This window comes from Falco rusticolus, chromosome 6 (assembly GCF_015220075.1).
Source record: "Falco rusticolus isolate bFalRus1 chromosome 6, bFalRus1.pri, whole genome shotgun sequence".
Lineage (NCBI taxonomy): Eukaryota > Metazoa > Chordata > Aves > Falconiformes > Falconidae > Falco > Falco rusticolus.
Genome location: NC_051192.1, coordinates 85863431 through 86151788, shown reverse-complemented (window position 1 = coordinate 86151788; position 288358 = coordinate 85863431). Strand labels below are relative to the sequence as shown.

Below are 288358 nucleotides of genomic sequence, written 5' to 3'. Positions count from 1 at the left end.
CTTTTCACCAGTATGCAAATATTCAGCATTAAGCAGGGGACTCTGAAGTAGGAACAAGTTATCTTTAAACAAAAACAGACTGAGGACAACTATTTTTTCCTGTGCTTTTTGTTTATTCTCAGTTATGAAAACCTTCGCGTTACAAGCACTCTTGGAAATAACAAGATCAGAACTAAACTCCTGACAAAATGCTCGTGCTTTGTAGACATAAAACAATTCTTGATAGGAGTGATGCAGATCTTAATGGTGATTCTTTCATGCCTGACTAGCACTTCCAGTATGCTAGCTAGTGACAGCACCTATCTCAGAGTACCGCCTGATCTATTTAATGGTAACCATGCAGAAGTAGCAGACCCTTCATAGTAAATCATCCAAGAGCCTGCAACTACTCTGAGAATTTTTCTTTTACCCAAACAAGCAATCCATCCCGTATTTGTTAAAATGACATTCAGAAGCTGGAGAAATCAACATACAAGCTACTGTGAAATTCAGATACCAGGATGAAGCACTGTTTCATAGCAGGAAGAAATAGGGATGATCAAGATCTCAATGAACATTTTTTAGGCCAATAAGAGCTGCAAGAATATTCTTCTGTAGCAGTAACATAAAATGACTGTTTCAAAGATTCAAATTTGTTTGTAACACATGAGGTAGCCTCCACATCATGACAGTTTATGGACAGAAGATGTATTGCTAATGCCTTAAGACTCAGAAACGAAATGACTGAAGGATACAGATTACTTGGAAGCATACACCAATTAAAAGTGAGTCCAGAGCCTATATTTTGTGATCAAAGAGGACAAGACTAGCTGGCTATTTTGCTCTGCCTACAAAGAGAAGCTGCAAGCTTTGTCCAAAAACATGATCCTTTCCCGTAAGTTCAGTACGCACTTGAAGAAAATTCCAACTCTTGGCACAGCAACAAGATTATAATTTTCAGTAGTCTACACCACTGATCCATTCTTTGGTCAGTCTGGAAAGACAAACCAGAAGTCTCAAAGTTCTGCCTACTTCAGACTAAACCAGTTCTAATCTTGCCTTACTAACTCCTAATATACAAACTGCTGGAAAGGCTGTGTTGGCCTTTTTCCCTGCTCTCACTCAGCAAATGAAGCATTGGAAATTTCAGTGTATCTCAGCTCTCTGTCATGTAATTCTACTTAGCGTTATATCTATATCCAATCTACTACCAGTTTACAAGTTATTTTTGCCGAATGTGAGATTCAAACTTGGTAATTCCTAGTAAGACGGCGAGCTTACCAAGCCAAAATCCAGGTAGCTTTTAACAAAAGTGACAGTCCAATCTTCCCCTCTATCAGAAAATATGCTACATCCTTTACCGGTAATAACCTAGTGGCATGTTTAAAACATCAGGTGTTGCAATGGTTTCCATACAAACATCTGGAACTGTATGCCTGCTAGAGATGTACAGATCAGGATTCCTTCTAGAAGCATAAATAATTGCACAGTTACCAATGCAGTGTACAGAGTCATGTACTATCTTCAACAGAAAGGTACTGGGAGCTCCATCCTCTCAAAAATATACCTCGAAGCTGAAACTGAAGCCTCTTCAAGTCACTGAATGTGTAATGGAAGTCAGTTATTACCACAAACATGAATGGAGGGGAAAACGCAAAAGGTTCCATGAAGCATTTACATACAAGCCCCAAGCTACAAAAGTGGTATTTTCAAAACATACTGGCTCCTTCTTACGTGCACAGGAAGCCAATGAACCCCATGAATGCTAAAAGTACCACATTAAATTATCTCACAAGCGTGGGTGCCTCAACTAAGGTATGCTAAAGGAAGCCATGGGCTTTGGGGGGTTTTCAATAGCCTGTAGTACAGCTACCCTACCAGCAGAAGGAGAAACAGGTCATGGCCCCTGGTCAAAGCCAAACTCGGATTCACATTATTTCACATCATCCTGGCTGTGTGCCAAACGAGTGGAGCGTGCACAAGGCACACAGACAGCAGTGCAAGTTGACGGACTAAAAGAATTCTTTGTAGGGCTTAGCTGCCTAGAGCGATACCTGTAAGCAGACCGATACTAATACCCATGTAGAGGTGGCAGCGAGTATGCTCATCTGTTAACGACTTCTCTGCTGCACAGACATGGAGAAGCAACTGAGCTATCTTCCTTCCCTTTCAACAGAAGAAACTGATATCCTAAAAGAAAACATTGAAAACCATATGAAAACTAAACAGAAATAGAGGTCTTGGAAAAGATGAGACAAAACACTCAACCCCCCCAAAAAACCAGGGTAGCATACAAAAGTCCACTCCTAAGTCTCTGGAGACTGTGCTTTGTTATCACTGCTGAATCCCCACTGCAATAATTCAGAGAAGCTGTGGAAAGAAAATGTGGTAAAGCCTACTGCAGTGTGTGAGAGAAAACCACAATTGCTCAAGCACATTTTGACATTTGACAAACAATTTAAGGACAGGACAGGCATATGGGGAGTTTCAGTTTAAGTAAGTTAATGGTCAACATTTAGCATATCATGTAACTTTCATGTGAAAGCACTATTACAACTAGGTGGCTGTACTAAGTTCATTTGAAGTCCTCTGAACCGGTAAGATCACCAGCATTGATGTTCTTCACTCTTAACACAACGGTTTGAAGGAAGCAACAAGCAGACCTCCAGGAAGTTTCACTACAGTAGTCATTTTAAGCTCCTCAGCCCCTTTCTTAGGCTAAATGAACAAAGCAGTAAATCTTACTTGTTTCACGCCAAAGAAAAAGAGAAATCTGCCTTTAGTTATAATTTGGTGTCAAACCCAAGATAACGAACCAGTTGAAACTAATATACTACTGTTGCCCTAATTTGGAAAAGAGTAAGAAACAGAGAGAAACAACCAGAATACTACCAGATATGCCGTCTCCCCCATCCAAAAAAAGAAAGTGGAGAAGTGTGTCCCTAAACACCAGGAACTCAACTTTCCAAAGATAATCTGCATGTAAGATACAGAAGATTAGTATCACAATCAAACTAATCAGAATAACAACTTTTTTGCTGAGAACAATCTTTTCCTTCTAACCAAAGAGAAAAACCTTTAACGTGAGTGCAATGAAAACATTTATATGTAGTTAAGATCAGTAGTGAAGGCTATAAAGTATCAGCTGGAGTTACGACGAACAGAGCTCCTGTAGGAAAGATACCGGAAAAAACTGTTAGGGGTAATGAGAAACTCACCTGAATATTCAAGAACTCACATTCCTATTACTATAGTGTTGAGAGACCAAGAAAGTGCCACAGTTTGAGACACAGTCAAGACAGAAGTGAACACCTACTTGAATGGCACCCCTTTGGAAAACTAATCTGGAAAACTCATGAACTAAAATTAGAAGCATAGAATTACCTGTTAACGGAAAGAGGTTTAAATTAGGGTTACTGAGATGCTTAAATTTCCACTTAATCTCTTTCAAAACTCCCTCTAAAGTATTAGTGACATGCTAGTAAATTTGTTTATACATAAGCTGGGAAAATATTAAATGAAGTTCCTAAAAACTAAGTCTCATCTCCATTCATAGTAAACCAGGATTCTGTATCTCAAAGCAACAGAATGAGCTGCAACTCATTACACATCATCATGTACTCAGTAAAACTTGTTAGCTTTCCATCCTTCCATCCCTCCCCCCAAACAGTTTCTTACTTGAAATATCATCAGAAAATGATTACTGCTTTTCATACCTGTTGGGAAAGTTTTTCAGCTTATACAACAAGTACAGAAACACAGACCAGAGGTACAACCCTTTTACAGAGCTTCAACTTTCTAATTTGGCTTTTTCTTCTGACCAAACAGTGTTTAGCCTAGCTGTACCCCATGGTTTTATACACTTAAGAGTTGATCAACCTAAGCTTAAATCATAACAAAAAATCCAGATGGAGTTACCTGACAAACCATTCAAGATACAGTCTTCTGCTACAAATTCTATTCCAAGCTTCTGTCCATTCTCCTTGTAAACTTTCTGCAGGCTCTTATTTGGAAGCACATTGTAGTAATCATTTACACCACCTTTTATTTCCACCTAGACAGAAAGAATTCCAAATGATTAGAAATTTTTCTCCAACTCAAGCCAGTTTAATGTAAACCATTTAAAAGGCCAGAGAAAATAAGTACATATCCATACTTCAGGCCCATGCCAAAAGAGATGTAAAATGCTAAGTTTCTTTGAAAAATACAACATTCTGCCAAATATTACCCCGATCAAAACACAACCAGTGCTCTGCCAAGCTTGCACTAGGCAGCCAAATCCCAGAAGCGAGGATTTCATGGATAGCATCCCCAAAAATAAAATAAAAACATTTCCTGTAATAGCACCTAATGATTTCCACTGCAGGTACTATTAAACTACAGAGAATTCAGTTTGGGCTTTCACCAAATTTTATTTTACCATTGTTCAGAACACTTCCATTTACTAAAAGCAAAAAAATGAGAAGAATGCTAACTGAAAAAAATCACTCAGTCTTTCACATTTGGTTGCTAAGCTAGCCTGCTGTTCAGTAAAGCAAAGGACCTAGTAACAAAGGACATGGAAAAAAAGACAAAACGCTCAATATCTGCTTTGCCCATTCCTACTGGTGGTTTGCCATCAAGCCTCCCAGGTCTTTGAGCCTAGTAGCACTTGTCTATAGAAGGAGCATCACCCATAGCAAAAACCCAAGATTATTGGACACTTAAAGAAACTGTATGTATATAGGACCAGGTGGGATGCACCCAAGGACGCTAAGTAAGAGAGAAGCAGCAATGCAAACAGGCAGCTATCATGTTTTAAATGTCGCTGAAACAGAGGGATGCTCCAGCTCACTAAAAAAGAGCTAAAGGTCACATGCACCTTGACAGGCCAAGAGAAGGATCTTGGAAGTAACAGACTGGTCAGGCACAACATCCTAGAACTCCCAAGGGTATCATAGAACAAATAAATCTTCCCGAGACCCATATCCAGGCAAACAAACCACAAGGCAATTGTGAGCATCCAGCATATATTCACGGAAGAGCAGACAGTACATGACCAAGCTTAGCTTTCCATGATGACATGCCTGGCTCAGAGGACACAGAAGATACACAAGCACAAAGTATTATGATCAGTGGCACAAAAAATCCAAATTGCTGGCCATTACTTGTAGCACTCATCTGCAATCAACACTGGTGCACTACTGTTTCAATAGCTTTATTATTGATGCAGACAACTCCTGCGAGACTACATCTAGTGTATTGTGTTCAGACTAGAGCTAGTCCATGGGACGGCCACCAAAACTATTAGGGTGCTAGAGGACATGACATAAAAGAAAAGGCTGAAAGAACTTGACTTGTTGAGCCTTCAGAAAAGGTTAAGGGGGGAGATCTTATTGCTGTCTGCAGTTATCAGATGGGAAGGGTACAGAGAAGACAGAGTGAGACTTCTCAGAGATGCCCAGTGATATGACAAGAGGCAACAAAGGAAATTTCTATGAGATACAATAGAATTGCTGAAGTTGGAAAGCACCTCTGGAGGTCATCTTGTCCAACTCTCCTGCTCAAGCAAGGTCACCTAGAGCTGGTTGCCCAGGGCCATATCAATGCAGCTCTTTATTATCTCCAAGGGCTGAAGCACCACAATCTCTCCAGGCAACCTATTCCAGTACTCGGCCATCACAGCAGAAACATTGGGCAAACACTTGTTCACCACGAGCTGGGTAGAGCACTTGAGAGGTTGCAGAATTTCATCTTGGAGATACTCAGAAGTTCACACGGCACTGAATGATCTGGTCTAACTAGTCCTGCTCCAAACAGAGGGTTAAACTAGAAGAACTCCGGAGGTCTCTCCCAATCTAGATCCTTCTATGATTCTGGTAGTCTATGCATAAACTAAAATTTTCTTTCAGGACACAAAGCAACAGAATGGCAAATAGTACCATACAAATTTAGATTTATTTCACCTAAACACCATGAAGACAAATACTGTAAGCCTCAATTTCCTACACTGGCCTACCTTATCTCCAGCATAACAGAAACACAAGACCACGAACACATTCTTACTTTGCATCCTGTGGCCAGTGCTGCAGATCTGAAGCAGTTCTCAACCTTCTCTGTCAGCACAGAAAGATCTTTCATTGAAGGAGCACGCAAGTAGAACTCTAGTTCAGTGTAAGATGGAATGATGTTAGGTTTCACACCACCATTTTTTATTACACCTGCAGAAAGGGAAAAGTTACATTATCAGTGTTAAATACAATTGCTTCATCTTCAGCCCTGTCAGGAAGCTACTTGCTCAAGACCTAAATATATAAACAATGGAAAAAAAAAAAAAGGTCAGCTGAGCATGAAATACAAAGAATGTCAAAAATACAGTGTGTGGACAAAGTTTCTTTATCACATCAGATTAAGTGGGACATACATGTTTTTTCAGCACAATTTCATTGTATTTTTTTGTTAGAATTTTGTTTGGTTTGCTACAAATCTAAAGACAAGCCAAACTAGCATTTCTAATGAATCCCCTGAAATTCAGTGCATTGGACTCAAAGCAATCTGTCTGCCACTGAAAGAAAAGATTTTGTTATAAAGGCTACCTTGGATTCCAACTTTTAAAGGTTTCCTCAACTAGAATGTTTCAAACATTTTGCCAGCTTGGAGAGAAACTGAGTAAGTTGCATTTCTCACCAATACTGGTGTAACATGTGTGTTGCAGTGCACAGAAAGTTCATTAGATTCCTCATACTAATTACTTAGAAATACTGCAACGTATAACATATGTAGTTTTATTCAAGAGTGAAGTTTGAGTTGAAAATATTCCCTCAAGGAAGTGTGTGACAACAACATAATTTTCAATTATGGCATAAGAGGCATTACCATGAAAGACCGTAATATTTATGTATTTCAACAATAAAACATTGTAGACCTCAATTCTACATTAGATTTCAATGTATTAACAGCTAGCTGCTTTCAACAGCCTGGCCTCCTACCCACAACTTACATATGTGAAATAATATTTGTTTTCTGTAGAACTGAGAAACTATTTACCATAATTAGAAATACTGCACAAAATTACTGATATGTGTCACTGAAGCCTGAAAAGCCAGCACCATCAGGATGCAAATGAGTGAATCCTTACTTCTGGGGCACAAAATCTATTAATACTATGAACTGCTCAAATAAAACCTTTCCTGTCTTGAATACAGTCAAAGTAAACAAAGTGCTAAACTAAACCACTAGCAGTACTAGTCCATAACAAAAGGGGAAAAAAAAAAAGCTTAAATGAGAAGGACAGGCATCACATGAAAGGAACCAGCAAGTCAGCAATCATGCAAATTGGCATGACACATACCATAACAAAACAAGTACCTTAATGAGTAAGCAACTTTCACTTGTTTTGTCCAGCACATTTGTAAATGGAATTGGATAGAGTCCAAGATTATGTCTACACTTAAATTTCAAAGCAACTGCAATATGGACTGGACAGCAGGTCTAGTTTAAAAGCAGGTTGCCTACACATTACTAGTAGCACCCAGTCTGCCCTTCTTGCAGGTGGAAACTTTTTCTTCTAACTCATTTCATATAAATTTTTGAATAGAAAAAAATATACATTCTTATTTTTCAAGGGGGCAACACTTACTCCATTCATAAGCAGGGAAGACAGACAACTTACATCAGACAAACTCAAACCAACAATGTTCAAGTATGTAAAACGCCGCTTACAAATTCCAGACTTTAAGCAATGGAAATTTCAGGTTTTGTTACCGGGTTAACACTAAGATTTTTAGTATCACTTAAGTCAACCACTGCTGTTACTGCCAAGCCTATAACACAAGATCTCCAACACACTGTTGTAAAAAAAACACTCCTAAAATTAAATCTCATTCTGGCTGCTTATACTTTCGCAGAAGTATTTTAAATGTTTCCAGTTTGAAAACAAGGTTTATGACAGCAGTTGTATCAACAGAGTAATTTAAGTTTTGCTGTGTTTCAGGAAGTGTTACCTCTAGGAGGCTTGATTAAATACTCAGGGTTTTGCCTACAGTACCCATGCAGCCTTTAGAAATCATGAATGAAGGCGGCAGTACTTAAGGGTTTAGACTTAGATTCAATAGAAGACTTGGGCACCTCCACCCTTAAACCTGCAACACAACCAAAACTCATTATTAATTAAGTTTCCTACAGAGCAATAGGATAGAGAGGCTATGCCTGCTGTCTGAAATTCATTTGGGTATGCTGCACAGCAGAACTGCAAACACCTTCATCTACAGTCAAAAGGGTTAGGGCTTCAGACTCCATCCAGATATCCTGGAGAGAAACACACATTATACAGCAAAAGCAGCGAAGACATATCACGATAAGCTCAGAACTTCTGGAAGTGTATTAAGCTCCTAACAAGTATTCCAAATAAACAGGTCTACAATTCAGAATTCCTGTAGAAAGGCAAAGTTCCTTAATTTCAACTTGGAAAAAGCTGTGTCAGGTATACTAAGGGAAACCTGGGCTTGTAACTGAAGGGCAGCTTCCATCTCAACTGAACCTTTCTCTGTACAAAAATAAATTTATGGTGTTGAAGGAGTATGAGTCAAGCTTAATGGTTAACATGTCTTCTGCCATCATTTGTTTTGTGTACTTCAGCAAATTAACTTCAGTCACCCTACACCACCACACCTTTCCAATAAATGCCATCTAATTAATGTCCAACACAAACATGAATACTTCATTTTTCAGAAACATTTAATCTTACACCTTTGAAAAATACATGTACATTAAATTTAAGGAATTCAAGGCCATGTTCCAAAATTAGCTTAGCACTTTCTTCTTTCTGAACTTCAAGTGCAAAGACTTAACATCTGTCTAGCCTCTACCTAGGTACCCGTGTCCTCTTTTGAATGTGACCTATAAGCCTGTTTTCAGCAGTTAGTTCTGGACACTGACATGATTTTAAAGACTACAGACAAACTATCTCAATGAAACAATGCTACTTCATATTATTTGAAGTGACTACACTGATTTAGTGCAATAACACAATACCTTAAATTGCGGGATTGCGTAAGTTAGTATTTCAACAGCCTAAACTCCTACTTGCATTAGATTTAATGAAGATCTCACCATGAACTCTCCAGGTCGGTTTCATTTGCTGTCTTAAAACAGACAGATTGTTGTATGCAAGAACAGCAGCATCTAATGCATTAACTCCTTCCCAAGGATAAGCAGCAGCATGAGAAGCTTTTCCATAGTATTTCACAGTCACACTAGGAAATAAAAGGCATTGCTTATTTGCTTTTCATTCACTGAAAAAACCTCTAAAATAAAAAGTTCCTTTTGTTCACACAAGTATTTTTCATTAATGTTTTGTACAGCAGAACAACAAACAATTTACCTGACACTACACTGTTGCAAAGTTGAACTATCTTTGAATGCAGGAAGAGGCTGAGAGATTTCTAGAAAACCAATGACATGGGACAATACCAAGAGCCAATCAGGCAAAAGAGTTACAAGTAACATACCACTATATAGCCTTTTCCTGAGAAGTATAGGCTTCGTACTAAATTTCTCCAACACGTGTTTTTTATACTGTTCTGAGACTTGAAGTTACTAACGTTCATGTCGGAGGATGATAACAAACCCTTTTCTCAGATTCAAAATTACAAGGTGATTGTCCCAATTCTTGTCAAATGCACACAGCAGAAGCACATTAGTAAGATCACATACAATCCACGTCTAAATAAAAAACGTCAAGTTTTAAAAGTGTAGTAAAGACACAGCCTAGTATAAAATACACATTACTATACTACAGCAAGAATGTTCTTTTCCCACACACCTCAAAAATGCTGGTAGAAAGGCTTGCAACAAGGAAGAAATCTAGTGCAAATGTTATCCTCAGACTTCACAGGAGTCAAAATACTGCACCTAAACATAACCAGTAAGAATTTGTGCTTTGCTTCATCTGAGTGCCATTTATATTAGCCTTACAAAATAATTTAATATTTCAAATTATATGAAAACTTTTTATATGAGAGGCAAATACCAAATACTGACAACTACATAAGGTATTACTGTTGAATACACAAACATTAGTTTTTTACCAGGAGTAGAGATTTTAACTAAATCTGTTCATACTCAACACACAGTCCTTTACATAAAAAACTTCCATCTTAAGCTCAGAGTTCCCCCCCACCCCAAGATGCACAACCTTGTCTCTTACCCAGCTAGAAGCAGCCTAACTTGCTTGTCCCTCTGTCTTGCAAAAATTCCAACTTTACCACTTATCCTGAACAGACACCTAACGCTCTGAACCATGCCACAGCTGCAAGCTAATACCAGAACCTAAATACTGGATAGCAAAGAGGGCCGTAACAGAGTGAACTGTTGCAGCAGAAAACGTCTCCTGCTGCCTGCAACCCAAATTAACCCTTCTCCACCCACCCCCCATCCTGTAACACAACCACACGTCCCATTCTGTAAAATATGTGTTTTATTTAAAATTTATTATCATTATGAAATCAAGATAAGAAAACCTATTAACCACCCAAGTATTAGACTACAACACCACAAATTAACTCACACAGAAGGCAGGACAGATCCCTGGATATTCTCTGAGAAATGGAGAGAAGGCAAAGCAAAGCAGAAAGTCACGTTGCAGCATTTTTTTTTCCTTGCAAGAAACATATGCTTCTTATTAAAAAAAGTTTCTTTCAGCATTCCTTTTCTTGTACTTCTAATGCTACACAAAATGTCACAATCTCACAGAAAAGCCAACCAATTTTGGTGAATACCACCACCCTGAGCCAGTTTATCAGCAGAATGTAGATCCTGTTTGACCAACAATACATAGACTGATTAAGTGAAGGGTAAGTGAGTAAGAATCAGCAAATTTTGGCATGTATCCACCAGTTATCCAAGTACGTTGATTTTACTTCAGGCACCAGCCAGCTTTCAGAGGCTGCAGACACAGTAATATCAGCAATTTAGTGATCATCAGTCCCTAAATTACTTTGAAACAACCAAAGATCAATTACACACTACCAAAACAGTCCTTTAGCTTTGGAATCTCATAATTACATGAATGATGACAAACTCAGTATTTCAAGCTTTTTGAGGGAGCAAGTTGTTTCACTCGGTACTTCAGTTCTGTGCCTCCTCCACATTCAAGGTTTGCACGCCATCTAGGACTTGGGCCGACAGCGGACCATCATCCCTGAACAAAGATTTCCAAATCTTACTGTATCAAACTCAAAAGGCTATTGCAGGAGTTGAAGTGATCAGAAAGACAAAACTATCAATGAAAACTGCACCTTGAACATTACAAATACAGTCTTACGGTACGGCAACCAAAAGGCAAGCTGGGGTAAGTCTTGAAGGAGATGACAATAACCAATTAAGGCTCTTCAGCAACACTGACAGAGTAGAGCAGAGCTAGCTAGACCATGTGTTGTTAACCTCGTCTGGTTTACCATAAAACTTAGCAGTAACAGAAGCAAATTATCCACCAGAAACAGCAAAATGGCCAATAAAATCATGCACATCAGAGCTGGAAGGTAGCACAACCAAGCTGAAAACAGCACTTCAGTACATCAAGTCAGAAATGGCTGGAAAACCAGCTATTTAAATATTACAGAATTTAGTCAGAGACAGCCAAACATAGTACTTGGAATAAACTGTTGCACTGGAGGGAGGTAACTAGCGGAATCTCTGCAAGATATGACCTTGGGATCAAGAATCATCAGCAAACGTGATACAAAATGTAGTAACAAAGCCTGCTGATGCTCTACTGCTGGGTTACTACAAAAACAGAAAAGGTTTATAACATCAAAGGAAGAACAGCATGGCCTGCAGAGTGGCAGAGAAAGAACTGAATGAAGCTCAGAAATATTTAAAAGATCATGTACTTACAGACTACGCATTTGTCTAAGAGTTGATTACTTGAAAATGACTTAAGAGGAAGCCCCAAACACGTTAGCAGTCTCCAAAATGGTAAGGAGACACTAATGATGTACAGTCCTGGTTACACACATCCAGCACGGAGTACTTCAACACAACTCAAATGACACCAAGTACAAATGAACAAGTGCTGTCGCTGAACAGGAGGGCTAAAAAATTACAAGGCATGACTTCCGAGGAGTTATACAGCAACCAGCAAGCTAGCTGGCAAAAAAAGGTAAGGGAGGATATGACTGCTGTCTATACTTACACTGGGGGCAAACGTGAAGGAGAGCCATGAACCACTTTGAATAAAAATAAAAAAAAATTTAAAAAAAGAGTTAATATATGATATGAGAGTTAATAGATATTAAATTGCCATGATTAAATTTAGGCTGGAAGTTAATAAGGATCCTAACAGCAGTCAGGCTCAGCTGGCTGGCTCTTTCAAAAGGGGGAGAGAAAGCGTGGAACACTTTCAAAACTGATAAAGCATGTATCGAGAACTACGTGACCTGGTGCCCAGGAAAGCAAGAAGCTATGATTCAGGAGACTCCCTCCAGCTGCGTTTTTAAGTATTTTTCTTTTAACGGATGGCACGTGCTTTTTTAAAAAAAGAAACGCCTAGCAACATCAGAAGAAAGAATGGATTTTTGGGACACGCGCCAGATTATCTCAGAGCAGTCAGGGATCTTCAGCGCTAGGTCGAACGCGACACTGTGGAAGCACGGCTCCGCGCCCCGGGCGGCGACCCGGCCCCCAGCCGACTGCCCACGCTGTGTCTGAAGGGCACCTGCAAGGTCCCCCGCCCCAGGTCCTGCCCCTTCCAAAGCAACTCCCCTACCCAGGGAGGGAGAAAGGGCCAAGGCGCAGCCGACCCCTTCCACCCGAGCTGCTCACTCACTCGTGCTCGGCCACATCGGGCAGGTAAGCCGCGTCTTCTTGCGAGGGGTGCGCCATGAACACCACATCCAGGCCATCAAACGCTCCAGCCTTTATCAGGTCTATTTTGCCTCCTCCTTGCTCCTCCGCGGGCGTCCCCAGCACCGTGACCTGCAGCACAAGCGCCGAGAGTCAGGGCCCGCCGGCGCCCCGGGGCCGCAGCCCCCGCCCTCGGGAGGGCGCTCACCTGGACGGCGGCGGGCGCCGGCGGCGGCAGGCTCTCCAGGGCGGCCTTCAGCCCCAGCGCGGCGCCGGCGCCCACCTCGGCGATGAGGTTGTGCCCGCAGGCGTGGCCGATGCCGGGCAGAGCGTCGTACTCGCAGAGGAAGGCGAGGCGGAGCGGGCGCGGGCTCGGGCCCCGCGGGGCGGCCGTGCCCCACTCGGCGCGGAAGGCCGTGCCCAGCTTGTAGCGCGGCTGCACGGCCCAGGCGGCGCCCGGCAGCTCCGCGCTGGAGAAGAAGCGGGTCATGGCGTCGTGCGCCTGGTGCTCCTCGTAGGCCAGCTCGGGCCGGCTCCAAATATCGCGGCTCAGCGCGCCCAGCCGCGCCGCGTTCAGCTCCACGCTCTCGCACGCCCGCTGCTTCAGCGTCTCCAGCGCGGCAGCGGGGCCGCCCTGCGGCGGCTCCTGCGGCCTCATGCGGGCAGCGGCGCGGCAGCGGCGCGGCAGCCCCGCACAGCCCCCCGCCGCCCCCGCCGCCTTTTATCGCCTCCTCCGCGCCCCGGGGCGCCCTGGGGAGTGTAGTTCGTTGCGGGGCCGGGCCTGCGGGCAGCGCCCAGCCTGCACTACCCGTCCCAGCGGCCCCGGGGCGGCAGCTGTTCCGCGGGGTCCTCCCGCCCGCCCGCCGCGGCGTGCCGCCCCGCGCCGCTGCGCACTTCCAGCCGCCGTATTTCGCTGCGGGCTTAGCACACGCCTTGCACGCGCGTGTGTTTACACCATCCAAACAAGCTAAATCCAGCCGTCACCTGCTGCCTGCGTGTGCCGTTTCGCAGGGGTTGCCCGCAGGTGCAAGACCCACCGTAACTCCGCAGGGCTCGGAAATTAACACCTTATTTTCCCCGACGTCGCCTTTATTTTTTTTTCAGCTAGAAGCGCTGCCTGCCCGTATCTGGCTTTCTTCTTTACGTTTCCTTGGTATTGCCGAACGCCAGCCCCGCGAGGGCCGTGCCCCGCCGCTGGCCGGGGGTGGCAGCCCCCGCGCCCCCAGCCTCCCCCCGCGGCCGGGGTGATGGCCGCTGTCCCACCGCAGCGGCGGCCACGCAAAGCACGAGGGCTGCGGCGCTGCGCCGTCCCGCTGCGGGGAGCCCGGTGCTCCCGGGAGCCTGCGGCCCGCACGGCTTGTGGGCACGTAGTGCTGCCCGCACAAGCCCCCGCAGGGATTGCCTGCGGCCCTGCTGGCTGGCACAGCGCAGCCCCGAGGGCCGGGTGCCTGGCTTTGGGGGCTTTGTCCCCCGGAGCTGTTGCACAACGCAGCGTTTGTCTAAAATCCTGCGTGGGTGCGTGGCTGGGGATGGTTTGTCAGAAGTTGGAAGCATGAAGGGCTCATGGGGAGTTTCGGTTACAAACTGGACAGCAGGGAACCTTGCCTGCCTAACGAACCCATACCTGACGAAAGCTGAAGTCAACAGAAATGAAATTACAAACCCTGGTCTTTTTCCTATATTCATTTAGTTACCAGAAATTGACTTTTTGTTTATTTTCCTCATGGTTTATCCACTGCACCCTTTCTGCACAACTTTTTTGTCACCTGGAGAGGTGCTTTGGTGTGCTGAACTGCAGGTGTCCCCTCTCCACAGACAATGGAGGAGCTTCTTTTCCTAGTGACACCGAAATGCTACTGGACTTGAGGTCACCTGAAGCAGAGTTCACGCTCCCATGCCTTGTATTTGTTACCAGCTATTTTTGCTCTTGTAACCCACTCCGGCAAGTATCATGCCCGTGGTCGGCTCTTTCCCTCCACCCTTCAATCCTTCGAAGTGGAATAAAGCCCTCCACCCCAAAACATGCGCTGAACTTTCAGCTCCCTATGGATGCATGCAGTTACTACGTGTTAGCTACCGAGGGGGCACATACTCAGCAAAGGAGTCACATAATTCAGGTCTGTTTGCCAAGGCATTTCTAGGGCTTGAAGTGCTTTGGAGTAGGCAGGGTGCTGCTGAGGGTAGCGCCAGTGTGCTTTAGGAACAGCCACTCTAGGCACCCATCAAACCCAATCACTTTTCTACTCATGGAAAGAGCTGGCTCCCACTTGAGGTTTTAGTGAGGAGAAAGCCCACACACATGTTTCTTCTTCCTAAGTGCCTGGTTCCCTGAGGCATTACTGCTCACTGTGTAGGTTTGTATTTCATCAACAAAAACACAGTGTCCTCCTCAGCTTACTGTACCTTCTGCACAAATTCATCCTGCACAAGGTGTAGCTTTATATACCTGATCCATAGTTTTGCACCCAAAGGTTGGTGCTTGCGGTAGTTCTAAAAATCTGTAAACCGGAAAAATAAATATTTCATGATGTGACATGTCAGTGGCTTGCACATGATTCTTCAGAAAGATTAAATCTACCACACAGACTGTTGCAGCACAATCAAACTAGTAGGCTGCAACAAGGCTTTACCATGGGTCAGATTCTACTGTCCATGCTGTATCTCCTTCCTCCAGAGGCCAGACCACGCTGCTCCTCCTCCATCCAACCCCTCTCCCACAACCCTCTGGGCTATCTAACCACTTAGTGGGAACGAGCTACAGCTGCACATCGTCCATGTCAATCAACCCACTGCCGCTGAGGCAAGGCCACAGCTGCATACCATCAATGCCAATCAAACCACTGCCTTCACTCCTCTACAATTCCCCCGTTTTGTTTTTAACCAAAAAGGCTGTATCTATCATCTATTGTAGGGCCCTTGGCAGGATATGTGGAAAGGCTGCTCAGGATGAGTTAAGAAGGCACAAAGCTACATCTGACTCAGCCTCCACATCAGGGTCACCCAGATATTCTGACTCCCCTCTCGAGAGTTCTGTGGAGCAGCCGGTATCTGATGTCCTCTTGTCAATTCTAGGATCTAAAACAGGCTTAACACACCTAGCTGGAAGCCACCGCGGCCCTGCATCTGTGGAGATGCAAGCATACCCTCGTCCCCAGGTAATTAAATCCCACGGGCCTGTCCATTTTCCCATTTGTAGATCTCACAGATAGGAGGATCTCCTCCCTGCAAAGACAAGAAGTGAAATAATCACAGGACAGTCTTTCCCAGCCGGCACAGTCAAATAATTCAATGTATACACAGCTTTCCATAGACAAGCATGCAGAGTCTCAGAACCCATTTCCCCTTTTTGTTTTTCAAGAAGTAGCTTTTAAGTATGATGGACACGTTCCACCATGGCTTGGCCAGTTGGGGAATGCGGGATGCCAGTAACATGCTCCACCCCCCAAGAGGCAAGGAACTTGGCCGTGCGTGCAGATGAATATGCTGGTCCATTGTCTGTCTTGAGATGCTCCAGAACCCCCAGAGCAGCCCAAGCCTGTCAAAGATGTGAAATGGCATCCAGAGCCTTCTCCCCAGTATGGGCCAATGCCCATACAACTTTTGTGAAGGTATCAATGGAGACATGAACATACTGTAAACAACCGAAAGAAGGCACATGTGTGACATCAGTTTGCCACAGATGCAAGGACTGACATCCATGTGGATTGACCCCTCATAGAAACATTAGTCCAGGACCCAATCACTGACATTCTGGACAAGCGGTGATAATTGATTTTGCATCCACAAAAGATATTTTAAATTGACGGAGCAGTGCCTGAGCCCCCTGATGAAAAAACTGATGAGACATGAGGGCCTGTCGTATCAGATCTGGCACTGGAGGAGTCCAAGCAGGAGCTGCAGGAGCATCAGCACAGGCATTTCCTTCACAGATGAATCCTGGCAATCCAGTGTGACTGCGGACATGCAGGATGTAATATCTATGTGTACGTTGACTTACTATTACCCATAATGTTTTTATTAAAAACAATAGTCATTCTGAATTTATTACCTCCTTAAGCAGCACACGGTCAATGTGTCGTGCAACATAAGCAGACTGTAACAACGTTTACAGCACATCAAGAAAACGTTTTAAAGGCAACAATGACAGCACTAAGTTCAACCAATTGAGGTGATCCCTGTGTCGAGTGTATCAATTCTTGCCATTGCTTCTCATCATACCAAGTGACCACTGCCTTTCCCGATTTCCCAGAACCATCTGTAAAGACTGTAAGGCCTTGCACTGGGCTATCTGCTACCAGTGGCTTTTGAAGTATTTGTATGTCTAAATAAATTTGTAAGAATTTATGACTGGGAAGATGATAGGGTATTTGTCCCTTGAATCCTTCCAGAGCCAACTGAAATGGTAAACTGTTTGCCAAACGCCAGCTTACATAATCACGCTCAATGGGAATTATCAAGTAATTGGGATCTTGGCCCGTGAGCTGAACGCACCATGTATGTCCTTTGGCGATGATTTTTGATATTAGTTCAGTCTGAGTGCTCACTGTATTCTGTGGTTGTATAGATAAAAATAACCACTCTAAGACATGTAATGGATCTTGCCAGCACTTATTCCATTGGCCCAACAATCCCATGGGATGACAGTTAGCAATGACGATATATAAACTCACTGGGGTTTCTAAGTCTACAGAGTGTACCCTTTTTTGTTGCAGACCATTGACCACCCACCCTCTCTAGGGCTAAGCTGGCTTCCTTAGTTAGTGATTGGGGAGATGTTAAATCAGTGTCACCCTTCAATAAATCAAAGAATGGTTTCAATTGTTATAAGGCCCAAGTATGGCCTTATCCAATTTATGGTCCCTAATAATTTTTGCAAATCATTTAGGGTTCTGACATGTACTTGGAGCTGGATAGACTGTGGCTCAAGCGTTTGATCTAGCACTTTAACTCCCCAGTATTTCCACGGGGCTTGTTGTTGAATCTTTTCTGGTGCTATACATAGCCCAAAGGTGGCCAACGACTGCTGCAAAACTGGATACACTTGCTGAAGTTCAGCCTTATCTGCAACTGATAGAAGAATATCATCCATATAACGATAACAATATACTTGTGGAAATTGTTCCCGTACAGGTGACCATGCCTTTGCTACATACCATTGACGTATAGTAGGACTGTTCTTCGTACCCTGCGGCAACACCATTCATTGGTATCACTTACAAGGAGTCATATGGTTTCTGCTAGGTATTGAAAAAGCAAATTTACATTTATCAGCTTCATGTAAAGGAATACTGAAAAAACAATCTTTTAAATCAATTACCAAAATGCCCCAGTTTCGCGGGATCATCGTTGGGTAAGGCATGCCCTATTGCAGGACTCCCATTCCCTCCATTACATTTTTTACTTTCCTTAAATCTTGTAACAAACGCCTGATTTCTTTTTTATCACAAACACAGGGGTATTCCAAGGACTATGGGAAGGTTCTAGGTGTCCTTGTGCTAATTGTTCTTTGACTAATTGTTGGAGGGCTACACATTTTTCCTCAGGAAGGGGCCACTGTTCCACCCAACCAGAGGTATTTGTCTTCCAGGTCAAAGGCAGAGTAGGTCTTTGTACGCCCTCCATCACAGTGGTCCCTATCAAAAATCCTTCCGGGTACCAATAACAACTCCCCATTGTCCCAAAACATCCCATCCCCAAAAATTCATAGGGACATCAAGCATGTAGGGATGGATTGTTGCTGTCTGGCCCTCAGGGTTTCAAACTTGCACCCTATACTGACTTTGGACACTGTGTCACACCACCTGCTCCTGCCAACATGGAACCTGCCGAACAGACAGGCCAAGAGCGAGGCCAGATGTGCGCAGATATAAGTTACATCTGCTCCCATGTCAATCATTCCGGTCACCCGTATTGTGGAAGGGGTCCCTTTGGCAAAGGTGATTTTACAGGTTAGAGTTGGTCAAGCATTTTGTATACTGAATCCAGAAAATTTGTGGTGTTCCTGTTGAACCAAACCCTTCTTTGCCCTGAACTTTCTCATGGGCATAATTAACTTGTCCTGAAAGGAATTAATTGTGCAATCCGGCTGCCTTCAGGAATTGACACGGGGAGGGGTGGGGATCCACACCATTGCTTGAATTTGACCCATATAATCAGCTTCAATGAATCCTGGTAAGACAAACAAACCTTGTAATGTTACACTAGAACATCCAAGCAACAGCGCACTCAGTTTATTGCTGATGGGTCCCACGGCATTCAGTGGGACCTTATGTACTTTATCATCCTCTATTGTAAAGGCGGCTGCTGTGGTAACATCCAACCCAGCACTCCCTGAAGTTTGGGCTGCAAGTTGGCTGCATAAGCCTGGAATTGTTGTGGAGGATTCATTTGTATCAACATGTGGTTCCTTCCCCCGTTTCCTTGCTTTATGTTGCCACTTACAAGTAACCGTCCTTGAGAGTTAAATTTAGATCTACGGTATTTTGCAAAATGCCCTGGTTTGTTACACCGACAGCATACCAAACCAGAGCCATCAGCCCTTCCTGGCCTCCATCGCTTTGGACAGTCCTTTTTTAGGTGACCTTCTTGCCCACATGTGTAATGACAGCGGACAACCCTGACTGCAAAGGTCTTTGCCAGACACTCCATTTGGAAGGCAGCGGTTCCTACCTTCCCACATACATCCATTAATTCTATTAAAGTGGGATTACAATTCGCCGTGCCTGCAATCACCTTTCTACAACCCTCATTTGCATTGTCCTTAGCTAAATGAAGTAACAATGCTTCCTTGGCTGCCCCATTCTGTATTTGCTTATCCAAGACGTCTTTCAACCTATCCAGGAATGACACGTATCCCTCATTTGGACCTTGTGTTATTGTGGTCCATGACTGTTGTGGAGTGCCATGATCTGGGACTTGCAATAAAGCTTGGAGAGCTAGCTTTTCCCTGCTGCGGGACTACAGGATCTAAGCAAGCTTGTAACTGAGGAGAGTTAACTGGAGCCTCCCCCATCAACCCTGCCCCAAAATGTGGATCATCCTGGGGGTATTCTAAATTCATCAATGATTGCTCATTTGCCAAGTGACTCTAATTTGACTCAAACATTAACATTTGCATGGGGGTCAATATAATTTGTGCAGCTGAACGGCAATCATGAGCAGTAAGCTCTGCTATGAAAACAGCACATAACAATGACTGAGCATAGGGCGAGCCTATTCCATACCATCTACAGGTTGATCTTAACTCTTATCACTCCCCAATTGAGAGGTACCCACTTGGGGGGAGCATTACCATCCCCTTGAAGCACTGGGCAGGCTAACACCCTGCCCCCCATGGTGGTTGCAGCATCGATATCCCCTTCCGTGAGTGCTTGCTCCCGCATCTTTTTCCAGAGTTTGGCAGGATCTGGTCCCACTGCTGTAATTTGGGCTGGTTGTTGAACATGACCCGAGGTCTCCTCCGATAAACCTATCACAGATTACTTGGGATCACAGACAGGCAACAGGACAATGACTAGATCTCCCCACTACCCCAAAGGGAACCGACTCTGCCCATTTGACCCGGCACCGATCTGCTCCTCCTGCCGGCCTCGACTGTGTGAATCAGGTGATGGCAGAGAATCTGAGGGCACCAGAGGTACCTTATTGGGCATCATCTCTGCAGCCAGGGATGTGGCTATTTCAACTGCAGCCTTTGTCTCCCTATCTGCTTCCGATTGTTCTAGTAAATTTAAGACCAATCTCCATGCTGTCAATGACGTTGTAGCAATTTTGTCCCCTCTTGTGGCACCCCCCAAAAGTAACAACCCAACACTTAACCATATCTGAATGCTGGAGACATTTTCTACCTAAAGGGCAAATTATTCCTTTTACACCACCTTAACAGAGTTCTTATTGCCATCTCATGATACTTTATGCCTTAATTTTCAAATATGTCTATTAGCATTGTTAATATAGTTTGTTTCTCTGTCCACATCTGATTGTTCTAGCAAATCTATGATCCATCTCCATGTTGTTAATGAAGCTGTAGCAATTTTGTCTCCCCTCGAGGCAGCCTCAAGAAGTACCTTTCCAACACTTTGCCATGTCTGAATGCTGAAAACCTTTTTCACTGTAACTGACAAATCATACTTTTTACACCACACTAGCAGAATTCTTATTGCCATTTTATCATATTTTACACCTCTTTTCAAATATATCCATAAGCATTGCAAATATAGAATTTGTCTCCCTATCCACATTTAATTGTTCTAGTTACTCTAAGACTAATCCCCATGCTGTTAGCGACATTGTTGCAATTTTATCATCCCTTGAGGTAGCCTCAAAAAGAAATTTTCCAGCATTTTGCCATATCTGAACACTAGAGACATTTTTTGGCATAACAAGCACATCATTTACTTTGCACCATCCTAGCAAAGTTCTTATTGCCTTCTTGTTATACTTTACACTTCTTTTTTCAAATATATCTATAAGCACTGTTAAAGTAGAATTTTCCTCTTCTGTACCCATATCAATTAGTCCCCATCTATACTCCAAAAGTTGCAATTTGAGTTAAGATGGACAACAAATATTGCAATACACCCATATTTGTTAGTTGCAGCAGCTCACCTCTCACGGTGTCTGCTATGAGTTGCAGGTTCTCCTGATTGTCTCAGCTACATTGAGCACCAGTTGTTGTAGCCAGAGTCCAACTCAGTCAGCCTCACACAGGGCACCGATTGTTGCAGCACAAGCAAACTAGTAGGCTGCAACAAGGCTTTGCCATGGGTCAGATTCTACTGTCTGTGCTGTATCTCCTTCCTCCAGAGGTCAGACCACACTACTACTCCTCCTCCTCCATCCGACCACACTACTCCTCCTCCTCCTCCATCCGACCACACTACTACTCCTCCTCCTCCATCCGACCACACTACTCCTCCTCCTCCATCTAACCCTTCTCCCACAACCCTCAGGGCTATTTAACCACTTAGCAGGAACGAGCTACAGCTGCACATCATCCATGTCAATCAACCCACTGCCGCTGAGGCCAGGCCACAGCTGCACGTTATCAAAGCTGATCACCCCACTGCCTTCACTCCTCTGCAATAGACCTTGTCCATTTGCTCTAACAAAGCAAGAGCATGTCATGTGTCATGGCCTTCTGAGGAGAAGTACCAGGGGAGATCCCTGCATTAGGTCTCATAGGTACTTGCCAACAACGGGGAAAAGGTGAGAGTCAGATGCAAACTCTTGGGCTCCGTTTCAGTGTAGGAGTATCCTCCACAGAGCACAAATTCCTTCACCTCTCCTTCCCTAGCCATCACCTCCTTCCACTAACACCCTTCCAGTCTGTCTTTACACCATCCCTGGGTGCTTGTTACAGCCCCACTTAGCAAATCCAGCCAGTTCCAGCCTTCACTCCTCAGCATTACCCACAAAGTGCTACTGTGCCCCTCAAGGCCCCAAGTCCGTGCTTGCAGTATAATTTTCCTCACTTAATGGATCCTAATTCTCCTGTCCCGCTTCCTCCTCCTAGCTGCATTCCCTGCCTCCACTAGGTACCAGTCTCTCCCTCCCAAGCTCTTTCAGTCTTTGCTGAAGACAATCCCAGTTTGTTGCCCAGCCAGCTCAGGTCATGTCTCCACTTCTTTGCTGAAGACAATCCCAGTTTGTTGCCCAGCCAGCTCAGGTCATGTCTCCACTTCTTTGCTGAAGACAATCCCAGTTTGTTGCCCAGCCAGCTCAGGTCATGTCTCCACTTCTTTGCTGAAGACAATCCCAGTTTGTTGCCCAGCCAGCTCAGGTCATGTCTCCACTTGTTTCCTGTCTCAGTCTCCCTAAACCCTGTTTTCTTTACAGCTTCCAGAGTTTGCTCTTCTGCTGTTCCTCCTTGCTCCCACCTCTCCTGTACTTGTTGTGCAGTCTGTAGGCTACCTGCATCCGATGCAGAGAGCGCTCCATATGATGCAGCCTGTGATTTGAGAATTGAGAACAAGGGGCTTTTTGGCTGAGTTAGCCTTCTGCCAGGCTGCTGACATGGCTCTGCGTGGGGTCAGGTGAAAGCAGTCAGCACAGTGCGCTGCGGAGGACGTGCCAGAGCACGGTCAGGGTAACTGTGACATGAAGGGCAAAGCCAAAGTGGCCAGTGCAATGACTGGTTCTAGTCTAGGACTGATGTAGGCTGCTTTGGCATTACAGCTGAGCCTGATCTAACAGGCACAGGAGTGGCGAGGCTTGGCCATGGAGCAAATCGCACTGTGGTAACGGCCTCCAAACAAACCAGCTGCTTGTTTGAAGGGCTGAAGAAGGAGCAGGGGGTGCACAGGAATGCAGACGCCTGAAAGGGAGACAAACTTAGCTCTGGCTCATCCAGGGAAAATTTACCAGTCATGGGGAACAGCTGAATTACTTTAGGGTTTTATGTTATCTGCTCACAGCTTGCTGTTTTCTTTTCCAACTGAGACATCTCAGATAATCAGATTATTGAATTACTCATGTGACCACAGACTCAATCGCTTGAAATTAACCTTTAGGATATACTTAAAGTCCTCTTTGTCTGCCATGAGGATTTGTGAAGCATGCATCAGTAAGTTATCTGATAATTTAAAAAAAATTAAGCATTACAGGGTTTATGCCAGCTTGACAGTTCCAACTTGCATGTTTGAAAACTGATAATATGTATCATAATTAGTGCTAACATCAGTCAGCATAATAATGGGTATGTTATTTTGGTATGTTCCACTTCACAGACCCAGGCAATTTGCATGCTCCATGTACAACATAATTTTCTATTGTTAGTATTGTATGCCTGCTTGTGCTAGGTCCCGACTTTTCATCTGTATATAATTGTTCTTTCCAAACTACAATATTTCAGATTGCATAAACATGTTAGACTTTAACAAATGCTGAACCTATAAAATACAACACGTTCAGCAGGTGTCCATCCTGGGAATGCTAATATTTTACAATGACTCTTTGAGATGTCTCTCCTCTTGGGGAAGTGTGAGGTGTTCATTACAGCATAGAGCAGGCAAAGGAGGAATGTGCTTCAATTTATCTCACGTAGAGAAGGAAAAACCTTCTTTGCTCCTTTTTCTTCTTTTACAAAGGAAACCCGTGGCCTGTTGCTGATTTTCTCCTCATCAACATGTCCTAGAAAATAAGCAATGGACTATGTCCTTGCAGTACAGGGACTCTCGGTGGCATTTGTCTATGCCCCAGACTTTCACAGGGTGATCTACGAATCACATCTACAGATGATTTACAGATGACAGCGTCAGGGAGTCCCAGAAGGTTGAAGCTGGGAGGCACCTCTACACACCATCTAGTCCATCCCCTGCAGGGTCAGCTGGAGCAGGCTGCCCAGCTGGGTTCTGAATATCTCCAAGGATGGAGACTCCACAACCTCTCTGAGCAAGCTGTGCCAGTGCTTGGTCATCCTTATGGTGAAAAAGTGTTTTCCTGTATTCAGATTGAATTTCATGGGTTTTAATTTGTGCCCATTGCCTCTTGTCCTGTCACTGGACACCACTGAGAAGGGTTTGTCTCTTCAGGTACTTATACACGTTGCTAAGATCCTCCTGAGCCTTCTCTTCTCCAGGCTGCACACTCCCAGCCTTTCCTCACATGATAGCTGCTCCAGACCCTCAGTCATTTTCATGGCCCTGCACTGGACTCACTCCAATAGCTCCATCTTTTCCTTGCACTGGAGAGTCCAGACCCACATGCAGCACTCCAGACATGGCCTCACCAGTGCTGCACCTCCCTCAGCCTGCTGGCAATGCTCTTCCTAATGCAGCTCAGAGTGCTCTTGGCCCTTTTTGCCATGAGGGTTTATTGCTGCCTCATGTTTAGCTTGGTGTCCAACAGAACCTCCAGGTCCTTCTCAGCAAAGCTCCTTTCCAGCTGGTTGGCCCCCAGCGTGTGCTGGTGCCTGGGGTTATTCCTTCCCAGGGACAGGACTTTGTACTTCCCTTTGTTGAACTTTGTGAGATTTCTCTCAGCCCAATTCTCCAGCTCATCCCTCTGGATGGCAGTGCAACCCCCTGGTCTCTCAGCCACTCCTCCCAGTTTTGTATCACGTGGACAGTGTCCAGGTGATTAATGAAGATGCTCAACGGTACTGGACCCAGTATCGACCCCTGGGGTACCACAGAAGTGACTGGCCTCCAGCTGGGCTTTGTGCCACTGATCACAACCCTCAGGCCTGGCCATTCAGCTGGATACTCTCCTTGGATACATCTTGCACCTGTAAGACTGTTACACTGCTTTGACAGCACGCCAGTCAGCATCAGTAGGTCACAGAAACCATCCAAAGGACAAATCCAAAGAATGTAGTAGGCAAACAACATGAAATGGGTGGGTAGGTGTCTTGACATCACAGCAATTAATCAAAGAGATGCTTCAAGGGGCTTGACTGTCCTTTAAAGTCGGGAAACCACAGCGCCACCAGAAAGCTCTCCTTCCTCTGCAAGGGGCACAGCACAGCACAGGCCAAGCAGAGGGTGCCTGCGAGTGCGGTTTCTTGGGAGGGGTTTGCTGACAGGGAGAGCTTCCATCCATACCTCCTGGTACATGCTCCTGCTGCTGCTTCTCTTGTGTGGGTCTGGCAACCATGTTGTCTTCACTGAGCTAGTTCAGTCAGTAAAAACAGCTCAGAAAAGAAAAGGAATATTTTTCAGCTGGATACAGTTTCACAAGACACATGATAGTGCTCTGCTTCCAAAAGGGTCTTCCCCAGTTCCACCATGATTTTCCCTCTCCCAGCCAAAAACTACTGCCACTTGCTGTCCTGTCTTTGGCATTTGTTGGACCTTTACCTGATTCACTAAATTGGCACAAAAATAGCTTATGTAAAAAGTCGGGCAATTTCCTGCTGGTTTGGTGAGTTAAATTGGGCAAAGGTCCAAAATCTGCCAGGGCAAGGAGGGTGTAGTGAGACTAGCTGCGTGGAAGCAGTGAGCTGCTCGGTCAGCTCAGCCACTCCGGCAAATCCCATCCTGACAGAGCTGCTGGGAGCATCACTGTCGAGGACATCCCACAGCAGAAAAGTTAAACTTCATTTGCAGCTGCAGCACATTACCAAAGCAGAGAGGGGGCCTCAGCTGTGGGCAAAGCCAGGCAACAGTTCCACTGAAGCTGAAGGCTAAGTAAGGCCACAAGATGTTTTTTCTCTGACCCAGTAAAAACAGAGCTGTGACTTTTGAAATCAGACAAATTTAGGAAACACAAAGGAAAAGGTGTTTTTTAGTCATAAGCAACAGATGCATGCTAAATGAGGCTTCTATTCCTTTTGTACAAAATCTTTGCCCTGCTAGTCTTGTTCCTATTCTATCTCCTCCTCAGTATTGTGTGGAAAAACTATTGGATATTTTACCCCAGAGATGGGATGGCATGTATCAAATCAAGGAATAATTTTCTTGCTCCATATAGTAGAAAGCTTCAGTTCACAGTTACTAGTTCTCCTACTTTAGAAGAAGGCACCGGGCTTTCAGTATTGTATGCCCATTTGAAAATTCATTGAATGTCACCAGTAGGAAGAAAACATTTATATTCAGTATCTTTATTTTCTGTAGGTTGTGCCTTGGGTTATGATTATGTGAATGTTGTATTATAGTCAACCTAAATTATAAATCTACAAAATGCAAAACATACATCCAAAACATGTTGTTCGGGTCTACTAGACATCACAAAGAAAAAAAAATATGCATTTTTTAAACACAAGGTCAAAAATAGTATGCTGATACTTTGATAGTGCTAAAAAAAATTATAATACAGTATTAGACTGTTAAAAATACTGTTTCTTTATATAGGAAATAAAGTCCAGAGAACATTATGGTTCATTGGGAAAAGCAAGAATTGTGCATATATTTATTTGTATGTAAACAAGAACAAACTTTGCAGCTGCTAATTCAATTCATATTCCTGGAATCAAGCTGTAAACAAATGCTTGTATTTTTGTTTTAGAGGGTGGATGAGGTTTGGTAGCTTTCCATTGGTCTAAAGGAAGGAACATCTGTTGTGGCCATAAAAAACTTGATGATCAAGTTCACCACATCCCACATTAGCAACATTAGGCATTTAGGTTGAAATCCAGATCAGACTGAACTCAGTCTGTTTTGCTGTTAAATTCAGGGTGGCCTGGATTTCAAGCCAAAATCCAAAGCTTTAAAAACAATAGTACAGTGAGTATTAAAACCAACAGCACAGTGAGTATTAAAAACAAAATTAGGCTGTTGCTGTGTGTAGGAGTTATACACTGACTTGCCTAAAATAACATTCCAGTCTGGTTTACAAATAGCTGTATATTAGGAAGTATGTATCAAGACAATGAAATGCTATGGAAGTGGATTTTGTGTTTAAAAAGAAAGCGTGGTAAGGACTTCTTTGGTCTAATCACAATATCAATATCACCATAGAGCAGAAGAATTTTAAAGGTCTCAGGAAGAGAAATGGCTTAAGTCACTGAAGCATATTGTCTTCTTTAACCATTAATGGATCAAGGATGCCACAACATCTTATACATTTCTTATCAAGGGAAAAGAAATGCAGGATAGGTGGATTCAGAAAAGTAAAGCCTTCTCCCTATAGATATGTTGTTCCCACCACTTAAGAGTTAACCATAGTGTGGTCAAAATTTCGTTGTCCAGAGCAGACTGAGTAAAAAAAAATTAGCTTAATATTCCCCTCAGGTTTTAAATGAAATGAAATGAAATTAAATAATTAAATCTGAAATTCCTCACACAGCATGCTTATTCCTCAGGATGTTTTTCATCTTCCTTTCCCAGTCACCCGTATATTAGGTATTTGACTTGGTGGTTAAGACCTCACCATTCGCCCAAACGCTGTGAACCTTTACCCAAAAAGGCAAGGTAAAAGCCATGCTCAGAGCTCAGATACGTTCACTGAGAAGGCAGCTGTGGCTATTTGAGACACCGCTGCCCCCCAGTTCTTCGTACCTGCCAACGATGCCTGCCCCAGCTCTGATGGCAGAGCGAGCTACAAGTGTCTCTGAGCTGTTTCAGCACAAAGTCCAAGAGCTTAACAAGCTGCACCCCCCACCCACCCCCCCGGCATTTTATGCTTTAAACAGTGGACTTTATCCTGAAGCAGCTTAGAATTATCTGCGTTTTCAGTCTGCTGACTCTGCTATGTGGGTGGTACCCTCTGGGAGAGAGGCAGTAATATTTAAAACTGACACAGTTATTTTGAAAGCAATCCCTGTCATGCACCATTAGCCACAGAGGCTGGTATCAGCTTTGCTAGCTTTAGACTGGTTTAACAAACAAAACAGTGCTTTTCTGTCCGGTGCAGATTTTCATTTGCACTCAGAAAGCTGCAAGAATGCAGCGAGGGCTTAGTTGTATTCTGTATTTTTGCTTTTTTTTTTTTTTTGTTTGTTTTTCTTTTTCCAACTGGGGAAATATTTTTTATCAAGAAACATCAGTTAACTCCAAGAAAAGTTTAAAAATTGCCTGACAAGTATTGCCAACTGGGGCAGGTTGCTGTTTAAAAGGCAGGGCTAGGTAAATACGTATTTCTTCATTTGGTTTGGCTCTCTGAAGAGTTACAGAAAACTCATCATCTATTATGGGGCTCCTTGAAGTTTGCACAGCAGAATGTAAGGAGAGAATTAAATCTCTGGTATTAATGATATCCAATACTTTTTAACACATAAAATTTAGTGACCACTTGCTCTTAAACTTCTTTAGCTTTGTAACAGCAAGAAAAGAGTCAAACACCAGACATCTTACCTTGGAGAAAAATGCCTTGAACCACTCCCACTCCTCCAATTAAAAAATCCTGCCTCAACTATGCCCTTTTATTTCTTACATCATTACATTTACATATGTACTTTAATCGCTAATATGGTCATGTATTTCACATTATACAATAGGTCAATTGTATTTTTATAATTTTTTTTGTAGCAGCATCAATGGTCATAATGCTATCCCAGCTTGAAAAGACTTGTGAGGAAAATGGCCTGATAACGTAGATGTCCCATCAAGACACTTGATGCTAGAACAGCTCCATTAGTGACATCATGAGCCTTTGTTATATTTGTTTAATTATTATCTGTTATATTATATTTCATTGTGTCTTAGATTACTAGTTCCTTTCTTCCTCTAAAAGGCAGATTTTGCTTATTTAAAGTCAGATAAATTCAGCAATTGATTTCATAGGATGACTTACTAACTGGGCAATAAACTCAGCCCAGAGGGGAAGGAAAAAGTGATCTTAAGATGTGAATGCCTTAAGCCTCCATTGCTAGCATCTCCTCCCTACAGCCTGAGCACAGAGCCGCCTCACCTTGGGGAAGGACGGGAGCATGCACATCAACAGTTCCTGCTGCCTTTCCCGCTGTACGCTCGCTGCCTGACGCACAGACCACTTGTGCTCGGCACAGCACAGTAAACGAATGCACAGAAAACAGGCAGGTATATAATGGTCAAAGACTGTCATTGTTAACTCCCCCCCCCTTGCCTGTAAAAGGCAGTTAATCCATCTCTATATTCATGAGACCAAGCATTTTCCCTGTTAAATCTCTATAGAGCCAAAGAGAAAGTAAAAAATGCTTATGGAAATCTCCACACATTTAATTGCTTCTCTCCTCTGCCAATTTAAAAATGGTTGAAAATATTTGTAATATTTGCGGCAATGCAAATGTAAGTGAAAAATGAAATCTGGACTGTGCTAAACTTTTCAAAAAATCTGATCTTTCCTGATGCTAAAATGCCCCTTTACTAACATATGTATGCCACTAGCTATTTACAATGACAGCCTATGCTGTTAGAAACAAAGTTTAATTCTGCTATTGATTAAAACAGAACCACAGTCAGGGCCCAGCCCTTTTATTCCCTTGGAGGAAGAAAGTATTTTGCAGCTGTTACATATCTTTATTTTTAATCCATTGGGTCTTTGAAGTATTATAGCTGTTTGTTCTTAGACAGTATCTATTTGTGTGTTAAACAGACAGGAGATCACTCAACTCAAACAATTCAACATTCTATTTTCTATTTTTAAATTTAGGTTTAAATATAGAAGATTTTTATCTCATAAAAAATCATGTGAAAGCTTGTAGTTTGTTTCATATCAGTATACTATTTTTCAGATAGACAGCAAAATTATGATATATTTACAATCCACAGGAATCTTAAATGGATTAATTCTGTTAGGCATCACAAATTACTATTAAGTACTTTGTTGTGCATTTAGTGGTACTGAGGAGCTATTGAGGCAGCAAACCAGAAGCTTACTGTGTCTAATTGCAAATCTCTTTACCCCCAAAGCTTTTTTGTTATTAGATTTTTTAAATCTGAAGTATGATACATTGCACAATCGTAAATACACTTGTATTAAGTGTTGACATTTTCCATAATACCTTGAGAAATTACATTAAAAAGAGTCATTATCTTTGCTACTGTTACTGAACAGATTTGTACCAATCACGCAAATACGAACACAATAAGCCTTATGGGTGCTCATTAATAACAATTACTTGCTTAAGATATTAATTTCAAAATAAATATTTGCAAAGCCATACTTTATCTGTTCATAGTGGGAATAAACAAAGCAATAAAATGCTGGCAATAGCCATTGTAACACACAGTGATTTTTTTAGTCTTTATTTATATGATGCCACAAACTTAAATAAACACTTACAGAGTATGTTTGCACTCACCACATATAATCGTGGGTTTACTGCTGGCAAGAAGAGGTTTATGGGTATAGTGAATCTGCAGATTTGTTTGAATTTATATCAGTTTTCTGGAAAAAATAAGCAGATAAGTGAAAAAGGAAAAAATACATTTCTCTGCAGGGCTGTTAGAAAGAATCATATTTCTAATTTACATTGCTATGAACTTTGCTGACCTTGGATATATGAATAACTCACAAAAGTGCAGCTGGATTTTTTCAGGTCATGAAACATGCAGACCTTTGCAGAGTTTTAGGGTTGTTTGAACTTGTGCAGTCATCACTGTGAAATGAAACAAGTATGCTTTTATATTTTTAAAATCCACGGAAACTAGGACACTCGGTATGTCCAGAGACCTGTGAACAAGTACTGAAAATTGCCAACGGTTGTGTTCAAACTGTATTACTAAACAAGCTAGTCCAATCCATTTAACCATAATGGTTAAAATGATTTTGAGGTGAAGTCATGCATTGCCCGGTGACATCTGCCAAACTTAGCTAATGTGTTCTAGTTGTTTCTAGTCCAAGACAGCTTGATCTTTAGTTACCCCAGCCTTTTAGTCATTGCCTACAGTTAAGCTGTTTCGTTTTTAAGCACATCATCGAGATGCTGAGTTGCAGCTTGTTCAGGTACTTCAGAACCATATTACCTTTTCACAGTTTGTTATAAATCTCAGATCTGGTCTGTGCACTTACACTTACAGAGATCTGACTTTCCTTCTACTGTCTCAAACCTTTTCATGAAACAGAAGACAGAGGTGGGTCAATATTAGCAGGGGAAGATGGGTATACCTCAAATAACAGCCAGCGAGTAGCAAGGTGGACAAGGTCAGTTCCTATAATTAAAAAGTTCATCTCCTACATTCTCGTGCACAATGTTCATGCACCAACAGATATTTGTGTGTGCTGTAGTATGGCTATATGCTATATATATATGCTATAGTATACATGTTTTGTATCGCATGCATGTGACCTCCCATCTCCTTATCAATCTGTATCACATACCAAAGGCACTTGTTAGGACTTGTGTGCAATGCCAGTGATGCGACCCCTACTCACCCATGTGGAGATGTGCCTTTCCAGAATTCTGCCTGTGGATAACTTGAATGTCACCGCTTCAAATCAAGAGCACTATTTAAAAAAAAAGAAAAAAATTAATCCTTGCAGTGTGGGGGTAATCCATACTGAACATGCACATGGGAGAGAGCTGAGGGTGCTATGCAAGGAAGGTAGAGAGACAGCTGTGTACATGAAATGCTCTTTATCTCACATGCTCACCATTAGAAAACAAGAGAAACAAATTTAACTGGAGCCTGACAAGACCCACTGTATACCTATCCGGGACTGATTGCTTCCCTAAGCTTTCAGCAAGGCTGGCGGAGAAGCAGAAAGCAGGCGAACACGAGCACCTCTTTGCTGAAAGCAGTGTTCACCAACGGCAAAAAAAAATCAGGCCTTTCTTGTTGCATTCCCTCTCCACGCAGTTATACTCACCTCTAGTATATTACTCCAAGACCTGCGCTCGGTTGCTAAAAACATCACCTGACTTGCATGAGCTCTTGTGATGAGTAGTCTCACTAGCTAGGTAGAGCAAAAGGATATTAAAAATATATGTTAAACTGCAGGATGCCACAGGGAATCTGGAAACTTCCGTGGCTTTCGAGTGTCAACAGATGGCACGGAGTGACCTACTTTGGAATAAATAAATAAAAAAATAGAGGCTAGAGTTGCTCTGGCAGGGAGTGCCTGTGCTGGTACTGGGAAGCTGTGGTGACGGCGGAGCGCAGGGGACTGACAGTGGGGTGTCTCCAGGCTGCCAGCCAACCTCGCAGCCCGGGCATCATTAGTATGTGTTGGCTGTTCTGTAGCCTACTCAATATGTGCCAGTAATATTAATCTGGGTTCCCTAGCAGCAGGTGCCTCTATCATAAGACTCTCTAGCATGATTACTTTGCAGATTGGCAGAAAGTCCAAGGTTTGAGTGACTCGAAAGAACAAAATTAAATTTCCAACCCTAGCAATGTCTTTTCTGGAGTCAGGCTGGGTATTGATTCTACAGTACCACTTTTTACTTTTAATAGATACTTAAGAAAAAACGAATTAATTCTCCACAGAACAAATTATAGTCCAGTGATTTCAATCAGCACCAAAGATATAAAAGTAATTGTCAGTTTTTTCCACTCTCCTCTTACAGCTGCTTTAAGGTACACAGCATCTATTAGTACTACTGCTAATCTCGGCAGGAAAATCTCCAAATTGTGTTACTCCTATAGCCAAGTATCCTCACTCTCCTCACCAGGTATATAAATTCCACCTATTTTCAGTATCGTATCTGGCCTTTTCCACAACTTTCCATAAACAAGCAGCACATAAATCCTTCCAAAATTGTAAAGGAAAAATAAACTTGGAAAAATTCTATTCTGTGAGACGCAATGTATGGACAGGTCAGGTACTTTACTCAGCTCTGCTTGTGGAGTAACATGGTTGCAAAATTCATGGTACTAGCGTGTATTCACTTGATTTGATGGACACCTAATGCAAAACTACTATTTGCCACCTGGTGAACAGAGTGAGTTAGCTTAAGTGTGCTGAGCATCCGATTTGTAGAACAACATAACAAATTACTGTTCCAGAATGGATCATTTAGTTTTTCTCATCTGTTCAATTTTTTTACAATTTAAATCCATATAAACACTCCGTTTAGTTATGAGTGCATTGTATGTGCTTGGCTGCCTGTATGTAACATAAGGATGTGCTTTCCCACCAATGTGGGACAAATCCTCTCATGGGACACTAGAGTAAATATCCATTTGTTTTTAGATGGCAGTTGCAGAATTAACACTTTGCACAAGAGCCATTGTGATTTTTTCAGTCCATCCTGCTCATTCTTAAATGTTTTATACCTTTCAGATCCTTTCACTCAACATGCCGAAAATGGGGACAGATTGCTGTCAAAGCTTTCCCAAACCATTAGGATTACGGAGCTCTATTCTCTGGCAGGGGGAATCCTGTATTTCAGGAAGAGGTTGCAGGCAGTCGGTCATGCAACCCTCCACCAGGCTCCATTTTAGATGATCGGAATCGGCCCCGAGTAACCTGGTCTGCCCCCGCAGCTGACCCTTCTGTGAGCAGGAGGATGGACCGGAGGAGGGCTCCTGAGGTCCCCTCCAGCCTGAATTACCTTATGGTCAGGTACCGGGAACTACTGTTTGACTTCAACATGGCAAACCTTAGCAAAGTGATCTTTCTGGAGTGCCAAAGGCGCTTTCCAAACCTCCAAATGTTGCATAAACAGTGCGGATGGAGATCAGCGGATAGGCCTGCAGCATTCCCCATGGTGTTGGTATTCAGCTTGCACAAGGAACATCTCAGATATCCTATCTTGGAACCACACACCTGCCTCAAAGGAGAAGAATAAATTATTTCCTCGATATCCTCAAAACATATGTCTCTTCCTACAACAGCTGGGACATCTCTTGCTGCTCCTTCACTTAATACAAGCCATCAGCTATGGCTGCTGGAGTCCCCAGGGAGCCACACTGGCACTGCAGCCATGTCATGCTACACATGGATATTCCCATCAAGCAGGCACAAATCCTCGCTGCCCACCCACGGTAGCAGCAGTGACATCACCTCCTTGGCTGGGGAAGGTTAGAGACCATGAAGAGTTCACAGATAGATGGCCGGCAGCACGCAACACGTTTCTTCCTATCTTGAAAGACCACACAAACAGTCCTTTGCACGAGTGTGTACCACATTGAGATGATGGTGGAGGAGGAACACACCCTTCTCAGAGGGCAGGTCTTGCCCTAGTCCATGGGATGACCACGATCACGTTTGTCTCCTTAGTGCCGTTTGTGGGATGCAAACTGTAGATGGGGGGAATTAAAATGATGGAGTATATAGAGTTTATGGAGAAATTATTAGTAACTTCACAATGAACTTGCAAATGTGAATCTTTGGTAAGGCCCTGAGCATGAAGACAGGTTCAGTATGTGCTTAATATTGTTACAAATTGTCACATCAGTAAGTCCACTCACTAATAGAAAAAATAAGCATGGGTGAAAGTCTCCCAGCTCTTCAGATGCCCTCCCCTGGGTACTGCAGAAGCCTTGCTGTCCGGACAGCAGACCCATGCTCAGGTAAGGCACCAGGGCAGGAGACCTATCTGGACATGTGGTAGAGGTTCCACGGTGAGGGGCACTTTATCTCATTCAGTTTATCTCATTATAAGGGATTAAATCATCAATGAAGCTTTATTTAGCTTCATGACTAGGATGAATTTAAATTTTCATTTGTTGCATATCTCCTTTGCTTTTATCTCCTGCAGATTCTGTGCTCATACAGGACTATTCAGTTTGCATGCAGGATGTGAAAAAGGTGTTATGAAATTATTTTGAACAAAGGCCTAGACTCACAAAAATATGTCAGTACCTAATTTATTCTAAGGAGATGGTAGGGGTAATACAGTCCCTTAAATGTTTTCTTATATTTATTCCGCTGATGTTATCACTGGACTCACAGCAATGCTTGTTATTCTTTACACGACTAATTTTGAAGCATAAAACCAGAGTTGTTATCCAGCAGAAATTTGAATGCAAAGAAACTATTGTTAAATACGAAAAATGGTGTGGTGTCGTACATAGATATGAGACCAAGCTACTTAAAATGTTTCAATCGGTTTCAAAATGGAAAGCAATAAATGTGAACACTGTTCACAGAACTGACAAGATAGCTCAAGTGTGCATGCCTAAAATGTTATTTCTGCAATTAAAAATACTGTAGTTTTACTGAAGAAGTGCTGTAATAATACTGTGTCTGTTTTGCCTGTCAGACTGTAGACAACGCTCTGACAGCCAGTTTCAGTTCCACTCCAGACCACTTCCAAGATGCTGTAGATCAACAGGGCGATCAAGGACAAAGTCACAGACTGAGGCATTAAGGGACAGGTCAAACTATGGAAAAATCAGGGTCGGGTTCCCAACAAAGGTCCTCCAGTCAAGGAACAAAATTAAGATTTTCTTCTTCAGTGCTGAGACCCCTGTCCCAATCTCTCCAGGAAACACACTGACATTCAAACTAAAGCACAATGTAAGGAAACACTACAATATCCAAATTCTCTCTTATGCTCCAGCTCTCAGAGTTTCTGTCATGAAACTGGCTATTGACTGGCATTCAAAGATGATTGAAACGTTTAATTTCAATCAAAGATTATTTAAAATGGTTAAATTTCTCAGGAGTATAGAACATAATAGTTTATAAAGTTGTTGCAGACTTATTAACCTTACAATAACCCGTTCACTGTCTTGAAATTAATACAATGAAGAATCTCACTGATATTTGGTATTTCATTTGAAGGGTCCTCTTCTTAGGACAAGGACATTGAGGATGTCCTCTTCTCAGACCTCTAAATTTGAGTTTACATTTAATTCATTCCACTGGCAAGAGAAAATTTGGCCTGACATGGTGATGCTACAAGAACTCCATTAGATCAGAACGACTGTTCATATGAGGAAGCAGAGTACCGGGAGAACTTCAGTTTCGGATGTTCTGTACCTAGATGACATTTAAGTGCCTATGACATTGAAGCAGTCACAAGTGGCTCCAGAACAGAGTTGAGAATAAACTGTCAAGTCTTGCAAAACCTGTCAAAGTTTTCCCAATTCTAAAAAATAGCAAACTCAGCAAAAGGCCAGGCTGAATAAGTCAGAAATGTGATCCATGCTCTGAACTTCAGCAAGCTCATCCAGGTAGACATGAACAGTCAGGCTAGTTTCCCAGGGCACTGATAAAAAGCTTGTGTTAAGCACAGTGAGAGGTGATGCACAGGTAAACCAGACACAGTATCCATCTGGCATCTCGTATAGAAACTCTGTTTTAAAAAAAATATTAACTAAAAAGTGTATTTATGCATATGAAGTCATATTTTGCTGTAATACGTAATATTTGCAAATAACTGAACACATCACTTTTACATATTGTTGAATTATGTCTTCATTGTATTATAACTGTATTTTAAAAGTGTGTTGTGTTAGAAGGCAAACATCTATACGTTGGGAAAGAATTTGTCCCAGTAGCAGATTTTATACTTAACCTCCCTTGGTTTTGACCAGCTGGACAATTATTTTGGGGGAAAATAAGGAATATCAGACTCCTCAGCTCAAAATATTAAGGAGATTTTGATAAGCTGTAATATTTTTTTGTTTTATTCTATGCAAAAGAGCATTTTCAGGTGTGATAAGGTATGGCTTTTAACTGAGCTGTGTTGGTCAAGGTGGTGTGGGTTATACAGTACGGACACAGACCAAGAATACACTCTGATTAGTTCTGACTTCATATAGAGTGAGATGGTATGTTAAAAATGACTTGATTTCAACAATTAGGTTGCTTTTCATAAAAGAGGGACTTTGAAAGAACTTGTTCTTTCTTCTTAAATATTTTTGCCCGTTGAGTCATGGCTTGCTTTACGCCATATAGGCTGCCTGTACATTCATGTAGCAGCTAATCTTTTTTAAAATTAATCCGACACTTAATGGGTATCTAGTCTATGTAACATACTGCTGCAAAATATCACCGAAGCTAAAATACAGCAGGCCTGAAAAGTACTGCCACGTATTTATGTTTATGAATACTTTTGTTTGCCAAATTTATTACAAATATTTAAGAAAAGAAGACATTGAAGGAGAGATGGAAAAACATCAGGTTTGATATCAGTCTCTAGGAGCTTAGAGGAGGTTTCTTTGGAGGTGAATGACCTGATAGCTATCTCCTCTAGGCTGTGACTAGGTTAGTACTGACAATGATAGGTACCAGCCTAGACAAACTAGTAAAATTCTGAGAAATAGAATTATTTATAATCTCCTCCAAACCTGTAAAAATAGTTCCCAGAAATGAACATGCCCCTTTCTGACTGTTGAGGCTGCGGTTAGACATAGGTGTCTAACTTTTAGGCCCTTTATTAATGGCATATTCTACACTGGGTGACCTATGATAAAAACACAGAGAGCAACAACATACAGTTTTACTCCTAGTTATTGTAATTTCCTCCAAAGTACGTGAGTGTACAGTTGGAAATACGTTCTGTATTTAAAAAAAACCCAGGTGTGGTCGACCAGCTCACAGATCCATGATTAATAGACGGCCCATCTGTTATACAACTTGAAATTTACACAAAATATGTAAATATCTGTAATGAAAAGCCAGAAAGAATTTGAAAAACAAAGGATGTTACAAACAGTTGACGAGACACTGCCTCGGGAGAAGGAGCAGACACCATCCACGCCCCAAGCTGGGGCACAGGATAAGCTCAAGGAGAACCAAACGGTTAATGAGACCACACAGAAAATCACTCGAACCGTGTGTGAACTGTCCCCCTTAGTGCACTAGAAGGTGCACCCTGGAGCAAAGCAAGCCCCCTGCTAACAAAGCCCCCTCCCCACAGAGCGGGCGTGCTGGGGAAAAACAGCGGCAGGTAGGCATGCTGTACCTGTACGTGGGGAGGGGGCTCGCCAGACCCAAGGAGGATCAAGTGCGGCTGAACCTAATTGTAAACAACTGCTCAGTGTGTGTGAAGTGTTTGACTGTGCGTTGAGGGGGCCCAGCCCTGTGGGCTCACCGCCTGGCACCCACCCCTGCCCAGGGAGGCGATGGATGGTGTCCGGGCTGCGGGGCTTGGCTCCTCGCACAGCGGGCAGCCACCTGCCCTGGCGGCACCTCGCAGGTGCACGGAAATTAATGCGTCCTAAGTTTGTGTTTGACAAAAAACACTCTCTGCCAAAAGTGCACCGGCTGTTTTCTTTTAGAAACAGAGGTTTCCTGCCTAATCCATTTGTCTTAAACTTCTAGATGCCCTTTTGGTAAAACACAAGCTGAAACAAACCAAAAACATTAACTTCTTTGTTTTCTTCTGTTGTTTCTTTGCTGTCTTTTCAGTAGAATACATACAACATAGTTGTATGTTCTAATGCAAGAGTACAACAATAATTCAGCAATATTTTGACCTAATAAATTACTGCCTGATGTCCACTTCAAATAAATGCATTACACTGAGCCACAAATACAGATTCAGCTGCTGCAGGCCATGTTTTCCATCTGCAGAACCTTTCCCCAAAACTGCCCAGTGACATCCCATAGATTATTCTGACTCACTGGTGTCTCACAAAGCCTCAGCCTAATGCAGGTATTAGCAACAGCAGGTATTAGCAGTGGACATCAACTCAATGAAGCAGCGGAATAAAGCAGACAGTGAATTTTCAAGAGTGGTTGCATCTGCATGTTAACCAATGAAGAATAAATACAGGAAAGGATTGGTTTAATCTGTTTACATAACTCAAAATTATCTTGCAATTAGGCCCTCACCAGGAATTACTCAGTGATCGTACCCTCCAGCTCCCTTATACCAGCATGGGTTCCAGGCAAGACTGTAGGGAGGAGTGATGGACGGACTGCTGCTGCTCCCAAAACTGGCCCTTTTGGGGCCACCCCTGCAAAATGCCAAAGCAAGCCACTAGATGGAACTCAGCCATTTCCCTGCGAGGCCATGCCACTGAGCCTTCCCTACTACTCACTTACTTAGACCTTTACTTTAAGCTATACGCATACCACAGAATCACAGAATGGTTTTACAGCTATATGCGTACACTGTAAAGACACCTGCCACAGTAACCCCCATCTGTTAAAACAAATGTACCAGTGTTCTGTACTGCGCATGCACATGACATGTTTCATCTTTTATATTTGAAATAATGTAGGTTTTTTGATATTTTCCCTCTTGATTCTTTTCTTTCATCATCATTTCTTTGTTTCTGTGGTATCAATCATTTCTGGAAGTGAACCAAAGGGTTACTGAATGTGCTCCTGGCTGCCACTGGGTGTGTAAAACACATTCCTTGCACCTTTGGCAAGAAGGGGACTTGGCAGTAGGAAATTGAGGAAGGGTGGAGACTTGCTAGAGGTACTTAAAAAGTGCTGTCAGAGGGGCTGGCTGTATCTGAGGGAAGAATACAGTGCAAGGTTTCTAAGTGAGCGAAGAGCTCCTTCCTTTGGTCATCATGTATTGGCTTTCTGCTCCTTCTCCTTCAAGAGACTGCTGCTCGGGGGGAAGCACTGTCCTTCACCATCCTTAGGGCTCATCCCACAGTCATCTCAATAACATGAAAAGCAAAGCCCTTCCTAGGAAAACTGTGACTAAGCTGGCATCTAGATCAAGACTGGAAGACTGGATCAAGATTACTTCCCCCTTCCCCCTACATTTTTGCATTGTGTCCCCCCAGTATTTGAAAAGTAAGGCATATTTGTGTTAAAAATGATATAAAAATGCAACAGTTTGAAACAGTACATGTAATCAGTTATAACAGCAATACAGGTTAGTAGTTACTTCAGTGTTGCCACAGGGGGAAGGAATAAAAACAGGCTGTCTTGCCTGTACAGAAGTTTCTGTTTCATCTTGGGGATATTTAGGTGTGGAGGTTGTCCTCTGCTACTTCTGGGGCAGTGAAGCAAAACCTCCTGTTTGTTGGAAGGCTGCCTTCTCTGAACACTCCGAAATACCCTGAAGTTGCCATAAAATCTGGCCCATTTCACAAGATTACAGAGGACAGTGACTACGGGATCCAGACGGAGGGTTACCAGAACTGAGGGCTCTCACCTGACCCCTCTCTTCACCCAGCACTTCCTAAAGGCAGAAATTTCAATGAGTATGTTATTTGTTCAGTCTCATCTACCCAGCTATGGCTCTCCAGAGCTTTGACATTTGTCCCAAACAGCATGGTAGTCAGAAAAATGAAGAAAAATAACAGAAATAAAAAATCACTATGGAAGAAGGAAGAGTTAAAATGAAAAGTCTTGAAAACAGGAGTTTAATTTCTGCACAGGCACAGTTAGTTGGTCATGGTTACCCGTGTGAATGGCACCTGTGTTGCCGTTTTCTCTTTATGGAAGATAACTCACATGCAGCAAGAAGTCATATGGCTGCTGTTGAATTCGATCTCTGTTATTATAAATTTGAAATTCTACCTTTGGCCAAACCGTGAGAAAACTCTGCAGGTTCCATGTTAAAGCCTTTGGTTTATTTATTTTCATTTATGCAGAGAAAATGTAGCTTCAGCACAGGAGCTCAAAGGACATTGGAAATAATTTTTAAATTAATCAAATACATGTAGATGCGTGGTAGATGAGCAGCAGAATAGTAAGGCGTTACGAGAGAACAATTTCTTTCAGTGAGGGAAGAAGGGCTGTAGTTTGGCAGAAACGAGGACTATGGATGGGGACTATGGGGGAAAGCCAAAGCAATAGGTGGCACAGGCCAGGAGGAATATAGCAAAGGCACTGGAAGCAGCAATTTTAGAGCCCGGGATATGGAGAGTAAATGGGCTAACACTTTTCTCTTACTTGTGTCTGGCTTTTAGATGCATCCATCTCTTGTGCCCTGCGTATATATTGGGCTCTTTCTTGAAAGGGTCTGAACCTCTCCCCTTGGAAGTCTGTTATGATACCTGTCTTGGGGACTAAAAGATTATTTTGCCAACGTATGACAGAAGATACCAATACATGTTAAAGCAAATAGAATCTTATATGTGATCTACTTTCTGGGAAGGTGGATGAGTAATTAACTGAACTGCTGATGAGCAAGTTTAGGGAATGTTTCCCTGAAAAGGGAAGTCCCTTATTACATTTGTGAAGGAGACTGAGAAATGAACAAAAATGATACAAATGGCATAGCGCACTACCCTGCAGATGTGAATAGACCTTGTGGGCTTTGGGATCTGTAGATGCTGCAGAGCATGCACAGTGTGCTTGGGGCATATGCGGCCTGTATAGTACTTTTTTTTTTCCTTTTGTCCTAAAGCGTACGACTCAGTGCTTTGGGGCAGGCAGTTACTAACTCTGCCATGGCACCTGAGGGAAAGCAGGCCTTGTAGCTACTGAACCAATCTGGTACCTGGTAATGAATTAAAAAAGGAATATAAACCATAAGACCCTCCCAAAGGAGCGGTACAAACTCTTATCTTAATCCACCTGGGACACAACCAAGTTGGAAACATATAGCTAACCACTGAACTATCACTGACCACGCAGAAAGGCACCCTACTACAGGCGCGAGGCTGAGCAGCAGAGTTTTGGACACATGCAGCGAGCAGGTTGTACTTGTGACAGGCTGTCAAACTGTAGATCCAGCCTGGCAAATTAGATAAAAAGCCTCAATGCATGAATCTCAGCTAGTGACTGACTGCATTTGTATCTGCCTGGCATGTCCTCCTGCCAGCAACCAGCCCAGGTCAGACTTCTCAGACTTCCTGGTCTCTGAGGAAACAATCCTTCAACTCCTTTAATGGTTTCAGGGTTTTGAGGTGTTTGGCAAATGAATTCTGTGGTATCTGTGTGGACCAGCTCATCTGAATCATTTCTAGCCCTCCAGGGTATCAAGTGGGGTGTGTGATGGTTATTGAGGTGTGCTACATGCTTGCTAGTTCAATCCATACCACCTTGACAGAAGAAATCTCAAGAGAACTATTGTATCTTGTAAAAATCTAGCTGTCCGTTAGAAAAAAAACGGTCTCTCTTGGAGGAAATGTACTCTGAACATAGCAAATAGATGTGGCATACTCAAATTGATTTTTCAGGTGAAAAATAATATGTTATGAACATTTGCAGAGAAGTGAGGGAAACTGAGAATGATTAAATGTGTTTAGGGGGTAAATAAAAGAAAACAGAAACTTGCAGCTGCAGTTAACAGTAGGGGAAGGTGATAGGAAGGCTCAAGGTCTTAAGAAGGACTGGCTGGTGGTACAGCAAGACAGGGTCACTCATAAACTTCACCTTCTGTCCTCCTGCAGGAACATCCTCTCTCTTGGGAAAGATGGGCTTCTTTCTCTTTTCCAGGATTTAATGAGAGCCTCATGACAAAGCAAATGTAAATTCAAGAAACTATAAGGATGCTGTGCATGCCCGTGGCCCTCTCAGCCAGCTGCCGGCTGCGCTGTGTTTGCACGGCAGTGGAGAGCAGCAGCCAGCAAGCAGAAACTTCTGACTTACCATCAGCCTTCCCACTGCTGGCTGTGGGAGAGGACAGAGAGGATGAGCTGAAAATGACAGTGGTGCATACAGATAACATATTGTATCAAAGGGTCAGAAGCAGGGTTGGAAAAAAGGCTAACAGTCATCTTTCACGTGCAAATTACTAAAGCCAGTGTAACAAAACTACACAAAACCTAAATGCAGCCTGATTTATCTCACCAGCCCTATCACTGACTACAAACGCCAAACTTTTCAATGCAGAACATTATATTCATTGTGTTTTACATACTACACACAGCAGGACAAGGAAGACTTGCAGCTCACACAGCAACTGCATGCACTAGCAAAGGAAAATCCTGGCTGGAGCTCCAGAAACTGATTCCCTTCCTGGGTTAGGGAACAGCCTGCTGAGTGCTCTTAAGCAAGCCAGCTCACTTCTGTACGCCTGTTTTTTCACCTGTAGAACATGAAGGCTGCTATCATGAACATACATACTTTATCTGACCAGTCCTAAAAACCTGTGGAAACCTGAGAGCAGTAAGCATTTTCTGAGACCAAAACCAGTGCTAGTCATTAAGAATGCTGTGCCAAGCCACGATTTCTAGTAATGAAAAAGACGTACTGATCAGACAGAGAAATATCAGTTACAAAACTTGCCAGTTCGTACTGTCTTTCCCCAGATGGTCCCAGCCAAGAAGTGGTAGCAAACTGCATTTCATCTAGTCATTGAAATTCCCTAAATGCACAGTACCACCAGATCCTTTGGGAGATGATTTTTTCTTGCAGTGTCTTTCCTTCCCACATAACTCAATGGCGGCATCTATGCTGCTTCTCTCTTATCTCTTAGTTGACCTCGTTTTTCAGGGTTGGTTTTTTTTTCTGTCTCATCAATTACTTCTTCCTATAGCACTCCTAGTACCAGGCACAAAAACGTATCAGCGCTTTCTTTAGTACTTGCATACAAAGAATGTCAAAAGTTTGGACAAGGTCTATGAATTTACTACTCCATTAATACCTACAATGACCTATCAATATTCTAAATATTGCAAGATGCAATTTCTGAATATTCTAATGCTAGGAAAGCAACTTACAAAAGCTTTATGATAGACATATACATAAATATAAAAAAGCAAATTACAGACCTCAAACTATATATTAAGGGCACACCTTTCTCGTGCAACTTTGCCACCAGGCAGTAAAGAACGCAAGATTCAGGTGATGAGACAAAACAAGAAAGGCCCAAGTCTATATACTAAGCCCTTTATTGAATGTAGCTCTAGGTCTTGTTTCGGGGAATAAAAATGGAAAGTAAATTTTGTTTTGATGGCCATTGGCATCACCACTTACAAGGACACTTGCAAATTAAGGGTCACAGACCAACCTGATGAAAGCACACCGCTTCATTAAAGGAGCAAATGACATCTTTCATAGATATAGCACCTCCTCAAAACTTTATGCTTCATGACCTTAAGAACAACAAAATGGCAACGGTGATTACACCACTTCCTGAAATCCATACAGCCAAATACCAACTACAACTGACGACTTAGTGAAGTGCTATAAATACAAGTCCTTGATCCCCAAATGCTTCCTCTTTCAGGTATAAATTACGAAAGTCACACCAGTTTGCTCACCATTGGCAACGTACAGCGAGTACGTGTAACCGGTGTAACTCTCCAACTGAAGACAAGGGTTTATGGACCGCTCCGACTAAATAACCACATCTGCCACTCACAAGCCTGAATACGCACAACTTGTAGCATCGTCACTAGAGTAACGTTAAACAAAAGCACCAGCGCAGCACCTTCAACAGAGTCAGGGCTTTGTAAAATTTTCTGGCAGTTTGAATAAATGAGATTTTATCATCTCATGGGAAAAAAAGTTAGAGGAATGTTGACTTCAACACAGGGGAAGAAGTACCTCTGCTAGGACGCGCTTGCTGTGTGAATTAATTCCTCAGGATTTTTTTTTTTCCAAATCAGTTGAATTCTTGACCTTCCTGTCTTAACTGTGGTAACGTTCTTCTGCGCTCTCAATGCAACATAAAAAGGTCGCAGCCTCTGTGCTGCTGACAACATTGTTGCCCAACTTCAGTAGTTAGCCCTTTTAGTGGCTAAAGTCTTTCTCTCTAATTGATGGATGCTTCCTTCGTTATTCTTTTCTATTATATCAGCAAGTAAGCATTTCCTGCTATCAGAAATATTTAACACTGTGGCTCCTGTTCAACAAGGTAGCATAGTTTTTTCACAGTGAATACTAACATTTTACCATCCCTCTTACTTGCTTACCTCCTCACCTCTTCAGGGTAAGGACCAGCCTATTCATAAAATAAAACCTTCTTAGAAATTGCAACAGAAAATAATTCCCCTTAAATAGTTCAGTCAGATATATACTATGAAAAAAGAAATATTTAACAAACGCACTGTGAAATCAGAATTCAAAGAGTACAAGGGGTTGCAGAGTAAGGAACATCATGCATGTTTAATTGCATGATGGAAGCGTCAAGACTTCCCATACAGAAGTAAACTTATTTCTAAAATTACAATGAAAGGCAATCTATAATATTCAGGCTTCCTACGATCTATAGGCTTCATATTTGATCTCAATACCAGGAAAAGCAGAAAAAAATCCTGAAGTGTGGCAGGTATCAAACACTTTATAATGCAAGAGCTTAAAATATACCCTCTGAAAATAATTACAAGAACCGCTTAAAATGACACCACTTGGACAAGATATTCATCAGCTGAAATAAAATTCAATTCATGGAAAAAGTTGCATCCTCGTAATACAGACTACTTAAGAATTTAGCAGCATCTCTGAGGAGATACTGGTGTAACGAGTTCAAAGGCACACAGGATTTCTAACTCGTCACATTAGCCGACAGAAGCATTTTAGCTTTAGCAGAGCACCAAGCCAGCCGTTATTAATGAAGCTGTCCAACCAGCTGAAACTTAGCCACGCGTGAAAACAACAGATACTTCTGTGCTCCATGAAAGCTAATTTTTCAGGACCATCACCGCATGACATTTAACTGTTTAAAAGTAACTCGCGAGTGACTGGTAGTTTACTCGCACAGCTGATTCCCCTGCAGTTCTGCAACACACTCTGCGACAGAGAATTTTGAACAGAAAAAGATTTTCATTATCTAACCAAAATGCAGTACGTTCAGTTTCCTTACTCTTGACTGAATCTGGAAGATTTAATAAGCAATTAATTTGACTGCTGTACGGCAGCCATGTGATGAGCTGATAACATATCCACCGAGTTTGTTAATTTTCTTCCTTAAAAAGGCTGTTCACTTCCTAAGACTTTGTACTGTATCGCAAAGAAGTCCTCCAAACGTTGACACTAATATTTTTGGTTTGTTTACTGGCTCTAAACTCAATTAATAGTATGTTGATATAATACAATGCCTTGCCTTCAGGGAACTGTGATGAGAAATCTGTACAAGTGAAGGAAACCTTGAAAGTGAAAATCCCTCTCAGGAAATACTGTGGAACGACAAAGGAAAAAACATGGGAAAGTGACAAAATACGTGCAGAATACGGTCCCAAGAGATGACAATGTCCGGATTACTCAGGCAATCTTGTTGAAGCACACATTGCACATAGGCCTAATTTTATAAGCCAGTCCTCAACCCAAACATCTTAAGATAGAAAACATGGAAGTGCCCCAACACTTCTGCCAGGTCAGAACAGGGCCAGGAATACTGACACAGAAGTAAGCTAAATGAACAGTTCCCCCCTTGCCCCGCCCTTGGAAAGAGCGAGCAAAACATTATCTTACTCTGAAAACCTTTAGATCTAACAAGGAATGGAAAGTTTTGAATTTTCAAGACTTCTGAAGCCTCATCCAACTGTTTTAATAGAATTGGCCAAGAAGCCAAAAACTATCAGCACTCACATTTAATGAGTTTTGTAATCACCAGGGTCACGTTGGCAGATCAGGGTAGAAATGAAGAGGTACGCTACACTGGTAAATTTTATGCAGGATCAGTTGGCATTCAAACTACATAACCTGATGTCAGCTCCAAGAGGCAGAGAAGAAAAGAGGCTGATAGTAACAGAGGTAATAAGGGGGAAAAAGGATACCTCCTTTTAAATAAGGCCAACCTACAAGGCTGATGGAAACTAGCTCTTACCAAGCTAGTTATCAAGATTCAAGACCATCAGAAGTTTAGCTGATAAAATTAACCATTGCCTAAAGCTATAGGGGATCGCTACGGGCGTTTTCCTTTGTGCTTGGTAACATTCAGGCAGAAGAAAAAAGAAGGAAAAAGAAGGAAAAAGAAAAAAGAAAAAAAGCACAACAGTAGATCAATAGAGCATATACCAAATACAGTAAACTGGGACTTATGGTCTACTTGAGTCATCCTTTGTGAGATTCCACTAAATTTTTCTTTGCCCTAATACTGTTTATTAAAAACCAGGAGACGTTTTGTTCAGTTTTAGAAACCAAGCTAGGGTACACTAAACTATGGAGCATTTAGATTAGGCAGCAAGCTGGGCTGTTGAAGCCATACATTTACCTTGAGCATGTACAATCAATCAATCCATCAAGTAATACAGGTCTATTTTGCAAGGCAATGAACCCGTTAACTCTTTGGAGCGGACCAAGTAATTTTGTATGAGCTCTTAGTCTAAAATATATAGTTAAACAGCCTAAAAGCATTATAATGAAACATTTTGCGACTATATGATTCATTTCTATAAATGAAGCAAAGAAGTTCTCCCTTTTAGCAATCTTGTTTCGGGACTCTGTTAATGGAGACTGCCAATTCACACGCATGGAACAAAGTGATGCTAGATATCAGAAGCAGTACTGCACGTAGCATGAATGTAGCTCACACTGCTCACGCTCAGTCTCTGCAAACACCACTCATGCCAAGGAACCACCTCAGCCGGGACCCTGCTGATAGCATTTTCTTCCAACAGCTCTTTCCTAGTACATTAGTGCCCACAGAATTTCTTTTTCCCAGTGGATCCAAAAACTTAAAAATACTTTCCTATCTTAGGCAAATTTCACCCATTTCCGGCTTTATTAAATACTAATTAGTAAAACAACTGCAAATCTATGTTATCTCCATCTGACACGCCTGTCAGACTAATCTGAGTCCAATTCCTTAAAAACTTTAGATCAGAGGAACGTAATTTCAAGCATAGCTGTTAGCAAGAGACAAATCTGATTAAAGCCACAAAGTTTAACCTGCCTCATCGATACCCCTCTGTCATTGCTACTTTTCAGTATCAATTATTAATAACAATTTACTATGAAAATAGTACTGCAGCATGAATTTGAATGTATAATTACTCAGCTTTCTTAACATCTATATTTTCAAGAAACAAAAAGTGTAAGGAACCCAAACCGACATATCACAAAGGAAGCTTTAAAAAAAAAAAAAAAAAAACCCAAGAAATTCTTAATGAGGTATCAAATCTCTTAAATTATTTGGATAGTTAAAGGCTGAGGACAAAATATTCCTAGCAACGCACCAGAAGGCAATCAAGAGATTTAAGTTCCCATCCTTGAATTAACAGACACGCACACAACAAAAGAAAAAGAGACATGCTTAAGGGGAGGCCAAATTGTTTTATTTAATTTTTTAGTGACCAATTGGATTTTTGGCAGAAACCTCTGCTCTTTTAGTTTGGTTGGGTTTGTTTGGTGTGGTTTTTTTTTTTGTCTTTTTTTTTTTCTTTAAAGAAATCAGCAGTGCTTAAATTGATGGGTTGGAATTTTACTCAAATTCCAGTTAATTTTAAAAACATGATGAACAGGAATTCAAGATACTGTTTCCAGAGCAGAGAGCAAAACTTCACATTTGTATGAAAATTCCATGTTTGTACTTGATTGAGACACAGAATGTAGAACTATTGTCAGTAGTGCATGGATAAAACATTCACATTTGATCTGGAACCTTAAAATCAGAAAGCTGTACTCTCCTTCCAAAATTGTCATTACCTTGTGCAAATCAAGTCAAGTCTTCATGTGTCACGCACACACTTAAAATTGTCCATATTTTATATACAAGACATCTACCATTCAGGCAGTGCAAAATACATCCTTTCATAACAAAACTAAAATGTACCTCTCAAAGTATGAACAAGAATATACACATAATACATGATGTACACTATTTACACAACCATAAAAAATATAATACAAGGATTATTTTTTTTTTTAAATGTGATTATAAGACTTGACAGTCTTTTGCAATTTTTGTTGCAACAAGGCATGTTTTAAGCTTCCTGGATGGAGTTTTCTTTGCCAATTACTCAAGGGATCTCAGAAACTACGCTTGAACTTTCAGGAGAGTTTTCAAGTGGACTGCCATCAACTCCCTGTTTTGGTCAGACGGTTCAGCTGTGCCACCCACCCAGTGGCTGGGAGGCTTTGGAAGGACACTGGGAGATGGTGGGTCACTAAATTTTGCCCCAGCATAATTTTCTTTTTGGCTCGCTTCAGTCAGGGTGATAGGTTTCTTGGACTTGGCATTTCTGAAGTTCTCTGCGTTTTTAAGCGGCTTTTTCTCCTGCTTCTGAATTATCTCTGGCGATACAGAATCTTGCCAAAAGTTCTCTATCTTTTTTGCCGAGGTGATCTTTGTCAGCGGCACGTTATATTTACTCTTCTGTCTGTTAGTCTTTGGTTGTTCACACAGATGTAAACCGTGAACAGGCTGGCTGTAGGGGATGGCAGCCTTCTCTGTCTTTCCCATCTTATTCTTTAAGAACTGCAGAGACAAAGAAGGCACGTCACCAGGGCCCCCTCGCCTCAGGGGCCGCCCCCGGCACGGCACCGCCAGCGGAGCAGCCGCCAGCCGGACGAAGCGCCCCCGCACCACCCCCGCGCCGGGCTGCCGGCGCACAGCACCGGGGACGCGGTGCGAGACGCTGGGGAGGGGGCTAGGGGGGCAGCCCCCCTCTTCTACAACTCCCCCGCCAGCACGTCGGCGCTGCCGGGCGGCGGGGGCCGCTCCACCGGCTGGGCCTCACCGCCCGCCCGCCGCCGCCATGGGGCGCTGCGCCCCGCGCACGTCCCGCCTGCGCGCGCAGGGACAGCTGGCGCGCGGCCAGCAGGCTAAATTCGGCTGTTGCTGGGCGCAGCGGCGGCCGCCCATTGGTGGCGCCCAGCAGCCAATCGCCGCCCGCGACTGCCCCTCTCTCTCCCCCCCGCGCCCCGTCCGAGCGGGCGTAACGGAAACTCTCCTGCCCCCCCGCCCCCGGCCACACGCACGCAGGGAGCAAAGGGAGGGGGCCCGCCGCCCGCTGCGCCTCCGGCGGGGTGGCGGACGGCCTCCCGGCTCCCAGAGCACGGGGGAAGTGGGGCAGGGGGAAAAGAAGTGAGAAGTAGCGGCGCTCCGCCTTTACCTCCTTCCTGAGGGGTTTGCTGGGCGCGGGTCTCGAGGGGGCGGGCGCGGGGGGCTCCTCGGGGGGGGCGGGTACCAGCCCGGGGGCGACCGAGCCTGTCGGCGCAGGGCGAGTGCGAAGTTCGCCCGGGCCGTGTGTTCCCAGCGGGGTCCTCCTCCCCAGGCCGGCGCGGTGCTGTTGGTATTGCTGGTAGCGGCTGGGCAGGAGCCCTGCGGGGCTGGGCCGGATCTTTCCCTTCCTCCGCCGGACTCTCTTCAGCGCGGGCCGCGCGCTGCCCCCCGGGCCCGCCAGGCAGCAGCTGGGCTGGTTCTCACAGTTGCTGTCCCCCCGCCTGAGGCGCTGGAGAAGAGCGGAGGGCAGCCGCCTGGGGTCTTCGGTGCCCGCCGAGATCCGAGCTAGGAAGGGCGGCGGCGCCGTCGTGGTGACCATGGTGGGACGTGGCTACCCAGAGCTGCACCGGGAGGAGGGGTCGAGCCCAGGTGGGGATGGAGCGGGTCGGGTCGACGGGAAACGTCTGCCCGGGCTTTGTGGGCTGAGATGGTGGCGCAAGTCGGATCCGCTGCTAGGAGAACATGGCGGGGGAGTGAGAGAAGCAGCCAACAGCGCCCCGGTGTTGTTACCCGAGCGGGGCACGCCCCCTTCCGCCCCCGCGCCAATCGCCGTACAGGGACGGCCCGAGCTCCACGCCCCCTCGCCGGGCGCCGCCAGTCTCGGCGAAACGGCGGCCCCGCTGGCCCCGCCCCGGCCAATCAGAAGCGACACAAACACTTGGGGCCACGCCCGCTTCCGCAGGCCGCCCAATCCGGGTGGGCGCAAACAGCGGGCGCGCCCCGGTCCCCGAGCCGCGGCCCCGCAGTGCGAAGCGAGCGGACGGGACGGGCGGGCCGCCCTGCGAGAGCCGCTGGCCAATCGGGCGGCAAACAAACAGCCGCGGCCGCGCCCCCGCGCGCCTCGCAGCCAATCGAGGGGGACGTAAACAGGCGGCGGCGCGCCCCCTGGTGGGCGGCGACGCGCTGGCGGGTAGGCCCGCGTCGCCCGCCATGGAGGTGCCGTCGCTGCGGCCCGCGGCGGCCGCCGGGCTCCCGGCCGCGGCGGAGGGCCCCAGCCGCGAGGCGGAGGGGCGGGGTCTGGACCGGGACGAGCGGAGCCTGGAGGCGCTGAGCCTGGCCGCCGGCGGCGGCGGGGCGGCGGCGGGGCGGCAGCTGCCGGAGGGGCGGCGGGCGACGCTGGCGAGCGCCCTGGAGCTGGAGGGGACGGTGCTGCGCGAGGGGCGGCTCACCCAGTTCGTGGCCAACAACTTGGAGCGGCGGATCCGGCTGAGCGGGGCCCCGCGGAGCGAGCCGCCGGCGGCGGCGGCGGGGGGCGGCGGGTCTATCCCCGCCATCGACCCCGGGGCGCTGCAGGACGTGGTGGCCCTGGCCGGGCAGGTGGCGGCGCAGGTGGACGAGCTACTGCGCAACGTGCACTGCGGCCTGCAGGCCCTGACGGCGCTCAGCGTCGGCTGCATCCAGACCTACCGCGACGGCGTGGAGAGCCTGGGCGAGGCGGCCGACCTCAGCATCCGCGCCATGTACGCGCTGGTGGCGCGCTGCGAGGAGCTGGACCGCGCCATGCAGCCCGTGCCCGCCCTGGCCAAGCGCATCCGCGACATGAAGGGCACCCTGGAGCGGCTGGAGGGGCTCTGCAAGTAGCGCCGCCCCGGCGCTCCTCTCGCTGCCGCCGGGATGCCGAACGAGGAGCCGCCGGGGCTGGAAAACCGGGGCTCCGCCGCCGACCTTGCTGGCGGGGCTCGGCCGTTCCGACGGGCCCCGGCCCGCCCTGCCAGGCCTCCCGCCGCCCTCCCCCGCCAGCCCCGCCAGCGGGCCCGCACACGGCTTCCCCCGCTCTCGGCCCGTACATCCTGCCGCTCCCCCCAGCCCCGGCCGTGACCGCCCGGCGGTGTGCCCAGTGCGCTGGCGGTGACCTGGAGGAAGCCAAGTGTTTGCAGCCGGTGGGGGAAAAGGCCCCGGTTGACACCGCGGGGTAAATGGCAAACGGTGCTTTATAGCTTCAGCTCCATTAAAGAATTCGGATTCCACATGCCTTACGCTTTCCATTTATTGAGGGCTAGGAAACACTAACCTATCTTAATTAAAAGCAGCTGTTAATTTTTTTTTTAACCAAATTTGAAATTGTCGTGAATACTCGCTTGATGCTTACAGGCGTACGTGCTCATTCGTAGCTGACTTAGTGCCTGAAGAGTAGTTCATGCTGTGGCTGTTGCAGCACATAAACACACAGAACACTGCTGTCTCTTACAGGACACTGGTTTAGGAGATGATTAAGAGGAAATTTAATATAAAGATCCTTGCTTTCCGAGAAGAATATAAAATCCATGGGATAGAGTTGAGATTCAGATCTAGGAACAAGTCTATAAGCAGTTCTAAATAAAAGCTTTCAGATAAAATATGCTTTGCCTCTATTAGTCTCTACAGTTCTCACAGTGCAGGAGTTTAAATGGCATCACTATGAAATGATCCTGTGATTTTGTTTGGGTTGTTTTTTCAATTGGGAAAATACCTATTTAATTAGACAAGGAACATAAATACATGATGACATTACATGGGTGTATGACTGACATAAAATAGGTACTTGGGAGAATTTATTTGTATGACTTGAAGCTTTTGTAAATGCATCACCGTATGCAGAAGTGATTTTGCTGTATCAGTAAGTGTGTCCTCTGAGGCCTGAGAGTAGCCAAATTCTCTGCTCAGTGTGGTTCCTATGCAACTAGCCTCTTAGATGATGCTCTTAGCAATCCGTTTATGTCCCAAATGTCCTTGTAACAAGATTTCAGTAGAGAAATGATCACTGTGATCTTATGTATGTGTAACGGTGCTTTTGGTGACCGGTGGCTCCTAAAAACCTTGGAGAAAAGGTAAACAGAAATACTACACAAGTCCTGTAGCTTTCGGTTGAAGAGCAGATAGGTTTATGATGGGTGCAGCTGCTCCCCCACCACAGCCTCAGTATAAACACCGACTGTGGGGCAGATGCAGTGATATGCTGTGCCTCTGCGTGTAGACAAAACTGAATTGTAACAAAATAATTCATTTTTATGCCACCCTGGTTTGCGTAATACCTGTCTCTGGCTTATTCTGGGCTTCTCACCATGGCCTTGTCTTCCCCTCAGCACAGGGATGTATTTCGTGTGTGGCCTTTCAGCCCTAGCGATGGGGGAAGGCTGGAAGTGGGCAGTGCCAAGGTCAGGCTCTTTGCGGTCACAGCTCTTGTGGTACTGCTTTCTGGGGAATGGCTGTGGCTCCAGAAAGTTTTACCAGAGGATTAACAGAGGTTAGCAGAGAGAAAAAGAAGAACCTAACTGCCCCTGCCCATGGGCCTAGAAGACACTGAAGATTTCTTAACACCACAGCAACAGCTGCATTCGTGGTAGTTTTGGGGTGTTACACTTGGGAAAGTTTGAACTTGTCTGTCATGGAGCTGAAGTAGTTTTTTTGTTGCTAAGTGTGTTTTGTATATATGTCAAAAGTGAAAACCAAAGTTTTATCTTGCTTAACTTGTATTGTTGAAATGTACAGGAAAGAACTGCAAGCTTATTTGTATAGCCACATATGTACAGCTACGATTTATTCATACATGCTAAGGTGAAGCCTTTAAAGCATACACATTTCAGTACGCTATTGGTTTTCAGTAGCGTTTCATTTGCAGTCACCTACATTCAATGCTAATTCCCTGCTAAAATTGTCAGGTTTGTAGAATAAAATGATTACTTTTATGTTTTTAATTGTTAGTGATTAGTTGTTGAAGAGTTTCACTTCTTAATTATTGCTTTTCTTATTTGGTAAAATAATCCTAAAGCTAATTTAAACTCTGCTCCTGCATCGGCACAGACAACCTTTAATGTGATTGCAGAGCCAGTTTCAGTCTAGGTCCTCTGGCAGTAATTTCTGACAGTGATGTCATTCATGTGATGAAAAAGGGATGGCTAGTGAATTACAAGCATGAATGAAGCGGTAATTACACTGTTCGGGTTTGGTTTTTAATACCTGTCTGAAAGCTTCAGCTTGTTTGAAGGGCAGACTTCACTGAGCTTGGTGAAGCAGCTCCTGTTCCCAGGTGTCTGCCACGTATGGCTGCTGTCCCTGAGGCACGCACGGCCCAAACGACGTGGGCCTGTCCTGTGCCACCACTGTCCATAGCGGTATGATACTGCATAGCTGCTATGGTTTCCAGCCCCCCTGTCCATACCGGCCTCCATTGCTGCAGGAATGGTGGCACTTGCCAGCATCTGTGTCAGTGCAGCTCTGGTGCCAGCCCTGTCCTTGAAGTCCCGTGTGAACTGCTTGTGAGCCCCATGCAGCTCAGTATAGCCTCCGGTGAACCTGGTCCTTCTGCAGCCAGACACTTTTGTACTGCCTTTTTGATCCTAGTCCAGGATTTTCTTGTGCATATTCTGTGTTAATTCTGGCAGCTCCCAACTTTTTGATGTTGAATGTGAAAGCTTTCGGGTTCTTTAAGCCTTGTTTGCTTAACCTGTCAGTGAGCAGAGTAAAACCGTATTTGGGTTTTCTGAGATGTTCAAATGGGTTTGCATATATTTTCTTGCTTAGTCACTCAGCTTTACAATTGGTTTTGTTTTCCTTTTGTCATCGGCTACCAAGTGAAATTCCATTGTAACAAGGCAAGCAAGGTCAAAGAAGAAAACTAACAGGATAAAATGACGTGCAGAGCACTAAGCAAAGCCAGATACAGAGCTAGCTGTGTGCCAGCCATGACTCCCCAGCTCTGATAACCGCCAGTGACTGTTAGGAATTAGGTTACTCTGTCAGGAATTAGGTTAGTTTGATATTTATTTTTTTTTTCTTCAGGACAAGTGCCAGCTCTGACTATGGAAATCCTTCTTCTGATGAAGGTGTGGTTGGTTCTGGTTCATTCAGAACATTTTCTTCCCTTGTTCGTGAGTTTTTATATTCCGTGACTCTGAACTGATTCCATATCCATGCCATTTAAAGGAGCTTTACCAGATAAAACCTTATTACAGCTGAAAAAAACCAACCAGTCACCTGAAGCAGGCAGAAACATCACTGACATTTCACCTTTAAGGCTTTTTTCCCAGTGTTACTTAATTGTATCAGTATTCTGTAAGTAAACATAGTGACTATTTGTGTGTCTTGCTGCCAGCCAGACACTGAAATATGTAAGTCTCTTGGCTGGAATGTCCAGATTTATGGTAGTGCTTACTCCCATCAGTAAGGTCTTGACAGAGTTACCAGTATGAGGAACAGCATGTTAGTTGAATCCAAGAGCATACCTCTTAGCATTAAAGATGCAGCTATTTTGAAATGGTTTCAAATAGGATGGCTGTACTACCAGAAGACAAAAAACTTGAAGCTTCGAAATTATCAGCAGATTTCCAGAGGAGTTAGTATATCAGCTCTTGGAGCAAACTTGTGTTAGCTGAAACTGAAAAGTCTTTTAAGACAGAGGCCTCTTGCAATAAATAGGTGTCATCCAACATAAGACAGTTCTTGTCAGATGCTGTGCTACCTCATCCTGATCCACACTGGTGTGTACACCTGAAAAAAAAACCTTTAAAAGATCAGCAGATCGTGTTTATGATGCTGTCACAATCTGCTTTTATTGCTAGGAAATCGCTTTGAGGAAAGGACATTCCTATAAAAATTATGAAGGGTCCAATCGGCACATTTTTTTCAATATTGTCTCCACTTTTGTCCCCACCCTGGCCCCAACCAGGAAACATCATGGATCCTACTGCCATGCCTGAAGAGCACACATGGAAGAGATTCGTGACGTTTCTCCTTTAGAAAGCTTAACGCAGTTATTGCATCAGATGCAGGAACTGGAACTCAGCTGAGTTTCACATTTGCTGCTCCAGCTTGGTGCCTGGGGAAAGCTTTTGTCATCATTGTTCTTGGCTGTTCAAAGCTCCAGAAACAGAGATGTGATCAATGGACTTGGGCGCCGAGCTTCTGCCTTAGAAGCCAAGTCCTCCTGCCCCCTGTTATGACAGTAATAGCATTATGTCCTTATTTTGTAACAGGAAAAATTGTAAAGAATCAAAATTCCAAACCTTCCTACAGTTCTGGTTCCCTCCTACTATTTATACACATCAGAAGCAATGCAAAACCCAAACCAAAATAGAAACAACCATAACCCTCCCCCTGCAAAGACTGCTAATTAGTCCTCTTCCCAAATCTGAGAGGATGTAAATAAGCTAGCAGTTTAAAAAATAATAATAGTTACTGGCTGTCAAGGATAACATGCTTGAGATGGCTGTCGTAGCAGTGTTGAATCCTGATGACACTTAACATGAGTTTAAAGAAAAGAAAACACTACATTTTAATTATAATATTGATAGGGTTGAAGATGGGGCAGTCTAGACAAAACCCGGCATCTGTTGTTTGCTGTCAGGGTTGGACTGCCGTGAACATCGGTCAGGATGTGGTGACATTAACTGGGAGAGCGGAAAAGTAAGGTTAAAACTATCTTGATTATTTTCCTACATTACAGCTAGAAAATGCTGCTGCTGTAATTGGTTCCAGGATTTGAGTGAATGTTGCTGTGATTAATTACTGCAAAGTACCTTTGTTGAAAGCTGATTTATTTCAGAGAAGGGTAATAATTTATGTTAATATTTTTATTTTCATGAATGCTAGTTAGAGAGGGAAGAATCCTAGAATTTTGTTCAACACTTTCTTGTCTTAATGTGACCAACCGTGGTTCTTCCTTTTTTTTTTTTTTTTTGTTTATGGACAGTGCTGGAAAAATTCCCAGCATTGAACTTGTTTGTAAGACAACAAGCTGTGCCCAGTGAGTTCTGGGGAAGCCCTTTGTTAAGGTCAGCTTACTTGTCTGGAAGTACATGTAAATGAAGGGGGAAAAAATTCCACAAAGTTGCCAGACAATCATTTCTAATTTTACAGAGATGTAATAATCCTGGGTATCTGGTTTGTCACTGGGATCGTTTGACTACACTCAGTTGCAGAAAATCCAAAACATCCCAAAGCTGAAATCTTAGCTTTTAAAGAAACGAGCTTTCTTTCTATGGCCTAATATCAGCAGTGATGTTTACCAGACCTTTTCACTTTAATGAGATGTTTCTTGTTTGAACTCAAACTGTTGCCACTCAAAGAAATGCTAACCCTAAAATAAACTCCTTTAAAGTTGAAGTATCATTTGACTTTGTTCTTTTTCTGTTTTTACTGCCTACACAATTTGTTTACTTGGTGGACTTTTTTTTTTTTTTTTCAGGCTGGGACTTTCCAGTGACATGTCCTCAGCTGGAAGGAGAGGGGGGTTTCTCACTGCTGAGCAGCACTGGGATTTTCCACTTTCCAAAACTCCTCCCACATGCCATTTATAGGTGATGATACAGATCTAGTTTGGTTTTGTTTCCCTTTTTTAAAAAAGATGTGCAACTAGAAGCCTTTCCTCTCTCCTGCTTAGATGTCATCAGCTCGCTTTTGTCTCGCTTTTGCCTGCTGAGAGCAACTGGGAAGTTCACCATTTTCCACAGCTACCAGCTGTACTGCATTTCCTCTGGCAAAACCTTGTTCTGGACCTCATCAGCTCTCAGCGTTATTATTTAATCCCATATATCTTCTGGTGGACTTGGCAGTGCTAGGTTAACAGTTTGACTCGGTGATCTTAAAGGTCTTTTCCAACCTAAGTGATTCTGTGATTCCATGACGTACTACATCAGTGTTGTTACTGTACTACCAAGGCACCGACCTTCTTATTTAGCTCAGTTATGTCCTCTTTCAGCTGCCCTCGTTGTTTTTCATTCCTATTCTGCCTCAAATTAAAAAATGGTCATCTGCAAGTCCTGGCCGAGGCTAGCTGCTTCTGCCTACCTGACCTGTTCTTATTTGGTGTCACCCATTCCTTTATCCTTTTAAATGCCTCGGTAAGATACGTTATGCTTTCTTTTGCAATGACTTCCTTGCTGCTGTCTTCTGCAATGCTCCTTGTATCCAGAACACCCCTAATACAACCAATTGTCTTGTTTTTAAGTCAACTCTCGGGAGTAGGCAAGTCAGAAACTACATCCATAGTAGATTTCTACTGACACTAACCGGAAGGCATTACAGAAAAATTAAACATCAGTAACAGAAGACAGCTAGGTCTTGTTATTTGGCTCTGATCTGTTTTTAGAATATGCCAACAAATGCAATTAAAACTGAGCAACTACTTGCACAGTAATGCTGGTATAACTGTGTGTGCTGTGATGCATCTGGTAAGAGACAGAAAAATCAGTCAGCTGCTGCTAACATAAGCTTTTGTGGATGGGGTTACAGGATACCAAATACCATGTGACATCGCGAGGTGATGCAATATTTATAAAATACACGCAAACCCCCAAAGCAAACTGTGTTGTTTTTCCTTTTAATCATAGAAAGATCAATTAAATACTGCAGTAAGGCTACTGCGAAATGGAATTCTGGTCTCCCTGCCTTCCTTTTGGCACGTACACATACAGGGCTGATGCGGACTTTACGAAGAGCTGTGTATATTTATGTGGAAGTTATGAAACTTAATAGGATGTGCTATGTTTATAACTTGCACCAAACCTTGTAAAGGAAGGTTGGTGGTAAAGAAGGATGGGCTTAAATATTAGGGGTACAGGATATGCCAAACCCGTTCCTCCCATTTGTTCACCAAGATTCACATGCACATACTTTAGGATGGCAAATAAATCCCTTTTTACCAAGATTATTCTTCCCTTATTGTCCAGTCAGTGGACAAATGCAAGTCATAACCAAAGGACTAATTCTACGTAAATGTTAAAATGTCTGCTTTAAAACAAAAATTAATGTTGGGCTGTACTGAGTTGAATTGCTGTAAAAAGTCAAGCTTAAAAGTTGTTAAAAGTCAAGTTTTAATACTGGTCAGCTAGGCAGTTCTTAATAAGTGTGTACAGCCTTTTTACTAAAATACCTATCAGCAATGATTGCAAAGACTTCAGTCCAACCAAACGCCAGGGTCTGTTTCTTACACTTTAGCTGAACTGCAAGTGAGGTAACTGATTTAGACATTGAGTAAAGTGGGAATCATGCAATGTGTTTCCACTATGTGTTAATATAAACCAGAAAAATTGTGTAACTTCTTGATGACTAATGGACTTTATGCAGCACTGTAGAGTTTTTGGTTGCAGCATTCATTCATCAACATTTATGGTTGTGAAATCACATGCACATAGTCTTTGTCCTTGATTATTTATGAGCTGTGCTTCAAAGATAGGGTTTAATACTTTGTCTCAGAAACAGTTCAGTTTCACTACCAGACAAAACAAAGACGGGGACAAAACTACATTTTTTTTCTCTAGGACTCTGTAAGTGAGACTTTGATTTAAATAACTTGCTGATAACCATTTGCATAATATTTTGAAAACAAAAGTTTCCTGGGTTGAACATAGGCAATCAACTTCTCGTTACACAATGTACCCTCAGCAGCGTGACTTGTCACTGCTGCGTGCTAGATAGTGTACCTTTAATGTTATGTATTACTTCTGTAAAAAGGCAGATGGATGAGTCATATAAAAAGGTTTCTCTATTACACTCTTTTATTTATTAGGAATTTTTTCTTCTGATACCTTTTCAGTTCTTACTAGTTCCCTCAGGGAATGCCACAACTGAGCCCTTTTTTCCATTCCCAGCTTTCCTTCTGGTTAGTGGATCGTTTTTCTAAGTTGCACTGCTGTTTTAAACAATCTCTAGGAAAGTAAATCGACAAATATGCTTCATGCATACATCATGCTGGCACAGCCAGTGTGCTAGTAGGCTGAAATACTTGTATTTTGGAAACCTATTCAATAGCAGGCATGGCTGACAGTGAATTCTCACTGCAGAAGAGCGTTTTTGTGAGTTAATGCAGAAGTGGCATACCCCTAGGGCAGAATAGGATCAGAGATCCCACAGGGAGATCTGCAAGCTTGGCTCCAGGTTGCTTCTCTAGAAGTAAGAAGAAATAATAAACAGGTCGGGTAGTAGGTTGCCTGTATCACCACAAATCTGCCAGAGTGGATCTGTGGGGCTGGCAAGTACTCACTGCAGCTGCAGTCTCCTTCAGTGACAGGAATTTATCTCTGAGGTGATTAATACCATTGAAACTGGGTACATATTTATTTATCATGCTTTTGGATGCAATGGTTCATGCAGAAGAAAATAATATGTAACATTAAACAGATAATGAATGCAATTGAACCATCCTTTGTAGCCCACATCCTGTGAAAAAGAGAAAACAATTGCCGATTTTTCTATGTGTGGTTTTGCCACCCAAAGGTAAAAAAGCTTCTTTATGGTGACAGTGGGTGTCAGTAACAGATGGAAAAGAACATCTCTAGATCAGGAACAATGGAGGATGCAACCATAGTTTGCTGACTGTGGTTATCTGAGAGCCGTCTTGAGTTTAACTTTGTCTTGGTCTTTTCCACATTGGAATTACAGCTGTAAAATTCCCCACACAGTTTTTCTGTTAAAGTATGAGTTAAATGTTTGTTTCAAGATCTGGATTAATAATACCAGTTGTGTACTATTTTTAGTTCAGCTTCACACATTAAGCTGAGCCAAATTTCCTTCACATCCTTGGTAGATCACGAATGTAAGAGAAACTGAGGCTACGTTTTGATACTTCATGGCAATGCCACACATGTGTTGAGGCAGCCTGAACAGCCCCGTTCCTGCCTCACGCCAGCCCACTTGTCTCTGACCACCTACTGCATTTCCCTCTGGGTTTATCCGTACTGCTTATGCAGCCACAAAACAAACCAAAGCGAGGAACTTGACCTAGCTGAGCCCAGCAAAGAGGGAGGGGGAGGCTGGTTTGCTTTTCAGCTGCATCAGTTCCCTTTCCCTGCCTCGTTTCACTGCACAGACAGCTGCTCAGCACAAGGGAGGAATCACCGTGGAGAAGAACGGGTGTGCAAGCCTGATGCTCACAGCCGAGATAAGGAAGGTGCTCAGGGAGGGCTCACAGCTGCTACCACTCAAAGCATGTTGACCTACAGCCTATGCAAGTGGGATGCTTGTGCTGGTAGTTGGGCTGCTCCCAGGAAAGAGGCCCATAGCGGGAGTTGCGCTATGGGAAGAGGTATTAAGCAACGTCTTAGATTTTAATTTTGTGCTGTTGGAGATATATAAAAACCCTTCTCTGCCTGGCTGAAACTTCCGTTACCAAGCGGGTAAAGATTACCTAGCAACAGCTCTACCCATTTTGAAGCTGGTACAAACTGTGGTGTAGAAAAACCCAGAAAATAATTAAGTGGGTTGTGTTTCAGGACAAAATTACTTGTCTTTTCATGCTACCTGTTCCTTCTGTAGTAATCAAACTTTGCATCTAAGATACAAATAATCAAAACAGGCTTCCTATTTTAAACCAGCATACCCTTGTGTATACTCAGCACTGTGTCCATACTGTTCATAGTATGAATCTCTCTATTTCTGTGTCATTGTTCAATAACTTACATTTAATAAATTTCTATAGTTCTATCTGTTATAGTTAAAGACTCCCTGCTGTTGCATACCAGCGTTTGCTGGCACGTTTTTCTAATCCTCCATGTTAGGGAACATGTATAAGTAGGGCCTGAGTCACAGGCCACTGAGACTGAGACTCTTTCACTGAAGTTTGGAAAGCCTAGGATGTGTCAGTGTGGTGGGTCTCTGACAAAACGTCCAATTAGAGTAAAAAGTACAATACTGAACTCATTTTAGGAGATCTAACTCCCAGTACGTGAAAGGACATGTGGAGATTTTTCTCCCCTAAGGGATTTTTGAAAAACTGTTTCTGTAGAGCAGAGGTTGATACAGGAATTCACAAAGTTACTTTTCTGAAGAAGTGTTAACATTTTCCAGTAACAGCCCATACTGCTTCATTGGCTAAAGATTGTTAGCCAAATTCCAAAACTTCAAACTACTCAGACCTAGAAAATTTATTTTAGGCAAGTACAGAGTCATCTTTGTACTTCCTTCCCTTTCCCAAGGACCTCAATCTCTGAGTAACTCCCTAAAAATCCATAAGGTCAAGGACAGTTTCATACCCATACTGAGCAGAGGTTTGAGTGCAAGGAGAATAGGTTTGGGGGTTTTTTTGGTGTTAATTTTAACCTAGTTACAGCATGTAAAACCAGCAGTGGAAAGAAGTGGCATGAACTTCAGCTGTAGATCTATGAACAGCAATGGACCACAGACACTATGTTCTCTGAGGCAAAGTCCATTCCATAATGTCCCTCATAAGCTGTCACTGTGCTATGAAGCCTAAAGTGGTGAGAATGTGAAAAAGAGTATTTCTAGGCAGTGACAAACATATTTCAAACGAAAACCAACTTAATTCATATATAATATATACATATATATTCAGATTTTATTTGCAAAAAGCTTATGTGGCTGCCAGGCTTTACTCCATATTCCTTTCCTTTGCCTTTGGACAGTTTCTTGGGGTATTTTCAGGGCTGCAAACATCTCAAGAGAGACACTGTGATCTTAATTTACATTTGTACAGCATGCCATGCATATTTTGTGTAATAAAGCCATATAAATAAAGAAGGTCTGTATGTATTTTTTCAGGTACTATATTATAGTTCATACATGTATTAGTCGTTACAGGCTTTATATTCACATATATTCATAGTATACATATCTTTGTTTGACCGATCACTTGAGAAGATTTCTGCCAGTATCGCAGCCCAGAACTTGATCATCACATACACAGGTTTGTAGGCTGAAATGCTGAAACACTGACCCTCTCTTGGCTGTTTCAGGCTGCAGTGGAGTGATAACCCTCTAGCAGCTACAGACTGCCCTAGTCTGCCTCCTGCACTAAGCAGGACCGCAGTTACTCCATTAGTTTTAACTACAACCTCCATTCAGTGCGAGTTTTTCACAAAGGTGCCCATATTCAGGCAGTAGAGAAACTAGGAAGTGTAGCAACAGAGTGCTGTTTTACTTTGTAGAATCCAGTCACTCCCCAGCCCAGCTCCAAAGGCTATGAGTCATGCTTTCCACTTACATAAACGAGTTTCTCATATATTGTGTCATACCTTTCCCAACTGCTAGTCATCTTCCATCATGAAATTTTAGTTAGTTGATTATTTTATACTCAAAGCACACACTACTATATGATTTGATTTTATGCAGTAGACCATATATTCTTAGATGTTACACCTGGATATTTTTTACAGTGTAGATTTCCATTGAAAATCATCCTACACAGCTGATGCAAGTAAGGCCTCAGGTGTCTAGGTCAAACTGTAAGAACCCTAGGGAGACTTGTTAGTCTTCCAGGAAAGACAGGCATCTGCTTATAAGCTTTCTGTCCAGCTGCTTACCTCTGTCACATCAAGCACACCATCAGCTCAGCTGCAGAGGAACAACAGCAAGGCACCTTGTTTTTCTGCAAGTCAGTGCTTGAAGTCACAGCTGTTGTCCCTCTTCAAGAACAGCAGCCCCCTGGACCGACCAGACACCTTCCCTCTGCACAGATCCACATCCTTCCAGTTCCTTCCCAGACATGTCATGTCAGACACATCTGCATGTCAGAGCGAAGACTGTTAATGTCCCCTTGTAGTGGCATGAGATTTGCATGGCATTGTTGCAGCACATGCAGGTTTAGCGGTGTAGTCAGATAGCTGATGGTGACTATCCCAAGCATGATACCCAACTCAGGGACCTGGGTTTAAAGCAGCTCCATCCCAAGCTCACGGTGTGCTCCCTGCCTATACAGAAATTTACTTTACAGGTTGAACTAATGCTGTAAAACTTTAGAGGCTTTAGCTGAAAATGACGTATTCCCAGAATGCTACCCTGAAGAAAAACTTAAGATTTAAATAAAGACTTGAAAGCAAGCTGCTTATATTGCATCCATTAGTCTGTCTTATTACTCTTACAGAAAGGAGGGTGGAGTCTATATTCTTCTAAATGTCTGCGTTGTCTTTTGCAAAATTTTTTAAGAGCTGCATCATAATCTCACACTAGGGAATGACTCTGGGAGCTGATTTCGTTATTTTATGCTGTTTCCTGTTTACTTTGGATAGGAAAAGTAACTGTACTTTAATTTATATCATTTTAGGTCTGTGAGGTCGTGGTGCCCCCTAATGTCTTAAAGGCTAAAGACTGGTAATTTTGTTGCTGGCTTCCTCTCAAAGGTCTCTGTAGGAAGAACACTGTAAATTACATTTTATTTTCTCAAATATATTGCAGCACTTAAAGCTTTGTTTCAACATCCCTTTTTTGATATTTTATACACATAAGGAATAAGATATCTTTCTTTTTAAATCTTACATTCATTTTCAAACCCAGAAAAGTAATTTGTCTCAGAAGCCAGGTTCTTAATTATTTGTTGACACCAAACAAATAGGCATGAATTAAAAAAATGTTAAGCTCCTAGCATTTTCTTTTGATTTTTGAAAGTCAGTGCACACTCAGCATTTTTAAATGTAGAATCCTACACATGTATTAGAGATCCTAACCATACGCAACCATAATATTAACTTCCACTGAAATAAAAAAAATATCTTTTAATTGTACTGGTTTTTAGTGGGTTGGTTGGGTTCTGACACTATCAGAATCTACGTGCTATTAGCATAAAATACAACTACACTAACAAAAAAGTTAAAAAATTTATTCAGATTTAGACAGTACTTATCTGTCCCCGCAAAAGCTTCAGGCATGCTGAAATTAAATCAGTGATAAAGGAACATTGTATTAGTCATCCATCTTGTTATTAAGTCAGTTTGCCATGAACATTAAAACCAATAAGCAAGGAATGAATTAATTGAATCAGTAAATAAGAAATGAAAATATATTTTGCTGTGTTCCAAATATGGTAACTTACAAGTTTATGGCACCAAGTTTCTTTCCAGGTGAACACCTATACCATGAAGTGGAAAAATAATACTGTTTGAATCATGTTTGCGTACAGTTAGATTCTTTCACGATTGCTTTCACTTAAATAAATCCTGTTGTTGTCTCAGTTTAGCAAATAGTCATTTGATCTTTGCTTTTTTAAGAAAATGTATTTACTAGATAGTCAGAAATGTCTGTTTCATAGAACATCCTGAGGGGTGTTTTTATTTTCTTATTACATTCCTTATTACTTTATAAACACATGGAAAATAATGTTACACTGAAACAGAACAGTAATAGAGTTGTTGACCTATATGGATATAAAAGAGGGCAATAATGTGTGGTCTTCCTTCAAGCAAAATACCTGATTTATCCACTTTGCATAGAACAAGTAACCTAAATTACCTAGCTACTTACAATATTAATATATGACACTAGAAGTGTAAGATTATTCATCAGCAACAGTTTGGATAAATATTCAGTTTGCACTTAGAAAAAAAAAGAGTTAAACTTTGCAAGGGGGTTTGGTGTGTGTGTTTGTTATGGTTTTAAGTCAAGGGGGAACAGAAATGCAGCTCTCTGCTACCTAAAACAGTGTGGCTGAGCCAAAACCAAAGAAGTAACATACCCATGGCCCAGAGGATGAACCGCATCCTGGGAAATCACTTCTTGATTGTAGTGTCTGCTCTGCCAGGAAAAGGATTTAAGTTGGTGAGCAGAAACCAGACTAAGGATACAGGCATCAGAATGGCACTAGGTAAAAGGGAATCAATTACAAATCGATATAGAACAGAGGAAATGTTATATCGTAGACTATTAAAACACTTGCAGTTGCTTTCTCGGAGCAATCCTTGAAACAACCACTACAGCCTTGTCCTGGTTTCAGCTGGAATAGAGTTAATTTTCTTCTTAGTAGGCCAGTACAGTGCTGCGTTTGCGTTTGAATTTGGTGTTGATATAGCACACCGATGTTTTTAGTTGTTGCTGGGTGATGTCAAGGACGTTTCAGTTTCTCAGGCGCTGCCAGCGGGAGGGCTGGAGGGGCACTGGAAATTGCAGGGGGGACACAGCTGGGACCAGCCAAAGGGAAGTTCCACAGCACAGAACAACATGCTGAGTGTATAAGCCGGGGGGAGTTGGCCGGGGTCTGCTGGTCAGTGTGCAGGGGCTGAGCCAGCTGAGTGACATCGAACACAGTGACCACAGTGACGGCTGGGGTGCGCGGGGGCCGCGCAGTCTGGTGTGGCTCCGGTGAGTCCCACACGCCTGTAACCGTACATCTGTGTCTGTGCCAAATCCTCCCCGCTCCACCCCTGGGCCCAGCTGATCCTCCCAAACTGACACCTCGTTAAGGGCCGATCAGCACACAACAATTAACTTAGTCCCACCACGCCACGGGTATAAAATCTGGCAATTTAGGATACTTTTTTTGAGGATGAGAACTCAGCTACGGGACCGGTTGACAGGCCTGGATGCCTCTCCTCCCCCGGCAGGGACGCCTCTTCGGTAAGACTTGCGCCTCCGACTCTGTCGGCCGTTACCGGGAGAATGTTACTAACAGAAGCGCTGTACTCTTTGCTCGAGCTCGATTTTTGTAGTAAGTGTATTTATCAGTGGCAATTCTGAATTGGTTATATCTGTCATCTTAATAAATTATCCAGTGTTCCCACTGTGCAAAACTGTTTCAGTGAAAGTCCTTAACTGGGCTCTGACAGGCAAACGCTGACGCTCAGTGAAAGTCCTTAGACCGGACGCCGACAGGCAAACGGTAACTCTGACGAGTGGCTGTAGATACCATCCCTGAGACCTAACCCCCTTGCCCAGGTCGGCGACTAGGATTGGATCTATCTGCACCCAGACTCCTCTCTGAGAAGGAGTTTGGAAAGCAAGGAGATCTTTTCCGAACCTCGTGACTCAACGGGAGGGCTGTCGCCCCCCTTGCCCATCACTCGTCAGACTTAATGCGACAGAAAATTGGTGTCACAGACAGGATTGCCATGGATAAACTGCTGGAAGAATATAAGTGTGCACTATTCCAAGTGGGAGAAGAATGGGTCCAAAAATATTGGATACTAGTAGATACCCTCACAAGTGAAAACCAAATCTTAAGAACTGAAAACAGGAAACTTAAAATGCTGTTAGCCTCAGCTGAGAGACGAGAAAAACAACTGCAGGGAATGTTAAATTTCTTATTAAATCAAAAGCCATTCTCAGTCTTGGCTAAGCAAATCCTCAAACTAAACCACTGTGCAGATCCCGAGATGTGGGATGGAGACATCTGGTGTGATAATGATAATGATGAACTGCTGGAAGGTTCTGGTTATGATCCTACCCCAGAACCTGTGTCTATACCACCATGGATCAAACCCAAAACTGCAAATGAGGGAGATGACAATGTCTGTACTACTGTATGTATTGTCTCATGGTCTCCCACTGAATTGGCAAAGTTCCGGGAAAAGTATTCCAGGTATCCAGGGGAATCTGGCATGGAATATGTGTTGGTGAGTTTACCTTACGGGAGGGGGCACCGAATCTTACTAAGTGAGGGAGAAGCAGGAAGTTACTGGGGCCCTGGAGCATTTCTAACCATCACACCAGGCGACCACAACTATCCATTAACCACACGAGCTGCCTATTGGGCCGGTGATATAGACCTGCAAGAGCGAGGTGACCCTTTTGTGATCAAAACCTCAGGGTTCTCTGCTTTGGCCACATCTGAGCCAAAGGCAGCCTGCATACAAGCAATGTACGAGAGAAGTGTGTTAATGAAATCCCCAATGCTAGCTTCTATTGATCCGGCAAGAGTAACTCCCCTTATTTGGGGTCTCCCAGATAGCTTGAAAACTTATGTAGGCGATGTTCAGGACTGTATACAGACCACCTGTGTTATGAATGCTGCTGCAGCTGCTGCAGAAATCCCCCAGGAACAAATCCACGTAAACACCTGGAGCAAGTTTCTGCAAGAGATAGTGAATTATGGGCACCGAATGGGCTGGGTGGGCCTGACAACCGGGAAACTGCCAGAGCAGCCCCCCCGGATGGGTTTGCCCGGTCCACACCACTAAGCCTAAGCCAAAGAATTGATTCAACAGGGGGGAGGCCAGCTGGCAGGAAATAAATCAATTCCTGGTTGAGCCGTGCCCTCAGCCCCGCAACAGAATTTAATTGATTTAATAGATTTTGAAATGTTAAACCACTGATTAGAGGAGCCCAAATAACTCTTAAACCCTATCTAGTTTCAGAATGGGATGACATTAAAAAAGATACTGAATACAACAAAAACTAGAGCAATAATGCATGTAAGCAACTCCTGACATGGGCAGAATTGATGCACAGCATTGTTAACTACAGTTGTGAAATGGGCTGGGATGGTGCACTAGCTGAAAAACAAAACCTGAAGTCCTGGGGAGGAGATTGCAAAGTAAGACCCTTGAAACAGGGGGCAGAAACTAGATCAAAGGTAAACAAATCTAAAAAACTTCGAACAGAATCTCAAGAATGGAGGAATGAGTTATGCAAGGATGCATTAACCCTAGGCATTCCCAGAGCGCTGGTTCAAGGCCAGCCTATTGGCATTAATTTGAAACTGGTTAAAAAATGCCAGAAACTAATGGTGAAAGGAAAGAGTGTATTTTAACTCCTTCAGCACTGGTCCCCAGAAAAGAAGACAACTCCTTCCTCCCCGTTAGGGTGGAATTGCAGAACACGAAGTGAAAAAAAATTAGTAACGTCCAGAAGGCAATCGGGCCTGCCTGCCTGCCTGGAAAGGGGAAGCTTACCAGTGGACAGCTGAAGATGGTCCTTACGTTTTAATTCCAGTTGATCCTCAGAGACAATTGATGAAGCTTTTAACAGACATGGGAGCACAAATTTCATCTAACACAATAAGTTGCGAGAAGCTGGGTGTGCGGTCCGGACGGCAAAGAGTTAAGATTAGCAGTGTGAATGGAGCAAGTCTTGTGTGTCAAACTGCCAAGGTCAGTCTATGGCTCCCTGATCAGAAGGCATGTTGACTACTTGTTTTGCAGTTAAAGATCATCATGAAAACGCTTTAGGTTTCAATGCTTTCAGTGGAAGAACTTGGTGCCTGGCAGCGTGTGATCGTTTGGCTCAAACATTGATCCCAACCCTGGCAGAAACTGGGGAGGCTGCAGTGCATGTGCTGCATGCAGCCCCTGCACTCCCTGACTCAAAACCTGCTAACATACTGCAATATCTGCTTGCTGCTGCAGCACAGAATGGCATTTCTGAATTCATAGGGGATTTGGGGAAATGACAGATTATCTCCAGAACCCACTCCCCATATAACTCACCTGTCTGGCTGGTTCAGAAACCAGACACGGAGGCGGTGTTTAACAATTGATTATCAGTGCCTGAATGCTAATACAGACCCATTAACAGCTGCTGTACCAAACATTGCAAACTTAACAACTACTTTGCCAGCAGCTGCACATTCAGATTTAGAAAAAATAGGTATTATCACTCAGGCATACTCCTCCTATAATTCTTCTGTCTGTCCGAGTTAAAATGCCTCAGATTGGAACAGGGGCAATGGTCCTAACAACCCCAAAGAACCTTTAGGCTTGGGAGGCAAAAGATAGCTCCAGAAAACTCCATCAAATCAATACTAGATGGGTAGCACCCACCTTTTAACCTAATGTTTGCTGGTGGAGTAACGACTGAGCATCTTTTTTCCTTTTTGTGTTCACAGGTGAATGTCAGGCAATTGCAGCTGCAATCAAGGACTCTCCTATACCAATCTAGAGTGCTCAAAGGACTGCTGATTTTTATTTGTTTGGCATTTCTGTTTTTAATTCTCATACTTCTCTAGAAACCAAAATTTTAATATGGACACAGCTAACAAACCTGTGACATTGTTTGAGATAATAAGTTGAAATAACTTATACGTATATTAAGGTGTTGGTTTGAAATGCATGTGTTTGTATTATTAATTCAGAACTTCAGTTGCCATTTAACAATCAATAGTCCTATTATGTATGAGTAGTTTTAGGAAGAACTGTAAGTTTAGTATGTATACATGTAGTGTGTTTTGTATCTGTGTATAAACGAACTGGTTTTGGTAGGATAAATTTGGATTGTAAACAAAGGTGTAGGCTGTGAGGTGAAGGGTATAATTAGGGTTGGCAGACATAATATTTGTAACTGGTGTTGAGAAAATATGAGTTGGGCTAATATGCTTACAATACTTTTCTGGAATCAAAAAGATACCCAGAGTGAAAATAGGTGAACTTTATCTGTCCAAATCACCCATAGCTTGGATGATAACTTAGTCCTAGCCTTGATAAAGGGATTTGCAGTCACCCCCAATGAATCTAGCATTACTGCCTGTTTGCCTCTACCCAAATCTGTGGAAAAAACCCTTTCCATGGGTATTCCTCCCACAGACATAGCAAGGAGCTGGCTGAGGTTGTGGAATACAACAGATACCCTGCAAACAGTGAATCCTTATTCCTCAGAAAGAAAGAAAGCTGCTGTGCAATAGTCAGCCATTTAATTTTTCCACCATTAGTAGCACAAAGTGTACAGATTGTGAAGAGGAAAATGTAACTTTTCCCTGCTACCAGATCATATGGGGAACAACAGATTAGTGACTGTGAGGACAAGTAAGAAACATCCTGAAATATAATCAACCCATAACTACATCCTGGTGTATACAGTGGAATAAAGGGCGAGATTGTCCCAAAACAGATGGCTGTTAACTATAGTTGTGCCTGGTTTGCATTTGATAAGCATGGCCCTCAGGGGTTTACACCATTTGTCATGGAATTCTCTTTTGCCTTCAGTATCAAACGAGCCAGCATTGTGGTCTTGCCAAAATGTGATAAAATCTTCCAATTGGAACCAACATGGGTTAAATTGGCCGGTTTACATCACCCTCAAAATGGGCTGTCTGTGTCAGAACCACAGTATAACATATAAGGTGGTAGTATAACATATAAGGTGGTTAAGTGCAAATTTTGCACCTCGCAGTGGTTGCCATCTTGCCCCTGGTGATGCTTTGGCTGGTTTGATCTGGGCCTGTAATAACGGCAATATGTATCTCTCTTTGTGGGCTGGGTTACCTGACCTCCGATGTACCTTGGGCCTCCCAACACTGTGTCCTGTGTGGAAAAGGACTCCTGTCTGACCCCACTGGGTGGCTCGCACAAAATGGGCGAGAACAGAACCAGGGGGAGATGTAGAGGGGTGGCAGAACCCAGGAGCAGCCACCTGCATAACCTTGGGAGTGGAAGGATTATGGAGATTTAGGTCTGCTGCCATGCAAACATGATTATGGATGGGTAAGTTAGCCTATCAAGTAGAAAGGCTGGCTAATACTACCAAAGCCAGCTTTACAAGCTATGTCACAAATGGCTCTTCAGAATTGCATGGCACTGGACTTAATGTTGTTACATCAAAATGGACTTTGTGGCTACCTAAACCTCTCCAGCACTGACTGCTGCATCCATATCCCTAATGTTATACAGAATCTCAACGTCCAACTAGAGAAGATACGACAGATGCCAGAAGACAGCCGTGAATTCTGAGAATCAAAGAATAAAAGCTGGCTTTCTAAAGTGTTTAGTTGGTTTGGACTTGGTGTTACCGGTTGGATCCAAAGTTTAATACAATATGCTTTGATGTTTATTGTGAATATAATTATCATAAGCGTAGCAATATCTTGCATAAAATCAACTGTAATGAAAGCTGTTAACATAAAGATGATTCACCTTACTAATTATACCCCTTTACTAGGAGAAGATGAAAACATCGGACAGAGAGGTGAACCCCTCAACCTGTCTAAATCCAAATTTTACGATGTTCCTCTCAGCGAGTTGTGACTAAGGTCATAGGATGGAACACGGCGGTGTGCTCCCCCTGCCCTCCCCGCCAGCCCTAACAGTGCACAACTGTATTCAGCTCAAAGTGGAGCTGGGAGTTTGACTTGAGCAGCATGTCTATCTCACAAAACAGAAAACGGATGTGGTCTAACAAGCAAACCAACCCAGTGACAGCTGGGGTGCGCGGGGGCCGCACAGCCTGGTGTTGCTTCGGTGAGTGCCGCACGCCTGTAACCGTACATCTGTGTCTGTGCCAAACCCTCCCCGCTCCACGCTGAAGAAGTCTCTTAACGCAACAGTCCATTAACAAAGACTGTTTCACGTCATATGCAAGCATCACCCTATGCCTGCGTAAATTGTTTCAAAGTGTCTAACATGGCAAAGTGCAGTGTAAACTATATATGCACAACTTGTAACATCAGCTGTAAATAACCAAATTGTCCAGACCAGAAGGACACCTCACCAAGGCTGCACTAGAGCAAGTCAAGAGTAAACAGAGTCACTTGAAATCTGTGTTGTATCTGTGGGAGGCAACACAGCAACACATTCTCAAACATGTGAATACTCTCCTACTCTGCTGGAGAATACCGGCCTTTTGGGTGTTTGAATTTTCCCTCTGTAAAATTCCCTAGGGAACACACTGAACAGTGATTACAGCAACAGGGATTATTCCATGCTTCTGTATTCCCTGTCCTGTATTTCACCTCTTAATGTCATATTTATAGAGTATATTCACTCTTAAAATCTAGACAAAACCCACCAATCCTCATATCACCATCAGCTGATCTACAGACCACCTTGTGCTAAGACCACCATCTTGCTCAACAGCAGCTGTGACACTTTTGTTTTGGGAAACAAAAAAGGAACAAGCTGCTTCCTTCTTTTTCATTCAGCACCTGGCTTCAAACTGTCATCATTTCTTTGGTACCTGATGTGGAGCAAGATGGTATGTGACAAACAGACCGAAGTGTCACAACTCGGGAAAAGCCCTCCAGTGTGGTAGAGATGCTCTGTTGAACAGCTACTCACATTACGCTGGTTTGCCAGAGGGACTTCCGCAACTCTGCTCAGCCAACCCCAGAACCACCAAAAGGCTAAACCATGGATAATGCCTGGCTAAAATCATTTTGGCTGTATGCTTCGTTTTAACTCCCTACCTTGCATTTAAAATTTCAAATATGTTATTCGGATTGTGCACTGCTAAATAAACCCATGTGTACATATCCTCTCAGTTTAACTATACAACTTTACACGGTATTTGGGCTCTGTAGCTGTTAAGTTTGTTTCAAAAGCATATCAGAATCTTAAAGCTAGATGACAAGAACAGAGATTATTGCGCATTCATGATATATTTTTGTACTATTCATCTCTGCAAGTGGTTTCATTCCTAATTATGCAAATGGTTTCATTCCTAATTTTGTCATACTGCTGATGTTACTGTATGTTGCTTCCAATTTACTGAAATCAGAAACTGAGTATCTTGCAGTTGTTCCTTGCTTCTTGCTCTTTCTGAACACTCCTTGCACTGGTTTGACTTTCTTTTCTGGATGATCTTCGGCACCACCTGGTGTCTGTTGATTGTTCTGTAAAGGAAAAATCAGCCACTTACTTCAAACATCATAGCACAACGTTTTAATGGAAGTGTATTGAAGAGTTAGGGAGAGTAATATGAATTGTATTTTGCTGAAGCAAGAATCTTAATTTTAGCTAGAATGAGAAGATAAATATCTGATGATGACAAAAGCCTTAGAGGATAAAATTCAGAAACTTCTAATGCAGTATGAAAACCTAGTGACTCAGATATGTGAACTACTTAACTGGCTACCTCAATTACTATGAGAGGATATTCTAGGGAAGAAACTGTGTTTAATAAAATCTAGAGTGATAAAATGCAGCAGGAAACACAGGCACTGTATAATGAAGTTTGTAATAAATTCTAGACAGATTAAATTATTTCCATTGTTTTGATGTGTTCACAGAACTTAAGGACTTCCTGTTGTATCTGTACATACAATAGTGGTTAGTTGTGTGAGCTGCTGCGCTTACTGAATTGCAAAGGCAGCACACCTGGCTTATGGAAAAACAGACAGTCCAGACAGAACAGTGCTGAAATGTAACAAGGAAATAAGCAACAAAATTAAAAATAATCCATTGCTGTCATTTCCTAATGCTTCACTGAAGCCACCTGTACTGATTTTGGCTGGGATAGTTAATTTTCTTCATAGTACCTCATAGGGTGCTGCATTTTAGATTTGTGACCAAAACAGTGCTGATCAGACAAGGATGTTTAGGCTAATGCTGAACTGTGCTTGAACAGCATTAATATTTTTTCTGCTTCTCCTATTGCCCTGCCAGCGAGTAGGCTTGGGGGTGCACAAGAATTTGGGAGGGGACACAGCTGGGACAGCTGACCCAGCTGACCAAAGAGATACTCCAGACCTCATGATGTTGTGCTCAGCAATAAAAACTCAGAGAAGAAGGAGGAAGAGGAGGGACGTTCAGAGTTATGACATTTTTCCTCCCAAGTAACCATTGTGAGCAATGAAGCTTTGCTCTCCTGGAAATGGCTACACACCTGCCTGCCAATGGGAAGTGGGAGAATTAATTCCTTATTTTTCCTTATGTCAACCTGTTGTCTGAACTCCCGAATTCTTGAACTCTGATTTAGTGCTAAACTCTAATTTAGTGTTTAACTACATGTTAAACAAATCTGTGCACACAGTTTAGGTCAAGCTGACCCTCTAGAGTTGTCAAGAATGACATATGAAGGGACTTGTAATCAAGAGAGTCAGCCTTGGGAAAGATAAAACAAAGAACATCCTATCTTTGTGATGTCAGCCATACATACTTGGACTATCTTGCTCATGTTAAAATCTGATTAATCAGTTCTTATGGTGTTCAGCCTTGCCCTAGAAATGAACTATCCTCATTACAATACTAAAATCACACCCCTTAAGGGAAACACCCAGGCCCACTAAAAGACCCTTCCTCAGAGAGCATATGTAGTAGTCAAATAAGTTAGGTAATGGATATGCAAATGTGTAGCCAATCATCTATATGGACCTACCCTCTGGGCAGAGAAAGTACAATACAATTTTGTATATAATGTTTGTAACTTTGTGCTGCGGGATGCTAGCTTTGTATTCTAGCATCCAGGCTTGTGCAACTCTGTAATAAAATGGTATCTTGTCTCACTGTGTAGGATTGGCTTACTGCACACTGGGAATGGACTGGCATTTAGAGCCAACAAATCCATGTTTTCTCATTTACCCTTTCGACTCTCTCCCCCATCCTGCTGCAGGGGGGATTGAACAAGTAACTATGTGGGGCTTAGCTGTCTACTGGAGTTAAATCACACTACCACCTTAAATACACCTTTCATGTAGGCAGACACTGCCAGCCTACAATTCTTCAACTGTGTCCACACAAATAGACCTGTCGCTTTAAAGCCATGAAGAATTTTCACTGGGATTCTGTATAGAAATGCAGGTTTTGTTACACGAACGATCTGCAAGCCTAATCTTCCTAGCCGTACCTTTTTACCAAGGAAGGCGGCAGCCCAGTACAGAGGCATCTCTGCTACAGTAGCAAACCTACTACACAGACTAGAATCGATGCACTATTTGCCGGAGCAGGTATCCATCTATTCCCACCTCCAGCCGTGGCTATAAGGGAACAACCAGAGAAAACCAAAAGCAGGGCAAGCATGTCTGTGTAAGCCTCCAGCTATTTTCAGCTCAGATCGTTTCCGAGCCTGATGCAGTCTGCTACCTTAGTAGCCTCCAATTACTTTCAAGTACCTGCTCAGCCCCCCCCTGAAGCCCACCCTTTGCATGAACGACAGCCTTTGCCACTGATGCCCCAGCTCCAGTTCCTGTCGCACAAGTGATCCTTCCGACCACTGCCAACCAACCTCCTGCTTGCTTATTATCAGTGGCCCCGCAGTCCTCCCTCGGAGGAGCCCACAGCAGTTTGTGACTACCACTCTTCCCAGGCCATCCCCATTCCAGGCTGAGGAGCCCTGGTTTGGGCTGCCCTTATCCAAGTGAAAAACCTTTTTCACTTTTCACCAGGAATCCCTCCCCTCCCCAATGTGCCTTTTTTTGAGGATGAGGGAAACAGCTCAGCCAGCACCTCTGTGTGGCTGCACAGCCCAGCACCGGCATGGCGATGCCATCTCTGTTGCTCTCTGTGACATCTGCCCACGAGTGATGGGTCCACGAGGTGCTGCCAGGGCAGGTGGCTGCCCGCTGTGCGAGGAGCCAAGCCCCGCAGCCCGGACACCATCCATCGCCTCCCTGGGCAGGGGTGGGTGCCAGGCGGTGAGCCCACAGGGCTGGGCCCCCTCAACGCACAGTCAAACACTTCACACACACTGAGCAGTTGTTTACAATTAGGTTCAGCCGCACTTGATCCTCCTTGGGTCTGGCGAGCCCCCTCCCCACGTACAGGTACAGCATGCCTACCTGCCGCTGTTTTTCCCCAGCACGCCCGCTCTGTGGGGAGGGGGCTTTGTTAGCAGGGGGCTTGCTTTGCTCCAGGGTGCACCTTCTAGTGCACTAAGGGGGACAGTTCACACACGGTTCGAGTGATTTTCTGTGTGGTCTCATTAACCGTTTGGTTCTCCTTGAGCTTATCCTGTGCCCCAGCTTGGGGCGTGGATGGTGTCTGCTCCTTCTCCCAAGGCAGTGTCTCGTCAACTGTTTGTAACATCCTTTGTTTTTCCAATTCTTTCTGGCTTTTTATTATGGGTATTTACATATTTCGTCCAGATTTCAGGTTAAATAATATACTGACCTTCTATCAGCCACATACATGCAAACATCTTATCTCATTCTAAGCCGGTCGATTACACCGCGGCCTGAGAGCTGCCGCGCAGCCCTTGCCCCGCCACCCTCACGCCCCCCCGAAGGCCCCAGCCCGGCCCCGCACCCCTTCCGGCCCTCCCCGGGAGCCCCGGGGCACTCAGCCCCCAGCCCGCGCTCCGCCCCCCGGCGCCGCCAGCCTGGGGCCCCCACCCGGAAGCGGAAGCGGAAGCGGCCGCCGCGGTGCACTGTGGGCTAGCGGCGGCTGAGGCGGAGCTGGGTCTGAATGAAGGCGCCGCGGGCGAGGGGCCGCTGAGCGCCCCGGGGCCGCGCCCGCCCCCGCCCCGCACCCTGCGCCCCCTCCTTTCCCTCCCTCCCCGCGGGCGGGTCGCGGCGGCGGCGGCCGCCCGGGCCCCGCCATGTCCTACAACAAGATCCCGCCGCGTTGGCTCCACTGCCCCAGGAGGGGGCAGCCCGTGGCAGGTGAGCGCCCGGCCCGGCCCAGTCCTGCCCTGCCCCGCGGCGGCTGTGTGGCGTCCGCGGGGACGGCCGTCTCCCCTCCGTTGCGCTCCCCTGCCCGGCGGTCCCGGCCCTCCGCCCCCCGCTCCTCCTCAGAGCCGTGGGGCGGGCGGGAGCCTCACTGGGGCCGCCGCGGCCCCTCGCTCTCCGGCCCAGCCGGGGCTCTTTGTCCTGGGGCCGCGGCCGCGCTGGTGCGGGGGCGCTGGGCGGCCGTTCTCCCCTGAGCTCCCGGGGCCGACGTTTGTCCCGGAGCAGACTTCCCGTAGGGCTACTGCTTCCCCGAAAGCCCAGCCCGCAGCAGGGCTTTGCCTCCAGCGCAGAGGCTTGCCCTCCCTTCGGCTCGTGCAGTCCCCGAAACCGATTCGCCCCGGTTCCCTTGCAGGGTACAGGCCCGTTCCTGCTCTTGGGAGCCTTAATGCTGGCTTCTCGCTTCGCAGTGGTTAAGTTTAGGACTAAAACTTCTCCCATCTGTCACGCCTGGTGAGAGAGATGGCAGCCGGGTGTGCAGAAGCTGCCGCACTGGAGAATACCTCAGCCCTGACGAGTGCCTCGTGCAGCCTCTTGCATTTTTTTTCCTGAAGGCTCTGACGTTTATCAGTTGACGTTGATCTGTTACTGGGCTGACCAGTCACTGGTGTGTTCCTAGGCTGTTTAGCTGGAGGTTGGACTGAGGTGTTGTAGTCCAACTTCATGTGCGTTTCAGGTTTTGTCAGTGATTGCCATCATCTTGAATGTTATTACCCATGACACGCTGCCTGTCTCAGTTGTTGCTAGCTTCCTAGTCTTGCTGGCATCTAGTGACAGTGAATTAAGTATCATCTAAACACACATTTTTTGATTGTGAGGTAACTACCATGCTGACTTCAGATGAATGTTTCCCTTGCTGCCTGGTATGAGAGAAAGTAAACAACTTTTGCTCTTTCCAGTTTTCTCAATTTTTCTTTCCTTTATAAGGTAAGCAGTTCCAACCCCTAGATTTTCGCCACAGTATTTTCTGGTTTTCACTCCTTTCATCTGTGATAATTTAAAGGTATTTTTTTCAAAACACAGTACTTGCTACTCAGTGTGCTGTTCTAGGTGGCACTGTGCCATGATTTGCTTAATAGTTAAAACTCCTGCGTTTTCTACCCCACGTCATCATCTTACATTTTTTTGATGGCAGTTGGTTGTGGAACTGAAGATACTGATGACTTCTTACAGATTTATTTAGGACTTGTGAGATATCTCAGTAGGCTTAACCTTCCCATCAATATGCATTATTTGGCATTTATTAGTATTAGTTTGGTGGGTTACTGGTTTCCTTCAAGTTCCTTATATTTCTCTGAGCTTGACTCAAATAACAGCATTGTTGCATTGCTTGGCTCTTTTTCCCTGATCACTGGCAAATGCTTTGCTTTGTATCCAAGTAAGATTTGATAGCCTAAGTTGTTAGCCTTTGACTATGACAAAAATAGACTAATGACTCTTTATTCTTTGTTTTTCTTCTCAGCAAGTTCTTGGTCTCTAGAAGTTGTTGCTTTTGTTTGTTTGTCTTTTAAGCCATGACTTCTCAAAAATAGCAGTATAGAGCAAGCAAGCATGCAGGTCATCATCATGTCATCTGCTGTGGCATCGCTGCTTGTGTGTGTTTGTTCATTCAGTAACTGCTTCAGTGCGATCATGCGTAAGAAGTTGCTCAAAAAAAAGGAAGTGTTTGGTTCATTTCTTTGGCTGCTTTATCATAATGTATTCTTATATTAGTCACCTGATTTTTAGTTTTTTAGTGTGTACAACTTACCAGAAGTCACAGTACACTGTCAGTCTTCTCTCCTTTTTTGCTATTTTACATTCAAAAACATCTAACAGTTTTACTGAGAGATAATTTTTAGAATTTATTGATGTTGGTACTGTCTCCCAGATATGTTATATTCTGGTTTTAATTAGCATTTCAATCATATTTCTAAGCATCTGTGCATGACTTTATTCCTGTCTGAAAGTGTAATAGTAATAATGTTGCTGAGCAAGGTTTGTCTGGCTTCTGTGGACTAATATTCATCAAGTGTTTGGTTATGACCCTCTTGTTTTATGGTTGTGGCATCTACAATTTCTAGGTGACCTGAAATGCTAATGAGGCCTGGAGACCTGTTGGTGAGATTGAGTTCATTCAGGTTAACAGAACCCTTAATTCTGAATGAGGTGTCCTGTTCCTCAGTTCAAGAGAGACAGGGAACTGCTGGAGAGGGCCCAGCGGAGGGATATGAAGGTGATGAGGGGACTGGAGCATCTCCTGTACGAGGGAAGGCTGAGAGAGCTGGGGCTGTGTAGCCTGGGGAAGAGAAGAATGAGAGGGGATCTGATCAATGTCTACAAATATCTTAAGGGTGAGCATCAGGAGGACAGGGCCAGGGTCTTTTCAGAGGTGCCCAGCAAGAGGGCAAGGGGAAATGGGCACAAACTGCAGCACAGGAAGTTTCTTCTGAATATGAGGAAGAACCTTACCTTGATGGTGGCAGAGCCCTAGAACAGGCTGCGGAGTCTCCTTCTCTGGATGCAACTCTGCAACCTGCTCTAGGTGAACCTGTTTTAGCAGGGGGTTTGACTAGATGATCTCTAGAGGTCCTTTCCTGCCCTGACCATTCTGTGATTGTGATCTACATCTGTTATTTCCAGTTTACTTGAAATATTGGTGGTTTTCTGCTGCTTTATGGTTTTATGGTACAGCAGTTGTTCAGAACGGCACATTTTCACATTTATTGCATTGTGGTAGCACCTCAGTCACATACTGGATGAAAAGAGCTTTCTCTGAACTCTTAGATCTGAAGTGATCAGGGATCAGTATGCAGCATGGTGAGATACTGTTAAAAACATCCATATTGCATATGGTTTTAGAGATAGCACCTCAAATACAAGAGTAACGCCTCTGGTTCAGGAAGTCACTGAGCTATAGCTGCTTGTAGTTGGGGGGGAATAATCTGATGATGGATTGTCATCATCACATGTTTTGGTGATGGGATACTAGGTGAAATGTATGCTTTGACCCCGTGCAGTTGTTCTTGAAACAGAAGAATGTTACTTTTTAGGTTTGTTTTTTTTTTTTTTTTAATTGTGGATTTTAGTATTTCATTTTATTCAAATTTCCCTTTCTTAGCCATGGTCACTTTACACAGTCTAGCCTTCCTAATCAATGCTAAATCTAAATATACCATGGTCATACATAATATAGTGGCTGCTATCACATACTGAGTCAATAGTTTCATGTCACAGAAAATTGGACTCAATTGAGGATAGCTTTTTCACTGGCATGCTCTAGAGTTCAAATTTTAAGGTAAAAAATGTGCCAAATTAGAGCATGTATATGTAGGAAATGCGATGTCTTACATTGTTCACTTTGATTTCTTAGATTTATCCACTTGATGTCTATGCTCTGACATATTGCACTCTTATTCTTAGAATTTTTACCTATTTTTCAACCTAAAGTAATACCGTGTTATACAGGTAACTAATTTGGCAAATATTTTAATATCCACTTCCCAAAACTATTTGACAAATTTTAACTTAAATTGTGGAAGTAGGTAATCATCAAGTGTCAAGGTTCCAGTCACATTTTGGAGTTAATTTGAAAGTTTGATTAAGGAGTTACAATTGTTACCATAATTTCATTTAGATACACTAATGACTTGGGGTGCTTTGATATCCTTGTAAAATATCACCTTATTACTGTCAGATCACTTAGTTCAACATAAAGAATTGATTATTTAATCTTCAAGTGCTTACGCATGGAGATTAAGTTGTTGCATCAGTTTTTCCTACATCGATTCTTTAGCATAAGGTGTAGGGCTAAACTTTAGCAGACACTGTAGCTACTGCTTCATTTATTCACATCCGTATTACTCAGAAAGGTTAGAAGTCTTTGTTAGGATTAAAGCTTAGATTTTCTGTAGCTTAATGACACTCACCTGAGAGGGGTTTATATGCACACAGGGAAGGAGGACTTTCAAGAGTCTATACAAAGATCAAATAGTAAATTTTCAAGGTAAGGGAACTTTGGTTTCTGTTACAAGAGGAATACGATATGAGATCATATTAAAGATATTTAATACATGCGTAGCAGTCACAGTTTAGAAAAAAACAAGAATGTAAACAAGGAAGATAGTGTTTGCTGCATAGGAATAACGTGAAATTCTATTGCAGAGAAACATAGTTTATTACAAAAAAACGAAACAACAAACCAAAAGAAAAAAAAACAAAAGCGAAAAAACCACCCCAACCGAAAAACCAGAGCTATTGTTTTCATAATCTAATTATGGAATTTCCGTAAAATGGAACTGAATTACATTAATTCACTGATCTCTTCTAACTTTGGCAGGCAGCTTGTCTGCAGCCGTGTAAGCACTGTTTCTCAGTGATACCACCAAGCTGGAGTTTATAGAAGTTGGGCGACTAAATAGTTCCAAAGGTCTGGGTTTGATCTTTGGAAGTGATAATAAATGGGCTCTATTAAAAGACTCATCACTTCCAGAGCTGTATAAAGGTGTTGAAATGCTGCAGGGTTTGCTGACTGGACTGCTTCGTCTGTCTTTTCCCGGTGATGGACAGGAATGTGTTATGGTTGCTGAAGGAAATCGGACACTAAATCAAGGTCCACTACTGAGAAGAGAATGAATACATTTGTTCTCAGTTCTAGAGATGGAGAACAGGATAGTCTTCAAGGTGATTGTATAGTCTCTAATCAGATGCTACAGGAAACAATCTTAGCCTCCAGGCACTGTTTTCCAACTCTGTTCCGTTTTCCCAGTATCGTGTGAAGTATGATAGTTCTCTTATGTATCCTTTGACTGTTGTGTCAGTGCAGCTCCTTTGCTTAATTTAATGCCTTGGCTAAAAATAAACCGTAGTTACATTCTGCATGTTCTGTAATGGGTGAGTGGATGTATTAGGATGGGAGCGGCAAAGTTAAAAAACTTTAAAGCATGCTTGGTGTTTTGCAGAATTTATGGTGATGATAGATTTTCGCATTAAGATAATCCAAAATTAGGTTTTGCATAATCAGTCTTTACAGAGGAGGATTACAAGTTAATGTGGAAGGGTTAATAGTGAGTGAGAGAGGCTGAATGGTAGTGTTGAAGGTGACAACACAAAGAAGCAAGAAAATTAGATCAAAAAATGAGGATGTGGAGGGGAGGTAGCTGTGAGCAGGGTGGAGAACATATAACTGGTGGAATGAAAAGGCAAAGGGAAGTAAAGTGAAGTTAGGAGTTTTTCTAACAGTAAAAGAAGTTGAAGTTGAACTGACTATAAATTTCTTGCCATTTAATGTGTATGTTGACTAAAGGAGTGAATAACTTTTAGTTGTAAGGTTTGGAATGGTCTCAGACAGGTGTAACAGTGAGGGTGTTTCTCATGTTGCTGAAAAACATTAAACCTGAGCTAACAAGTTATGTAAAGCTGCTCGGTTTCCATAACTACCTGTCTTCTGTGGTTTATAATGTCTCTTTCCTAGAAGTTAAATGCTTGCTGGAGACTATGTAAGATGTTTTGATAGAATTTAAGGCTACGGAGAACTCTATGAACTTCAATTTATTGCATAGAGAGACCTCTCAGCAGCATTAATTTAGTAAAAATGGTATGCATTCTTTTATTTTTACAAAGATTAGTGAGCTTCTCTCTCAAAACTTGATTTCTAGCTGATTACAATGGGTGCTTTAGTGTCTTTTTCATTTGATGTAGTTTTGTTTTGCTGAAAACAAGAGGATTTTGTCTCTCACATTGTGAGGAAGTATTCTTTCTTGATGAGAAAACAGTATTTTCATGAGTAATTTAGAATAATTTTTTAGGATTAGTGTTGGATGTGCTGATTCACTTAAGGATCTGAAACTGAATATTTAAATACTGCATAGAGACTGGTGGATGGTGGCTGTTACTCTACATAGCTGAACAGATGCATCAGGTGCTTTAAGTAGTATAGAAGTGTGTTACATTTTTTCTTAGTTCAAAATATTGTGTGGATATTTGTGTTTCTAAATAGGAAAAGCTTTTGAAAAGTTACTGAAATTAAAAAGAAAAAAAAATTATATATAGAATGAACTGTATTTCTTTTTCCTGCTAGGAAGTAGGTGGGTTAACTGCTTTTAGAGCCATTTTATAAATCTAATTCAATAACTTCAGGACCTATCAGCACTTTTTTTCCTGGAAGATGTAATGTCTGGTGCTCCAGTCTGAAGTTCTTCCTGCATTAATAAACCATTTCTCCTGCTCTTCTGTCCCATACAATTATATGATTGCGTTTCCTTGGTTTTAGAAGGGCTGTCTATTTAACAGCATGGAAGCAGTTTTATTTAAAAGAAAGGAAAGTTCTGGGACAATAATTTTTTTACATTTCCTTGGGGGAGGATTTTTTTATCAGTCTTGGGCTGTAATTCATTTAAATAATTTCATAGCTATTTAGAAATGCTGAGGTTCTCCCAGTTTTACTCCCTGGCTACGTCATTGACCTTGGTGTGGCTGGGCAGATGTGCCAGGTCTCTTTCTTACTGACAGTTTGCTTTCATTTTCCACATCTAACTGCTGTTCAGGATCCCAGGTGTGCATGGGAAGAGGTATGCTGCTTCCCAGGCAGATGTGGTGTCCGTGACCTGGGCTCCAAGTTCTTATCTGTTGGTCAGTGCGTGCTGCTCAAATACCTGTTCCTGCTGGGGTTCAGCAGGAAAGAGCTGGAGATCTCTAAGGAGATTATTTCAGCTACCCTATGGTGAATGTGATGGATGAAAAAAATAAAATGAGTATTTAAAAAGATTTTGGATATCTGGGGAGTGATGGATGTAGTCTAGTAAGTACTAATTCTGATCAAGTTTTTGTTGCAATTTTGTAACTTCCCTGATGTTTGAACCATGTGTAGATGTTGTTTCAGAAGGAAGGTTGAACACTGCCACAGAACTCTTCCAACAAGCCGTAAGGAGCGTGTTAGAAAGATTTGTATTGCGTAAATGTTCTGGACCAAATGCTTCCCCCCACCCCCAGTAATCTTTACCTTATTTTGTGTTTGCAGGTAATCAAAGCTCATGTTTACATGGTTGGTAATAAACTGTGATTTAAAATGCTATTTTCATGTTTTTAATTGTACTGAGTTTAAATTTTCTCTATTCTGTTGTGTGCTATGGCTGTGCAGCTTAAATCACACTAAAAGCTAGCTAAGAATGTTAAATTACTTTGTTTTAAATGAGTTGACCTGTATTTCCTTAAAACTTCTAAACTTACTTGTGAATTCTGAGAACTTAGAACTAAAAATACTCCAATTCAACTGTTATTGATACTTTTCATGCAGTTATTTTTCATTGAATGTGAACCTCTAAATCCTTTCAGAATGCTTTGAAATCAGTAAGTGTATATATATGAGTATACATAAAATACTGCAAAATTTGATTATCTTTCATAGGGAAGTTTTTACCTTTGAAGACAATGTTAGGACCAAGATATGATGAACAAGTTGCTGAAGAAAATCGTTTTCATCCGAGTATGTTATCCAACTACTTAAAGAGTCTGAAGGTAAAGTTAAATTTTCGTGTAATTGAAACATTACTTTTATTATTAGTGTTTATTCAAATGTTGCTTGTCAGATTTAGGAAGAAAGTAGCTGATGGCTTCCTTTGGGACATCTTTACAGAAAATTTATTTTTTGTTTACATTTTCAGGTTTTCTCTGCAACTCCTAAATTTCCAAAAGTACTTTCTTATAGGCAAGAACTGTGCAAAATCCTCTAGCTCATTCACTATATTAGCGGCAAGAATCTCACTCTTGTTATTGCTGTTGCATTTTGGAGAGATGGCATTATCAAAATTCAGATGGTCAGAGTTGGTAGTTTTACAAATTAATCTTGCATATGCATATGTTAAATTCCAGTTTTGCTTATAGGAGTGAAAGCGTTTAACAGTGAAAGGAGAACTTCATAGAACTCTTCTGTAGTTTCAATGCATAATTTTCTTCTGATGCATAGAATGCTTTATACCAGTCATATCCAAGTATGGAAGAAAACAGTTTATGGCTTTTATCCAGTAACTTGCTTAAGGAAAAAAAAGGCATAAATAGAAAAAAAAATAATGAGATTGGATTGGGACCCAGGAAGGTGGGTAGATCCTTTTATCATTGGGTTACAGAGTTGTTTATCTGGTTTATTTCTTCATTCCCTGTTTTGCCCATTTCTGTCTATCTACTTCAGCTTGCATATTGTTCTGCATTGTAGCACGAGTTTGACAATAAAGGTGGGGAACAGGACCTTCCCAGCTATTCGTATAGGTCTGTGAAGTGTTGTGCCCAGTCCAGTGCATTTGGAGATGGGGGAAAAGGGATTTTGAACCTCTCAGGCAAAGGCAGGCTTACAACCTAATTCTTTTAATCTGTTTAATAAACTGTTATATAGAAGCTTAGCACCATTTTTTTTTTTACTATTGTATAAAACTAATCACACTGGTGACATTTTTTTCTGGTTCTCTTGTTTTTTCTTTCTTTTTTTGTGTGCTGTTGATGTAAGTTATTTAGGCTTAGGTATGAAGTAGACTGTGAGCTACTTATCGTAGGAGTGATAGAAGTACCCATGGACTAATGTGATAAGAAAGTACTATTGTAGTTGACTGGCTAGCAGAGATATGATTAGTAGACAGCCAGTCTGTTATTTAACTTGAAATTTAGACAAAATATGTAAATATCTATAATAAAAATCAAGAAAGAAGTTGAAAAACAGAGAATGTTACAAAAAGTTAAGAAGACACAGCCTTGGGAAAAGGAACAGACACCATAAATATGTCAAGCTAGAGAAGTAACAATGTATGCTTAGGGAGAACTAAATGGTTAAGGAGACCAAACAGAAAGTTACTTGAACTGTGTGTGAACCTTTCACAATTAGCATGCCAAAAGATCCACCCTCTTGCAAAGAAAGCCCACACTAACAAAGCCCCCTCCCCAGAGAGTGTGCAAGGTGGAAAAAAAAAAAAAAAAGAACGCTGTACCTTTAAATGGAAACGAAACTAAGCTCCTCAGACACAGAATTAAGTGTGGCTAAACTGTAATTGTAAACAATTGTTCAAAGTGTATAAAGTGTTTTACTGTGTGTTAAGAGGTGAGCTAATTTTTGTGGGTTATCACCTGGCACCCTACTTTGCCCAAGCTAGAATGAAAAAGATAGAAACACCTCAACTTGGTGTGTGAATTGGCACTGCCCACAAGCGGGACAAGTTTACCAGCAGTCTGGCAATGAGATGAATGTGGAATTGAGGAGACCTTCAAAACTAGATTTTCCCAAGGCAAAAGTATCTTACTGTGCGTGGTTCTTGTCATTTTACTGCACTGAGTTTTAACTGCTAGTACTTGGCAAAATGAATCACTTCTGAAATGTGGTTATTACTTAAGTCCATATAATTTGTCTCCCAAATAAGAGACTTCAGCAGAAGCTTTTACATCTGGATTTTGGTAATAGTGAGATATTGCTGCTACCACAGATTTTTGAAGGTACTGGTTCAGCATTTAAGACAATATCTGTCTGGGATTAACTTTCTCTGACAAGCTTCCTTTACGATTCCTTTTTCTCTTGGAGCTAGTAGCTGAAAATCTGAATGTTAGACACTGATTTGATAAGGGATGGCAGTCCTGTTTTTTTTCCAATTGCCAGTATTGACATAGTATCTTAATGATCTCATTAAAAAAAATTTGCAGGAGTGTTACCAAAAGGTCAGTTGCATGAACTTGTTTTGCAGTTTAGAAAGCCCGCATTCTTTATTACGGTGCGGGGAGCATGGGGGATATATCCACCTAATGTGCTCACCTTGTCCTCAAATACATGTCCCGTATATTCTGTATAATCATACATATGCATTACATTTCCTCAAAATCTCATACATATTTGATTATTTTCCGAAATGCATTTGCATTAGCCCCTCCTTCTTTTGTACATCCACCGTTTCTTCTTATTTGAGTCAGAGGGCTGCTTTTGCAACCACTGAGACATTTACTTCATGACCTGGTCATCTTGGTCCTTTTATGATGTTTTCTTGGCAAAACCTGCTAGGTTTCTGTGAGATTCAATCAGTTATTTTCTTTCATCCTAGATGTTCCTTTCAAGTTGGATCATAAATCTCATCCATGCAATACCAGGTCTTCTTGATCACAATCGAATAATTATACTGATACAAGGACTTCTTGATTACAATCTAATAGTTATACTAAGGTTATACATTAAACTTCTGGCATCAACTCCCCCCTCTGCTTTTAAGGCTATTTTCTATGATTATAGCCTCATTCTAAATCATCATTTTATTATTTCATTGCGGATTACAAAGGCGTACACATTGAATCAAACAACAAGAAATGAGAATTATGATTACAATTAAGAAAATCGAAAGAACCAATTGTTTAAGCCATCCTAAGTTAGGCAGCCAGGATGTTAACCATGAGAAATCCAACTGTTGTCTCTCTGCAAATCCTTTGGCTAAGTCCTTTAGTTGTTGACTTTTTCTCTATTAATTTTGAGTTATCCAATAAATTAAAACAACACATTCCCTTAAATTCCTTACATCCATGATTGTGTCTAAGTAACAAGTAATCTATTGCTGCTCGATTTTCTAGTGTTGCTTCCCTAACAGTTCCTAAGGCTGTTAAAGCCCGTGATGTGTAATTTATATCTTTTACCAAAGCACATACAATTCTTTTTCCTCTTATTATTCTCAATTTTCTTTGTGAATTTTATTTTCAGCAGTGATTGTTGCTGTACTGTCCATGGGGTTGGGGCTGCCTTTATTCTGAAATAATGAATCCATGATCCCTTACACCAAATATTCACTGCTGTGTAGGTGGTTAATAGAACTGGAAAAGGTCCCTTCCACTTTTCAGTCAGAGGTTCTGCATTCCATGATTTGATATAAATCCAGTCTCCTGGTTGGAAGGGATGTGCAGGGTTGTCTTAATTCAAGAGGCCCGTTGGTTACTACAGACCTCTACGGTTCTGTTTTTTTTCTGTTTATTTTATTTATTTATTTATTATTTTTTATATATATAATATAATATATATATAATATATTTATTATTTTATTTATTTTCCCTAAAGAAATAAGATTAGCTTTAAGATTCAAATCTCCAATTATATGTGTGGAACAGGCACGTGTGGAACCTCATAGGGTCACCCATACGCTAATTCATATGGGCTTAATTTACCTTTTCCTTTGGGTTGAATTCTCATTCTTTATAATGCCAAAGGCAAACTTGTAGCCATGTCGTTGATGTCTCCTGACAAATTTTGGCAAGTTGCTGTTTGAGTGTGTAATTCATCTGTTCCACCTTACCACTGGATTGGGGTCTATATGAGGTATGACAATCCCAGGTTGTGGATAGGGTTTTACTCAATTGCTTTATAATTCTAGCAATAAAATGCAGTCCATTGTCAGATGATATACCTAAAGGAATTCCAAATGGGAGAATTACCTCTTTCAATAACATTGTAGTCACTTCTCTTGCCTTGTTTGTGTGACAGGGAAAGGCTTCAGGCCACCCAGCAAAGGTATCAACTAGTACCAGAATATGTCTGTATCCTCCTTTTCTGGGTAACTCAGTAAAATCTATTTGCCAGTAGTCCCCAGGTGATCTCCTCTTTTAATCACTCCAAGAACCAATCTGTTACTAACTTTGGATTGTTTCTGAGACAGATTTCACACCTTCCTGTGACAAACTGAACGATTTCAGTCATTGCTCTACTCATAACTAAGTTCTCTGTTCCCCAGTGGTTATTATGCTCCTTTTGGGCTATCGCTTTCATCAATGCCGTTGAGATGATTATTTGGCCTGTGGGTATGACTGCCCATCCTCCCTTTCCTTCTTTGACCTGTGATTTTTTAATTAGCTTAATATCCTTTTCATCATATTTTGGTGATCAGTCAGGCAAAACTATTTCTTTTTCAGGAGCTAGGGTCAAGATACCTTTTTCTGCTGCCTCTTTTGCGGCTTTATCTGCTAGCTTATTACACAATTCTGAAACAGTTTTACCTGTTAGATGTGCTTTGCAGTGCATTACTGCAGCTTCCGTTGGCTTCTGGATACTCCCCAATAGTTCTTGTATCTGTGTGGCATTTTTGATTGTTGTCTTCTGTGATGACAACAGTCCTTTTTCTTTCCAAATGGCTGCATGGACATGGACTATACTGAAGGTGTATTTGGAATCAGTCCATATATTAGTTTTCCTTCGCTCAAATCCAAGGCTCATGTAAGAGCTATCAGTTCAGCTTTCTGCGCAGATACCTTTAAAGATAATGCCTGAGATCCAAATTACCTTGTCAATGTATATCGAGACATCTGCTTCCCATCCCAGATAAAATTGCTGCCATCTATGTAGAGTTCCCAGTCTGGGATCTCCAAGGGAGTGTCCTTGAGGCCAGGCCTGCTGGAATAAACTTATTCGATCATTTGTAAGCAGTCATGCTCAGGTGTTCCTTCTTCTTGTTCAGCGGAAAGAAACATAGCAGGATTGACAGCTACTGTAGTTGTATATCATCGTGTTCCAACAGTGCTACTTGGTACTTCAGCATACGACTAGGAGATAACCAGTGGTTTCCTTTTTGTTCTAAAAACGTAGCTACCATATGAGGAACATGTACGGTCATTTTCTTTCCCATAGTGCATTTGCAGGCTTCTTCAATCAATAATATTGTTGCTGCTACTGCTCTTAGGCATCTCAACCAGCCCTGGTGTCCTCAGTCCAATTTAGATATCTATTTTGAGAGGTTTTCAGTAACTCATTTAGAGGCTTTACCAATATTCCATAATTCATGATCCATAAACCACACCATCCTGTCATTCCCAGAAATGTTTGCAGCTCCCTTATGATCTTTGTTTCAGGGAGACGGCAAATAGCTTCTTTTCTTTCAGACCCTAATTGTCTCTGACATTTAAAAATTTCAAATCCCAATTTTTATTTATTTAGGTTTTTTTGCTAGTCCATATCCACTAATTCCCAAGACATTCAGAAGGCTTCAGAAGGCTTATGGTCAAATCAGTACTTTGCTTCTTAGTCTCTGCTGCAATTAAAATATCTTCTATGTGTTGCAAAACAATTCCTTGATTATTTTCTTTTCTCCAAATTTCTAATTATTTTGCTAGTTGGTTTCCAAAAATAGTGGGGCTCTTTTTAAAACTCTGAGGTAGAACTGTCCAGGTGTATTGTGTTTTCCTTCTTGTTTTAGGATTTTCCCATTCAAATGGAAAAAGCTTGTGACTTTCAGTATCTAGAGGAATGCAGAAAAAGGCATCTTTTACATCCAACGTTGTAAACCAACCCTGTTCTCCTGTAAGTGATGTTAGCAGCATATATGGATTTGCCACTATGGGGTGAATACCTTGGACCATCTGATTTATTGCTCTTAAGCCCTGAACTAGCCATTAGTTCTTGCCATTGGCCTTTCTGATTGGTAAAATGGGGGTATTACATTTTGACTCACGTTCTATTAGTAACTTGTATTTTATAAAATTTTGTATTATAGGTGCTAGTTCTTTCTTTGCTTCTGTTTTCAGGGGATATTGCTTAATTCTTACCAGAGTTGATCCTGGTTTTGGTTCAGTTACCACTGGTTCTGCTCTCTTGGATCTTCCAGGAATTTCTCCTGCCCACAGGAACTGCACAATTCCGCAATGGGGATTACAGCATCCTCCACTTTGGAAGGAATTGGTATCTCCTTGGAGGTTTTATTCTGTAATAAAAAAGCTGCCACTTTAACACTTTTAGTTTCAGGAATTAGGATTTCAAGTTTTCTGTTTTTAAATCTAATTTCTGCTTCCAGTCTGTCTAGTGTATCTCTTTCTAATAAAGGTTTGGGTGAATTTGGCCAGTGTAGAAATTGACGAGTGATCCATTGCTTCCCTAATTTCATTGTCAGAGGTTTAAAAAATGGTCCAGAATCACTTGACCCTGTGGCACCCACAATATTTACACTTTTAGTACTTAATTCCCCTTCCAATGTATTTAACACAGAATATGTAGCCCCTGTATCTACTAGAAATTCAATTTTCTCACTTCCCAGCTCTGCTTTAACCAGAGGTTCTGCTGGGAAGGATTGCTCTGGTCGTCTTCAGTCCTCCACTTTGACCAAAAGTACAGCATCAGGAGTCCCTTGTCATTCTGGACATTATCATTTCCAGTGTCCTTCCCTTTTGCAAAATGCACATTGATTCTTCCTTAGTCTGGGAGGTATCCCATTCCCTTATCTTTATCCTCCGTGCCCCTAAATAGCTCCTCTACCTCTTCCTCTAAACCCTCCTCATGCACTGTTTCCAACCAGCACAGCAACTAACTTACGTTCTCCTTTTGAGTTTCCCTATCCCTATACACTGCCCATGCAACGTAACATCTATTTATCTCTTTCTCTAATGCTGACACTAAAGGATTACTAGGAGGTAGATTAATACCACATTCTTTCTGCTGTTGAGAATGATTTCTTAAAGTAAAAAAACATATCTGCATACCTCTTGTTGTCCCACTTTCTCTCTTAAAAACATTAATTGCAACAAAGTATTATAATTTGAAGATCCATTCATAGGCCATTTCTCCTCATCATCCAGTTTATAAAGGGGCCACTTCACAATTTACAATTACAATACTTAATATTCCTCGATCTACCGATCCTCCTGGGGGCCCACTAATTTCTTTCCAATGTTGTAGTATATATCCTAAAGGTGACTTTTTCATAATACTCCCTTGAGACTAGCCCAGCCCCATGTTACCAAATTCTTTAATGCAATCTTAGTCAAAATAACAGAGCCAAAAGTTTAAAACTAGAAAGCAGAAAAGTCACCTGAAAGTCTTCAAACCAGACCAGGAACCTCGGGCTTTCGCCATGTGATTCAACCTGGAGGGGTCAAACCCCTCAGGTACCACTTTAGCCCAACCTTGTGGGGCTCTTGCCACCGTCTTACAAGCAGGCAGAACCAGAATAAATATAGAAAAAAATGCCTTAAATCTTACCGGTGTTCTTGGCTCTGAGATCGTTGGGCCGGGAATCAGGGAGTCTCCTTGAGAAAGCTTCTCGCCACTGGCTGGAGGGTCCATGATTCGCCGAGCTGCCAATTTGTGACAGTGTGAATAATTTGATTTTTAAAATTACTGTCTTGAGTAGGTAGGTTAGTATTTCATAATGTTATGCTTCATAAAAGGTAGATTTATCTTTGTTACAAAGAGCTAGGATATTAGTTAACTCAAAAGGATGTTTGGGCAATTAGCGTGCCCAAGTTACAGTATGCCCATTAGAAAAACCAGTTGCCAGTTTTCAGCCACTTTATTGTTTTCACAGATAAATTAAATCACTGATTTAAACTATTTTCCTCAAATAAGGAGTGCAATAAAAATTCCTGGGACTGGAGAGAATTCAGTGTATTGTGGTATGCTCTCTCCCTCCTGGGGAGTTTTTTTTTCACGTTCCGGTGTCTAATGAGAAACTTCTGGGGTCAAACAAGGGGAACCTAGCTAAACCTGTTTAATTGCACAGCAGCAAGGGCGCATATATAAGACATTAATAGATGGAGGTAGCTGGAATGTGAGAAAGTGAGGAGGAAGGCTTTTATAACTGTAGGAGGACGTGGAGAGCTTGGCCAAAATAAGTATGAGCGGAATGGAGGTGGTATGAAGATCTTGGTATTATTGTACGTAGAAGATCAGAATTTCAAGCTATCAACGAGCTTTATTTTTTTTCCTTCTATCCAGTAATCTTTTACAATTAGAAGCAAGAAAACCAACTAGTTTCAGTTGTGTTTCAATGTGGTGTTCTAATATTGTAGTGTTGCAACAATCTTTGTAAGAAATAAACGTATGTTTTACTGAGAAATTGCTCAACAATTTATTCTTTCTTCCAAAACTGTGTCATTCAATGGATGCGGTGAACTCAAAGATGTGATTCATGCAAAACATCTGAAAAAACAGTTTTTTTCCAGTGGTTGACTATTGTAGCTTAAATAGAAGCTGTTTTTTTGAAAGACTATTAAGAGCTTTCTAGGAGCAAACTTGTGAGAGTGTGACTGAGAGGATGACTAGTGTGATGTCAGGGTTTCAGAGCAGAGCAAAGCATCTGTATGATGGACGTATGTGTACTAGAATCTGTTCTGTTGGCGAGAACTGTGGTTGGTCAGGACAAGCATAGTATAACCCCAGTTCAGTGACAGAAATGTTTTGATTCTTGTGGTACCAGTGGTTTTTTACATGACTTTTTCAAACATCATAATTGTATACTTCGATATGTTACATAACCCCCTACTTTTTAAAAATTTCTTTATCCTTTTCTCATGCCTTCCACTCTCTAAATTGTAGTGTGTTATGTGCAGCTAATTCCATGAATTGAGAGAGCAAATGTTTATGCTTTCTGTAAAGCAAGGAAGCTGCTGTCAGGCCTCATATGCTCTATATGTCATACATGCTTTTATAGCTTTGGCTAAATTACATTGGATGCCTGTTCGGTTTACTGCTCCATTAAATGTGTGAGGAATTGTCACTTCACAAGATCTTTACTTGTGTATGATTGAAACGATTAATAATGGCAAAGGAATCGCAGGCTAGAAGTCCTAGAGTTGTGTAGTTCAGAACTTCCTCTCTGGCAGACACTGCTGTATTTCATTCTCATATTCAAATTAAATACAACATCCCAAATGCCCAGTGATGCGTTGGGTCTGAAGTATGTTGTAGTGTTCTGGCTTCTACATGTCTGTCATCTGTGAGTGAGTGTGTTTGAAAGAGTAAAACATGTGAGTATTGTTTGGTTATAAAAGCTTTGACATAGAATTAATTTTTGTGTTTGCACATGTTGGTGATAATTCTTCATTGTAGCAGGAGTTTGGGGAAGTTTGGAGGCTTCTGGTGGGAACAATTGAAGCTGCTGGTATTTGAGAACAGTGGGGCTGGGAATGGGCTTTGAATTTTCAACACTAAAATGGAATTGTATCTCCTACTTTTGGATGGGAAGATGTGGAACGATGTTCTGCTGATCACTTGCATTTCTTCTTCGATGTTCTGCTGATCACTTGCATTTCTTCTTGTAAATCTCCTTTAACAATTTGATATATTAAACAGTGTTACCTTTCAGTCTGTCTTCATGCTTTTATTAAGGGTTGTTTTCCTCATGATTCTTTTTCTTTCTCCAGACTGTCAGATGATACAGCATTTTTCTCAAGAATAATTAACATTTTGGAATGTCTTCTTTCTTACTAGACTGGAAATGAATGCAACCCCCTTTACTTTAAAATGATGTTTTCATTAAATCTTAATCTAACTTTGAAATTGATTTTTTTCCCCTTCGCTGAGGACATCTCAGAAGTGTTACACCTTACCCCATGTTGTACACAAAATATGGGTTATCAAGCTGAGCTGTGTAGGAGTTGGGGAGGAGGGTAGTTAGGGGCCGTTTATGTGGCTTCATAGTCTAGAGCTCTCTGTTGAAAACATGCCTGATTCTCTTACGAGTCTTTTTGCCAACTGTAATCACACTATTGATAGAATGCAGAACACAAAGGGAATTCCAATGCTTTTTTTGGGGGCATGGCATGTTACTGGAAGATACTCTGAGAATTCCCTCCATGGAGCTGTTGCTTGTGTAGAACAGTAGAAAAATATCTAAGTAGTTTTCCTAGAACTAGCTCATTTTAGATGTACTTTTCTATCCTAGCATGTTGTTCTGTGCAATCATCTAGAGGTACTGGTGTGGAAATATGGCATTCTGCTGTGAACAGTTATTTTGAACTGATTTATGTTAGTGTTGTAGTGTTATGGACCTACAGTGTGTAGCACCTGGAAATTTTGTGTGGTCTTACTGGTGAATTAAGCAGTCTTTGAAATATTAGCTAAATGCTGTTAAGAATGGAGGGGAAGGAAAGTAATCATTGGATTAATTGTCTTTTGTGTCCTTCCTACAAAATTGATCACTGACTAGTATGCTGTCAGTCTGTGTATTTGACAGCTTGGTTGACACTAAATATTTGAAGTTTCAGGTGATGTAACATTGTTTTCAAGTGGACCCCTACTGAAGTAGCTTGCATTTCTGCAAAACACAGTAATGAAGTAAATAAAGCGTTCTGAAGACAATACTGTTGTGGTTTAACCCCAGCCAGTAACTAAGTACCACACAGCTGCTTGCTCGCTTCCCTGCCCTGCCTCCCCCGCCCAGGGATGGGGAGGTCGATGGGGAAGGTATGTAAAACCCAAGGGTTCAGATAAAAACAATTTAATAATTGAAATGAAATAAAAGCAGTAATAACAACGGTAGCAACAATAAGAACTGTAACAAGTAGGAGGGAGAAGGGGAGAGGAACAAAACTCAAAGGGAAGAGAGAAAAGAAAACAAGTGATGTGTGACACAGTTGCTCGCCACCCGCTGACCGATGCCCAGCCAGTCCCTGAGCAGCGATCGCCAGGCCCTGGCCAACTTGCCCCAGTTTATATAGTCAGAGTGTTGTTCTGTGGTGTGGAATACCCCTTTGGCTAGTTCAGCTCAGCTGTCCTGGCTGCATCCCTCCCAATCTCTTGTGCCCCTCCAGCCCGCTCCCTGGCAGGGCCCAAGAAACTGAAACATCCTTGACTTAGAGTGTGTATATATATATATAAAAAATATTATAAACATGACGTAGCAATAACTAAAAGCATCAGTGTGTTATGGAGTTATTTTTACACCAGATCCAAAATACAGCGCTGCACCAGCTACTGAGAAGAAAATTAACTATCCCAGCTGAAACCAGGACAGATATACAAAGTTGAAGTAAAGAAGGAGAAGTTCAGAACTGATTTGGATATTACACTTCAAAATGTGTAATGCTGCTGACATAGTGTTATGATGCTAAATAAAAGTATTATGCAAGTATAGAAGTATAATGAAAGTATGTTGTCCCAACTTTGAATACCGTGGATAACTACCTCTGTAGATAATTGGAAATTTGTCTTTGGGATCTACTGAACAACATATCCATGTGAAACAGCTGTTTCTGAACGGTATTCTAGTTGTAATTGGGATTTATCTTTTCTGAATTGTTGGAAGCGATGTTTTAATTTGCAATTCCTCCAACTGCACTGCTAATTTACTGCGTCTGTTGACCTTAAGGTAAATGAAACCTGAGAAAAGTCCTATTTATGAGTATATGTTGGAGTCTTAAATATACTGAAGGTGCAGTTGCTTCTATAGTTTTGCATCTGTAACATGCTTCAGTATTATTTCAGGTGTGCTATTGATGTATCTTTAAAAAAGACAAAGCTGTGGAACAAGGATTTTGTTGGACTACCACTCTTCAAATGCCTTTTTGAAAGACATCTGGTTTCATGGTGGGGAGCCTACTTGAAAGCATGATATTCAGCATTTTGACCAAAAGCAATTGCTTTTACTTGTAGGGCAGGAAACCAGGGATACTTTCGATACTCAGGCTGTTTTTGCACAGTAATACTGGAGGGTTTATGGTTGGTGGAAATTTTGTTTGGACCAAGGATCAGTAGGATGCACTTTGCGAATGTTCTCTGTGGATGCCACCTAGTGGAATTTCTGCTTTCCATGTTGCTTTTAAAAAAACATAACTTCCACACGGCTGCTTTCAAAGACCTATTTTACAGCTATAGAACCCAAACACTAAAAAAGTAAGTTCATGCACAAGGGAACACGTTAGGATGAAGTGGGCAAGGCAGCCTGAATTCAGGTGCATCCTAATATCTGAGAGCGTGATGCTGCCACCTTAATTACTGACAGAATCTTTCAAGATTTGAAGTAGTTTTATGTTTTAGCTTTGAATAATGTTTCTGAGATTTTAAGGGAATTATTGTTTTATTTTTTGAAATTTTTGAAATTTTGAAATTTTGAAAAGGTGTTCGTTTTGCAATCCCATTTAATGGATGGATAAATTAAGATGAGTTATTTTTCCTGAGAGTATACTTACATATGTCTCAGTAATTAATTTTTATTATGGTACTTCCACTGTGCTGGTGTTTAATACTGTTCTACTTAAAGCATAAGAGCACCCAATTCCACCATATTTCTCTTTTAACGTGTTAAAATAATTCTTAACCAGATACTGTCTTGCTGTTACCAGGTCTTTCTTATTTAGGAACGTTGATGGGAACAAACTGAAGTTTTTTAATTGATGGCTGGTGCTAAGTCAGACAGCAGCTTTCACAAGGAAACAGAGATGACTGTGATGGTGGTAGAATATGGATTTAATGAACAAGTGTAATATTTAAGAATTTTTAAAATTGCAGCTGTAGTCTGCTATTGCTTTTAATTTTAATGGTATTAGCTTCTTTATTTATGCACTGATATTTGAATCACATATATAAGTTGGTTGTGTGTGGGTTTTTTTTTTTTTTTTTTTAGGTTAAAATGGGTTTGCTGGTAGACTTGACCAACACCACTAGATTCTATGATAGGAATGATATAGAGAAAGAAGGCATTAAATATATAAAGCTCCAGTGTAAAGGGTAAGTTGTCAGCACTTTTTTAATATTTAGCTTTTAATTTGAAAGATCACACTGAAGTAATTTTTTTTCTTCCCTTTCCCCCAGCTGTCTCCTAATCTGTGTTTTCCCTTTTTTTTCAGGCATGGTGAGTGCCCTACACCTGAGAATACAGAAACATTTATCCGTGTATGTGAACACTTCAGTGATAAGAATCCCTCAGAGCTTATAGGTATGTTGTCTTATATCCATTATATTTATCTTGTATCTATCATTATTTTTTACTGTTCATTTATATCATATTTACTTATAAATGCAGTCTCGTTCCTGAAAGTCTAAGCAAAGGAGTTTCCTCAGTACAGTGTTTATGCATATATAGATGTGATTGCTTTTGCTCTAGAAACTACGATGTTTCTGTTTTCACAGAAACCAGTATGCTTCTGTATCCATCAATCTGATTGCATCTCACAGCTTAATGTGGGAAAATATACAGGCTTAAGGACTGTCTACAAATACATGATACTTGCATTGTGGTTTTATAACTTCTGCTGATGCAGATGCAGGTTATGTATTGTCTAAGCATTGTTTTGACATTTGGTGGTCTGGCTTATTTGAAGTTGTATTTGATAAGTGAATGATCAGGGATTCTTTAGCAAATCTCACAAAGCAACTGATGTATTGCTGGAAACTGGTAGTAGTTTTTAGGCTTAAGTTTTTCTCCTGTGGTGTACTGTCTAGCAGTGAATACTTGAATGTTCTTAAGATTTTTTTTTTTTTTTACCCAGAACAAAAGAAGTTCTCAGTTTAATTTGGGTGGCTTCTAGTTTTAGTTAAAACCATTTTATTCTGATTTCTGTTAAATATATTGATATTCAACTCTGTCTACAAACTGTCAGAGACAGAAAATTGCTTTGCAGCTGAGTTTCCAGAGTCAGAATGGTGTCATCCTCAAGTCTCTGATAATTCTGCAGCCTTCCTGAATCTGAGTGTACTGTGCAACTTGGGAGTGCATGGAACAGTTGTTTGTGTAGGTGTCACTGATAAGAGCTTGATAAACTAAGCTGGTACAGTTAGGATTCATACAGAATCATAGAATTGTACAGTAGTTCAGGCTGTTGGAAGGGACCTGTGGAAATCATCTAGTCAGTTGCCCTTCCTTAGAGCAGGGCCAGCTAAAGCAGCTTGCTCAGGACTGTGCCCATTTGGGTTTTGACCATCTCCAAGCCTGGAGACTCCACAACATTTTCTGGCAACCTCTTCCAGTGTTTGCTCACTGTTACAATATACAGGGTATTTTTCTTACGTTTAAACAGAATCTATTGTATTTAAATTTGTACCCATTGGTCCTTGTCCTGTCACAGGTTACCACTGAGAATCTTTAAGTTTTTTTCAGTGCTGGAGAGATTTGATTTGGGTACACCCTTTTTCACATGATTTTCTTGTAGGTACTTTCTTATTTCTTTATTTCACATAGAATGTACATTTGAGGCCTATGTTTTCTTTGCTAAACTGTAACGTATGTGATAAGAAAAATGAGGAACTGCTAAATGAGAGTGAGTGGGATCAGTCATCAACAATATTTCAGAACTTGTAACAGAACTTGAAATATTGTTGGTGACTGATCCCACTCACTCGCATTTGTCAGTTCCTCATTTTTCACTCTCCTTTCACAGTTCACCCACTAGGTCCTCCAACAATATTTTAGAACTTGAAATATTGTTATGGTCAGCAATTTATACGGAGCATGGATAGCATGATGATATTCTGTAAATAGCAGACCCATTTAACTAGTATTTCAACTTTTAAAATGCCATTTTTAGTGTTGAGTTGCTAACTTTTTGACATTTCTGAATTTTGGAATGTTTTTCCATTATTTAGATTGTTTCACCTCTATGAAAAAAAGCCGATGAGAAAGAATCAAGGAAAAAATAGTGTGTCAGCTGAGCTTTTAAATAACTTGTGGTGTAAGCTTTCATAGTAAAAGAGAAATGTTGGGGTTTCCCATTTCCCTTCCATGAATTACTGAAAAGTTATTTCTGGGTCTGGACACTTGTTTCTTCTTCACAGAGCATCAGAGGGACTGATGAGGAGAATGTTTTTATTAAAGGTGAAAGCAGTCTGCAGCAGTGATAGTACTGCACCCTGCGTGATCTTTCTCTTCCAAGCTGTTGGTCTTATTGCTGAGATGCTGCTTATCTTTGTCATGTGTAAAAAATTATTGACTTAACATTCTTGGTGTCATTAACAGCTGCAGGACTTACTGATAGCAATTGTGTGCAATTTAATTTCCAGTGTTAAGATTAGATATGAGAAGAGACTGAATTGTGAATAAGTGAACAAAATTTTCTATTCAGCCAGAACAATATAGGATGGAAACTTTATTTTTGCAGCTTGAAGGACTGGAGTATGCCTGCCAACCTTAAGGAAACAAAATGCAAAATTTTTGCTTAAGCATAAAACAAAGGAGAAGTGATTGCTGGGAACAAATTCTATAAGGAAGCTAAAATTAATTTCATTTGATGCAACTTAGTTTTTAATATTACTAAATTATTAGAATGGATGAATCCAAGAAATTTATAGTAGTTTTTTTGTCCTTTTTTTTTAAGAAGGGAAGCTTGATGGGGCAGGCACAAAACCCAAGCCTGATACAGTTGATATATATTTCTCTTTACCCATATAAAGTTTCTGGATTTTATCAGTCTACTCTTTGTAGGCATTTTTTGGATCTCCAGTAAAAAAAATAAATAACTTGAAGTGTAGGGGAGCATATAGAAAAAGGATATCATGTTTTGTCCGAATAATCATCAAGTGAATTGTTGCTAAACTTACTTTACTAAGTATGGTAGATAAATAAGGAAATCAGTAAATTCTTGAGGGACTTGCTTCTTGGTGTCCAGTGTCAAGTCCTGCCCTTGGGTCACACCAGCCCCAGGCAGCGCCACAGGCCTGGGGAAGGGTGGCTGGGAACTGCCTGGGGGAAAGGACCTGGGGGTGCTGGTCAACAGCCGGCTGAACATGAGCCAGCAGTGTGCCCGGGTGGCCGAGGGGGCCGACAGCATCCTGGCTTGTGTCAGACACAGTGTGGCCGGCAGGACCAGGGCAGTGACTGTCCCCCTGTACTGGGCACTGGTGAGGCCGCCCCTCGAACCCTGGGTGCAGGTTTGGGCCCCTCACTACCAGACAGACACTGAGGTGCTGGAGCGTGCCCAGAGCAGGGCAGCGGAGCTGGGGAAGGGTCTGGAGCACAAGTCTGATGAGCGGCAGCTGAGGGAACTGGGGCTGTTTAGCCTGGAGGGAAGGAGGCTGAGGGGAGACCTTATCGCTCTCTACAGCTGCCTGAAAGGAGGCTGTAGGCAGGTGGGGGTCGGTCTCTTCTCCCAGGTAACAAGTGACAGGACAAGAGGAAAAAAATGTCCTCAAGTTGTACCAGGGTAGGCTTAGATTGGATGTTAGGAAAAACTTCTTCCCCAAAAGGGTGGTCAAGCATTGGAACAGGCTGCCCATGGTTGAGTCCCCATCCCTGGAGGCATTTAAAAGATGTGCAGATGTGGTGCTTGGGGACATGCTTTAGTGGTGGAGTTGGTAGCTGGTTCTGTATCTACCGTATGATTCTATGGTCACAATTGAAAAATATGTTAATATTAAGAGTAATTGCATTTCGTGTTAGTGGAAACTTTTAATACGCTGATATTTATATTTAAAATGCAGTATGAGGAAGAGGCAACATCTTGCCTGAATCCTTCACATTTTTAACACAAATTTTTGGACCGGTTTGTTTATCACTAGATGGTGCTGTTGCCTTGAGAGAAAAGTAAGGTTCCAATGCATTTGATTCTTTCCCTCTTTTCACTGGGGGATGAATTCAGTAAAATAGAGGCTGAAAACTTAATTCTTTTTTTGTTACATTGAAAAGGTAAGTAATTCAAGGTGATTATAGTGTTGTATAATTTTCCTTTTGTAGTTTTTTTTTTTTTTTCCCCAAGATCAGTAAGTTTGGTCTTAGCATGGTAATGGCAAATTTGAAATAGAATTGTGGTCTATTGACACTGCTTTCAAGTTTGAGGTAGGGTAAACTGAACATGATTTTTATGCCTGATGGTGTGAAATGAATGTAATGCTTGTTGAATCCACTAAAAGCACAATTATTGAATTTGATTGTGTTGTCTTCTGATAAGCATTAATCATTAAATATTTTGGATCTTATCTGTATTAGCCATATTTTATTTGCATTAAGTTAGTGCTCTTGAATTGGGAGAAACTGAAGTATCCTATACTCTTGTTGCTAATAATTTACAGAAAGAATTTAATAAACTGCTTTTTAGGCTTATACGCCTTATGTGATCTAAGCTGCCTTGATGGGAAGGGGGAGAATTCTTTAATGTTGCTGCTGAAGGTAGAAGGATCCAAAAACACACTTGTGAAACTAAAGGACATACGTTAAAATGACTTGCAAATGATTAACCCTTCTCTTGTCTTGTCTAGGTGTCCATTGCACACATGGTTTCAATAGAACTGGATTTCTGATCTGTGCCTTTTTGGTCGAGAAGTTGGACTGGAGGTAACTTTGAATGTTAATTTCTAGGGATTTGTGGAGAGTGACCAAAGGCATCTTTAGTTTGTTTGGCTTACTGTCCTGACAGCTATCCTAATATATTCACTGTTTTGTTTTTTAAAACTGCCTACTAATCTTGAGCAAATAAGCTATATTAACATGGTTTATATAATCCCTTGGTAGTTTAGCCTGTTTCAGTCAAGCTTTCCAGGCTCAGTAGGTGAAAAGTCAGCTGTACCTGCTGTGTGTGGGCTTTTAGCAGTGTATACATTGTATTGTGTCTCTTCCCTGTGAGGTGTCCCACATTTTGAGTAAGAATGTAGAGTTCAGAGATGCATGAAAGATTATTTCTCTTACTTCATCTTTTTCATGTAGATTTGCATGTAGACTTTTTTGGTTTATTTGAGTTCTGAACAGATTAGCTAGAGCAACAGCAGAGTGACATACTTGCTTCTGAGGGGTCGCGGGGAGACAAAGTCCTTGTTTCCAGCTTGTTGACTAAGGGCTACACCATGCCTCTGTACAGATTCACCTGGGTTTTTTGTGATTATAAAAATGTTGATTTCTTCCTAAAAAGTAGTGAACTTTTTCAAATAACAAAAAATTGCCTGTACCATGCTGGGCATGACTTTCTCATGTTTGGTAGTAGTCACAAAACACTATTTCTTTGCTGACGGGATCCCATGCAAGGCATGTTTCTTAACAAGCCCCTTAAGCATTCTGATAATACTTCTTGGTTTTGTCATTTAAGTGAAGAAAATTCTACTGCTGTTGCAGCATTTTCATATGACTGGACATACAGTTATTTGGCACTTAGCATGTACATGCAAGCTGTTTGCAAAGAACTAGGTCATTGTTGTCTGTTAGTAAACTTGGAAGAAAGACATTGGAGTAATGGAGACAGAACACCATTAGTAGTGGGTGGCTGAATCTTGGCAGAATCTTAGCTGAGCATAAGAAGTAGACACAGATACAAATATCTTTATAGTATGAATCCGTTTGTTCCTATGAACTAGCAAATTTGTATGCTTTTAATCTAACAATTTTAAAGCAGTATGCAATAATTAGACTTAGAATTGTTCCTTTGTTCTGAAGAGGAAATGCATTTGAATCTATTTGGAACTCCTGTTCTTATGGAGCCTCTCTTTATTTTCAAAACTCTGTGGGAAAAGCCTTAAAACTTAACAGCCATGTCTCTCTCTTTTTTTTCTTTTATTTTTTTTTTTCCCCTCCATTTAGGTCTATCAAGTTTGTTCATCTCTGTCAGATTTTTTTAGTAGAACAATCTGATAGGGAAAAATGTCCACAGCAAAAGAATGAATTTTGAGAAGGTGGTAGTTAATGCTAAGAATTGTATCAAGATAAATCCAATTTGCTGTATCATTCTTTAAAATAGGCATTGTTATTTGCTGATGAGGAAATAAGATTTTCCTGATGGAAAAATCCATCTGCATTCATTCCTTAAGTGTATGATACAGGAATGCTGCTGATGTATTGTGAATACTGAGATGTATTTTATAGTTCGGTTTAAAGAAAGGTCATCCAGACTGAAAGCTCTCCAAGTAGTGATCAGAAACCTTAATACTCTTTTTCACAACTGGTTTTTCCTGAAGACTGCTATGTTTCTAGAACTTGCAAAATATGTTTTCTTTCAGCTAGGTTTCCGTGCTTGAAATCTATGCTGCTTCTTTTAGCTTTCATTGCCATCTATTCCAGAATACTATATAGAGTTCTTCTAATATCATCAGAGACAAATCTAAGCATCTTTCAGGCCCCATCCCTTTTGGTTTGTTTTGTTCTTTCTATGGCATTGCTTACGGAAGATTTGAAACAATTTAAGAAAGATACCAAAATAAAAAATTTCTTGTGAGGAGAAAATTAGGAGTCTTAGAAAACAGAATGGCGAAGAAAGCTCCTTCTTTATATGAAGCTTCTTTATATTAAAGCTTCTTCTGTATATGAATAATTCAGATTCTTAAACTTGTAATTTATGAGACCTGATGGCTGACCATTTGATAGTCTTACTCTGGAAAATGTTTTGTTTTCTACTCTTACCAAAGATCAGAAGAGAGGGCCAAACTTACTGGTTCTTGGGAGGTGTTTCTGTCTATTCTGGGAAATTTATTTCATAAAATTCTCAGGCTCTTTCTCATACTGTACAGATATGACAAAAAAAAATATACTTTTTGGTATTTAAATTCTTTTTTTGCATTTTAGCTCTATGTTTTCCTTGTTCCAGTGGCAGGCTATTTTCTTAAATGAAAAAATTCATATCACAGCATGTAATCTGTACTTTTGTTCCAGCTTTAAGACTTTTTGTTCCAGTTTAAGGCTTGTCAAGAAGCTTAACAGGGGCATGTACCTTTTGTGATTTCTCCTTTTATTTAGCAAAATCTCTAAATGTTGGTCCATGGAACATAGTGCTCCACACAGCCATGACAAATTGTAGACAGAATTATGTCCATTGTTTTATGTTAACTGTTTTCAAAGGAATTGTGAAAATAGTAATCATAAACCCCTTGTGCTGTGCTTGCTGGTGTATATTTTGGAGTGCTTTCCAGTTGGCAAGTAAAGGTGCATGACTGTTAATTTTGGTTTCTAATTTTTTTTTGATCCAGTCTCCAGTTTATTAAAGCACTTAAGATTAAGTGTTAGCTGCACAGTAAAAGGCTTCTGAATTACATTTTTTTATGAGTAACTTCTGGAAAGAGAAGTAATTTGAAAAGATGAGGATGCTTTTTCCCAATGTGATGACAAAATGTCTAATGAAAGGAGAGATAATTCTTAGGGGGAAAAATGTTGCCACATTTTAATTTCAACACTTGCATTTTTCTTCATTAAGTTTGTTCATCTCTTTTTGTGTTGCTTTTTTTGTCTTCATTCAGTCTTTTAAGTACTTGTCTATGTGTCACTCATGCCTTTTCTGTAGCAATAAAAGTTTTACCTAGGTGAGCAACAGACCACTTATTTGCTACAATCAGGGAAGCAGTGCAAGATGCAGTTACTTTTGAGAACATATGCAGTGCCTACATAATTATGCAGAATCTTGTGCAAGAGCAACTGTTACCAGGCTGATCTAAGCATGATGTTTCAAATATAATGAATGTTTTTTTGCATTTACCAGTTTGGAATTTTTAATTCTCAGTCCCAATAAATCTTAGGTTTGATAAGGCAGAATATGACTAAAACATATAAATTAAGCATCCAGAGTAATTTTCAATTTTTATTTGACAGTATTGAGGCTGCTGTGGCCACTTTTGCTCAGGCTAGACCACCAGGTATTTATAAAGGTGACTATTTGAAGGAATTATTTCGTCGTTATGGAGATGAAGATGATGCACCATCACCACCTGAGCTACCAGAATGGTGCTTTGATGATGATGAAGAGGAGGATGATGATAATGGTAAAACAGGAGGCCAAGAATCAGAACCTGGATCATCAAGCTCTTCCTTTGGCAAGAGGAAAAAAGAACGCCTAAAACTGGTATTTTTGATTAAGAACTTACTATTCTAATTGCTATACTTAATTTCATAAACTCATAGTCATCAAATACATGCTAAACAAGTGCCAGTGCTCTTGCATATAAGGACTGGTAGTATTGTCTCTTAACCGGGAAAAACTGGTATCTTCATTGCAAGCTTTCTTATGCATCCTGTATGAACTTCGAACTTTAACATTCAACACCTCAACTTCCAGTTGTTGTTACAACTTCCAGTTATTCCAGTTGTAAAAATTCCTTAAATTTTTTCTTGTATAACAATTTTTAATAAATTTGCGTTGAAATGGTAAAGCACTTTTTAATTATTCGCTTTATCTTTAGGGGTGAAATGTTATGATGTATATGTGTAAACAGTTTTTACTTATTTTTTTGTAGCCATGTGGATGAAATTCAGAATTTTTTTAAATTCACTGCTCATTTTGGTAAATATTCTTACCTTTTGAAATTTTGGAGGGTTGAGAATTGTGTTATCAAAAAGCAATATGAGCTTAAAATCCCCAAGGCAGCTTTGAAATTATTTTTTGTTCAAAGCTGTTTTAACTGTATCATGATAAGAAATATGGCTGATCGCTTATGGTGATTGAACATACATCTGCATAATTCTGATGAAATAAGTTGCTGTAGTTACCATAGTATGGAACTAATACTCCAGAGTGAAGAATATACTTGTATCATCTGAAGACTAATGGCTCAGTTCTCTCCAAATCCCTGACTTTTTTTATTTTATTTGCAGATAAACTAGGGGAGAATGTTGCTGAGTGCAAAAATAGATTCGGTTCTTTTTGCATAACACTGAATTCATTTACTTGTGTCTGAGGTGTATTTGTTTGCAAACACTTGGAAATCCTCATAGGAAATACGCTGCAAAAATGCATTTTGTTGTTACTGCAGCTGCTCAATGTGGTTTACAGATGGAGTATGGAAGAAATTAGCCTGAAAGGAATATAAAATCTTGTCCAGAGAAGCAAGATGAACTTTGAAAACTTTCAAATAGTCTATCAGCTGGAATAAAAAATTGCCAACACAGTGAAAATCCATAGTAAAAATATACTCAGGGATATGGTCACTACCTCCATTAGCCTTGCAGTAAAACATTGATATTTCAGAAAATTTATTTGGGCTGGAACCACAGACCTGTGTTTTTGACTTGCCTTTTGATGTGTTAGCAAATGAGGTGTGATGGTGACATCCAATGACAGCCTCTTTTCAGCAAGTATAAAACTGAACTGGTCTGTTTAACAGGAATCATGATCCTGGCTTCCCAGGCTTTTTCTTTTCTGCCACCATAGTTCTTTTGAAAGCTGGAAGCTAAATTATACGAATAAGCATATTAATGACTAAAAGGTAATTATGAGTTAGAGAATTTATGAAAAAAGAATCATCTAGTTAATATGCATATTCGTATAATTCAGTTTTGCAGCTCTGGAGGAACATTCTTTGACATGAAGAGGAGGAACTGGGAGAATTCTTTACCATGGTTCTTGGCTGGCAGATTGGACTGCTTAACTCAGTAGAGATGGATACAGTCTATTTGTGATTCCTTGTAAATATGTGATCTACATGGGTATGATTATCAGGTAAATACCTCTTGCTCAGATTTTCTTATTATTTTACTGTCTAAAGGGCTAAATTTTCAGCATTATGTTGATTTCTTGTAGTATTTGTTTTCAGCCTTCAAATTTGACTCTTTCTGTAAACACCTGAGGGTAGACAGTGTCAAAGTAGAGGTGGCTGTGGTGATAGTGGTGAGATCTGAAATGATTTCATGTTGGCCCAAGTCTTTTTGGGGACAAGTAAAGTTTAGAGGTAGAGGATGAGACACTTCCCAGGCAGCTCGCTAGGATAATGAATAGTCGGAAGCAGCTGCCCGGCTAGCCTGTGAAGTTAGCATGCTGTCCATTTCAGAAACTCCATCTTGGATGTGAGAAACTTTATTGCAGCATCTTGCATTAAAAATTCCATATTTTGATGTCAAAAAGTCATGACAGCCTTTCTTTTCTATGCTACATAAACTGTGGGAACAGTTAGAACATAATGCCATTACAGTTTCCTTTGTCATCATCTGAATGTAGTTGACAGGTAACAGCAAATCTGTTTGCTGTGGTCTCAGATGCTACACAGCAAATCCAAACACACATTGACTTTGTCAGCGCATGCCATAATAATTGTAGCTTCGAAGCAACATTATTAACTGACACTTAGAATCTCACTTCAGGGAGAAAAGTTTTTGGAGCAAAAAATACTTGGTTTTGCAAATAGGACAAAAAGTTATAATTCTGAGCTAGAACCTTCAGAATTTTCAACGGGATCTTTTACTGTTTAATAAGGAGTGCCGCCTATTCTAGTCCCATGTAAGCTGTGTATTTCACAGGTATTACAGGGTGTGATATGTAGCGCTTCTAAAATGGATGGTTACATCTCAATGGTCTAGAAGAGATGGTAGCTGATTTTGTGTGCAGGTGTCTTGTGGTCATCTGTGAGACCGGGAAACCATTAAACCTCATGGTTGATATAGTTGGGAAGGATAATATTTATTATTTAACTGTCAAAGTATTTTGTTTCTAAATGTCATGACTTTGGTTTTTTTCTGCCTAACCTACTTTTTTTTGCTGAAGTTTAACCCCTGTGCTTACAGTTCTGCCCATGGGTGTCTTGATGGATATGGAAAAAAGATAATTTTCTGATTTTACAGCAGCATTTTATATACTCATATATGGGTGTAATTTCCTTTTTAGCCTCCTCTTTCTCCACATTAAATGCCAATTTGTTCACTTTTTCCCTATAGTCCATATTTTTTGTATTTCTGTCCATTCTTGTCATTCTTTGTATTCTGTCGTGTTGACTCACATTTTTCTGAGACTGTGGTGCCTATGATTGAACACAAGCCTCTAGCTGAGGCCATCCTAATGCTTAATAGAGAGGAATTAATTTTTCGTATCTTAAGGCTAGTATTTCTGTTTATATATCTCAATATAATTGCCTTTTACAAGACAGAATAATACTAATTCAGCGCTTTTTCTCTTGGTGCTTCCGTATCTTTTCCTCTAATTACCTACCAGTGTGTGTTTGTGTAATTGCTTATGCCCTGTTAAGTGTAGAACTTTGTTTATACTGAATTGTACAGTGTTTTTTCCAGCCCATTCTTGTAATTAAGGATAACACTGAATTCTTAAGCTGCCATCACAGTCTGTATCCCTGTTACTAAATTCACAGATGTCACAAAAATAAGAATATGCTAATAGGAAATTTAGGGAAAATAAATTAACTCTCTTATACCTAAACAACCCCGCAGATTCTCCTCAAGGTATTCTTCCATTTTGTTCGTGAAACACTAGCTCCTCTGAACCTGGTTTCAAAACGTGTTGCTCTCCTGTTTTATAGAAATTAGATCTACCCCATGTTTTCTGAGTTCCCCTCTGAGAACAAGACAAGCAAACAAAAGCCGAGCCAAAAACCAGCATCAAAAGATGTGATATTTCCTGCTTCTCCTGATTCTGTGAAGCTTGTTTCATCACCAAAACCAAATGATTAGTTGAACACCATGGTTACTGAGTGACAGTCAGTATATTTTTGTTGTATCTTTTTTGTTTGTACATGCCTAGAGGCAGTTCTTGTGATTTGGTCTGGTATTTCTAGGTATTAAATCAAAGCTGATCAGTGTAAGTTCCTGTCTCTCCCTTCCTGTCTTTTAGAAGATGCAGGCTGTGTCTCTTCCTGACATGTTTTGGAACGTTTCTTGTCCTCTGGAAGGCAGTCTCTGAGCATACTGGCACCCAGTCAGGTCTGAGTAGCCTGAAGATGGCTATCACCCAGGCCTGGTGATAGCCACTAGGGTTAGGGAGGTGTGTGTTTGGGGCTGTTCCCACTCGCACCCACTCCTCCAGGTGGTGTTTAGGATCTGAACCAACACAAGATGATACATATCGCCACTTCTCCTTCAGCTGAAGTGATGGGTGGAGGGATATGGTGGCAGGTGGGAAGAGCTTGATTGATTAGTACAGCTTGTGCAGAGACTAGATACTGAGTGCATGTAGTTACCTTGGATCCATCAGGGCTTATAGCTCTTGGCTTAGTAGCAGCACTGAGGACCTCAGGTGCTCCTGCTGAGCTGCACGCTCTGGCATCCTTGCACTGTATTCTCCAGTGTAGTGTTTCCAGAGGGGGTTGTTAGCTCAACAACGGTGCGGCAAGCGCCTGGATCTGGCTGAGTTTTGGCACCTTATCCGAGGAAATGTCCTCATGAAACCTGGAGCGCTGAGTTGGCCAGGGACAGGTGCCCAAGTGACTCACCTTGTTTTCATAGTGCTGTGCCTTAGCTAGTGAGTATACTTGAGGCAGATAACCTGCAAGAGAGACCTTCAAATGGCAAGCACCAGTTTCATGTTTATGACTTTTTATTTTCTGGAGAATTTTTCCAGTTGCCTGCCTTTTGCTTTAATATATAGCAGTCATACTGCTGTCACATTCTGCCGTTATTTGAGAAGGAAGATACAACCATTTTTCTTTGGTCATGGTGCTCTTAACCAGACAGAATTCAGACAACATGCTGGCCAGGCACGTGTAACTGTCTGTCTCCCTTGCCCAGTCACCTGTGTGCCATTGCACCTGCTGGTGCCCACATAAATAATATGGGACAAGTGATGCACCAAAGGTCTGTGGAGCTTAAGGTGATTAAGGTTATGCACTAGGGTATTTCTTTAGGATGTACTGTTCTCAGAATACAATTTGGAGATGCAACTGAGCCAATCTTAACTAAATGCAGGCTGTACTGAAAACTGTAGTCCTGCTTTCCCTGCACTTCTGTGTTCCTTCTGCTTCCCTTGTGCTGGCACTAGTGCTGACTCATCCTATGGTGAACTAGTTTAGGATACTAATTTGCCAGAAAATTATTAATTTATGATACTGTTTTTGCCAAATTAGTTCCTAGACTTGCTCAAGAGTAGAACAGATGAGTGCCATGGTGTGTGGAAAAAGGAGCAAAAAAGCTCCTTTCATCAGTAGTGTGCAGCTAGATTTGTTAAGGCAAGTTTCAAACATTTTAGTGATGACATACACAATACTTGTACCTTCATTTGCAGGATTCATAATTCAACAGCTGAAACACCATGCTTTGATCTTCTTAGTCTGCATTGCGAATGTATTTGAGATGCTGTTGAAATAAATCTGGTCAAATTGGGATCTCTAAAGAGATCTTTTATTATGTAGCTTTTTAGATCTGATGGCTTTAATGTGTTCTGTTGTACAGAATTTGTTTTTATTCCACTCAGCATCAAACTTTTTCTGAAATATACAAGTTATTTTTGAGTTTTATTTTCAGTATTCTTTTATTGATCTCTATTTAGGCTTTTCTGTGGCATTCAGGATAGCACCTCCACTTTAGTAACTTGGTTTAGATTGAGAATAAAATCATGCAAGTATAATTTCACACAAATACTTTGTTACAAACCAGCCGTTTATGTTTTCTCTTTTGTTAATAAATTTTTCCTAGACCAACTGAGAGCCCTTTAAGTCTGCTGCTGTTTAAGTACATTCATTCTTTCAATTGTTTTCCCTCTGGTGTAAGTTTTAAGTTTTCAGACATAAAATGTGGTAGATACCCAGCTGGAGGTGAAATTAATGTAATTGAACTTCTTGTACTGCAGTTACCATCTAGGTCTGATAAAATTAACATATTTAATTGAAAACATACATCTTTGATTTAGAGGGAGAAAAGAATGACTTAATGTCTTTAAAAAGACCCAGCAGAAACCTCTTGTCTAAAGATTTTTTCGCAGTGACTTGAGCTCAGTAATTACCGAGCTACTTAGGTTTACCTTCTGTGTTAGATCTCTACTGTTAGTGAGCAGCTCTTGCTTTTCATGAATCAAGGAAAACACAGAATTGTTGGTCTGGAAATACTATTTATGTATTAGAAACTTTATTTAACATTTCATATGTCAATTCTGTCCTTGGTTTCCAGTTTGTTTATTTTGAGGCCATACTTTTTGACACACTTAAAAGTGGTGTCACAAGGGCTTCTGCCAGAAGATATTGTGACCTTTAATATATGGTGATTTGCTTTAGGTTCAGATTTTCATCCATAAATAAACATCTTGCATTACCTTGAAATTCCATGTGTGACCAATTTACTATTAAATACTTGATACTAATGTACTTTCTTTTTAAATAAGATAATTTTAGTTGCAAATGAAAAATGAGTCTGATGCTGTAGCTTGACATGGCAACTTTCTTGAGAGTACTAGCTAAACAATGCTTATCCCTTACCATTTACCTCCTTTGTAAATTTTTTTAATCATTATTTTAGGTTTTCCCCCATAAATAAGTCATTTTAGTTCCTACATTCATAATATGGCTCACCAGTGAGTTTACTGGCAAATCTCAAGTGATGTATCTTGGTATCTGGGGGTAAATTTTTAAGGAATATTTAAGCTACTATTGTTCATGAGGATCAACTTGTAAAAACAGACAATCTTGTAGTAATGTGCTCTGGTCAGCTTTTATGAAGGCTTAAATACTAATTATTTTTTTTTTTTATTTAGGGTGCAATTTTCTTGGAAGGAATAACAGTTAAATGTGTGACCCAAGTGACAACACAACCAAAGTTAGGAGGAATACAGCAAAAATGTCAGCAGTTCTGTGGATGGGAAGGGTATGAGAACCTTTAGAACCTGTTTATTTATACTGTCTAGAAATAAGTGTTACATTCCTAGTTTTGCGGAAGAACTCATTGTAAAAATGAGAAAAAGTAACTATTTTTGGATGGATTGTTTAAAAAAAAAAAAAAGCAAGCCCCAAAAACACTCAATAGTGAAACAGATGAGGATCTTGCATTGTACTGTGAAATGGTGTGATCAGCTGTTGATATTAAAAATGAAGATTGTAGAACTGCTTTTCCATTGAGATACAAAATGTTTTCAGATGAATTGTTCCTGTGCAAGTTCCAGATGTAGTCTAGTCCAGGTATTTGTCTAAAATTTAGTGCTTGCTGAAGCTGCACTACATTCCCAACTTATTTATACAACTGCTTTCTATTATTTTATTATATTATAGTTTTTCTTTATACATTTCAGTATTGAGGTACAATACTAATTTTTTATAGCCAACTTGGATTTGTGTTCAATGTTAATGAGAATGTTGATTTTAATGTCTCACATTCTGAACTCCTCCTTTCCAAAGCTGACGATCCAGGCAGTTGTTCACCATGCTTACTGACCTGCTGATGCTTATAGTTCTTCCTGTGCTTGTAATTTTGAATTCAAATATCTCTTCCTCCAGCTTTGAAGTTCCACGTAATTTAGTGTTTTGTCGTAAACAAATACCTGTGTTCTTATCAGAGAGGCATTTGATTCCTCTTGCAAAATACCTTATTGGAGAAGATATTCTAACTCCAAGTTAACCTTGCAGCAAGTCTGGTACAAGGTGTAACTTTAGTCTAACATAAAAAATGCATTGCCATGTGTGACTGTTTATTGCAGAACATTAATAAACATGGATGTATTTTTTGTTGTTTTTTGTTTGTTTGTTTGTTTTTTTAAGATCTGGATTCCCTGGAGCACAACCTGTTTCCATGGACAAGCAAAATATTAAATTTTTGGAACAGAAGCCATACAAAGTTAGCTGGAAAGCAGACGGCACTCGGTAAGTTAATTTTAAATTAAAAAGAAACACCCAGTAAATTGGGTAGACTGTATTTTCTCAGGAAAGTCAATTTGCTTCTACAAAGGACAAAGCATATTCTAACAAGAAAACTGACTCCAGCGGTTAATTTTTTGCTTGTCTTGGTACCTAACATTTGCTGAAGTTTGTGGCCAAGTTTCTTTAGCAGCTGTTCTGCAAACAGACTGTTAATGTATGTACTTTTATTCTTCATAACCCTTGACTGTCTGTCAGTCAGGACTTACCAAGGTCTTAGAATAATCTTAGATAACAGTAAGAGTTTGTTAAGCTAAGGAACTTGTTTATAAAAGCTAAATTAAAACTTCTAGTTGATCCTTCAGAAGCTGTCTAGCATTAGAAATTTCATAGGGTTTTTTCATGTGTGCTGTGATCCATAGTTCAAAGTTGTAGTTCTGGTCAGCGAAAGAGTCAATATAGCTTAATTTTCCATTACCAGTTCTCTTACATTCATTGTAGGGGTAACTTTTTTTTTTTTATAACGGACTATAATCTGATTGGATTGATGTGTTGAACCTCTTCAGTGTTGTTATTTCTGGTTTGAAACGTATCTTTATATTTAACTTCTCCAGTATACTTGTGTGGTGTTTCTTCTGCTCTGAAATGCTAACATCATCAAATACAGAATGGAAAACACTTTTTTTTCTTCGCTAACTGGTTATAGATCAATCTCAACTGCATGAGACTCTGTTGTTCAAACGTGTGCATCTGGTAGCAGTGGGTATCCTTTCATTACTTTGTTTTGTATGAAAAAAACATGTCACATGGGGTTTCTTGTCCCTATACCCAGCAGCTTGGATGAGGTACAGAAGGTATTTGCTATTCACATTGAAATAAAACCCTACACGTTAGGTGCCCTGTTTCCTTGTACTCTTGCAAGGAGCTACTGTGGCTTTTCATACAAGCAACTACCTTCTGTAATATTCCAAACCTCCAAAATCATACTTATTTTCATAGGACTGAATATCTTTAATAGGTTGAAACATTTGTGAAATTACAACTGTTTTCTTGAGGTTTTGAAGTAACCATCTACATCTAACTTTCTGTTTTTCTTTAGTATTTCTGGTTTCAAAATTAAAATCAAGAATTCTAGATATTAATGGAAATGGTTTTAACCTATGCTACATGTAGCATTCGGATCACAGTGTTCCTTTTTGTTCTGGGTGCTAGCTTGAGGTCATTAATAGTGTGATTTCTTACATCATAGTCAATAGTGTCTGAGTAACAGGAAGAATTTAAATTGTAAGACACATTCATTTCCATAGCTTGATTTTTATTTCTTAAAGATGTTCTTCACATACAGTGGTATTTAAGCAATTGTAATCTGTGCTAAGTGGAATGACTTTAGTTTTTCTTCACTTAGAGCAAATGAGTAGATTTCTAACCTGCTTTGACTTGATCAGAGAAAGTGCAATTACAGTGAATGTAGACACAGTAAGAGGAGGACTGTTAAGCTCATCTGCGCGTGGTGCTTTACACATGTACAAGTTAGAAGGCATCAGTTGTGTGGAAGAAATGTATACTTTCAAAACCAGGAGGTAATAATTTTTGTTTTCAGGCTGGTGAAGTTAAAATACTGGTTGTGCATATGGCTAAGTGCAAGAAGAGTTTTGTTTTAGCAGTGCAATGGAAAGCATTCTCCTTCCATGTGCTGAGACAACAGAGTTTTGATACTAAATAAAAGGCAGTGTAGCCTGTCTTCTAAAGTTTTTCTTGTGCTCTTTATTTTGTTAGGGTTGTTATCTTTAGTAATAGGATGGAGTATACTAGATTATGAAAAGCTTGGAAAATATGGGGAATTAGGTGTCTTAGAAGAATTACCAAGTGGCTCCACATGGAGTCAGTCAGGGTTCAGCACAATTCAGCCAGAACTAAGCTGTCTCCTATAAAAAAAAAGCCCTTCAGGTTTCTCTCATCAGTGGAGTTTGTACTTCAACGGTTTATTAGCTTGGGCAGAGCGTGGTGTGAAAATACAAAATAAACTTGCACTCAATATAACATCCAAGCATTAAGAAATGGGTGGGAATATTTGGCTTATGAACATTGGCTGGCTGTATGCACAAGCACTGGGGTAATGTGATGCAGGTGTTCACAGGGTGCGAGGTTACAGAAACATGGCGTTGGGAGATTCAGGCTTATTTTCGGAGCAGTACAGTGCATTCAAAAGCTGCTGAGCCTAAACAAGTAAACTCGGCCAACTTAAACTGACCATGCAAAGAGCCAGATGGGAGCCTTAGCATTTATTACATTTATTATGCTTTTAATCCACATTCCAGCTATACTGCCTGTGGACTTGACTTGTATAACTATGAAAATATGTTTACAAAGTATTAATGTCCTGTGCGGCTCAGATGCTGATAATCCTTGCCTTTTTTCACAGCTTAGTCCTTCAGGAAGCCTTTGTTTAGGGATTGGTTTACACTAGTATTTTAGTATGTCTTAAAGACAGTATGGATGTGTTTTCATATAATTTAGGCCTATTGCTTCACAAAATAGTAATAGCAGAAAATAATTCTGCTTTTTAAAATAATTTCTTTACAGAAGACCATTTGATACTAAAGGAAAAAATTGGTTCATCTGCAGTGTCTCTTAGTGTGCATTGCCACTGAAGAATAACGTGTGCAAAACTGTGTGTTGTTAGCTAATATGGATTGGTATGTCTTAGAACAAATACAAAGATGTTGTAAAATTACAATTAGTGCTATTCCGTGGGGCTGTAAGCTATTTTTCCACATTTATTTTTTTGTTCGTGTTTCCAATATGAAGAGTGAGTGTTTGTCATATATTATTCATTTGGAAAATTGAAGTCTTAGGGAGTATTCTTATTTTCTTACTCAGATGTAGAGGATGCATACATACTGAATACTAAAATAAATATATAGAAAATAGTAGTGCACCTGGAAGACTGCCCTTTGTAAGAGAAATTAAAGTGTACATGTAATTTCTTGTAGAAAATTTCAGTATTTTGGACATTCTGTCCTGTGTTTTTACAGTTCTAGGATGGTGACAAAACAGACTGGATGAAGAATAAAACTGAGGGAATGAAATACTTCTTTTAAATTTTCTCAATACGTAATAACTTGTAGTTGTTTATGGAGATACAGAGATGATAAGCATGTTCAGAGAGGAAAATGGTGCTACAAAGATTCAATGTTACTGATATTCACCTGAAGGTGTGATGTGAAAGAGAGATTAAAGATGAAACCCTGAGCTATTATTTGGACATCTAGACACGGTGCATGATAGTTAAGCTAATCAACAATGAAAAATGATGATGACAGTTTTTCCATTGGACATGCTTCTAATTATTTTGTTGTTCTCTGATGATCTGGACTCCATATGCAATTAAACAGGTTTTCATTAATTATTCTGAATGCTTGTGTTGACAGGCGTGACCTTCCTGAATTTAATATTAAGATATCAGTTAGTAGAGATCCATTTATGGATCCCCTGCTTACTTCATCTGGAGATGAAACCCCTGTAATCAAATATCTCTGAAGCCATTCTGTTAAGTGTAGTTTAGATGCAGCAGTCTAGGGTCTGCCTATTACAATATTATTTGGCTTGCATACGTTTGTTTTTTTGTTGTTGTTGTGTTCTCTCTTTTTGCTTAAAAAAGCACTGCTGTTTCATCAGACGGATTGGACTTTCAGAAAAGCAGGTGCTTAACTAATAACTTTATACGTTCTCACTTAGCCAAAACATTCTAATCTCAGTTAATAGCAATATTTGCTCAACTTAGCCAAACTTCTTACATTTCACCATTGTTAAATACCTGTATTTTATTCCTGCAACAGTAGTTTTCTCTAGATGTTTCATTTACTTGAGTGGTATCTTACACACTTTTGTAAACGTGTGGGTTCTGAGTCTGGTTTGTGTAAAAACTCATCCTCCTCCATTCTCTTGCAGCCCTGAGTTCAAAATCTTTTGACTTACCCTTGCTTAGTCTGTCCAGATTTACAGACTTTGTGCCTACACCATGGTCTTCCTTGTTCTGCGCCTCGTTTCCAGAGCCCTTGTTCCATGAACATCAGCAAGGCACACCTCTTGTTCTCAATCCAGTTTTCGTTCTGGAGCATGTTTGCTCCAATGGGAAATGCAGTGTGAACTGCCCTACTCTTCATGAATGCCTGTGTATAAAGATGTGCACGTTTACATCTCAGGTTTAGACAAGCAAACTTTAAATTAAAAGAGCTTTGAAGCTCACTTAGCATTGGCTCTCTGGAAAAATATTTTCTTTGTGCCAGCTATTTGTGTGTATGTAAATATTATATGCAACTGTGTTTTGGGGAAAGAACACCTCTAAAATCATATTGCTTTAAATTATTATTATTATAAAAAATAAATCGCTTAAGTCTGCAGCTGTTCTGAGTGGTTTTGTGAATTCTATCCTGTATATTCTTTGGAACAGTTGTCAGACTGAAGTCTTAAAAGTAATTTTAATGCTAGTCTATTCATAAGGCACAAGAATTCCAAAGGGTAAATTTCCCACTATTAAATCATGCCTTTTGGCTGCGTTGAAATATACTCTGTATGTTACCATTAGCTACAGGGTATGTAGGGCTTTACAAATGTATCCAATTTTGTAGTGCTGTTTCCAAAACAGTAGTTGCTACCTGAGTAATTGTAACAGTATGTTCAAGGCGTACTGTATGACTCTGTTATCAACTTGGTACTGTACAGTGATTAACCCAGGTGGTTAGCGGCTTGCTGTATCCCTTGATATGTATCTCATTAATACAGTTTGTAGCAGATGCTCGTTCTAATGAGTGGAGCTGAATGTTCAGACAGGAGTATGGTTGATAAAGTAATGAGACACCAGTTTTGAGGAAAAAAAAAAAAAAAGGATGACTGTTACCACTAAGAATAATAAAAAGCTTTTAAAATGGCTGTGGAATAATTCAAATTAATACAATCAAACAGGGCTAGGTTTTATAATGCTAAAATATGACCTGAACTAAATGCAGGCTATTAAGAGGCGTAAGTTATTATTCTACATTTGTACGAGTACCTTTTTATTTTTCGCATCTGTACACAGGCAGTTTTAGTAAAAATAATAAATATGATCATAATACTATGGCTGTTCAATTACGGTAAGGCAGCTATTAAAAAAAAGGCAGAACAGGTAGTTCTTGCCAAAGGCTATTATATTTGAAAAATATTCATGCAAATTTATTGGCTTGCAGGTATCTAACTGAACAAGTAGATACAGAATGTAAAGCAGCTCTTCTGAGAATTGCTGCTAATTGTCTAAAGGTGTTTGTAACAAAATAGGAACATCTCTGAAGTTAGTTCTTTTTTCATGATTAGCAAATTACATTTTAGAAAAAAGGCCTGTTGCCTAAAAAATTCTCACATTGTTGGTATCATACTACAAAATAGAAATAGTAAAGCTAAACTTAACCGTATGGTAAAACTGGTGGCCAAATTTTTGGGTTCTGTTTATTAATCAAATAATTTTGATTTATCCAAAGCATGTAAGTCACTGTATTATCAAACTTCCCATGTTTCTTTAACTTTTTGTACAAAGTGAAGAAAATTTCTATTTTTATTAAACTTTAAAATTATTGGCACTTGCAGCCTCTTCAGAAACATACTAGTGACCTTTACATGAAGCAGGTTTACTTTTTAAGGTAACTTTTCATGCATGTTGTTAAAATGTAATGAAGGTAAGGTAAAAGTTTCTCCCTGAATTTGCATGGCTAAATACTTTTTTTTTTTTCCCCTAATCTTTGATTGTGTGCATGATGAAATGACGCTTACATGCGTAACTGAGAAATTGCAGATTCCTAACATGAAAAGTTATCCAGAAGTCACTTGTGATGAGAGTAGCTTGTGAAAAGGTGATCATTGCTAAAGAACAGCTCTAAGAAAATGGAGAAAACTGAGAAGCAGACTTTTGTTTTTGAAATAAAGAGGTAAAAGAAACGAGGCCAAAATTAGGTGGCTTGGAAGAAAAATGATAGCCTGTCTGTAAAGGATTAAAGAAGAGGTAGTTGAATGTGTTCATGGAAAAACTGTTATCCCTGAGAGACAGGAGGAGGTTAGAGGGAAATTTGGGATAATAATGAGAGTGAAGGAGAAACAGAAGATTGAAGAAAACAAACCCATGTACTTGAGAACTCATTATTAAGAACAAGACATCAATTTGTCATGAAAGCAGATCTAGAGAACGGGATGATTGTCTCCTGGGAGCAAAGATATTAATGTGGAGTTGAACTCGAAAGAGACTCAGTTGGTGTAAGAAAGAAGCCACAGAATAATTTTCAGATTGGTACAAATGACATGACCAGATTCTCATGGATGTGGATTTTTTTGCCCAGTAGTGGAAAATGCCTGAAGTGGAGGTTTATGCAATTGTTACTGGATTCTTTACTAATTTAGAGGTGGGGGTCAAAAATGTAGGATTTTGAGATTTGACAGATGGCTTTGGAAACGGTGCTAACAAGAAAGTTTAGGGTTGTTAAATCACTGGAAGGCATTTGTGAGTAAAGAGCTTTTCTCAAGGTATGAATACGCCCTTGCTGGGCACCTTACTTTCTGACCCTGGAGGGCTAGTGAATAGGTGGGTTATTATATATTGTGTTTTGAGTGGCTTGTCGTTTAGTCATATATGTTTATGGACTTGTGGTCAGGAAGGAGCATTTGTGTCCCAATGATAGGATGGGGTGAAGAACCCCCACAAAAATCATCTGGATGCTTTTAAACCACACCTTACTTTCCTTTCCCATCTTCTTCTCCCCACTTACCTTAAGAAATAGACTTAATTGTTTATCAGTTTTGCACCATTGGTTGGTGATGCAGTGTATCCCTTCCTCTGTGGTTGGGGCGCATTTCTGTGGTCTGAAATTTTAAAGGACAGAAATATTCCGGGGTTTGGATGTGTACTGAACAGACTTTTCGGGACGAAAGAGATTTTTTTATAGCAGTGACAGGTTTTGTGAACAACTGGGCTTAACTCAAGTGGTTTGTTTCCAAGCTAAATTAGCTTTATTCAAACCATGTGCTTATGTAACTATCAGCAATGGGCAAAGCCTCAACTGTTGAGTGTTAATTATACATCGTTCATGTGTGTAAGACAGCTACTCTTCAGACATTTGTTATTATTTTCATTGAGTATCTCAAAGTAGTAGTTGTAAGGTTTTCTCTATTATTCCCATGAAACTGTCAAAATGGGATGGTATTTAAAGAGAAGACTTGGAACAAAAATCACAGTTAAAAGGATAAAGTGACTGTTGCTATTCCCCTATTCCTGACTGTGCACTGCTTTGTTTTATGGTACATTCTCAAGGTCTTTGGAAGGGAAATGCAGTTTTTGTTTACATGGCATAGTCCCTTGTGGTCCTTCTTTGTAATTACGTGAACTAGTTCTTTAAGAGAAAATGAGCTTGTCCATTTTTAAACTAGTTCTGTAGGTCTACAGCTGGAAGAACCTTGGTTTAGGTTTAGAGTCTGGAATCCATGCGGGATTTATTTCACTGACTTTATTTTGAATAATATACTTAAATGGAGATAACATATATTTTGTCTGGAAATTTCACTAAAAAAGTTGAGAAAATTATTGAAATGGTTGTAATAAAGCTTTTTTCCCCCACCTCCAGTCAAGATTAAAAGCTCTAAATAGCTTTTCTAGACTACAGTACTAATCGCTTGTTATGAACCTACAGTTTAGCTTTTAAGTGTGTAATGATAACATAATGTCAAGCTTCTGCAAAAGTTTATAAAGGTCACATTTGATTCTGGATTATAATGTATAAACTGTCTTTCTGATAATTGCTGAAAAGAGCAATTCACAGATGTTAAGCACTCTAAACAGCATTCTTCTTAATTTTCTGAAAAAGCAGATGCCTAATTCATAGGTTTTTTGTGTGTGTTTAGGTAGGAGTAGAAGACACAATGGGTTGGGGAGGCAGGAATGATGTGTTTTGAGACTAGAAGGTTGGAGTTTTAGTAGCTGAGATCTGAGTCTTTGCGCACTCTACGTTTTAATACCTATCCCTTATAGTTGTGTTGGGCATTTAGGATTACAGGACTGGTATCAGCCTGTTTCCCACAGCATTAGAACCCATGAATATTGTATGCCTACTTGAGTTTTGATTTGAGAGTGCAAAAATAAAGCTTCAGTAAGTTGAGGTAAGATTAAGGGCACTTTCAACGTATTTAGCATGTCCCCTATCTCGAGGTAAAGACATTCTAGCTCAGGATGAAGAAGCTTTAGTACAGGGTGGCCTCATAACCTCGACCTGTTGACATGTTGTCAAAGGGCATGGTGTCCTTTTCTAGGTTTTTTACCTATTGTACAGGGAATGAGAGCATGCCTAGACTTTGGCTAGCAGACTGACTTTGACAGCAGAAAAGGAGTTGCCAGATTTTGGTAGCCAGACTCATGGGTGTCATCAGATAACTCATCAGCTCTGTTTAACTATATGAATTATGAGCCAGGAGAGGTGTTTCTTGACTGACAGACTGTAAGTCAAACAACACAGCACAGTGTCATAAGGTGTTAAACTGATATCTAGAACTATTGGGTATAAATATTGTTAGTCATAAGATGTTCCCACAAGGCAGCATTATTTAAAGTAGAGATGTATACTGTAAACCAGGTCTGTTGGTTTCATAGCTGCTGGAATAAGTTGAAATTTTTTTTTTTTTTAATCTTAATGTTGCATTTGGAATGGGTGGTTGGGTGGTTTCTTTTCTTGGGGGGTGGTGGTGGTGTATGTATTTATTTATTTAATAGTAAGGCACATCCGTATCACTTTGCTGTTTCTTCATCTCCTGAATTCTGTTTTTTATATCATTGAATCGGCAAAGAGGGATGAATAAATAGGTGCAACAGAATATGTCATCCCCAGTCTGGTTCCAAATTGACTCAGTCAAAGCTGGCATTCTTACTCTAGGTTGTGTTTTCTCATTTGTATGTGCCTGCAATGGTGTCAAGACTCTGAAAAGAAGAGGCAGAAGGAAGCTGTTGTTTTTGTGTCCCTTTCTTAAGTGCTTAAGGAGCACTGCTGATGCGGTACCATGTAGAAGGTATAGTTTGTGAAGTAGCAGGCTTGATGCTTCACAGTTCTGAAGCCTTTTGACAGCTCACAAAGCTTTATGGTCACAATTCTGAGCCCTTTGGAAAGAGCTACTTAACTGATTATTCATATATAACTACTTGAATATTTGGACAGATTGTCTTCTAAGCAAGCTCTTTTGTTTATTTATAAATAGTTAATGCATTAAAATGCTTATTATGTAGCTTGTGCGATGAATACTAATCTTAGAGTATTCAGCTGTGGTCCTAAAATGTTCTAATTAGATGAAGATAGATGGTGTGCCTGCGTGTGTACCTGATGTTCAAGCGACAACTATTGGTGATTTCTGGTTTATTTATTTTTTTTCCTTTCTCTCAGACCACTTTTAATACCGGAACAGTGTGTGCTGTGCCGATTCTCTTGGGGGGTTGGGGGGAGCACAGCCATGAAGTGTAATGGCTTAAGCTCATTCAGGGAAGAATGACATTCGGTTTGTAAAGTTTTAACTATACAATATCTAGGGCAGCCCTTTCCCTTGGAGCTGATCTTGTAATCTGTGAGCACAAGTGGCAGTTGGGCTCTTCTGTGGCTTGTGCCTGTGACGTGGACAGAATTGACCCAGCATACGTTCTGGTGTAAGTCAGTTCAGAGTTAAGGGAACCTCCTTTTTCAAACCTGTGATATTCTTTTCTTGACTGCTGTGTTATGGGCCTCTGTGAGAGATGTTACAGTTCTCTTGCATCGGGAAAGGAGGAATGTAACTACTTGTCATGTGATGCTAATTTTTCTTTCTTATACCATTGTGTAACTGCTGCTTTGCGTTTGTTTTTTTTTTTTTTTTTTTTAGCCTGTTGCTTCAGGCACGATTTTCCCTCTAAATCTCCAAGATATTTTCAGGCTAAAATTTGTGGAAAAGGGATGGAATCAAGCAAGTTCAAGCAAGCTTGAGGCTCAGTATCTACAATGAATAACAGTAACAATAAAATATTATAGGAGAATTCAGTAGTCCAGTCAAGCTTGAGATATAATTTGTTCTATTAATCTTAGAGCTTTTAAAAAAAGTAATCAGAACATTATGCTGTACAGTTGTTTTCCAATACTGTTCATCCCACTAATACAGAAAAGGACTTCAATATGTACTTGACCACTTAGCATCATTGAAATTTGGGTTAAACAAAGAGAATCTGGAATTTAAAATAAATCTACTACTATACAGATTCTGTTACTGGGTCACATCTTTTCTAGCTAGTTAACAATTCTTCTTTTGTTTTACACCAGATATGTCATAATGCACTATAAGAACTCTTCAATATATAGTAGTGGTAGATTAATTTACCCTTTGTTGTAGGTCAAATAATAATAACAAGATGACTTAGAATTTAACCCATAAGGTTTAATATCCTTTCAGAAATAAAGAAACAAAACTCCCACAGCAGTCAAACTTAATTAAAACCCTGGAAGGCAGTCAAGAAAAACACTGTAACTGGGTAGTCTCTTTTAACCTTGCTAAATTCTTGGTTTTACCAGCTCTGTTGCAGAGTTTCGCAGTCTAATAATACTTCAGATAGAAAATGTAGTTTTACATTGGTTCTGAATTTGCCATCTGTTAAATTAATTGAAGGCATCTTTATCCTTTCTTTATAAACCAGGGAAAATTAAAGTTTGAATTCGGTCTAAACTATGATACTTTATTAGGAGAAGTTATATCAGTTTCCACTACGCATTTTTCTGTGCTCCTTATCCAAAAGCCAACTTCCCTATTAATACTGGTACGCATAGTATGCCAGATGAAGGGATACCAGTAAGTTATATAATGATGCAATATTATTCTGTATTATGCACCATCCGATTAGTTATGTGGCCCAATTATTTGTTTACTGGGTTTGTTTTGACTGCAGATGTCTTTCTGTTCTCTCATTGACCTCTAAAAAGTAGCTGCTATATTACCTTTCTCAGGTGACAGTTAATTTAGAACCTTGTAAGGCTGGGAAATATGGTTGTATCTGTCTTTCTGCCTGAGTCTTGGTACCTTTTGGATATTGAAACGTGCATTGTTTGTTGCTGTAGTTTGGGGCATTCTGAAGATTTTTGTAGTAAATGTCATCTGCAGATTCACTGCCTCACTTTTGATGATTTTCAGGGTTGTAACGGTCACAAAACAAACTTATTTGGACCTTTGGTTGTCAAGGGGAGCAAATGAAAAGGGAAACTTGCATTCAAAGTTTAAAGGAAAGTGGTGGCAGGCAAGAATAAGGAAAATAATTTGATGCAGTGTTTTGATAACAGTGGAAGAGACTGATGAATAGTAAAGATTATGGAGACTGAATACCTGTGTAAGCTATGGAGTATCTGTTACCCAGTGGTAACTTGCACAAAATGTATATATGCAGGGAGTATGCAAGGAATACCACCTTAACAAATTTTGTGGAAATTAAGTTCTGTGGTCTCGAATTAGCAGGATGAATTGATGAATATCAATTCATCAATACCTGGAGGTATTTAGGAGAGGTGCAGATGTGGTGCTTAGGGACGTGGTTAGTGGCAGACTTGGCAATGCTAGTTTAATGGTTGGACTTGATGATCTTGAAGGTCTTTTCCAATCTAAATGATTCTATGAATATTGAAATTAAGCACAGCCCTTTCATTGTGCTATATGAGGTAATCAATAAGACAAGACAGTGGGTTTTTTTTCCATAGTAGCATCAAGTCAGGACAGCAGTAGCTTGAACAAGCTTGATGAAGCTCGGTATTGGGAACCTTCTACTTTCTTAGGAAATTGGACATTGGCATAGCAAATATGCTGGCATAACTTTCTTGACAGTAACATGAGTATTGGAAAGCCTTCATTGTTTAGGAGGGAGCAAAAGAAGGTCTGAGGGATAACATTATTTTCATAATAGCTGAAGGATAAAAAAATGTTACGGAGTTCAGGTTTTCAAAAAATCACTACAGGATTGTTAAGGTAAACTTCTGGGCTACTGCTGAATCTGTTGCAGATACTCAACCTAATCAGAGTTGTCAGTATGAGAACACTTTAGCACTGAATGCAAGTTGAGTGTTTAGATCTCCACTGATGTAGTAAGAGTTTAGCCCACACAGTTACTGAAGGCTCAGGAGCTTTTCCTGCTGAAGTGGACACATTACAATTTCAAAACTTAATCAGAAGCTGAATTCTGCCCTCTTTTGAGTGTGAAGAATTGGTGGAGGATTTTGACCAGTGACAAATCCAGTTGCATCTGAACATAATAAGAGGTATGTGACATACATTTACTTACTAAACAGCAGCCCAGTAACACAGATTTTAGTACTGAGAAAAAAACCTTGATTGTAGAAGATATGTTTGGGTCATTGATGAAAAGGCTTTGCTTTAAACTTAGAAAATTATGATTGTAATTAGAGCTAAAAATAGATAGATAATGTAGGTTCTCTCTTTTAAAATGACAGATTTGGATAAATTAAGGGAAGTAATTAAGAGAATCAGGACTGAGTAACACACTATTCAGTATAGATGAGGAATGGCATTTCCTCTGAGTTCAGCCATTTTGGTAGGAGTTTGTATACCATATAAAGGGAAAATATTTTTTTTGACACAGGAATAGTGGTGGATCTCGTGCTTCTGGACTGTGACAAAAATTTGGTTTATTATAGAGACAGGCTAATGAAAATTGCTAGAATTGTAAGATAGGTAAAGAATGGATTGAAAGAAAATGTCAGAGGATGATTTTGGAAGAAAATATATAGAAAGCCACAAGTGGAGATCCTGAGTATTAATTTTATATTGTCATTAAGAATTTTGAAACAGGAACCAAGTATGTTCTGACAAACAAATGAGGGAGACAAGCCACTGAATTCACTGAGGAGCAGAATAATAAAACTGGAAGGATATTTACATGTAGAAAATGCAAGGTCATGAATGAGAAATACTGGAGCTGGAGGCTATTAATTGGGAATGACTGTCAGTCAGAATCTAAGAGGGTGTTTTGGTTAAAAATACTGGGGAGACTGTTGGTGGCAGAATTTAGCCTGGAAATATGCAAGAGAAATAGAGAGTATCGGTATATTCAGAGGAGACAAACTTCCAAGGGCCTGTGTGTGTCATTTTTAAAAAATGTATTTAGAGTTTAGATTATCGAGTGACATGCATAATTCTGCAGCTCCTTACGTGTTGCAGTGTTTCTCGCTGGCTGATATGCTTGTACTTGTGCAAATGAAACCGTGTGTACAAGTTTGAAAATGGTATTTATGACAGAGCTGTCAGTGTACTGATTAAAAAGACATTGTTTTCCTTTCGTTTACACACTGAAAATAATATGAGTCTTCACAAAGTTCCTGTGTTAGTGTCCCTGTATCGAGGCTTTGTCATCCTTCAGGAGACATAGTTTGAAGCAGCGACCATTGCCAGTAGCAATTAATATAAGAGAAGAAAGCAAGCTGAGCCTTCCCTATTTATTGGGACTTCAGGGTTTATTGCTCCATCTGCTACAGGCCAGTCTCAACCTCGGCTGATTTCAACTTACTCTAGATCCAGCTCAGTCCGAATTCAGGCAGGGACAGGGAACCGCAGCGGCTTCATGACACATGTAGGTGATCTGCTGTCAGTGGATAGAGGGCAGTCATTAATTTTCATTCTCCTGGCCTTTTCTACAGTGTTTGATGCATCTGGCCAGAAGCTGGTGCTGTCTTGCCAGGAGAGAGTGGCAGGGTCCAAAGTAAAGCGCTGAAGTGGCTTGGCCTTGTCCTAGTTGATCGATCTACAGAGCGGCAACACGCTCCTGATTTTTAAGTGTTGCCAATAATAAAAGGGAATTAAGAAATTAAAAATGATATCTGCAACAGGATTTCGTTGTTGCCTCTGCGTCAGCGAACATATTAGTGATGTTAATTGCTGTTCTGAGTTGGGTAATGCTTATTTGTGTGGGAGGGCAGTGATTTCACAAGACTGAATTCTGAGCTGAGTGTAATGAACTCCCCTGGGAATGGAGAGCTGCCATGTATTTTGTGCTTGGAGTTGATGATGGAATTTCTTACATTTTGCATTCTTTAATGTGATAATAAAGACACAAGCAGATTTAAAAAGGAAAAAAGAAGCGTCAATGATGATACTGTGTAGAAATAAATAATCTTCTTTAATATAGCCGTCTAAAGAAATACTGTGGGACAAAGAAAGCTCTTATAGGAGCTGAATTTTTAAGCTTCTGTAAAAAAAATATTTCTAATCCATTTGCCACTTGTAGATTTTTTTCAGAAAATTAATTTTGTGTTGAACTCAAACTCAAAAGCTGAGGTCTCAAATTTTGAAGAAGCTGTGCTGTATTTTTTTTAATTAAGGTTTTAAAACTCTATAAAGTACGAACTCAACATATGTAACCTTATTGCTAGGATAGTTGCTTGGATTTTGGCTGAGGGAACATAGGTATAGCACACAATAAAATTGAAGTCAGTGGCAAAAGTCCTGTGAACTTCTAGGAGTTCAGTTTCACCATAAATGTGGTTTGGCAGGCACTGTGCTGCATGTGACGTACTGTGTTGGGGAATATTTTCAAAGCCAGTTCTGTGAATCCTGGTAAGCTGGGAAAGAGGATAGATGCTTCGTGCTCTAGTGGGTGCAGTACTGGATTTGGACCTTGGGAGACAAAGTTTTGTTCCTGTTCTTGACTCTGAATTGGCTGTAGGTGAAGAGAGACCAAGTACTTTGCCTTATTTTGCCTTAAATAATATTTTCCTGAAATGTACTTTCAAATTTAATGGTGGAGAATACTAAAGATCCACATAAAGGAGAAACCTTAGTTTTTAACTTAACCTTTTCAATGTAGCTTGTCAGCTTCAGAATTGTGTAAAAAAGAAAAACCCACCACCACCACCAAAACAAACTAAACTAAAAATGAAAGTTTAACAAAATCATTTTTCTAATATGTATTTTGGGCTCAACCGATGTGGACTGCGTGAACAGGATATATGTGGAGGCAAATGAGCCTTTGAAACAGTTGCCTTTATTTGGGTATGCTAAAAATAATTGATTTCTGAAGAGAAAACTTCTCAAGATGATATTTGGTGGTTGACATTTTTTAAAGTTTAAAGGTTAAAGTTATTAATACTCTGGTAGGTGATTTGGAGATCTGCTTGTCTAATGCCAAGAGCTGTAACTCTTTGCTAATGAAATTTTCATCCTGTTTTCGGAATTATCATGTTAATACCATAATTAAAATTAGATAATTTGGATCGTCCAATTAGAATTAATAACGGACCTTGCCTGGGGACCAGAAGTGAATGAAAAGTAGATTCTAATGACTCTTTACATTTTAATATTTCTATGCCTAGATATTTTATCTGCTTGTGAGATTAATCTGTGTGGACACCTTGACCCTTTAACTTGCTTGTCAGAACTTCTGTTGCAATGGAAACTGGCTGGTTTGTAGGGGTTGGATTAGCAGTTTGGGGAGATGATGTTTGTTGCTCAAACATGATTCTCCACTTTCATGTTGGTTATCAGAGGTGAATGAGCAGTTCTGATACTGCTTTTATTGCTCCTCCACTCTTGCTCTTTTATTCAGTTGTCTTGTTTTAAATTCAGATTAAGCCATCTGATACGGGACCATGTCATCTTTGTGTACTTGGACAGAATCTAATACAATGGGGCCTGCTTACTAATTGGAGATTTTTGGTGCTTGCACAACATAGATAATTAGTAATAAATGTACAGCTATAATAGCAAGTGGTGTTCACAGTATGCAATACAGTTCATGAAAGTTAAGCGCCTATGTGCTGTTTTAATTCCTACTGAATGTATTTGAGAAATCATCATTCTTCTTTCTTTGCCTATGTGGTGTTGCCCAGAGGCAGTCTCTCTATTCTGGTGTAACTGCTTATGCTGCTAATACTTTAATTAACTTCTTAAAATGTAACTGGTCAGGGCACATCCAAATAATATTCAGAAATGTACCGATCAGCAGTCTACAAGATTTCTCCAAGAAAGCTTGATGTGTCATCTGCAGAAAACTTAAAGCCTGATGTTAAACACATGAACTTAAGCTTTTTTGAGTTAAACAAACGAAAAACCCCAACCAACCAACCAACCAACCCCCCTTGTTAATTAATAAATTCAGTTTCACCAAAACCTTGGCATGGTTACATATCTCTGTTGCTTCTTTCACATTTTCAATGATCAGCTGCTCATAGAACATTTCTGATTGTCAGTCCATCCTTGACCAAATTTCTTCTGTCTTACAAAATCAGAATTTTGACGAATTCTGTTGTTTGGACCACATTCAAAGTTTCTTTTTAGGGGAGGTTGGGGGTGGTGTTTTTTAGGCTCTCAGCTTAAAAAAAACCAAAACCAACAAAAAAAAACCCCAAAGCCCCCCAGAACAAAACAAAACCCTTTCAAAACAGATCTATCTGGGTCAGTCTAATGGCTTTCTCATGCAAAGAACTTGTTCAGCTTCTAAGTTAGGCAAATGTATTATCATGAGAGCCATGACAAATGTATTTTACATACCATGATAAAGGTATTTGCTGCCCTGAGACCAAATACTTTTTTTTGTTTTCGAAGTAAGCACTTTGCTTTTTCTCAGTAGCTTTCTAAAGTAAGATATAATTCTGATTCCTCGTGATCATTGATAGGAAATCTTTTGCATGCAGTCATAAGAATTGCCATTGTCCCTGTCATTTAGAATTTGCGGTATAAACAGCTGACAGTGACAAATGTTAAAACGAAAAAGACAAAAACCCATGGGAGAACAGATGTAACGTTAGTGCAGTGGTTTGAAAGAGAAAAAGAATCTCACCACTAGTGGTTAGTGGATATCCAGCTACCAACTGTTAAGTAAATTCCCATAGATTTTGTTTTGAGTGAAAGATCTAGGGAAAGTGGTGGTGTGTTAAGTCACAGTTTTGATGTCTGAGTAATAGGTTTTGATGAAATCTTCTGTATGTTGTCAGAACCTGATGTTTTAGGTGGCTGAAAACAAAGTTTTTAACTCTTTGTGCTTTTGTGGGTTATTAATCAAAGCAGTTGTAAGATTTCTTAATGTACCACATTTGTAATGATGATGCAAGTATGTTTTCTTAAGTGCTAGATTTCTTGAAGCCTTAGATGCTGTTTTGTCATTGAAGCAAGTTACAGTGAAAGCACGTACTTAAACCAGCCATGATTATGGGATTGCAGAGATGGCCAATTAAGCTTATTTATGAATTAAGTGTAAAGTAGTGTGTATAATTTTTTTTTATGTTAGTCGCACACCTCTTCTTCCCTCCCCGTGGTTTCTTTAACTTTTGAGAAAAACATAACATGCTCTTTGTTTTAGTTTTCAATTAATTTACATTGTTTGAAAATGACTGTTGTCTGTAGATTATTCTTGCTTCTGAAGAACTGGCGCCAAGTTATGTAGTTGAATGTGTATTGAATTATTTTTTTCATAAAGCATGTCATGTGTAGCTTTCAGCTCTCCTAATGTTGCATTGATTTAATCTACTCCCCCCAACTTTAGATTTTCTGCTCATATATGTCTTTTTTTTCCCAAGCTGATTTTTAACATCTTGAAGTACTCATCTTGTGTGTGGAGAAATGGTAGTTGAGCTGATACATACTGAATTATGATTATAGTCATAATACTGAAAGAAAGTATTTATTTAAGCTGCATGGGTAGTACTGTGCTCATGTAGTCAGATCTACTGATTTCTAGAGGTAGGATCTGTGGAGACAACAGGACAGCTGCCTGCGTAGAGAACATTCGCCTGCAGGGTTTCTAGGGGATGCTCGCTGTTTTGTTTTGACAGCAGAGATCTTGTGGGCATTACTTGTAAGAGCAATGGTGAATTTTAGAAAAGACTACTGATAGCTTGTTATTTCTTCATCACCAGGACTTCCCAAGGAGGAATGAATGAATTATGAAAAGTACTGTTTTTTCCCCCCACATACATCCAAAGACTTACAAGTATGAAGAGTTGTGTGCTGAACAAGTCTTCAAAATATGCTTGCTTACTTTCAAAATATTCTGGTGTGGATGGTGAAGTTCCTGTAATCTTTTACTTTTAATCAAGTGTTTTCCTATTCTGTGCTATCAAAGAAACTGTAGTGCAGTCCAAATGGGTTAGCTGCTCTGGGAAGATTTGTGTCCCTTCCCCATTTATATCAGAGGCTATTCAAGAACATTAAATATTGTGAACTTTTAGAACCATTGAACTACCTTGACAGTTAGTGCTCCTAATTTCTTCTCTTTTTGGGTTTCTGTGATTCTGACTTTTCTCATTAGAACTTCTGTAATAACACTTGTGCTTTTAGCACAACTGTGTGCAAGGTGAAATGAAAGGATCAGTGAAAGAAAGCTCAGCCTAGGGTCATGCTCACAGTTTTGGTGGAGACCACCAGCATGGTTAGTTATGGCATGATTAGGCATAAGTTCAATTCCAGCAGCTCAGGTGGTAATTGGTAAAGTTGACTTAACTCAGGTTTGACTGAGACGTCAAACTTGAACTTACTTTTGAGTCTTCATGTCAGCTTTGTCTCTTGTACACTTATTTTTTGCACTGCTGTTAAGCCATGGTGTTTCCTGTCTGATCATTCAATCACATCTTGTTAATGATATTATTCGTTTCACTGGTGTTAGCAAGTGCAGCCACATCTTGTTGGTTCCATAAAGGCACTTTTCTGGTCTTTTTTTGCTTTGCTTCTGAGCCCCACAACAGTTTCTATCTTCCTTTACCATATCAGAATCAAGCTGCTAGTCCTCACTTTGAGCTGCTTGTGGTATTTGAATCATAGAGTGGTTCGGGTTGGAAGGGACCTTAAAGATCACCCAGTTCCAACCCCCTGCCATGGGCAGGGACACCTTCCACCAGACCAGGTTGCTCCAAGCCCCATCCAGCCTGGCCCTGAGCACTCCCAGGGATGGGGCACCCACAGCTGCTCTGGGCAGCCTGTGCCAGTGTCTCACCACCATCACGGTGAAGGAATATGCTCAGGATCTTTATTACTTCTCATTCACTGCCAGGATGTTGAGTTGTTGCATCTGGCCTTTGATACAAGTTTCTGCTGAAATGTCTTCAGTTTATTTGCTCCACTCAGAAGGTGTGCTGTCCTAGGCTGCTGCACAAGTTTGAGAAGACCTTTGTCTGCACAGCTGCCTTGTTATTTTTCCTGAAACTCTACTTTAGTACTCTTCTTGGAAAGATCAAAGAAAACTTTACAAAGGTGACTCAAATGTGTTACAGCTGTCATGCTATTTAGTATGTCTTCTGGGGTTTGTCTCTTTCACTATTCTTTTTCTTTCTACTTGTTCACTGTTTTTTCTTGTATACAGAATGTTACCTCTATGGAGAAGTCGTCTTTGGGATTCACACAGAGATGTCTAAATTAATGACATGAACACCCAAGTACCATCTTAACAGAAAGATATTTTTAGAAAATTCAGATCTCTGCAACTGAACGAAGCTGACAGTTGCTGATGATAGTGTAGTAACCTTTGGGGTTTTCTTTGTGTGTAATGTGAGAGGAATGTACCTTGGCTAAATTAGTCAATGTTTTAATGAAAAGTGGCTCAGTAGTTGGCTGGGACTTCGCAATACTGTGTTGTTGAAAAGTGTTTCTTTTGAATGAAACTCTGCAGGGTCATACTGGGCAAAAGTCTGGTCCACTTAATAAAGGAAAAATTGGAGTAAAAGGTCTTTTAGCTGAGCCTAGCTGAATTAGCCTAATATATTTCTTACAGCTTTAAAACTCCTGTTATTTTTAATTGATCTTCAGGCATCAGATTTTATTTGGACACAGCAACGTTCTCATGTATTCTGAACTTTTATTTTTGATTTTTTTTTTTGTGATAATTGCATAGAACTAAATTATCTGCTTTCATGAAGCAATAGGGTTAAACTTCTACCTGTAAACAATTCTAAAATGCTTTTTTTTATTTTTTAGCACTTAATGTAAATCAAATCAGTAGAGATTTAGAGGATATACCTTTAAGTATAATATCTTAACATTGCCTTTGCAGGTACATGATGCTGATTGATGGCAAGAATGAAGTTTATATGATTGATAGAGACAATTCGATTTTTCACGTATCTAATCTGGAATTTCCATTTCGTAAAGATCTTCGCACACATCTAACAAATACTCTTCTGGATGGGGTAAGGAGCATATGGTACAATTGTAACAATTTCAGTGCCACTTGCTTTTGTGTGGAAACAGGGCCAGGTTTTTAGGCCTAGATCAGTGAATCATAGGATTTCAGGAGTCATAGATTTAGTCACTGGCTGAATGTGGGAATTACACTTCCTAAGTTATTTGTTACCTACAGAATGGCAGTGATGACTGCTCTGGGGAGAGCGGTTTGTCTTTGACGTAAGTCAAGCTATTGAGATGAGATTCTCTGAATATGAGAAAAGGTGTGAAGAGAATCTAAAGTATTGCAGAACCTCATCTCTTGCTACAGTTTTATATTTTGATACAGTAAACATGGTCAATTTGATCCAGTTAATGTAAATATTTCTAAAATCTGATAAAATTTTCATCATCTTCTGATAGATACTTGTGAATTGATGTCTTTGCTTCTGTCAACTTTATTTTTTGCTGATCTGAATTATTGACTTAGAAATGGGTTAGTTATATTTGTTTAAAACGTTTCTAAGTTATCATGCTAATTTAAATTATGTAAACTTGCTAGTGAACTAGTTGTAGTTAGTTGTAACCAGCTAATTAAGCTGGTTGTAAAACAAGCTATAAAACATCTCTATACATTGTTGTTTGGAGGCTGGCCTGGAGTATTCTTGGTAAACTTTTTCAGAACAGTAGCCACAAGAAATTATTCCTTTCTTGACCTTCCTATTTTACATGAGCAAAACAACTTCGTTAGCTCCTATGCTAAATACGTGTCAATGTAGATGAATGCAGTTTCCTATTATGTTTCAGTAGCACCGGAGGCTCTCTGCATTGCTGTAACTCTTGCTTGCCAAGGTACTGAATATCTGGGTTGATCTTCTGAAGCCTAATGCACCTTTCAGATATGGGAGACCATACTGCCATTGTTAACGTTCCTTTTTCAGGCCTTTGTTGTCAGTATCTTTCTTGAAATGTCACTTCTGTGAATGATCTGTCTTACCGAACACAGATTTACATGTGAAGCATGTATAAACTGAATCTGTGAGGGTAAATACTGCAATGAACAATGTACTGTCTCAGGGACAGAGAAGCAGATAATGGAATATATTCCACCACTTCTGCTTCACTGAAAAATTGTGATCATTATGCAAGAAATGCTTGCTGTCAGCTCACAAGTGGTTGCACAGGCATGTCTGGTAGGAGCCTCTTCAGCGAGGCAACTTCCTAATGACATACATAATAATAATCTTAATGACATACATTAGGTTCCTTACTGTTGAGATAAAAAGCCTGGTACTATTTTTTTCACTGCTTTTCATAAGGCTCTTGAGAAAGTAATGGCTTGGCGGTGTCCATGTGGTGCAATCCTAGGTGTTCTTCAGGGAAAGTGCTGCTTTTTTATTTTTTATTTTTTCTGTGTGCATTTCAAAACAGATGATTTACTTAGGTTGGCTAATATGTACATGGTGTGGAAGACAGGGACACACATATATTGAAATACGTGCATAAATGTGGCTGTGGGGCATGGGAGAGGGGCTCTGATCTAGTGGTTTTTTGTTTTTATAGTTTAAATCTCTTAAGAATAAATTAAATTCTCTCAGTTACCCCGGACATGATCTATAATTTCACTTAATTTGTTGTTTTGTAAAAGTTTGACTGTTACAGTGTATTTTAGGATTTCACTTTATTGGCATAAAACTAGTCTTACTGTGATCCCCGCCCCTTCCCCCCCTCCCCCCCCCCCATTTTTTTCATGAAGTGGAAAACAAAATTACATTAAATGCACAAGTATTGATTCAGTGAAGTACCTTGAGCGAAAACTAACACCTTTCAATGGGTAAATACATTTCATAGTACAGATTTCTGAATTTATTTAAGTGTGGTCAGTTAAAAACTGACTGATAGAATATTTTTCTTTTCAATTGAAGTTCCTTTCAACAGGTTTGAAAATAAAATTTGCTATTATTTGAAGCATCAAACAGCTTAACTTTGTAATTGAGGATTTGTTTAATGTTAGTGCCAAATGGTAATTTCCATGACTGTTCCTTTACTCTGGGTATATGCATGATTTTTTTTTTTTTATCCATGGGAAGAAAAAATTGGCTTTTTTGTGTTAACATATTTTGCTAATTAGTACTGAAGGGCTGTTGAAGTTAATTCTTTAATTATAGGTTTAAGTAGTTCATACTTATTGCCCTTGAAGTAGCTTTCTCTCTTTCAGAGAATGAAAGTTTAGAATGAAGTGGCCCAGTTGGCATTGCTTTACAGTAAGCTTAAAAAGTGTGAGAAAGGAGGAAAGAGAAAACAGAGATATAGGTGCCATGCAGCAAAACAACTACTGGTGTTAAGAATACAAAAGATGAGGTAGTGTCCCTTAACTATATTTAGAATGACAGTGTTTATAAAACTTTCATAAAGACAATTTCCATGGATTCAGTGATCTATTAACTTGCTTTAAGGCTTCTGGTGTAAGCCTTTCATGTGGTTGTCTTTGAGAATTTCAAATACATTTATAATTCACTTCAGGCTGAAATCACTTGCAAACGGTTCTTAGTATGATCAGTTACATCTTGGTGATGCAACTGTGACACTTTGTGCTCATCTCCAGCTTTTCATTTGTGATTGTTCTCCTGGCATGGAAGAAAGTTTTCTGCAAAGCTCATTAAAGCTTATTTGAATTTTACTTACAGGTGACTAGAATAATATGAAGTATTCCTTTAGAAGCCAACTGTTTTGTATCCCTACTGCTATCTGAGGGAATGCATAGGTATTTGTTCAAGTGTTATGGCTGTCATGCAAGAAAACAAATTAGTTATTTTGAGGAACTTTCTTGGCATTCTGCTTAGCTTTGAAACAGTTGAGCAGAAAATGCAGAAGCATTCTTAGGCTGGAAGTACTTCCTACAATTTTAATACAATTTTGTATATATTTTATTTATACATAAAATATTGCTCATACTTGAATACAAGGACTCCAGAAGCGGAGAGTGAGATTGACACTGATCCGTGTTTTTGTTTCAGTACAGACTTCACTTATTTGTAAGCTCTCTCAGAAATGGCATAACTTAACTTTTTGAGTTATCAAAGGCTGGTACTTTATGCAAAAATAAAAATAAACCCAAACCAAATAAAGCTCTCTTAATCCCTGAAATACAGCAGTGACTAGAGTTGCAAGGTAATGCACAGGAGGAAAAGGAACAAAAAGATGATGTATGATTAGATCCGATTCCATACTTTGTGTCAACAAAAAATATATTCTGCAAGTGGCTGATAAAGTGAGATCCTTTGCTTTATGATTAAATTTTGGATTATTTTAAGTCCAAGTTGCTTGCTGGATATGGGGGTGGGGTGGGGAAGTCCATGAGCTGTCAGTCCAGCATTGTTCTTTTGGTACTTGTTCAGCTAAAAGCTCTTAGTACAGTTGCTGTTTCTAATATTCTGTAAGGCTGTCCTTTGCAGCACCACATGATTGAGAAAAGGACATTAACACCAGTGCAGTTTTGCCAGATTACATTGAAGAAACTGGCCGTTTTCTGCAAGCCCACAGGTTAAGCTAATACTTAACCTACCAGCTAATGCACAGGTGTTAAAGATCATACTTACTAGCAGCAGTAATTTAAAAACACACAATAGTGGCTGTAAATATTCATGGGGTGTATAAAAGGCAATGCATAGATGCAGGTGCATCTTATGGATACTTGTGTTCTATTACGTCATGTGTGTGGTTTTGGGTTTAAGATGTAGTTATCTAAAAATTGGCATAAATATAGCCTTACAGTACCAGGTTATTACTCAGATCAGAATGAGCGAGTTTGAATGTGATCAGTTCTCAAGTACTACATTTTCCTAACAGTCTCTGAACTTCAAGGTCTATTCCTTGAAGTATTCTTCAATTCTCATAATTTCAAGGAATATTCTGAAATCCGACTGTTAAATAATGATGTGTTAGAGTATTTCTAATCTGAATCATTCTTACGACCACTTTAGAGCTGCCTTGTGACAGTTGTATTTGCGTTAACTAATGGAGCAGTGAATGTTGTTGTCATGATGGAGATGAGCAGTGTAGGAATTTGTCATGTCTACTTCTAAGGCATATTGTACTCTTGTTTATTTGCTGTAGTAGCTGGGATTTCAGTCAGGACGTGAAAAGAGAGCAAGAGGCATGGGAGGAAGAAAAGAAGTGAGGATGTGAGGAAAAGAGGCTAGTTTGACCAGTAATAGTATCAAAAATGTTTATACATGTCTGAAGTAGAGAAAAAGTTTCTTTATAAAATTAATTCTGTTTTAAAACTGAATGTACCAGAGAAAGTTTAAAAATCATTCTTGATCCTCTTGGCTATATTTTATAATTCTTCTTGAACTGAATATTCAGAGATTCAGGTTTTGAGAATGAGGCATAAAATCTTGTAATACCAGGCATGGAAATGTTTCCAGGGTTTTGCATACAAATTTTAGCTCTGCATCAAAGCTGAGGCTCTGAATATATGTGCTGAGGAAATGAGTCCTGAAATACATGTTCAGTTAAATGTATTTTAAAAAACTGTTTCATTTGCTACTGTGATTGAAACTTCAAAGAAATGCAGTAGCATTCTTTTGTTTCTGTTGTACTTTGTTACTCAATTCACCTGATTACTATCAGGAATTCTGGGTGGGTTTTCTACTCTCCACCCCAATTATAGACTTACACATGCTTCTAACTTTGAACATCACGCTTTCTTTCTCTTCTAGGGTGTACCTACTCCATCTGTTCTTGCAGTTAGTTATTGTCAAGGAAGGCATTGCAGTGTTGCATCTGCTGTTCCTTTGACAGTACACTCACCAGTATCTTGCCTAAATACGGGAAAGTAACAGAATGGCATTTGTTACATCACTTCTGTGTAGACATTTTGCAAAAGTTACGTGACAGTACCTGTGACTAAATGATTTTTAGAGTTAAGAATAAGATATTTTAATGTTACAAAGGAATATTTTTCATTCTTTTTTTTTTTTAATTTTTAATTTTTCTTAATTATGTGGAAGGATGTGTAAGGTCACTTGAGGTAGTCATTCACAACACCTGTGAATACTGCATGTGGCTGTGAAAGCCTGATCTCCATATCAGTATTGTGTTCACAGAGGATGAGATACTAGAATATTAAGTAAGCAACTTTTAGTTCCCAGGGTGTTTTGAGAACAAGTAGTTAATGTATTCTAGTTTAGTTTTAAATGTTTCAAGCTTGGTGTTTGCTTTAAAGTAAATCTATGTTTTTACAACTGCTTGCTTATTTTTAAAAGCCAAATGCAATTAAGTACTAGGTACAAATCAAGAAGCTTGGTATGTGCAGAGACAGAAAATCAGTCTTATTTGAGACTCTTGTTTGAGTTTACTTTGTAGAAGTTAAGTATTCTAACAGAAGTTAAAAGGTTGTAAAACATAAAAGTGCTACTGACCTAGCAAGAAACAAAGACAACAAAATTGAGTTGATGTAAGATTCTCTTCTGAATAATTTTTGAGCTCACAATTTTGTTTTCATTATGGTATAGTGAAATATTTTCACCTTTTCCAATTGTTTTATCTTATATGAGTGAATTTGGAATTTTAACTTTATATTGCCAGCAAAAAATCCTTAGCTGGCACAACTAACTTACTAGCCAAGAACTGGGTGAGGGAAGGGAGAAAATTGATTGTGTTTAGAGAAGGAAATATTTCAACTGTCTGTGAAAAAGGGCTACCAATGGGTTGATTGTTACCATTTTCAATCATGACTAATCTATGGGAAACTAAACATTCTGTTTACTTTATCACCAGCATGTAAGATGTATATATTTTTGTATGTAACATTAAGTTCAGGAAACACTTTGTGTTTGGATGTTGATTGTTAATAGTCTTCTGGCTGACAAACTTTCAAGATGATTTATCAGTATATATTGGTATTATTATATATTATGTAGTATGTATTAGCTGATTTGATGTGATACAGATGGTACCTGTGATATTTCCACTTGAAGGAACCCTACTGTTCAGTCACAATGCAACATTCCAAGTAAATTGCAGTTGTCACTGCTGCCTAGGATGCTGTTAACATGAAAAGATCCAACCTAGAGCACAGAAAATGGATGTGAATGCTTGTTCTTTTATTTCCTTACTGTTGTACTACTTACTGTAGGTGAGATTTTCGAAAGTGCTTCGTTGGCTTAGGATTGCAGTTCTTACTGAGGTTTCTAAAACCTCGTTATTTACTCAAGAAAGGTAGTGATTTTGAAAGCTGTGGGGGAAACTAATGTATAAATATTGCAGATCAGAATGTGGAGCCTTCGTACAGCTTCTTGGCTTCTTATTGAATGCTTCATGAGAGACATTTAAGACATACTATTAATTTTATAATCTTGACCTATTGTAAATTTTTTTCATAATAAAGATGTGGCCAGTGTTTGATTGCATCACACTTACAGGTACGTGCACTAAGAATAGATGTGTTGACATTCTTCTGTATTCTCTAAATAAATGTAAATGTAATCTCTTTTCTTAAAGGAAATGATCATCGACAAGGTTAACGGACAGGTTGTCCCTCGATACTTGATATATGACATTATCAAGTTTAATGTAAGTACTTTCAGTTTTATTGCTTTTATCATTGGTTATTAATTCTCATTTCTATTTTAATCTTATTTGTGTAAGTAAGAGCTTCAGAGTAAATTTGAGCACCAAAAGTGTTTGGGTATTTTGTAACTTGTTAACAAGCATTTCATCAGAGTTAAGGTTGAAAGCAGCGATGGCATTTGTCTTCCCAAATTTGTTGATTTGTTTCCACCTGCTCAAGAAAAGACGGTGGTTTGAAACAGTTCACTAAACACTGTGGGAAAATTTCTGATTTCTAGAGCATGTTTGAACTATTTAGGCAGTGAAATTGAGAGGGGATGGAGAAGTTAGCCTGTAAGTGGTGTATTTGTTAGCAAGCATCACAGTGCTGCTCATTGGGCTGCTCCATCATCTCTTTTTCAGATTTCTCTGTGAAACCAGGCGGCTGGTAATCTGTTAAGTCTCAAAAGCAGGCTTTCTTGTTTACACTGGCTGTAGTGCAAATATGTAACAAAGAAATACATTATGGAAGCTGTGGAAAAGGAGAAGCCTTTGTTGACAGCCAGGGATAAAGTCTTCATGATCGCAAGAAAGAGCTGTTAAACAGTACAGAAAATAGGAAGCTTTTTTCTTTAAAGCAGCTTTCAAATATAGTCAAGGTTTGAATGTCACCAAAGGGCTCTTGTATGTTATCTTTCATAGATATTTTTTTTTAATTTCTTGTATTTTTCCCCCCAAAATCATATGTGCGGAAATTGAAGTTCTTCAGAGGTCTTATGGCAGTGTATCCTACTGAAGCTGATTTGAAGAACTAACCTTGACAATGTGATCCGCTTGTTAGCTCTTATTATCAAATAAAATTTCTAGTGATTTTTCTGTTATGTCTGAGGGAAAGAAAATGTCTTTCAGGAAGGATGAATTTAACTATACATGTCTTTTGAAAGCAATATTTAAAAGAACTTTGTGAATACAGCATGTACTGTTTTTTGCTGAGTTAGTGTTAAATTTCTTCACAGTAGCTAGTACGGGGCTATGTTTTGGATTCGGGGCTATGTTTTGGATTCGTGCCGGAAACAGCGCTGATAACTCCGGGATGTTTTAGCTGTGGCTGAGCGGTGCTTGCACAGAGCCGAGGCCTTTTCTGCTCCTCACTGCGCCCCAGCCGCGACCGGGCTGGGGGGGCACAAGGAGCTGGGAGGGGGCACCGCCGGGGCAGCTGACCCCAGCTGACCAAAGGGATGTCCCATACCACATGGCGCCACGCTCAGCATATAAAGCTGGGGGAGAAGGAGGAAGGGGGAACGTGCGGAGGGATGGCGTTTGTCTTCCCAAGTACCTGTCACACACGACGGAGCCCGGCTTTCCTGGGGATGGCTGAACACCTGGTGCCAGGGGAAGTGGTGAATGAATTCCTTGTTCTGCTTTGCTTGCGTGCGTGGCTTCTGCTTCACCTGTTAAACTGTCTTTATCTCAACCTGTGACTTTTCTCACTTCCCCTGTCCCATTGTAGGGGGAGTGAGCGAGTGACTGCATGAGGCTTAGCTACCTACTGTAGTTAAACCACAACAACGTGTTTAGATTTCACTAGACCTGTGACTAAATAGCCTATGGAAAAACACTCCAGTATCTGTAAATGCTTCTGGAAAAACAAAGTTATTGTTTCAGTGCTCCTAATGGGACAAACAGTGTTAGTAAACCACTAGTGGTTTTTAGTGCATTTCAGATTTCCTAAACTACCGATGACCCTTCCAGACCTGGGTGAGATACTACTCAGCTCAAGTAGGCCATTCAGTGTAAGTGGGAAGTACAACTGTAGGCATGGTACTAGTCACCAAAAAGGACTTTGATATTCTCGGGAGTGTAGTCACACTGTGACTTAGGACAGTTGCTTTTGAAAGTAATAGTTTGTGGGGAATAGAAGTTAGATCAGGAGTAGAAGCTTTTTGTTAACTCATTTTAATTCTGCGTCTTGACGACGTTTTCTTTAACCTTTTCTGAAAAGTAGGTGTTAGTTTCCTGGATCCCTCTTATGACTGGGAATTTTCAGTATGCAAAAATTCTTTGTATACTTCTAAAAAAATATGATCTTCTATAACTACTCCTGGGTTCTCATTTCTCCTTTACATTTTCTTACCTGTTCCTCTGCCTGTGATTCTGTGTTTTATTTGCCTTCATGTCTTTCCTTGTCTCTGCTCTCACTTTGTGTCTAACATGACATTCACTGCTGTTACTCTCCTTTTGAAAAATAAATGTAAGTAGTATATTGTCTTCTTCTCTCAGTTTGGGATGTACATGTACTGTCCCAGCAAAATAACACTTTCTGAAAGTCATTATTATTTTGGTTAAACATTTTTGGGGTGGAGGGGGAGGAAACCCTCATTTGTAGCAAAGTGTCCAGACTTAATGTGAAGAATCCCACTTGCCTGCATGGCAGGCAATAGGAAAAATGATCAGAGGGTTTCCAGAGGATTGGTAAGGTTTAGGAAAAGTTTTCTCTTGAGCAGAGCTGTAAATGCTTTAAAGCTTGTTTGTGGTTGGTTGTTTTTTAAATGCACTGGGAACAAGAGAGAGGAGTTAGTTACTACTTAATACTACTTTAATGTCAAGGGCAAACTAAAATAATGTTATCCATGTGAGTACAAGGAGGGCTTCAGCTGCAAGAAGTCCTTAACAATGGTCCTACTATAAAGACTAAAAAGCACAGTGTTTTTTAGGTTACTTTTAGAAACTTACAAAACTGGGCACCTGAGGATGTTTGTCTTGGCAGGAAATGATCAACAGAATTCTATCACTGAGAAGTAAATGTATTAAAAACTTGTGATTTGCAAGAAGTAAATTCCTTTTAAAGTTTTGTAGGTTAGATTTGTGTAAATTTTCCTAGCTAAGGGTCAAATCAAATAATTACACAAAACATCATTCCTGTTGAAAAATGAAACATTCCCCTCTTCTGAAACAACCTCCCACTCCAAAAAAACCCCACACCAACACCTCAAAGCAACCTGCCAGACAGTTATATGAGGTGCTCTGTAATTCGACATTGCTCCTTTTGATCTTGAAAGTAGTTGTGTCTCCTGGAGATGAATGGTGGAGTAACTGTACTCGCTGTCTGTCGTGTGAGTTACAAGATTTCCAACATGTCCCCTGTCTCATCCCCACAGTGACTTGGCATACTCTGCTGTTAGAGATGTGACATTGCAGCTGGGGAAATGTGAATGCAAACCCTGTTGAAAAACGCCTTTGCTCAGGCAAACCGCATGTTTTAGTCAGGTCTAGTGAACAGAGATATTTTCATCTGACCTTATTCTCAAATGCTCAACCTATTTTGCTAGTTCAGTGTTACAAAGCTTTCTGGCTTTGTCAGTATATTCCTTCTGAAATACTGCATTCACAAATTCCACATTAAGTCCCAAAGACTTATGTGCACTATTAATACTGCTGAGAATTTGTGTGCTAGGATGACCAGCACTAACACAAAAATATAGAAGTTAGTACTAAAATATTATATAGCTTTTCACAATGCACCATGTATTTATAGTAAGATATATGTCAACTTATGCCCCTCAGAATGACTGTATATTTACAGTGGAAACTGTTAACATGTATACAGAGAAACTGTGGAATTAAATTTTAGATCATAACAAAATAATGTCATATAATATTTCTAAATGTCATTTACTGGAATATCACTTTGAACTATTCTCAGTATTTTTGGCCAGCATTATTGTCATGTTTCAAAATTGCAGTGTACTCCATTTTTGTATTTATTTTGGTTCTACGTTATCTTTGTTTTACAGGGCTAAATAGTGTTAAAATTCATGTTTAGAAGTGTAGTAGTTGAGACAGGGCAACCTTGTCTCAGTTATATGCTGTATTTCTCTGGCTTTTAACGAAGGGACTTGTAAGACTGAAGACCGATACCTAAATGAAGCCCAAATTACTTAGCTTGGCTTCTCTGTGTCTAAGTTAACTAAATACCATGAGCGCTGTTGCCTTTTATGAGCAGAAATTGTGAGAGGGTACATTTATTCTTAAAAGCTGTATGCTTAAAGTTTCAGCCTAACCCCCAAAGAACCTAATCTATAAATAGTTGTGTCCAATTTGTCCCTTGCAGCACTGGCGTTTGACAGGTTAAGTGTTTGAGAGACCAACATCGATCTGAGATTTAAGAGAAGTAGTGGTCTGCTAGTAACAGGTCATCTGGGAGTAAAAGTAATTGTTTTCATTTGATGTACAATACTGTGATTTTGGGAGAATGTCGTGAAATCACGGAGTTGAGTGTCTCAGTACGACATGACATCTTTCTTCAGACTTAGTCAGGATTTCACCTGAGTATGACCCAGAAGAGGTAAGGAAGTCATTAAAGAAGGGTGATGTGTTCATCAGGAGAGAATGGTAACAGAAGCTTAACAGTGAGTAGAGGCTATAAAAAGAAAAATGAGAGAAAGTGAGTGGGCAAAGACTTAAGTTTCACAAATTTTCATCCACATTATTATCAGTGACTCTTATTGTTACTTAGCTTTTTGATTTTGCTGTGGTGTATCAGGAATAAACTACAGCAGCCTTCTAGAAAGAACATTCGAAACTAAGAGAATAGACTGGTTGAAATATGTAGTTTGTGTTTGGCTCTAAGCGTCTCCATGGGAAAAGTCTTAGGAAGAAGAAGAAGAGTTTCAGTGATTGGGAGAGACCTATACTGGCGTTTTTAGGGAAAACATGGAAATAATCTATCTTGGCTGTCTTTTTCCATGATAAATTTTGTATTGAATTCTGATGTTTCTCACCTCTAGCTGCTGCAAAAGTCAGTCAGGGATGCTGATGTAACCCTTAGATTAATTTCTTTTAATCACTGTTTCTGTGGCATCTAGTTTCTAGAAGCTTGTGGTAACACATCTCATTGTGTTACAAGAGATGCCTATGTCAAGAAAAACAAGTGATTCTTCATGAGATTAAAAAAAAGATTTTTATTGTCATTTTTTCAGTCTGAATCATGATGTTGATTATTATTAACAGCAACTCAAAATACGACATTGCTGTCTCACTGCTTTCATTTCATATGCTAAAAGGAGATTCATAGAAAGGAAGCTATATCCTAGTGAAATAAGGCCACCTTTGGACCTCAACTCCGAGGAGACACAGAGCAATCTCTGCTTTTTCTTTTCTGCTTCATTTGGCTCAAAGTATATAAAATCATCTCTCAAAGCCTATTTCTGAGAGGCTGCATACACATATACTAATAACTGAAGCTGTGCAAAGGGCAGGATCCTGCTACTGAAAGTTTATCCTCTTTTTAAGCAGTTAAAATGGTCCCTGACACAGTTTTGGCCCTGGCTGGCTATGGTGCCCTTGAGCAGTTCTCAAGAATAGTTTAAAGTTTAACGTTGCTCAGGGACCGTTCTTATCAGTGTTCTGAGATGCCGTCACCTTCTTTTGGAGAGCGAGACTATGTCTGTGGTCAGACGGCTGGTGGCAGGGGCAGAGATGAGGCATTTGCTGTGGTGGTTCACCAGTGTAGATGTACCCAGAGTCTTCTAGTTCGCAGATTTGGGGCTCACCTCTCTGAAGTTCAGAAGGTGCTGTTCTGTGAAATACCAGGTATTCTGCTGTTAATGTGCCTTTAGGGGCTTAGGGCAGAGGACGTGAAGGTTCTTTGCGTTGAAAAGAGAGGGAATAAAGCGGAATAAAAAATAGTGGTATATCATGACATACAGCAGCGTTCCCTTCTGGAGGGTAAAAGAAGTTCCAAGAAGCTTGAAAACTAGTATGAAACTTCTGCTTGTCTATGGAGAAGATGGCACCAATATAGGAAAGATGTCATTATCATGTGAAGTCACATTTGACATGTGAAATGTTTCTAGAAGTAGAAATCAGTTGCAACACTGTTTATCTTTTCTCACATCCTAAGTATTTTTTTTTTCTAAGAAGAGTCTTTTTCTCATTGGAAAATGACAAAATATTTCTTAAAAATGCATGTATATATTTGGCTTTTCATACTCTAATTGAGGGGTTCTGGTCCACGTTTATGTCACTAGCTATGTGTGCACTCTGCACACATGAAATCTGGATTTTTCATATTCCTCTGAACATAAAAGGCTAATGGCACCCAATATTCCTTGCGGTGTTTAGTCTTATTAAGTAGAGAGCTATATAATGCCTGGTACTTGTCACCTTCCTGATTTGTGTCGGCATGTAGCCGAGTTCGTTATTACGGTAGCTATAGCTGTATAACTACCTCTTTCACCTGAATAGTGAATAAAAGGTTCACATTTGGTGGGTAATTCTAGTGAACAGAGGAAGGCAACAATAGAATAATTCACAGTCCCAGAGGCAAATACAAGCAAATTCAAATCCCTATTCACCAGAAACAATCCACAAAAGAACATGTCTTCATTCTCCAGTCGCCTTTGAGACAGCTCTTCCTGAGAAGCCTTGTTCTGAGACAAGATCTTAGGTAATTTTCAATAATTACATGTAGATGTATAGATACTAAACTTAAGCAACTATTTTTTTCCTTAGTTAAGTAATAAAAAGTAACACTGGCATAATGTAGGATCTAATTAACGCATTCTTAGCAAAGATGCTGAAAATGAATAGTACTTTCCTTTTCCTTTCTAACCCTGGCCTTTAAATTTTTAAACTCTAGCCAAGTTTTCATGAGACCAGATTGCAATGATAAGAATAGACTTGAATGATTGAAAAAGAGTAATTATTTTAATTTTTAGAGGGGAGATAGAATTTTGATTAAATTTCCTAATACTCTGTGCATTAAATTAAGTCAAGATCAAGATTTCTTTGGTTGCCATTATGTGTAACAATGCTGTAGCTGTTAGATAAAATTTTTCATGGTAAACAGATAACGCTGGTCATAAATCCTCCCAACGTGCTCATTGAATTCATGTCTGAAAAATTTTTGGTTTAGATCCCTGTAAAATATTAACATGTCACACTTTCCTGTTATAAAACTCATTTGAAAGTGATGTAAAGCTCATGGTACGTGACGTCTCTCATTTATTAGCCTGTTAACCTTATCTTTAAAACGTACTGTGAACATTTTGAGGCCATAATTCAGAGATGCAAGTGTTTAATTGAGTATTTTCAGTTTACAAATGCACCTGGCTGCCAGTCACCCTTCCACTTTTAGTTCTGAGGTTGTTTCTCAAATAGTGCCACCTCAAAATACGGATTTAAAATGCTTTTGTTACTAATAGTACTCTGGAAAATGAGGATGCCATGCACATGTTTACTCTTACACCCTTTCTATTTCTTGAGGAGACATACCCAACAAGCGCCCAAATGTGTGTAACAGTGCTCTTATGGTGTGTTACGTTCTCAAAGTCTGTATATATCCCTTCATTCTGTCATGGTTTAGAGGTGTCAGGTAATGGAATACAGAGCGTCTACTCAGTTGTGTCTTACTTTGCTTTCTGGTGTCACATCGGTGCTGTCTCCTCCTCATCCCATTTTTATAATGCAGTTTATTGAGAGCAGGGGCAGCTTGGCCAGGTACTGTGTTTTAGTATTCTTTAGGCTATATGAATAGGGTAGCATTACAGAATAGGGAGGGCAACAAGTGGTGTGCTAGGAGCACTTGTAAAATGGAGAATCAACATAGTAAGGGAGTGATGCTGCAGAAGCTTTTGGATCCGTGGAGATGGATGGTTAGAAATGCATCTTTAGCTAGCTGTCTTTTTCAGTCTTTCTTGCCTTATTCCCCTTCCCTGTTGATCATCACAGAAAACCGGACTTGCATGTCTGAGCAGCAAAATTTGCAAATCTCTTTACCTAGTCTGTAAACTTCCAAACAGATAATTTCTGCTTTCTTCCCTGTTGGTCCTTGTGCTTGAGTAAAGTGCATATGCAACTGAAAAGTAGCATTTTAACTCATATTTGTATCCCTCTTTAAAACTCTGTCTTGCTATGATGCCTACAAAAAGTAAATTATTGCTCAGAGTGGTAATTGGTACATGCTGACCACTGTATCTTTGGCGTGCTTGTGTTCTTTTTATATATTTTGTGTTAATAAGCTGCTTGTTTTGGGGGAACTTCTTTAGCATTGTAATTAGTTTGAAGGTTGGCTGTTTTACTTACTGATTAGATTATGTGAAAAATACATCTGGAATTACATGGAATTAGAGTCTCCTTTTCCCAACCCAGGGGGCAGTATGGATTGTAGTGAAGATGGTTTGTTTTCCACGTTTTCCAAATTAAAGAATGCTTAATGCAGTATTATATACAAGCAAAGGGAGTGTATCAAATTTTGTTATGCTTCTTTTATTCCCCAAAGGTGTTTCCATACCTTAAGATAAAGCATGTCTCGTGAGAACCTTTTTGAATGGCAGATTCTCGCTAGTTGTTAGGGGAAGAGACACATAGTGTTGCTCCTGGGAGAGAGATACAGGGACAAGTAGTTCTCCAAGAGCAACTTTAGGAGTTGCCATGTTATTAAATCCTTTATATTTTTCAGGTGTTCGAGTTCCATAGGTTTTACTTGCTTACTCTGATGTGACGCTTCTTCAGCAAACCATGAAACTTGCTACAAAAAATGCAAAGGAAGACCTGAAAGTTTAAGTTACATGAGAATGAAAATAACAAGTTACAAGTAAATGAGAATAACTCTGAAAAATTTAAAACTTATACAAATTAGAGAACGAAGTCTACAACCAAGTGTTTTTGTTCTTAGAAGGTCTTTTTAAAGAGCTCTTCTCCATAGTTTTTGCTAAACAGTTTTCTGTCTTTCATGTTTTTCGCCTTAAAAACCCTTGCTTTTTATTTGCAATATTTTTTTAATCTTGTTGTGCTAGGAACCATAACGTATGATTAAATAGAAAAACTGTCTCCTTCAGCTCGCTGTTTATAACGATCATTCCCATAGTAACTGCCAAGTGGACTTAAACCCAACTTCTGTCTCAGGCAAATACTCATACCTCTCAAGAATCTGGCAGTGATCACAACTGAAGTGGAAAGTGTGAAAAACTTTACAGTAGAGCAGGTTTTCTGGTTGCATTATCATGTCCAATTTCCTAAATATTGAGAATGAAGTCTAACACAGAGCTTTTTTTGTCCAGTGTATTTCAAAACAGGAAAACCTATAGGATGGTTGCGGGGTTATTGTATGGAAACAGCAGGAGTGTGTTCAAATGTCGTCATGTCTTTTTTCTCTTAGTTTTAAGTCCTCCTTTTCTACAATTAATCTAGCTGTAATATTTAATTGTTTCAGCTTTCTCCTTGTCTCTTGCCTTTCCACCTTTTTACTGTTTCTAGAGAAAAAGAACTGAAGAAAAATAATAAAAGTTAATCAGAAGGCTATACCAGATCTAAAATAACTATATAATTCAGGATAGGTTTTATGAAGGTGAAAGCAGGACCTCTCTAGTATTTTCTTTTCCATAGCTAGTATGTGTGAATAAACTGAGTGACTGTTACAGTCTGGGAGAGAATATGAAGGCCATATTTTCATCCTTTCTAGAATATTTCTCTTTATTTAAAAGAAATATGAAGAAAAATACTGCTTTTCTTTTGAGATGAGTATGGTAGTAATTAATCAGTATTTCTCACTCATAAGCTAACCATGCACACAATGAACTAGATATTTCAAACAGATTGTGTACTAAAGTTACAGATCTTTTACAAGTCTTTAGAAGTGTAACATGTATTACAAGCAGATACTTGATTTTTAGTTTTATCATGGTTTAGGAAAAGTGGGTGGTTCCTTTCCTAAGATGGTATTTGTGAATCAGTGCTTATTGTTTCTACTTTTTTTTCTCTTTTCTAATTTTTAAGATACTTTATGATTACTGTACTAGGCAGTCTTACTTTAAATACTATGAGGTGATTTGTATTCTAAAAAAAATAGTGCCACAATATTTTCAAGTATGGAAATGCCCTGAATAATGTCTTCAAGATGTAGGAATTTTCCCATGTTTTTTTAATTCACTGAAGTGGTAAATCTTTGTCATAAAGACAGCCCTGTAAAACCCAGCAATAGGTATTCTTATGAGAAGTCACTGTGAATGGCTGGTAGAAAGAGAGTGAGTGTGAGGAGAGTAGAAGTGGTGTCTGTCACAGTTAAGGTAAGGATGCTCCATTACTATGTGCAACAGCAGCACTAGGAAAAATAATTGGAAAAAACAGAAGCAGTAAAGCCCTGGTTTTGCTATTTGACTTTGTGGATGGCCAAAATTCAGCGCAAAATAAATTATTTAAATTTATATTCCCCTGGGAGACCCATGTGCAGTGTTTTTGTGTGTAAATATCCCATGGTGATGATGGCAAATCTGTTTTACAGCTATGGCTTATTAGAATTATGACTTGTACTTGTGTAATTGAAATGGGAAGTTGATCTACTTCTCAGATTACTTGAGGGGAGGCAGCCAGTCTAGACAGAACATAATTCCTTTTGGTTTTTATTATTTGCATCCCAGTAAAATCCCCCTTATTGAGTTCTGTTTTTCAAGGCTCAGAAGGATTTATGAGGATTACAAAGATCCTAAATGAAGCCACTGTTTATGCAGTCAAACAATGAATTGGACTGAGTTGTCTGTGCTCTCAAAGTAGTAGCTACTAAGCTTTTGGTGCTTAACTGGAGCTTTGTTTTAAAATGAGAGGGTTTAGGTGTTCACCCATGGTAGATGCCCATATCCATAAGTCTGCCTCTTCATTGTACAATGTTGATGGTGAGAATCATAATTCAGTCACTTCAACTCATTGTAAATATTCTGCCTTATATACATTACCTTTAAACAGCTGAAGCAAATTTCTCATCCACTTATAGTTATAAGGTCTGATGGTTTTTATCTTGAATTTGTATTCTGTTTTGAGCAATCCAAGGAGGAGAAGAGTGAGGAAGGGAGCAGCGTCTGTAGTACAATCAACTTTATGTTTTGATCTTATCTGTTTAGTCACAGTTTTGACAGTTCTGCTGTTTCATTCAAGTATGTTTGCTAATAAAAAAGAAAGTGTGGAGCTATATTTGTATATTCTGTTAGGTCTTGATGTTTATCCATGGGCAACAAACTTCTTTCCTTTGTTGATTAATACATATTTGAATTTACTTGTTTATTTTCAGTGATTTTTTTTTTAAAGGAAATACAAATAATTTAATACATGTCTTAAGCAATCTTTTTAATAGGTTGGATTCCCCAAACCATTTTCATTCAGTGATAAATCAAAGCATTATTCCAGTGTATAAGCTGACAACGTATAAATAGTAATTATGTTCCTGCAGCATGTTGGTTATATAGTTACAATTGAAACAGTTTTTCACATGCTCAACCTCATTGGTGCCAAGATAGATTTTAGAAACCATTTTGAAACTGCTAAATTCCTTGCCATTAACATATCTCTTTTGAATATTTGAGTGGTAAAATTTAGAAAAACAAATTTTAAAGTGCATTTTCAGATTATAATGGTTGTCTTGCTTTCTGCCTTTTAGAAGTGAAAATCTTAGAGTCACAATTCTACGTTTTTTTTCATTTCTCTAATACTTTAAATGTTGTTTTAAAAAGAAGACTTAATTGGAAATGAAAACCCCCAAACTTTTAGGTGATTGACTACAGTAATAATCTTATTTGGAGAATGAAATAGCACCTTCAGATTGTTTTTACATAAAGCTACGTGCATCAAAAAACCCAGCAGCATCTATAAAACCACAGTCAGAAGAAATACGTGCCAGATCATTAATATAAAATGCAAAATATTAGACTGCACGGTCTTCAGAAGATGGGAGAACTAATAATGGGCTTTCATTGGAAATGCAGATGTCAGCTGTGGGTGCCTTGAATTGTCAATAATAATGTTAAACACAGGGTAGAATGTCAGCCTGAGCTTATTCTTTATTCTTCTCTTAAAATCATTAAAGCTAAGACAGTTGTGACATATGTTCTGCTATGGCTCAGTAAGTGAAGATGTGTGTGGAACGTATATGCGTTTATGTGCTGAATTATTCATGACTAAGGTACTGATCTGGGGAAGCAAATGGGGCATGCTTTGCTGGCAGGTAGGCTTCGAACCATATCTCATGGAGGAAGAGAATAAATAGCCTACATTTATCCTGCACCAAGCTGGTTATCAGCTGTGTACACAGGCCCAGGCATTATTTTTCTTTTTACTATAGCTGCATAGAAAAAAAGCTGGAAAAAGATCAAATTCTCAAATAAAGTACTTTTATAGGATTTAGCTCCTACACACACCACATTGTTATCTGTACTGCATCTATCTAGGTAAAGGACTTTCCACATAAGGCTCACGGAATTTACTGAGCTGTAGCCACAAGGTCAACCTTAGAGGCAGGGGAAGGGAGACTTAAACCTGGAGGGCGATGGTGGCTCCTCGGGGACACCTTACTCCTTGCACAGAGAGAGGGGACTAAGGTGGGGTGCGCAGCAGAAATCCCGTTACTCTACCTGTCTCGGCGATTCCTGCTGCCTTTCTGGACTTAATGACCTGACATCAGAGTTACTCGCCAGGCCTCGTAGCCGTATCAGCATGACGTTGTGACTTCAGCGTGGAGGTCTCTGGGAACTAGGTGCAGGGCAGGAGGACAGCCTGATGCTTGACCACATACAGTCTCTTGGCACCCAGCTGGAGGAATGTCCTTGAGATTGTGAGTTTTGGTGGGTTTTTGTTATTTTTTTTAGCTCTTTTCAGCAAATAAATTACCTTTCCCCACCTCCTCAAGACAATGGATATTATATGAACTGCAGGCCCTGTTTTTTAGGATTTGTAAACATTTATTTCTTTTTGCAGTATACTAGACAAATCTTACTGGTATACTGGTCAAATCTTATGTGACTGCCTGTGTATGGGTTCTGTTGAGAAGTTAATTTGAAATAATGTAAGTTTAAATTTTATAAATGTTCAGTCCTGAGTAGATGTCAAAGCTCAGTAGAAATCTCATTTTACATTTTGAGAATATGTGGAGGATTGTATTTAAAACCAAAACACTATTTTAAAGTGTCACATCTGCTGTAAGCCCACTTTATACTGTGACCTCTTAGTGTGATGCACAAAGTTTCGATAGGTGAAGAGAGAATTCAGCTGCTTGAGGAAGAGATGTTGATTCAACAGGTGACTCCTCTCTTGAGGCTTGTCTAAATGATATTTTGCTTTAGGATAAATTTTAATTATAGTGAGGGGGAAATGTAACTTTCTAGCACAGACAGGAAACATGCTACTTGTTAATTTTGTTTTACCCTTTGCTAACAAACTTATTTTAGGTTAAAAACATCTGGAACAGGAATTATCACATAATGCACTCCAGTAACTATGCTGTTAGGCAGTGATGATCCTCATCCTTCTCAGACAAGCAAAAACTTTGATATTTAAATAATACCTCAAACATTTGAATGCTTAAATTAATAAAGCATCTGTATTGCCTGAAAACATACAAGTATTTGATGTCTGGGTTTAAATTATACATGCATCAATGCCTTGGCTTTGGACAACTTTTAAATGTGTCATATATATATATTTATATATATAAAAATATATACTAAATAATCTCTTCTTCTTTTTGTCAAGGTCTCAGAGTTATTTATTGCAGCCTGCGTTACCCTCCTACTTGTTTGATAAAAGCTAGGATTTTACCACTTGAAGGTTTTGGATCTGCCTGGGATAAATATATTGTATATTAGCAACATTTTTTGTAATTATGCAAGAATCTACTAATAAGGAAAAAGCCCTCCTCCTCCAGTATTTCTTTTCTTCAGTATGTTCTTGATTTAAATTCAATGTTATGGTGATTTTCCTATTGCTAATGTCTTGTGCTTTTGTGAGAGTGAAATACTCCTTAACTTTTAGTTTACTTGACTGATGAAGTTGCTCGGTAGCATTATCTGTGTTTTCCCATCTCATATAATCTTATGTCAACCTAGCTCTGACCTTTGTATGATGGAACCTAGTGGTAATACACCCTTCTGCTTAACAAGCCTTGAAATAAAAATACATGATTGGCAGAGCTGCAGGAAATAATTAGTTCCAAGTAGATGGGAGAAATGAAAGGATTATTTAAAGGAAAAGAAAATGGTTCAGCTGGTTTATGGTGCATATGAAGTTGTCTCATCTTTTAATTTAACTGTTAAGGGATTGAAATAAATTTAAGTCACGATGCAAAAGTGTTTTTGAATAAATAATTGTAAAGAAGCTCTCTAAATAACTTTACTGCTTATTGGAAGCTCAAATATTCGGAACATTAATTAGTTCATTTGCACTTTCAGACCTACTTGTAAAATGTGGCTGAGTGGAAAAGCTACTGTAGGGAAGAGAGCATCTTGTTGAAACATACCTAGAAAACAGTTTATGGTGTTCTTTGAAATAATAAAAAATATGTATATAGATTTCCCAGGAAAGAATTCTTCAATTGGTTCTTCAGTCAGTTGTTAACAGAAGTCAAGTTGCGTTTTCTATGCTTTAATTAGATATGCAAACCAGGACAAGCTCAATCACTGTATAGATGATTTCTCAAGTATGCTGTACATGGGGGAAGAAAGAAAGAAAGAAAGAAAGAGTGATTCTCCAGAATTTTGTCTATGACACTTAATCACACAGCTGTGTTCTGCCGCAAATGAATAAAGAGCGAGCCACTCTCCTGCTCCTGGGATTTTTCCATAGTCTTAATTTTCCATTCATGTGAATGGCTCTTTACTAATAACACCTTCATGGGTGAAAGGAAGGCAACGCTGAAGGCAAAGTCAACAGCCAGATAGGCTTTCTTCTTCTTCACAGGCACGGATCAATGACCAGAGATTAGAAGACATTTCACCCATGTTGTCACTGGCTTTGTACAGGACGTGCTTTCCTCCCAGGTGATGGTGGCTGTGCTGCCTGTCCTTGTCCAAGATTGAAGCCGAGTCCTGAAAGAAAGTGGTTGTGAATTCCATGTAGTATGGGAGCAGCGCATAGTTCTTAAAGCTGTTGCAATGAACAGTTGAGGACTTTTGATAGAGGTCTACTGCTAGGAAGGAAATGTTAAGAGAAACTTAATGCCCTTTTGGGAGCATGAAATACAGAAGGTTCAGGATGAGTTTGGAAAGAACATGGTTAAACTCAATTAGTCTAAATTGGCATTCTGTTTTTCTCTTAAGATATCTGTTCTGATACTACTCATTCTATCTCCTACCTTTGTATGCCTTGTCAGAATGTCATTTTGCCATTTATTTCCTTTTTCAGATTGACCAGTTCTGATTCTTTGATGCACATTAGAGCTGGGCTTCTTTGCTTTTAGATTCCCTTTCTGTTTCTCTTCTAGCTATGTTTAGTACAGGAAATATCTGCTTGCTGGTTCTCCTCCTCATCTGTATTGCTGCCATTGATGATTGAGTCCCATGTCTTCCCAGTTTCCTGTGCTCATTGCTTTCAAATTTTGAAAAATTGTGGTTTTGAAGCCAAAACTCCGTGAGCTTATTCTCTGTGAAAAGGATAGTTTTTGGAAATTACTTTTTTTGTGTGAATGAGGCAATGTGTGAAATGGCAACATGAGGGATGATCTCGTGTAAATAACTTTCAGTGCTGTATCGTGCCTGTAACAATGCAAATCTATGAGTTTTGTCCCTTATTATTATGAAAGTGATATGTCTGATTGAAACTAACTTTAGATTTTACCAGTTGCCAGTTGCTTATTTCCTCTTAGTGATATCCACAGTGTGTTCTCCTCACTATCTGATGCTTAAAATATAATTATGAGCAATTACTAATGTGATAAATGTGCATTTTGAATGCTCATACTGATGTGGTGCAATGCACCAAATGTGTAAAGAGCAATATAAAGCTGCTGGTTTATTTTAGATATCAAAAGGTCAGAGTACAGTACTGAGACTCAGAGAAAGGCTTTTACTACCTTTTGTCACTGAGCGATTGTCTTGCAGGTTTTTGCAGCTACTGTTTGTTGGCATATTTTCCAACTGCAGCTATATTTTTCTCTTCTGTGACAGAAAAGTGAGCATTTACAGAATTAATGCTTCTTTCAAGAAACCAATATAGTACATTTAAAGCAGTGAGATTGCTTAACTGGGTGAATTGCATTGTTGCGTTGTCATTAAAAATATTATGAAAAAGAATAGCTGAATGACTTCAGGGGAAAACTGTGTGGACAAATATGTAGCTGCTATATCCAAAGGTATAATTAGGAAATATTTAAATTATTTTGCTTAAATATCTAAATACCTTTACAGTTAACTCCTATGTACTTGAATATGTATATTATAGGTTTGTATCTTTCTATGAGCTTTGGTTTCACTAAACCTCTTACAGTCCGATACAAATGTTTGAAAACCAAGTATTTGGCAAAATATTTTTATGTATCTGTATGATCCTAAATATTGTCCAAGGAAAACTTAGACTGTTCAAATAATTTGGTGTTTGGTTTTAATACTGATTTTTGTCTCTTGGCAGGGACAGCCTGTTGGAGACTGTGATTTCAATGTTCGACTTGCATGTATAGAGAAAGAGATTATATTTCCACGACATGAAAAGATGAAAAATGGTCTTATCGACAAAGCACAGGAACCATTCAGTGTTCGAAACAAACCATTTTTCGACATCTACACTTCAAGAAAGGTAAACTTGATTTCAGTTGTTTATGTTGTGGCACTGAAGACAGCAAAGCAGTGTTGGGTATAGGTTTCCCCTCAGCTTTTTTTAGCTTCTAGTGAGTTCCTCTGCTAACCAAGTGTTCAGCAATGCTTGGGGGGCAATTGGCAGTTTGGGATACTCTGAAGAGTGGTTTTAGGCTGCCTATTCCTTCTGAATTACTATTTTATCATATTTAAAAGCTATGCTTTGGCAAAACCTAATTCTTTCGTTTCGTAACGTTGAATGATGATATAGAAGTTAATAGCTTTAGGTCTCAAATATCTCTGAGCTCAAGGGAATGTCTGAGTGCTGTTGTTTACACTATCCTCCTTCACAGGTAAGAGTATAATGTTGTTTTTACTGCCAGTCCCCATTTGGCCATAGTATAAGAATCATGAATTGTGCTTGAACTCCCACTTCATGTTCAGCAGTGATTACTAAGAGCTCATTCTAGTTAACGTCTCCACCTTTTACTTATTAAAATACCCCCCCAGGTCTTCTGAAGTAATGCGTATGACTTGCAAAGATATATATATGAGTCCCTGTCTTTCATTGTGCGCTCTTTTCTTCAGTATAGAAATATCCCAACATTCTGTAAAATACTTTTATTCTCTTCTATGAGTTAAATGACTCCCGGATAATACTTTCTTCTAGAGGAACCTGTTTTGCTCAGCAGTGCTATTAGAAGTAGTCCCATGTCTCATCAACACAGGGCAGTGAACATCAAATTGGCAGCTTCCATTTGCTTTTGTCATTTCCTTGATCCTGTAGCAGGTAATGAATCTTGCCCCAAGAGAAGCAGTAATGATACTTTGGCTAACCAAGAGTGACTGAAAAGTAAATGAAGAGATAAAGCATAAGCTGGACTTTCAAAAAAACCTGGCAGAGGGTAGCAGTCTTTGGAAAGTTTAAGTCACAAACAATGCTATGAGAAGTGTGTGTGAATAAGGCTCTGTAAATGTTTTGATCACTTCTTTATATTTGTGTTGTTGCATTTCTGGGTTGTCTATTGAAAATCAATATCATAAATTGAAGTAAATTTTCATGGAGGGAAAAAGGGCTGTTTGTCTAGGACACATGATTTTGAGCCTGAAATTAAAAGAAACAGAACAAAAGGAACATTTTTTAAAAATGCCTCCAACAGAAATTTATAGCTTTTCGGAAGTGTTCTGAAGTTCCAGGTTATTTAAACCTTATTTAAAAATCACAGGAAGAACATGGTTGGAAGTATTCCTAGAAAAGTTTCTAGGTAAAACACATCTGTAAACAAATGTTGTGCTAGATATAGTTTTAATTGCCAGCACATGACTACTGAAATGGTCCTCTGCTTCCCAAAACCTAGGTCATTAAAACTGTGCTCAACGGCTTTATTTTTCCTGTCTAAAGGAGATTTCTGAATTGTCCACGTGTGTTCCAATATATTGGATTTTAACAGTTCTGCCTGCAGCACTTTTAAAAGTCAGCAATGGAGTGATGCTGTTCACTGGTCTTTATCTGCCTTTCTCAAAGCTCTGAACATAAACTCTTTTAAAATGTTGACTGTCTTACTACCCAGCAGTAAAGCATCAAATAAGTTGGTGAGGAGAAAAAAATTACAGATGGCTAGAATTAATTTCTTAATAGACTTATAATTGCTTTTGACACTAATGCTTGGACAATATTTCTTTATTTTGTCCTTTGCCACCAAGTTTAAATTGTGAATTATGGTCTAAAACAGTTATCAGGTGAATTTTCTTTATTTTTGTGAAGAATATTTCTGTATGCAGCAGCTGGAGATACACACAGATGGCAGAAGGGTTAGAGCTACTGGTAGTGCAGAGCAAATAGCCACAGTTATTTTCCTCTTACTTTCATATTTCATATATTTTTATATTTCAAACATTTATGATATATTTACTCTGTGTGTGTATTAGATCAAATTGGTAGGAAGATAAAGCAAGTAAGAGTAATATCCTAGATTTTATCAAACCATATATGTTGAGAGATTATTTTTTTAACTACGGCTCTTTTTTGTCAGTTAACTTTCCCCCCAGTTAGAGTGAGTGAAAGTCAATGACTACTCTGCTGTACAGTTATGTAGCTCATGTTCTTTTCTTGAGGGTTCCTTTTCCTCTGAGAGTTTCGCTGCCTTTTTATGAGCGATGAATACACCCTTGGAACAGATGCAGTGGTGACTTCTGCAGTTTGAGAGAGCAGGGCATCTGAAAAGATGAAGCATGGCTGTCTTTCTGGTTTTTGTTACTTATCTCAAGCTTTTAAAAAGCAGTATTGGAAGATACCAATAAGCCTGCTGTACCAGGTAGAACTTAAAGAACACTGCAGTCTGCCTTTGAGGTTATGTTGTGAATGCAGTTCAGTCAACGAATTCTCATCTTAATGTGTTATTACCATCTAAAAACATCTTTGAAATAAGAGTATCTGTACACTTCATTATTGGGGTATTTGGGTTTGGTGTGGGTTTTTTGGTGCTCATTGTTGGTTTTTTTTTGTTTTGGTTTGGTTTTGGAGTATTTTTTTAAAGTAGCAATCAGGGCAAACTGTAAAGCTTTCTACATTTTGGGTTTGAAATAACAATAGGTTTTAAAACTTTTTGTACAGTGTGCGTTCTACGTTTTAAATAGTCCTTGTCCTCATTTGAAGTCACTGTTACCTATTGAAACATGTACATTATACTACTGTTAGAACAGAAAACTTCTGAGGCTTTGAATCTGATTATTGTTTTCAATAACTTTTATATCAATATTTAAGAATTGTTTGAATGCCCTATGATAACATTAAGGAGTTTTAGGTAGTGCTACCAGTATTGATCTAGAGTTTTACCTAAAGCAATATTAGTAAATGTTTAAGGGAAACATTATAGATTCAAAATATATTTCAAATCTATATCTGCTCAAAGGAATAGGATTCATAAAATATATCTTCCTAGAAGAGTAATTGTTGCTAAGAATTGTTGTTGCTCTTATTTACCTCAAAAATACATTTTTTGTTTCATTACTTCTGTGAACTTGATGAGTGTGATTCCTGTAAAACTTCTGTAGGATGGTGAAGCAGGGATTACATCTTCATATTTATCACAACTTCATGAACAGAATTTGTCATTGTATATGGTCAGAATAGACTACTGTTTTGAAGCATTGACATGTTCTGAGAGAGGACTGTTTAAAAATGGTATTGCTTTGCCCAAAAGATCTTTTTCCTCTGTTACTTCAGTCATCTCTGCAACTATAGCAACAAATGTACTCATCGCGATGAATACCTCATTAGTATAGCTGAAAGAGCAAGCTGAGTTCCTTTTGCATCAATGACAAATGACAGGGTTTATGAACTCCCTGTGCAGCACAGCAAGATCTACAGGGAGACAAGGAATTCCTTCTAGCTTTTAAGTCTGCTCATATTCAGATTGACTCAGCATATCCATCAATCCTTCTCCAGAGATTGTGGCAGCAGAATGGGTGCTAAAGGACTGACAAATGGGACCTGCTTAGGTAGATCTTTTCCTTACGCTTAATTAGCCATTTTTCTTGTTCTTCTCCAGGAACAGTGTGATCCTTTCATATTTGGAAAGAATCTAACAGGATCATTTCTTTCTTGACTAGAGGTCCTTAGAGATTTACACCCATGTATGGTCTCAGAAAAACTGCATTTTCTGAAGTGTGGGTTTCTTCCCTACCTCCAGTTCTTGTACTGCACTGACAGAAGATAGAGCTTCATAGGTCACCCCCAAGGCTTGTTATTTTCAAAGAAAGATCAATGGACATAGCAGTCTTTGTCCACAGGTAAGGTGGATCTCTGATTGCACCAGCATATTCAAGACTGAAAAAGTAGAAAACCCATACTGCTGGTCAGAATGTGTTTCGTCAAAATTCTTGGAGTATGTCTTGGAGGTTTTTTTGAAGCGTAGCTGGGTTTTGCTTAGGGACAAGAAAAGCAGCTGGAACCACACATCACATCTTTGTTTTGAGAAACTTCAATTTTTGAAATGTGTTGCCAGGATGCAGTCTGAACCTCACAAAAGTAAATATTGTAGACCTGTCCTTTCACAGCCTCCCTACGTCATTCCTTTCTGTGACCTGCGTTAAGACATAGTGGTCCAAATTGAAAGCCGTTGTTGGCCATTCTTCTTACTAAGAATAGCAGGTATCAGTAAACGTGTGTTAGCTTGGGTGGATTGTAGGAAGATTACTCAAAAAGGGCAGGAGTCTCAGCACTGTATTTAATAGTAGAGTAAGTGGCTAAAACTTTTAATTATACCAGGAAAAATGAATGTTGTCCACATAGGGTTAGTTATTTTCTGTGAAAATATTGAAGTAATTACATGAAACAGCAGTAAGCTTTGTACTGTGTTATACAATATGTCCAATAATGAAATTGTTCTTAGAGTTATGGATTTGGGACTTTAATACCAGAGTTAGAGTACTGGGTGGTTTTTTTTCTAATCTGAAAATCAATTTATTGTGAAATGGAATGGACTTTTAAAGTGCAGTTATGAAGTATGGCAGCATTTATAGTTGTGCCTTGCTATTCGTTGTTGGTACTAGATTTTGGAAATAAGGGCTGTGTCTTTACAATGTTATATCTTTATCATGGTGTATTGTTATTTTAATATGTTTTGATGCACTTTTGTTTGTTTTATGTAAGACTGAGTTGTGGTGCTAAGAGGAGGAAAAGAAAGGGACAGTGGGGACAGGTTGTATATTCTTGGCATTTCTGAAAATGTTACCTTGTTCAGTTTTGGTATTGATGAAGAAAGCAGTATCACTAAACTTGTCTGCCTCTATAATCAAAGAATCATTAAACACAGTTTACTCTTTTAGTGTTAGTTGGGAACACGTGTACTCTGTGAGCCATTTTGCGTTTTGATATAACTTCCAAATTCTTTTAGAAAGGTGTTTTTGAGCAATGTTGAATCTTCGCTGTTTGTTATTACACTTGCATGTTTGGTCACTTGTCTTGCACAGCTTGCTTTCTTTTCATTTATTAGCGTGCATCAGAATTCAAGGAGGTGACATGGTCAAACCTGCCAGCTCTCCCACCCATCATGTAACGATAGCAGCAGTCTGTGGAAGAAGCTGAATTTTAGGCTTCCTTGATGATGAAGTATTAAAGACCAGTGAGATTAATACTTTATATGCTGTATATTCTTAGCCTTGGAGCTTTAGCCTTTTATTTATACAAATATTTTAGGATTTTCAACGAGGACATTATCTTCGTTATATTAAATAGGAAGTACAGGTACATAGAAATAATTAAACTCTTGGATGCGATGCAAGTCTTGGGTTTCATTGCCTAAACCAGCCCACAGTTCTTTTGCAAGGCGTTTTTGTGCGGACAGTCCCAGCCCGGATGTCATTACTAAAGCCTGTTGTTAGTGAAAGTGCTGTTCAACAGGAGTGGAAAATAAAGTTCCTTTCTGTGCTGTCCATGATCCCGTGGAGTATTGTGCCCATTAGTCTCAACAGAACAATAGGGCTAAAGGTTAAGCAATGATACAGGTCAAATGAACACCCTTTTGCAAATGTTAGCATGCTGTATGTCAATGACTTGTCAGCTCTTAGACTATTATCTGGCTTTAAAATGACAGCTTGTCCTAGAGGGATTAGGATGAAGGTGAGTAATCTCTGCTAGAAGATTAATGGTCTAGGATCTTCTTGGAAGTTTTCAGTCAAATCTGTGAACTGACAGATGACTTACTTTGTTCTCCTGGTTTATTTGACACTTGGATTTTTATTTTTCCTTTTTTTTTGAAACTGCTTTTGTTGTAGTTAGGAAAGGTGGAATGCTTAAAAGTTTGTACCCATAAATGTATAACTACTGTTGAGGTAGTTTGCTTTGGAAAATTAAGTGACTGTGGACCTCTCTCCAGTGATGGATATTGTGTAAGTACGTGACTTGCTGATGTTGGTGTGAAGTATTTTGCCGGCAGCTGAAGAAGCTGTAAGCTAGTATTTGCATGGCCAGAAAAAATGAACCGTGATAAAAGGCACAATATGTGGACATAGCTCATCCATGTCTGCCAAGAGAGCTGTTAACCCAGAACTGACTGTAAATGACCACAAAGCCCTCTTATGTCACCAAGTAGCCTACAGACAAAAATGTGGAGAAGGTTTGCAGTCATGGGGCAGAAGACGAAAGAATTCAATGGCAGCAGCAGCAGTGTGAAGTAATCTCTGTCTATTGGAGATTTTGAATTCTGCATCTCGGTGGAGGGGAAATGTTACCATCTGGAGGGTTTTTAATGCCAAAAATACTTGTGTCCCCTGTTTTTATTTTTGTTTTTATTTTCTCTGCCTTAAGGAGTAGCTTAATCAGCCCACCTTTCAATACTGCGTTTCCTGACCCAGAGTTGGCAGTCAGTCATCGGTGTCTGGTCTGCACCACAGTTCTCACTCCATCTGTTCTGTTCCAGGCTTTTGGCCTATTTATCATCTCATCTTCTTTTAATTATCTTCTAACCCATCTCCCATCCACCATTTTGTTTCTCCTTGCTTCTATTTCTTTACTTTATATATATATATATATGCTATTCCATCTCCCCAAATGTAAAAATTGCCTTATTCCACCCTTAGATGCTTTTGTGCTGCTGGTTATTTTCACTCAAATCTTTTTGGAGTGATTTTCTTCCTGTAAATGCAAATTTTCATCGACTTGAGCAAACTAGTAAATGAGTAATGAATAAGAAGCTGGAAAGATGTTACCTTATGTTTTGAGTAGAATTTGAAATCTTCACTCGGCAGCTGTCTTGTATCCCAACGTGTAGTACTTCAGCCTGAATTTTCAAAATTATTTTACCATGTGAGGTAAAGCTAAGGACAGCCAACCAGAGCAAGTGGTAGTTTTGTATATGAAGTAGATGACCAAACTGTGGCTTTTGAAGCTGAATTTAAGTTACTGCTGCTTAGAGTTCAGTGCTTGAACTGCGGCTATTTCGTGCAGCCAGCTGCAGCACTGGAATGCTGTGGATAATGCTTGGTCAACAAAATTCCTGGCAGTGTGAGGATGAGCATAGCCCGGACTTTGTTGGCCAAGGCTGGTGGGGTGTCCAGCTGCCTCTGGGTGCTCCTTTGCTTTCTGTGCCACAGGGAGGCTGTAGTTGTTTGGTTAGATTTGGTTTACACCAAAAGATTTTTCCTTGTGCTAGGGGAAGGAATGATTTGGCTGTGGCTAACTTTTCAGCCTCCCTGCTCTGGTGGAGTCACTTGAGGAGACCCATTCAGGAACAAGAATCTGTGTTCATTTCCTGGAGTTAACAAAAGAGGATTAGGCTACTTGCTTTTGATTATTATTATTTGTGATGTTGAAGGTCAAGTATAATATTTCAGCACAGTATAATTTTGGTTAGGAAAATAAATATTTTTTTGCTTTTGGTTTAAGCAGTTATTCACACATTAGTTACATTTCACATTTTTTGGGAAATGATCTACTGAAGTTAAAACATACAGTCTTGAATATTTCCATGAAGGATTATTTTCATAACTAGTGGCCCATGTTAGATATTGCTAGTTGTACAAATTAAATTAAAGTAATTCAGATGTGAAATTTATAATTAAATTCTGACTTGCCAAACTATAGTATGAAAGAAAATAGTGGAAAAATAAAGGCATATGGGTGAAATGTTATACTTGATGCACATTGTAAGTTTAAACATCAGAACAGTACATACTCAGTTTAGCTTTCAACATTTTAACATTAGCTTTGAACATTCTAAAGTTTTGTAAATTATTTTTTTTTTGTATTTTGTGTAATGGAAATACAGAAATAATGAAAAACCTTTTTAACCAGGAAAAGTGTATTTTAACAGTGATTTCTACTTGAAGTTTTGTGGTGTGTTACCAAAACAGAGAAAATGCAAATCTGTTTGGACCTAATTGCCAGTTGGTATCCCAGTATGGGCAATTGAACTGGTATATTTGGTATCTTCTGAATTAGTTAGAGGACTCAGCTGTGGTGACTAAGTGGGTCACTCCATTCATTAATTGTGGGGCAACTGTTTAATATTGTCTGTTGTGCCACTTCACAGCCTGTCACTTTCCAAACTGCCTCCTGGCAATACAGCTCCACAGGGGAGCCATCAGCCTTCTCGTATTGGAATGATGTTCAAGAGACATGCGCTTAATTTGGATAAAATGAATAAAAGCACAAAGAAAATTGTAAAGATGGGGGTTGACATTTAAAGCAGTTTATTATGATACAGGATTATAGGACATCCCTGCTAGTTCTTTCTTTCCTTGTAATATGCCCAGTCTTGCAAAAAACCCCAAACTGTACAAAATTAATTTTTCTTAACTATGAAGAAATAATAAAATCTTAGCATTTTACTGTTATGACCTTAGAGTGGCAAGTTTTAATTTCAGTTTTGTAGCAAATAAAGCTCTCGAGTGCCTTTGCGTGACAGAAGAATTATATTCGTAAACATCTAGTATATAATGTTAAAGCTTAATTTTTGTATTAAAATCACTGCATCAGTGCCTAGTGGAATATCTTAGTGCACTTTGAATCAGGCTTTGTAACAGTAGATGTGTGAAGACTTGTATTCTTGAACATCCATTTTATGTCTAATTGAATTATTGCATATACAAATTTGTCTTTGTTCAGGAGTCTTAATGGAAGTGCTTAATAAAACATAATCCTTAATTATCTGATTTAATTAAAACAGGCCTGTCCACATTCTTGACAACCAGAGACTGGGTTATGTTGTAGCAGTTTGCACAGGGGCTGAATAACAGGCAAACCCTATCAAGTTTGTAATGTTGGAAGATTATTTAGAGAACAAATTAAAATGTACTTGTACCCATTGCACTCAACTCAATGTCATTTTCCCCTTTGACGTCAGAACTTTTGAGTGTTGTATTTGATCAAACCCAGAGTATTAGGAAGCTTCTAAACATTAGTGGGAGAACCTTTCTCAGTTGAGGACATCAGGTAATAGACGTTACGGAGTATCTGCCATCCATTCAGGAATGTCACAGATTGTGGATCGTTTGTAAATAGGTCAGAGAATTTGCTGGTGGCACCTATTAAACCTCCTCCAGCTCCAGCAAGACTCTAGTCTCAAGCAGGTGTGCTCTGCCAAGTAGGAGTGCATGGGGAAAGGGATGTGGACAAAATCCCAGTCCCTAAAAGAAAAAACTGAAGTTCCCTTGAGGGCTGAAATAGAGAACTGGCAAGAGCACAGTAAATTAAATGGCCAAGCTATGAAATATATTGCTGTTTCTTCATCAGGTAAAATAAATGAAATATTGTTGCTGTTTGGCAGTGGCATTCCCTCACAGCCTCGAGGAATCTGTGTTTTTCCCATTTTGAAGCTATCACAAAAGTCAATTAAAGTTTCTTGAAGCAGCAGCCTATTTCTCTTATTTGAAAAAGCCATTTGAAAACATCGTAGTTAATTGATGGCAATTTCTCAGTTTTGTTTCTAAGAAGAGATTGACAGTGAGAAATGCCTCATGCTTATTTTGAATTCAGGAATGCAGATGTGCTGTCAAATTAAGCATTTATACACATAGCGCTTGTGTTATTCTTGGGTATTGTTTTGAATATATTAGGTACATGACCTTTGGAGTTGTTCAGTCAGAACCAGCAAACTGGTGATAGCTCAGTGGGACTCTTACTGCAGTGTGCTCTATGTTTTTCTAAAATGTCTCCATCCAAATAATTAAGGAACGCAGCATATTGCTGATGTTAGTAGCATCTGTAAAGAGTGCGGTTAATGAATTAGCTGCAAACCCAAAAAGAGATTAAAAAAAGAATAGAACCATCAAACTTTCTTCCCTGCCACCTCCACAATATATTTTATTATTGTTCACTAGAGTGTTTTTTCCCTTGTGGTGAGGTAATGAAATCAGGCTAGTGCGGTTTTTCAGCCTTCTCAAGATCGAGTGTTGCATCCCATCATAGATTACTGTAACTTCCAGCTAATGATATGTCTGGAAATGGCTTTTCTTGAATTCTTTTAGAGGGGTAATAGAAGAGATTTAAGAAGCAGGTTTCAGAATGTGATATATATATATATGATTTGTGTTGCTTTAAGATCACTATGAAAAAAGCAGACTATAACACTCCCCTGTGTTGTATTGCGCCAGTTATAGAACTGGCAGCAGTTCTAGTAGGAGCTGGGAAAGCTCTTAAGAGTCCAGTGTGTGGAATAACTTGTTCTTTTCAGAGGTACCTGAATCATAACAAAAAGCTAGTTGCAGATAGAAGGGCTGAGTCTGACTTTCTTGCTTGGAGATGTTGCTCATTCCCCATCACATGACTATAAAAAGGAATTTCTATTGCCTACCTGTTCTGGAAAGAATACATAGACTCTGGTAAAGACTTTTCTGCAGAATTGCTCTTCTCAAATACAATCAATGGAGAGTGGTGTCATTAGTTAGAACGCTAATGCCCAGGTGCTAATAGTTTGGATCCTTGTCAGTCATCAGCTATGGAATTATATGAGCAAACAGTTGAGGAATAAACTCTACAGTAGTTACAGTTCTTTGAAGCATGGTGTTATTTATGGTCTCTAGCCTACTAGCATCAAGTCTTCAGAGTATGTGGCTTTGACATCAAGGAGTCTGGGAGTCCTGCACGTCATGCTTGTAGCCAGAAGAGAACACTTGGAGCTGAAGTACAGGCCCCAAGTTATGCTAGCGGCAGCCTGAATCCGCAGCCCTTCAGCTTCATCCACATAGAATGCAAGAGAGCCATCAAATGAGAACGTATTCATAATACATGAGAGGGCTGTTGTAGCTTGATAGGTGTGAGGTAAATAAATGTTTTTTCCATTGCTCCTGCTGAGTTTCTAACTAGATTTAGACCAGAGGAGAGTACGTAGGTGTCAGAGCAAACCCAGGTAGAATTAGGTCACCTTCCTTCCTCTCTGTGCATGCACCTGTCTGTTGCCACTTCATGTTATTTCAGCCTTGCTGCTCCCGCTGTTACTAGTGCACAGCTTGTGGAAGTTCAGTGGAGGTGCCCAGGTGAGCTTTTACGATAGCAGGTAAGTTCCCATCCTGCTGCAGGATCTGTGAATGGGCTCTACATAGGAGACGTGACCCCTGGTAAAGCTGGCCACCCGCAAACTGGCTGTGAAATACTGGAAAGTGAGCAAAAAGATTCTTCTTGCCATTATCTGTAATTAGAACAAGTGGGAAAATGTCAGTAAATGTTTCCCTGTGGAATATGAATTCAGTTTCATTGTCTTCTAGCAGTGTTTTGCTACATGAGCCGTTAGTTGGGACCATATGTACTTCAATACTATGAGTGCCGCTTTAAAGGGTAAAGCAGTGTATTCTGTACAGGAATGCTTGCTAAACATGATGAAGGAGCGTCTAGAGGAAACTATGTGTATTTCTCCTGCAAAAGAATTTTTGTTACTAGAGACTGGTCAATCTGCGAAGGTAAATTCAGTATTGTTCAACATGTCTTTGGCCAAGCTTTAAACTGAGGAAGGCCCACCTTGCATGCTTGCTTTTTTTGGGCTACAGATTTGCTGTCTTTAGGAGATCTTTTTGTGCTGGATTCTGATCTCGTGTGTTTAAAAATATTAGGGTAGGCCGCTTATGGAATTCTTAAAAGGTACCTCAGTGACCAGTTGTATCCACTGTGCTTTTGTTGTGGCTGTTGGCTATTCCTACACCTAACAGATGGCACTCGCTTAAACTGACAAGCTGTGGGATAGCCGAGCATTACTAATAAAACGTATCACATGTTAAACTTGACCTGACATTAATCAAGTTTTGAATGCTACAAATGATTCATGGATAATAATTAGTCTCTTGATCATATTAGTGAACATCAGTCTCACATTGCTGCCATTATCTGCTTTCGTTCTTATAAGGAGCAAATCCATTGCAGTAATTAGGTGTTTTTAATGTCTTTTGCACCAAAATGTTCTGTATGATTAACTTGGCAAAGAGGTTATTTTTAGTCTTTCAGTATGATTGATTTCAGAGCTAACAAACTGAAAGGCATTCCGTAAAATAGTATTTTATAAAAAGTATGTATTTTTAAATTTTATCAGCTGAGAAAATTCCCATGTGTCTTTATGCAGTCATTTGGTATAATTTTCATCAGAGTATGATACAGCTGTTGCCACAGATTACACAGTTCAAAATAGTGGTGAATTTGTTAAACGTGAACCTTTGGAATTTACTTTTACTCTTCTTGATGTTAACCAATAATTCTACTAAACAAGCGCTTTCAAGATGTACGTGTTCATACAAAGTAACGTTTGCAGCTTTTCTCTGTTTATATCTTGATTAACATCTTGAGTGGATGGATGGCTGTGTGAAAGCTGGGATTTGAGCTTTAAGCATAAATTTTTTTAAAGGATTTTCATCTAATTTGAATTATACACTGATTTTACAGCCCAAGAGCATGAAATTTCTTTTTAAGTAATGAGCAAGTGAGAAGTTTGTACTTTGTGTTCCTTATGCCATTATGGCAAAGTAGATTATTTCACTAGTTTACTGAAAATGTAGCAGTTATTCTTCAATGTTTTGGTTCTTATTTTGCATAAAAAACTTCTTTAAATAGTTACTTCCTAGCGAGGTCATTTTTAAATTTATTTTATACAGGTTTTGATCCTACTCTTTCTTTATGCATATTTGAGATCATTAGCATGGGCCAAGAAATGTTTTGTAACTTCATGATTTTTTTAGTATATTACCTTAAGAATATTGAGTATAAGTTGTGGATTTCTGACTGTACTGTCAGTTATCGTGCTGCATTTCCTGTCTTGCCTTTTTATTGCTGGTTTCCCAGCAAACAAATATTCAGAATCTTTAAGATAGCCAAATACAATGATAATTGAGGATGCATTATAGAATTGGACTTTACTCTGCTGTAAAGATACACTTCAACTGATAGTGTTGTATAAGATTGGATACATATCCTCCAGAGATCTCCTTGAAAGGAGACTCCTGCGGAGGAGAAGATGGAGTGCATTTTTTTTCTCACTGCTATGGCTCCTCCAGAATATTCTATCTAGTCTAGCTGGGATTGTTTCAGTTGATGAAAAAAAATAATAACTAAGTTTGGAGGAAAATTATTGAAATATTTGAAGAGTTACAGCTACTTTCCTGCAAAATGTTTGAAATATGAAGCTTGTTTCTTTGCACAAAAAAAACCTGCAAGAGATGTCTTGGTCAGTGCCTAAATAGAGGAAACAGGATGAAAATTTGAAGGAAGAGAAAAGATCCAGAGAAATAGGCATTAATTTTTTAAGTGTGCATGCAGTACTTCATGGAACAGCTTAATGAAGATTGTGGTTCTTCATCACAGTGTGCTGTAACTTGTGACTGCATAGTTTTCAAAAAAATTACTTGGCACTTGAGCGTATCTCTTGAAGAGGAGCTTCAATATGCATGAGAGGGTTTCATCCTCATAGCTGTATGAAAGGCTGAGCTGGTGACTCAGCTATCTCTGGTTTTGGGCAGGGAGGGGAGGAAGCAGTGGAACTGCCAGAGGTGTGTTGTTAATCCTCTCCCATGTCCCACCAGACTGTTAATTTACACTGGATTTTTTTAGGTCAGCTGGTTTCCTGCAAGCACTAACACTAGGTGAGGTGAACAGTAACCCAAGTATGAAAAAGATAAAAGTCTGAGTGAATTCAGTTTGAGGTTTTTATTTTAATTTTTTCCATGTTTCAGAAGTTGTGTGCTCCCTTTAATGCCCAAAACTGTGTATTCCCAAGTCACTAAAGACTGTTACTGTATATTTGTGGTAATTTCAGTCAACAAATCAGAACTTCTCAACACTTTATTTTGGGCTGCATTTATCTTATAATGTTAATTAGCCAGCTTTTATTTGTGGAAAATTTGAGATATTGAGTTTTATTTTTAAATAATATATGACATTTCCCCCCTGCCCCAGGTATATAGTTACTCACATGCTATTTGATGCTTTTTTGCTTTGAGACTGGAAGCAGCTCTGTAATTCTTGATACCTTCTCTGCTTGCAGAAACAAAACAAACAAATAAAAAAATATGTTGCAGGACAGGGGAAACTGGAAAGATTCTGGGGAGAAGGAAGGAGCAGAGACGACTACCGTACTTAGAGGGACCAGCTTCCCTCACCTGACATGAAGCTGCATTTGATAAATGTTTTCAAGCATTGCACAGTAGCCTGTGTATCATCTGGAAGGAAACTTACACCCCACCAACAGCATATTTAATTCTTTTCCAGAAGGCCTCCTTTTCAAAATGTAATGTTTGAAAGCTGGAGTTTAGAATGTTAATAGTTTGGATGATGGCTCCATCATTGCCTGTTACTGTTTGATTTATTTTGGAAAATGTGATAGTTGGGATGAATCTAAGCCAGACTATTTTTGCTTTATGAGAGTTTACCACCTCTGGAAGAAGGGGCAGGCAACTCAGGAGGAATATAAGGATGTCTTGAGGTTATGCAGGGTGAAAATTAGAAAGGTGAAAGCCCAGCTAGATAACAGGCTGGCTGCTGCTGTAGAAGATAAAAAAAAGTGTTTTTATAGAGTAGAAACAGGAGGGCCAAGGAGAATCTCCATCCTTTATTGGATGTTGCAGGGAACATTGCCACAAAGGATTAGGAAAAGGCTGAGGTACTTAATGCTTTCTTTGCCTCAGTCTTTAATAGCAAGACCAGTTACCCTCAGACTCCTGAGCTGGAAGACAGGGACAAGAAGCAGAATGAAGTCCCCACAGCCCAGGAGGAAAAAGTTAATGACGTGCTGCTCCACTTGGATTCATACAAGTCTGTGGGGCTGGATGGGATCCACCCAAGGGTATTCAGGGAGCTGGTGGGGGAGCCACCATTTATCAACAGTACTGGCTAACTGGAGAGGTCCCAGAAGGCTGGACGTTAGCCGGTATGATGCCCCAGAACGGGCTGGAAGGAGGATCCGGGAACCTGCAGCCTGTCAGCCTGACCTCAGCGCCGGGGAAGGTTGTGGAGCAGGTCACCCTGAGGCCGTCACACAGCATGTGCAGGACAACTGGGGATCGGGCCCCGCCAGCAGGGGTTATGAAAGGCAGGTCCTGCCTGACTGACCTGATCTCCTATGACAAGGTGACCTGCCTAGCGGAGGAGGGAAAGGCTGTGGATGTTTTCTCTACCTGGGCCTTAGCAAAGCCTTTGACACCGTTTCCCACAGCATTCTCCTGGGGAAACTGGCTGCCCATGGCTTGGATGGTGCACTCTACACCCGGTAAAAAACTGGCTGATGGCCGAGGCCAAAGAGTGGTGGTGAATGGAGTTAACTCCGGTTGGTGACTGGTCACAAGTGGTGTTCCCCAGGGCTCAGCACTGGGGCCAGTCCTGTTTCATGTCTTTATCGATGATCTGGATGAGGGGATCGAGTGCACCCTCAGTAAGTTTGCAGATGACACCTGGTTGGGGGGGAGTGTTGATCTGCTTGCGGGCAGGAAGGCTCTGCCGGGGGTCTGGACAGGCTGGATCGAAGAGCTAAGGCCAGCTGTATGAGCTCCAACAGGGCTCAGTGCTGGGTCCTGCCCTTGGGTCACACCAGCCCCAGGCAGCGCCACAGGCCTGGGGAAGGGTGGCTGGGAACTGCCTGGGGGAAAGGACCTGGGGGTGCTGGTCAACAGCCGGCTGAACATGAGCCAGCAGTGTGCCCGGGTGGCCGAGGGGGCCGACAGCATCCTGGCTTGTGTCAGACACAGTGTGGCCGGCAGGACCAGGGCAGTGACTGTCCCCCTGTACTGGGCACTGGTGAGGCCGCCCCTCGAACCCTGGGTTCAGGTTTGGGCCCCTCACTACCAGACAGACACTGAGGTGCTGGAGCGTGTCCAGAGCAGGGCAGCGGAGCTGGGGAAGGGGCTGGAGCACAAGTCTGATGAGCAGCAGCTGAGGGAACTGGGGGTGTTTAGCCTGGAGGGAAGGAGGCTGAGGGGAGACCTTATCGCTCTCTACAGCTGCCTGAAAGGAGGTTGTAGGCAGGTGGGGTCGGTCTCTTCTCCCAGGTAACAAGTGACAGGACAAAAGGAAATATCCTCGGGTTGTCCAGAGGGGGTTTAGATTGGATATTATGAAAAAATTCTTCCTCAAAAGGTTTATCAAGCATTGGAACAGGCTGCCCAGGGAGGTGGTGGAATCACCATCCCTGGAAATGTTTGAAAAACACATAGATGTGGTGCTTAGGGACATGGTTTAGTGATGAACTTGGCAGTGCGGGGTTGGTGGTTGCACTTAATCTCAAAGGTATTTTCCAACCTAAATGATTCTAGGATTCTGTGCTTTCTGATGTTATTCAAAAACAGGATTACTGAGGATATTATGTAATAGGTTGCTTTCAATATATTATATTCTCAATATATTTTCCTTTCATTTTTCTTTTCAGTCTTTATAGATTGAGATCTTCATATTTCAGTTCTGATTTTTAAGCCAAATAGTTTTGTTAGGCAGGCTTTTGTGTTCATTTGTTTTAGTTTTTTTTTAAAGCTTAAATCCTGGGAGGCTACCCAGTAGAAATACTGGTTTTCGTACACAGATCTTCAGATGGATTTGTGATTCATAGATCTTTTCATTAGAGCCTTCTGTATGTAATAATAGAGATGATTTTTTTAGAATTATTTAGCAAAAATATTATAAAAATACTTAGTACTAGACACATTAAATTCAGGTATGTTTAATTGAATGTTTTTAAACCTCTGTACATTTGAAAGCATTTGTACCTCCTACTTTGGATGTAAAACTTTTTCTGGGATGTCTTAAATACGTCAGCAACCAGTGTTAAGTAATTTTTATGTTGAACTTGCATAATTAAGATCTCATGAAAGAGTGTATGCTGAGATGAGACAGGGCTATTGAAGAAATTGTTGTGTAAATAGAGAAACTGGCAAGCAAGATGAAACAAATTAATGTAAAAATAGAAGAGGAGTGATAAAAGCAGAATAGTCCATCTCTGTTAGAGAAATGTGAGGAAGGAGCCAGAGTAATTGTTTCCTTTTTAAAAAAGATGGTTAGTGGTGCTGGTAACTTCTGAATCTTTCTCTGAAGACTGTAGAGTTTAAAGAATCTGCATTATCTGTACAGAGATTTATGAGCTCATGTCTGTAAAACTTGACAGTTTTCAGGATGTGAGAATTACTCTGTGGTCTGATGGTGAGGGCTGTCATCATCAGAGGAAGGGTTTGTTCTGTAAGTTGAGTTGAAACCTAAGCCAGTGAATATGCTGGCTCTGTGAAGTTAGGAGTGACAGTATGCTCATGTCCAAAGGTGTTTTACATTCTAGTTAACTGACAGGTTGATTGGTAGTTTATTTGTACCTAATACTTTTGAGTAAAGTATGTTCCCTTTTGCAGCTTTCACTGTGGAGTGAAGAGGTAGATGATCAGTAATTTGAAAGTGCCACTGAGAAACTGCTTAGGGACTGGTGTAGGCAGAGTTGCTCCAGCTCTACTTGAAACTGAATTGAACTTCAGCAGCTCTGAAGTTGAAAAACCATGGAAAATGGACATGTATTTGTCTTGTATTATAAAAGTCAGAGGGATTTTTTTCTGTACCTCCAAGTATTTCAGTAGACTAACAAGCAGTATCAGTTTTCAGTCAGAAATGTGTACAAAATGGTTAGGAATAATTGAATATTGTGACATAGCAGATCGATAATAGTTGTGTGCAAGGACCTTAACCAAATTATTTTGTAGAAAGTCAACATGACTTTGCAGAGTCGTCATTATGTTTTGGAATCTATATAACTCAGAATGTTGTGTTTCCATTAGAACATTTTTGTAAGGGGAAGGAAAAGGCATAGTAATACCTATGGGACTTAACTTATTTCATTAATAAAGTAACATCTGAAAACTTGTCACAGTCAATGGCTTGCCTCTGAATTGCAGAAACATTAATGAAAACCTACTATCGTTATGTGGAATCTGTATGCACCTGAATTTTCTCCTCTTCCTGCAGGAGGAGCCAAGTGATTTCTTTAATGGTAAATATAGAGAGAGGTCCAAAGCATGATTTTTCAATTAGCCACTCAAGAACTGTTGACTGGTTCAGTGTTGTAGTGAAATCAGCTTCAGCAGGTTATTAGTGCTACTTTGGTGACATACTGCAGCTCCTCCTCTCAGTGGTTAAAGAGCAAGGACAAATGCTGTTACTCATTGTACAGCTCCACTCATTCCATGTGATTATTCTGTTCCTTTTGTTAGAAGGATATTATTCAATGTAGCAATTTTTTATTTAGTTATAAAGTTAGAAAGGAAAAAGTTTTAAATAATAAAGTCTGGTATGAGTATGTGATTTATTGCAATGTTCACAGGGAAGTGGGAAGCTACAAGAAGTGAACAAAGGGGTTCACAGGTGGAAATAGATGCCGTGAGGCTACAAGGAATAACATGCCAGAAGAATTGGCTCGCATGCATCATTTACCCATCTCGTATAAAGTGTCATTGAGATGCATTGCGTTTTATCTGATCCCTGGCAGTCATCCCAGTCAAGCAGGTGTGCCATTCATCATGCTGCTGATTAAAAAAGACTGTACTGTTCAAGTTAATTAGAAATTTTAACGTGTAGAAAGTTGAACATGTTTTTTTAAAAGATGAACCACAATATCTGCATTTTAAGTTCATAAACCTAAAAGCCTTATATAAACTTTGGGTTTTAGTGTCAAAAATACTTGCTTACATGTCACATTCCTTTTCTGCTCATTCCCCTGTCATTCCAAACTTTCTGCAATATTCAGTGCATGTATATTTTGCTGTTCACCAACAACCTCTAGTTTAATTCTCAAGAAAATGTGCATGGAAGAAGCTCAGAGAAAATTTCCATTCCCTCCTTCCCACTTCCCTCTCCTCCTCCCCCAAATTGCTAATCCTTTCTAGTAAGAAATCCTTTCTAGAGTGTTATCATTCAAATACTTGTAATTGACCTAATAAGAATGAAAGCAGCATAACTGAGAATGAAAGCAGAATAACTGGGAGTATAAAGAAGTTTAGTTATCTGTTGAGGCTTGCACTGGTTTTAAAATCTATTTGTCTTTGAGATCTAATTGACACTTGGGAGGAGATGGCTTAGTGAGAACACTGTGGACTTCCAAAATGAGAACGAGTTCAAGTCTGAAACTTGGTGTCATGTTGATAAGAGAGATTCCCTTGCATTTTATAATTCTGGTGAAGTAGCAAATGAAAGTGAATACTAGAATGAATTTTTTAAATGGTAAATTTTGACTTTACATTTTCATCTCCATTTATGAAGTTGTGATAGTGCCTTAATGTAGCTTTCTAAAACTATATGTAGACCAGAGTGGAGATTGCTACAGGTAAAAAACCAGTGCATGATAATAATTTTATGCTTTATCCCAGTGAGTCACACACTCCAAATTAAAAGATTATTTCCGTATTCTGAAGTTTTATTTTGGGAAAGAGTAAATAATACAATTTATGTAAGCTCTAATGCCAAAGTAACAGTGTCCTCAAATTATAGTTCCTTTAAGAACTTCAAAGAAGCAGAAGGGAGATGATTGGTTTCTGTTTGCCACTTTGGTTAGTATAGTCTCAGCTAATTTGAAGTTTGTGTTTTACTTTTAAAGTTGTTGTTGCTGTTATTATTCTTCAGAGAGATATTTTTTGGTACTTGAATTTAATGAAATCTTTCCTGTGTGTTTTTGTCAGTGTGAAACATATTCTTGTTACATATTTCTCACTGGCAAGTCAGTTTTGGAACTGCACAGTAACCTTACAAGTGATCCACAGAAGACTTCGCTTGTGTAGAAATTAAAAAAAAATTAAAAAACCTTTTTTGACATTTGTTTAAATATTTCTCCAATGTACTCATTGCTGTGATGAAGCGGAGACTGACAGTGAATTTATGAAATAATTTGATTTTTTTTTGTTGTTATTTTGTGTAGACACGTGATAGAGGATGCATTATACCGTGAGCCTCAGCTGTAAATTCCAAAATGATAACATGTAAATGCAAGCTACAAATTCAAATTCCAAGTATGGGCTTTCTCTACTGAAAAATAATGTTCCACTGGATGATTTCTTACTCAGAATCAAATATTCTTAAAGTATTTTACTACTTTGAGAGTATTCTCAAAGAGTGTGTTTTTTCAATTAAATTGTATCTAAAAGTTGAATAGTGGAAGCTGTATTTGCTGACACAGCTGTAGGCACTAATATGGTAATGACTGTGTGGATAAGGAAAAAAGCTAGGTTTTTTATAACAAAATGATCAATTATTCTATGCAAACAGTTACAGATTTAAGTGAAATATCATGTTATATTAATATTGTTTGAAATATTTGGCCATCAGGTTTTTTGATCCTTGAAACATGTAAGTGCGTTACTTTGAGTTGTACAGCCCATAGTAAAATACAAATGTTAATTCTCAACTGCTTTCATACTTTTGCCCTTTACTGACTTAATTTGAATAATACAGTCAGTGGGTCATTGAGTTAAGTTGAACTATATAAGGGAAATGGTACAAAATTAACAGTCTAGACCAAAATGTTGCTTTTAGAACTGGCTGGTTTACTGAGTTCTGTATTTGCTGTATTTTATGACCATGTGATTGGTTACACATCAAAGTTTGGTTTGGTTTGGTTTGGTTTTTTCCCCCCAAATGTTACTAAAAGCACTTACAACAGATTCTTTGTCTCTACAGTAAAATATAAACCAAAATGAATAGAGAGGTGTTTTGGTAATTCACCTAATTTTTGCTATTACTTTTGTTACTACTAGAACTGTAGTTCTCATTGGTTATTTACTTTTCCTTAAGCAAGTCATAATTTAACATGGAACTATATAATCAATTCTCTTAACTGTCGACTAGCTGGTTTCATTAGTTTATTTAATTAGATGGTTTTTCTCTGGTAAATGCATCTTGATGGATGTATTCATCTCCATATGGAATTCACAGTCTTTGAAAATGAATATTCAAGATCCAACTTCAGACAGTTGTTTTACAGTAGTGAAGCTGTGTTACTGGGTTGTGCCCTAGTTAGGGAGTCTGCCAAACATGAATTTTGAATGATGCTCTGAAATATTTTTCAGTATGTAGTTTCAATCTAAAGTAAGTGCTACTTGTGTGTTGAAGTGGCAGATGTGTTTTTTAATTTGGCTACGAATGACTGCGGTGTCCTGTATCAGAAATTATTTTTCTTCATGTTTTTAGTGTATAGAATCATCTTGGTTTCTCAGTATATCTTTCTAGATAAAGGCATTTTCCTTGAACAGGACTGTAAGGATTTGCGTCCCTGAAACTTGTTTCAGCCTTGAGTGTTCTTTGTAAAAATTGCTAATTTGTTGAATCTTTCTGTGTTGACATTTCCCAAACTCTAATGTTAAAGCATAAATAAGCAGTTTACTAGCAAATTTTTGCAGTAGTAGCGTATAATCTGCTTTGATGGGCAGTCTTCTAAGTGAAATATTTCTCTATGGAAAAAGTATTTATTTTCCTTTTGTTCTACAGCTCCTGGAAGGAAGCTTTGCCAGAGAAGTTAGCCATGAAGTGGATGGCCTGATATTTCAGCCTACAGGAGTAAGTAGCGTAGAAATGGATTTTTCTCAAAAAATGTTTTTTCACTCTCAAATGAGATTCTCACCTTGCCTCCCCACTCATCCTTCCCTTTACTACCTAATTTTTGTTTCAGTCAGGATTACTTTGCAGTTGGTGCTGATTTTTCCAGCTCCTCAGACTACTTAAATTCAGCTGGTTGCAATCTAATTTGTAGTATGTGTGACTTCAGATTAATCCATGGTGGTAGTTTTTGGGAATCAACTCATGTTTTTTTTCTGTGCATACTATGACATGCTGCTAAATAAGGATTTTTTTCTTACTGCATGGGTTTTGTAAATCTTTCAACCATTGATTTGAGCTCTTGGATTATTTTTCTTTCTCAGGGATGTTCACGTGTTAAAATGTTAATTAAATTTGTGACTCATGTTATTTTAGTGCGATTAAAGCATGATATATTCTTGAGCCATATCTGCCAGTATAAAGGTGTATGACTGGGCTGGGGGAAGTCACCAGAAGAACCGCAGATAACAAGAAAGAAAAAATGTAAATAGTTCTCAAGCAGGAAGGGTGTCTTTAAAGGAAGTCAGTAGCGTGACCTTCTCCATCCTACTACTGCTCCCTGTGATAGGATGGATATGCTGCAGTGTGTATTGTATGTTGGCATAGAGAGTAACTGTAACATCAATCCATGTTGACTTTTTTCTTAGCCTGTAAAACAAGGAATTGGTTTTGATTATTTCACATTTGACAGATATTTCTCCCCTTATAGTTGCTCACAGAAAATATTTGTATTTAGTCTTCCAAATAAAACATGTTTTTCTGGTCTACTTCCTATATTCTAGATCTTGGCAAGGGTGATGACACTCCCATCTGGAAATAAGATTAACCTCTCTTTATCACAAGTCATGTATCATCAGCTAACCATAAACTTAACTGAAGCAATTAGACCAGATACTTTCTCTTTTTAAAAAAATATATAGCTATTTCCCAGTCAAAGCAAAACTACTAGGGTAAAGAAAGTTCATACTTTCATAAGAAGCCCTCATGGTGTCATGAAATATTGTTAAAATCTAAAGCAGTTGTAAAGGCTTCTCAAAACTACTTTCCTGAATATTGGAGGTTAAGCTGTGGCCAGTTACTACAGCTAAATTTAATATTACCTTTTCTAGTTGAAATGAAATTACTGAGAATGTGTGTCTCTGCTATTGTTACCGGAAATTAATATCTGATACGTTTTGTGTTTCTGGAACTTGTGTTTTCTAATTTAGCATACTGAGAAATTTATAACCCACGGAAAAACTAATCTGCTTGCATAAATGCTTATAAAAGTTTTTCGTATTTAAAACATGGGATATATTTATTTAGTCTAATGTAATGTTCAATTTTCAGTATTATTTCAAGATTTATGGAATGTAAGTTTGTTGCATCTGTTATTAAACTGATTTTCCTGTATTAAGCCATATGCAGTTTTCTCAATGGCTTTTGTAGTGGAGAAAATATATGCAGAGCAAAAGAAATTATTGTAAACCTATTAATTAGGAAATAAGTATTAAAGCTGATTAACTGAAAGGGGTGAAGCTAATACAAATAGCTGATACTGCTTTTTTATTTTATGTGGTACAGAGGGCATAAATTACTAGGTAATAATACAAGGGCAACAGAGTATAACAATGCATAAATGATCCCTTGAGTATACTAACAGATAGTTTTTTTTTTATTGTAGAGTTATATGTGTGATGTATGACATGTTTTCACAGAGGAGGATACCTATTGTTGATCAGGGTAGAGGCCTGCCTTTTGGTCACCGTGAAACTTAAATACCTTTGTAAAACCAGTTTGTCTCAGGTGAAGAGATCAATGGCATATCCAGAAAAAGACAATTCTCTAACAACCATTTTTATTGACATACTTGATCTTGCAGAAAAAAAGACAGAAATGATGCTGAGTTTTAGAAGATCAGGGAAATTTACGAACATCTTTTGGGAGCTCCTGAAGTCTCCTCTGTGTTTTGAGTAGGGGAAAACAAAAGTTAACAGGAATTGAAGCAAAATCACAGAGAAGGATAAAGTGGCAGCAGAGGAGGATGGATGGGATGTGGCCATTTACAGACAGGAATGTTTTTGTGGAGAAATATCCACAGTTTCCATACTTTTAATAGTTGAAGCAGCATGCAGAAGTTAACTCATATAAAGAATGTTGAGCTTATTAATTCAGTCTTGTGGGTTTTTTTTCCGTTTATTCAGGGATGTTTCTCTTGATCTCTGGTCTTAGACACGGGCATTTAGACCTGAGTATATGGATATATTCCCCACTAGCTATAGGCAACGCTGGTATTGGGAGTCAACATGAATGAAGAATATTTTGTTGTTTTGAAGTTTGGTTTAATTCTGCCTTATAACAAAAATCAAAATACCCAAAGTGATTTGTGAATATGGATTATGCTTTTGGCCTCTAAGAGGTGTGGGGTTTCTTACTTTTCTCTTGGATTTGAAGAGATTTGGCATCGGGTACCTGTGCATTAGTTCAGTTTTGAATACATGCTTTAATAAAAAGGGATTTATGAAAAAGTTTTACTACCGAATCTAGGGTTTCAGTAGACAAAATAGGGTTTATTTTTTTCTATTAGTCTTCCTATGTAAACTGGTATTATGAGCAGCAAGGTTCTTGTTCTGAAGCAGAATTTGTTTTGCACTGTGAGTGGTGATAGTAGAATCAATGTTAAGGGGTAAGGAGATTGTTTTCTGGCTGTGCAGTTAGTTTATTTTGCAAGGTCATGCTAACTGAGCATTACTATTCCTAACTAATTAACTGATTATTTGAGTTACTTAAATTGGTTATATTCCAGGGTATACAAGTGCTTTAATTTCGCAATGACAATTGAAAGGCAGTGACTGAGGCCTCCCTTCTTCCCCCTTCCTCCCTTTCCAGAGACCAAAAGCTTTCACAGCTCATGAGAAGAGTGTGTTTAGTGAAAGTGATGGAGGTTTTTGCCTTGTTTATGATTTAAGAATGCTTTGTCAGTGATTTGATACGTGTGCTTCATAGTGCCTCCCCTGTGCCTCTCCTGGATTAACTTACTGCTCTTTAACAACTCTGTGGTGACAGACAAATATAACATTTTCTTACTATTGTTTTTCCTCCTCCCTTTGTATTCTCTGCCTTTTTTGTTTTTCTTTTCATGAATCCTCTGTATCCAACAGCCTGTTTCCCACATTCCTTTTGATTTCCCTTTTATGTTGCTTCTCCCTAATGCTTCTTTTCCCTGCATCATTTTCTATCCATTTAAGAACTCCCGCGTGGCTAAGCCAATTCCATTCCATCTGATCAGCTTTCTGATCCCTCTACATGTAGCAGGTTGGCAGAGCAGGGACAGAAGCTAAGTGCTAATTAGGAGTGAAACAGGCCAGCAGGAGACTTTGTGGACAGGTGTGTCCCTGGGATCATGCCCCAGACAATGAATGAATTAGTTTGCAGGTAAAAACCGAACACCTGATTTACAAATTCACATTGGATCTTTCAATACTTTTTTCTAAAAGTTTACTTCAAAACAGTGAACAATTAATGCATTTGTTTTAGGACACTTGCAGTTTGCCAGCCTCTGCGTTTTTAATGGAAACCTCAAAAAAGGCTTCTTATCTTTTGGTGGCAGAATTGGCTCTCTGACCTGTGCCCACCCATCAGTGAAATTACTTTTGTTATCTGCCTTGTAAATCATACCTTTGCTAGGTATCTCAAGGCTGTCTAATTTTTATGCTAGCAATCTCTTAATAACGGCCTTTCTTGCTGGCTAGAACTATTATTTTCCCTGGCTTGGGAAAAGAATGTAGGAATTATTTTCTTTCTTTAGCCACCTAAAAGAAGGCTCACTGGCCATCAGTTAAGAAGGCCTAAGGACAGTTTTTGAGCATCTGTGGAAAGCTTGTATCAGAGTTTCTTGTCCTCTATTCCATCTTTTTGCCTCCTGAGCTGTGTAATGTTTTTGTGTTGGCTCAGCCTGATTTCTGTTTGGTACTTCTCCATGCTCTTGTTTTGGGTGAGGAGTAAAGTCCAGTTGTGTGAGTTTGGGATTTTTTGGGGGAAGAAAGAAGGGCAGCTGCCGAGCTGTGTTCTAAGTTAAATGTTATTTTAAAGAATGGCTGAATTATTTAACACATAACTCTCCATACTGAGTACTAACAAAAAGCTTAGCCTTTAAAATGAAAGGAGAATAGTGAACAGGTTTTTATTACTGACTAACATTGCATGAGTTTTTAATATATCTTCCTTCCCCTCCTATGGCAGCCTTAGTGATGATCTGAAATGCTTGGTTGCCTGTTAATTAGTTGTGCTATTCCTATTGTATAATAGGCTGTGTTACTTTCTGCCATTGTAAAAGTTCACCCAAAATCATTGAAGTTAACGCTGAATGAAATATCTCCAAAAGGTACCACCAAATAAAATATCTGCAAAAGGCCATGTTTTGTTTCATTAAGCGGTGCCAGTTTCTTCTAAATAATCCGATGTAATTGGTAAGCCTTTCCTTCAGCAGTGTATGTTTTATTGAATGGTCTGTGATTTTTTTAAACATAGGTCAGGTCAGTTGCTGGCCTATTTCTGAAACCCAGACATCACATTTACCAGTCACGGGACATCAATTATTGTTAAATATTTCTATTGCACTAGCAAGTAGTGGCTTCAGATAGGCTTAGATATAGTCTCAGTATCAAACCTGATATATAAAGTCTTGGGAGGAATCATATAACAAATTTTTGCTTCTAACAAATATACTGGTTTCTGGATTTAGCTTTCTAATTTTGTAGTGATTCATACAGGATTTGGAGGCATTCCATTGGAAGGGACCTGCAACAATTATGTAGTCCAACTCTCTGACCAATGCAGGACTGACCAAAAGTTAAAGCAAATTTTTAAGGGCATTGTCCAAATGCCTCTTAAAATCTGACAGGCTCGGGGCATTGATCACTTCTCTAGGAAGCCTGTTCCGGTGTTTAACCACCCTCTCAGTAAAGATAATGACCAGTTTCCTGATGTCCAGTATAAACCTCCTCTGGCACAGCTTTGAACCATTCCTACATGTCCTGTCACTGGACACCAAAGAGAAGAGGTCAGCACCTCAGTTCCTTAACATGGATGCTAAGACTGCCTGATTTTTTTTTTTTTTCTCCAGAGTTTTCAGCAGAAGGGAGGAAAATTTGGAGAGAATATTTTTCATCGGTCTTTGTACTGACCCACACTACTAAAACCTTTAATGTATCTTTAGAATACCTCTTTGCTAGATGTGATTTCTTCTGTAAGAGGAATGTTCATGACTGAATCTGTTACTAGTCAGGGGATGCTGTTGTCATGTCAGTACGCACTTTTTATGCTGTTGTAGGTTTTGCTTTAACAGAGAACTTGCTGTCAATCTCCTGAAATGCCACTGAGCTTTACAACTCTTTTCTGCCTATGAATAGCTGTTATATTCAATTTCCATGGCAATGTTCCTCGCCATTTGTCTCTTAAATAACTGGTCATATCTCAAATATACCATTCTATCATATGTTTTATGAACATGCTCAAATTTATTAGCAATGCACAGTATTTCTTTGAGACTTTTTCTGTGACTACAAGTAAAATTTTTATACCAATTCAAGTTTGTCTTTGCTGTCTTGAAGTGATTTGTTTTCTACATTTTCTGGAAAGTAGAAAATTAAATAAAAATAACAACAGAAATGCTACTTAAACACCAATAAGTAAGGTCTAATTAATTAGAGCTCATTTAATTAAATTGTAAGACTCCTATAGAAGTGCCATGATCTTGGAACATCGTAGATTTTTTATTTCAACTTACTTTCCAAGAACCTGAGATGATTCACACCTCAGGAAATTTGAACATTTCTTACACGTACGAACTCCTGGTGTCCACACTTGACAAAAGACGGGAGGGAGTTAGGAGTCGTGAGTCATTTTTAGCTCTGAATATAGCAAGGTGTAGCACAAGTTTTTCTTGTTTAACTTTCTGCTGTTGGTCCTGTAGTACATTTACAGATGCAAATGTATGTGCTATTTGCCAGAAGTGTTTAACCTGACTTCCTTTTTATGTCTGTCTAAACAGATGTCAGTTTCTTGAGTCTGATTACCTGAGGAAAGTGTTAGTTCTAATTGGTGTGTTATCTCTTTTTTTTGCTTATGACCTATGCCATCCGACGTTCTCTGATTTCTCAGGCAAGGAATTGCCTTTATGGGAGCTATCCAAATAGGTTCTTGAACTTCTGTTGTGCAGCTAAATCATCCTGCCTGCCAATGGCATTAGACAGGAAAGATCTTTCTTACATTTTACGTTATGTGTACTAGCCATCCTCAGGATTGTCAGTTGACATTAATATGGTGATTTCTCTGCATGTGTTGTTTAGAAGAAGGGGAAAAAAGAAAGCACCTTTTCTGGATGCTACTGTTCTAAATGTATGGAAAATAAAGATGTATTTTGTGTTAGAACAGGTAGAATCATCATTCATAAAGGCTTTCAAATATGATTTTTGCATACCTTCTTTGTCTCAAAGCTAGATGCCAAGGAGCTTGTTGAGTGCACTGGCTATCATGCTTCCAGCTATGTCAGATTGCATGAACTTTCCAGCTTAAATAAATAAAAAATTGTAGGAATATATACGGTAAATGCAACATTCAGGGGAGAATACCAAAGCCATTGTTCAGCTTCTGCAAAATATACTTGCTTTTAACAATTTAAGTCTGTATTCTGCAGATGATGTTAATTTATATGTGTGGTGGATCAGCTTTGAAAAACAAATCTTTTATGGCTGGATAGGGCAGTCCAGGAGAGCTTCTGCTTCAAATAATTGAAAACTTTTTGCTGAATTATCAGAGTAGTTGATTCAGCTCTTGATGCTTAACATACACTAATGAAGTGGTCACTTGTCTCCATGGCAGTGTTCCTTCTCATGCTAAATTTTACAGCAGTCTTTCCAGGACTGAGAAGTTGGTAGATCAGGAATGACTTGGAAATTGAAAGATATAGTAGAAAGTATTTTGTCAATACATTATTTTCTTTGGATCCTGGAATAGCTATCAGTAAACAGAATGCCTCATGCATGATTCATCTGTACTTTATAAAACTGAAAAGATTAAGGAAGATATCTGGAAGAACTACCTTGTTGTGGTTGTTTTTTCCCCAGTACTGTTTATTATGCATGCCAGAACGTGACAGCCAACAGACTTCTTAAGTTCCCATGAAGATCCTTCATTTTTATTAATCAGGAACATAGCTGTAAAGCAAAAACAGTGGTTTGTATCAGGATAAGGCAGAATGTGTTTTTGAAATGTTTACTGGGTCACTGTTCTTATAAATAGCAAATTTGAAAATGAATTATCAATATCACAAAAGGATAACTGAATTTTTGTAACTTTAGAAATATGTCTGTTAGGTGATAGCAGATATTATGAGATAAATCTTTGAAAGTAACTGTGTATATTTGGTGCCAACACATTAAAGTAATGACATGCACCGTACTGTGCGGAATGGTATGCTCTGCAAGGCTCAGAGGTGCCTGTGGAGTAATATTCTGTTTTGAGGTGGTACAACAGGACACAGCTGTGATAATTTGATCTCATTTTGGCTGCCATAACTTTAGTTTCAGTTGTAATTATACTCCTTGTTCCATTCATGAGCTCTCCTAGTCTTTGACATTCCCAAAATGGTGAACCAAGTCCATTAAGTATGATTAACAATCAAAGTATTGAGCTTGAGCTGAAAGCTGTAAATTGCTTTTAAGAAAATTCCATTGTCTTCCATTTACATGCATGCTGAATAATTTAGATGTGATTGTATCATACAGAGATAAGAAACATGATGAAAACTACTTATATAATTAGTGTGGATATTCCTAAAGCAAGAGTTTATTTTCTTTTAATGCTGCTTATTGTGTTTCTGAAATGAAATTCTCTTTTTCTCCATGTTACTCTAGAGGCTTTCCACTGAAATAGAGGAATGTGCAACTGTGACGTATCTGCTGGTTCATTCCGAAAGGGGAAAATGAATAGGAGTCTTAGCTGGAAATATCCCAGATTTGCAAAATGCAGATGTTCTGTGCACTTTGAATTGTTCGTTAAAGAAACAATTAGTACACTCGTTAAATCCTATCTGAAAGTTCGGACAAGTTTGAGCTGACAAACTGGATGTTGATTTTTTTCCAAACAGTGATCACTAAATCCCAAGAAGATCTTAATATCTGTACAGTCATACAACTACTGAAACAAAACCTGTGTTTTATGCAACACAGGATTCTCTAGAGAGAACTTTTAAGTTAGGAGAGCAATTAAAATGTGTGTCTTAGGGACTTGTCAGATTGCGAATTGATGTTGCCATTGTTAAGGGAAAATATGGCTTGTTCTGCTGGTAATGAGGAAAAGGAATGACATAAGAATAAAAGATAATTCTAAGTAGTTTTGGAAACACTCAGCTGTTTAACAAATGGAAGCTGATCACAGGATCCAGTGCTCATAGGATGAGCTCAGAACACGTGGAAAAAAGTTTGCTATATGGTTAACAAAACAAGAGTTTCAAGGTTATTCCTTTTGATGTATAAAAAGTAAAGTTCCAATTTTCTATCTAAATCTGTTCTACAGGATATCTGATGCATACTATGTTGAGAAAAGGTGAGGAAAAAATGAAAGTTTAGTTGGAGAAAAGAATGGCAGAGGTCGGTTTTTGCTAGTTTTTAGGCAGCATATTCCTTTGCAACAGTCTTAGCATCAGCTTAAACCAAGCAAAGAAAATTCAGATTTGGTTTTTGGGGTTGGTTCCCCCCCTCCCCTCTTTACACAGCTGGCTCAAGGGCAAACAGGAAAGAACAGCAGACACAAGCGTTACTGCTTTGCATGGTGTTTACAGAATATTTTTTAAAAAGCATCATTTTTAGGTAACACAGATTTTTCTGTTAGACAAATAAACTTGTATGTAATGGATCATATCATATATATTGTATTTCTCAAACCTTCAAGACTTTTTCAGAGCACTAACATGATTTTAGGATAATGATTTTGATTTTTTGAGGAGAACCAACAACACGCTAAAATACAGAGCACGGTACTATTTCTGTGTACTAAGACTGTAGAAGATAAACCTGTCCTTTCTGTAGATTATGTATACAAACAAAACTGAAGATGTAATTTTTCAGATGAGGCATACTGGTAAAGGGTTTTTTTTTGCATTTCAGACAGCTTAAGTTGTACAGTCATGATGCTTTAATTGTTGTTAGAAGATTTGGTTTAAACTTTGCATTTCATTAAAATATTTGAACCAGTGAAGAACATCAGTGTAGTTCTCATAATTTGCGTATGAGCCAGAATAGCCAAGTAGATTATTTTTGTGAATATTTTTCACATTTTAAAAGACTTCTGCAGGATAAGCTGTATTTTCTATGCTTGCTGTACCTGTTTATGCAAGGCCTGCTGATTTGCTTGGAAAAATATTATGGGAACTGTATTTTTTTACGTTTGCAGTGCTGACCCTTTTCAGTTTCTGGATTGAAGGGGCATGTAGCATCATGTGCCTTGTATCTAGTAACAGTCAGATAAGTGAAACTTAGCATTGGTGATCAGATCAGAAAATAGACTAGCAAGCATCATTGTAGAATAAATTGGGATAGTAGTTTTTGTCAGAGTCATGAGCTGCATGCAGATAGTTCATAAACAGGGTCTAATTTATCAAATAAATTGTTAATTGAAAATCATTCCCATGGCTCTGATTGCTATGCCCTAAGCTGGTCCGTCTCTGTGGAGAGCAACTGCAATACTAGTAGGAGTCTTCAGCTGGTTTTGAGAATTTTGGTTGCTGGGTTGATTGATAGAAAATTTAAAATTCTATATAAAGGCAGGTGTCAAGGATCGCTTAACTGTAATTATGAATTGGGCCTTTTTATTTTATAGTTCATTCTATGTGTTTGTGCATCTGACATGGAGTCAGATGTGTAATGGGAACCAGCTGTAATATAATTCTTTATGGTGCCATAAGTCTCTCTTTTTTTTTTTTTTTTTCCTTTTTTTTTTCTTTTCTTCCCCCAAAAGGCAGTGTTACTCAGACTTGCTTTATTACAGTTCATCAGTTTGCCTTTATGTTTGGCTTTGGCTTTGATACTGCTTGCTTGTGAACTATTAATGTTTTTAATAAATATTTACAGCTGCTAGATATACGGAATGTTATGGAACAAATACCAAATGAAAACTGGAATTAAGCTAGTACCTTGTCTTGGAGCATATTATAAATTAGAGTGGTTAGCTACTGTACCAGGGATAATGTTACCATGGCAAGAGCTTCTGTTTCCATGACATTTGCTTGCATGTTTTGCTAGGCCTTCAAAAGAAGTACGGTTTTGTCCTCTGTCAAATTTGGTGAGTGTTGCTCCATTACTTCTGAAACTCTGCAGCCTCTCATTACAAACATTTGTGACTTAATTTCTTGGCAATATTAATGGCAACTGGACTGGCCAGGAAAAAAAGTGGAGGAAAAAAGGTATTAAAACTTTTAGCATCCAGAAGGCAAGGGGTTTTTATAATGTTTTTTTTACTAGATTGGATATTCCAGCTTGATTTTAACTGGTTATATACTGCTCCACTTGTATACATTTTGGTTAATTAAAAAAAGCTTGCAGCTAGTAGAACTGAGTTTTACGCTTTTAGAAAAAAAATGTCTTTAGCTGTATAGCTAATGGCGTTATACTGTGAGATCTTTCTTGTGCTGTAGTGGAAATTTTGGATAGAAGTAGAATTTTAAATCAAGTAATGATGTAGCTCACAGTTTAAGAATCAGCTATTGGCCTAGGGGTAAATTACAAAAGCCTTTTTTTCTTAGGATGAAATAAGTGCTTTTGAGGTGTGAATGTCTTGGTAGGTATCCATAAATGGGAGTTTCCTGAGTAACTCAGGAAAACCTGAAACTCAGGAAAACAGAAAAACAAACGAACAGAGACAATATCATGGTAATCCACAGGCAGCTTTTGCATTTCTCCTGCACTGAAAATTTTTGACTGCAATCATGTATAGTCACGGTTCACTTCTGCAAGATGGCACATACCTAAGTACAGGTGCGTATGCTTCCCTAGGTGCTTGAATAGGAGTTAGGGAACAATACTGCTGGTTGAACACCGCTGTGTGTCCTATTCTGTCCTCTGCAAAGGGTGCTGGGGACAAGGGATGCATTGAGTCAAACACAATTCAGTATTCTTATGCCACCCTAAGACAAAATTGCTTGCCTTCTGTTCCTAATGAACAATTGAATGTTGTTCCCTTTGTATACCAGTCTTCTGTTCTAATTAGTTTTTAGTGTCCTAGAGTGTCTTTTTTGTTAAATGGTCTTTCTTCCCCCCCCCCCACTTGTGAGTGGGAGTCTAGAACTTTGATCCTTTGCGATACCTTTCTTGGAACAGATTATTCTGCAATATGTCTGTTTGCAACAGTTATAAACAATTGTCAGGATTTGAGCTGATACACCTTTTGAAACCTGTTTTTTTCAGAGGTTTTCCCAATTTCATATTTTGAAAGCACAAATACAGGTATGCAACTGCGGGCGAGATGTTCCCAGGAGCCTAAAAATCTGAGAATTGTGTATTTAATGCAACTAAAATTTTGGTCCATCTATTTTTAGTATTTTGGTAAATGAGAAATGGTACTTCCCCTAATATCCTCCCTCAACTTCCATCGCATTCATTGTTGCAGCTTTATTTTAGCCAAGATGTTTTTCCTTTCCACTTCAGCTGAATTTCTAGATCTTTCTGCCAAAACTAGTGCCACTGGCTCCCTGTCTGCTAACTGTAAGGTTCATGCTCTTTGTCCAAACTTTAGAATAATTTCATTTTAACAAATAGCCTATTAAATGTTTTTGGTTTATAAAAGTAATGTTCTCCTTCTGTTGAGGATGTAGTGTATAACAGAAAAGGTTTTTACAAGACAGCTCATAAAATGAGCATGGTACATAGTGTCCTTGGTGTTGAGAGAGGTGTAGCTCATGTCTAATCCTTTTTGGAGTAACTGCTGATCGACAAGCAGACTTGTTCACTTTGCTGCCATCTCTGTACTCTCCTCGCTCTCACTCTGCTATAAGAAACTTTTTGAAGGGTTCTATTAAAATTGTTTCACTAATAGGATTGAGCTTCACAGAAGTCTAGTTTATTGGCTCAAAATTCATACTAGCATGTTCATTATTATCTCTTCACATTTTAGTAACATGTAGATTGGAATAATAAACTCACTTTATCTTGGAGGTGGGAGGAGATTTGTAAAATACCTTCTGAATGTTGTCACAGATTTTTCCTTGACCCAATGGTGATATTTTTTCCCTACATTATTCTCAGTTGTGATGGAGATGTTAAGCTTTAGGTTATAGAGGTTAAAGAAAGGACTATTTTTATTTTATTAATGACATCGGTAAAAAGGATGCATGGGAAACTGAGTAAGTTGACAAATCCTTTAGAGGCATATCAGATATGAGAAAGGTTTGTATATTGGCTCAGGTTTGTCTGCTTTCTTCTTCCAGAATTGTTCAGTGACTGCACATCAAACGTTTCAGTGTTCACTTGATGGATACTGGTGAATTGGCCCCATGAGGAGCAGTTCTCTTTCTTAAGAAATTCGATTTTGTCTTTTAAATACATTCTACATTTGTTTGTGGAAAAGCCATGCTTAACCACTCTTTCTGTTCCCCCGTCATTGCTTGTAGCAATGTTAAAAGCTGCTAAGCCCGTTGACGCTTGTCTTTGCAAATGGTAGTTGTCATTTACCTCCTCCCCTAATTCTCTGCACCTTCATCTGCTTGCCTGCTCAGAGCACAGCTACATAAACAGTTAGTTTAATGTTTGGTGTAATTAAAGGAGAGGAAACATTTAAGAGAAGGGAGAGCAGAGAAAATGACAGAGATTGGGAACTGTCTGAAACCCTTCTGCCAGTAACAGAATGAAAGTTCCCTGCCAGCAGCAGCAAAGTGGGAAGGTGTTCTTCACAGGAGTTGCCCAATCCCAGTATTCAAACCAGAGAAGTCGTCTTGCATGTCCAATTGACATTTGTGTGGTTGTGCTCTGTAGAAGGGGGTAAAAAAAATGTGATGTGGCCGACACTATTGTTTTGTTGTGTTTTCATATTGGTTACAAGGCAGGACTAACAACCAATATCAGAATCTGCTTTTAGGGTGAGAATGATGCTCCCTAAGAAGGACAGCAAAAAGTAACTGGAGTTTTTTGAGTGTCTTCTTTTAAACACAACCTACACTTTTTTCCCCTTTAGCTGCAGTGCTAAGGAAATAGCTACCCTGTTAAATTTAACCCAGATCCACTGACTTACTTGTTCCTAAGTTAGAACGACAAGGGTTAATTTCTCACAGAGTGGGCGCTTTCTCCTTCAGCATGCTGTGTTTTTTCTTCTTCAAGGAGTTTTCCCTTCTCATTATCCAAATTACTCTCCCCAAAATGCAGTTTTATGTTGTATTAGTCTTGTAGCAGACTTGAAAGAGAAAATACATACTGGTTTTTTTCAGTGTACATTTTTTTCCCACTTTGCTTTTTATCTCCAAGCACGTCAGCTTGCTACTTGCAAAGTAAAAGCACTGCAAAGCACATGCTGAGTTTTGTTGATTTACTCTCATGTTGTATGAATGTTTTCTTGTGAAACTAAGGTTGTAAAATATGGAGGTTGCTATTTTAATCTACATAGCTAATGATGAATTTATTATGATTAAAACTCATAATTGTATAATTATATATTAGAATATGTAGTCAAAAATTGTAGTTTCTGTTGTTTCTTATAAAATATTACGGGATTCAGTATTCAAGCAAGACTCATGAATATTTAATTCAAGGAGATTTGTAGCCCTGTAAAATGTAATAAGCTAGCCTTTAATGACAATTTTGTGTAACATACGTTTGGCAACATGTAGAAAAAATCCTGCTGGCAATTCTCTGCATCATCTTTCATGCGTATCTGTTCAGCTCAAGGGGCTTTTTAGCTCTGGAATTAAAAAAAGAAATTAGACTATGTCTGAAACCAGCATGCTGCAATTTCTTAGTCTGTACTTGCACATTTCTCCTTATGTTCACATTAGCTTAAAGCTCTAGCCCACTGTTTGCCTTTTGATGTAAGGAAGGGTTTGTCCTTTTTTTTTTTCCAAGATTGGCATTCCTCAAGAAGTATTTTTGAATATATTTTTGCATGTTTCTATTTAGGGCCGGTAGTTTTCATTAAAATCTTCTTGAGCTCAAAGGTGATTTGTTGAAATATTATTCCTGGTATACTGATTATCATCATAGCTTAAGAAAAATGTCAACAAAATCAGTGTTGCGACAAAGCCTTAAATTTACAGGTTTTACCTCCTGCAAATGTGGTCTCTACACTGGTGAATTACCCAACTTCCAAATCAGGTTATTGTAGTGAGTCAGCCAAGAGCACTGCTGCTCAGTTCATGGAGGTTCCTTTGTTACACTGGGATGCTTCTGCTGTCAGACTTCAAGCACTGAATACTTCCCGCTGATCCAACCCAACTTTTATGAGATTTCTAGGTGCCTTTGATCACAAACTAACCATCCACAAAGAAATAAGTCCTCTGAGAGACTGACTTCCCTCACTCTCTGGTGTAAATTCAAGTGACTACACTTAAGCTTGAGTTGGGACAGAGGTAGTAAAAAATGAAAGGACAGAAGGTGAAGAGAGATTGGGGTTGTTGGGCTTTGAGAAATGAGAGAAGTTCTAGGCTGATATATGCAAAGCTTTAAGCATGTGAAATGTTTAAAGACATTGTTATGTAAGACATAAACAATCAATTTCATAAACCAAGTGATGCAATGAGCATTTTGCACTTATGCAATGAAAATTAATGTTTCCTCTTGACATCACTGGTTTCATGCAATTAAGGATTTTTATCACAGTGAAAGGTGAAAGGAAGATTAAGAAGGAAGATGATCTTCCTAAGACTCTTTCAAAGATTTGTTCTGTCACGGGGGGAGAGGGGAATAATAATAAGTATTGCTTTAGGAGACTAAAAGAAAAAAAAAAGGGAGCGGGGCCAGGAGTGCTTCTGTATTATCTTGGTTGTCCCAACAGTTTACTTCAGACTCATCCCTTTATCCATGTCAGCGACTTCTGTAACTGTGAATTAAAAGCTAATGTCTTACACAGCCCTCCGGAGATGAATTTGGATACAGTAATGTTAAGCATACAATGGAAAGATAATATTAACATTTAAAATTTGAAGTGTTATCAACTGTAGGATAGTTCTGAAAAGGTTATTGTTTGTACACACAGAAAGCATCAGCTAAGCATTGTCACAGTATCTAGCAATACAGTTGTCCAAAAGTTTTTCTGTTGTGTTTTCTAAATTTCAATTAGTGTTGACTGAAAATAATATAAATCAGCTAATAAATAAAATGGAACTAAAATTGCTTCTGCCTTTCACAGTCCACACTGTGGCTTGTCGTTGCAAACATTGCGTTTCTGTTAGGTATATTAGTACCTAATTAGATCTGAAAGAATAGCAGAAAAAAGAAGTGTTAGTGGTCTCCAATGTTCTTATTTAAGGAGTGTGTGAATCTTTCAGGTATGTAGTAATATAATGACTTGAAAAAGAGTATATCAATCTGAAAATATAGACAGCACGGTATCATCTTGTATTTGTAAAGGAAGCGCCTAAGTACCATATATTCAGTGAGGAGGAGCAAGTGACAGTGAGTGCTCTCCTAAATGAGGTATGTAAACATCTGTAAAGCTTCAGGTACTCCTCTTCCTCCATTCACCACATGGGAAACAGGTGCCTTTTGGAGAGCAGCTTTATTAAGCACCTACAACTCCCAGTCTCTGTTGTGCCTACCTTAGCACAGTCTTCAATGATTATTGCCTTCTTAAAAATAATTAAAGGTAGACATAACCCTTGGGCTCAGTGCCAAGCTAACTGCTGGAGTTTTTAGCAAGGATTGTGTTGAAGTCTTTAGGAAGAAAAGGGTTTGCTGATCACACGAGAGGAAGAGGCTGACTATTTTGGGAGAAAGGGTGGATAGAAATGAAGGAAGATTGATTTCAGTCCGTATTTCACAGGGTCTTTTGGAGATCGGGGTGAAACACTAATTTAGCCTAACTCTCATTGGCCTTTCTGGACATTTGTTTTAAGCTATTGAGCTTCTTATCTCTGAGTTTATTTATCTGTGTTTCTAGAGAGGTGGGGAATTAACAATGTATGGCTGTGGAAAATTTATGTAGACTTGGTCTTTTCCATTATATTAATTTCTGCTTAAGGCTGTTAGTGAGTTGTGAAGCTTAGTTGGAAAGAAAATTTCACCTGCAGAAGTAAGTACAATAGTATTCTGTAGTCACTGTGGTTACACGCTGAGGCCGTCTCTGTTCAAGTTAGTAATCCAAAGTGAAATAAAGAGAATGAAATAAAGCAACAGAAGGCAAATTGAAGTATCTTGATTGTTCTTCTTATTGCGTTAATTTTTCCTGAAGACTTGCACAGCATGTATTTAATGAAGTTATAAATACTAGAAAGTGGAAATTAAAAAAATTACAAGATAATCAATGGCAATATAATCTAATATCTTAAGTATCATCCATGGACCATCACCAGTTCCTTTGACCACAGGGACTGTAGTTCTGTTGTCAGGACATTTCTTCTGTCACAAAGGTAGGAACGAGTATGTGGCTTTTCAACAGTTGCCTTAGTTTGCCAAAAGTAGAATTTAAAATCTAAGACAGACACAATTTATTCCATTGCGGATCATATATATATTAGCCAATAATTTGAAGCCATTTATTTTTTTGGTTTTGCTTCAGACCAAATGTTAAGTGTTTCTAGTTCCAGATCATAATAAGTGAAAGGACAAGTACAAACAGAAGTGACCAAGAATAGGTTTCTGCTGCTTACAGTAAGGTGCAGTGGGGTGGTGAGCAGGAAAAAGCAATGAGTAATTTTGTGGCTGCTATGTTCTGATTGCTATAAACATGGATTTTTGGCTGTGAACTGAACTTCATTTGTCAAATATTAATAGGATTAATATGTAAATGACATTAGTTATGACGAAAATTTCCTCATATTTTTCTTCTTGCTTAATGGAATATTGTGAAAAGCTATTAGTATAGTTGTGAAACAAGATGTTTAATGAAGCCGGAGGTATAAAGCTAAATTAAAGTGCAAGAGCAGAAGACATTTAGCGTGATGCTTACTAAAGAAGTCCAATATAAATCTTGCATTATCTTGAAGTTCAGAGGCACTTTTGGAAAAAGCAATTGAAAAAATCTATTAAAATATTAACAGATTAATTTCTGCATACAGGTTGCATGACCTTCTAAACCTGATTTGCATTCAGATGTTAAAATCCTTCATATAAAACATAGTCTAACACTATTTAAATGAGTGCGTATTAGTAGCGTAATTTGCTTTTCAGTCTGCTATGGCAGTTAAGCTTAATATTTCAGAAGTAATTTTGATTATAACCTTTTTCTTTCTACTTCATAGCTCTAGGTCACGTTTCCATAACGGACACATTGTGGTATAGTAATATTTTCACAATAAAAACTGCTACTTCTGGCTAACCAGTACTAATGTATGAAAAAGTATCATTCCTACTTAGTCTCTCTAAAGGAAAAATGTCTGGAATACACCAGAGTTACTGTGTTTTAGAACATGTGTTAATTTTACTTGTTCCTTATTTTGTTTTTTAAAGTGGAGGAATGGAAGAATTGACACAAATTTGCTTGACTACATGGAGTTAAAGCAGCATGGTGACTTCACTGTCAAATAATGAGTTATTTAAAGCTTTATCAGGAGTTGGCTCTATCATTTGGGCTTAATTGTGAATACAGAATGATTTGAGCTTCGCCAAGGAACCTGTCTTTTCCCTATCTTTTTGAGCCTTTAAAGTTATTGTCTACAGATCGGCTTTCTATGATGTGATAAGATTACACTGTATAATGTTTGGAATTCATTAACAATGTTATTTTCAAGCTGATCAAATATTTATTGAACATCAGCGTGTCTCTGTATTCTGATCAAATCACTGAACCAGGCAAAAAGCTGATGTTTAGTCAGGACTGCAGCTCCTTGTTTGTTCAGGTGGTTTGAATCAGTAATTTAGAACTCTAAGCATAAAAATCAGCATTTATTATTTTATTTTCAGTTAAAAAGTTTTTTTGAAAAGGACGAATTTGCTTTTTTTGGTTGTCATCTTTTAGTTAGGGCATCACGGGCATCTGTCCATGGTTAGACACAGGTTGTGCAGGGTGAGGGACTTGATACAAGGTGTGTAAACTGCATGAAGTTGGAAAGCATTTGGATCATGTTTGGGAGTGGCACAAACTTTGCAGCCATTTTGTGTTCTTATGTATTTTCCATTCAATATTTAGATTTTTCTGTTTTCTCTCAACTATGAAAATGCCTTTCACAAATGACAGGTGTTTGGAAAGTACTGGTGTTTACCCAGGAGTTTTTCTTAGCCTGATCACTCTTAGGAGTACTTAGAAACCACATCTCCCCATCTTTCCTTTATAAATGTAGGGACAATCGACTCATTTATAAAAAAACTGCCTGCTTTAAAATGTCAAGAATTTATACAGGAATTATGTCGAATTCTACAGGGGAAAAAAGCAGTACTGGCTACATTTGGTTTGATTTTCTAAAGAAAGGAAACCTAGTCATCTAAGACACTGAGTGCCACTGAAGAGATTTCATTGAAGCACCTTTTCTTAGCGGGATCTATACAGTCAAGTAAAATGCAATGCATCTTTCCCTTGCTGACCTGCGTTTGTCAAAGTTTCATCTATTGCATTAATTGATAGAAGTTTCTTACATGCCTCTGAATTCTTCAGACTCTCCAGACTTGATCAACCAATATAGTTTATACCTCAGCTTTAGCATCTGATTGTTTTACTGCTGCTTATAATCATTTTGCACTGCTCCTAAATGCATATTTTAAGTGCCCAAGTATGTTTCTCAGCCTTCAGAAATAATGAGCACTTAAACATTCAGTTCAGTGGCAACTACTTAATACAGTTTCTTAGGCTTGAAAGCCCTGCATATAAATAATCTTTCCTATGCAGTTAAAAACATAGGCTGGGTTTTTTTATAAAAGACATTCTAGAAATCAACAAGTAAGTTGTCTCAACTGGGTTCATAGGTATCAAACATTCTGCTAATACTGCAGAATTTCTCTAAACTATTTGTAGGAAAAATGCTTTTTCTCGGGAGCAGTGCAGTCACAGTTATGCTTCTAATCGGAAACGATTTGAAAAGTTCTCATCCTTAACAAGCATGGTTAGCTCACATTAGTCCCATTAGCTCTTAAAAGGCTAAATAATACTTTCTAAGCTGCAGAATTATGGTGTAGAACTTGATTTTAATGAGGCTGGATTTTTTTCTCTGTGATTCAGCTATTTCTTTGTGAACCTGGTTTGGCATCTTTGGATCTACACAATGGATGGCCGAGTGGTAGTTTGCAAACAGTACAATGGTTGTCCTAGGAAGGAGATGCTTGGCAAGGGCAGGATGGGATGATAGGGACAGTGATGGTTATTTCTAGCTACCTAAGGAGTGGAGCCAGTTGAAAACTAGTGTGGTCAGTGTCTGTGGGATGCCCAAGGACCCTTCATGTGCTTGGACCCCATCTAAGGGTTCACTTTCTGACTCTGAGGTATGTGGCATGGCAAATCTTGACCTCTATAAAGATTTCGGTGTGATAATCAGTTTGGCCAGCTCTGATGTATTTTAAATAACAACCAAATACAATCGATTAATGCAAGAGTAAACAATCATATATATTCTCTTACTGTCTGATAATATTTGGTCTTAGTATATAGTGTTGTCCTGGTGTTTTTTTCCTTTTAGTCGCTTTTGTGCATCAGTCTTCGCAATCACACACCCTGTTGTTAGAGCCTGGAGGCTTTTACTCTTGGACCTAATTCTCCTTTGTCTCCTAGATCATCTTCGTTCTCTGCGCATACAATGCGTATCTCTGAAGCTGATTCACTAGTCATGAGTGACCACCACTAAATGCCATAAATGCCATCGTGTACAGCATAGTTTGTCTTCACCTCCAAGGATGTGAGTTAGGGATGAATCTGCCACTCGTAAAGCAGTCTTCCCAAATAACGTTTGCCTCAAACTTCGGTAGGAAAAGCTGGACTTTCTGCTTCTCGGCTAGGGAGTGTTGTTGGGCCCATGATCGAACTAGTATCTCTTTCTTCCAGTTCTCAGTGTCATGCTCAATATACAGCAAGAACAATCATTAATCACATTTACCCATCAATGACCAAGACACTTCTGGTGCCACGTTCCCTTTTGCTTAGCTTTTTACCAGGCAAAGAGAGTACATGGGGAAGAATGGGGGTATTGCAGTGATGGTCTATGGGGAATATGGGGAGGATATAAATTGTCTGTATGGATGCTTTGAGGAACCAAAGGAGCTGGAACTGAGAAGAGAAGCTGAAAGCAACAAAGGCAGGATACTTTAAGAAGCTAAGAGTCACAGATTAACTGCTGGTGGGATAACTTATTTCTTGAAGTAGATTTTAGTGTCTTATGTTTGGGTATTTTTTCTTTTTTGTTTTTGTGACAGATAAAGAAGTATGTTACAGTGAAAGTTTTTAATGATAGGGTTTGGATTTTTTTTTTGTGTGTAGTGTTTATGGTCATGTTACTATTTCTAGGTTTTTCAGCAAATTTACCTATTTTCCCAAAGGATCAGTCATGTAGGCTAACTTGGATCATTTGGTCTTATGACGCTGCTTGAATACAGCCAGTTGTGGGCTGTATATCTAGGAGCAAGTGTATAAAGTCCCAGCCAAAGGCATGAATCTGAAAAGAATTACTTCAGCCTTGTCAACAGCTTTCAGTGCAATGCAAAAGAATACAAAGTACATCTACACTTTCTTTTGTATACTGCTGTATACATAAGCAGTGAAAAGAATATTGGAGTGGTAGGTTCAGTTCTGTTGCCTAGTCTTCTAAAGGCTTTTGTGAAATTACACCGTGAAGATATGTACATTAGCCAACTGGAAAATTACCCATCAATGAGACTCAGACTTAGTCATTTTATCTTACAAAAGGAAATTACATGGAGAGCTGAGCTTTGGTCTAAACTAAGGCATTAACAAGACTCGGTGTAGAAATAAGCATACATTTTTGAGCACATGTGTAAGAAATGGCCGTGGTAACTTGCCTAGATACGTTGCGATTTCTTCATCACTTGGTATCTTGCATAATGGTACGCTGTAACCTGAATAGGAATTATAAACTTGATATAAACATTACTGTAGTTTGGATAGGAATTAAGAGCTTGATCTAAATGTTATTGTCCAAGTTTCTCTGTCCTGTGAGCAACAGAGCTGACTCACTGAGTGCAGTAATGGTTTCCAGTCCTAAAAATCTATGAATATACAATTGAGTCAATAGTAGCCTTTCATCTTGTGGTTTCTTGATCCATTGATGTGACTTGTTCACATAATCTGTCAACAGTGTTAGCAACTTCAGTTTCTTCAGCTCATCTGTGTCTGAGGTCTAGCCTGAAATGATTGGTTATAATAAATCCATTTGGTTCTTTAAAATGATCCAGGGTCTGTAGTGCAAGAAAATAAAAACACATTTTGGGTAATCATTCTGTCTTTATGTTTGCACAGCTGAATGCAATTAGATTGCGTAGGGCAGCAGCTGCCCTATGGATATTAAGAGGCCTCAGAATTAAGTAGACCTCTTCAGAGAAAAATATTTAACTGTTGTTTTGAGTGGGAAAGAGGAGCCAATGTGTTATTATAGGTTTGCAGTTGATAACTTTCTCCTTTCGAGTGAAAAGCTTTGGCTTGATGTTGAAGACAAAGTTGCTTGCAAACAGTTTAATTAAAACAGAGGAGAATACTGGTAATGGAAATAGATGGCTTTTACAACAGAGCAAATATTTCTTTCTGTTTGTGAACCTTAAGCATTCTAGAATGTTTTTAAAATGCTCTTAGTGTCTTCATCCTGGTAGGTACGTCTGTCTAAATACTAGGATATCATTTATGTAATGACAGAAGTTTCTTCTTGGTGTTAAAATATGAAATAGCAAGGTAGTTTATTTGAAACTTAAAATTATTGAAGAAGAAAATATACTTATTCTTATTAAATATATTTAACATATAAATATATTTATTTTTATAAATATTATAAATAATTTTTGCAAATATAAAACATTATGTATTAATAGGTATTTTTCATGTTTGAAGATACTTAATTTGAACTAATTGCATTTTCAGTGTGGTTAAATGCTAGTGATGTTTGCAATGTGGCAAACTATGTTTGGTGATTTAAAAGAAGTCCAATAGGTTCTCGGTAGCTGTCTTGGCTAACGCCATCCACCTCCTGCCCCATCTGCCCCTACTCCCCAGTGGTATTCAACCTGCCATGTCTCTTGGGCAAGCACGGTTATTCAAACAAATCTTCCCTGACCCTTCTGTGCCCTTTTTTCAACCTTCTTTCTGAATTGGTGTGTGTCTGCAGCTGCCGGCTTAGCAGCCCTCTAGGTATCTTGCAGGGCTAGGTCTGACCGGTTTACTGAGGGGAACTACAGCTGGCGAGGAGCAGCACTGTGCCGTTCAGAAGAAAAGAAAGCTGGGATTTTTGCTGGCTTCCTGTCATTTGGAGGTGGAAGGGCTGAGGGAGGATGTGGAGGAAGGGAAATGCAAGGTGGCCTACGTTGGGTTCTGCTGTATTTCAGGAGGATGGTATTTGGTAAGGGTCAGGGAGGTAGATGGAGCAGGGTGAGTAGGCTTTGTAAGATAGTAAGGCACCCTTGTCAAGGAAATCATCTCTTCCTCCTTTTAATGAGGCATGGACTTCTCTTTTGGTCGTCCTCTTCCTTTTCAGTAATGAACCATTTGTTATATCTAGACTTGCAGCTGAAGTTACTCAGTCTTCCAGGTGGGTGTCTTCATGGTGAGTCAACAACACCCCACAGCCCAGACTGCCTGCCCAGAATGCAGTCCCAGAAACGAACCGTACTCTTCCTCCTACAAAATACTAAGCAGCAAAGTCTATCCCAGTCAAAGCAGCTGTTTGGAATGAAAATTCATCCTCATTATGGGCTGCTAACATCCCCATTTTCCAGGCCTTCAGCTTTCTGCTGAACCACCCATTGAATGCAAATGCTGAGAAGATGCATGGCTTTAGGCAAAACGAAAACCTGCCTAGGAGGAATATCTGCAACTATCAAGAAACCTGCCAGTAAAAGTTCAGATAACAGAGCTTTGTTCTCTGAGGCCCTGCCTTTCTCTTGACCTGCAGGGAGAGGAAAAAAGAGTTGCCCCCTCTACGGGCAGCTGTGGAGGAAGGGGGCTACTAGACTCAGTACTTTTGGGACAGGGCAGGGGACTGGGGTTCAACATGACCAGCAACCCATCAGTTTGCCCTGCAGTGCTAAAATGGCCCATCAGAGTCTAGCAAAAAACCCTGCCTGTGGACCCACTTAAGCCTGTGGAATCGAATACGAATTTAGGAACCGCTGAGATTCAGCAGCCTACGGGCGGGTGCCAGAAGATGTGCTTTCTGCTGTCTTGTGTGATTATTGTGCATCCCAGGGTTTTGGATGTGCACCTCTGAGTTCTAGGTTAACTCATGTGCTCTTGCCTGAAGTTTGGGATCTCCTTAACAGGGGTACATTTGCCATGCTACTTCTGACCTATCTGTTGTCCCTGGCCTTCAGGCTCTTGAGCTCAGGTGATGCTGACTGATAGTGCTCTTGTACACTACAGCACTCTTCAGGTTAGTAACCTCTTGATTCTACCAGTTATGCTGCTGCTGGAGAAGCTCTTGGTCCACTAGCACTGGCTGACAAGTACTAACGGGCCAAGCTCAATATTTAGGTGTCTGAGGTGGTTGACGCTGCTGTTGGGTGAAGCCCTGGGTGGAATGGGAGGCTGTGAAAAAGAGGAATGCTGAAAAGAAAGAGCTGGGATTCTGCCAGGAGAGACTGTCCACAGAAGGTAGGGCATTTATAATACTACTACTGCTACTACTACTACTACTAGTAATAGTACAAAGATAGAAGAAAAGTTAGGTAGGTACTGAGTAGCTGGGTTGTAAAAATTTGAGGGCTGGGGTTTCATAGCCAACCTGAAAGCACCGACGGCATTATTTCTTTAAAGTAGCATTTCAGGATGTTGCAGAATATCTTCACAGCTCAGGTTCATCTGTGCTAGGTAGGTGCTGGGAAGCCTTGCGGTGGTACAGCCTTTGCCTTGGACTCTAGTGTCAGTATTGCGGGTTGAAGTGCATTAGCTGTGTCCCTGAAGGGAAACATCAAATTTTGTTTTGTGTACATGGAATCCAATTTGTGTGCACCAGAGCTGCCCAGCTATCTCAACTGACATACACTAAGTAGGAACAGCCAGGGGATTTGCTCTGAAAGTGCATTACTTTTGCAAACTAAAATGCTGTCAATATGGCTACTAGAAGAACAAGTGTTCAAAGAGAGATTACAGTTTGTAGAATAATTTAGGCTGGAAGGGACTTCAGGAGGTCAGCTAGTCCAGTCCTTTAAAGCTATTTGAGATAGTTTCTGATTTGTCATTGTACATTTCTGGTGTAGAGCTCTTACTTCTGTGGTTAGACTAGGCTGAAAGGTTTCAGACTGAAGCATGAACTTTGTATTTGAGATGATATGGGACCTGGTATGTTTTAGAAGTAGTCATGTACACGCATAGTTGTCAGGGGGTGGTGGTGAAGTTATCATTGCTATGAATGCTATATTTAAAATGCTAGGGAGTAGTTTGATCTCAGACAGATTGCTTTACATTTTGTTTTAGAATTAGAATGTAGAATAACTTCAGGCAGAACAGGTCTGCAGTATGCAGTGATTCATGTAAGGTGAAGTTTTCATATATTTAACAAGCAGAATGCTTGTTTGGCTCCAGCTCGTGTTTAAAGAAATTGATTTAGCACTTAGCATTCAAGCTCAAGAACTTGGTACTGCTGTATCGTGTGTATGGACGCACCCATTACAAAAACTAATCTCCTTCTCAGGTATTATTAATGTGGCCTTTGGTTGAATTCTCGCTTTAAGCTAGACTTCTGTGAATTTCTGGTTTTGGTAACATGGTAACAGAAGTCTGAGAGGGCTGTATAATTGCTCTTAATGTGAGTTTAGAGGTCTGATTGCTTATCTAAGCCATTGTAACTGTTTTGGAGAGATACCTGTAAACTACCTGTTACCTTTATCAGGTGTTCAGTGTTTACAAAGTGCTGTGAAGTGAGAAGGGTGCTGTTTGAAAATGGTCAAAACTAAGTGTAATAGCCAAAAGTGTTTGTTTATTGCCATTGCTTTCTAGGTTAAGATCTCTTTGGCTAACTTGAAGTGTGGTGCAGATAATTTTTCCTCAGTTTTTCTATTAATAGGACAAAATTTTAGCTGAGGTGTGTTTCACACTGTTGGTTCTAGAGGTAAAGATAGGTAAGTCCATCTTAAAGAATAAATACTTCCCTACTCTTCTTCAAGCAAGCCAGCCAATTAATTTTATAATTCAACTTGAATCAAAAACTGGATCCAGCAGTACAATTACAGGTATGCAGATCCATCCTGTCAAAAAATTTGTTCTTCATTACTGATCTTGTAATATTTTTTCCTGTCTGTTGTGAAGTTGGTTTCGTAGTGACTTTTAGGACAGTGTAACTTCTCAGTCTTGAAAAACAGAGTTTGAAAAAATCATATAGTAGACCTATGTGGAAAATACACATTGATGCCTAACCTTATGAGGGTAGAAAATACAACACCATTTAAAAAAACTGAGAGTGGGAGCAGGTGTCATGGAAGATCAGGAAAGAAGTAAGACCTGTAAGCTTGATGTCTGTACTGGACAAAGGAGTAGAAACAATAACAAGGGATACTACAGTTGATACCTGGATAAACATGATACAGTTGGGATAAATCATATGCCTTTTTGAAAGGAAGGTTATGCCTCTCCAACAACGGGATCAAAAATCATCTGAGTAAGGATAGTATGGTATTCTCTGCTAACACTTCCAGAAAGCCTGTGCAAAAGTTTCTAACAAAAAACTCTTGAAGAAACTAGAGGAGATGTGAGACTTAGAAGAAAAGGTTCTTGCACAGATAAGTAATAGGTTAAAAGTGGGTGTCAAGGCGTGGGGTACAGTTTAGGCCTCACCAGGGAGAGGAGTCACCCGTACTGCGCGTAAGCAAGTTGGAAAGCTGAGTGAACCATAAAGTGAGATTTTCTTGCTGGATCAGCAAGTGTTGGTGCTAAATGTGGAGAATTACAGTAAGCCCTTACAAGACTGGGTGGCTGAGCAACAAAACAGCACATAAACTTCTGTGTAGGTAACTGCAGAGTAATGTACATGGAGAAAAAACTTTTGTAACTGCACATGTAAAATGATAACCTCTATACGTGTTTCCATGCGTATAGAAGCACATGAAATTATAAGTAGCATAGAAGCAGTGGGGTTTGATTGTTCAGCATCTCTTTTAGTAAGAGTCTAGGGAGTGCAAGTCTTTGAAACCAACAATAGCTGGTTCAGAATAAAAGATGTTTTTTCTTGCAGTGTAGTCAGGTTGTACATGAAACATTATGCTGCAGGCTTAAGCAGCTGGTAGAAGTTTACATGGTCTTACTGGGGAGCTAGATGAGCTCACGCAGGGGAAACTGAAAATAACTAAATACGTAGGAATCACATTTGAATCACATCCATGTCAGGAAGTTTCTGAGCTTGAAAATGGATAGTCTCTAAATATCATATATGATTGCCCTGTTTTTCACCTTTCCTGAGCACATGCTGTTGGCTGTTTAGTTAGAATTAGGATGCTAGAGCTCTAGTAAGGACTTTCTTAGGTTCCTCTATAGATTTTCCTCAGGATTTCAGTGCCATGACTGAGAGAGATAAGAATTCATTTCCTAAAGGAACGTCTAGCATTTTAAGGGTTTATGTTCCAGGCAGAAGTAAATAGAAATAAGAAAGAGTCTGTGATCCTGAAAGAAGCCTGTGGTCCTTGCTTAAAGGCCTTTGAATTTTCTCACCTTGCTCAGAAGAAACCTTGATCTTTAGTTTTCCAGATGTGTTTCAATCCTATTTAAGGCTCCTGTTTACGGCTGGAAGGAAATATTTAGTACTTGTGAATGCAGGAGCAATCTGAATTTACCTTTTGGACCCAAATTACAGGATGTTTTTTGATTGAGACTAGTATTTCTGTACAAAAGAGAAAATCTCCTCTGTCTTGAAGACTGTTAGCCTTGTTTTATGTTCTCTGTAAAGGAATGATATGTAGAAGGATGGCTTGGAGCCTTATATTAAACCAGCTGAGATTGCTTTCTAAAGTCAGTTAGACTGGGTCTAGTCTTAATAGCTCATAAGGTCACAAACACATGACCTAGTGCTTAAAAAGGCATTGATTACTTGAGTATATATTAAGTCGTCTATCATTGTAAACACTCCAGTAATCCTGCTCAGAAGATTATCACAAGTCAATAAATTAGAAGCCATGACACACAGAGGAAAATATGCCTCTTTTTTATGTATGTATGATTGTTTTATTTATGTATGATTGACAGATGTCACTGTTATGGAATGTTTGAAGACCTCAGCCATGCTAAAAGACCCAAGACTAACCATTAAGATGAATCTTCTGTTCTATACAGCAAAATCAGTACCTGTTCCAACAACTTCAGCTACTCAGCTCTGCCCTGTGTTCCTTCATACTTGCTGTAGCGGTTGTTTCATAATTTAAATTTGCACTGTCTGTGCAGAATTTATCGCAAATCAAAGTGTTCCCCATAGTTCTCCTTTGATCTAAGTAGTAAATACCTAGTAGTAGTAATGGTCTCTGGCCAAATTAGAAACTGCAGATGAGAGAGAGTGACAAATGATGTCTTTGAAAACACTGTATTTTGTCCTGTTACTCCTGGGACATATTTTAGTAATAAAATTTACATAGAATGTAATTCCATATTCTTCCTATCTCAGATATAAGTACAAGAAAATGGCAGGAAAAGTTAACTGAAAAAGAAATTCCAGTGCCATCTACTTTTACTGTAATTCTCACTTTCAATGCATGCAACCAATTGAATATATACTAAAATAGTAAGTACTTTCTGTAAAATTGAATGTAAATACTTCAAAATATATATAAATACATTATCTGTGTATAAAAAAAGTTATAGAAAGTGATGATCTGAAAAGCCTAAATGCTTTACTGAACATCATAGTTCGTATATTCTGCTTTATCAATTTAATATCAGATAGTATGTATGGCATGAGTCCTTAAATGTTTTTAAAAACATACAGCACAATAGCAGATTTTTAGTAAAGGAAAGAACTAAGAAGCAAGATAAACTTCATTACTATAAGAATTTAAAGAGGACATAATTGGAAAGTTAAGATATTTCTGGTGAATGGAAAAGAGCCAGAGAAATCAGGGAGGGAATAGCAGGATTGTGGCAACTAAAGGAGTATTTCTTCAATGCTGAAAGATTTTCTGTTTTTTGTAAATTGCCTAAACAATACCTTCCTAAATCCCATTTTGTAAAGGTGTACAGGCAACTAGCTTTCTTCAAATACCTGCTGACGTTACAGCATGGAAATGATATGAAGGGGAAACAGGATGGAAAGAAAAGAAAGAAACATAGTCTCATAGCTTTACTGTCACACAGTACATTACTAGTTTTCTGATTGGAGTGAAATGAGGGTGTTGATTTGGTTTGGCAGGAGATCCAGATACGAGGTACCTTTTAAGAAAGTTGCTTTCCAAGGGACAATTTCCAACTAGAAGATGTCTGGGAAGGAATAAAATAAAAGATGTGGAAGGGGACCAGGCATAGTAAGATGTGTCAGAAGCAGCTCCTGTATGTTGTTCTAAGGACAAGGATAAATCATTTAAATTTTATTCATATGTTGAGGAGGAGAAGACTGTAGAGAAATTCAGTGCAGAGTTGTGCATGATTAGAATAGTGATTTGGGCAGGTGATTGATGCTGATGTCTGGGACCGCCAGAACTGAACACCTGAAGCTGTCACTTTCAAACAATCTAAAAGCTATGATCAAAAAGTAAGAGATAATATTCTCTAGCTAGCCATGTTCAAATTCCAGAAGAAACTTTTAGTTGATTATTTTTCTCATGCGTAGCAGAATTATGGCTAAAAATGTTTGGAACTACTTTGGGGTTTGAATTATGTAAAGCTTGCCTTTACTTACTGTCTAGCAAAAGTCAGACACGATCTTTTCATCAAGAAATGATAAGCCAAAGATATACTGCATTTTTTTGGGAAGAATAACTTTCCATTCTTAGATCAGAAAACAGAAATTTCTTCATCTGCTTTTGTCACTTCAGATCTAGAACTTTTAGGTTTAGCATTAGTAGATCTTCTGTCTTGCAAATATTTAGCATGGCATGGGTGCAATGTGATGCTCGCAACCACTGTGTTACCAAAAGACGCTGGACATTCCTGTGGGTTTTTTAGGTAAAATTGCATGAATTTTCTCATTGTGGATTAATAAATACCTATCAACCAGAAATTCTCATCTACATGTTATACTTTTACTTTTGCCTTATTCATATTAATACTGATTTTCTCCGTTGCCAAGAAAGGTATTGTAGTAAGGAGAGGGTTAGCAGGTTGGCTGTCACTATTAGCTGAGGATGAACAAGATGGTAGGTTAGTAAATTGAAGCAGATGATAGAAGAGACCATCAGAAACCAAAGCTCTAATTTAAGAGAAAATTGCTCTTTGCAACTTTTGGTTCAAGTATATACCCTTTCTCTTAAGCAACAGTGTTCCCTTATTTATATTCCTGTATGTCATGATGTTCTTTAATCTTTACATAACTTAAATTACTTTGGTATGAAAGAACATGCTTCTGATGGGCCTTTCTGATAGTTGGCAATATGGTGATTGCTGGCTTTTTCATGTTGTGTCAGCCAACAGCATGAATAATAAAAATATCATTCATAAAATGATTCAGAAATGTATCTTTTCTGTATGTCCTGTCAGTATTTTCATTTGTTTCTGTGCTCTCTTATTTTTTTCATGAAATTTTCCATTAGCCAGAGAGAGATAATGAAGTATGTTAATTTTTATGTCCCTTCTCAGCTTTTTATTATATGCAATGGCTTGTCTACAATGCTAAGCAGTTTTAAAAGGGACCAGGCAAATAAAGTAGTGAAGCACAACTACATCTGTGGTAATGGAATTCATTGTTTCAGTCAATAAGTATTGTAATTCATTAGAGACAGCTAATATAGTCTGAAATGCTGAATTGTTACTTTTAAAACCAGTGAAAACCAATAAGCATAATTAAACTGCTTTTCAATTTGCTACAGAAATACAAGCCTGGTCGATGTGATGATATTTTAAAATGGAAGCCACCCAGCCTGAACTCTGTTGATTTTCGTCTAAAGATAACAAGAATTGGTGGAGAAGGGTATGTAACCTCTTCCCTTTTAAAATGTATAGCACTCCTGTGAATGTCCCTTAGCAGTGAATCTCTCCTGATATTTCTGGGCACTTCCTGGGGCTAAGCCTTTCTATATTCTGTAGAATTTGTTTACTGAAACTATAAGCTACTGTTGTAATCTGTGTTGTACTGAAAACAATGACAGATGTTTATAACATAAATTCACTCATTCTTAAGTTTCATAAAATCTCTTTAAAAAGCTCTGTTTGGATTTGGCACTACCCCTTGTGTTTTCAGAAGGTGGGCAAGCTGTACTAGCTTAAGTTTTTATATAAAATGGCTATTTTCCATTGGTTTTCTGCAAAATAATATCAACAACCTATGCTTTCTTCCATTTTAGAATTCTGCAAATGACAAACTGCTCTTGTTTTCTTAGAGAAATAGAAAACTTGACATTTTTACTCAATAGGTATTCTTTGGTATTGTCTTTAAAACCATTAAAGTCTTAATCAAAACCAGTGAGTTCTAATGGCAGAAGATATGTAAATCTTTACATTGCATCAGTTCTACGTACTGTTTGCCTAGTTAAGTCACTGTGCATATTAAATAGGGGCAGTTTCCATGTTCAGTTACTCATATTGTGGAAATAATTAACCAAATTAATCTGTAAATAGTGTAATACCTAAATATGTTAATGCTTATGTTCCTGTCACATGCATAAGAAAAAAATAATCCTAGAAATCTGACATTTGATAAATAAAGTACAGTTCTTCCAGATAAGTTTTACTTCATCTTGCGTGACAGTTGACAGCTATTGGTAACATAAGTGCGTTCATCCAACAAAAGAAAAGTTAATGAAGTACTGGGTGGGAAAAAATAATTTGCCATTGTTGGGAGAGAGGTATTTATGTTAAGTAATGACCTATGAAACAGTAGCTTCTGCCCAGTTAAACACAATGAATGAATGAAATACTCCAGATTTAACTGCTTCAGTTGTTAATTTCAGTATCCAATTTATCGCTTGGTAAAATCTGAAGTCATTTGAGGAAGCATCAGAATAATACTGATTTTGAAGTTGTTGACTAGATTTATAAAACAAGCATCTTTAATTTTAGACTGTAAAAAGGCAGTTCCTGAGTTCTGAGCACTACCATAAATAATTTTTAGTTATATCACATATCAACCATTTCTGTTTTGATGAACTGAAAGTCTTGCTACTGGCAATGCTAACATAACAACAGTAGGCTTCCTGCCTCCCCCCACCCCAGCTGAGACTAAAAGTAAGCATTGATACTGCTTTCAGTCTTTTAGGTAGAATTTTTTCTTCTTAAGTAATCAAAAAGACATCTGGCATGCATTTGACAGCTGAGTAATACAGATGTGAATTAAGTACTGTTACAGAATTTGTGTGTTGTTTTGGTACGGTTAAGCAATATTATTTACGGAAATAGAAGGTATGCCTTTGTATTGATCTCCTACTGACAAATGAGGACCCAAAGTCAAAGTATTGATCTCAAATGACAGCTTGAAACAACGAGAACAAGGATTGTCTGTGGTTTCCAAGTCCTCTGTTCTGATTTACAGGCTTATCTTTACGTCTTGAATTGTAGACATATCTAAACCTATGTTACAAGTGTGTGTGATCTTTTCACAGTTTACAGCCTAGCTAGTAGTGATACAGGATGAACGTGTATTGCAAAACTCCAACCATGCAGCCCTTGTATTTATAGTTCCCTGTTCACTTAAACAGTAAAAAAAAAGCATATAGGGGCATTATTTATTCAGTAGCATAAGATTAGAGCACTGTCAGCTGTTGGGCCTGTCTTTTGGATAGCAAATGTAATTGAGAACCTGAACAATTGTAAACAATCTTGTGCATTTTTCATATGAATAAAGGAGTTACCTCTAGGGAGTTTGTCAGATTTTAGTCAGTATGATTATTTTCCATTTACCTAAAATTCCCCTGTGTTTTCAGTTGTGCATTTCCATCCATGAATCAGTCTGCAGTAGTAATGTTAACTGCAAAATAGCTGTGTTTCACCCCAGATGTAGTTTGGTTGTGGATGAATGACTAATTGTTTTTATCTAGGGTTCAGTTATTTCAGTATTGATATTGGAAGGAGTTTTACCATTGAATTAAAAAGAAGGATTTGGATTATAATCAATGAACTACTTTTAGAATGAGCTTCCCTATAAAGACGAAGGCTGTGTAACAAAGAATAAACATAAAAAAAAAAAGGAACTATTGCATCCCAAAGAAAGGCAGGGTTTCTGTAACCTCAGTGACCTAGTCCTGGCACTCCTGTTCAGTGCACATATTCGAAAGAAATTGCATTGTTGCACCTTAGTGAGTTACAGGTTATCAGCTGAGCCATGGTAATTGTCCCCTGTGTATTGTCATAGTCCAGCCTGTCCAAGCATCAGGATGATGCTTAGGTTAACTCTTTTTATGTTGTTTGCAAGAATTCCAGTTTATGCTCTCTCTCAGTCTCTTCTCATGACATCAATATAGTTAATTCTATTTAAAAAAAATAAAAACAAACAAAACCCCAAAGCAACAACATATTAAGTCAGCTAAACAAGAGAGCACTTCGTCATTTCTCTCTAGTGATACACAGCAGTTGAACTGAAAAGCCCTCACATTAGATGTGCTTTAAAAAGGTAGACGCACTTCCCAGCACTTCTCTGTCATTTCAGGTTTAGTAAGATAATGGTCTCACATCAGCAATGTGAAGTGAAGCCCTTTGATCTTATAATAGTACCTTGTATTTTTCCTAAATTGTAATGATACTCATAGAAAATAAAGTAACAGGGACTTAAGCACATCAACTGCATTTCCAAATGACCTACAAGTTAAATGACCTTATCAGAAGAGACTGTAGAGGGTGTTTAATTGCGGTGTGCAGTATCTCAGTTACAGTACAGAGAAGACTGTTTTTAAACAGTAGAGATGCTTTTTCCCAAAATGTCTGACTCTAAGAATATTTCTTAAAAAAATAAAAACCTCAAACTAACTCTGTGCCTTACTTAAATGTCACAAGTATCAGCAGAAAATGTCTACATAGTGCCAGATCTGTGGTAGCTTCCCAAACCAGAATTTCTTAAATGTCCATGCTTCCTTTTGCATTTTTTAAATTAGCCTGTGCGAGTACCTTAATTTTATATGAATCAGACATTCTAAAATCAAATTACAAGCAAGGTTTTGGTTTTATTGGCTTTGAATGAATATTTTACTGGGTGAATCTGATACTATTTCAAATCACCGAATAATACAAATTTTATGTAGAACCTTGAAGTATTGGAAAGAATAATTTTACTCATTTTCTAAGACAGAAATAGTAATAAAGGCTTGTTTCTTTCAAAAAAAGTAATCTGAAGTAGATATGAACTCTCTGTTAGTTGCAAGTCTACTTTTTTTATTATTATTATATCCATGTTTAAGTAGAACACCTGGGGAGAAAAAAACAAACAGTGTGTAGGCAAAGTTCTGTGTAGCTTGGGCATTGTCAAGTGATAAAGTGCAGTACATTTGAGGATAGTAGGGTCTTCAGATCTTGACAGCAGGGGCTTAAAATCTTGGGTGCATTGGTAATTACAAATCAACAACGAAATACAGATACCGTGAATACAGACACGTGAACCTTTTCCTTTTGTTAGATGTGATGTTGTCCTTTTTGTTCTATAAATTAGAAGGAGCTTTGGGGGTGGGTGGGAAGCTGCAGCTGGTTCAAAATAGCTGTGATGTTCTTGATTTGCTCTCATATAGCTATGTGTCTGTCACAGGGTGACATCCTTTTCATAAGCTAGTCTTCCTTGCCCTTCTGCTTTGAAAAAAATAATTGGTAACTAGCTGAAAAAATCACAGAAGTTAATTGAATCAGCTAAGATCTGCAGAACTGACATGATAGTTTGTTTGGCCCATGTTTTGTTGCTCCCTCCTCTCTTTCCATTCCCCCTTTTATGTGATTCATAAATTGTCAGTTTGGGCTGTGAGCTCTTTGCCTCTTCACCTGTTTGGAGAACATCCATTATCAAAGAGCACAAACTTGTTCGTATGTGTGCCATCCATCACAGAAAGAGAGCTTTACAAATAGTACCCTGGCGATAAAAAAAAATAATAATAAAATCCTACATTCCTGTAGCCTGCAAAGATCAGAGTCAAGATTGGGGCTGCATTGCTGTTGGGTACAGTGGAGTTATGAGGCTGAATGCAGATGATGTCACACAGCAATTATGGAACAAATAAGGACAAGACATTGCAAATAGATGCAGAGATGCACAGTGCCGGGATGTCAGCAGGAAGAGTGCAGGTTTGAATATATTAACTGCATTTGTGGCTAGACTGTTGTTAGAGGAAGCGTGTGCTTCGAAGTTGCTTACTTTTTATAGAATTGTGAGAGTTGCAAATGCAAGTAAAGGAGTAATTTGTTTAGCTAGTACCTACAGGCATTCAGCTGTTACAAGAGTAGGTCTTACTTCTAGTTCTGAAGAAATGTAGGGGCAGGGTTGTGCACACTGATCAAGATAATATGCTATGTGTGGAAAGAATGGTGCGGTGACACAGAAAGGGGAGACACAACTGCTGCTATGGTAGATATATGCATGCGCAACTGCCACCATTGGCATTGTGATGGAAGCCAGTAGACATTTTATGTAGGAAGTATTTATGCTGTATTGCTGCTATGAGGATATTTAAAATCTTGTAACGTTTTAGTTTTTAAAAACTATTTTCAAAGTGAGGCTTTGAATCTAACCTCTATTTATACTCTGGTACACTGAACATAATGTTGTACCTTCCACAACTAATACTCAGGATGCTTTTGGAATTTCTAATGTTGGATTTCAGAAATGAGCTCAGTCTCATCTTTTTATACGTTCAAGTGGCAGCCTTGGGCAATCTCCATCTGTCAGATAATTATTCGACTTTAGCTACTCATTTCTCCGGATTTTTAAAAGCTTTGCCTCATATCATCGTAAAATTATCTATATGCTTGCCAAATGGAATGTAGCCTTGTATGTTTTATACACCCTGTTCCTTTTTCTTAAACTAGCTGCCATCTTAAAGTAGTCTTTCCCATTGGTCATGTCAGCCATCATCATGATTATCCAGTCTGTCAAAGATCCATTTCTATCTCTGAGATTAAGAAAAGCTCCCAAATACCAGATGCCTCTAAATTTTTCTTCTCTCTCATGCATTTCTCTATCCTGTTTTACATTTGGATGGATACATTATTCCTATTTGCCCGTGTAGCTTAGCTTTCTTCCTGCTTTTGAGTATGGAAGTTGAGGGCTGATGCCTTCCCCGGCTAAACAACTATAAGGTGGTAGAATCTGGGAGAGGGGTGGGAGAAGCGGGCAGTGAAGGAATGATCTTGGGTTTCAAGATGGCTGGCTTTGGCTTTTTCAAGGAACGGGTAGGTAGTATCCCATGGCAGGTTCCCGAAAGTGCAAAGAGGCCCAGGAGAGCTGGTTGATATTCCAGGATAGCCTCCTGAGAACATACGAGGACATGAAGGAAGACAGGCAGGTGTGGCTGACAGCCGGCATGCTTGAATGGGGAATTCCTGGGTCGACTCGTGCAGACAGGGAAGTGTAAGGAATATGTAAACTGTGACAGGGCTCTGTGGAGAGCATGAGAACAGAGTTTGGGTGTGGAGGGAAGGAATTCAGAAAGCCAAAACTTAGCCGGAGTTGAAAGTGAGTCAAGGACTTCTATAGGTACCCTGGTAATGAAAGGAAGACCAAGGCAAGTGGTGCGCTGCTGATGCAGCACTAGATGTAGTGACAGAAGGTACAAGAAGGGCTGAGGGTACACACTGCTGCCTTTGCTTTGGTCTTGACTGGCAAGGTCTGCTCTTGGACCTCTGAGTCCCTGTACTTCATGGCAGCGTGCAGGGAAATTAATTAGTGCCACCAGGTGAGGAAGTTCAGGTTAGGGACTATTGATGCAAACTGGACCTCAGGGTACTGGAGGGGGCAGAGCTTTGAAACTGGGGCAACAGTTAGCCCTTGTGGCAAAGATGGCCAACCGATAACTGGGCTGCAGGTAGAGCAGATGGTTCCTTGTCTCTATTCAGCATTTGCGAGACTGTATGTGGAGTACTGTCTAGCTTTGGGCTCCCCAGTATGAAAAAGATGTTGAGGTACTGAAGCAAGTACAGTGGAGGGCCACCCAAGGCAGCGGGGGATTGGAGAACATGACATACAAAGAGGGGCTGAGAGAACTGGGTTCACTCTGTTCAAAAAAGAGAAGGCTGCATAATACTTTATGGCTGTTTACTACTCCCTAACGGCAGGTGATAGAGAAGACGGAGCCAGGCTGCTCAGAGACGCACGCTGAGAGAATGAAAAGCAGAGGACACAAGCTGTAGGGTCTCCATCTTTGGAGGTATTCAGAATGAACTGGGTGTGGCTGTGAGCAACCCCGATATAGCTTGGAAGCTGACCCTGTCTTGAGCATGAGGCAGATGACATGCAAAGGTCCTTTCCAGTCAGAGTTATTTTGAGATTATCTGCAGATCAGATGTTAAATATTTTGCAAATGATATGGAACTGGTAGACATTTAGCTCCTAAATATTTTAAAGCATTTTTGTTTTTAATTCTTCATGCTTTCTTTAATGTAGATAGATACTTTTTCAGAATACTCGCTGTACCTATATTTAATTTAGAAATTGTGGGATTGTTCTTTTGGAGACAATTTTTGAGTTGCCAAGTAAAATAACATGCATTTTTTACAGAGAGGAATTTGACATTGTTCTTTTTTATATGCTGTAAAGGTTTGCCAGATACATAATATGAAAATTGCTTAATCTAAATACAGAAAGTTTCTATCTTCATTTTGCTGTAGCTTGAAGAATATGTATGCTGCTCTCAGACTTACTGGAACTCGCTTGTGAGCATGCTTTTACACCAGTATAAGTTAATTTTTTAAATTATAGGAGTTACTAGAGAATATTCTTGAACATCCTGTTCGAAGTGCTTTCGATGGATTTTAGAAATTGGTATGAGCTTCTTTGAAATGCATTTTTGTGTGTAGTAAGTATTTGGTCTCCTTTGAACAAGAAGTATTTTTTCCAGATTTTGTGAGTATGCCATAAATAATACTTTAACTCAGAATATTTTTTCCTCCATTAATTGCCTGCAGTATGAATCAATAGTCAGTTGTTTGGGGTTTTTTTTAGTTTGTTGCTCAGTGAGATTTTATTGTGTATTTTTGTGAGTTTACAGATCGGTAGATTTAAAACCATGTCTGGAAAAGAGCATTAGTATAGAATTATTACAGATCTGAAGGCTTAACTATTTTTCATGGTGTTTGGATTTAAAGAAACTTGTATTTAGGTAAAAACCCTCAGCTCAGATGACTTCCTTGCATGCTGTGCTGTATTTCAAAGAATAACAAAGCAAACTAAGAGGGGAAAAAATTATCACCGTGGTAGAGAAGAACAAACAGGCTGGACAGCCAAAGATACTGTGCATGTTTTGTACTCTTCACCAGTCTTACTCTGAACATTTTATTATTTAATTTTCTGATAATACCAAACTCACAAATCATAAAAGAACAGGTACAAGTACTAAAGAGTGAATATATTAAAGATAAGAATAACTCATGACGGTCATAACTCCAAGGGTGCCATTCAGTTTGCTGTGATACCATCAGAATGTTTTGAAAGTGGTTTAGGAGTCAGAAGCCCAGTTTTCGGTGTCTTCCTGAATTCACAAGTATTTTGGATTCAGCAAAACATGTCAATAAAATAAATGACCCTGATGTGAGTTGTTTGCACTTCAGCCATGACAGTGCTATCAATATGGTATATATGCAACTGTGGGCTTCTAAAACACTGGGAGATCATCAGCAGTTTCATCTTCCCTGTGTGATAGTGAAGAGAAACTCTCGGTACAGGCACTTGTCTTAAAACCTCAGAGACATTAGAAAAGAAACCTACCTAATTATTTTTTTGTATAATTATCTACTATCTCTGATTTTGTAGAGATTCCAGTTGTGATGACTGATTTAAAAAAATAAAAAATGTATGATGATTTTTTTAAAAAAAATTAGCATTTTAAGGGGCATTCTGAGGAAATAAATCTGTTACTTTAATGGTTTAGGTTCTGCCGTAGGCTTGGTGATTCGCACTTGTCATCTTTTTGGCTAATGGCCAGCTTGTAGTTTTCACCTGGGAAAAGGTGCTTACCTTATTGTAGAAACACACTGAAATCAGTAAGGCTATAGGTGCATGTATCTGTCTGTGGGGGACCAGTTTGAAGAGCCAAGGCCTGATGAGTCAATGGTGACACAGAATCTACGTTGTTACTTACCCAAGTGATAGGGAAAAGATTAGTAACTACTGGGTATGGAGCTTGTGTGCATGCTGCACTCCGACCCGGAACACCTAGTGCTTTGTAAAAAGCCATTAATAGTTTACGGTAGAGATTTGATTCCATCTGACAGCAGGCGTAAGCGTGTTATCCTACTAGAGGATCTTAAAAAGGCCAAAATTCCTTGTTTTCATACACTTTTTGCTTGCTTGCTTTTTACAAAGCAGTCTTGATGACACTGAGTGTGAAGTACAAACAAGGTTTTGTACTGAATTCTGTTCTGAAATCAACTTCAAGACTTTTAAACACAGGATCTACTTAATTTTCAGCGTTATTGTATATGTGAGAAATAAGTGCTTATTTTAACTTTGAAACCCAGTTTTCAAAGGATGTAAACTGCTTAAGCTTCACATGAAATGAATCAGATTTTTTTATTTATAAATGTATATTCCTAAATGCATATGTATGTGTGTGTACACACACAGGTGACAGCTGTTGCTTTATGTTGTAAAATTAAAAACACAAACAAAAATGTAAAAGAATTCCCTTGGCTGTTACAAATCAAAACAAGACTCCTCTTTTCCTCCTCATGTTTACATGTGGGAACCCTATCCTCCTTTTGTCATACTTCTTAATTTTGAAGATTATCCATTTGATTAAATCAGACTTTGCTATTTCCGATTTTTAGCTCTTTTTGTGTAAGTATATTTCTTAACTGGACATTCCTGACTTCTCCTTTTTGATATTTTTCCTGCTTAAGCAATATGGTTTTCAATGCCTTGGTTTCATGGTTTTAAGCCAGGTAACTAACTGGTTCTGCATCTATACTCCACCAACCAATGTTCCACTGTTGGCTTATGAACGGTAGAAAAGTTGTATATGGCAATAGAGAAGAAATGCCAGCATGTTGCTCTTGCTTTGTATGTATAAGCTGAACACTTTTTTTCTTTACCTAACTGCAAAATTTATATATGTGTAGATACAAAATACTGGGGAGTTTAGAGACAATTCTAATGTTCTTGAAAGATTAAAAGCATCATTATTCATATGCTAGTCATCCTATTGTCAGACCTCCCGATCTCTGAGACATACGACAGTAAGAAGGTTTATGTTACACAGTTTTAATGAGGTTGCTTTTATATTCTCCCCAAAAGCAATACGTATATCCTAATCAGTTTTCAGGATGGGGGAAAATGAATTCTGAAGTGAAGAGAAAACTCGCTCAGGGCAGCATGGTGTACTAATAAGAAAAGGACAGTCCTCAGCTGTACCCAGCAGATGGCATTTTCCCCCCTTATAACAACTAAATATTTTCAAACCTATAATCTTTGGCTATTTTCATACTCTAAAATAAAGCCTTTTTCCACGAAGTATTAAAAGATTGCACTGTGAGCAAATATTTGTCAGTGGATTATAAATGATATATAATGTGTATATCTCTAATTACAGGATAGAGAAGATTGGAATGAGGAGAACAAAACAGGCTAGTGAACTTAGTTATTTTACTTTTTCCCCCTCAAGTCTTCATATCAAAACCATCGTCTCTCACAGATGTTCATAAAAGCACTTCACCCTTTTGGTGAATGTTAAAGCGTCAAATCTCAAGTGCTCAAGTTTTTAATCTTTTTACTCAGGAGTACAAAATTCTGTTGAAAGTGGATATTCAGTGGTAGGAGATCACTGATTTTGGGCGTAGAGCAGGATAGTTGGACTCAGAAGTGAACTGGTTATCTCCTAATGAAGGCTCTGAACTATTCTTACCCCTCCAGAAGGGAAAATTTGCTATGGGCATGGTTAACCCTTCTCAACTAATGTATTAATAATATAATATTGCTGACTTCTTCATTTGTGATGATAATGATCTGTACACAGTTCTGATTCAGGACTTACTGTTGTTCGTTCTGCTTTCATTCAAGAAGAGAAGCAGAAATGACTCTCAAGCTTCACTGAGCAAGATGTTTGTGCTTAGTTTCTGCACAATACCCAGTTTGATAAAAAATTGCACACATTAAGTGATAAGAAAATTGTGTTTTGTGAGATGAATTGCGTATCATGATAAGTTAGAATAATGTTTTGGTTTTGAAAGAGGTAATGGTATGGCATGCAAATGCATTCCTCCAGCTGACATAGGTCATGAATGCAGCTTGTTTTAACAGCAGTAGTATTAAGCTTCAGTTATTTAAATTATGTCACTAAAACTAGATAATCAAAACTGGTCTTTTTCCTCTTTCACTCAGCCTTATAGTAGGATATGATGAATGGTTTCTGCAAAAACAGTAATAATTTCTCTGTTGTTTACCTTACCTCTCTTACATGAAAAATAAGAGGAAGCTATTATAAAACTTACATATTTTTTTTTAAATGTATTTTATGCCCGTTGTTTCTTTGCAATATTCAGAGACATTCACAATGGAGGAATTTTCCAAGTGTCTTCTGAAGATGATATCCTGCTTTTTGGGAGATAAAATTGAGATTCTTTGATGTTCTTTGGCTGGCGAATTGTTGTGGTTTGGTAGGGCCTGTATTGGCAAAAGGCACATCTGTATTCGGTCTGTGGCAAGTGGAGTGTCCAGTGTTTACACTTACAAAACACTTTCATTTGACTAAAAATAAATGCGGTCCATGCATTTAAAGCATGGCATTGCCTGTACCCATTGCTTAAAAACATACATTGTTGACAAGTTTACTAGACAAGCCTGAGGAAGAAGAATGAACCCTAACTAGTGGAGAAAAGAGCTAATACTGAAATTATATAGCATTGTCTGTCTGTTGCTTTCCATTGTATAGATTGAAGATCATTCATTTCCCAAAGGATTTTATATAGCATTTGGTCCAAATGTTTGTGTTTATTGCTGAAAACTGTGTTACAAAATGGACGATTCTTTTTACGTGAGACTTGCATACAGAAAGATTTTAAACAACCCAGAAATCCATATATAATCCATATAAAGGTAGACTTTGCAGGTTAATTTGCCTTTTGCAGTTTTTTCCATGTGAATGTTTAAACAGTGCAATCTAGTTATGTACTGTTGTTTAATGCAGAAGATATATATCTATTATTGCTCAATCTGAATTACTCCTTTGATTCACTAAATTTGAATTTGTATGAATTTCTTGCAAGACAAAGTGCATAGATTTTTCTGGCAGAAAACCAGAGATGGATATGACAAAAGGGCAAGAATGTGGTAATAATTTAAAGTTAATTCTTCTGATGTAATAGCTCCAGGATCACAAACAGGGGTTTTTAAACTTAAAATTAACTTAAAAAAAAATAAATTTGGTTTCTGAAGCTCTAAAACAGCAACTCTGTCAACAGAAGAAGTTGGCAGGTTGGTTTGGATTTTTTGACAAAGCCTGTTCCTGAAGTTTATTACCAAAGGGACTTATGAAGATAGAAGTACAGAAGTTATGGAAAGCTATTAGCAGTGAGAAAGGATGAGTTGGGGGAAGTAGTGAGGTGGAGGAAATTTTAATTCTAGCTAGAGAGCTTCTTTCTCTGCCCTTGTTTCAGATAATCTGTTGTTTGTTTACTGGTAGCCACGGCAGCTTTCTACTGAAGATTGCTGTACTTCAAACCAACAACAAATCACCCCACCACGCCCGAACTCTGGGGTTCTGCAGATAGCAACTAGTCTCCTATATAAGGAAAGGCCACTGATAAGCTTAGACAAAGCTAGTTTTTATTAAAAACTGAGGAATGGAGAAAGGATGATGTGTAGTGAGGAGGATAACCATCGTTTCAGCTGCAGTAAAAACAGACTAGCTGGGATATTGCGACAAGTGCAGAAAATCTGTTTGTGCCATGTGTACAAGCTTGAGAAAGTTGGGTAAGAAATAATTTTGCAACTCCCACAAGCTTCAAGTATGAGGTTGCACTCCTTCCTCACTCAGGCTTCTTTAGCCTGGGTCTCTTCACAAGTTAATAAACAAGAATTCTTCAGCTTGTCTAAAAACCCCTTCTTCCTGCATTCTGGTCCTAAGGAAGATAATTCTCTTTTCCTTTCTTTTAGTTTTCAAATGTCAAACATAATCATTACATTCTATCTTAGCTTTGAGTAATTTATATCTGAATGAAGTGCCTGTTTGCTGTCTGATAATAAATTTTCTCTGCCATAATAACAAGGTGGTGTTGAAAGTAACTTCAAAGAAAGGAATGGCCTATTTAATATTTAAACAGACAAAGGATTTCTCTGCAGGAACAATTAAAACTAGATTTTGAAGCATTTGTATTAATTGTTGTTTAATAGATGTTGTTTTAGTGGTTCAGGAAAGTATGTGTGTGCATACAAAATAAACCTAGAGTTAGTTCTTTTTCTGTGCATTTTACATCAATTATAGATAAGTCTTCTTCCAGTGTCAGTACCAGATGTGAAAAATTAAAGCAATATTCTGAGAATGAAATCAAATATATTAGACAAAAAAAAAAAAAAGAATTGTAGGAACTCTCAGTGTCATCCTATTCTGTGCATGTAAAATGTAGCAGAGGGATGTTGAGATTGGAGCCTAGCATCAAAAAGAAATTTACTTTCTCCAAAAAGAGTTGACCCCAGGGGCTGTGCATTACTTCTGCTGGGACAGGTAGATGTGTAGTAGTTGAGTAAACGGGATAACTTTGACCACTCCTAAATTGCACTTCCCTAAAGAAACCAGGTTGTAAAAGAAGGTATGAGACACTCTGTTGTTGGGTTTCCTAGCTGGTATAAAACTCAGCTCAACAGCAGGGATGTGTTAATGTGTAGGTTTCCCATCATCTGTTACGGGAATATGTGCTCTACCAGTTTGCCCTTTTCTTTCTTCTGTCTTTTCATCTTCTGTGATACAGGTAGACTCAATTTTCTGTTCCTGCTGAAGTTTCATTCAGTCTCCTTTACTTCTCTCACTCGTATTTGCATGTGAGTGTTCAGGGTTGGTTTGCCAGTAAAGGTGATTATTTTTTATTTGCTGTCAGTTGCTACTCCAAAGTGATTAAAGTCCTGGTTAAAATGCATAGGATTTCCATGAAATAGCTGAAATTGCATTCCTGTATTACGATTGATAAGTTTCTCTCTCTCTGACGGTCTGAAGATGTAGATAAGACTCTGTATATAGGAAAAGGTAATAGCTTATGTTATTATGCTTATCATATATATTTAAAAAGTAGCCAAATTTTGAGACATCAAAGTCTTCCTTCGTACTCAAGATTAACTTGCATGCTCCAGGCCTTGTTTTTCCCAGATATATCATTTAGCCTAAGAAAACATACTACTTTTTCCTAGAGACTTTGTCTTACCTTAAATCAGACCAGAATGAAATTCACAATGTTTATAATGAACAATGTAATTTTTTTTTTCTCTAATACCTGTAATTAACTGCAGTTAGCTGTATTACCAAAAAAGGCTTATTATCTGTGCAGGTAGTTTATAATACCACCGTGAGCATCTTCTACTTGGAAAATCAAAACGTACTGGATCACGTTGCACTAATTTTTAGCAGGCTTATTTTGGCAAAGGCAAATTATAGTCCAAAAGGACATGCAAAATTTCTTGCAGTAAAAAATGATGTCTTGGAGGCGTATTGCAAAAAGGAAAAAAAAAACCCTCTCTGCTTTACTGTACGCTTGTTAATTAATAGCTTAATAATTTACCTTACATAAACCTTCTCAGAAATAGATGAAAGGAAACACAGAGCAGCTCATCCTGATACCAGCTAAATTGGTAGTTATCAGCCAGGGGCTGGAAGTTACTAATTTTTTGTCCTATGCAGTTAGCATTTAATCATAATTGCTCTTTCACTTGTGCCCTACATAATAACAATTCGTAATTCAGGCCAGTAAATGAAAAGATGCTCTCTTTCTGTGGTAATAATACAGCACTTTTTATGAAGAATTCAGTTATTTTTTTGCAAAGTTTAGAGGAAAGATACATTTTTTGCAAGTTGCTCGTCACCCAGGCCTTAGCTTCTTTGACTGCTTAGAGTGTGTGTCACAAAACAGGTTAATTTCAAGTAAGGTCTAAAAAGCTGGCATTGGAAAAAGAGACTAGGATTACCAATAGCATGCGAAGAGCTTGCAAAATGGTTATATTGAACCAAAGTTTGTAGAAGCAGCTCCCTAAGATGATGATGGTTCCTGGTTCTCTTCCTCAGCTCTTGCACAGGCAAGCAAGTGGGACTTCTTGGGGTGTTTGTGAGCTCAGATGTGACCATACCCCAAGTACCTAGGAAGAAAGGAGCCTGGCTAGTGCCCTGTGTGGTTTTAGTAGCTGCATCAGTTTTATATTGCTGTGGAGATCGTGGCTGCTCAAGAGAAGCTGGAACAGTATTTCTCAGCCTGGGGGCACGTGCTTTGAAGCAAATGCTGTGTGTGGAGCAGAGGTACCTCAAGGGTTTTTTTTTATATTCCTATCTGTTTGCTGGCAGCTCTTTGTTTCTTAGCACCATCCAAGCTGCCAGCATCCCAGTGCATTCCCACTCCCCTCCTGGCAGATCCAAGAAAAGTATGCTTCCCCTCTCTAGATTTGGGAATCAGGATAAATGGTGCTAAAGTTTGGAGAAAGAAGAAGGGGATGATGTACTGGAGGGAGATAGCCATCTTAAAAAGCCTGTACAAAATGAAAACAAGGGGCAGCTGGGTGTTAAAGTCAGTAATAAAGGAGAGAAATAGGAGTGGAGAAAGGGGTTGCTGGGGGAGCTGTGGCACTTCTGAAGTGAAGCAAAGCAATGGTTTCCTTTATAGAGAAAAGGAGCCTTATGGGTAAGGATGCTGATTTTTCAGAGCGTAATAATACACCAGAAAGACAGGACAGCTTTGCTGCCAATGCCTTCTAAGATTACAGATGGGATAATCAGTTTTACAGTGTTGGTAGTTGGTATTGCAAGGCAATAGACCTTTTTATTGTCACACCCAGGAAAGTACTTCAGCTGCATTTCTTAATACTTCAGAATGCAGAATACTTCATTCTGTGTTTATTACTACCTGAAGAATTTCGGTAAAAGAAAATCCACTGAAAAGTTCATATAATGAATAGGCTGAGGGACTTAATTTTATAATGAACAGAAGAACTAAGTCTTGCACCATCTGTGCAGGTTTCAGAAAAAGTGAAGCATTCAGTAAAGTTCATGAAGTCTCCGACAGCCTTCCTACCTTATTTTGGGTGGTAGGTTTGTTTGTAGCAGACGGGTGTTCACGCATTCTGGTGATGGCACTTCTATCAGGGTAGGTGGCAGCGGGGTGTATATCACTCCCAGTTCCAGACGAATAATTTGTTGTTCGTTATGGACTTCACTTTGGGTTTGCAATCTGCATAGTTCCTTCATGATCCCATAGCTAAATGGCTTGTAGACTGTAATTTGATCATTTATTTGGTTGTGCATGATTGATTAATAAAGTATGTGTTTTGTATAAATTATTAAAGCGGTATGGGTGAATAGGAAGAAAAAGGAATCAGTTGGAGCGGTCTGGCAGTGCATATGCATATGGCCAAGGGCCAAGGGTGCTCTTTCATGAGGCCTTCCCATGGAGGATCTTTAATAAGAAGGTGGGAATTTTCATACTGATTATATCTCTGATCCACGTAGACAAGTGCATTTTATATTCTTTAGTGATTTACTTTAAAGATAAATTGTTGGTCTTCTAAATATTCTTATGATGCGCCTGTGTGTTCGGTGCCTGTTTCTCTTGCCACACCAAGGCAGTGTCAATGAGCTCCAGTCTAATTAATGTGTTTTGTTACGAAGTATTTATCAGATTTGAATTCTCCCTCAGTTGGCATAATTCAGTCACCTTTTGTTCTTTTGTTATGAGAAATGAAATATGGATCACCTGATTAATCTCTGGTTTGCCCTGCATTGTCAAAAGAATACTGGTACCAACTGATTTGCTCAGGGTACCTTATGCTGCACTTCAAAATGGTTTACAGTATTTTATCTGAAAAGCTTTTGTATCTGTAATTCATCGGGGTTTTGATACATGGTAGAGTTGCCTCCATGGGATCCAGAAGTGCTTTTTCTGCACTGCAGAGGAATTCTCTCTAAATTTGGCCAACCTGCAGAGTGGCCCGTTTTGTTTTACTTAAAAGTGTTAGCTGCCAAAATCTGGGTCTGCCGTGAGGTCTTGCCGCCACTGGTGCAGCATGCAGGGCACCAGGAAAAGCAGAAAACTGTTGGAGCATCTGTGCTGACAAATGAAGGGCAGAACCGGGGAGATTATAGCCAGATGAGACCACCCTATCGTAGCTTTCCTGCCAATTCTTTGTCATGGTTTTTCAGCAGTAGCAACATGTGTTAAAATTGCTGAATATTTACATTTCCGCTCTGCTCTGATGATTTGGAGTAGTTGTGGAGAACAAAAATTTGGGCTTTTCTGTCTGGGTTTAGCTTTTTGGCGTTTTTTTTCGTTGTTTGTTTTGGAGTTTTTTAAAATAGATAGACCAAGGACAAAGGAATGATAAAACTTTATGTGGAAAGGAAGTTCAGTGAACTTTGAAGGCAAGCCTTTGAATGTTAGGAAAAAGCAGAGTTTTAGTTGCCAGGTTCATACACATTATAATACATTCCTTCATTAAATGGTGTAAGTACCTTTCTGTAATTCACACACAAAAGAGCACATATCTGTCACTGCTGAGGAAAGTAATGCTAAGGTTGTATGGGTGATTCTAAATACAACATCAGCTTCCTTTCAAAGTGATGAACTTTATAATCTAGCTAGTTGCCAGCCTTTGCTTCATAACTTGCTTTATCAGCAGCCTTTCTCTGTTCATGACTTTTTCGCATTACTAATAAATATACTAAACAGTCTGTTACAGAAATTGAATAGTCACTTGGCCTTTGCCAAGATGAAAACTGACCATTTATTCTGCCTGTCCAGTCTCTTAATCAGGGTTTGATCTATAACAGTAAGTAGCCTCCTCCATATAAAAGTACTTACTGCCTAGTTTTATTTTTTTAAAAATAAATTACTGTGGAAGACTCTAACAGAAGCCTTTTGGCAGTCTGAATCAATTATGTCAGTGTGGTGCCTCTCCTGTCCCCCACTACTGTTTAAGCACTCTTTCATTAAAATGATCAAAAGAGAGGCAGATGCAGCCACAGTGTGAATGCAGGGGATGTGCAACCTCCTGAGCAGCACTGCCGTGCACAGCCAAGGCAGGCATGCTGAACAGTGCTCTGCTAAAGGGTGGGACTCGGAGCTAAGTTTTCAGAAATGACCCTATTTGGGTGTAAAAGATTGGCGCGTGGGTTTTTTTAATAGCAAGTCAGACCCTCCATATTAAGAAATGTCAGAAATCCTGGATATGTGGCATCAGTGTTTGGTGATTTACTTCACCTCAATTATCAATATATCCCCAGAGCTTTTCTTTTAGTACCTCTATTTCTGCAGGCATTTTATTTTGGTAACTGGAGAAGAGCAAAAAAAAAAAACAAAAAAAAACCCAAAAAAAAACCAAACCCCAAAAAAGGTCCTGACTAGGTGTCTTTGGTTTTTTTCCTTTGGGTACAAAGCCACTAGCTTTTCAGCAGTCTCCCTGTCTTCCTTAGTTGCTCCCTGTATTAGCACACAATCAAGTGAATCTCTGATTATTTTTTTTTACCACTTAAATACTTGGACATACATGATATTTTTTTTGTCATTATCTCATTTATTTCTTCTATATCTTATTTGCTGTTAGAAATCTATTTTTCTTAAGTAGCTCCTGAGACACTTCACATCTTTGTTTTGACTTTAAAATATCTGTAATTAGACTTCTTATTTTATGAAGTCTGATATAAAGCTTCGGTTACGGCTTCATGTTATGGTGTCAATTCTTCACTTAATTCTGGGTGTTGAATTTGCTAGTACTGTGGTCTCTGTTATATTTTAAAAGATGGCCAAGGTGAAAGGACCTTATGGGGTCCTAGACTAGAACATAGATTTACAGTGTTCCAGTGAGTCCGCTGCAGGGCTGGGTAAGTGCTTTTGCTTTGTGATATTTGGATAAATCTGGGCAGAGTTGCAGCACAGCCTGTAGCAGGCAGGTCTTTCAGCAAATTGGGAATACTTCCTAACTCCTGTCCGATATTTCAGTGAGGTGAAGGGGATGATATTCTGACATTTACTATCAGAAGTAGATTCTAATAGTGAATCTCTCAGACTATGTAATAATCTTACCCTGTCAAAGGAAAAGGCAAGCAGTCTCATTTTTCAGATAATTTATGGCCAACCTGGCCAAACTGCTCATTATGCTACAGGGAATAATACTCCATTGGTGGAAGAATGGGTATGATTATTTACTGGGTAGTTTTTTTTTTTCTACTTACTTTTCCTTTCTACTTTTTATGGATAAGTTATATGTAAATGTAGTCAAAATACTTCTGTATGTGATTTGCCTGTAAGGCAAAGCGTGGACAAACATTAAAATATTATCAACGGTAGACATAAATGCAGCAAACAAAAGGAAGTGCTTTTGGAAATATTTGATGTGTGGTTTTATTTATAAAGTACAAGAGTATTTCTTGAAAAATCTCCCTGTCTCTAGGAACGCATTCATCTTCAGTCCTCACCCCCCAAAAAACCAAGCAGCCAAACACTTGTTCAAAACCAATGCAAATGAAACCCTCCTAGCTCAAAGTAAACCTTAACATCGGCCACGTTCATTTTTTTTTGACCATGATGTAGAATCACTTGCAGACCATCACCTCAAATATGAGGTCACTTCATTTTGCAGTTTCGAGCTCTCTGAATGTCATTTTTGTTGGGTTTGGTATATAACTGTGGTGACGTTATTCAGTGGAAGTATGTCTTTCAGGGATCAGTTACTTCCCAGATTCTCATTATAAATAGTCAACAGCACGCAGTGATTTACTCTAGGGAGTGAGGTGGTTCAGTGAAGCCCTTCAAGTATTACGCAGAGGAGCTTTTCCTATGAAGGGCAATTAGCACATAACATCGATGTTTGTGCCTGAGTTGCATGTGTTTCAGAAAGCAACATGCTTATTAATATGACTAATAAACACACACTGTTGGAGTACTGTTGTGGGAAGGCTGAGGGTGTTAAATTCAAGTCTGTAGTTGGTGCTGTCCACTGCATTTCCCCCCGTTAATATTATTTAGAATACAGTTTTATGTTAATTGCTGTCACCATGCTGTCACCGTGGCTTGGGATATTCTGTAAATTCAGAATTCATTGAATGAGAAAGTTTTGTTTCTGCGGGGGTGTTTATCGCAGAGATGAAGATAGCATTGTAAAATTGTTTACAGGCTCTTAAAAAAGAGACTTAATTGTATCGCTTCCCAACCTTTTTCCTCTCTGGAGTTCAAACCCAGGGTTTTTTACATATTTACTATGTAACCAGCTGCGCATAGTATTTCTTCCTTCTAGCTTTTTTTCGATTTGTGCTCTAATTTGAGGAAGAATGCCCTAAATCAGACACACAATCTATTTGTCTGCTCTTAACCATGATGATTATACTAGAATAGCTTTTATTTGGCCATGGAAAAAGTGTTCTTGCATGACTGATGAGTAAATCATTTTGTTGGAATATTTTCATAGCCTGAAAAAGTGGTTTGGTGAGTGCACTGTAGAAAGAAGGAGAGCGCTCTTCTGTCTTGCCTGTGAAGCCCCTGCTTTGCCATTGTCAGTATTCTGTGTACAAGGCTCACTGCTGCTTTTGTGAACTGTCAAGTTCTTTGGCTGTTCATGCTTTCAGAACAAAATGACACGCATGTTGTTTGCAGACCGTATATGCGTGTCAGTTTAAATTCACAACCTTATCTGTGCTGAAGGTATTAGCCTTTTCCAGAATTTTATTGAATCCTTTTATATTTCATAATACCTAATATAATATCTTCACTATGTTACTCTTATATTAGTCTATAAAATGAATGAATGAAATATTTAATGACCTTGAAAAAATGGAATGTAGGAAGTTAATTCTTTTGACCTTAACATCAATTTTTGTAATTCTCTATTTATGCTGTTCTGATTTTCTTCTTGCTTTTTCTTTCAATTTCATGTTCCTAGAAAATACATAATTGGAGTTGAAAAGCAATGGGGAACAATTGTCATAAGCAAGAAGCAAAACATAATTGTAATGTCATTGTAATAGAATCCAAGTTGTGGTTTAAGAGACTACTTAAGAAACTGGTTCTCTTTGCATGGTTAAGATATTGCAGCACAGTTTTCCCTTACCATTTAAGCGAACACAGGATAAATACAGAATATTTATTATATTCTTAAGAGGACATCAGCTCCATCATGTGAATATTGCGTTCTTTCTGCTGTGTCATGATGCTTTATTTGTGCTCATGTCATCATGTCCAATAATGACATATTGGGATAATTTCTTTGCATAATGAAATACAAGATTTCTAAAACTATGTATAAAAGTTACCTTTATCTTCAAAGTTATATGTGACGAACATACAAATAGTGTTTGAAAATACAGTTACTGAACTCATGAAGGTGTTGCTTCTTTCCCCAGGGCTATTGTTCTTCTGTGTTTGTAACTTGTAACAGTCATTTCTGCCTAAAATGTACAAATGCATCTGGAGCCATTTTTAGAGACAGTTAAAAGCACATTTCTGGCAAAATTTCACTGCAAGTTGGTGAAGCATTAGAACAGGCTTCTCAGGGGGGTGGTGGATTCACCATCCCTGGACGCATTTAAAAAACACGTAGATGTGGTGCTTAGGGACATGGTTTAGTGATGAACTTGGCGGTGCTGGGTTAGTGGTTGCACTTAATCTCAAAGGTCTTTTCCAACCTAAATGATTCTAGGATTTAGGTACAGAACGTAACAGTGGAATTCTTTGTATATGCTTATCACACAAAAGGTATGCCTTAAAATGAAATGTAAAAACATTCAGACCATAATGAATATTCATCTCTATTATATAGTTATATGTGGAAGATTAGAATGTGAGTGTGTCACAGGGATTTTCCCAAAATCTTATCTCACTGTGCAATTTATACTTTAAATAGGTAGTATTCCATTTCTGGCCACTAATGTGTATTCTGAGATCTTCTTAGCCATAAAGATATGGATGTGCACAAGGGTCAGTAGCCCCACTGAGTGTCAGGTTTGATTTTCTTTTCATTTTGCTTCACATCTATTCCACTCTTGATACACGTCTTCTCAGGACTGCAATTTTTTCACCAGCAACCTGGTGAAAGTGAAGACTGCAAATGTATTTCTGCAGCATATGAAGGATGAACTTGTTAGATCAGATCCCAGCCCCATTGTAGCTACTTACTGCTGCATCTGACTGTGAAGTGGAAGTAGTCCATGCATCTTAATCCTGCTGTCTCATCAGTGGAATTGGTATTCATGTTTAAACATATCTCCTAGGGTGACATGGTGAAATGCCTTCCAGACAGACACCAGAGGGTGTTTCAGGTATCAGTCTACTCTTAAGATCAACAAGAAAAAAACCCTGTCTGATCTGGAGAGACTTGTGTCAGGTAGGACAGACCAGAGCAGCAGCAGCCCCTTGTCCTCTGCTGAAAGCACCACATCTGCATGTCTTTTAAATACCTCCAGGGATGGTGACTCAACCACGTCCCTGGGCAGCCTGTTCCGTGCTTGACCATGCTTTCAGGCAAGAAATTTTTCGTAACATCCAATCTAAACCTCCCCTGGTGCAACTTGAGGACATTTCCTTCTACTCTGTCACTTGTTATCCAGGAAGAGAGACCGACCCCACCTGCCTACAGCCTCCTTTCAGGCAGCTGTAGAGAGCGATAAGGTCTCCCCTCAGCCTCCTTCCCTCCAGGCTAAACAACCCCAGTTCCCTCAGCTGCTCCTCAGCACCATCATTAGAAGTAGAAACCGATATGCATGGCTGTCAAGATGAGTTTTGGAAGTTTCTGCTGTCTTGCATGGACTCAAATACTTTCCTGGTTATGCGATATAACAATGAAGTTTTACTGCTAGCAAAGCTTTGGTGGCAGGCTGTAGCACTTACTGAGCTTGAAAACAAACACAGACTTGTCTAGAGTAAGGTTTTTTGGTGGTTGCAAAAGCTAGTGAAAGGAACAGGCAACAGTCAATAATAAAACCAGAAACACAGAATCCAATGACTGACTTTATGTGGAGTGACGAACTATTCTTCTGCCACAATGTATGTCAAGTTACATTTTAGGATTGCCTGATACAAATACTGCAAGATACTATTTGGTAAATTGTCATCAGCTCTGGGGTTTGGGTGAGTGTTCTTGTGGAAATATAAGGAAGAGGTGTTCTGTTTCTCAGGGGCAGTGAATAACTGAAGCATTGCTGTCGGCAGCTCTGAATGCCTACCACTGCCTGTGTTTCATGGCAGCTTTCATCCTGAAAAACCAGACAACTCAAGCCCACATGCCTGTCCATTGGCCATCATTTTCCTTTGGCACAGTCCACCCTTCCAGTTACCTTACCTCTTTTCAGCCATTCTGCTACACACATTGCATTTCTCACTCCGTGCTCCCTGCTTTCCCCGCCTGTCTGACCTCTGTGCTGTTGGTTAGAGCTGAAGTCTCAGTCTGTGTTCCTGCACGATACGCCACCGGTCTTGCAACGGAGCAAGCACAGGAGCTGCTGCCTCGCACAGGAGCAAGTTACCGCGTTCAGCTAATCTGCAGTAACTTGCTCCTGTGAGAGGCAGCGGCTCCTGGCTCCACCTGCTCCTTTATTTCTCTGCATGCTCCTTTCTGGAAACCTCCTTCCTGCACAGCAGCGCCGGGATCCAGATAGCCTAGAGAGAAACTCCCGACTGGTTTGTGTCTGAGCTGCTCAGAAGTTGTGTTTTCAGCTTTGCAGTTTGCATGGCCCGGTTTGATAACCTGAGCGGACTTCCCAGGCAGCCCTTGGAGCCTGAAGGGGTCAGCGTCTGGGGTTCAGATCAAGCTGAAGTGATGTTCTCAAGATATACCTCCCGACAAGATGTGGAGGAACTATTTGACGGCTGCTTTCTGCCTTCACAAAGCACTACTTAATGGCTGGAGCACTGGTGCGTCGGTGAGCTTGTGAGCTCAGTCTTTCTTAAGGGTATCTTGAAATACTCACCTTCATCTCGGCAGACAGCTCTCGGCGACTTACCGGGGACAGACCATGTGTGGAGAAGAGGAAATGGTCAGGTTTCTTGGAGATGTGCTGCCCTCGGAAAGTCCGTAGCCAGCGGTCAGTCTACTTCCCGTGGCCAAAGCCGGTAGGAAGGTGGTGATGGTTCTGGGACTGTCCTGGCCCACAAAGCAAGGTCAGGGAGGGTGAGCTCTGTGATATGTCAGTCTCTACTGCTCTTGTAGCCCTAGGCCGCCAGGCTTCTCAGCCCGGAGCTCTGCCCCAATGCTTTCCAACACAGAGGGCTGCTTTGCCACTCCTTTATACCTCTCTCATCCCTCACGTTCCACATTCCTTGCTGTCTCACGCTGCCTTATTCCAAGTTTTCTTTCACCCAAGCCCTTAATCCTGTCCTGTATTTATTTGCATTTACCCCCTTCACATCACTATTGCCACCGCGTTTTTTGAATCGCTGTCCCTGACCGTGCCCGCTCCTACAGCCAGCTTCCCCCCGGGCAGCAGCGCCTGGCTTCTGCAGCTCGGGCGTGGAGAACACTGGCTACGGTTTACACCAGAGAAAGCCAAATCTGGGGTTCTGGGGGCAGAAAATCGGGAGTTTTGGTGGTCACCGTATAGCAGTGTTTTCTTGGTACTTGAAGGGCTTTAAGACCTTGGCATTATATTTGCAAAAGTCAGATGTGGGTTGTCCTGATACTTTCTGATTTTTTTTTATGCTGTTCACATGGAACGTAATGGTACAGCCCTAACAGGCACATCGAGCCAGAAGTCTGCTCACTTGGGTGTACAGGACAGGAGTGCAGGGAATGTAATGTTACATATGAACAGCACATCTTGAAGAACCACCGCTTCTTGGAGCGATGTTTCTTTCCTTCTGCTTCCAGAAAAAAATTGGAATTGTGTTATAATGTATTGAATGGAAGAGATAACGTATTGAATGGCAGTCTGAGCTAATGTGATTAGTTGAGGTATCTTTGTATATTGCTACATATTTTCAAGTAAAAGTAAATATATATATTGAAGTGCCAGTAGACATTTACATTTTTGACGATTGTTTCACATAATTTTAAGGTAATTATTTGAATGTGAAATTCAAGATTGTAATTGTGCTGTGAAACTGTCACCACTGTTTCTTGGGCTGGTATTGATTTGGCCAATTACAGGTGATTACACCTAGCTGCTAGCAGGGTTAGGTGTTGAGAACTGCTGATGGTGTTTTGAGAATAGAACTGTTCAAATGTGAAATTAGGTAAGAAATAGAAGACTGACATTTTAAAAGAGAACACTGGCATAAGAAAATATAGATGTGCTTATAACCAAGCCTGCCTTCCATTGGAAAATCTTCAAAGGCAAAGGGTAATTAGTTGAGAGCATTAGGAGTGAATAGTTGTATCAATTTAGACATGTTGATGTTTATGGTATAAAGTTAATTTTAGGTACTTAAAAATGCAGCCTGATGTTATGATAGAGAACTGCAAGAATGGCTGTGTGTAACCTGAACATTCCGATTGGTGAGGAGCACATCTTCATGATAATGTGGAGATCGGTTGGGCTGAGTTCCTATGGGTGAGATGGAGACTGGGACATCCTCCTCCCTCTCACCCCTCTCCTCAATGGCACATGTTTTTTCGATACTGCCACTGGTGGCTGTGGAGTGGGGGGTAACACTCCTGGAGTAGCTTGGCTGATCCAGAGCCTCAGCACTGACCCTTGCCCCCGGCTGCTTACCTGTCCAGACTCTGCTGTGTGAGCTGATTCTATGAAATACGGAGATTATGCTGATAAGACCCTAAAGTAAAAGAGCTTATAATAATAATGAGATTCAGAATTTTTTAATTGCTCAGACCATTTAGAGGCAGAAAACCAGAGTATTTCAGAACATTAGATTATCATTATATTGGGATGCTCATTTCAGCCTCATTGAGTACTTTTATCAAAAACTGACTGGTTTTGCATGTTGGTGAAAAAATGTTGAACTTCAGAATTCAAGAAGAATGTGAAAACTAGAGAAACAAAGAATGCAACCTTTTATTTAAGCAATGGAGAGTTACAAATAACTTTCTATTCCCTGAAAATTTTGCTAGCATCGCACTGAATTAACATTGCCTTTTTGAAATGCCATATAAATACAAATAAAAAAATACAAGTAAAACACTTTTCAGCCAAGGCAGTGAAAGGTGAACAAATAGTAATAAGCCTGTGCTGTGTCAATATCAATCTTATTAAGGAAGCCAATTCTTGCAGTTTGTTTGCAGGTTTTGGGCATACATAAGTGATAGCAAGTTAAACAGTGTAGACTGGATGGCTGTGTGGTCTTCTGGAAAGGCCTAAAACTATTCTAAAGACTCAGATTTTTAATGGTCCTACATTTCTATCTGGTAAAGAAAACAATGTGAAAAATGACCACATGGGAATAATCACACTGTACGTCTTCTCTTTTTTTAGGTACCTTACTAGAAATGCAGTTAGTGGATTTTTTATTTTTTTTTTCCTTTTTGGCCTTACAATAATTGCGTGCAGTTCTTTTTAAGAATACATTTTTCCTTTAAGGTGCCCCTCATAAATATTGTGACATACCCTGAATTCTTTTTACAGATTCTCTTTTAACCTTTTTTTGCTAATTACTTGTGTTTCTTTTCATTTAGAAAACCCTTAAATGTTTTCCAGGTTTGCTTTATAATCCTAGGAGGAGGTTTGATCAATATGCTGGCTTTTCCAACTGCAGACGCCTGAGTTCTGAATAAATTTGACTTATTGTGACTGAAAATGAGTGTGATATGGTCAGCATGACTTCCATATACTGCAGAACCATTGCGAAACAGTACTGATCTTCCCGATGGAGTCCGGACTATGGATGGGCAAGGGGAGGAAGGCAGCTGCCTGTCCATACTGTGACGGAAGTGCTCTGATCCTTACTAGTCTTCCCTTCATTTGGGTATTTCTGTCAATGCCCAGGAAATTTTTGCAGACCGTATCTAATTACAGAAGGATTCTTTGATGACAATATACTGTTCCACACCACTTCTTACTTAACCGTTTTATATATGTGAATGTTTCGATGTTGTGATTTTGCTGTGTTCCGCCAGTTCCCACTGTTGGTGAACCCGTTTATGGTCATATATATCATATTGCTGTCAGAAATGGAAAGAATCAAAATCATACGAAGATGTGTACATTCTGTGGGGTTAAAACGATTTACTGCCATCTTAGTTTCTGTTTTGTTTACGAAAACAGGCCTGGCGATGGTGAGAAATGAGTTAAAAGTTAAAGCTGGTTTGTATGTAGAAAAAAAATACGTAACTCAGTATGAAATAAAAGTTATATATATGCTTAAAAACATAAGAAAGAGACACCTTAGTGTCAGTCTTAAGCAGCATGATCCCTACCTTCATACTTATTTCTGGTTATTTAATTTAATTCATATTTGAGGCCATATTACTAAAGGGAATGGGATGTAAAATTGAAGGAAATATAAAATAGCAAATGCTTAATGAAAACTTGGAGCTACTGAACAGTATGATGGGGTTTGAATGTCCCTTTTAATCAAAACAGAAACCCTTTCAAGGGTTTGTCAAAGTTCTCCTTATTATGGGGTGCCTGTACTTCAGTGTGACACTTCTGGAGTCTCTAAACTAGAGGGAATGACCGCTATGCCTGTGCTTAGCCAGAACGTTGTGGTTGTCCAGTCTGAACAGCACAGCGCTCTCCTACCCTTGTTACTGGCCAGAGATGTTCTTGCCTGTCCGTTCACCCTAATGCTCCTCTGGGATTTGGAGCTTGCGTAGTAATAGCATTGACTTGCACGGGATCTGCAGAGCTCAGACTAACCCTTTTCCAGACGTACCGACAGTCAGTCGCTTGAGTCAACTTACCTGCTGTCCCTCTGGATCTTGGTGGTGGACGCAGCAACTTTATATAAAGAGTTGAAGAGAATAGCAGGCACTAACTGCATCTGGGGTTCTTTTTATATAGGAAGCCATTAGACAGTATTGCAGAGATTCTTTGTTATTTTTCTACTTGTGATGTCACTTTTGTATTACTGTGCGTATTTTTATTTGCCCTGGTCTATTTTAACTGAGGCCTGCTGCTCTGAATGTGTGTTTACTAGACTTTTCTGGTGCTGCCCCTTTGTCTCTAATAGAAGAGGCACCTGCCTGCTGTTCTTCCATGTTACTGAGTGACAGCCGTCACAAAGAAGCCTGTGAAATGATTTTGTTGAAAAGCTGTTTGTACCATAAACACAAGTTACCGGTGTGCATACATCTTTAATGCACGTCTTGCCTTTTTTGTGGTAGTTCAACTAGAATCAGATTTGCAGAGGTAGCTCTTGCTATTGTGATGAAGCTTGTTACCCTGCTAGGGTTCAGTAACAACTACTGGAGATGCAAAAAAAACCTTATGGATGTAAAGTGATATCTTAAAAGATTTTTTTCATTTTTTTAGGCTACTCACCCAGAATGTTGGTCTTCTTTATGTTGGAAACTTTGACAGACCTTTTGCACAAATTAAGGTACGATTAATAAGCTAGGGGGGGAGGTGGCTATTTAAATTATTTCACTTCTGTATCATTTAAGTCTTGTCTTAGAGAAATCCAAGTTATCAATATAGCTTCAGGAAAAATTATGGGAAATAGTGCTACTTTGGTGATGTTTACCATATTCTGGGTTTTCTTCTAGTTACATCTGTGTACTTGCCAAAGAAGTTTAGGGTTTTTTATCCTTTTGATTAATTTTTACTCTGGGTTAATTATTGGAAGGAAAATGTTTGGGGTGGGGTCTTTTTTTTTAGGTTACCTTGTCAGAGACATTTCAAAACAAAGCCACTTTTGGAACTCTGTAATTCTTTAGTGATCCTTGAGAGGGAAGACACTGCAGTAAAAAGCACAGATTGTTTTCCCGGTATGGATAGATTTATTATGAAAGACTCATACAATTGCTGGAAAATCATTTGTGGTTTATGACTTACTGTTTCTTTTCCTTCAGTCAAACTATAATAATTTCACATTTCTACTTGCCAGTTGCTAATTAGTTACTGTCATGTCACTTACGAACAAAAACATTTTACAAGAATATATGGACTGATTTTGATGGGTTTCGTTAGGATTTTTCTTAGGGCAAGGAGAGGGAGGCATCAACATGTTAGTCATTATGCTGGGATGTGGAAATGGGGTATCCATTTCAGAGTGCTGAAATGTTCCCCTGCCCCAGATGATACCTGTAATGACTTTCTGCACTCTTGGCAGCATTGGTCCCTCCATTGTGTGCACACACTTGTGCCTCTCAGTGTGTTAAAAGCCTTTGTTTTGTTTTACATCAAAATGAAACTTAATTTCCAAAACTCAGATGTGTTCCTTTGCCACATCCCTAATTACATTAGGAAAGAACAGCATTCCCAACTATATCTAGTAAATACCTGTTTTTTATAGCTTAAACCTTAGTATTGTTTTAAAATTACTTGAAAATAACAGATAAATGCTTTTTATCTTCCCTCTCCCTTTTCTGTCGTCTCCCCAGTTCCTATATGTGTATTATTCAGTTTGGCTAATAATCAAACAATTTAAATGTTTCTTGCATGAAACATCTTGCCAGTAGTTTCATCACAAATAAGCTTGTGTGGTTTTGGTGATAATTTCGGAATAGCGCTTGTTTAAATGCTTTATAGAAGTTCTTCCATACTGTTCTCCCTTTCCAAATGAGGCCCCAGTCTCACCCTTAACTGCCCCATCCATTTCTAATAATAAACAGCAAAATGCAGAAGTTTTCCCTATGGCTGGGGAGAGTTTGTAAGGTCACTAGGTGGATTTGGGAGAGAGGAGGTGTACGCTGCACTCATTTTCAGCCATCTGCGGTCGGCAGTGGTACTCCCATCGCTTGCAGTCAGGCAGAGGGCCTTCTGCTCACAGGACAGCTGCAAAGCAGATGCTGCACAGAGTCAGGCTGCAGGACTAAGTATCGTATCACGGGCAAATGCTTAGGGAAACAGTGAAAAAACAGGATAACTATAAGTACGCAGCCAGTTCCCTGCAATTTGCATGCAGGGCCTTTTCTGCTGGAAAAGTTGTATTTGCATCCTGGTTCTTAGTAGACTTAGATGGACCTTCCTCCTTCAATGTGCCTAAGGGATTTTCCACTAAATTTTCAGCATACAAAGCCACACTGTCTCTGTGAGTTAAGGTATTTTATTTCTTTTAAACTTACTGCCTAATAATTCATTTTGATTCAACCTAGACCTTATGTCAGGAAGAATGGTGAGCAGTCATTCCTGACTTTATCTTCTCTTCCACATTACCCCAATCTTGCATCTTCCCAGCTACAAAACTTTAAACTATTTAATTGTTCCCTGTAACCAACCATTCAGTATCTCCAATCAACACTGTTTTTATTCTTCGTACCCTTATGTATTTCTACTGTTGCCTTTTTTAAGGTAAGGAATGGCTCAATATTCAAGATATGAGCACAATAATGCTTTCTCTTTGCTGTTTTTGTATTACAAATGGTACAGTGCTTGATAAATGTCTGACATATTAGTTTAGAGTAGGTTAATATTAGACTTTCTGGTATATTGCTGGTGTAGTTTCATCCTAAGTGTCGTGCTTGCCACAGAGTAGGTATTGTGGATATTCAAAATAACTTTCAGTTACTACCCAGGAAAAACAAAGCTTATTACCCACTAAATTACTGTACATTACGTGGACAGGTTTGAGTAAGCTAATTCCACAAGCTGTACTCCGTAAAACGTAACTTTTATTTTTGAAGCTATAGGCATATATGGGCATACATTTGCACACCGTTGCTTTGCTTTGTTTCAGATGCTAAAGGTAATCCTGAAGTAGCAAGCTAATTTGTCTCAGGGTCATCTCTTCTGTGGCTTGTATTATTAGCTGCAACTGGGAAATGGCATACAGTTAACAAAAACAATGTTTTTTTAATTGAGGCTCCCATATGATTGCTTGGAGATTCTAGAAGGATGTTGGCAGCATGAGAGCAGGAGGGCCTGGTGTAGAGTGATAAGGTTGCAACTCCATCGAGATCCTCAGCACCAAAAATGATTGAGCGTTGGTGCTGCGAAAAGAAATGTATGTATTCTGGAGATGTACAGTGGTCTTTTGCAGCTATTGACACAAGTTTCTTTCCTTCTTCCCCCGGCAGTTCTTCAGATCTTTCATACGTGGTTGCTAATGATTCCCCCAGTTAAAGACCTGTGAGCCGCATTTGGTCCTGGAATATCTATAAGGCAGAGTCTTTGTAACCTTTTAGTTCAGATACACTTTTGCTCACTGTGTGATGGATTGGTCTCTCTCATTATATAAATTACCCACCCGTGTTCATTTGCAAACATCCCAAGTATCATGTATTCCGTTAAGATACGGCATTTCTTGCATTATGGAATGCCCCAAACCACTACGCTCCTCCGTCAGTGTAGATTTATGACTTGAAAGTGAAGCATTGTTATACAGCACTACTTCCAATGCATTTTAGTGCACTTTCAGTTGGACAAATAGGAGTGTTACCAGGCCTTTGAAATATTCATAGTAAACATATAAACTGCCATGCTAGTACTCATAAATTCATGTTATAATTTATGTGCATTTACAAAACTGCAAAGAGAGAAACTCCTTATCAAAGTATCCCTTCCCAAAAGTAAACAAGTTTGATTTTTCCAGAACTTTGCAGGAGATAATTGCACCAGTGTCTTTGATGATGAAGGCTATAGCTAGCAAGTCTGGGAGAAGAGTTTGAAATACTAACATCTCTTCTAGGATGATTTTTTCTGTGTCTGTCTTTCTCCTATCAATAATTCATTAATACTTATTAATATTTATAATGTTTCTGAGACATAGATGAACTCGTAAGATTAACCGAAATTACCTGATCTTCCTCCTGACTTGCTTTCAGTAGTGTCAGTGGTAGTACTTCATAAATGTTTGATCTCTCTATTTCATTATAGAAAAGGAAAAAAAAAAAAGAGTGAAGCATTCAGTCCTCAAGGTTTCGAATCCTGTATCTGATAGCAGATAAATTGGAAGAAGTGGGGAAAGAAGTGTTTTCCTGGCTAGAGGAATCTGCCTAGGACTTTTCTTTTCCAATAATGTACCAGTTCATAGATTTTGTGTATTGCTACTTTGAACAGAGTTCATGGTACAGAACTTTTCAGTTATTGTATAGTGTTTGTGACTGCTTTTTTCTAGGGTAATATTCACTAAGTTTCAGTGAGTTCAGTGGGTTATAAAAACGATGGCTGTTTCAGGTGCTGAGAGTATTAAATGAATTAATGATTTGAAAGTCAAATTCTCTGTGGCAATGAATTCTCATTGTATTTCCAGGGGACTATTCTTTAAGATTATATTGAAGGAATCAATTTCACAGAGAGTAGTTTCTCTTAATAATTCTATTTTGTTTCTAAATGAAATTATTCTAAATTATTGCTTAATTCTAGTGTCTGTTCAAAGGTGTTGTAGAACAGTTTCACCATAAATGTTTATGTTTGGGTTTTTTTTCCCATTTAAGTAGCGGTGCTAGTGGTAGTAGTAGTTACTGTCATATACTTCTGCATTCATTCAAAGAACTTCAGAGCAATTCAGTGATTTGCAGCTTTCTTTGGCTCTTAAGTGGTTGTATTTATTAAATATCTCTTGGAAACTGGATGAAACAAGAAAGGTTTCTATAAGTGACAATCTTGATCGGCAAGATAGAGCATTGACATCAGCTGTAATTAACTGGCAAACTTTCTTAAATCTATCTACATTAAGTTATTGTTAGTATTCTTTTAGTAAAATGCAGCTATTAAGGCAAAATCTTTATCATAGAAATTTTGTGTTTACTGGAAGTAACTACATCCATTGTCCCAGCATACGTAATAGTCACCTGATGGAAGGGTATGTTACAGTTTAACCTGTTTACAGAGCAAGGAGTCTTGATGACATATATGACACGTTTTTAAAATAGAGATTTGATCAATGTAGATTAGAAAGAAAACTTAGCAACGCTATATCCAGTAATTATAACTATAAAGAAAATTATATTGTTTAATCAATTTATTAAGATGGTAAGTTTTTGCAGTTCAGTTCCTAGTTGCTTCTGGGATTAGGGGAAAGTGTTCAGTACACTCTGTTCTCCATTATTAATCGGTAATGAAGCTTCTGGCAGTCTTTACTATTGAGCTAATGACTAGTTTCATTTTGGGCTCTTAACACATTAAATTACCATTTAAATAAAGATTAATTACTGCTATTTTATTTTTAGTATTTTAAGAGTAGTTATTAAAAAGTTTCATAATAAATACTACTTTGTTCAAGATAGAATTGTTTGATTTAATAGAATATGAGGACAGTTATGGTGAAAAGAGTATTTTGGAAATAGCGATGTGTTCTTAGTATTTTGTTTCTATGGTAGGAGCCCAGTGGAAAGATTCTGAAAGTTTTAATTTTGCTTCTGGGCAACTTGCTGCTGTAGTTACAGCAGCCTTGCTGTCAAGGACTAGCAAGAAATCAAGCTCTCTGCTCTGGCCCGCAGCTCAGTAACCATTATCTATGATTTTGTTAAACTTGAGAACAGTATTGCTGATTGCTGAGAAGCTAAACGTACCACCTACACTCCGGGAATGCAGTTTGGGTCTAAGCTATTATTTGCCCAACTGCCTCATTTTCCCTTGGCAAATTCACTTTTAACTTAAAACATGAAGCATAGTGGAGTTCTGCCAGAGAGAGGCCTTACAGGAGGTAATCACCCCAGAATAATTTTTCCGGTAATATCACATCAAAACCAGTAGACCCTCCAGATACACATACATCCACCTTTACTTCTGCAGGCAGCTTTGCAGCACCTCAGAGAATTCCCAAGAGCTGAACCATCTTCAACACAGCTCTGTTACCTTTGTCCAGACACTGAGGCTCAGCCGATGTCTGAGAACCAGGCTAGACCTAATTCATGACTTCTTCAGCAGTATCAAACGAGCAGTATCTGTAGGTGATTACTGAAGTGATTGGCCACAATTTGCTGAACAATCTTCTCCTGAAAGAAGAGGGAAAAGGAATGAATTGGTGAACTTGCTGCTTCCAAGAGCTTGTTTCTTAAGCTAGGATAAGCTGCTGATTTCTTAGCTGAAGCTGGCATGGTTTTCCTCCCTGAGCGGCAGTGACTTCTACTACCAATTAGTGATGCCAAACCTGGGTGGACTGCCACTGTCTAGTCACAGAGGACAGATACAGAGCGCCTTGTTAGGGTACAGCTCTTCAGACTTACTTCAGATCTAGGAGGTGAATCAGTACAACTTTCGCCATACACTCAGTTGCTGTCCTTACAGAGCTCCGCAATGACAGCGTGGTCTGTACAGTCTTTTAGGAAAATAGGTGTAAAAGTTTTCCCTTTATGCCTGTTGACAGCCAGTAGGAGTATGCTGATGCCCTAATTATTTGATGCTTTGCTTACTGGACTTTCATACACACCGAGAGATGTTTGCATTCACTACCACAGCAGGAAAAGGCTTCTTTTTTATCACATGGTGAAGTCATAATCTGGGTTTTGTTTCTGTTGCCTATCTCCCTTTCTTATTATTTTGTGCTGTTACTGTATCTTATGCGATGTGAAATGCCATAGACTAAAACAGAAGGGTATCATGCCTTCAGCTTGAAGATGACGACAAATACAGCCCTAGAATCTCTGGAGCGAGATGTTCCTGAGAAAAAGGAAATACAGATTTATCTGTAGGTGTTTGATTCTGGTTGTTCACGTTGAAGACAAATGATTTCAAACTGAAAGAGATACCACTGAGCTGAACAGAGGCCTGTCAAATTAAAGAAAAATAGTAGTAACTTGCTTGGTTAGCTTAGTAAGATAGTGTCAGAGAAGGATTCTTTCATCTTCATATTAGCAGAGTTAACACAGGTGGTGAGGGGAAGAAGGGGAGATTATTTTAAACTAGGAAAGTAATGATAGGAGAACAAATGGGTTATGCTGAACAGAAATAATTTTATTCTGAAAGCTGAAGAATACTTTTGAGTGCTACAGATCTGGAATTATACTTCCACTAGGAAAAAAAACACCTTTACAATGTTGAGAAGGGATGTGATAATTACATGATGTGATAGCTGTGAAAGGAGGAGGTATACTCAGATAATCTGGGTTCCTATGTTTCATTAAACACAGTCACTCTGAATTAAAACACACAGACTGAGGAGAAAGCTGCATAATATTCTACCTCTCTGAAGTTCTAACTCCATCCTTAGGATAAAGTAATCAACATTCACTATATATACTTATTCTTGTTAACCATCCTCAAACAGAACTGGTGGGTGGCTCTAATGTTCGAGAGTTTTGTGGGATGTTACAGCAGGATTTTCATATCCTCTTGGCAGATGTGGAAGCTGCACTGGGCATCACTGGAATGGCTAGTATTGGGCTGTTGAGAAGCTGCATAAGGACATCCTTCTCTTTTTCTTACTCCGTCTTTTTGTGAAAACCACCTGTATTAGTGCGTCACGCAGAAATCAGCACATGCAAACAGTTTTAGCACCAACACTTAAAAAGTAGGACTGATTGCTAGGTAATCTTTCCAAATAAATTTCTCAGTAGAGTAGGAATTTAAGCTTTGTTCCTTATTTTTATTGTTACAAGATGACAATGTACAGTCTCCTCATGGGAAGCCATACCATGCTGAGGTAATGCCTTCTGGTGCCTGAACCTGTCCTCCTTTTCCATTCCTTCCTTCCTTGGGCACTGATTTCACATGGAGGACTGAGTCAAATTCAACATCTTAGTTTTTATGTTCAGGGTGCTTGTATGATATGGGATGTACGAAAAGTTAGCTGGCGTAGGGTTACGGGCTGTGTTGGCCTTCCTCAGGGATGCAGGAAGGTTTTGCATTAAAAATAAGTTAATTTTCAGCAGCGAGAGGGTTTTCAGGGGCGCAGCCTAGGACTTGAAGTGAACCTGACAGGACCTGGAGTGGTTACACATCTCGAAATGTTCTGTCCCAAGTTCAAGGTGCCTTTCTTTGACTTTGTGTCTGTCGTGGTTTAACCCCAGCCAGCAGCCAAGCACCGCGCAGCCGCTCGCTCACTCCCCCTCACCCAGAGGGATGGGGAGGAGAGTCGGAAAGGAATGTAAAACTCAAGGGTTGAGGTAAGAACAATTTAATATGTAAAGGAAAAGCCGCGCACACAAGCAAAGCAGAACAAGGAATTCATTCAGCACTGCCCATGGGCAGGCAGGTGCTCAGCCGTCCCCAGGAGAGCCGGGCTCCATCACACGTAACGGTTACTCGGGAAGACAAACGCCATAATGCCAAACGTCCCCCCCTTCCTTCTTCTTCCCCCAGCTTATATACTCAGCGTGGTGTCACATGGCATGGAATACGTCTCTGGCTAGCTTGGGTCACCCGTCCTGGCTGTGTCCCCTCCCAATTTTCTGTGCCCCCCCAGCCCTCTGGCTGGCAGGGCCCAAGGAACTGAAAAGCCCTTGACTTAGTATAAACATCACCCAGCAACAACTAAAACCATCCGTGTCCTATCGACAGCGACATCGTTCTCACATCACAGGCAGAACACAGCACTGTACTAACTACTAAGAAGAAAATTAACTCTGTCCCAGCTGAAACAAGGACAATAATCTGAAAATACTAAAAAACAAAATTCTGAATTCGTGACAGCAGTACAGGAACTCTTGAGAGGTAAAAAACTGCCCTGCCCACGCAGTTTGTATCTTGTAAACAAGATGAGTGAGGTGCTAGAGAGAATTTACAGAACAAACTGCAAGTTAGAAAATGTTGTAAGGTGCTAGCAAGAAATCACCCACTGCTCATTCCTAAGTTACATGTTTGTTAAAGGCAGCAAATTTTGCTCATTTTGAAGACAGGATACCTTTGAACCATTACATTTGAGAATTAGTTGGGGAAGAAAAAAAGCATATGGCTTAATTCTTTATCTCTTGACTTCCTTTCATTTCTCTACATCTTGGCATTCTTTGCTGCAGCTTTTCTCAAAAGCAATTACTGACTTGTAAGGGCAAGGGGGTCCTGACTGCCTGTGTGTTTGTATAGTCCCTGGAACGTTAGAGCCCTCAGTCCTGCCTGGGAATGTTAAGACACCAGTAGTATAAATAAATAGTAATATATTTCATGTGTGCATTTATATTATAGTAAATGCCACCATACACTTGGCATATTTATTCTCTATAGACACATTGAGAGGGAAAAAAATACTAAAAATTAATAAAAATGATCTAGCCTTGGAACTGGTGATGTAAACAGGAAAAAAAAAAACAACCTAGAAAATCTGCATGAGCACTACAAAAACTGAAGCAGTGATTTTGTATGCTGTCACAATTTCTGCCCCTGAGAACAAAATGTTAATGAGCTATAATTTATAAATTCACTCTGTTCTCATGGATCAGTCCTCATTTTGCTTTTTGTCATGATTACACTTATGAATTCAGTTTAAAAATTTGTTCTTTGTAAAGCATGTGGTTTTCCATAGAAGTGCACAGAATTAGGAAGATTACCTCTGCAGTTTTCTGTTGTTGCTGCCAGTAAGATAAAATAATTGGTGCTGGGTTTTGGACCATGATTGGGAAGGGGGGGCAGGGGCGGGGCAGCTTTTGTTATTTCAACTCCCAGCAGTTTGTTGTTTTTTTTTTAAATCAATCCAGTTTGTTCTTGCTAAGCATAGGGTAAATTAAGCCTTCTGGAAAGGTTAAAATAATAGCTAATTGATTGTAGATATTAATTTATTGGTGGTGGTGGTTGTTTTGTTTGGTTTTTTTTTTAGTTTTCTATTTACTTCTGTATTAACTGTTTAAGAAAAAAAGTCTTCAGATGCTTTTAATGAGTATTGTAAAAATGAACAGATTGCAGTTTCTTAAGCCTTCCATCTCCTGGGCTTTGGAATACAAATACATCCTAACAATAGAAAATTGGTATGATACTACCTCATTTTCAAAAAGCTTAGAAAAACAAGGGCTTACAAAAGAACCTTGTGAAATCCAAGAGAAGCAGATGCAGGGTTGTGTATCAGGGACAGAGCAAGCCAGAGCCTTAACTGGCTGCACAACAGCTCTGCAGAAAAGCACCTGAGGGTCTCGGTGGCAACAAGTTGAACACGAGCCAGCTATGTGCCCTTGCATTGGTAAAGGCCAACCATACCCTGGGTTGTGTTAGGTAGAGCATAGCCAGCAGGTCAAGGAAAGTCGGTGTTCTCTGCTGAAGCATTTGTGACATGCATCTGGAGTAACGGTGCGCTGTTCTGGACTCCCTGGTGCAGGAGAATTCACCCCGCTGGAGCAATTCCTGCGGGGGTCATGACAGAGTAGAGCAAGTGGCGTATGAGCAGAGGCTGAAGAAACTGGGTTTGTTTAGAAGAGAAGGGAAGAAGGGGGACTAATTGCAATCTTCCACCACCTGAAGTAAGATTGCAGAAGAAAGAGTGCCAGACACTTCTCAGAGATGCTTGGGGAAGGGGAAGAGGGATTTATGGAAAAAAAAAATCACGGTGAGATCAGTTGGGCATGGCAGCCCGCTGCCTGGAGAGGCTGTAAAATCTCTGTCATTGGAGATTTTCAAAATTTAACTGGAAAAGGCCCTGAGCAACCTGACTCACCCGTTAAGTTAACCCAGCCTAGAGCTGAAGGTGGGGTTGGGTGATGGCTGGACGTCCCTTCTAGCCTGAATTTTTCAGGGTCTGTGACATTCTAGAGTACGGGCAGTCACCTTTGTGAAATGTAACTACTTCTTAAGGATATGTAAAACTGCATCATTTGTTGTGTTTATTAGGAAATTATACAGTTTGGTATTGCTGAGTCTCCACTGTTACTGATTGAATAGAGCTTAATTTCAGTCCATAATATTAACATAGAGTATACCAGTCAATTCTTCCTCCTTATCTTTTCCTATGGCTGCAACCATAACTTGCATTATACAAGGCTTTCAGTTCTTCCATTCTTAGTATCTTGGGTTTTTCTTGTTAAATGTTTACCTTTGTAAGTGGCTAGTTTTCTCATAATATCAAAAATACAAAAAGATGCATCTTTTTTTCCTTTAAGAGGTAGTATTGCATTACCTTCCAGAGATCCTGTGGGTCTCTTTCAGAGAATATGCTGTGTTTTCTTCACTAAAATGTTTATTTAGAAGAAGAAAGGATTTTTTTTTTCCTTTGAAGTCATTCTGCAGCTATTTTCATGGGATGACACAGTATTCTTAATGGAGTGTGTGGTGTATATTTGAGAATAAAGTGTCTTAAACTAAAAATCTGTGAGCATAACTGGAACTGAGAGAAGCTGGTGTTCTCAGGAATGTCTCTAAAACTTCAGAGGTTTATAGATTATTCAGAACCATATAACTAATTTTTGTAAGAATTGTAGCAAGAAAAGAAATTGGAAGTGTCAGCACTGGCTAGATTCGTAGCAAAACTCAAGAGTAACAAGCTGGAAGAAGAGTAGCCAGTGGCTAGCTGTTGGATGTAAACCCACTGAGAAGACGTTGTAAATGTACAAAATGGGGTGTAAATGTTGTGCATAATGGGTGTTAGCAAGGGAAGACGAGTGCATAGCAGCATACAGCACAGGACATCTGAGTACTGTAGAGACAAAGCTTGTGTATATGCTGGGAAGTCGTGGTCATGCTAACATTCATACCTTCCCTTCTCTTCCAGTCTTGTCTGTGACCGCTGTTCCAGCAGCAACACTGACTCTTAGGAAAAGCCTCCAAAATTAATCCCGAAGACCATTCATATTTTCTTTTTCAGTTTTTTTGTTGGAGTACTTTTGTCATGACTTTGTCATCTCACCTGTGAGATTAAGGCAACCAGCAATTTTTTAATGCATTGGGGATGGTTGATGTGGAGCTTCCGGTTTCATTTAATTTTATAAATAATGAGATTTGAAACCAGCAGCAGCTAATATATGTGCCATCAGACTTTCGTTTTCATAATTTTATTTTTTTGTCTCAGCATTCCTTCTTGAATTAATTTCCTTTCTTACCTTCCTCGATAATTTTCCAAATATTTACTGTTGACCCCATACAGATACTATTCTGAGAAGCACAGTCATACAGAAAACTGGATTTTCAAAGTGATAAGCAGATTGTGCTTACAGTGTCTTTCCTATGCCTGGTGGTATGAAAACATACCACATAAATGCGAGCATTAGGACATGCCGATTATGTCTCATTAAAATAACACATTAGTAGATAGATAGTTTTTTTCTGTACTGAAGAGATGGCAAAACGAAAGGGTTAAGTTGTGTCTCTGAACCATAAAGTTATTGCTCACTACCAACTAAAAATTGCTGAGAAAGATGACTGGGAATGAGAGGTTTGTTTTAGCAATAAATGAGCATAGATATTGCAGATATTTCTCATCTGCATTGCCTTGAGCCCTTATACTTGTCACAGTGGAATAACTGATCAGGTCATTGTAAAGCTGCCAAATTTCTCGTGCTGTAGTGCAAGTTGTGCTTTGCTATTGTGCTCATCCTCTTTGTCACATTGTTCTTTCCCAGGCTTGAGTGTTTGACAGTGTTCTGGCTCCCGTACGTGGGTGATTGGGGTTGGCACCATCTTTTGTTTTGCTTTCTTATGTTTTACAAAAATCATCTTGCAGAAGAGGATGATTTGTCCATGATGATTTTAAGCTCTTGAACATGGTAATTTGTTGCTGCAGCTGTTCCTGTGTTATAACTGCATTGTCAAACCTGGTTTGGGTGTGCTTCTGCACAGAGAGAGTGCAATTTGTTCTGAGTAATTGAAGATACCTTGACGACAACAGCTGTTTATGGGGCTGGCTCCTGTGCTTGACTGAGTTGCAGCAGGGACTGTTTTTTCCTTTGATGTAGACAAGCCCATGCTTACTTTCCATAAATGCAACTGCATTTCCATTTTCTTTTGACTGTAGTACAATACTCAAACAGTATAGCAGTGTGCTCAAGCTTCTCACGAGTTTTAGGCAATTTAGAAAACTTTTTGTAGATAATTGTCTTCTCGGAGAAAGTAGTGTCCTAAATTTGTGTGCTTATTGTTTCCTTCAGAAATTATTCTTTTCATGTCATATTTGTTATCATAATTGTTCTTAATTAATCTGTTCTGATTTTTATACTAAGTTCTTCATTTTATCTTTCTGCATTAGAGACTACTGTTGGTACTGCAAGCAAGTGAAGTAAAAGCTGTAGAACGGGCAACAGACAAAGAGAAAAAGTAGATACAAAAACTAGTTTCTAAAAAGAATTATAAAAAACAGGCCCTATTAGGATTTTTTTCTGATCAGATGAGACAGCAAAAGGTATTCAGTCCTTTAGGTCTTTTTTTAATTGTTTATTGTTTTGAACTATCATGAGAAGGTCAGTCACGATCAGGCTGGAGGGGGGAAAAGAAAGCAAATTGTTGTTTTGAACAGTTTACAGACAGAGTATATCTAAATTTGTTAAGCTTTTTAGAGGTGAGTTATTTTGAGTATAAACTGAACAAATGAGGTTGAACTTGATAAATGAGCTTGAACTTGTAGTACCTTTGCGAAATGCAGATTATAATGTCTTTAAAATAAATTGCACATGAATAAATCAAGATGTTGAAGTTGAAAAGGGTGAGAGATGGTGTAACAGGGAAATTCTTTGACTAGGAAATTGTTTCATAGACCTTTCTTTATAGTATATATAAAACACATAGTGAACATCATGAATGAGAAATATTTTAAATGTCAGATACTGATAAGATTGGAGAAAACCAGTTGATGGCAAAAATTACTGTATTGAGAGGTACCGTGCTGCTCTAGGACTAGTAAAAGGCAAATGCAGATTAAATTTAGATAAATGAAAAAGAATAGGCCTGCAAACAATAACACAGAAGGTGGAAGAAATATCGAATGAGATAATTATGCAGGATACTAGCTTACAAAGGAAAACGGGTTGTGGATAATATCCTGTCTAATTATAATACCTATAAAGGAGGATAGTCACATGAACTAATTTCAGCCACCCTGTACCCCACAGGCTCCCTGTGGGAAACAGCTGAATCCAAGGGTGAATCTGGGAACCTCTAAGAAAAGCGCCTGACAGTTGCCTTGCTGGGTCTTCTAAATTGCTTCTAGAGGTGCCAGTGTCTCTCAGTGGATTACATGCCGAAACTAGCTCCTAAATTTTAAGTACCTAAAGTAATGGTGCAAATACTCATCTTGCCTGTCTCTCTGGGACTTTTCCAATTATGAGATTAAAGGCTGGAGTAAACCCAAATTGGTATTGTGCAGCTGTTTTAACTGCAAGTGAGCATTTACAGTATAGTATTCCCCACAGACAAGCATTGTGCCTTAAATGTCACTTCAGCTACGGCTAATAGATTTTTCAGAAATCCATTTTTTCCACCGTTTCTATCCTTAAATATAATCTGTAAAACCAGATAAATCCTGCAAGCTTAGGCTCTGTTAGACCTCTGATGAGAGTCGGTGGCTCTTAGAGAAGGTTAGCAAATAGGAAAGGAGGTAGAATTAAACTAGATTGTGCCCATGAAAGGCTGGCCTGTAGGCAAAAAGATGAGTTTTCATATTAGTAAAAGTAGAAGGATGCTTATCTCCTACACAAGGAAGTGATAAATAGCACCTGTATGATTAGAAGAATGCCTTTGATACCTAGAAAGCAGTAATCCTAGGGGGAAATTAAGCTGTAAATCAGTAAGTCAGGTAAGTTTGTTTGGGTTTGCATTCTTAATTTGTTTTCTGTTTGCATGATTTACAGTGAAATACTTAATTAAATGATTTTTTTTTTCATCAAGTTGGCTTTCACAGTTTTCACTGCAAGGGTCATATACACCTCTGCTTGGCAGTATTCCGGAGTGATTATAGTATTTGTAAAATTTTGCAGTTGAGACAGAAGTATATACTAAAACTCAGTTGAATAATAGTGATGCAGCATCGTGTTATATAATAGTCAACAAAACAATTATTTATTTGCTTTTTGTTTGACAGTAGTAAAATCACTGCAGTTTTGTCTTTCTAGCAGAAAGTGAGAATAAAAGTAAAGAACAACAGAGCTCAGTGGTGCTATTATATTTCGGCAAATTGAAGTTTTCAAAATGCCACTTCTGCTTCTCTCCAAAGGAAAAAAAGGTTGATTGTAGAGAAAATAGCATGTTATATCTTTAGGGAAAATAATGTAGAAAGATTTGAAAAGGAAAGATCAGAGATGTGGCAGCATTGTTAGAACCATTGTGCAGACACTTTATTTGTATTGCTGAGAACTGTAGATGTTTTCATTTAGTGGGGAGGAAACTGTAAATATGCAATATTGCTTTTTATGTTACTAACTTCAGTGAGTTACTGTTTAATTGGCATACAGAAAATTTTCTGCCAGTGACTTTACAACCAAATGCTGTAATGAAATGTCACTTCTTTTCAGAAAAATGTTACTTTCCCTTGATTAGCTGAAATACTAAATCCGTTTCAGTAAATGAATCTATTGATTTTAGCTTAATGTGTTGTAATAAAAAATATTTGAGTATGTTCTCATTTGGTAGATTCATGAGATGCCGTGCTGGATTCTGTACGGGCCCCGATGTGAATTTTTAATCTGTTTTTCGTACGTGAAGCAGAGAAGTCAGCATTGGTACAGAAGGGAAGTAAAGACCCAGGTTCTGCTGGAGGACAGTTCTCTCACCTGAGCTCTGCAGAGGTCATCCACAGGCTTTGTTTCACTGGGCCAGCCAAGACCCTGACAGTGCTTTTAAGAGGGAATGAGGCTATAGCAAAATGGTGCTGTAAAGCTTCTTGATTCAGCTGCGCAGTCTGCTAGGATTCAGCCCGTCCTGCAGAGGTGTTTAGTATCACCCGTGGTCCTCACTGCGCTGGGGAGCTGCCCATTGCCTGCATCTTAATGCTGCACCACACAAGAAATAAAATGCCCGAGTAGTGTCATACGTCAACCTCCCCAGTTGTAATTTAACAGTAATACAGACAAGTGCAACGCAGCTTCTGCTTAATTTCATTAGTGGGTCATGGTTAGCCACGCTTGATTGCTGACCATTGCAGGAGCAGATTAATTAAGTGTTGTAGCATTTCCTATACACAAACTTCAACCTCGGAAGAAACCTGTGTGGGATGTAGGGTAGAGGCTGGTCTATAGTAGAAGCAATGTAAAGGAATACGCAAAACCAGAACTAGAGACAAGAATGGTTTTGTTCTTTTACACGATAACGCAAGATAGAATTACTGTATTTTCCTGCATGATCACATTTTCTTTCTACCTGTTACATTTTGGATGCCATTAATGCTTAGAAAGAGGTTTTAGAGTAACTTAACTTCAACAGAAGGAAAACAAAGGACATTTCTGAGTAATTTAGAAGGACGCTTATGAATCCGTGAGTCAGAGGTTTTGGACTTAAAATACTGAAGTTAATGCTAAAGCAAACAGACCCTGAACTACTTAATTACTAGCTTGTTAATATTTCATTCAAAACTTTAAGGAAAAAAATCTGTAATTAGTAATTAGTGCTAGTAGTTATAGCAGGAAACTACAAACTAAGGCTTTTGCATTTCAGTTCATGGATTTCCCCACTGTGTGTGCTCTTGCCTGGCACATCAACTCCCTTTTACCTTGGGCTTTTCAGCTGTAGAATTGTGAACATAAAACTCTTCTATCTAAAGCTAATGAACCTGGTTATATATATAAGAATACACTTTTGAGATTATTGGGCAACAGGTTACAGACTTGCCATTGCCATGACCTGGTTTTTCTTTCTCTTATCTCTTTCCAGCGGTGCCTGTTCTAGAGAAGAGCCTTTAAGAATTTTTTCTTTCCTATCTGGAATTGGTAGTGATGTTGGCTGGCTCTAGAATGGGTGTATGATGTTACTTGTAATGCTGTTACATCATGCGAAGAGCAAACCAAGCATTTCCAGCTGTATTTGTTGAAGAGCTAATGCTGTTTCCATCCTGGGCCTCAGGCTGGGGAGGGTGGCTGCTCAAACACAACTGTAGCACTTGAGCACAGCACTCAAATTAGGCTCTGAGTTCTGGAGAATTTAAGAATCAGCCCATGCAGAGGTCTTTGCAGGCCACAGCTTTATGGGGAAGGGTTTTTTGGAGAAATCATCTGGTTAGAAAACTCAAGAGACTTTTCTTGGCTTCGCTTGCCTTAACTCTTGCAGGCTGAGTAAAGTAATTTTGTGAAATAACAATGAAGACTAAATATTGTTGCTTGCGTTTGTTAATGATCTAGTATACAATAACGAAGTGTATGAGCAAAGCCACGAGAATTGTGCTCATGTACAGCATGCTTTCCTAAATTTCCTGTCTTTCAGGGCTTTGGCAGGGCCAACTATCAAACCATTAATTATCTCCTGTTGTCAGCACTCCGCGTTCAAAATTGTAAACTGACTTAGTCGATAGTAGAACAGAAACTCTGATAAAATCCTTATTGATTTGTCTAGAAATACTGCTGCCCAAACAGATCAAGAAGTTCATAGGTTTCTTGGACCACAGCTGGCAAAATCCATAAAATCCTTTGAAGCCAGTTGTGACTCTTCCAAGTCCATGAATATTGTCCATTCTTCTGCCTCATGATTACTGCAGTCTGCTGCCCCACCCCACATCCATTACCGTGGTGTCCTGGGAAATCTGGCTTCCCAACTCTGCAGATTCATCAATAATACGGAATGGAAAGGAAGGAGGGGTTTGCAATGAAAGGTAAAGCAGTAAGATCCCCTCTCCAGCCTAATTTACCGACAAATTTGTGCCATTGATGGATTAGCCCTTGTTTACCTTTCTTTCAGAGGACTGACCTCATCAGCTGGCAGGCACCGTGAAACCATTTGCAGCGTCTGAGCCACGATTAACTTCCCCATCTAGCTCCTTCCATTCTGTAACCCCACAATGATCAAGAAGACCTGCATGCTTAGATTTTAGTTTATAGATCCAATTATATGGAACGCCTTTAATTGCTTTTGAAAAAAGGAGGAAAAAAGCTTTCCATGATTTAAGCCTCAAAGACAGTTAGGCTTTGAAGTTTAAGGCAAACTATTCAAGCAGGGGAGGGAGTTCAAGCCAGCTCGATGCCATGAAAGCAGTTGAGAAGTGAGTTAGGGCAGCTGACTTTCACTGCAGGAGTTGCTTTGATCAAGGCTAATTTTTGAAAGTCTACTTTAAGTCAGCAGCCATTAATCTTTTTGTTGTGATGTGTTATCAGCAATGGAAAAAAAAAATTATTTCCCTTCTAATTGAAATCTTAGAAGGGTAAAAAACACAATGAAAAATCTCTAATAGGCCATTTGCAGCTTTTTTCCCCAACACATCTTTAGTTTATTGTTATAGCACTGCTGAGTAGATAAATTTGGTGGCTGTTGTTGTTTGACTCTTCACGGCTTTGTGTTTTATATTGTTGCAGTGTTTCATTGAGGTATTTATCAGCTCCATCACTTAAGTGGTTCTGGCAGTCACCTGAAACTCATCCTATGTCATTAGCTACAAAAACGAAGGTTGAGTTAGCAGGGTTGTGAACTCCAATCTCAGCAATCAGGTGTAAGAGTGCCCCCTCAAAATGGCAAAGTCTTAATCATTGTAGTTTGACTTTTTTTGTCATCTTGTATTTGAAAATTCAGAGTTCTTGCTTTTCTATATAATACAAATACATATAAAAAAATAAAAATAAATTTTAAAAAGTAAAAATTAAAATTAAAAAAAACCACAAACCCTGAATTTTTTCTTTAAATAGTAAGATTTCACTCTGCTGTAAGAGACTTGCGTGATTTAAAATCTGGCGCACTCTTTTACAAATACTACCTATTACACAGATCCTGTAAATGCTACGACGAGCAAGACTGAGCCCTCCTCTCTGACTCGACCCTTTGGTTCATAGGTGTCTTGACTGAATGGTTTGTCATCAACCTAGTGAAGCAGATGGGGATTGTCTGAATTTTTATTTCCTACAAGTCCCGTAAACCTCGGTATATTCTAATATCAGATTCATGCGTAACTAGGAATAGCCTCTGAAAGTATGAAGAAGAAAGATTTACTACTTTTTGTAAATATGTCCTAGGCAAAAACTGACACACATGTTAAATATAGGAGATTTAAAAGCAAGTTTGCTCAGTTCTGGTCTCAGTGTATGCACACGTTCTCTCTGTACAATCTCAATATTTTCAAGTACTAATAGGATTTCTCGATGTTGAAAACATTTATAAATTTATAATCTTGCTCCCTACCCCCACCTTTCTAATAATGCTTGCATAGCATGTTTAATAATTTACATATCACTTAGATACTAGTATTTGATAAAGTCAGTATGCCATATGCAGCTTCCAGTGTTATATGTTTCTTTGTCTGCCTACTCCAGTGAAGAATACAAAGTAAAATTTTCATTATATCTTTCTTCATGTTGTTATTCAGTAATGTTCTGAGGCAAAGAAATTTGAACCATGGGGAAAGCAGAGCTGCTAACAAACCACTTTGGGCTTTGTTAGGCACCATGAATATATTACATATGATTATCATAAAATTATGGCCTGGAAATTGAACAGTCATGCTGCTGCATTTTAGACAGTACATTTATAATAAGCTGTAATAAAGTAAACATTTTGAATGGATATAAGAAGAGGCATTACTTGCGATCACAAATGTATGTTCAATTCATGTTTTTGAAGCTCAATTTAACACGGCAAACAAATTTCCTTGTAGTGTTAACACAGTTGTTCTCAGTGGCGAATTTTGATTTATGGAGAAAAAAACTTTAAGCGCATAAAACTGGATGTTTGGGATCTAAATAGAAGAAAAGAATATGATTCATAATGGCTGTAATTTGAAAGCTGCGTGTTGTTAGAAGTAAAAGTGGGTTTAAAAGACTCACTTGCAATTACCTGCTACTTTGGATTCTAGTTTAAATTTCTTTTTGTTTATTCTGGTATCATTTGGCATTTTTCTAAAAGAGTATAAAGCCATGGTTTCTAAGAACATTTCAGAAGCTAGGTAAGCAAGGACCAGAATTAGGTTTAGGGCCTGATCCTGATAAACACTAACGCAGGCTAATTGATCTTACGAAGCTGCTCGGAGGAATATAACTCAGAAGGGTAAGAGTTTGTAGATCCAGGGCCCTCATGAATAGCGATCAGATACAATCTGACTCATAAAAGTAGTTTTGCCTCAGATGACATGGAAAGGCTTCTGGGAAGCTCCTGATAGCCCAGCCCCAGGGAATATCCCTGCAACCCATCCCCAGCAGTGTGACAGCAAGGAACAGAACCCCTTGCAGGGTGTAAGAAGTACAGATAAAATGAGATTAATTTAGACTCCTACAGTAGCAACGGCTTGAGCACAAAGAAAAGATGAAAAAGCATCATATGAGAAAGTACACTGTAAAATCTGTGTGTGATAAACACAAACGTTGGTCAAGAGAGCCATCATCAACAAGTGAAAGGCAGAAAATGACAGAAAGACTCTTCATCCTGTTCTGACACAGTCGCCTAGGTTATCTTTCATTTATTTTGAGGTATAGAAATAGCATTGCCAAAGGTTGTACAACAGTGATAGCATTTCTTTGTTTCCGGAAGATTTGTTTGGGTTTCTACTGATAAATTATTAAAGAGATCTCATCTGCCCAGTGTCACAGGATTTCTTGGTAGCATGAGTGTAAGTACCTGAGGGGTAATTAAGATTGGGTTGAGAGAACCTAATGGGGGGTAAATGCTTTCCCTGTTGTGTGACCACAAACCATCTCTCTCTGTTTCCCCATTTGCAAACTGAGAATAATAAGCCTTATGAAATTAATAATTTATGAATGAGCTAAGTGGTGTTTTCGAAGTATATTCTTTACTGTTGGTGCATAACTCTCTTCTCCTGGATCTTTGTGTCTTAGCATGCAGCGGTCTCAGTTTGGGGCTCGCTCCCTTTTGCAAAAGCACTCTGAGTGAATAAAACACAAATGAGACTGGCTTTCACAAGCTAGCTCATGTCAAGTAGAAATACAGTCCTCAAAATATGTCAGGCTGTAGGTGCAATGTTTCCTCCCGGAATCATAGCTGTGTTATGATTTCAGCTTTTTCTATCAACTTGCACTGTATACCCTTACTCTGTCTTCCCCTCCTGTACGGTTGCTTACATTCTGGGGAGGGGGGGCACTTCTTTCAGAAACCTCCTGTGGATTCCTTGTCCTTCACTGAAAGGATTTTTTTTGCTTATTTGTGTTTGCATAATCTGCTGAACAGTTCTGCGGCCTGTTGTGGCATTTGACTACTTCGCTTTCACCTGCCTGTTTTTCTTTAATACTTTGGCAAACACCCTCAAATTTCAGTACTGACCCCAGGGATTATTAGTGGCACAGTTATTCTTGGTGTGCCAAATCCAAGGTGGCTGTCTCTGGCCTCTACAAAGTTACTGCAGGTGCTTGCAGTGAAGCATTGTTCTCAACCTCCTAGAAATTCATGAGTTGGTGAAGCTCTTTTTGCACCAAACACACGTCCTTTGTACAGTAAGTTCACACTGATGCTTCCTTTGAGAGCTCCGTTACTGCTGTCTTACTGCCTGGGTGTTTACTGCAGTTCCCAAATCCACTGAAGTGTCTTCCTCTTTCATTAGCACATGCTGAGGGTCAGAATTCCATGAGCTGTTTTTTAAATATAACTCCATTTAAGAACTTATTGCAGTGATAGTCTGGCAGGTTCATGAGTCCTCAGCACAGAATTCCTCGGTTTCTCAGTTTCTACAGGAGGTATACAGAGGGATCTTTTTTCTTTAATCCACATACCTGTGATGATTAGGATGCCTGGGCAAGGGTTATCAATTATTACTTCGTTTCATTTAACTGTTCGGGATGTGTATGGACCCTTGGATCTCTGTGTCGCACTCTTGATGATGATCAAAAGAAAATAGGGTTTTGAAAAGTTCCCACAGGAGTTAGGTGGAGATGGCAGTCTAGCAGGAAGGTCAGCTGCCTTCTGAGTACTGTAGATGCCTGAGTTACGATGCCCAAAAGGGGGTGAAATGGCAAGGATAGAAAAAGAGTATCTTGAAGTGCATGCATCATAGAGCAAAGCATTTATGCAAACACCGATATATTTCCACATCATGGTCTTAGCAGTTACCAGCTATACGCTTTGTCATAGACACCAGCGTTCCTCTGAGAGTCCCAAACTAGGCTCAGGAAAACATCGGTTTCTTCCAGGTAGTTCAGATGGTGGTGTGAGGTCAGGTGTACAGGAGACCTTCCAGGATACATTAAGAAATCTAATTCCAGCTGGCACTGAAAGTCATTAAACTTGTAATATCACTGATAAGAGGAAGGCTTTTTATTTCTGATGTCTCTTTCCGTCAGTCAGTTGTCAGGAAAATCCCAGGACTCCCAACTCATTCTATACATCAGAAAACACTATTCATATTTGAAATTACTACATGTAAGAATGGGAAATTCTTTGAGAAAATATTATATGTTTTAAAAGAAAAAATAAATAATGAACTGTGAGTGCTAGACTCTGGAGAGTCAAAACCAACAAAAAAAGTGCCACAATTTAAAAAAGCCACAGTCTTGTGATTTTAAAACATGTTTTTTTCTTTTTTTGCTTTTTCCGTGATTTTCCAGTGCTTGGTGTTAACATTGTCGTTTAATTTAGCGTGAACAAAAATGTTAAAATTTTTATATTTCTTAATGTTCCTTTCCAAGAATGAAATTCAAGTTGGAGCATTTCCATTTCCTGTATACACAAGAAATGGTGTAGTTACACTTAGAAGGCTTCTTATTGTTAAATAAACATATCAATCGCATTGTGTTTACCCAAGCTGATAACTATTTGTTGGGTAATATATTACTTAGAAGGAAACACTCAGTATGTTTAGTGTAACAACAGAATTGGTTACCAGTGGTTTTATTTTACTTTGGACAAGTCTATGCATTTTGATAAAATAATCTCTTGAAAGATATTAAGAAATAGATATTAAGATATAGATATTAAGTTACATTACAAAATCTGTTTTGGTTTGAACAAAAATGTGAAGCGGAGTATTTAGCTGAGTAACTTTTGCCTGTTGACAGTATTAATATTTGTGGTCCTGTATACACTAATGGTATGATCAGGCATTTAATAACCATATTGTAAATTTTTATAGCTCTTTGAGAAATTTTACTGTGAAAAACATGAGATACTTTATGTGAGTGGGGAAAAAAGTTCTTTAAAAGCATCTGATCAAGCTGGCCAAGAATTAGGAAGAAGCACTGAAATAACAACCTGGGATCCGTATTAGGGGCTGTGTTGGGGGCTCTAATAACTACATGGCTACTGACTCTCCGGGATGTTCTGAGGTTGTTAGAGTTTCTTATCTTCATGTCCACTTCTGTAATTGCATGTAAGAGTGCTTTTCCAGGACAGTCCTTGCCCATATGCACATTCCTCTGGAAAGCTGGGCGTACACTAAAAGCATGAACTTTGAAGCTTTGTTTTAGGTGTATTCTCAAAGTAAATGGGAGCCCTGTTTCTCACCTCATTTCCTCTCAGTTGCCTTGGTTTGACCTGAAGGTCCTTGGAGTTTGCTTGTCACCTTTCAGTCTTCAAAAATACCTCATGTTGAGTTTGGCTTATCTTTCTATCTTCAGAAACTATTGATTTTGTTACTGTTGCTTCTTTGTTTTTTCTGTCGCCATCCTGTTCCTTCAGGAAGTCTTGGCCCCTCTTTGTTCCCTCCAATTCCCATGTAATTGTTCTTTTTGTTCCCTGACTGTTGTCATTGCTTCTCCCTGGGCTTCAGATGATGTCCTTACTACTACATGGTACCAGTGGGCAGGTTAATTCGCTCTGTTGTCTAGGATATTCCACATTGCTTGAGAGACGTAGTTTTGAAGTCTGTAGTACTTCACAGTTGTGGGCAGTCACAGCATTTGAGAGTAATGCAGAAATCAGGATTTGGGATGTGCTATTTTGCTAGAGAGAGATTTTATTTCCTAAACTGTCATTTGTGGCTGAATGTATCCCAGTACCCTCAGGACAAGGAGCTTGCAAATGTCGTATTTTGTTGACAGTTCTTAGAAAAATGTGGTTTGATTTTTACAGGGTGGCTGACTAGAGAGGGTGTGGGCTCCAGTCCTTCTGCCGTAGGAGACTGGGAAGCAACCAGAAGGTTTCTCCCTCGTGAACACAGCTGACAGTTTGTTTTGGGATGTGCTGCTGTCACTTGTTTGGTTGCTTTGGCTGTGAGAATGGATCCTAATGGAGAAAAGTTAGTTATGACATCAGAGAGGGAGAACTACTTTCCAGGCCTTATGTGGCTCCAGGCTCTAAGCATTTCTCCCCTCCAGGCGTTGGAACTTGTGTTTAAAAAGCCAGGAAACAGTTTGTGTACTTGAGTGTATCAAAAAGGAATACCTTCATTGCACGTGCCAGCTATAAAAAGAAAAGGCAGAGTCTTCTTAGAAAATAGAAAGCCATTAAATTTAGAATCTATCTTGCCTGTGTGTTATGGCTCTTTTTTTTTAATTCTGTATTTAGAAATAAAGACCTTCTTAATTCTGTAAGATTTCAACTGCTGCTTTTGCTCATTTGTTCTCTCATGGAAGTTAACATTCTCTGCGTCTACTATGATGATTGTTTCTTCTGGGATCTTAGAAATAGGCTGATAACTAGGGTTGTGGAATAAACAAGAGAAATAGGTGACTTGAATTCTATTCTTTCTAGAAATGTTTGGTAATAGAGGGGAAAGTGCAACAAAAAGGCATTTAAAGAGAGAAGGGATTTGAAATAGAACGTGTTCAGATTTTGCTTACAAACTGCTTTCTGTAAAGGGTATTATTTACTGAGCTGAAATAATTTCAGTTGCTTTGAAAAAAATATGCATATGGAAATGCGGGGCTTCTTTCAACCAAGTTTCCATTTATCTAAAAGCTTACCTCCTATTTTCTTTCTAAAGAACTTGAATATAGCGAAGGTATATGCATTTGTAAAGCTTAAGCTTGTCCATTGTAGGCATGCTTTCTGAAATATTAACTTAATATTAACGTTAAAATCTAAATTCTTACTGTTAGTACCTCTTACGTAAAGTAGCGGCTTGCCCAGGAATTTCATTCTATTTTTGGATTAATGGTGATACGACTAATGTTTGAGTGAAGTCTTCCCATAAAATACATATGCTTCAGGTAAATGGAACGATGACTCAGCAGCTGGTGGGGTGACGGACCAGTCTGATGGTCAAGTGCACTGTGGAGATACACAGAAAAGCCTTGGCCGCTGGTAGTCAGCAGAGATAATGCATGCATGTTCATGGGACTGGAGCCAACGACATTCAATGTAAATGGTTTCTCCTCTTTTTCAACTATTGTTTTTTCACATTTTGCTCTAAATTAGCATAAAATGTGGCTTCATTTAAACACACTGTTGTGATTCATCTCAAAATGGCTCCATTATTCTGCCAGGGGAGATAATTTGAGATGGCTTAGATATTTCACTTTTTAAAATATATTTTGAATTTCTTTCAGAACATTGGGGATGGAGGGAGACTGGAAAACGGGATTTTAATTAAACCTGAACTGTCATCATTCTTAGAAGAAGAAATAAGCTTACCCACCGAATATTTTCCTAGTGAATAGATGATGATGATGACAGTGGGAAGCCTTTCTCAGCAGGGAGGGGAAGATAGCTGTCATCTTCATGTAATCTGACATTTGTAGGCAATGGGCTTGTATTACGTCCAGTCTGATCTGATAGTGAGCTATTGTGGAAATGGGGGTGCAGCTTTTGCCCACTTTTTTCCGATCACGTCTTGCAATCTAGCAGTAACGGTGTGAATCAGCTTCCAAGAGGAAGCTCATCCATAATTTTGGGAAATGATTTCTTTTGGGCAAGTAGGCTGGTTCCTGATAACTAGATCGAATGCAGTCAGGAACAGCAAGTGTTCCTGCTGAGGAACAGTTTGGCTCCTCTTGAAAGGAAAGTAGTGTAGAGGCTGGTGTTTGTCCTTGCCGGGGACACAGCTGCGGCCCAGACCAGAATACTGTTCTGTTGCACACCACCTCTGACAGCCCCATGTCCGAGGGGTAATCCTCCAGGCTTCTAATTCGGACTGGCCACCCGAAAAAAGGCTAGGGAGTAAATATTCAATTAAGGGAGGCTCCATGGGATCCTTAATGTGCTGGGAATTTCCGTCTTGAAATTGCTGAGTGCTGATTCAAGGCATTTTATCAACAGTATGGCAGAAGCATTGACACTCTACCAGAAGCATTGGGGCTGATGAGGATAAACATTTTGGCTGAGAACTGCCATCATTCCTCAGATGCTTCTCCTGTTCCCATAAAGCACTAGCTAGAAGTGCCACCTCTCAGGGAGAGAAATGATGGTGCATTATTCAGGTACTCTATGGACTGTAATACTTCAAAGGGGAGAAGGAGAGATGAACCCCATACTGCTAAGGGAAAATCGAGAAGGCGTTGCTCTAAGCAGCTCAGAATGAATTCCCAAAGGAAATTCAAGACCGTTAAATTTGACGGTTTCCCTGTCACGCTTTGAAGCTGAAATACCAGAAAGTAGCATGCAAGTAATAGGTAGATATAAGGTGTGAATTATGGATACAAGGATCACTATGGGCTTGTTCAGTCCTGTGCGTAAACAATGCCCATTTAGAAGTCTCCTAAGATGCCACAGAAGAGTATTTTTAATGCTGAAAAGTATGTTTTGCTCAGAGTAGTTGTAGTCTCAACCAGATGCCCAGCAGTTCCTAAAATCTTTGTTAATATTACAACTACATTTACAAGACTGAGGTCACTTAACGTTGAGAAAAGTAGGTGCTGTATTTCTTCCTTTGTGAAATAATTACTACAACCTGCAATTGTTAAAGACTATGATCACTGGTTTTCTAAAGGGAAAATTCATTCGAAATTGATGCTTTGGCAGGTGTTCATATTTTGTGGAAAGATCTGTCTTCCAGATTGCTAATGAATGGCCAAGTGAGTATCTACCTAGTTAATAATGCTGCTTAATTGCCACAGTCAGATAAAGCTGCCACCTAATTCATTGCTGTTCTGAGCATCTGAACACTGGAAGAATGATAAACCATGGGAAAGCCATATGAAATGGTTGGTTAGTTGAAGTCATTGCCTGCGGTTTTATACCTCTCTAGCAGGTGATCCTTCTAACATTTCCCTGCTTTGGCAGATCATCAGACATGTGGTCATACCCCCTGCTGCCCCTGCTTCCACTAGGCAGCTGTTTTCAAAGTAAAATACCTTCCCAAGGCGCCGCGCAGCCAAGACTTTCTTCCTGGGTTTATGTATCCATAATGTGTTAGAAAAAGATGTTGTGTTTTCCTGCATACACCTAAAGGAACATAAGTGCACCCACAAACGTGTGGCAGTCAAACATCTGGACTGTATATAGATTTTCAGCGTGGATGGAGAGTAGTGATGTGCTGCGCAGAGCATGCTGCAAAGGAAAAGATTGCTTGTCTGGGCAATTGGTTGATTTCATCCAAGTGATAATCAGCAGATGCAAACTTCACTTAAGGATTAAACGAATTTAGGAAAAAAGCTCTTTGCAGGAGATGGAATGGGTGAAGGAATAATGTGTGACATAGAAACCTGACTCTAACTCTGTCAGTCCCGCAGCGTCCTGCAGGCCTGTCCTAGGTCTCAGTTGTAAGCGGGTTTAACAAAATGGTTTTACAGTGCCATGTTCATTCAAGAAGTAAAATCCCAGGACTCCCTATCTGGGAATGAGCACAAGTATTCAGGGTAAATACACAGAAAAATGTTGGGATTCTGCTTACCAAATTAAGGATAGATCCTGTACCATGCAGTATAGGAGGACTCAGCCTATACTCAGGGCCTTTTCGTGAATTAATTGCCTTTATCTGGGAATTAATGGAAAAGAGGTTCATGGGTTTTTCCACTGTATGTGCTATTAAGCTGTCTCGAGACAGTTATGGCCTTTTTCAAACCTGCATCCCTCTGACAGTAGTAAATTCCCATGTCACTGCTCAGGAGCAAGTAGACGAGAGAGGTGAAAAATTATGCTAATGAATTGCAATAACCAGTCCCTTTTTATGAGAATGCTTATGCGTAAGCTCATGAATCCAGAGTGTTGTATTACCTTATACAGCTTTTTGTGGGTAAAGTATAGCAAACTAAACGCAGCTAGCAGTTAAATACAGCTTTATAGTTCTGAAGAGGCCCTTTGGAACAGAATGAAGTATATGGGTAAAATTGTTAAAGCATTAGATAAGGTTCTCAGGTTACCATGGTTACGTGAGAATTTTGCATTGTATCATAGATTAGGATGCATAGGATGAAGTAGCCAAAACAACTAGGAAGTTCAATGCATATAGACTACATTTCCAAATGACACAGCATTGCCAAATAGACAAATAGCTCGGGATATTGGCTGCTGACAAATCTCTGAATCAATAGAGAGGCCTGAAGGAAATATAGAGCATATGCAATTTGAAATCCTGCATTATTTTGGAGTTACAATCTTAATTCTTAAAAGACAAAATAATTTTTTTTAAAGAAGAGAGAAGAAAAATCCTCAGTAATATAAAGAGTGAAATGATTTTCCACAAGCTCTTTCTGGTATTGAAATCTGACATTTGGCTTTGAGACCTTCAACAAAGAAGGTTGATGAAACATGGATAATACATTTCGTGCACTTAGGCTGGCAGTAGCGCTTACACTGGATGCAGTTTATTCCCATGGAAACCTATTTGCATTTGGGCCAGAAGTGACTTTTTTCCCCCTCTGTTAGAGGTGCTGATGTTTTAGCATATTATAATTGGTGTATATTGACAGCAGATTTGAAAAGTATTTTTAAAATGTTGAGTAGCTGAGCATATGTATATACGGAGATGTAATCTGTGCAGTTCTTCTGTGTAGGATGGAACATGTTGCTGAAAAATGCAGGGCAGTTTTTGATCTTCTGTTATTTATCCCTAAAGAAAAAAAAAATAGTTAATTAAATTGTTTATCCCAAACAATTTTTTTTTTTTAACAGGTGACAAAAGAACTGAAGCAGTATGACAATAAAATTATAGAGTGCAAGTTTGAGAACAACAGCTGGGTTTTCATGAGACAGAGAGTAGACAAAAGCTTTCCAAATGCCTACAGCACTGCCATGGGTGAGTAGAATAAATTGCTTTAAAAGTTTTTCAGGCTCAAATTTTAATTTTTTAACTCTGTCCTAATTTAAGGAGGAAAGGCACTCTGTGCTCTCATTTCTAGTTTGAGTGCTGGCTTCTCTAGCTTATTACAGTAATACCTCATCTTGCAAATTCTTATGTCATGTTTAGCTTTTATATAGCATGAATCCTTTGGCCTTTGGCTTCAGGGTCATTTGATGAAGTCAGTTAAACGGAGACTCTGATGCAGTATTTGACGGATAATGCAGAAGCAAGTGCCTAAGTCTGTGTAGAATTGCAAACGCTTGCTCAGAGACCTTAAGTGGCACAGCATGCCTTTTAATTGAGACCCAGGGAAGTTTTTATTTATAATAGCATTGCAATGGTAGCTAACTAACTAACATCAGTTCCTAGCATCGTGTTGGCTTGTTGGGATGTAATGCAAGCTGGCACACTGTGAGTTGCATTTGTTGAACAAAAAATCCGTTATAATTTCACCTCTATTCAAAATGCTGAAACTGTTGTTTGGCAGATGGGCTAGAAGATTAATAGGAGGAAGTGTCACCTTAAGTTTCTACAATAGTCATACAAACAATGAAGAGGGAAACAAATGAAAAGCGGGGTATATCCCCACAGAATTGTGAGACTTTTATGTTCTTCTATCAAAAAACATGTTGCCAAGTATTGTAAATTAAATTATGTTGTTTACTTTCAGATGAAGTATAAGAGTTTGAATAGAAGTGTGCAAGGCTGAATAACAATAGTCATGTTGATACTGACTTTTTGTTAAGTGCCAAAATGAAGTTTAATCATATTTAAGACCACACTATTTACTAGAGCGTGTACAGATGATGTCGGATTTTCTCCAAACCATTCTACTTGTATTTCTGCCTGAGCAGTGAGTGGATTTTCTTGAACAAACAAAACGTGGTCATTTTTGCCAGGAGATAATAAATCTGTTGGCACCTTAGGGAACCAGCACAGAATGTAGCTGAAATGTTGCTGAGCAGTCCTGTTGGGAAAGAGGAATGAGCCACAAAAGTCATACAAGTACATCTCTTTGTCACCATGACCTAAATTTCTTTTCTCTGTTTTACCTTACTGTTTCAATAGTTGGTTTCCCTTGGAGTTTTCTCTTCTTTGAGGAGCAGCGTGTTGTTCTTTCCTTCGTTCTTAAGAGTATATGTAGCTGCCCTTTTTCTCTTCATTTTCTGCATTTGTAGAGCGCTTGTGTTATTTCTGGCGCTTTTTTTCTGCCAAAACATAATGAACTTCCTAAAAATAAAAATTAAAAGAAAATTAAATCCTGTAGGAAAAACTGTTATCTCCAAAAGTTGTATTTTCTTATTTGAGACTTCTGTAGATCCTTTCTCCTCTATTTGCTTTCTCTTGATGAAAAATACTATTTATTTTTCCTCATAGTTGAAATGACAACAAAATAAGTACCTGTCTCCGTCTTGCTTTAGAACTTTGATACCTTTTAAATTGAAAAGAGGAGGGCTTTTTGAATGATAAAGCAAGGACAGCCCTTAAAAGTTGATACTAAGTTATGCCAGCTGCCTTGTGGCACAAATTACCTTCATAAACTACCGCTTATAATAATGGTTTCCAAATGCAAAAGTCACATACGCTGCAACTTTTAAAGCACCTTTTCACCAAAAAGTGAGATAATGAAAAAATAGTGCTAAGAAGGTGTTTTATTAATTGGAAAGTAATGCTTTGCATGGTTCTGTAATTCTGCAAGAAAGAAGGGAGTGTTTTAATTTAAGAGTCGTTATTTGTAACAATGCTATAATTGCAAGTGCATTTTAAAGTGTCTTAATGTTGTTTTGTACTCTAGGGGGTCAATAGATTGTTTCGCATGGAAATTGCATCCATAGTGTGGCCAATCCTTACATGCTATAAATTATCCTCTAATAATTTTGTACTTTCTTCCAAGATAGTCATAGGATTCCTCCTTAATTTCTTGTTCTATATGCTTTCCCTCCTCCCTAAGTGTCTCAGAAGGATTAAATTAGAGGAGTATAAAGTTTTATAGGAAAAGTATTAAAAATATTTCATTTGTTTTAACAGAAGTAAGCTTTTTTATTTGTTCCATAAAATCCTGTGGGCTATTACTTAGAAACTATGACTTGGGGAGTCATGTTAAGTAATCCAAGTGTATTGGATTGTACATGCATGCCTTGGCCACCATGCAGCACCTACGGCCCTTCCTCCATCATACGGTCTGGTGTGCTTGACATGTAGCCTGCTTGGTGTCAAGTCTTTCTGCCACGTGAAGGTATATGGGTTAAAAAAAAAAGTGCTGTGCATTGTGGGTTTATGATAATTATAGTACTTAGTGATGAAGAAAAAGGTTATCTTAATGCAGAGGTTTTTAATGTTAGCCAATCTCGTTTCTAGCTATTTGAATTTTATGAGTGTTTTAAAGCCGTGTCTCACAAGACCTTTGCTGCTGTTGCTTGCCTCAAGAAGGTGTCACTTCTTGGCTTTTTTATAGTTGCCCTGTGAAGCCTACACACACATGCCTTTTGTTTGTTTTAAAAAGGGAGATTCCTGCAAGGTAGGGGCCCACTACACTGGTTTGCTTTCTGGGGGGACAAAGCAGAGGCACTTGACTCCTGACACAATCATCTTGTGAAGGCCCACGTTTAAGGCTGAATACTTGAGCCAAATTGTTTACTTTGCAAAGAGGGGGTGAAACGGTTGAAGTGCCAGCTACAACAAATCAATTTAGTAACTTGAGAATATTGTCTTTGTTCCCAGCTGTATGCAACAGCATCCAGAATCCGGTCACGAAGGAGATGTTGTTTGAGTTCATTGACAGATGTACGGCAGCTTCTCAAGGACAGACACGGAAACACCACCTCGATCCTGACACTGAACTCATGCCGCCGCCGCCACCCAAAAGGCCACGTACCATAACGTAAGGCCTTGGTCTCGGCCGATAGTGTGTTTATACAGTTCTGCAGAAGGTGAAACACAAATGTGAAGGCTGGAAGAAATCTGAATTGCTGTAAATACTTGGGTGTGGTTTTTTGAGTTTGGGGGTTGTTGTTTGGGTTTGTTTTTTTTTTCCTTCAGATTCCACATATGAATGGACATTGTTTTCTAACTGATAAATTCAGCCTTACCTTATGGTATTTGAAGGTGAAATTTCCAAAGGTTTAGACAAGAACAGTACAATGAAGTCAATGGAAAGCTGCCTTGTTTATATATGGATCTCTTTTCACCTTTAATTTATAATGTCAGCAATCTGGAACTGAGAAAACATTGGGATGCTGTACTTTTTAGAGGCTGTGTTTAAAAAAAAACAGAAGGGGTTTTTTATTATTGTTCTTCAACTGGTTGTGATTTGTCACCCATAGTATAACTGATCGTAGTTTCCCTGCATTTTTGAGACTTGTGTTTAAAAGAAAACAGCAATGTTGTTTGTGCTTTGTGTTGGTTAAAAACTAAGCCACCTTAGATTTCACTAATTTCAAAATAAGCTGGCTTTTTGTTGTTGAAATACTAAAAAAAATGAATCTTTATTGTAAATAGCATCCTTTCGAAAGGAAATGTGCTGTGTGTTTGTTGTTCCCCCCCCCCTCCCGTTTGAACCTAACACAACAAATGTATAGTGGGCTGATTTTAGCTTTGCCTTTTTAAGTTTATCTGTAGATAAGGAATACACCAAATCCTTAGTATTAAAGGTCTCTGTTAAGAGACTGTTTCTAGTACAGGGCTTAGTTCTCCACAGTGATACAATTGTAAATATTACTAAAAAGTACACATCACTGTGATATGCAAGCGTAATAAGCAGTGGAAATGATGATGTCTTAGGTCCAGGCACAAAATGGCAAAAGGCACGCCAGGCAACTCCTGTGTGAAAGAGAAGGTAGTTTCAGTGGAGGAGAGCCACGTCAGAAAGGAGTTCTCCTGGTTTAGGTGATTGCAGGGCAAAACCAAGCCACTTAGGGGGGGTGGATGAGTCCCAGGGAACAGGGTGCTCATTTTCGAAGGTGGGGTCGGCTGTCCCGTGGCACCGTGCCCATCCTCTGGCTGGCTTGCTTTCATGCCAAATGAAGAAGTGCATGAATGCCCTGATGGCTTTTGTTGTAGGGCGCTGGCAGATGTTCATATTAGTTCTGAGAAACTGCGTTCTGGTTATCTAAGGGAGGAGTTGTTCTGAGCTGGGATTAATTGGAAACCAAATGCAGATTTTAAAGTTTACCGTACATTTATCAAGCAGGGATCAAATTGGCTCTTTCTATAGTTTACTTAGCGTGCGAGTCATCCGTTCATTCAGCAATCTGATTAGTGAAGCTCATTAATTTGTTGTTGTAACTAAAATGCATTTCTGTTTAAATAAGTTTTAATGTTTGTAAGCAAAATGAACTCCTGCATTATTTTTTTTTTCTGTATGGAAACTTTACGACTATGCTTTGTGGTGGCTTCTTTAGTTGTATCAACCTGTTGTATAAATGCACACGGCATCATTTAGATGGCGTTCCTAGCGTCTCTTTCTGGGATATTCCATATGTGTTTTAGAGAACTGAAGGAGTTCTGTAAGTTACTTTTTATACTGTGGTTAAACTTGATGGGAAAAAAAATGCATTCATCAAAGTTCTTTTTTTCAACTGTACATAGTTTCTGCGTATTATCTATAGAAAAGGTATAATATCACCTATGCAAGGTTGCAAAATTATCTCCTAAAAAGAGCCTTATGAATTTGATGTGAAAACCTATGCAGCCTCTGTGTATCTTGCATTGAAACACACAGTTAATTATTTTTTCACTCAGTATGAATAATTTCCCCCAGACTATACTTGTCATTGAGATTGTCGTAGCATACACTTTGTCACTGATCTTCATGGTTCTGTGGCAGTTGCAATGTGTATGATGATTACAGCCTTCTCCATGAGGTTAGGACATTTCGTTCTTTTAAGGATGTGTCCAGGTTATTTCCATCTTTCTCCTTCCTAGCCCTTGCATCTTGTATTTCAACAAGACCTAGCTTCTGGTTTACCTTCTACTTCAGAGCTGCAGCGCTGCAGGCTGTCTTCCATGTGCATTCCACCAAGTCCATGAATGTGTTGTGGCCCTTGTATTTTGACACTGTCTTTTTTTCCACTCTGAGCTTGAAATTGATATTTTGGAAGAGTAATGACTCTGCGAAGGTTTAGAGCTCCAAATTCACATTTGATTGTCAAACTCTTCTTGCACTATGACCTGTAGCTTTTTAGAGTGGTCGATCACCTTTGCTTTTCTGGAAAAGAAAGCTACTGGGGAAGGGTTGAATGAAGAATCTGATGAAAACAAATGAATTTTCGCTTGGACCAGATGGGTTTGATGCTGTGAGAAATGCACACCTCCTTTCTCTGCTACTAGATATTCAAGAGATGGAAGCTAAGAAGCAAAGAAGAGTCTGTGCCAGGAAAATAATAATGATTAAACCCCCCCTAACTTGTCTAGTCTTCGGTGTACAGCATGAATTCATCCGCTGTCTTGTCATTTGTTAAATATCTAATTAAAATCTGGTTTCAGTGGAGTTTCCAGAAAATGTAAGTACATTCCTCTCAAACAGTGTATTAAGTATTTTAATAAAGTCAGTGGTTTAAAATACTTTTTCTAAGGTTGTATTTACTTTTGATGCCTGTACTTTCCTGGTACCAGTGCAAGCACAAGGATACTGTGGTGTTACTGCTGTTCAGTGCTACAAGAAAATTATCCATGTTTTTCAGAGGTCAGTGGCTTTTCTCTCAGGTGGGAGCCCCCCAGCCCATGGTGGCCATGATCCATTATGCCGTTTTTAAGTTGCTCTTCCTGCAGTTCGAATCAGAAGGAAACCCGGTGGTACCTGAAGTACGTATTTTATGACAGGCTAATGTTATGTAGCTTATCCATTCAGTGTTAGGTGCAGTTGCATGAAAAGTTGTGCAAGAGGTCTGCGTGGGTCTTCCCTGCCACTTCATCATCCAGCATGACCCTAAACGTGGTAGCCCGCCTACTTGGACCAACTCCTGGACTTGTCATAGGGCAGTTTGGTTTTCAGGTTGCAACTGTCTAGAGCGCATCTTTCAGGAGCTAAAAGGCCAGTCTTGATTTTTCACATTTCTCTTTAATTGAGATCCTACATCCACTGCTGATATGTTCCTGTTACATGTGCAATTCTTGTGGTACTTCTCTCAACCATTTCTGGTTTTCTTGTGTTTGAGTGTGAATGCCAGACCAAATCTGGCATTTGAGCATATCTGGGGAGGTGTGGTAACTTCTCTAACCCCTACTCCGTACTCCCCTCTGTATGCATTAAGGAAGCAGGTTGATGTGCCAGGCCAGCACATCACACTGTGTGTGTAGTTCGTGTTGGCTTGCTTGTTCGCTGGGGTGATCTTATAGGATTTCCACTCCTCAGAATAACAGCTCCTGGTTTTTGCATCTGAGAGGTATGACTTTATACTTGCATAAGATGTAATGCATAATTTTATCTTACGACCTCAGAGTATTCAGAAAGGCACTGGCACAGCAAGCTGATTTCCTAGGATACGTCTGTAGTCAACAGAGAGAATGAGAGCAGAAGTCCGGTTTGTTCCTGTGCATCTCTCCTGCAGATACCTACCACTTCAGTTTCCACTCAGTTCTTTTTCAGTCAATACAACGTGTATCATTTTATGTTATCACCTGTGTTATTAGCACATTGTTAACTATTTTTATCGAGGGTAAATTTCATAGCATCAAAATTCTTGCAGTGGTCAAATAAATTTATAATCTCATGCTCATTAGTTGGTCAAGAGCTATTTATTTTCCATAGGTTATATTCCTTTCCTTTGGATCTCTACTCTAATCCAATCCAAGCAGTTCTGTTAACTCACATGAGAGTAACTTTTGACTGAAATGCCCTAAACAGCCAGATCACTTCCACCCTCCTATGGAATGGCACAAGGTTTCCTCTCGCCTTGCCTGGGGGCTGCTGCCCATTCCAAGGCTGACAAAGCCTGCAGGGTTTAGATTTCATCTGTATCCCTTTGTTTCCAGCGTCAGATTTCTGTGATCTGTGCTTACTGCATAGCTCCTCAAGCTTGCCTTCCTCTGTTCGAGTTGTCCCACCATCAGATGCGCCCCGTGACTGACCCTCTGCTCACGTTCCTTCAGGGCAGTGCTCCACTCCAAGCCTGTATGCTCATCCCAGTATGATACCAGCCTTGAGACGGATGAATAGGGCAGTCCTGTCCCTGTAAGTCATGCTTGCACAGGGACATCAAAACAGCGTCTACCAGCTGTGGCAGTATTCATCATATGAGCAAGGAGCCTTTTCCCCTTCCCTCCCTCATGACCCCATCTCCCCGTTTCATGTACAAACAAAGGTAAGTCATACTCTTTGTGCTGACGTCTGGATCCATTAGTTAATGTTTGCAGTGGGAATATAGGTTAGCGTTCTTCCTGCTTCCCTGGTGACAGTCTGCTGAGCTTCCCAGCAAGCTGAAATCTCTGTTCAGCTGCAGAGATCTGTAGGGCTGAGGTTGGAGGTTAAGACGTTTACAAAAGGGTTTTTCCATCAGTCAGGGCTCATTTTAACCTGGTTTATTTCAATCCATAGTGAGCAGTAGGGGGTTACCTAAGCATGCTGTAACCAGCACTAGTATGAGAACCTCACAGCGGTGGTGCATCCAGAAGTCTGAAAATGTGGGGAATGCTCAGTGAATTTGATGAGGGAACAATACTAATTCTTTTTCAGTGTCACAAAAAAAAAAAAAAAACAAACCCAAACCAAAATAAATTCTAACTGCAACTCATTTCCATTTCTCTTAGAAAACAGTGGATTTCAAAATTGTAAACATTTTTTAATAAAATCAAATTATAGTCAAATCAACTCCCATGATAGGAATTTGTTTAATCAGAAATACTGTTCATGTCTCCTTTCTCCCTCCTCCCCTTCCTCCCTTAGTATCTTCCTATTTGACTAGCAGAAAGCACACATATTGGCTTCAGAAGCATTCATTTATGATACTTCGAGAGAATTAAATTTTTATTAACTCTTCTACTTAGAACTTCCTCTAATGTGAGGAGGTGATAATGTTATCATATTAAAGGGTTACCATATTAAATAGGTCTGTATAAATGCTGAGTATGTAACACTGGAGGAACAGTATCTTGTTATTATCAAAACATACTTCAAAGAGTTTCTGAACTAATTTGATCATCAAGGGATGGGAAACTTTAATACAAAGAGTAAAAAAATCCATTCAAAGAAGTAGGATGGTTCAACAGCAAAACCTTGAAGAAGAGGAAGAAGGAGAAGGGTACAGTTTTCCGTAGGCAAAGTATGCCGTGGGTGTGGGAGGGGGTGCTGAGTGTTTCTGTGGCCCACAAATCAGTGGCACATTGCAATCGGAGCAACTGGAGAACAGGCACGAGTACAGAGAATGCTATGCAGATGCTACAGATTTGGTCTTGTGGATAAAGAGCGTGAAAGGCAGCCAGAACTGGTATCATCTCATGTGCCACAGAGAAAGGGAAGAGGTAAAATGATGGTGAGGTGACTCTCAGAATGGGGAACTCCAGTGGAAAGATCAGAGGAGAGCAGACATCAGTGACACTAAGAAGAGATGGCTTTTTATGTAGAAAAAGATGATGGTGGCCTCCAGTGGCAGAACAAGTGAAGGCAGCAAGGGCTGGCATGAGGGGCGAGGACCTACTCTTCAGCCAGAAGACTCAGATGCGCTGCCTCTCAAGAGGTTCAGCAGCAACGAGGCAGGACAAAGTGTATGGGCTCAAGTCCTAAAAGAGCAAAATAATAGGTAAGCCATTTCTCTTTTCTTAGCAATTAGGCTATTCCTGAGCTCTGAAAACTCTGGGGTACAATTACACACTCAGCAATGTGTATGCTCCCAGGTCTCTGAGAGTAAGTGGGTATGAGACACATCCCTGCATGGGGACACTTCTGAGCCCTTTTTTAGGTAAATCAGTGCTGGTAAACCCATGTGCAGGGCTGGAGTGCCAAGAGAGCTCCTGGTTACGGATTTTACTATTGCAGCCGCCAGGTGTGCCCTTGGCCTTCCTGCTGCCTACCCTGTCAGCAAGCTGCATGGGTAGGGAAAATTGGGCTCCAGATAGGGTACCATGTGGGGTCATGCTCCATTCCCTCTTGCCTCAGAGCCTGCCAATAGAAATACACACGTTTTACCAGTGTACGTGTTAATTTAAGCTGAAGGACTGAATAGACCCCTGGGCTGGAGAGTTAAACGAATAAATTCTAGTCATCTGCCTCTGCCAAGCACTGTTCTAATGAACTCCAGAGTAAGAAGCCCCAGAAACGGGCCACAAATGTCCTATGCAGTATTTCTATTCAAGTGGACTGTGAAAGAAGCAAGTTTGCCAAGAGCCCTGGCAGTACAGGGACGAGGGGACAGATTTGGAGTGACACAACAGGCATGCAAAACCAGAAACGTGTCTCCACGGTAAACAAAAAAGCTGACTTGTAATGAGGTAAGATAAGAATAGAAAAACGGTCTTGGTCTGCATTCCCTGTCAGTTTTACTTGGCAGTCAGTGCTATTTCATGGTGTACTGTAATACTTATCTTCTCCTCCTTTGGTTTAGTTTATAGGCAATCTTACGCAACATCTTTTTGATGAAGAATTCTGGTTTGACAATATGGAGGTTTGAGACCTATAAAATAACTGTTCAGAAAGCACTAAGGACCAAAAAAGTCCCTTTTCTCCATCAGGCAGTGAAAATCTCACATCTCTGAAAGGTCTTCTGGTCTTTAAAGTAGTGGGGTCCCAGAATAATTTACTTCCTCCTGCCATGACAGTTTGTTCTTTTAAAATAAAAGATTCAGTATGTTACTGTTGGGCTGAGAAATCAATCGTATGAAATCAATGATAATTCTGCTGCCAGGTAATACTTATCTGTGCGAGTGACTTGCTGGTATTCTGCAAAAATAGTATGTGGCAAGCAAACGCTGAAGTTTGAAGCAGTTGTGTTTGGCTTTGTGCACCATTTGCTGCTTGCATCAAAGCTGTGTTTTTATCCCTGGAACTAAGAGAAGCCTGTGCCAGCCAGTTTGATGAGTGGCTGGCCATTGGCTTTCTCTTACAAATGTCAAGCAGCAAACCACAGCCTCCTTTGGTTCTGCTATCACAGCTAAGTCATTTTTCAAAAGTGCATGCAGTTAAGTGAGGATGGTGATTTCCAGTTGCTGAGCCTGGTGCAGCCATTATTAGAAGTGGTGCTGGACTCTCCCTCTGCGTGGGGCAAGCTGTCTGATGCAGCCTCCCAGGCAGAGCAAGGGGAGTATGGCTGTGTCAGGGAAAAGGTGAGTGTTGCACGCTCCTCTCCTCAAATATTTCAACCTTTTGACATCTTCATCCGGCCCAATCCCCTCCAGCATCAGTAGCAGAAAAAGTAAAAAACGGCTTGAAGCTGTTATTGACTCTCCCTTCCCATGACAAGTCTTGTACGGCTGGCTCTGCAGGAGAGGTCTTGCTCTGTGCTCCCGAAATCCCTGGCCGCGGTGGGGAGGATGGAGAGGGCATACACTGCCACTCCTGCAGCACTATAGCTGCACATGGGCAAGCTCACCACCGCCCTTTTCGTGAGAGGCTTCCAGTTTAACCACGTAATTGTGCTGAGGATGATAATGACCTTGGGGCGGCGCAAAGGCAGGAGAGCCTGGGCACGGCCTTTCCCACTAAGCACTGCCCGCTCCCTAAGCTTGGCCATTTCCAGCATGGCCTTACCAAAGCGTTGCGCCACGGCAGGGAGCTGAGACGCTGGGATACTGGCGGGCTGTGTGTGCTTCCCACCGCATGGCTTTTGACCACACAGCTTGGTAATGCTCTTCACTCCTCCAGACTAGGGCTTTACAGAAGAAAGACATAGGTGTCTGAAGGGGATGCTTTGGTCTTGTGGGGTGGTAAAGACATCTCTTTTTCTTTCCCCAGAGGGCACCGCTTCATCAGCAGGAAAGGCAGGTTGATCCCAGGGCAGCGAGGGAGGCTGTTCCGCTTCCGTGAGAGGCAGAGTGCATGGCTGAGCCCTCCTGACCAGTGGAAATGGACCAACAGTCCGTCAGTAACAAATGTGCGGGCACATGGGTCTGAAGCAAAAGGAGGTCACTATTAGCTATATAGCTTTGTAGTTAGGAACTCCTGTGTCTCTTGTCTCTCTCCAATTTACAGAAGCCACAAAACCCTCGGCACAGACTAGATACAGAAGTACTAAAGCCTTGTGTATTTGTGTGTAGTAACTGTTGTCCTTTTGGAGTCTGGCTGTGCCACTGAGGATTCCTGATGCTTTACAAAAAATTACGGATGGATGCATTAAGACTGGGCCGTGCTGGCCCGGAACTGCAGAGGAACAAGGAGTGATGATGAGGCTTGCAGAAATGGAATGAGAACAGCAGCCTGCAACACTGGGACTCCTCATTGTATTGATGGAGAAAAGAGTTTAGCCTGTATGCCCGTGTCTCTGTTGAGGACTGTGCAGCAGATATCAAAAGCCTGGAACATTTGCTAATGATAGCTTCAAAGAGGAAAACCCAGCAGCTCTCGCTAAGTATAAAATGCAAGATTTACTGTGTTACGTAGCAGCTCCTGTTAAATCAGTAGGCAAAATATTTTCTGAGTTCATGGATACTTCACAAAAATACCCATTCCCTAAAGCCAGTTGTGAGTGCAGAACATTTCTGCTTTCACACACGGTTTCAGGAGGAAAACCAGAACAATTCCTGTACAGGCAGCTGGGTTATGAAAACTGACAGAGCATTGCCTGTGTGGAGAGAGTTTAAATGATGCATGAGGGACTGGTTAGTGTGTGATATGCAAATGCAAACCTATCCATGAGGCATTACAAATACAAAATGTCTCACAATTATGCTCGTTTCTCGAAAAGTCATTTCTTACAATGGATTCCTCCCCCTCAGAGCAGCAGACCTTCATTCCCTGGATGAACTGCTGTTAGTCCTTTACCCCCTCTCCAGTGCACTCTTTCGCTAAAGCAAATGGACTGACAGCTGAAGAGTTTGTCATCTCTTGCAATGTGCCTTAGAATTATAGAATTCTTTAGGTTGGAAAAGACCTTTGAGATGTCTGAGTCCAACTGTTAACCCAGCACTGCCAAGTCCACCACTAAACCATGTCCCTAAGTGCCACATCTACAGGTCTCTTAAATGCCTCCAGGGATGGTGATTCAACCAAGCCCCTGGGCAGCCTGTTCCAATGCTTGATAAACCTTTTGAGGAAGAAGTTTTTCATAATATCCAATCTAAACCCCCTCTGGACAACCCGAGGATATTTCCTTTTGTCCTGTCACTTGTTACTTGGGAGAAGAGACCGACCCCACCTGCCTACAGCCTCCTTTCAGGCAGCTGTAGAGAGCGATAAGGTCTCCCCTCAGCCTCCTTCCCTCCAGGCTAAACACCCCCAGTTCCCTCAGCTGCTGCTCGTCAGACTTGTGCTCCAGCCCCTTCCCCAGCTCCGCTGCCCTGCTCTGGGCACGCTCCAGCACCTCAGTGTCTGTCTGGCAGTGAGGGGCCCAAACCTGAACCCAGGGTTCGAGGGGCGGCCTCACCAGTGCCCAGTACGGGGGGACAGTCACTGCCCTGGTCCTGCTGGCCACACTGTTTCTTGGTTGTACATTTGTGCGTTTCCGAGGCTGCAGAGTAGAAGTGGGTAGTTTCAGCATAATGGAGCATCACAGTGAAAGGCTTCCCTGCCTTTTGCTAAGCTTAGATTCTCACTGTCATTTTGAGCATAGCTGCTTTCTGAGAGAGTTTAGAAGTCACATGGGCTTTGCCTGCCTTTACCGAAAACAGCTGCTTACAGGTCATTCCATAACTCCAAGGAAGTGAATGTTTTCAGCCCATTTATAGCAATGGACATGTTCATGACCAATCTATCAAATCTGAAAGTGCTAGTCGATGTGCAAATGCAGGATGCTTGTCATGCCTGCCATCTGCTTGCAGGAGGACATTGCAAGGGAAACATCTCCTATGGACCTCCTGCCAGGGATGCGCCATGGGACGGGGCAAAGCTTACAATGAAGTGAGTGCTCTGGCAGTGGGAGGGTGGAGCCATATGTCTGAACAACTCTTTCTAGGTTTCCTGATTTGAAAAGAACTAGTAAATTAGCTTTCAAAATCGCCTAACGTGGTCATGAAATGGCTTTCCTTGCAGAACCCGGGTCCTTTGTGCTACAAAAAGCCCATGAGGACTGTTTGCTAACTAAATGCTGTCCAGGTAGTCTGTGGGGTAAATGACGGTTGGTAATGGCAATGCAATGTCAAGATTATCCACAACCAACATCTGGTTCTCAGTGACAACGGTCATCTACCTCATAGCAGGTAGAATCCAGAAAACCTTTCCTGCACTTTTCAGAAGTTGTATTTTTTTCAGCTTTGGTAGATGTGCCTTGAAAATGGCTTGCAATACTCCGTGTAAATTACTTCAGTACAGATACTAGAAGTGTTAAGACTCTCGTTTTCAAGTTCTTGGACAGATTCTAAGTGACAATGGAACTCAATTCACACCCAAAGAGTGCCTGTTGTTCATCAAAAGAAATGGTATCAGACATGTCACGTCACCTCCCTGCTACCCAGCTGCAAGCAGTTTAGTGGAAAGATTCATTCTGACATTCAAGCAAGAGATCAGTGCTCTGACCCCAGCTAAAGGTGGCTTACAACACAAGACTGCACGTATTCTTTTAGGCTACGGGATGCCGGCCAAGCCATTTTGAATCAGACACCAGCAATTCTGTTTAACAGATACAATGGAAGGTTTTGCTTGGACTTATTCAGAAGAAAACGAACTCCCATGAAACACAGATGATCATATTGACATAAAGTTACAGCACAGCAAAAGTTTTAGTAAGAAATGACCAAGTTAACTTTCAGAAAACTGAAGCGTGTACGCCACAGACTGGTCTTCTCTTACCTAACAGAAATGGTCCTCATGAAACAACAGGGAAGAGGGGGATATAGTTCTTCTTTTTTTGAGCAGGATGTCATGCATCAGCCATGCCAACCGCAACACCAAACCTAGACTTAGGGATGCGGACCACAGCTTGTACCACCATCACTGCTATGGCAAGCGATGTTAGTCCAGGAGCTTGAGCAGGCAGGCGGCAGTGGTGCAGACGCTTCCCCAGTGCTGTTCTGGCAGCAGAGATGCGCATCCCTAAGCCCTGGCCTTGTGCACTTTTTTGATGGCAATGTGGAATTTTCTCTTGGTTCTTTACAGAGAAGCTGGTGTTGAGTAAGGATCAGAAACGTTGGGAACCAGCTGAAATATAGCCAGATAGTGACTTTTGGTGCCTACTTTTCAGGGGAGATTTTAACAACTTACATGGAATAAACATCTGTCTGAAATAGCCCTCAGTGAGCTCTCACATTCACATTTTGTAACAACGTAAAGGCATTTCTGCTGCAGTGTGAGATACAAGCACTTCACTACAGTCTTGTTTGTGTTCCTGGCTGTGTTGGTGACTTAGCTAGCTGTTAGTGCACAGGTGATAATAAACCCCTAATCCTGTTTAAAGACTTCAGGGTATTGTCACAGAGTCAATGAATAGCTGAGGTTGGAAGAGACCTCTAGAGATTATCTAGTCCAACCCCTTTTGACGGTTGCATTTGTCATTTTTTAATTGCATATTAAAAATGAAAAAATGGCAGAAGAAGAACATTAAAAAGAGTTTCTGTTCCTCATTAAAACAGGATAGCTAATGTATATACAGTGTGTTCAGTGACAGCCATTAACCAGTCAACAAATCATCATCCAGAATACTACAATTACTCTCTAACATAAATGAATGGCTGTTGTAGTGTCAGGGGCAGCAGCACATGCTGCATGTGCACATACAGATGAAAACTGAATGACAGCATCTGTACAAGCTCATTGTTAATGTCCATCACAGCTCAAAGTACTCCAAGCTGAGGATCTTTTGCAGTTTTTTAATTGGTGTCACAAATGTATTCGTTGGCAATAATACCTAAAATAAAATTCTGTGCTTCTGGACTACACCCCATCCCAGGGTCACAAAGGTACTCAACAGCTGCTGGTGCTGGATTATGCTCCCACAAGATGGTTCTTGTCCTGCTTTGCAAATGGGGATAAAAGGCCAGAGTAGTTACTGTATGTAATGCCATTCCTATGGCAAAGCCTATAGCTCCTCTCTGCTGAACTGTGCTCCTGTGACACAGTACAAGATTATCCTCCACGACAAACCAAAATATTCTCCTGCATTTTCCCAAGGACACAAGGACTGAAGGACACACAAATGCATATAGCCTGGAGTAATTAGATGATTTTACTAAAAATATCTCCATTCTCAGCCTTACATTTAAAAAGTGTAATTTCCTAAATAGTACCCCAGCCTCCTTCCTTCCTAGCTGGGACGCCTAGATCATCGCCACGTCTAACTTTCCCTAAATAGGAACCCAGAGCTTCTGGTGGCTCACAAAGACTGCCTATTTCTGTTTTGCTTAGTATTGAGGAAAAATCAGTTGCTCCAGATATAACAAACTATCGAAAACCAGAACGCAGTGAAGTGAAGGCAAAACCTTCTACTGCCATGTTTTGGAACGGGGCTTTGATGACCTGAAGTGAGGAAGACTGTCATGAACAAAGTGGTTGTGAAGGGTCCTGTTGAAAGGAAGATCATTCAGCTGAATTCTAGGTGTGAGATATTCCAAACGGGATTAGAAGGACCTCACAGACATCCACTTGAGCTCGTCTATCTTTACTCCTGGATAAACAGGAATTCAGCTTTATGACATCCATGTGACTGGATATAAGGCCTAGCATTTTCTATTGCTGTAACTTTCTCAGCACATCGATCTTTGCTCCAAAACGCTGGTGGGTAGATAAAATAATGCATAAACTGAGATCCAGGGAATAAGTCTTTGTGCTATAACTAGGAGGACTGCAGGCCAACTTATGTGAACAAACGTTTGCCAATACCATTGTTAATTCCCTAAAGCTCCTGAAAATGAAAGGGAATATTAGCCCCGGCAAAATGTGATTGAAGTTAACTGCTTTGATGTTTCTTAAACAAATCTTTCGGTAATTTCTTAACCTCATCCATGCATAATGGATAATTTGATATTTTTGACAACTTTTCTGAGTTTCGAATTTCTGTGATACTGGGTTATAAATTTCACTGGCATGGTTTTGTCACTCTTTCAAAACAGGGCATAATTAAACTCCCTTTCAACACATTCCATGTGTCTGGATTTACCTCCATTTTGCAGGTGTATCCTATTTATATTCTGTTCTCTGATGTACTTGGGCAGCTAATCATTCAAATAACATTCCTATCTCCTTCAAAAAATTAATAATAGAAAAAAGGGTTCCTGCTGTCAAGGGATTTAGTTTGGTTGGTAACTTTGGTTATTGCAGATTGAGACAGGAAGCTGATCTCCAGGTAAAGAAGTTTTTTCCTTGGCACTCTGTGCTGTAAACAGAGCTGGTAATAAGTCACACCTATGAAGTGGATTGAATTTTTTTCTGTCAGAAGAAGCTGTCAGAAACTGATAGGAGTAAGTAAATGGACTGAAGATCTGAGCGGATTGTTTCCTCCCTCCTCTTCTCCCACACAAGTATTGCATGTGAGAAGAGGCTGTTTTGAAGTCCCTGAACCCTCTCACAAAGCCTTTGATTTGCTGAATTTCCCACTGTTCTTCCTTTTCATTTGATAACCATGTAAGAGGTTAAACTAGGACATTTGGTTGCCTGTGTAGCAGTCTGCATTTCAAAGGTAGATGGAAATAGACATTAGAAGGTTTTACTGTACCCGAGCTGTATCTTAATCATCTTAATAGCTGATTTTTCTTTCAAAGGATCACTGACAAGAGGAGATTTTATTGTTCTAGACATGAGTGTTCATTAGAGATGAGGGGAAAATGGTAGGACCCACAGTTCCCTGTGTAAGCCGCTCTGCAAAGCTCTAGTAGACATCTAACACCTCCTCTGCTGTAATACAACTGTCACTGGATAGGGAGGATTTGAAGAGTGACGTGCTGAGAGGCCAGCCATTGTGCCTTCGAGAGTGAGCTGGATGTTTTTTTCACAAATGAGGAATAGAAGGACTTAATAAAGAGTTTGAGATATTAATTTTTTTCCTTTAAGCTAAGTGCAATATCCTACTCTGTAGCTTCCTGTGACAAGAGGAGGTTTGGATGGAATCAAAATCCTTTCCTGACTCTGTGTGGTGTCTAATTAAATGATTCGTTTAAATTCTTTGGCCTCAACTGCCTTGGCTTTTCCAGAAAATATAAGTCATCTCCCTTCAGTCCCTCTCTGTAGGACTTTAGCCGTCCAGAACCTCTAGAAAACTCGACTTGATCGGTGTTTGCATGGGCATAAAGGTTTTACAGCTTTTTCACATTGACAGAGGACAGCGCTGTGTTGTTAAAACCACCTTTCCTTGCTGTCTTGCCACAGGATTAACTTTCTGGAAATGACATAGTTGGCAATGAGACAGTGGGACTTTGGAAAAGTCATTAGCACAGTCTGCCCTTCCTGAACCAGTATCCCCTTGCAAGCCATCTGCTCTGCTTGGAAAAGCTTTGTTCTTCTCATAGGTCATCTGAGGATTTGGGAGGAAAAAAGAAGATCAAAATCACCCAGACACAGCACTTTGTGCAAGGCTAACAACCAGCCCAGACCTGCCATCAAAGATGCGGGAGCAGGGACTTTTCAGAATTGGAGTCAAACTGAGAGGTAATGTGGGACGGAAATAATGTCTGCTGCACACCCAAACTTTGTAGGGAGGATCTATTGTCCATTCAGTTCACAGGGAAGCATCAGCCGCTCGGAGAAGAGCCAGATCCTGCAAGAGGCAGATACATTAGACGTTATAAGAAGAAGAGAAAAATGTTTTCTGCTTTTTAAGATGTGAAAGTTGGATTTGAGACTGGGGTTAAAAATAATTGTTGCAGTTGTCCATTTGCCTATAAAGGATCATTTCTCCACAGATCTTCAGTGGTGCAGCTCAGAGCGGTGATGTCGAGTGTGCAGGAAGCTGAGAGCACAGCGTAGCATTGCTGTTCATGAATACCGAGGACTCAGCCCTCGATGGGGCTCATTTATCCTCTTGCACCAAAGGGTAGGATTCCTCATTAGCTGGGTCATTTTTGCTTGACCTTGTCCTATCCCTCCCCAACTCCTGAAACATTTATTGTCCTGCTCCTTACCCTAAATATATACCGGACTGGAATATAGACCTTGTTTGAACTCTTCTTTCCTGAGAGTAATGCAAAATATTCCAACACCTTTATCATTGTCTGCTTTTTGATGAGCGATGAACTTGTTCCCACCTTGTCTGACATTTGAGTTTAGTTTGTGCTACTGGTTAGTAATTCCAGACGTTGCAGGAAGAAATGCTTAGCCGTAGACGTATGCCTCAGTCTGAAATTAAAGCTCAATTTAGTTTAATTGTCCTTGATTTTATCAAGCATACAAAATGACTGATTCCATATGCAGAAAATAAATACATAGGCAGCAGCTCAGAAATGTCTTCCTTCTTATGGTAGTGATTTTATACTGTTTTCTGGTCTACCAAATGGTTTTTCATTTGGTCTGAACCTGGCTAAATCTTTTTAATAAAGGCTATTTTGTAATTGTAAGAAGCCAGAATAATTAGTGCAAAGGCATGGAGTAGTTTCCCAGCACTGGATGAACATGGCTTGGAGTGATGACAGTTTTTGTATTAGTTTGATATTATTTCAGTGTTTCCAGAAGAGACAGGTGATTTGGAGACCTGTGCAGCTCAGATGGGGCTAATGGATCCAGCCCAGCAATTAGTCTTGGCCTTGGAGTGAAGGTGACATCCTCCCACTTTCTCTAAAGTCATGTGGCCACTTCAGGCTGGTTTGGGAAGTTTTTCCAGAGATAACCTGAACTTCACAGTATTACTCTGTTTACTCTTCAGTTCTGCTGCTGTTATTGCTGCTGAACTCAAGAGTGATAGGGACAAGAAAGCAAGAAGCTGGACGAGGTAACTGCAAGAACTGTTGTTGTTTTTTTATTATTTTGTTCTTTTCTGGTCTTGTATCTAGGAACCCCCATCATGGCCTAGGACCCATGGACAGAAGCCATGCTCCGAAGAGCTCTCAGTCTGCTCCGAGACAGAAAGGGGGCTAGGTAAAAACTGCTGGTGCCATTGAAATGACATTACCTGCCTCTTTGGCAGTTGTCCTCATCTTCTATCACACTGTGTCAAGCGAAATGAGTGGGTTCACCCTGATTTGCAGCAATGGAGGGAGAGATTGCAGGTTCTGTTCCATGTACCAAGCAGCCAGCAGGGAGTGCTGGGAGTCTACTGTTGCTTGCATGAATGTGGCTCCCCACTGGAGCCTCCAGCCTCCTGTAGGTGCTCTGAAGCTGTCTGTAATATCAGTGGGAGGTATGTGTCCTACAGTATCCTAACCTAAACACTCTGAATCCTCTCTGGACCAGACATCGCCCTTCTGGTTCATCAGTGTCTAAGGTCATTTATTGGAATATAGCTCCAAGGCTACTGGAACCTTTCCAGCTTGCTTGAAGTTTTTATGTCTTTCATCCTCCTTGTGTCCTAGCCTAGTCTCATGCTCAGTCGTGTGGCGTCTGACTGTCCTGGCTAGGCAGACCCCAAGCATCTTTTCAGTGTCAGGGAAGAGAAGGGCTCATCTCCTGCCCCACTGCGTGACACATGTTGAGCCCATGCACATCACATGTGCATGTGAAGTGTGTTGTACTTCTCAGAACCGCCTGGTTCACTGTACTCTTGCAGAGCAAAGTTTAGTGTACAGCCCATGCTCTGGCATGATCTGAGGGCCCTGTGAAAAATGGAGGGAGAAAGCAGCAGGCTTCTGGCACCTAAAGACTTCGTGCAGCCCAGTTCTGGACATCACCCTTCCCCTAAGCTCCCCAGACCTGAGGAGGGAGCAGTGTAATAAGTATCCATGGTGGCAGCAGACTGCCATCTGGGAACCCTCCTTCTCCAGGGCCTCCTGGTCAGTTGACCAGATCTGGGCCATTATGTAATAGCAGAGGTGGCCAACAGGACAGATGGTTGCTGTTGCCATCCAAACAACTCATCTGACCTGCATGCTGCTCCACTGGGCCTTGGGAAAACAGCCAGGGGCCACCGCACTTCTCTCACCAGGCAGTAAACGGCAGTGGCCTTACACTCAGGATCAACAGATCTCTTTTACAGAGCACTGAAAGTATTATATTAGCTATCTCCGGGGAAACTTCCTCTCCCAAATAGTTTCAGACAGGATGCTTTTTCACTTAGTAAAGATCTGAGGATCATGTCCTCCATTACTGGAAACTGTCCTAGTTCCTTTGAACGCTGAGGAGCTGTGACAGACTATATCAGAAGAGCATGTGTCTCCTTAGTTTCTTCTTAATGGTAGGAAAGAGGTGAAATTATCTTGCTAGGAATCGATAGTTCTTTTGTTTCTTTTGTGTAAAGATAAGGAAATAATTTAATACAAGATTTTAAAAAAGTTTGGGGAACATGAATTACCTCTTTTACCTTCCTTGTTTTTTATAGCTTTGACATAAGACATATGATTCAGTTTGGACTAAACCAGAAATAAGCTTATTTTGCTCCTACACATTTCTTTAAAAGCCTGCACATTCTGCTTTTGATATTTTCCTACCAGATGATTTCTGAAGGGGATATGGCTGCCTCTGACTTGTAAAAAATGTAGCTGCTGTTGTCAAAAGCTTCAGACAGAATCTAATCCATTTTATGTGTGCGTATGTGTGTGTGCATTTGTGTATAAAAAGCTAACTACGGGAACGTCAATATACCAGTATATCTGTAGTAAGTCAGTTATTCCCAATTTCCTCTTTCCACTTGCATTTTTTGCACTATTTTCTGTCTCTTCTATTTGAAACTTCTGGAAAACATTAGAGACAGGAAGTTTGTTGAGGTTTCTTCCAGTCAGGGGGCAGGTGAGCATGTAAGGCAATGGTCACAATTCTCACAGAGCAGCTTTCCTTACAGATGCATTTATTTGGATTTGTGCACACATCAGAAATAACCCCTGGTTCACTTTGTAGTATGTATCACACTTTGGATATCTCTAATTTGATTTGAAAAAGAAAGCCAAACTGATTCCCCAACTCATGCAAAGAGCAGCCACGCAAGAATTCAGTGACAGCCCAGCCCAAAGAAATTCACCTTGCAGCCCATCCTTCACCAGTTCCCTTTGCCTCTGCAGTCTCTCCACGTCCCAGAAAAAGGACCAAGCAGCCCTGGATCTTGTGAGAAAACACCCTACCAGCTCCAGTGTCACCAACTCCAGTGATACCCCAGTGTCATCAGAGATTAAAAGCAAACAATATTGGACAGTGCACAGTCTTTTGAGGCACAGTGGGCTGCGCATGTACCTCTGCGGGCTTTCCAGCCATGGGCAGAGGCACGGGAGGGTAGAGAGGGGACCCTGGGGCTGCCTGCCGGGCACTGGCTCCAGGACCCCACGTCATGCAGGCACACAGGCGCCATGGCACCATGTGCACCTTGGCACTGGTCTGTCACTCTCATATCTCACCATCTCCCACATGCTGTTCATCTTTTGTGGCAACTTCCCACTTACTATTCTTCGTGCAGTTTTGACTAGCTGCTTGCATTACCTTGGTGGCCTGAGAAGCGCTATTTCAACTGACCGCACCCCAAGGCCTTCTGGCAACAGGGATGCTACCATTCATGTATTCAGCAAATTCAAATCCCCTTAGCACACAGGCAAGGAAGCTGGTGGAGCGCAGCTGGTCACCCGATGCCAGCATCCTTCGGGCATGCCACCAGGCATGAGTGCAAAGTGGGGACAGCTGCAGCATGAAGTTTGAGGTGAGATCACCACTGTTATGGACACGGGAAGTGCCCATGAGCAGCCATGAGGCTCCTCTCCAAAGCCACATAGGCGCAATTGCGCATTTCCCTCGAAACATGTCAGCATCGCTCATGGCAGAGCAGAGCGGCACACAGGCGCAGCCAGCGAACCTCCGTGTTTCCCTCAACGTTACTCTCCTGATCTGCCAGGAGATCAAAGGCACCCGGTTTGCCTGAGAGTGTCTCAAGGTGAAATCTAGCCCTTGCTGCCAGGGCAAAAACTGCCCAGGGAAGTGGGAGGAATGCATGATCCCTCAGGTGCCGGTGGCGGCCACCCTAAGCCCGCCATGAGGTGACCTTCTGGAGGCTTCCACCCATACTCACCATACCCTGGGGTCTGTGGGGAAGCTGGCCTTGCACGGAAGTTGTGTGGGCTTTCTCAGGCAACAAAATGGAAATGTTGGATGACTTCCCTCGCTATCCCCAGCTGCCATTGCAGGGACACTCCCTCTACAGCCAGGCCTTTTCTGACATGGCAGCTGGCTCTGCCAGGGAGCAGTGGAATCAAGGGGGCGGCAGCAATGGGGCACAGCAGAACCAAAATAATTTGTGGCCAAGGTGGCTTTCGCTGTCTTCAAACAGCCTGGAAAATGTGCCATTAGGGAGAAACAACTTCCCCGTTGCCTCTCCCACTAGCCCCCCTTGCATTTGACGCAGTTTCGCATGGTTGCTGCGCGCTTAACCCAAGACCTTGGGCTGCCACTCAGAAGCACCTTCCCTGAGCTGCTGCTGGCGTGGGCACAGATCTGTGTGCGCTAATGTAATGTAGAAGAGCAATGAAGCTCTCATCTGTCAGCCTTAGGTACGAATTTAAATTAAACCTCATTTAGCTGGGTGCTCCCTCTTGATTTATTGGCAGATGCTTCTCACTGTTTGAGCCTTGTTAAATTTCTAGCAAACACTTCACTGACCAGCTGTTCCTATTAAGTCGAAAGAGCTGCGGAGCAGGGTCACTGTCACCTCACTTTTGGTGGCTCTCATACGCGGTCCCTGCAGAGATCTCTCAGGGAGGGAATCGTACCTATCGCAACCTGAGATGCCTGGCTAATGCTAGTGAAACATTTTAGGTTTTGCACCTCTTTGTCCCCCAGTTCTCATGTTTTGTGTGCTATGAATCAAAAAAACCTCATAAGCTTCCTTTTAACTGATGGGGTAGAATAATTTTCCAGTTCAGGCCTTTCTTCTCAGTATTAAATATTGTTTACTATGAACCAATCAGTCATTTTCAGGTGGGTGCGGACTGAACTTCTCAGGCCTGCAGTGCGGTTGCATGCATTAGTCATTTGTAAGTCAGACTTCGTTTCTGTAATTCCAGACCTCAGTGAGGAAACTACAAGGTACTAGTGTTTTAAATGCAAAATAGTACAGCTTTTAGCATACAAGCACATCTCATACCAGTAAAGGTGCCAGAGTTCTGAATTCTCTTTATTTATCACAGTAATGCTGTTTTTCATTTCGATTGTGTCTCCCTGCTGAAGGGTGCCAGGATAGCTCACAAACAACACACACACTTTAATAATACATCATGGAAACACAGCTTCCTCTGGGGTGGAGAACAGAACCAAGGAAAGCTCAGTGCGTAGCATGGTGGGGGCAAGGAAAGAAACTTGGCTCAAAGCAAGAAGAGAAATCGTGTTGCTTATACAACACTATTAGAACTATGCTGCTGTGGAGAGCAAAAAGACCCCTGTTTTTTAAAGTTTTCATCAGAAAACCAATACATGGTGAACTCTGTGAAACTCAATTTATTGAGCTCTCAGGATCACAAGTTAGGTCAGCCTTGCCAGAAATTGATGCAGTTTGTAAGTAATCCAAACTTGAAGTGTCAGAACACTGTTATATTTCTCTGATCTCTTGCCTTGCTTTGCTTATTCATATGGCTGTGTTTGGGGCAGGAAAGCCACTGCATCTTCCCCCAGAAGCAGCAATTTGATTGAAAACTGAGAAGGTTTAAGGGCCTCTGAGGATTCTCCTTCACACTCCAGGTGTGGAGTTAGCAACTCTACCTACATGCTTCTTTAAAAGTGTGTGTTGTATTGGTGTTATCCTTC

General features: G+C 39.8%; 4 protein-coding genes across 9 annotated transcripts in view; 2 read left to right on the top strand and 2 right to left on the bottom strand.

Annotated features, from left to right (window-relative positions):
* Positions 1-13518, bottom strand: part of PM20D2 (peptidase M20 domain containing 2) — a 17489-nt gene extending 3971 nt beyond the window's left edge. The window contains exons 1-6 of one of the 3 annotated variants that reach the window (XR_005104986.1): positions 13010-13517; positions 12785-12933; positions 9070-9212; positions 6025-6179; positions 3898-4033; positions 2034-2169 (exon numbers count right to left, since the gene is read on the bottom strand). Coding sequence is in view for 2 of the 3 variants with exons in the window: in XM_037392640.1 (XP_037248537.1) it covers positions 3206-3363; positions 3898-4033; positions 6025-6179; positions 9070-9212; positions 12785-12933; positions 13010-13459 (1191 nt within the window). In the remaining variant the exon portion in view is untranslated. The other 2 variants (XM_037392640.1, XM_037392639.1) reach the window with 2 other exon arrangements.
* A 34641-nt stretch (positions 13519-48159) lies between these two features.
* On the bottom strand, positions 48160-50436 carry PNRC1 (proline rich nuclear receptor coactivator 1). Its single transcript, XM_037391494.1, has 2 exons — positions 49860-50436; positions 48160-49222 (listed from the first exon to the last, which is right to left on the bottom strand). The coding sequence occupies exons 1-2, from the start codon at positions 50286-50288 to the stop codon at positions 48782-48784; spliced, it is 870 nt and encodes a 289-aa protein (XP_037247391.1). The 5' UTR covers positions 50289-50436; the 3' UTR covers positions 48160-48781.
* Positions 50254-53649, top strand: BORCS6 (BLOC-1 related complex subunit 6). The gene is given in 2 exon segments (XM_037391493.1): positions 50254-50466; positions 50468-53649. Coding segments are annotated over 2 exon segments (1263 nt in total). The 5' UTR covers positions 50254-50286; the 3' UTR covers positions 51551-53649.
* A 22963-nt stretch (positions 53650-76612) lies between these two features.
* RNGTT (RNA guanylyltransferase and 5'-phosphatase) lies at positions 76613-270051 on the top strand. 4 transcript variants are annotated; one of them, XM_037391362.1, is made up of 16 exons: positions 76613-76847; positions 84295-84404; positions 97214-97317; positions 97437-97525; positions 101776-101851; positions 105080-105329; positions 111885-111994; positions 112882-112983; positions 133028-133163; positions 139645-139716; positions 156076-156240; positions 177649-177717; positions 208008-208108; positions 235851-235917; positions 264321-264444; positions 267211-270051. In XM_037391362.1, exons 1-16 carry the CDS (start codon positions 76784-76786, stop codon positions 267372-267374), a joined length of 1803 nt encoding a protein of 600 aa, XP_037247259.1. In that variant the 5' UTR covers positions 76613-76783; the 3' UTR covers positions 267375-270051. The 4 variants fall into 4 exon arrangements, with proteins under 4 accessions (XP_037247259.1, XP_037247260.1, XP_037247262.1 ...); XM_037391363.1 differs by lacking the exon at positions 264321-264444; XM_037391364.1 differs by lacking the exons at positions 76613-76847; positions 84295-84404 and adding an exon at positions 95031-95055.
* Positions 270052-288358: the final 18307 nt, after the last annotated feature.

What these genes read in the sequence shown, in the direction of transcription:
- PNRC1 (XM_037391494.1), bottom strand. Translation starts at nt 50,288, where the DNA reads ATGGTCACCACGACGGCGCCGCCGCCCTTCCTAGCTCGGATCTCGGCG. An exon ending in GCAAACCCCTCAGGAAGGAG is followed by an intron (nt 49,223 to 49,859) that starts GTAAAGGCGGAG and finishes TTGTCTCTGCAG; the next exon opens with TTCTTAAAGAATAAGATGGG.
- RNGTT (XM_037391362.1), top strand. Translation starts at nt 76,784, where the DNA reads ATGTCCTACAACAAGATCCCGCCGCGTTGGCTCCACTGCCCCAGGAGG. An exon ending in ATAAAGCTCCAGTGTAAAGG is followed by an intron (nt 97,318 to 97,436) that starts GTAAGTTGTCAG and finishes CTTTTTTTTCAG; the next exon opens with GCATGGTGAGTGCCCTACAC. An exon ending in ACAAGAATTGGTGGAGAAGG is followed by an intron (nt 208,109 to 235,850) that starts GTATGTAACCTC and finishes TCATTTTTTTAG; the next exon opens with GCTACTCACCCAGAATGTTG.